Below are 288,358 nucleotides of genomic sequence, written 5' to 3'. Positions count from 1 at the left end.
TTAGGGTTAGGGGTGTGTTTGGATTAGGGTTTCAGTTATAATTGGGGGGTTTCCACTGTTTAGGCACATCAGGGGCTCTCCAAACGTGACATGGCTTCCAGTCTCAATTCCAGCCAATTCTGCATTGAAAAAGTAAACCAGTGCTCCTTCCCTTCTAGGCTAGGGTTAGTGCTAGGGTTAGGGTTAGGGTTAGGGCTAGGGTTAGGGTTAGGGCTGGGGCTAGGGTTAGGGCTAGGGTTAGGGCTAGGGTTAGGGCTACAGTTTGGGTTGGGGCTAAAGTTACAGTTAGGGTTTAGATTACATTTACAGTTGGGAATAGGGTTGGAATTAGGGTTAGGGGTGTGTCAGGGTTAGAGGTGTGGTTAGGGTAACCGTTGGAATTAGGGTTAGGGGAGTGTTTGGATTAGGGTTTCAGTTATAATTGGGGGGTTTCCACTGTTTAGGCACATCAGGAGCTCTCCAAAAGCGACATGGCGTCCGATCTCAATTCCAGCCAATTCTGCGTTGAAAAAGTAAAACAATGCTTCTTCCCTTCCGAGCCCTCCCGTGTGCCCAAACAGAAGTTTACCCCAACATATGGGGTATCAGCGTACTCAGGACAAATAGGACAACAACTGTTGGGGTCCAATTTCTCCTGTTACCCTTGGGAAAATACAAAACTGGGGGCTAAAAAATAATTTTTGTGGGAAAAAAAAGATTTTTTATTTTTACGGCTCTGCGTTATAAACTGTAGTGAAACACTTGGAGGTTCAAAGTTCTCACAACACATCTAGATAAGTTCCCTGGGGGGTCTAGTTTCCAATATGGGGTCACTTGTGAGGGGTTTCTACTGTTTAGGTACATTAGGGGTTCTGCAAACGCAATGTGATGCCTGCAGACCATTCCATCTAAGTCTGCATTCCAAATGGCACTCCTTCCCTTCCGAGCCCTCCCATGCGCCCAAACGGTGGTTCCCCCCAACATATGGGGTATCAGCGTACTCAGGACAAATTGGACAACAACTTTTGGGGTTGAATTTCTCCTCTTACCCTCGGGAAAATACAAAACTGGGGGCTAAAAAATAATTTTTGCGGGAAAGATTTTTTTTTTAATTTTCACGGCTCTGCGTTACAAACTGTAGTGAAACACTTGGGGGTTCAAAGCTCTCACAACACATCTAGATGAGTTCCTTAGGGGGTCTAGTTTCCAAAATGGTGTCACTTGTGGGGGGTTTCTACTGTTTAGGTACATTAGGGGCTCTGCAAATGCAATGTGACACCTGCAGACCATTCCATCTAAGTCTGCATTCCAAATGGAGCTCCTTCCCTTCCGAGCCCTCCCATGCGCCCAAACAGTGGTTCCCCTGTTGTGAATTCTGTGGCAGAGCTCCCTCCTGTGGTCACAAGTGGTACTTCGGCTGATTCTCTCTGTGAGCTTCCGTTGGTGGAGGAGAGTGGTACTGCGGCTTCTGAGTTTCCTTCCTCAGGTGATGTGGTGAAGTCGTTAGGTGCTGCTCTATTTAACTCCACCTAGTGCTTTGATCCTGGCCTCCAGTCAATGTTCTAGTATTGGACCTGTTTCCTCCTGGATCGTTCCTGTGGCCTGCTGCTCTGCTAAGTTCCGCTTTGCTATTTTGTTTGCTGTTTTTTTTGTCCAGCTTGTCTATTTGTTTTTTCTTGCTTGCTGGAAGCTCTGGGACGCAGAGGGTGTACCTCCGTGCCGTTAGTTCGGTACGGAGGGTCTTTTTGCCCCCTTTGCGTGGTTTTTGTAGGGTTTTGTGTTGACCGCAAAGTTACCTTTCCTATCCTCGCTCTGTTCAGAAAGTCGGGCCTCACTTTGCTAAATCTATTTCATCTCTACGTTTGTCTGTTCATCTTAACTCACAGTCATTATATGTGGGGGCTGCCTTTTCCTTTGGGGTATTTCTCTGAGGCAAGGTAGGCTTATTTTCTATCTTCAGGCTAGCTAGTTTCTCAGGCTGTGCCGAGTTGCATAGGGAGCGTTAGGCGCAATCCACGGCTGCCTCTAGTGTGGTTGGAGAGGATTAGGGATTGCGGTCAGCAGAGTTCCCACGTCTCAGAGCTCGTTCTATGTTTTTGGGTTATTGTCAGGTCACTGTATGTGCTCTGACCTCTATGTCCATTGTGGTACTGAATTACCTTATCATAACATTCCCCCCCACATATGGGGTATCAGCGCACTTAGGACAAATTGGACAACAAATTTGGGGGTCCAATTTCTCCTGTTACCCTCGGGAAAATACAAAACTGGGGGCTAAAAAATAATTTTTGTGGGAAAAAATTTTTGTTTTATTTTTATGGCTCTCCATTATAAACTTCTGTGAAGCCCTTGGTGGGTCAAAGCACTCACCACACATCTAGATAAGTTCCTTAGGGGGTCTACTTTCCAAAATGGTGTCACTTGTGGGGGGTTTCTACTGTTTATGTACATTAGGGGCTCTGCAAACGCAATGTGACACCTGCAGACCATTCCATCTAAGTCTGCATTCAAATGGCACTCCTTCCCTTCCGAGCCCTCCCATGCGCCCAAACAGTGGTTTCCCCCCACATATGGGGTATCAGCGCACTCAGGACAAATTGGACAACAAATTTTGGGGTCCAATTTCTCCTGTTACCCTCGGGAAAATACAAAACTGGGGGCTAAAAAATAATTTTTGTGGGAAAAATTTTTTGTTTTATTTTTACAGCTCTCCATTATAAACTTCTGTGAAGCCCTTGGTGGGTCAAAGCGCTCACCACACATCTAGATAAGTTCCTTAGGGGGTCTACTTTCCAAAATGGTGTCACTTGTAGGGGGTTTCAATGTTTAGGCACATCAGTGGCTCTCCAAACGCAACATGGCGTCCCATCTCAATTCCTGTCAATTTTGCATTGAAAAGTCAAACGGCGCTTAAAGGCACAGATGATTGGCCTCGGGGAGACCAAAACATCCAACACTGCGGAGACACCATCACGTGTTTCTCAACTACTCCACACTGATGAGGGGCAAAAACCGCGAAACAGCTGTCTGTGGATGGATACCATGCTTGGCATAGGTGGCTTTCCTTCATAGGATGCTGCCCTTCCCATGGTTGTTCCTTCCCGGGGAAAGGCCTGGCTATTCACTGGTTGCATTGAGAAACACGTGATGGTGTCTCCGCAGCTTCTTTACATGCATCTGCATATTTCCCATAAGGGATGGGGGCAGTGTTCTGGAATCACTGCATTGAGAAACACGTGATGGTGTCTCCGCAGTTTTGGATGTTTTGGTCTCCCCGAGGCCAATCATCTGTGCCTTTATAGCCTTGTTACTAGGCACTGCTCCTAATAGCCAGATTCCTACTCCACACTGATGAGGGGCAAAAACCCCGAAACAGCTGTCTGTGGATGGATACCATGCTTGGCATAGGTGGCTTTCCTTCATAGGATGCTGCCCTTCCCGTGGTTGTTCCTTCCCGGGGAAAGGCCTGGCTATTCACTGCTTGCGTTGAGAAACACGTGATGGTGTCCACGCAGCTTCTTTACATGCATCTGCATATTTCCCATAAGGGATGGGGGCAGTGTTCTGAAATCACTGGGTTGAGAAACACGTGATGGTGTCTCCGCATTGTTGGATGTTTTGGTCTCCCCGTGGCCAATCATCTGTGCCTTTATAGCCTTTTTACTAGGCACTGCTCCTAATAGCCAGATTCCTACTCCACACTGATGAGGGGCAAAAACCCCGAAACAGCTGTCTGTGGATGGATACCATGCTTGGCATAGGTGGCTTTCCTTCATAGGATGCTGCCCTTCCCGTGGTTGTTCCTTCCCGGGGAAAGGCCTGGCTATTCACTGCTTGCGTTGAGAAACACGTGATGGTGTCTACGCAGCTTCTTTACATGCATCTGCATATTTCCCATAAGGGATGGGGGCAGTGTTCTGGAATCATTGCGTTGAGAAACACGTGATGGTGTCTCCGCAGTGTTGGATGTTTTGGTCTCCCCGAGGCCAATCATCTGTGCCTTTTTAACTAGGAGAGAGACTTTTTACCCTCATACTGAGGCATTTACCACACAGGGAGGTCAGACTTGCCACTGCAGGAGACCTCGATGAGCCTGGTTAACTTCCCCTGATGAACCCCCTGAACAGGGGAGGAAACGCGTTGGGAAGGGAAGACACATTACCCAGGGAGGCTATATTTATCATGGGCACCACGAAGTAGGTTCATACTCGGGTACTGTCCTTGTCAGGGCACGACAGGGCTGGTCAGGCCCCGAATACTCCCCCCCCCCCTTCATCTCGGTCTCACCTACCCAGGTCCAACACGGAACCTTGGAGAATCAGGAGTTAACAACTGGGTGAGATTGTATCATTTTATTAAGCGTACTGGTATTTATGAGCACTTTGTTTGTTTGCCATGAATTTTATTTAATATATATTAAATGTTAAGTTTTATCAAATTTAGGAGCTGTCTATGCTGGATAGTGTATATTTATATTAGTCAGTTTAATCTAGAGCAGATCGCTCAGATTCGATTTGCTGAGTAAACCTGTCGGGTTTGGGAAGGACATAGCAAAAGCCGGCAATTGAATTACCGGCTTTTCTGCTATCTAGCGCTATATGAAATATAAATATATGTATATATATGTGTCTCACTGACATATATAAATATATATATATATATATATATATATATATATTTAGACTGTATATATGTTTTTACTAATATTTGAGGCCATGGATCCATTCTATGTCCGTTTTGCAAGCCGGCGAGAAAATCTCACTGTACGGATGCCATACGGATGACATACGGATGTCACACGGATAATTTGATGCGAGGAAATCGCATCCTCGCACTGCACACGGATCACTATTTTGGAAACATTTGTGCGATTCTTGTTCTTGTAAAACAGACCGTATTTTTACACGTTGTGTGTGTCCCCGGCCTAATAAGCATTGTAGGGGTAAATCCCTCATATCTTTAGGGAGCTGAACAATATACTCTCTGACTAGTCAATGTTAAAGGGTAAGTCCCAATATCCACTACAAAGCAGCATTGAGGGGTAAATTCCTACATCTATGAGTGTCCAAACAATGTCCTAAATAGGAAATGAGAACACATATTTGCATATCCCCAAGCATATATAAACAACAAAAGTATCTGTGCAGACAAATCAACTCTCCAACAATGGACAATTTGCTTCCATGGGGATAAACCAATATGCTATACAATACCCTATTTAGAGAGGCCAGAGAGTACCAATCAATCCTGCCAACATATGGCAAGCATAGTAGAAATAGACATTGGTAATCAAAAATGCTTAGGTAATATGTATACGGTCAATGTTACATTCTTAGTCCTAGCTACTGCAAATGTGGATGCCACAAGCTGTCTCCCCTGTCCCCGATGCGCGTTTCGCACCGTGCTTCTTCCGTTTCCAGCTTGGTTTCTCTGTCTTAATTATTTGAAATAAAACATTTAGTATTTTATCTCATTAGTGCATTACAATCTTGATCTATTTGCAACTTAATTGCTGCATGATCTGTATGGTTCTGTGTGTCATGGAGTGTTGCATGCTTCTCATTTGAGAAAACTGGGCTTGGGTAGTATGCCTATAAGTTCCCTAAGGGGTCTAGTTTCCAAAATGGTGTCATTTGTTGGGTGTTTCCACTGTTTAGGCACATTTCCAAACACAAAATGGCAACCGCTAATTATGCCAGCAAATTTTACATTCCCTTCCGAGCCCTGCCGTGCTCCCCAAGAGTAGCGTGCTTGGGAGAAATTGCACAACAAAATGTATAGTCCATTTTCTCCTGATACCCTTGTGAAAATAAAAAAAACTAGGTCTAAAGGAAAATTTTTGTGAAAGAAAAGTAAATGTTTATTTTTGTTTCTTCCACATTCCAAAAATTATTGTGAAGCACGTGAATAGTGAATAAATGTCTTGAATGTGGTTTTGTGCTCCTTGAAGGGTGCAGATTTTAGAATGGTGTCATTTTTGGGTATTTTCTGTCATATAGGCCCTTCAAAGTCACTTCAAATGTGAAGTTGTCCCTAAAAAGAATGATTTTGCAAATTTTCCTGTAAAAATGAGAAATCGCTGGTCAAATTTTAACCCTTATAACTTCCTAACAAAAAAAATTATGTTTCTAAATTTGTGCTGATGTAAAGTAGACATGTGGGAAATGTTATTTATTAACTATTTTGTGCAATATGACTCTGGGATTTAAGTGCATAAAAATTGGAAAATTGCAAAATTTTCTAAATTTTCATCATATCAAAGAAATTTTACCGCTATCATAAAGTACAATATGTCTGGGACAATAGTGTGCAGCCTTAATTGTAATTAATTTAGTTTGCTTTTTAAACAAAAGGACAAATTGGTTAAATAATGAATATTTAGACGTGCACTGTTCAGCCTGGCAGTTTGCTTTTAGTACTGGTGATGAGTTGTATACCACTGTTTTTCAAATATACTAACCTGTATCTTGCTAGTTAATGACTGCTGAATTCTGCAATCCGTTAATGCCCCCTAGTGGCCTGATCAAAAATTCATGAACACTGCACAAGGGAACAGTCAGCAGTGGCAATGATCCAGATCCAACAAGTCATTTACAAACCTTATAGATCAATTAACCCTTTATCTAGAATGGAGTCTGAATAGTAAAGGACTATTATTTGCTGACCAGTACTTTTTTCAGATTTTGATTTAGGTCTCGTTTACACTTATTTTTGACTCATGGATTGTGAGCTTGTGAACAGGGCCCTCACTCCTCTTGGTATCTGAGTTATGTTCAATTCTGTAATGTCTTCATTGTCTGTACAAATCCCTTCTGTAACATAAAGTGCTGCAGAATATGTTGGTCCTACAGAAATAAGAAAATATTATTATTTTTCATTCTGTTCTTAAGACAAGATCAGAAATTAATTTAAAATGACAAAAAATGTGTAAATTCTTTAGCTGTATTTTTAGGAGTTTTAGGCTTACAGTTGAGCGAATTTGATCGGGTCCCTGCTTATTCAGTAAACTATAGCGCTTGCAGAATAAGCTGCAGATGGAACCCGGTGCCGCAGTTACATGTGCATACTGCATCCAGGGGTGTACAGAGAAATTATGGGGTCCCATAGCGGATGTCCCAATTCCAAGCCTCCGCCCCCCTCCAAAAAAAGGAAAAAAATAATATTTGTCAGGATCACAGAGGGGCATATCTCACAGCTATGCGACCCTTCCTCCTATTGAAATCCCCTTAGTGCTCCCACGCATTAGAAAAAAACCCTTGCATGGTCCTCTTAATGTATGATGCTAATAAATGTACCCCCCCAAACACAGTATGATACAACTACAGTGAATTGCAACTCAACACCTTGCAGATGTATGGTTTAATGGCCCTACATTACCCCTCCTCCAGAAAAGTATGATACTCCCACAGTGACACACATGTCACAGGATGATGGCCTCGACTCAGCCCTGCATACAGTGTATATGACCCTTAAACCCCTCTACAGGGGCAGACATACCGCATGTGCAGCTGGTGCAGCTGCATCGGGGCTCAGAGGTGGAGGCAGAGGTGTATCTGGGGGAGGCAGCCGGGGCATGTGCCCCGGGTGCAGCCAGCAGTGGGGCACAGTCGGACGACCTAATGCGGAGGTCCGCAGTGTCTCCCCTGGCTGTGGCATTCTGCCGCCCCTCGGACTGAGAGTTGCCTGTTCTCTGTGACGGCTGTCAAGCTGACAGCCGGCACAGAGAAGCTGCAGTCCGCCGACTCACAGGGACATGGGCGGACATACCGCATGTGCAGCGATTTGTCCTGCTTCCTACCCGCGCTTCATCTCTCTCATACAGACAGCGGCACCGCTGGATGACAACATCATTCAGCAGCCGGCTGTGCCAGAGAGAGGAAGCTGCCGACCTTGAGGCTGAACTGCGGCAGAGCGTGCGGACAGGTGAGAGGTGCTGTGTGTGTGTGTTTGTGTGTGTATGCTTTGCGCTGCGGGAGAATGTGCAGAGAGGTAAATGGTGTTGTGTGTGCAGGGGGAAGAGAGGGCAATGATGGGGAGAAGGCATGATGGCGATTGCTAATCTGGCGGACCGGGCAGATGCCCGGTGGGCTGGCGGCCCTGTAATACAAAGTGGGCTGCCGGCCCTTTAAAAAGATTTTAATAAAGGCCTGGTGTGTGCTCGCTATCTTGCTTACACTCGCTCAAAAGGGCCGCTGTGGCACTTGATAGTATGTAATAGCCGCGGCTGCCCTTGTCAGCACGTGTGTGTGAGCATGAGAGTGTGTGCACACGGGGCCTTCAGTAACAATTTTAGGGCCACCGCGGTGCCCACAGGGCTCTTCTGTCTGACGCTGGCCGGTACCAGTGTCAGAGCAGCTTATTTTTTTTTGTTCCTGCGCTACTACTTTGAAGGCAGGATGATGGGCAGTGAGACACGGCTGTTCCCCGGAGGACCTGTGCCGAGAGAATTGCACTGCTTCCCATGGCTGAGGCTGCCCTACAGACACACATTGTGAGTACAGGGCCCCTTAAGGGCGGCGCCGGTATAATGGGGGGAAGGCCCCCGAAACTCTCTGCCCAGACCCCTAATATACCTGCTCAGCCCCATTAATGCTGCATGTGTGCTCTACAGATGCCACTGTGCCCCGTCATCCCCTCATCATCATTCACTTAATAGTTAATACAGTATATACTGTATGTAGACACAAGGTCGGACTGGCCCAGCGGAGAACCAGTGGATTCTACAGTGGGCCCAGGCACTGACATCTGCTGGCATACTGGCCAGCAGCTGCCTAGGGCCCCCCACAGCTTCAGGGGGCCCCCAGCCAGTGGGCAGCTGCTATGGGGGGCGCCCGCTGACAGCGGGGCAGCAGCAAGTGACAGGAAAGAGAAGCCCCTGTCCCTGCTGCTAAAGAGAAATTAACCCCTTCAAGACCCAGCCTATTTTGACCTTAAAGACCTTGCCGTTTTTTGCAATTCTGACCAGTGTCCCTTTATGAGGTAATAACTCAGGAACGCTTCAACGGATCCTAGCGGTTCTGAGATTGTTTTTTCGTGACATATTGGGCTTCATGTTAGTGGTAAATTTAGGTCAATAAATTCTGCATTTATTTGTGATAAACACGGAAATTTGGCGAAAATTTTGAAAATTTCGCAATTTTCACATTTTGAATTTTTATTCTGTTAAACCAGAGAGATATGTGACACAAAATAGTTAATAAATAACATTTCCCACATGTTTACTTTACATCAGCACAATTTTGGAAACAAAATTTTTTTTTGTTAGGAAGTTATAAGGGTTAAAATTCGACCAGCGATTTGTCATTTTTACAACGAAATTTACAAAACCATTTTTTTTAGGGACCACCTCACATTTGAAGTCAGTTTGAGGGGTCTATATGGCTGAAAATACCCAAAAGTGACACCATTCTAAAAACTGCACCCCTCAAGGTACTCAAAACCACATTCAAGAAGTTTATTAACCCTTCAGGTGCTTCACAGCAGCAGAAGCAACATGGAAGGAAAAAATGAACATTTAACTTTTTAGTCACAAAAATTATCTTTTAGCAACAATTTTTTTATTTTCCCAATGGTAAAAGGAGAAACTGAACCACGAAAGTTGTTGTCCAATTTGTCCTGAGTACGATGATACCTCATATGTGGGGGTAAACCACTGTTTTGGCGCACGGCAGGGCTTGGAAGGGAAGGAGCGCCATTTGACTTTTTGAATCAAAAATTGGCTCCACTCTTTAGCGGACACCATGTCACGTTTGGAGAGCCCCCGTGTGCCTAAAAATTGGAGCTCCCCCACAAGTGACCCCATTTTGGAAACTAGACGCCCCAAGGAACTTATCTAGATGCATAGTGAGCACTTTGAACCCCCAGGTGCTTCACAAATTGATCCGTAAAAATGAAAAAGTACTTTTTTTTCACAAAAAAATTCTTTTAGCCTCAATTTTTTCATTTTCACATGGGCAACAGGATAAAATGGATCCTAAAATGTGTTGGGCAATTTCTCCTGAGTACACCAATACCTCACATGTGGAGGTAAACCACTGTTTGGGCACATGGTAAGGCTCGGAAGGGAAGGAGCGCCATTTGACTTTTTGAATGAAAAATTATTTCCATCGTTAGCGGACACCATGTCGCGTTTGGATAGCTCCTGTGTGCCTAAACATTGGCGCTCCCCCACAAGTGACCCCATTTTGGAAACTAGACCCCCCAGGGAACTAATTTAGATGCCTAGTGAGCACTTTAAACCCTCAGGTGCTTCACAAATTGATCTGTAAAAATGAAAAAGTAATTTTTTTTCACAAAAAAATTCTTTTCGCCTCAATTTTTTCATTTTCACATGGGCAGTAGGATAAAATGGATCATAAAATTTGTTGGGCAATTTCTCCCGAGTACGCCGATACCTCATATGTGGGGGTAAACCACTGTTTGGGCACTCGGCAGGGCTCGGAAGAGAAGGCGCGCCATTTGACTTTTTGAATGGAAAATTAGCTCCAATTGTTAGCGGACACCATGTCGTGTTTGGAGAGCCCCTGTGTGCCTAAACATTGGAGCTCCCGCACAAGTGACCCCATTTTGGAAACTAGACCCCCCAAGGAACTTATCTAGATGCATATTGAGCACTTTAAACCCCCAGGTGCTTCACAGAAGTTTATAACGCAGAGCCATGAAAATAAAAAATAATTTTTCTTTCCTCAAAAATGATTTTTTAGCCTGGAATTTCCTATTTTGCCAAGGATAATAGGAGAAATTGGACCCCAAATATTGTTGTCCAGTTTGTCCTGAGTACGCTGATACCCCATATGTGGGGGTAAACCACTGTTTGGGCGCACGGCAGGGCTCGGAAGGGATGGCACGCCATTTGGCTTTTTAAATGGAAAATTAGCTCCAATCATTAGCGGACACCATGTCACGTTTGGAGAGCCCCTGTGTGCCTAAACATTGGAGATCCCCCAGAAATGACACCATTTTGGAAACTAGACCCCCAAAGGAACTAATCTAGATGTGTGGTGAGGACTTTGAACCCCCAAGTGCTTCACAGAAGTTTATAACGCAGAGCCATGAAAATAAAAAAAAAAATTATTTTCTCAAAAATGATCTTTTAGCCTGCAATTTTTTATTTTCCCAAGGGTAACAGGAGAAATTTGACCCCAAAAGTTGTTGTCCAGTTTCTCCTGAGTACGCTGATACCCCATATGTGGGGGTAAATCACTGTTTGGGCACATGCCGGGGCTCGGAAGTGAAGTAGTGACGTTTTGAAATGCAGACTTTGATGGAATGCTCTGTGGGCGTCACGTTGCGTTTGCAGAGCCCCTGATGTGGCTTAACAGTAGAAACCCCCCACAAGTGACCCCATTTTGGAAACTAGACCCCCAAAGGAACTTATCTAGATGTGTGGTGAGCACTTTGAACCCCCAAGTGCTTCATAGAAGTTTATAATGCAGAGCCGTGAAAATAATAAATACGTTTTCATTCCTCAAAAATAATTATTTAGCCCAGAATTTTTTAATTTTCCCAAGGGTAACAGGAGAAATTTGACCCCAATATTTGTTGTCCAGTTTCTCCTGAGTACGCTGATACCCCATATGTGGGGGTAAACCACTGTTTGGGCACACGTCGGGGCTCAGAAGGGAAGTAGTGACTTTTGAAATGCAGACTTTGATGGAATGGTCTGCGGGTGTCACGTTGCGTTTGCAGAGCCCCTGGTGTGCCTAAACAGTAGAAACCCCCCACAAGTGACCCCATTTTAGAAACTAGACCCCCCAAGGAACTTATCTAGATATGTGGTGAGCACTTTGAACCCCCAAGTGCTTCACAGACGTTTACAACGCAGAGCCGTGAAAATAAAAAATCATTTTTCTTTCCTCAAAAATTATGTTTTAGCAAGCATTTTTTTTGATTCACAAGGGTAACAGGAGAAATTGGACCCCAGTAATTGTTGCGCAGTTTGTCCTGAGTATGCTGGTACCCCATATGTGGGGGTAAACCACTGTTTGGGCACACGTCAGGGCTCGGAAGTGAGGGAGCACCATTTGACTTTTTGAATACAAGATTGGCTGGAATCAATGGTGGCGCCATGTTGCGTTTGGAGACCCCTGATGTGCCTAAACAGTGGTAACCCCTCAATTCTAACTCCAACACTAACCCCAACACACCCCTAACCCTAATCCCAACTGTAGCCATAATCCTAATCACAACCCTAACCCCAACACACCCCTAACCACAACACTAACCCCAACACACCCCTAACTCTAACCACAACCCTAATTCCAACCCTAACCCTAAGGCTATGTGCCCACGTTGCGGATTCGTGTGAGATATTTCCGCACCATTTTTGAAAAATCTGCGGGTAAAAGGCACTGTGTTTTACCTGCGGATTTTCCGCGGATTTCCAGTGTTTTTTGTGCGGATTTCACCTGCGGATTCCTATTGAGGAACAGGTGTAAAACGCTGCGGAATCCGCACAAAGAATTGACATGCTGCGGAAAATACAACGCAGCGTTCCCGCGCAGTATTTTCCGCACCATGGGCACAGCGGATTTGGTTTTTCATATGTTTACATGGTACTGTAAACCTGATGGAACACTAGTATTTCCAGCCATGGCCGATGATATTTCAGCATCGGCCATGGCTGGATTGTAATATTTCACCCGTTATAATGGGTGAAATATTACAAATCGCTCTGATTGGCAGTTTCACTTTCAACAGCCAATCAGAGCGATCGTAGCCACGAGGGGGTGAAGCCACCCCCCCTGGGCTAAACTACCACTCCCCCTGTCCCTGCAGATCGGGTGAAATGGGAGTTAACCCTTTCACCCGGTCTGCAGGGACGCGATCTTTCCATGACGCCGCATAGGCGTCATGGGTCGGATTGGCACCGACTTTCATGACGCCTACGTGGCGTCAAAGGTCGGGAAGGGGTTAATATTCACTGCTCCCCATGCCCCCATGGGCGCGGAGAGGGTTGAATGTTAATTTCACTTTAGCAGCGAGCAGTGTTTTCAGCAGTCTGCACAGTGAACATAAGTCATGTGTGCCAGCACTGTGCATACTGACCGCTCTCCCCTAGCAGTGACATAAAAAGTCATCAGGACACAAGAGCGCTGTGTTACTTATGAATAGTGCTCCGCAATCTGCAGCAGCCGAACATGTCGTCTTTCTTCAGTGACGCCCTTCATAGTAAATAGATATTTTTACGTAATAGAATAACAATCATGCACATGTAAATCAAATGAGACAAAAATAAAGAGAAGAACAAACACACGCTGTATGTCTTGTGATTGTGCTAAATTCAATGAAGTGTATTCATTTATATCTTTGTGAATATTTTGTTTTTTTGCTAGTATATTTGTTCTGATGGAGGTCCGGATGTGGACCGAAAACGTTCGACTTGCCTTTATGGATGCACATCAATAAACCTTTTGCATATGATAATTATTCATCGAGTATGCACATTCAGTTACTGAACCGCAGGATCCTAACGCTGGGGCCCGGTGAGCAGAGGAGGGCCCAGTCTGGTCACCTCTCTGCTCACCAGGCCCCATAGGCCAGTAAGGGCAGTAATGTCCTGATGGCAGCCTTGGTTGCAGTGTCCCCGTGACAATGCATGGTTGCCAGACAAGCTACAGCAGTGCACTGATGCCAAGAGAAGTGACCAAGAAAAGGGCCAAGACACCACTGAGAGAGTGTGCTGTGTAGTATTGAGCGCGACATCGAAAGAGTGTGCTGGAATACAGAAAGAGCTGCTGAAGAGGTTTCCATCAGGCTGTATAAAGTGTAGAAACTAACTAGCTACGTCTGTTTGAAGGTGTGGCCCAGGACCTAAAATATTTTTTCTAAATATCTATCTTTACACCTTAACAGCTTTTGTAAGGAGCTTTATTATAAAATACCCTATATTTCTCCTTTTTAGCCTTTTTAGGCTAATACCTAAATGTATGTTTTTTTTACTACACTTCCTGTAACTTTTCGTTGGAGAGAAGTCTGAAACCTGACGTCACAGGAAGCTGGGGCTGCACTTAGTCCCCGCATCGTCTATCGGCTCTCCTAGAACACAACGTCATCAGAGGGTGGCGCTGCAGTTAGTTCATTCGCTTTCTTGCAGCCCTCTGAAGATGTCCTTGATCCATGGTCTTTGTGACAGAATCTGTGAGAAATGCGAGCACAGTGCTCTACTTCTATCTTCGCCGCCGTAGCTTCTTACTGTGAAGCAAGATGTCGTCAGGGGACGAAGATAGAAGCAATGAGAGACCCCAGCATCGTCCCACAGTTACATGGACTGAACTGTTAATATGATCAGTCAGATCCCACAGTTTGGATATTGTTGGCAGTTTGCACTGAAAGTTGTGCTGCCAAAAACATTTGTTTCTTAGGCTGCATGTTTACATTGTCCAATGATTTGATGCTTATTTGTCTGTTTATTGACCCATGAAAAATTACCAAAGGTAAAAAATTCCCCCGTGAATAATGTATTGCATATTTTTTGGGGCCTAAAAAATCTGTTCCACACATAAAAGTGAGGATCCTTAGGGAGCGAGCCCATTCAGAAGAGTAGGACAGTCGCAGATATTTCTGCAACAAATCTGCTACAAGTGAACATACAGGGAAAGCAGAATTCGAGACTGCTGAAATAACAATAAAGCCCCTGATATAACAGCACACACATTTTCTGTGTCACCCAAGATAACCGCAGGATAGTTTTAACAGACATCAATTGCTATTTATTGTTTTGTAATTTTATTTATTTTGAAATTTATATCATAGAGAGATTTATAGCAACGACAGTATGAAAAAGAGAAAAAACAGGTGCTTGGGATTATAAATCAAGTTCACATGTTTAAGTACACAAGAAATATATTACATTCATATAAGGCTAAGCTTACATGCACGGTTAAAAAATATCTGATTTTCATCCAGAAAAAGCGATTTCAATTTTTGATGCTGATCTGTATGGCACCCATAGGACATCTGTTTTTTATAGATCATTAGTTATTAAAATTTACAAATATAGTTTCCTATGTTTAAAAATTGCAATTTATCCAAAAAAATCAGATACTGTAAAGTTGATCCAATTTTTTTTGTGCATCCATAGACTTGAATAGGCAAATCTCATCTGGAATACGGAAGAGAACAGCTCATGCTGTGATTTTTTTACATGTTGAAATTTGAAAAAAAAAAAAAAAACCTGACAATTTGAACAGTTCTATCAAACAACATTGGCCTAAGGGCTGTGTTTCATGGACAGCATATGGGTCGAAATACAGTCATGTGAATGTGGCCTTACAGAACATATGATCAGTCTCCAAATGTGGAGAGGCAAACTTGTTGAACATGTGTGTCTCTGCATTAACTGCAGAATAATTATTTATATTAATGATACAATGAAAGCATTAAGCATAGTACATGTTTAGCAAGGAATATATATATATATATATATATATATATATATATATATATATATATATATATATATATATATATATATATATTTAATTTTAAAGGGGTGGCCCAGCTTTTTTAAAATAGGCAGTTGCATATGTACTAAAATAACAAATAGAAGGCCATCACTGACCACAGCAGTGTAAACTACGCACCTTCAGAGCTGAACCAGAGGAGGAATTAATCACATTTACACCTTCTCAAATATTTGTTTTTAAAACCAAACAGCTCTTTAACATTATTTTATTGTATATGTGCATCAATATCTGTACACAGCAAGGAAAATAAACTTATTTTTTTGCTTAAAATATCTCAGTATTGCTGTTCTTTGTACATAGCCGATCTTTATGGGTTGTGCACTGATTTTCTGGCTAGCCCCCTGGCCATGTCTAGCTGCCGGAGCCAAGGTTTTTCTTTAAACTCACTGTAAAGAAAATATAATGTTAATATTCTATCATGATTATCTCATCGTAGAAGAAATTTATGCAAACAGCTAAACATAGAGCCAGCACATTCTTCAATTTTATGCAGGATTCATTAAAGATTTGATTAGACCTGTTATAAGGTCTAGGGGAGAAAACTCTTTAAGGCTCCACTCCAGGGTTTAATTTATCTGCAGTGCTGGAGTGGTGCTACTAATCTAAATTCCCTGCCCCAGTCTTATACTTACCGGCTGCCATCTTTGTTTTCTCTTGGCTTCGCTCCGGTCCGTCTTCTGTAAGTTGTGACTTGCCAGTATGATCCAGTGTTTGTTGGGCAATCCAAAAGTTACAACTCATTGCAAGTATCACGACACAGCTGTCAATTGACCCGGGACCAGGGGCTCCTTCCCTGCCCCTAACACTAGGGGGTGCTCTAGCTCGCCCTACTCCCCGGGATACTTCGGATGGTGAAGATGCCGGGGCCTCCACCATTGCCTTATCTCCTGAGTTAGCCCTCTGTCTGTTCTCTTCCCCCACTCAGGGAAGAAGGGCACTACTATGCACTATAGTACTCAACCCGAATAACAAGGCAACACACACAAGGGTTAACAGAAAACTCCAGGCATAAAAAAAATATTCACTCACATATAACAGAGGAATGCACTGGGGTGTGAAAGTAGGGGAATAAAACAAAATAGAGAAGGATAAGGAATTACCAAACATACAAACCAAACAACAGTCACAGATAACTCCTCCAACTCTCCTTCTCATATGAACACCTCTCCCTCCATTAGCAGTGCAGCAAATGCTAGCTCTGACAATGATTTGTAACATTGCCCAGATTATAAAGGGGAAAGGAGTGGCTAACCAAGCTCAGCTGTGAGCACAGGGATTTCCAACATGGCCGATTAACCCCAGTTCTGCCAGAAGAAATAAACACATTTAAAATGAAGGAGAAGTGCTTCTTCTCAGTGCCAGAGAAGGAGTAATCAAACACTGTTGTCTTCTGTCTCCACACTGTCGCGGTAACCCCTTGACAGCAAGTTTATGAGAGCCAAAACAAGGCCAGACCGAGGCTCTCATAGACTTACACAGAGAGTTTGTGACCGTTGCCTCTGACTTCCGGTCAGTCAGAAGTTGCTGTCACAAGATTACAGATGAAGACAGAGGCTGATAAGTATAATACTAGGTTGAGGGAAATTAGATTAGTTGCACCACTTCAGCGCTGAAATAAAAAAAATGCTGGAGTGATAATTTAAAAACATCCTCTGATGGCATCAGAGGTAATGACATCAGTGAAGGATTCATGAATTCATGACATTTCTCCTGCCAGCTGGAGTTTTTTGTCTACCAACAACATAAATACTAATGATGAGCTAATGTGTCCGGATAAGGTGTAATCTGAGCATGCTCTGGTGATAACCGAGTGTCTTCGGCATGCTCAAATAATAAGTTCTAGTCCCCACGCCTGCATGTCTTGTGCCTATTCGACAGCCGCGAAACATACAAGGATTACCTAACAAACAGGCAATCCCTAGAACACTGAAATCACCATATAGGATGCTATTGTGACATTTTGGAATGCTCAGGGGACTTTGTGGGTTCATTTTAAAATCATAAAATAAGCATTATTCACATACTAAATCCCCTGCCGCTCCAGCTCTCTGTTGCACGCCGCTTCACCAGTGATGTAGAGCAGATGATTGCTGCAGCGGATCACTTAATCAATGATCACATGCCGTCTACTTGACATCACCGGCTGAACCCGGTGACTACAGACAGGACATCACCCTCCCATATCATAAAGTGTTTGATGAGATGAGAGTAACGACCGACACAACATCAACTGTTCACATGCACTGGTAGATTTCCTATATTATTGATCATCTGTTGAGGACAATTTATTAGCTTTTCTGAAATGACACTTACCTCGCAAGGCTTAAGAAATACACTGCACTCTGTCTTGGCGTCCGACCCCTGCATTTTGAGAATGATTCTAGAGATGAATTCAGCAAAAAAGCTGCATGGGGGGTCCTTAAATTACGTGGACGGCTGTTGCTGATGTCTGCAATTGGTGGTAGCGGGATATGAGGAGTCCAGTTAGTCGTAATGATGTCTTCGATATTTGCTGCTTCCCATACAGGTTGACATGCCCTCTGGATAGGATTTTCTCTCGTTTGGTTGAGTGGGGGAAATGTGGAAAATTGTGTTGTCACCTCGCTCAATGTCTTAGGACGCAATTTTAAAATTGCATTAACAATGGCTTGACTGCTGCGTGCCCTAGAATTCTGCACAACCTTTCTCCATTTGTCCTGATAATACCCATGTAAATCTCTACTGGTCATACTTGGTTCTGTAAATCCATCAACCACAACTGGGTCTCCAACACGTGTTTTAAATTCTGGAGCCCATTTTTTTCCTTTGTGAACTCTTTTCTGAGTTGTATATAGCCATTTTTTAACTTTGATGTAAATGTTCATGGGAAGAGAGACTTTAGGGAAAGAGACAACTGACCATATTTTCATAACTAAGTATAAAACGCAGTCTTTATGTCCATGGCGGATGCATATCCTGAGTGCTGTTTGGCCCAGTGCATTTTGACACTCCAAGCACAAAACATTTAGTGCAATAAATGATTTGATCAGAAGAAGCTGACCGGTTTCAGCAGCAGCATGGACGGGACATTTCCCAATATCAAGGTGGTTAGTTTCACGGCACCACTCTCTATAAGGATGAACACCCACTGCCTCATCTGCTCTGACACCCTTGGTCTGCAGCCATTCCGCAAGTTCCAGATGTCCAAAGTGGGCAGCTATGTACAGAGCTACGCGCTGCTGGAACCTGATTGTGAGAAACACATAGGTAATTGTAGAATAGACTGTAACATGTATACAATAATATTTCCAGATTTTATCACCATTGGTTATAGTCAGCAATTGTAAGGTCTGGCACCTTATTATTGTAATTATCATTATTATTTGATTATTAGAGAGAGTACAAAGGAGGGCAACAAAATTAATAAAGGGGATGGGAGAACTACAATACCCAGATAGATTAGCGAAATTAGGATTATTTAGTCTAGAAAAAAGACGACTGAGGGGCGATCTAATAACCATGTATAAGTATATAAGGGGACAATACAAATATCTCGCTGAGGATCTGTTTATACCAAGGAAGGTGACGGGCACAAGGGGGCATTCTTTGCGTCTGGAGGAGAGAAGGTTTTTCCACCAACATAGAAGAGGATTCTTTACTGTTAGGGCAGTGAGAATCTGGAATTGCTTGCCTGAGGAGGTGGTGATGGCGAACTCAGTCGAGGGGTTCAAGAGAGGCCTGGATGTCTTCCTGGAGCAGAACAATATTGTATCATACAATTATTAGGTTCTGTAGAAGGACGTAGATCTGGGTATTTATTATGATGGAATATAGGCTGAACTGGATGGACAAATGTCTTTTTTCGGCCTTACTAACTATGTTACTATGTTGCTATGTTACTATTATTTATTATTGTAATTGCCTTTTCTTTCCACTAATGATAAAAGACTGACTGTCACTTCCAAACAAAAAACTGGTGTGTACAGGTGCAAACTAAGAGTCGCCATCTCTATGCATAACTAACAAGTAAAGTTGCACTCTGTGGTGCTATAATATGTGTGGTACAGTAAAAGGTGTGCTGGACGTAAGATATATTTCTCCCAGCAGGTTAAGTTTTGGCCTGTTATTTTCCTAAGGTTGAGGACCTGCAGTGATGTCACGATCACGTGATCAGCCCATTTGATGGATACCTTACCTGTGGGTGTGGCTACAGACTATGTAATGGAGTTTCTTTTGTTTGGCACATGTTATTCTGGGTTTGGAGCTGGGCTGGAATGAGCGTGAACTATTTTCCTCTGCCACATATGCCACAAAGGACGGTGACATGACTGTTGGCAACCCTGGGAATGGCACCTGGCAGAAGCCGCTGACTTGGCAGCCGCTTAGTTAAGCCCTTCCCGTGTAAGGGTGAGTCTGAGACCAGTGGTTCTCCAAGCTGGAGTATGTTTGGTTTTTCTCTTACTTTTTGTCACGGACTGTTTAAAGTGCCATTAAACCACTGAAGTTTGGACTTTAGGCCTGTGTTGCCTCATTACTGCGGCCCTACCTCTGCTCACCCGAGCCAATCCCTACATATGTAAACATGAAATGTATGAACAATGAATAGCATTACTGCTCTAGATAGTTGGAAGAAATGGAGACACAGCATATAATTTTGCCAATTCATGCATGCCCAGCAGCAAATGACAAGGCGTTCTCCTGTTAATGGGGACCTATCCTAAATCCCTTTCTTTCAACTAGTTCTCCATTTGCTTTTACTTTGTGTAACAGTGTGCCCCCATGGGAATCTGTTGTTAACTAAACTTTTATTTCTTTTTTTGGTTACCCTTAAGTCCCCCATACACAACCCTCCCGAGTCCCCCAATACACACCCCTCCCGAGTCCCCCAATACACACCCCTCCCGAGTCCCCCAATACACACCTCTCCCGAGTCCCCCAATACACACCTCTCCCGAGTCCCCCAATACACACCCCTCCCGAGTCCCCCAATACACACCCCTCCCGAGTCCCCCAATACACACCCCTCCCGAGTCCCCCAATACACACCCCTCCCGAGTCCCCCAATACACACCCCTCCCGAGTCCCCCAATACACACCCCTCCCGAGTCCCCCAATACACACCCCTCCCGAGTCCCCCATACACACCCCTCCCAAGTACCCATACACACCCCTCCCGAGTCCCCCATACACACCTCTCCCGAGTCCCCCATACACACCGCTCCCAAGTCCAGTTGGTATTCCACCATACATGTTTGACTATTGGCCAATATCATCAGGATTGGCTGACATTAGTCTAATGTGTATGGGGGGCTTTTTTATAATCTTCTATGAATTTTATTGTATAGTTTTTGTATGTAGTCTTCCTCTTATAAGTTCAAAGGGTATCTGTCACCTAGACCAAGTTACTCTCCTCTTTTTCAAAACAGCAAACCATTGTGCATTTAGCTAATAGGAGCAATTAAAAATATATTTATTATTTTGAACAGCTATCCTTAAATAGCCTTATTTGCATATCAATTGGAGACTTACTATTTAGAAAAGAGACCCATGTTACAAAAAAATAATAATGTGAAGCTGACGCCAGATATAATGATGACCTATTAACCCCTTCACGAAATGCGCCTTACTATTACTGCAGAGGTCGGTACTCCAGCTTTGATGCGGGCTACGGCGCTGAGCCCACATAAAAGTCGCAACATGTCAGCTGTTTTGAACAGCTGATATGTTCGCGCAATAGCGGCAGGTGGAATCGCGATCCACCTGCCGCTATTAACTAATTAAATGCCTCTGTCAAACTCGGACAGCGGCATTTAACTACCGCTTCGGGCCGGAAATGCCCTCATTGCCGACCCCGTCACATGATCGGGGGTCAGCGATGCGTCGGCATAACAACCAGAGGTCTCCTTGAGACCTCTATGGTTGTTGATGCCAGATTGCTATGAGCGCCACCCTGTGGTCGGCGCTCATAGCACTGCACAAATTCAGCTACATAGGAGCGATCTGAGCATCACTTCTATGTAGCTGAACCGATCGAGTGGTGCCAGCTTCTAGCCTCACATGGAGGCTATTGAAGCATGGCAAAAGTAAAAGAAAAAATGTTTTGAAAAATATGAGAAAAATGAAAAAATATAAAAGTTTAAATCACCCCCCTTTTACCCCATTGGTATCACCGCCTTCAGAATCACCCGATCTATCAATGAAAAAAAGGATTAACCTAATCGCTAAACAGCGTAACGAGAAAAAAAGTCAAAACGCCATAATTACTTTATTTTGGTCGCCGCGACATTGCATTAAAATGCAATAATGGGCGATCAAAAGAACGAATCTGCACAAAAGTGGTATCATTAAAAACGTCAGCTCGGCACGCAAAAAATAAGCCCACACCCAACCCGAGATCCCAAAAATTGGAAACGCTATGGGTATCGGAAAATTATGCAATTTTTTTTAGCAAAGTTTGGAATTTTTTTTTCACCACTTAGATAAAAAATCACCTAGATATGTTTGGTGTCTATGAACTCATAATGACCTGGAGAATCAGAATGACAGGTCAGTTTTAGCATTTAGTGAAGCTAGCAAAAAAGCCAAACAAAAAACAAGTGTGGGATTGCACTTTTTTTGCAAATTCACCGCACTTGGAATTTTTTCCCCATTTTCTAGTACACAACATTGTAAAACCAATGGTGGCGTTAAACTACAACTCGTCCCACAAAAAACAAGCCCTCACATGGCCATATTGATGGGAAAATAAAAAAGTTATGGCTCTGTGAATGAGGGGAGCGAAAAACGAAAACACAAAAACAAAACAGGGCTGCGTCTTGAAGGGGTTAAAGGGTGATCAGAAAAACCTTGATCTGACTGATTTTCTGATCATTAAAGATTCCCTCCCAGCTAAATTTTAATCTCCTTAATCCGTTCTATATGTGTCTATAATGTAGTGGAGCCGCCTTTAAATTTTCAGTGATCGCCATCTTCTCCAATTTCCAGCGCAGCTCCAGTGTTCTTCTGGATCACATGATTGATCACTCATCAGCTTTGCTGGCTCACACAGAGGATACCGTAGGGCGATTCTGCTTCCACCGATGTAAGCCTATAGAGTCTCAGAATAAGTTTCCATAAATGTACAGAAAGCGATTACTGGTCACCTTTCTGGCAAGTCTGATTTGAGGTCACATGGTCCAAAAGAAGAAAAGAGCAGTTAAGGATAAATAGGGAAGATGGCAATTGGTAGTATTTTACTGTACCTACACTACGTTACAGACACATTTACATGGGACCAGGAGTTACAAATTTTGCTGGGAGGGTTTCTTCAAATATTACCATTCTGTTTATTGGGACCAAAAATAGAACAAAAATAAAGTGAAAGAAACATTGTCCCTTAAGCTTGCCATACAAGTGAGCACTCACTGGGCAATCAATGATCTCTGCCAATTCCCCCATACACAAGAAAGTTCGGTTTGGTAGAGTATTGATATGTTCTACAAAGGTGTGATCGGAAAACGCCACAAACACCTCTGGCACAAAAGGGTCAAAAATTAAGGCTCAGCAATAGATTATCACGAAGTGAAATTATAATAACCAGGACTGTAAGCAATTTCTGTACCTGAGAATAGTTTCATACTTTGATAAGTAATTCTCAACTTTTTGTTTGTGTCCAAATACACACGCACTGAGGAATTCTTTCCAGCCATCCCATACATCCATTCTCAGCGTGCCACCTACGGATCGGTGAAAATCCAAGATGAGTTCATACAAATAATATCTAGCTTACAAATGGTTGATAATAGTTTATATTTGTCATAACACATACCACGATTTCTGATGCACAGATAAGAAATATAAGTATAGTTCAATGACTAAGATTTCACTTACATCTTAAATTACATGAATGATATCTATTCTAAATTTTACAATAGCTCAGAAACTGAAGGATCCCCGCAGTGCACAGCACACAGAGTGCCTGTAGACTTATCATTTTAGATTTATGGGCACCGTGTCAAGTAATGTGCGGGCAGCACGGTTGCTCAGTGGTTAGCACTGCAGTCTTGCAGCGCTGGAGTCCTGAGTTCAAATACCACCAAGGACAACATCTGCGAGGAGTTTGTATGTTCTCACCATGTTTGCATTGGTTTTGTCTGGGTTCTCCGGTTTCCTCCCGCATTCCAAAGACATACTCATAGGGAATTTAGATTGTGAGCCCCATCGGGAACAGCGATGATAAAGTGTGCAAAACTGTAAAGTGCTGCGGAATATGTTGGTGCTATATAAAGAGATTATTATTATTATTATTATGTGCTGTGAAGGGACCAAGGAGACAGCTGGCAGCCTATGCCCCCTGTGGCCCAGCGCACCCATGATCTAACATCACTGAGTAACTAACATACTGTATATTTGGATTATATCTTTTGTCCTACCACTCATGGGCGGACATACCGCCGATACAACCGGTGTGGCTGCACCAGGGCCCAGAGGCTCCAGGGGGCCCCTGCAGGGTGGCTAATAATGAGGGCAATCTGGCCAGTTTATCCTTCCCCAAGGCTCCGGGGGGCCCCTGGCCAGATTGCCCTCATGTGCGGCAGGCAGGGAGCAATAGATCCATCTTGCTTCCTGCTCGCACTTCTTGTCTCAGATAGCAGCGGCTGAATGACAGGCGATGGTGTGGCTTCAGGATACCATGTTGCAGAGGTGAGGTGTATGTGAGTGTGTGCACGCAGAGAGGTGAATGGTGCTGTGTGTATGCAGAGAGATGAATGGTGCTGTGTGTGTAGGAGGAGGAGAGGACAATGATGGGTGTGATGGGGAAGAAGGCAATGATTGGATTGATGGAGAGGGCAATGATGGGGCAGAAGGCAATGATTGGTTTGACAGAGAGGGCAATGATGGGGGTGATGGGGCAGAACGCAATGATTGGATTGACAGAGAGGGCAATGATGGGGTGATGGGACAGAAGGCAATGATTGGGTTGACACAGTCCCTTAGTATAAAGTGTACTCGCTTATGTATAGCACAGTCCCTTAGTGCGTATATATATATATATATATATATATATATATTTAGCTGAAGAGCCCGGCGTTGCCTGGGCATAGTAAATATCTGTGGTTAGTTATAGCACCTCACTTCTCTTATTTTTCCATCACGCCTCTCATTTTCTCCCTTACACCTCATTTTCCTCCTCCTCTCATTCCAACCTCACATCTGTCATTTTCCGATCACTCCACTATTTTTCCTCACGCCCCTCATTTTGCACTCACTCCTTTTCATTTTCACCTCACACCTCTCATTTTCCCCTCAGTATATACATGTTTGTCATCTCCCTTATATATAGTATACACCTGTATGTCATCTCCTGTATATAGTATATACCTGTATGTCATCTCCCCTGTAAATACTATATACCTGCTGTATGTCATCTCCTCCTGTATATTGTATATACCTATGTGTCATCTCCTCCTGTATATAGTATATACCTGTATGTCATCTCTTCTGTATATACTATATACCTGTATGTCATCTCCTATATATAGTATATACCTGTATGTCATCTTCTGTATATAGTATATACATGTGTCATCTCCCCTGTATATAGTATATACCTGTGTGTCATCTCCTCCTGTATATAGTATATATCTGTGTTTCATCTCCACCTGTATATAGTATGTACCTGTATGTCATCTCCTCCTGTATATAGTATATACCTGTGTCATCTCCTCCTGTATATAGTATATACCTGTGTCATCTCCTCCTGTATATAGTATATACCTGTGTCATCTCCTCCTGTATATAGTATATACCTGTGTGTCATCTCCCCTGTATATAGTATGTACCTGTATATCATCTCCCCTGTATATAGTATATACCAGTGTCATCTCCTCCTGTGTATAGTATATACATGTGTGTCATCTCCCCTGTATATAGTATATGTGTGTCATCTCCTCCTGTGTCATCTCCTCCTGTATATTGTATATACCTATGTGTCATCTCCTCCTGTATATAGTATATACCTGTGTATCATCTCCTCCTGTATATAGTATATACCTGTATGTCATCTCTTCTGTATATACTATATACCTGTATGTCATCTCCTATATATAGTATATACCTGTATGTCATCTTCTGTATATAGTATATACCTGTATGTCATCTCCCCTGTATATAGTATATACCTGCTGTATGTCATCTCCTCCTCTATATACCTATGTGTCATCTCCTCTTTTATATAGTATATACCTGTATGTCATCTCCTCCTGTATATAGTATATACGTGTGTCATCTCCTCCTGTATATAGTATATACCTGTGTATCATCTCCTCCTGTATATAGTATATACCTGTGTGTCATCTGCTCCTTTATATAGTATATACCTGTGTCATCTCCCCTGTATATAGAGTATACCTGTGTGTCATCTCCTCCTGTATATAGTATATACCTGTGTGTCATCTGCTCCTGTATATAGTATATATCTGTGTCATCTCCTCCTGTATATAGTATATACATGTGTCATCTCCCCTGTATATAGTATATACCTGTGTGTCATCTCCTCCTGTATATAGTATGTACCTGTGTGTCATCTCCTCCTGTATATAGTATATATCTGTGTGTCATCTCCACCTGTATATAGTATGTACCTGTATGTCATCTCCTCCTGTATATAGTATATACCTGTGTCATCTCCTCCTGTATATAGTATATACCTGTGTCATCTCCTCCTGTATATAGTATATACCTGTGTCATCTCCTCCTGTATATAGTATATACCTGTGTGTCATCTCCCCTGTATATAGTATATACCTGTGTCATCTCCTCCTGTGTATAGTATATACATGTGTGTCATCTCCCCTGTATATAGTATATGTGTGTGTCATCTCCTCCTGTGTCATCTCCTCCTGTATATAGTATATACCTGTGTGTCATCTCCTCCTGTATATAGTATATATCTGTGTGTCATCTCCCTTGTATATATTATATACCTGTGTGTCATCTCCCCTGTCTATAGTATGTACCTGTATGTCATCTCCCCTGTATATAGTATATACCAGTGTGTCATCTCCTCCTGTATATAGTATATACCTGTGTGTCATCTGCTCCTGTATATAGTATATATCTGTGTGTCATCTCCTCCTGTATATAGTATATACATGTGTCATCTCCCCTGTATATAGTATATACCTGTGTGTCATCTCCTCCTGTATATAGTATGTACCTGTGTGTCATCTCCTCCTGTATATAGTATATACCTGTGTGTCATCTCCCCCTGTATATAGTATATATGTGTGTGTCATCTCCTCCTGTATATATTATACACGTGTGTCATCTCCCCTGTATATAGTATATGTGTGTGTGTCATATCCTCCTGTATATATTATACACCTGTGTGTCATCTCCTCCTGTATATAGTATATACCTGTGTGTCATCTCTCCTGTATATAGTATATATCTGTGTGTCATCTCCCTTGTATATAGTATATATCTGTATGTCATCTCCTCCTGTATTAGACTGTGTTCACAAGTTATTTGGTCAGTATTTTTACCTCAGTATTTGTAAGCTAAATTGACAGCCTTATAAATCCCCAGCCAACAGGAAGCCCTCCCCCCTGGCAGTATATATTAGCTCACACATACACATAATAGACAGGTCATGTGACTGACAGCTGCCGTATTTCCTATATGGTACATTTGTTGCTCTTGTAGTTTGTCTGCTTATTAATCAGATTTTTATTTTTGAAGGATAATACCAGACTTGTGTGTGTTTTAGGGCGAGTTTCATGTGTCAAGTTGTGTGTGTTGAGTTGCATGTGGCTACATGCATGTAGCGACTTTTGTGAGATGAGTTTTGTGTGGCGATATGCGTGTAGCATCTTTTTGTGTGTTGAATTGCATGTGACAGGTTAGTGTAGCAAGTTGTGTGCATCAAGTTTTGCACATGGCGAGTTTTGCGCGTGGCGAGTTTTATGTGTGGTGCATTTTGAGTATGTGCAAGTTTTGTGTGAGGCAACATTTGCATGTGTTGCAACTTTTGTGCATGTGGCAATTTTTCCGCGAGTGCAAGTTTGCGTGTGGCAAGTTTTCCATGAGGTGAGTTTTGCACGTGTGGCGAGTTTTGCGTGAGCCTAGTTTTGCAAGTGGCGAGGTTTGCTCGTGGCGAGTTTTGAGCGGTGACTTTTGTGTTTTGACTTTTATGTGGTGAGGTTGGTGTATGTGTGGTGAAATGTGTGCTGAGGGTGGTATGTGTTCAAGCACATGGTAGTGTGTGGCGCATTTTGTGTGTGTTCATATCCCCGTGTGTGGTGAGTATCCCATGTTGGGGTCCCACCTTAGCAACTGTATGGTATATACTCTTTGGCGCCATCGCTCTCACTCTTTAAGTCCCCCTTGTTCACATCTGGCAGCTGTCAATTTGCCTCCAACACTTTTCCTTTCACTTTTTTCCCCATTATGTAGATAGGGGCAAAATTGTTTGGTGAATTGGAATGCACGTGGTTAAAATTTCGCCTCACAACATAGCCTATGACTCCCTTGGGGTCCAGACGTGTGACTGTGCAAAATTTTGTGGCTGTAGCTACGACGGTGCAGATGCCAATCCCGGACATACAGTACACACACACACACACACACACATTCAGCTTTATATATTATATATGTAGCTTTGTCGCCTTAAAAGGAGGGAGGCTGTTGTGAATTCTGTGGCCAAGCTCCCTCCTGTGATCGAGAGTGGTACTGCGGCTTCTGAGTTTCCTTCCTCAGGTGATGAGGTTAAGTCGTTAGGTGCTGCTCTATTTTACTCCACCTGGTGCTTTGATCCTGGCCTCCAGTCAATGTTCTAGTATTGGTCTTGCTTCCTCATTCCTGTGGCCTGTCTATCCTGCATAAGCTAAGTTTTGCTTGTGTTATTTTTTGTTTGCTATTTTTTCTGTCTAGCTTGCTATATTGGTTTTTCTTGCTTGCTGGAAGCTCTGAGACGCAGAGGGAGCACCTCCGTACCGTTAGTCGGTGCGGAGGGTCTTTTTGCCCCTCTGCGTAGTTGTTTGTAGGTTTTTGTGTTGACCGCAAAGCTATCTTTCCTATCCTCAGTCTATTCAGTAAGTCGGGCCTCACTTTGCTAAATCTATTTCATCTCTGTGTTTGTATTTTCATCTTACTCACAGTCATTATATGTGGGGGGCTGCCTTTTCCTTTGGGGAATTTCTCTAAGGCAAGGTAGGCTTATTTTTCTATCTTCAGGGCTAGTTAGTTTCTCAGGCTGTGCCGAGTTGCATAGGGAGCGTTAGGCGCAATCCACGGCTACCTCTAGTGTGGTGTGTTAGGATTAGGGATTGCGGTCAGCAGAATTCCCACGTCTCAGAGCTCGTCCTTTGTTTTTGGTAATTGTCAGGTCACTTTGTGTGCTCTGTACTTCTATGTCCATTGTGGTTCTGAATTACCTGTTCATAACAGTACTGGAGGCCCAAAGTACTAATGCTTCTCAATAGAGGGAAAAGAGAAGTTCTGAGACCATTTTTTTTTCTTTGCACTGTGTTCTGTCTTTCTTTTCCCCTTTACATCAGGGTGGTTCAGAACAGAGGTGTGGACATTGACATTCAAGGTCTGTTCTCTTTGATGGATAATCTCGCTATAAATGTACAGAATATTCAAGATTTAGTGGTTCAGAATCCTATGTTAGAACCTAAGATTCCTATTCCTGAGTTATTTTCTTGCGATAGAGCAAAGTTTTTGAATTTTAAAAATAATTGTAAACTATTTCTGGCTCTGAAACCCCGCTCCTCTGGTGGCCCAGTTCAACAAGTTAAGATCATTATTTCTTTATTACGTGGCGACCCTCAAGACTGGGCATTTTCCCTTGCGCCAGGAGATCCTGCATTATGTAATATTGATGCGTTTTTTCTGGCGCTCGGATTGCTGTACGACGAACCCAATTCAGTGGATCAGGCAGAGAAAAATTTGCTGGCTCTGTGTCAGGGTCAGGATGAGATAGAGATTTATTGTCAGAAGTTTAGAAAGTGGTCCGTGCTCACTCAATGGAATGAATGTGCACTGGCAGCTATTTTCAGAAAGGGTCTCTCTGAAGCCCTTATGGATGTCATGGTGGGATTTCCTATGCCTGCTGGTGTGAAGGAGTCTATGTCTTTGGCCATTTAGATCGGTCGACACTTGCGCGAGCGTAAATCTGTGCACCATTTGGCGGTATTATCTGAGCATGAACCTGAGCCTATGCAGTGCGATAGGACTTTGACCAGAGCTGAAAGGCAAGAACACAGACGTCAGAATGGGCTGTGTTTCTACTGTGGTGATTCCACTCATGCTATCTCCGATTGTCCTAAGCGCACTAAGCGGTTTGCTAGGTCTGCCACCATTGGTACGGTACAGTCAAAATTTCTTTTGTCCGTTACTTTGATCTGCTCTTTGTCTTCCTATTCTGTCATGGCATTTGTGGATTCAGGCGCTGCCCTGAATTTGATGGACTTGGAGTATGCTAGGCGCTGTGGGTTTGTCTTGGAGCCCTTGCAGTGTCCTATTCCATTGAGAGAAATTGATGCTACGCCTTTGGCCAAGAATAAGCCTCAGTATTGGACCCAGCTGACCATGTGCATGGCTCCTGCGCACCAGGAGGATATTCACTTTCTGGTGTTGCATAATCTGCATGATGTGGTCGTGTTGGGGTTGCCATGGCTACAAGTCCATAACCCAGTATTAGATTGGAAATCAATGTCTGTGTCCAGCTGGGGTTGTCAGGGGGTACATGGTGATGTTCCATTTCTGTCTATCTCATCATCCACCCCTTCTGAGGTCCCAGAGTTCTTGTCTGATTACCGGGATGTATTCGATGAGCCCAAGTCCAATGCCCTACCGCCGCATAGGGATTGTGATTGTGCTATCGATTTGATTTCTGGTAGTAAGTTTCCTAAGGGTCGACTGTTTAATTTATCTGTACCTGAGCACGCCGCTATGCGGAGTTACGTGAAGGAGTCTTTGGAGAAGGGTCATATTCGCCCGTCATCGTCGCCATTGGGAGCGGGGTTCTTTTTTGTGGCCAAGAAGGATGGTTCGCTGAGACCTTGTATTGATTACCGCCTTCTAAATAAAATTACGGTCAAATTTCAGTACCCCTTGCCGCTGCTGTCTGATTTGTTTGCTCGGATTAAGGGGGCTAGTTGGTTCACCAAGATAGATCTTCGTGGTGCGTATAATCTTGTGCGTATTAAACGGGGCGATGAATGGAAAACAGCATTTAATACGCCCGAAGGCAATTTTGAGTACCTGGTTATGCCATTCGGACTTTCTAATGCTCCATCAGTGTTTCAGTCTTTATGCATGACATCTTCCGAGAGTACCTGGATAAATTACTGATTGTATACTTTGATGATATTTTGGTCTTCTCGGATGATTGGGAGTCTCATGTGAAGCAGGTCAGAATGGTGTTCCAGGTCCTGCGTGCTAATTCTTTGTTTGTGAAGGGGTCAAAGTGTCTCTTTGGTGTTCAGAAGATTTCATTTTTGGGGTTCATTTTTTCTCCTTCTACTATCGAGATGGACCCTGTTAAAGTTCAGGCCATTTATGATTGGACTCAGCCAACATCTCTGAAGAGTCTGCAGAAGTTCCTGGGCTTTGCTAATTTTTATCGTCGCTTCATCGCTAATTTTTCTAGCATTGCTAAACCGTTGACTGATTTAACCAAGAAGGGTGCTGATGTGGTCAATTGGTCTTCTGCTGCTGTGGAAGCTTTTCAGGAGTTGAAGCGTCGTTTTTCTTCTGCCCCTGTGTTGTGCCAACCAGATGTTTCGCTTCCGTTCCAGGTCGAAGTTGATGCTTCCGAAATTGGAGCAGGGGCTGTTTTGTCACAGAGAAGTTCTGATTGCTCGGTGATGAAACCATGCGCCTTCTTTTCCAGGAAATTTTCGCCTGCTGAGCGAAATTATGATGTTGGCAATCGAGAGTTGCTAGCCATGAAGTGGGCATTCGAGGAGTGGCGTCATTGGCTTGAAGGAGCTAAGCATCGCGTGGTGGTCTTGACTGATCACAAGAACTTGACTTATCTCGAGTCTGCCAAACGGTTGAATCCTAGACAGGCTCGTTGGTCGCTGTTTTTCTCCCGTTTTGACTTTGTGGTTTCGTACCTTCCGGGCTCTAAAAATGTGAAGGCGGATGCCCTGTCTAGGAGTTTTGTGCCCGATTCTCCGGGTTTGCCTGAGCCGGCGGGTATTCTCAAAGAGGGGGTAATTTTGTCTGCCATCTCCCCTGATTTGCGGCGGGTGCTGCAAAAATTTCAGGCTAATAAACCTGACCGTTGCCCAGCGGAGAAACTGTTTGTCCCTGATAGGTGGACGAATAAAGTTATCTCTGAGGTTCATTGTTCGGTGTTGGCGGGTCATCCTGGAATCTTTGGTACCAGAGATTTGGTGGCTAGATCCTTTTGGTGGCCATCTCTGTCGCGGGATGTGCGTTCTTTTGTGCAGTCCTGTGGGATTTGTGCTCGGGCTAAGCCCTGCTGTTCTCGTGCCAGTGGGTTGCTTTTGCCCTTGCCGGTCCCGAAGAGGCCTTGGACACATATCTCTATGGATTTTATTTCGGATCTCCCCGTCTCTCAAAGAATGTCAGTCATTTGGGTGGTTTGTGATCGCTTCTCTAAGATGGTCCATTTGGTGCCCTTGTCTAAATTGCCTTCCTCCTCTGATTTGGTGCCGTTGTTTTTCCAGCATGTGGTTCGTTTACATGGCATTCCAGAGAACATCGTTTCTGACAGAGGTTCCCAGTTTGTTTCGAGGTTTTGGCGAGCCTTTTGTGCTAAGATGGGCATTGATTTGTCTTTTTCTTCGGCTTTCCATCCTCAGACAAATGGCCAGACTGAACGAACCAATCAGACCTTGGAAACATATCTGAGATCTTTTGTTTCTGCTGATCAGGATGATTGGGTGTCCTTTTTGCCTTTGGCTGAGTTCACCCTTAATAATCGGGCCAGCTCGGCTACTTTGGTTTCGCGGTTTTTCTGCAATTCTGGGTTCCACCCTCGTTTCTCTTCAGGGCAGGTTGAATCTTCGGACTGTCCTGGTGTGGATACTGTGGTGGATAGGTTGCAGCAGATTTGGATTCATGTAGTGGACAATCTGACTTTGTCCCAGGAGAAGGCTCAACGTTTTGCTAACCGCAGGCGCTGTGTGGGTCCCCGACTTCGTGTTGGGGATTTGGTTTGGTTGTCATCTCGTTATATTCCTATGAAGGTTTCCTCTCCTAAATTTAAGCCTCGTTTCATTGGTCCATATAGGATTTCTGAGGTTCTTAATCCTGTGTCTTTTCGTTTGACTCTTCCAGCTTCTTTTTCCATCCATAACGTGTTCCATAGGTCATTGTTGCGGAGATACGTGGCACCTGTGGTTCCATCTATTGATCCTCCTGCTCCGGTTTTGGTTGAAGGGGAATTGGAGTATATAGTGGAGAAGATTTTGGATTCTCGTGTTTCGAGAAGGAAACTCCAGTATCTGGTTAAGTGGAAGGGTTATGGTCAGGAGGATAATTCCTGGGTCTTTGCCTCTGATGTCCATGCTGCCGATCTGGTCCGTGCCTTTCATGTGGCTCATCCTGGTCGGCCTGGGGGCTCTGGTGAGGGTTCGGTGACCCCTCCTCAAGGGGGGGTACTGTTGTGAATTCTGTGGCCAAGCTCCCTCCTGTGGTCGAGAGTGGTACTGCGGCTTCTGAGTTTCCTTCCTCAGGTGATGAGGTTAAGTCGTTAGGTGCTGCTCTATTTAACTCCACCTGGTGCTTTGATCCTGGCCTCCAGTCAATGTTCTAGTATTGGTCTTGCTTCCTCCTGGATCGTTCCTGTGGCCTGTCTATCCTGCATAAGCTAAGTTTTGCTTGTGTTATTTTTTGTTTGCTATTTTTTCTGTCCAGCTTGCTATATTGGTTTTTCTTGCTTGCTGGAAGCTCTGAAACGCAGAGGGAGCACCTCCGTACCGTTAGTCGGTGCGGAGGGTCTTTTTGCCCCTCTGCGTGGTTGTTTGTAGGTTTTTGTGTTGACCGCAAAGCTATCTTTCCTATCCTCGGTCTGTTCAGTAAGTCGGGCCTCACTTTGCTAAATCTATTTCATCTCTGTGTTTGTATTTTCATCTTACTCACAGTCATTATATGTGGGGGGCCGCCTTTTCCTTTGGGGAATTTCTCTGAGGCAAGGTAGGCTTATTTTTCTATCTTCAGGGCTAGTTAGTTTCTCAGGCTGTGCCGAGTTGCATAGGGAGCGTTAGGCGCAATCCACGGCTACCTCTAGTGGGGTGTGTTAGGATTAGGGATTGCGGTCAGCAGAGTTCCCACGTCTCAGAGCTCGTCCTTTGTTTTTGGTAATTGTCAGGTCACTTTGTGTGCTCTGTACTTCTATGTCCATTGTGGTTCTGAATTACCTGTTCATAACAGGAGGCCCAGACACATTTCGTACACGGGTCCCCAAGCTGTGTGTCCGCCCCTGCTGCCACTACATTTGCATATCTGACCACTGTATATGTATAACCATTGTGTATATAGTGCATTACATAGTGTGCCCTTATAAATATATATTTTAACCTTTGGCTCCTCTTTTATCTTGATCCATGTATCCGTTTCTTGGTTTAACTTCCCATGCTACCAGGGTTGGTTTCTGGCCCGATATAATCCCACTAATAGACCAGGATGATATCTAACGTGGAACTGATGGCAGTCCTACTGGGCTGATAAGGTTCTATTTCACTAGTGGTATTGAAAGGGGCTTCTCAGCCTGTCAGGGCTTTAATTGAGTGTGGTGCCATGTCAGTGACTGCATGAGCCACATCCTCTCACTATCCGTGCCTCCCTGGACCCGTATGGACAGTGGGTGTGTGTGTAAAACTGCGCCAAGCTACCTTGCATGGCGAAAGTTAGGAGACAACATAAGGAGGCCATAACACGTGATCTCGCTGACGTAATAGTGACATCAGGAGGAGTTGCAAGGTGCGGTTTCGTCACATGTAGTGGCAATGAAGGGATTCTATGTGATGTCTCCAGTGCCATCCTTCACATGAGCAAAGAAACTACAATGCTATTCTTATGTTTTACTGAATTTTGTATAGGTCAAAGCAAAATGTGGAAATAAATTTATGTGCTGTTTTGCATAAGCACGGTTGGAACCACATGCTTGAGGTAGTAGGTTACATACCTAGATCCAGATTGTAGTTACTTAGTGTGTTACAGTCATACATTTCTTTTCCTTCTAATGTACGGAGGCAGAAAACACTGACAGGAAATCCACATTTCACAGACAACAGAGACTTGAGTTTTGAGACATTTTCAGCAACAAGATGACTGTTCCCCATTACAGGAACTTTCTCTTTAGTAACCATATTGTATACATATAGAGCTGGCTTTTCTTCCTCCTAAAATGGTAGCAAATATTATAGAAATATTGTTATTGCAGACATATACATTCATGGCCAAAAGTGTTGCCACCTTTGAAATTGCTCAAGAAAATGGAAGTATTTCTCCCAGAAAATTATTGCAATTACATGTTGTATTATACACATGTTTATTTCCATTCTGTGCATTGGAACAAGACAAAATAAAAAAAGTGGACCCATCTATAAAATTGAAACAGATGCGTTTCTCGCATAAAATGCCCTTAGTCGTAGTAGGGCATCTATTATCAGAAACGCGTCAGTTTAAATTTTATCGATGGATCCACTCTGTTTTTAAATATTTTCAATAAAGTACCATATTTTCCGGTGTATAAGACGACTGGGTGTATAAGACGACTGGGCGTATAAGACGACCCCCCTACTTTTCCAGTTAAAATATAAAATCTTCTTAAAAGTCGGGGGTCTTCCTATATGCCATGTGTCGTCTTATTGTTGTGAATTCCGCTCTTGGGCTCCTTCCAGTGGTTGTAAGTGGCACTTGTGAGTTCTGCTCTTGGGCTCCCTCTTGTGGTTTCAAGTGGTATGGCTGCTCCTTGGATTTAGCTGTCAGCAGCTGCTTCTACTGATTGTCTTTTCTGCTCGGCTATTTATGCCTGGCTCTTTCCTTCAGCCAGTGCCACTTGTAAATGGTTCCTGGTTGGATTCACATCTCTTTGGATTTCCCTGTTATCCTGACCAGTTCAGCAAAGCTAAGTTCTTGCTTGCTCTTTTCTGTCCACAGATTGTGGACTTATCCATTCTGTGCTATCTATGTTTGTCCAGCTTATCAGTATGAATTATCTCTGTGTTGCTGGAAGCTCTGGGAAGCAGATTTACCCTTCACACCTTTAGTCAGGTGTGGAGATTTTTGTAATCTCTGCGTGGATTTTTGTAGTGTTTTATACTGACCGCACAGTATTCCATCCTGTCCTATCTATGTAGCTTGACTGGCCTCCTGTGCTCATCCTGGTTTCATTCTGTGTATGTCTTTTCCCTCTCCACTCACAGTCATTATTTGTGGGGGGCTAATCTATCCTTTGGGGATTTTCTCTGAGGCAAGATAGTTTTCCTGCTTGTATCTTTAGGGGTAGTTAGCTCTTAGGCTGTGACGAGATGCCTAGGGAGAGTTAGGAGCATCCCACAGCTACTTCTAGTGTTGTGTTGAGCTTAGGGACTGCGGTCAGTACAGATACCACTTCCTTCAGAGCTCGTTCCATGTTGCTCCTAAACCACCAGATCATAACACTAATAGGGCCAGTGACTAATGTGCCTTTTGGGGGGGAGTGGTCCCGATGACGAAGAGGGGGCGTCTGACAGGAAAGTGTGAGTGGAGTATCCCCCTATTACTTCATTGTAGCTGCAGCGTGGGATCTCTGTGCTGGGGAGCGGCGGCGGCTGCTCCACTTTGTGCCGCGTGGGTGCTGTGGGGCGGTGGCTCCTCTTCGTGCAGCCTCAGAGCTCTGTGCTGTGGGGAGGCGTATCTTCGTACAGAGTCGGGGCTCCTTCAGCATTTCCCAATTCCTCAAAGCCCGGAGGCACCGGCAGCTCCATTGCTGCGATGTGGTGGCCTCCGGGAAAATGGCCGCTAGGGGCGGCACATGCTCAGATTCAGATCTCGTCCCGAGATCACGGGAGACAAGATCTGAATCTGAGCATGTGCCACCCCTAGCGGCCATTTTCCCAGAGGCCACCGCATTGCAGCAATGGAGCTGCCGGTGCCTCCGGGCTTTGAGGAATTTGGAAATGGCGGAGGAGCCCTGACTCTGCACGAAGATACGCCACCCCACAGCACAGAGCCCTGACGCTGCACGAAGAGGAGCCACCGCCCCACAGCACAGCACCCACGTGGCACAAAGAGGAGCAGCCGCTGCCGCTCCCCAGCACAGAGACTCCACGCTGCAGCTACAATGAGGTAATAGGGGGATACTCCACTCACACTTTCCTGAGAGACGCCCCCTCTTCATCATCGGGACCACTCCATCCCACCCACCATATACACATTGGTCTGCACCCGGCGTACAAGACGACACCCGGCGTATAAGACGACCCCCAACTTTTAAGAAGATTTTCAGGGGTTAAAAAGTCATCTTATACGCCGGAAAATACGGTAATTGGTTTTATTACTGGATGGTTGTGCCGAAGACTACCCTACTCTTGTCTTATTATAATGCACTTTCCTATACCATTAAATAAATGGTATATTATCAAATGCAGACTAGACTGAGGCTAAAAACATTCTCTTTTGGTCCTCGGCTGGTGAATGGATGGTGAAGTCATTATATATCAGAAACAGTGTCGTTCATAGATTGTAATCGCTCTTATGATCATAATTTCCTATTTCAGGTACAACCATATACATTGATAATCTCTTACATGCATCTATAAAGTGGCACGGCAGATACATCGATGATATACTCATTATTTGAGAAAAATATGTACAGTGAATATAAAGTCTACACGCCTCTGTTAAAATGCCAGGTTTTGCCATATAAAAAAATCATACTGAGAAGAATAATTTCAGAACTTTTTCCACGTTTAATTTCACCCACGATCTGTAAAAATTAATTTAAAAAAACTGAAATCTTTTTTGGTTGAAAAAGAAATATAAAGAAGTAAAATAATGTGATTAAATAAATATGCATACTCTAAATATAATACTTTGCTAAAGTACTTTTGAATTCATGATAGCTTTCAGCCCCGGGAGTCATCACTGGAGAGGAAAAGGTGAAAGAGGTGAATATCTGTTGGTTTTAATATTCTACAAGAGGGACTACTTCATTGAATTAGGGATTGTCCAGGTAATAGACAACGCCTTTAATTTTTCATTTTATGTGAACAGTTTTTCTAACATATACTACACTTTGTTTGGTGATAGGTGTAAGTAGTAAGTTATTAGTAATACTTACTATAGAAGTTTTGTCATTTACCAAAACAATGTCATGATTTATAACTGAGCTGGTAAAACCTGAGCTGCGAAGAGTCTTAATTCATTTGTGTCTCAACTGTTTGAAAAAATAAATCAGTAGGGCAATGTTTGCAAATATGTCTGTATATTTGACTTCTACATGACATGCTTAATGTATGAGACATAAATGCCTATGTGTGACAGCATGTAACCAGGCAGGTTCTTACTAAACAAATTCTCCCATATGTCTTATCATGGGTCTTCGTTTGTATATAATTTACCAGAAGTGACCCCCTGCATCTATAGAGTGTCATCCTGATCCAGTGATGCACAACCCATGGCTCCAATATTTTCATGGCTCCGATATTTTCATGGCTCCGATATTTTCCATGGACCATGTGAACTACGGATATCATTCATATCGAAACACAGACATCTGAATGAAGCCTTACTCTTCACTGGCTAAGTCTTGAGGTAGCTTCTGAAGTCATGATGCGGACCACTCACGAGACCATGTGGGGCAACACAAAATCTGATGTTATGACTTCAGAGCATGAGCCAATTAATACGCCAACAGGTAGAGTGAAGAAGAGCAGCATGTTTTGGAGCTGGAGCCAGAAGAGGACCATCGAGGAGCTATCACAGCAGGGATTGCTCAGGTACCTGCAGGATAACAGTGTATTTCACGTGACAGGTTCCTTTTAATGTTAGATATTACTTATGGAGGACAATATCAGTGATTCATGTTTAAGGGAAAATCAAATGAAAATTAGATGTTCTCAAAAGGCTGAAGTTCTCTCTTGGTCACTTCTAAAATATATGTGGTACTAGCTACTTCTCCTTTTACAGTTACAGGTAAAATGGCATCCTTTAAATTGTACTTACCATTTCACACAAAAACAGAGTAAAAGCCTGGTCTCGCTGCTCTCGTCCCCAACAAGAAGACAAAACTTATTGCAGATGTCTGTCTGATCTGTCCATGAACTGTCCAATTCTCATGTTCTGTAATCTGCCATCCACTCTTCTTTTAGTCAGTGCTTAATGATCATCAGCATTCTGCTAACACTGTAGGAGCAGGAACTTCCTTTCCCTCACATCTCACCATGCATTGGTCTTGCTATTGTCCAATTGCCCAACTGCCCTGAACGGAAAACCTGCCTCTCTGTTAGGCCTATATGCAATTTAATAAGTGGCACATTTGTGTAATAGAAGTTGCAAAATGTAGCATTTTTTAAGTCATTGGATTAGCAATCAGATGAGCTGATGACTAATTTAACATACTGTATATATATTATAGAAATGGTACTGACCATTTAAAGGAAATCCATCTGCAGGTTTTACTATGTAATAAGACAGCACCATGATGTAGGGACAGAGACCCTGATCCCAGTGATGCATCACTTAGTTTACTGGGTGCAGCAGTTGTGATAGAATCACAGTTTTCTCTGGTGCAGATCTAGCAGGGCTTAGAACGCTACATAGTAACATAGTAACATAGTTAGTAAGGCCGAAAAAAGACATTTGTCCATCCAGTTCAGCCTATATTCCATCATAATAAATAAATACCCAGATCTACGTCCTTCTACAGAACCTAATAATTGTATATAGTAACATAGTTACTATAGTTGTGTTGTGTATAAAGTTGTGTATAAATCCCCCTACACCACAGGTTTCTATGTACATTCTATCTACTATATATTTTCTAAGGGGTACTTCCGTCTGTCCTTCTGTCTCGGATATTCATTGGTCGTGGCCTCTGTCTATCATGGAAATCCAAGTCGCTGAATGATCGCCACAAAACAGCCACAACCAATCAGCGACAGGCACAGTCCGGAAGAAAATGGCCGCTCCATACTCCCCGCAGTCAGTGGCCGGCGCCCGCTCCATACTCCCCGCAGTCAGTGTCCCCGGCGCTCCGCTCCCCGCAGTGTCCCCGGCGCTCCGCTCCCTGCAGTCAGTGTACCCGGCGCTCCGCTCCCCGCAGTCAGTGTCCCCGTCGCTCCGCTCCCCGCAGTCAGTGTCCCCGGCGCTCCGCTCCCCGCAGTCAGTGTCCCCGGCGCTCCACTCCCCGCAGTCAGTGTCCCCGGCGCTCCGCTGCTTACTCCCCGCAGTCAGTGTCCCCGGCGCCCGCTCCATACTTCCCTCTGGTCACTGCTAACACAGGGTTAATGCCAGCGGTAACGGACCGCGTTATGCCGCGGGTAACGCATTCCGTTACCGCCGCTATTAACCCTGTGTGTCCCCAACCTTTTACTATTGATGCTGCCTATGTGGCATCAATAGTAAAAAAAAGTAATGTTAAAAATAGTAAAAAAAAACAAACCTGCTATACTCGCCCTCCGTTGTCCGCTGAGGCGCTCGCGCCTGCCGCCATCTTCCTTTCCCAGCAATGCTTTGCGAAATTACCCAGAAGACCTAGCGGTCTCGCGAGACCGCTAAGTCATATGGGTAATTTCGCAAAGCATCCTGGGAACGCAAGATGGCGGCAGCCGCGCGCCCATCTGCACAGCGCCGTTGGATCCCAAGAGGCGGAGAGACGGGACGCTGAGGAGCAGCGACTAGAATGGTGAGTATGTTAAACTAGAAGGGGCCCTTGGATCGTTAGTGGAGTATGTTTATTTTTCATTTTTTTAACCTGTGATACGTGGCTCGGTAATATACTACGTCACTGGGCAATATACTATGTGGCTCTGTGCTGTATACTACGTCACTGGGCAATATACTATGTCGCTGTGCAATATACTACGTGGCTCTGTGCTGTATACTACGTGACTGGGCAATATACTACGTGGCTGGGCAATATACTACATCGCTGTGCAATATACTACGTGGCTCTGTGCTGTATACTACGTTGCTGGACAATATACTATGTGGCTCTGTGCTGTATACTACGTGGCTGGGCAATATACTACGTGGCTGGCCAATATACTACGTCGCTGTGCAATATACTACATGGCTCTGTGCTGTATACTACGTGGCTGGGCAATATACTACATGACTGGTGTTGTGAATTCTGTGGCTGAATTCACTCCTGTGGTCACAAGTGGTACTGCAGCTTCTGAGCTTCCTCCCTCAGGTGTTCTGGTGAGCTCGTTAACTGCTTCATTACTTAACTCCGCCTGATGCTGCTATCCTTGCTCCTTGTCAATGTTTCAGTGTTGGATCTGAGCTTCTCCTGATTGTTCCTGTGACCTGCTGCTCTGTATAGCTAAGTGCTTTTTGCTTTTTTGTTGCTTTTTTTCTGTCCAGCTTGTCTTTTGTTTTGCTGGAAGCTCTGAGACGCAAAGGGTGTACCGCCGTGCCGTTAGTTCGGCACGGTGGTTTTTTTTGCCCCCTTTGCGTGGTTTTGCTTTAGGGTTTTTTGTAGACTGCAAAGTTCGCTTTACTGTCCTCGCTCTGTCCTAGAATATCGGGCCCCACTTTGCTGAATCTATTTCATCCCTACGTTTTGTCTTTTCATCTTACTCACAGTCATTATATGTGGGGGGCTGCCTTTTCCTTTGGGGAATTTCTCTGGGGCAAGTCAGGCCTATTTTTCTATCTTCAGGCTAGCTAGTTTCTTAGGCTGTGCCGAGTTGCCTAGGTAGTTGTTAGGCGCAATCCACAGCCGCTTTTAGTTGTGTTTAGGATAGGATCAGGTGTGCAGTCTACAGAGTTTCCACGTCTCAGAGCTCGTTCTTGTATTTTTGGGTATTTGTCAGATCACTGTGTGCGCTCTGATCGCTAAGCACACTGTGTTTCTGGATTGCCTTCATACCACCTGTCATTAGCAAACATAACAGTACAAGGAGCCTAACTAATGATTCTCAATAGAGGGAAAGAAAAAGTTCTGACATCATTTTTTTTTTTTTTCTGCTCTGTGTTCACTTTTTTTTTTTTTCCCCTAGACATTTGGGTGATTCTGGACACAGGTGTGGACATGGATATTCAGGGTCTGTGCTCTTCAATGGATAATCTCGTTATAAATGTACAAAAAATTCATGATACTATTGATCAGAAATCTATGTTAGAACCAAGAATTCCTATTCCTGATTTGTTTTTTGGAGATAGAACTAAGTTTCTAAGTTTCAAAAATAATTGTAAGCTATTTCTGGCCTTGAAACCTCATTCTTCTGGTAATCCTATTCAACAGGTTTTGATTATTATTTCTTTTTTGCGCGGCGACCCTCAAGACTGGGCATTTTCTCTTGCGCCAGGAGACCCTGCATTGAGTAGTGTCGATGCGTTTTTCCTGGCGCTCGGATTGCTGTACGATGAGCCTAATTCAGTGGATCAGGCTGAGAAAAATTTGCTGGCTTTGTGCCAGGGTCAGGATGATATAGAAGTATATTGTCAGAAATTTAGGAAATGGTCAGTACTCACTCAGTGGAATGAATCTGCGCTGGCAGCTTTGTTCAGAAAGGGTCTCTCTGAGGCTCTTAAGGATGTCATGGTGGGATTTCCTATGCCTGCTGGTTTGAATGAGTCTTTGTCTTTGGCCATTCAGATCGGTCGACGCTTGCGCGAGCGTAAATCTGTGCACCATTTGGCGGTACTGCCTGAGGTTAAACCTGAGCCTATGCAGTGCGATAGGACTATGACTAGAGTTGAACGGCAGGAATACAGACGTCTGAATGGTCTGTGTTTCTACTGTGGTGATTCCACTCATGCTATTTCTGATTGTCCTAAGCGCACTAAGCGGTCCGCTAGGTCTGCCGTCATTGGTACTGTACAGTCCAAATTCCTTCTGTCCATTACCTTGATATGCTCTTTGTCGTCGTTTTCTGTCATGGCGTTTGTGGATTCGGGCGCTGCCCTGAATCTGATGGATTTGGATTATGCTAAACGTTGTGGGTTTTTCTTGGAGTCTTTGCGGTGTCCTATTCCATTGAGAGGAATTGATGCTACACCTTTGGCCAAGAATAAACCTCAATACTGGGCCCAGCTGACCATGTGCATGGCTCCTGCACATCAGGAAGTTATTCGCTTTCTGGTGTTGCATAATCTGCATGATGTGGTCGTGTTGGGGTTGCCATGGCTACAAACCCATAATCCAGTATTGGATTGGAATTCCATGTCGGTATCCAGCTGGGGTTGTCAGGGGGTACATGGTGATGTTCCATTTTTGTCGATTTCGTCATCCACCCCTTCTGAGGTCCCAGAGTTCTTGTCTGATTATCAGGATGTATTTGAAGAGCCCAAGTCCGATGCTCTACCTCTGCATAGGGATTGTGATTGTGCTATCAATTTGATTCCTGGTAGTAAATTCCCTAAAGGTCGATTATTTAATTTATCCGTGCCCGAACACGCCGCTATGCGCAGTTATGTGAAGGAATCCCTGGAGAAGGGACATATTCGCCCATCGTCATCACCACTGGGAGCAGGGTTCTTCTTTGTAGCCAAGAAGGATGGTTTGCTGAGACCGTGTATTGATTACCGCCTTCTTAATAAGATCACTGTTAAATTTCAGTATCCCTTGCCATTGTTATCTGACTTGTTTGCTCGGATTAAGGGGGCTAGTTGGTTCACTAAGATAGATCTTCGTGGTGCGTATAATCTGGTGAGAATCAGGCAAGGAGATGAATGGAAAACTGCATTCAATACGCCCGAGGGTCATTTTGAGTATCTAGTGATGCCGTTCGGACTTGCCAATGCTCCATCTGTGTTTCAGTCTTTTATGCATGACATCTTCCGTGAGTATCTGGATAAATTCCTGATTGTTTACTTGGATGACATTTTGATCTTCTCAGATGATTGGGAGTCTCATGTGAAGCAGGTCAGAATGGTTTTTCAGGTCCTGCGTGCTAACTCTTTGTTTGTGAAGGGATCAAAGTGTCTCTTCGGTGTGCAGAAAGTTTCATTTTTGGGGTTCATCTTTACCCCTTCTACTATCGAGATGGATCCAGTTAAGGTCCAAGCCATCCAGGATTGGATTCAGCCGACATCTCTGAAAAGTCTGCAAAAGTTCCTGGGCTTTGCTAATTTTTATCGTCGCTTCATCTGTAATTTTTCTAGCATTGCCAAACCATTGACCGATTTGACCAAGAAGGGTGCTGATTTGGTTAATTGGTCTTCTGCTGCTGTGGAAGCTTTTCAGGAGTTGAAGCGTCGTTTTTGTTCTGCCCCTGTGTTGTGTCAGCCAGATGTTTCTCTTCCGTTCCAGGTCGAGGTTGATGCTTCTGAGATTGGAGCAGGGGCGGTTTTGTTACAGAGAGGTTCTGATTGCTCAGTGATGAAACCATGTGCTTTCTTTTCCAGGAAGTTTTCGCCCGCTGAGCGTAATTATGATGTGGGCAATCGAGAGTTGCTGGCCATGAAGTGGGCATTCGAGGAGTGGCGTCATTGGCTTGAAGGAGCTAAGCATCGCGTGGTGGTATTGACTGATCATAAGAACTTGACTTATCTCGAGTCTGCCAAGCGCTTGAATCCTAGACAGGCCCGTTGGTCGTTATTTTTTGCCCGCTTCGACTTTGTGATTTCGTACCTTCCGGGCTCTAAAAATGTGAAGGCGGATGCTCTGTCTAGGAGTTTTGTGCCCAACTCTCCGGGTTTATCTGAGCCAGCGGGTATCCTCAAGGAAGGAGTCATTGTGTCTGCCATCTCCCCTGATTTGCGGCGGGTGCTGCAAAAATTTCAGGCGAATAAACCTGATCGTTGTCCAGCAGAGAAACTGTTCGTCCCTGATAGGTGGACTAATAAACTTATCTCTGAACTTCATTGTTCGGTGTTGGCTGGTCATCCTGGAATCTTTGGTACCAGAGAGTTAGTGGCTAGATCCTTCTGCTGGCCATCTCTGTCACGGGATGTACGTACTTTTGTGCAGTCCTGTGGGATTTGTGCTAGGGCTAAGCCCTGCTGTTCTCGTGCCAGTGGGTTGCTTTTGCCCTTGCCGGTCCCAAAGAGGCCTTGGACACATATTTCGATGGATTTCATTTCTGACCTTCCCATTTCTCAAAAGATGTCAGTCATTTGGGTGGTCTGTGATCACTTTTCTAAAATGGTCCATCTGGTGCCCTTGGCTAAATTGCCTTCCTCCTCTGATTTGGTACCTTTGTTCTTTCAGCATGTGGTTCGGTTGCATGGCATTCCTAAGAATATTGTTTCTGACAGAGGTTCCCAGTTTGTTTCAAGGTTTTGGCGAGCCTTTTGTGGTAGGATGGGCATTGACCTATCCTTTTCCTCGGCTTTCCATCCTCAGACTAATGGCCAGACCGAACGAACCAATCAGACCTTGGAAACATATCTGAGATGTTTTGTTTCTGCAGACCAGGATGATTGGGTGTCCTTTTTGCCGTTGGCTGAGTTCGCCCTTAATAATCGGGCCAGCTCGGCTACCTTGGTTTCTCCATTTTTTTGCAATTCTGGGTTCCATCCTCGTTTCTCTTCAGGACAGGTTGAGTCTTCGGACTGTCCTGGTGTGGATTCTGTGGTGGATAGGTTGCAGCAGATCTGGACTCAGGTAGTGGACAATTTGATCTTGTCCCAGGAGAAAGCTCAACTTTTCGCTAATCGCAGACGCCGTGTGGGTCCCCGACTTCGTGTTGGGGATCTGGTTTGGTTATCTTCTCGTCATATTCCTATGAAGGTTTCCTCTCCTAAATTTAAACCTCGTTTTATTGGTCCGTATAGGATTTCTGAGGTTCTCAATCCTGTGTCTTTTCGTTTGACCCTCCCAGACTCCTTTTCCATACATAATGTATTCCATAGGTCGTTGTTGCGGAGATACGTGGCACCTATGGTTCCATCTGTTGAGCCTCCTGCCCCGGTTTTGGTGGAGGGGGAATTGGAGTATATTGTGGAGAAGATTTTGGATTCTCGTGTTTCTAGACGGAAACTCCAGTATCTGGTTAAATGGAAGGGTTATGCTCAGGAAGATAATTCCTGGGTTTTTGCCTCTGATGTTCATGCTTCCGATCTTGTTCGTTCCTTTCATGCGGCTCATCCTGGTCAGCCTGGGGGCTCTGGTGAGGGTTCGGTGACCCCTCCTCAAGGGGGGGGTACTGTTGTGAATTCTGTGGCTGAATTCACTCCTGTGGTCACAAGTGGTACTGCAGCTTCTGAGCTTCCTCCCTCAGGTGTTCTGGTGAGCTCGTTAACTGCTTCATTACTTAACTCCGCCTGATGCTGCTATCCTTGCTCCTTGTCAATGTTTCAGTGTTGGATCTGAGCTTCTCCTGATTGTTCCTGTGACCTGCTGCTCTGTATAGCTAAGTGCTTTTTGCTTTTTTGTTGCTTTTTTCTGTCCAGCTTGTCTTTTGTTTTGCTGGAAGCTCTGAGACGCAAAGGGTGTACCGCCGTGCCGTTAGTTCGGCACGGTGGTTTTTTTTTGCCCCCTTTGCGTGGTTTTGCTTTAGGGTTTTTTGTAGACTGCAAAGTTCGCTTTACTGTCCTCGCTCTGTCCTAGAATATCGGGCCCCACTTTGCTGAATCTATTTCATCCCTACGTTTTGTCTTTTCATCTTACTCACAGTCATTATATGTGGGGGGCTGCCTTTTCCTTTGGGGAATTTCTCTGGGGCAAGTCAGGCCTATTTTTCTATCTTCAGGCTAGCTAGTTTCTTAGGCTGTGCCGAGTTGCCTAGGTAGTTGTTAGGCGCAATCCACAGCCGCTTTTAGTTGTGTTTAGGATAGGATCAGGTGTGCAGTCTACAGAGTTTCCACGTCTCAGAGCTCGTTCTTGTATTTTTGGGTATTTGTCAGATCACTGTGTGCGCTCTGATCGCTAAGCACACTGTGTTTCTGGATTGCCTTCATAACACCTGTCATTAGCAAACATAACAGGCTGGCCAATATACTACGTCACTGTGCAATATACTACATGGCTGGGCAATATACTACGTGGCTGGCCAATATACTACGTGGCTGGGCAATATACTACGTGGCTGGGCAATATACTACGTGGCTGGGCAATATAGTACGTGGCTGGGCAATATACTACGTCGCTGGGCAATATACTACGTCGCTGGGCAATATACTACGTGGCTGGGCAATATACTACGTACCTGGGCAATATACTAAGTGGCTGGAAAATATGGTACGTGGACATGCATATTCTAGAATACCCGATGCGTTAGAATCGGGCTACCATCTAGTCTACTGTATAATTGTCTAAGGGTCACTTACGTCTGTCCTTCTGTCTGTCACGGTTATTCATTTGCTGATTGGTCTCGCCAGCTGCGTGTCATGGCTGCCGCGACCAATCAGCGACGTGCACAGTCCGGAAGAAAATGGCCGCTCCTTACTCCCTGCAGTCACTGCCTGTCGCCCACATACTCCCCTCCAGTCACCGCTAACACAGGGTTAATGCCGGCGGTAACAGACCGCGTTATGCCGCGGGTAACGCACTCTGTTGCCACCGCTATTAACCCTGTGTGTCCCCAACTTTTTACTATTGATGCTGCCTATGCGGCATCAATAGTAAAAAATGTAATGTTAAAAATAATAAAAAATAAAAAAAAACTGCTATACTCACCCTCCGTAGTCGCTCGCGCCGGCCGCCATCTTCCGTTGCAGGTTCCGGTGGCAAAGATGGTATGGGAGAAGGACCTGCCATGATGTCACGGTCATGTGACCGCGACGTCATCACAGGTCCTGCGCTCATACCAACCCTGGGACCGGAAGCTGCCGTGGACTACAACGGGCCCTTGGAAAGGTGAGTATATGTTTATTTTTTATTTTTTAACCTGTGACAAACCTGGCTGGGCAATATACTACGTAGCTGGGCAATATACTATGTGACTGGCCAATATACTACGTGGCTCTGTGCTGTATACTACTTCGCTGTGCAATATACTACGTGGCTCTGTGCTGTACAGTATACTACGTTACTGGCCAATATACTACGTTACTGGGCAATATACTACGTGGCTCTGTGCTGTATACTACGTCACTGGGCAATATACTACGTCACTGGGCAATATACTATGTCATTGGGCAATATACTATGTCACTGGGCAATATACTACGTCACTGGGCAATATACTACGTGGTTGGGCAATATACTACGTGGCTGGGCAATATACTACGTGGCTGGGCAATATACTACGTGGGCTGTGCAATATACTATGTGGACATGCATATTCTAGAATACCCAATGCGTTAGAATCGGGCCATGGAGGCGGTGTGGTTGGACCATGAGGCTTGAGACACCTAGTCCTCCAGTGACAAGGCAGCCTAGTAAGTAACACATTGCTGGAATCAAGGTCTCAGCCCCTACATCATGGTTCGCTCAGATTGAACAGCAAAAACTTGCTGATAGATTCCCTTTAATGCTCACCCAGAACTAACCTCTTCTAAAAAAGTTTGCAATCTTCCAAAATTGATGGTATAATAGATACATTATATTGGTGCACAGAGCTGGAATACCGTAGTTACAATTCTGTAATTACAACTTTGAGTGACCCTCTGGTCCCAGGACGAAATTTAACATGTCATGGAGTAAAAGAAGCAACAATACCTGATGCCCTCTTTTTGCTACTTTCTATCATCGATCTGCCATTCCCTTTTTTCCCAACAACATGGCACCAGCCTTTTTTAAACTAGCTGCCATAATAAGGTGACTAGCTATATTGGAATAAAAAAGGGGTTATGCTCAAATAGTATGGCAGCAAAAAAATGTAAAAGAAGGATATCAAGTATCGTTTTCTATACCCAAGTGTAGTAAAAGGTGGACCTGCTGCAGAGGCAACAACTCATTGCTGGAGATCTACAATGTCATTAATAGAAAATAACAAAGGTTTACCATGTTTATGTATAAGAAAGCAGATGTATTCTCTGCTATCACTGGTTCATTCTCACCTTCACAATGCACTTAATGGTAGAACAAAGAGTAATTCCAGCATCTGTAAGAACCCACTCATCTCTTAGCACCCCTCCGGCATATATAAGCTCCAGAAACCTTCTCCCTTTTTTGTCATCTGACACCTGGATGTGAAAATAGTCCTGTAAAATAGATGAATTTTGGATTTATTGTTTCTGCTGTAGATGCTTTGATCCTATAAAGAATCACAGAAACTCATCCCACCCTGTCATAATGTTTAGGGTAAATTCACAAATGTTTTTGAAGTTAAATTTTCCAGCAGAGGTTTGGGCAGAATTCTGACACCAGGATTTCTGCTGCACATTTTCAGTTTGAATTGGTCTTATTGTTGGAATAATGCTTATTATTGTATACACAGCTCTGGCAAAAATTAAGAGACCACTGCTGCAAAATGTTCAGTTTGTCTGATTTTTCTCTTTATGGGTGTATTTTTGAGTAAAATGTAAATTGTTCATTTATTCTATAAACTTCTGACAACATGTCTCCGAATTTGCAAGCAATAAGTTTTGTATTTTTTTTCTGACACAGAAAAATGGTCAAAATAATGCAAAGAAAACAAGTTCATAATCATTTACAAACAACAATACTAATGTTTTAACTCAGGAAGAGTTCAGAAATCAGTGTTTTGTGGAATAACCATGATTTTTAACCCCTTTCTGCCAGCTGACGGAATAGTACGTCAGCTGGCAAATCCCCTGCTTTGAGGTGGGCTCCGGCGGTGAGCCCACCTCAAAGCCGCGACATGTCAGCTGTTTTGTACGCGTGTGTTATTTCCTGCAGAAACGAGTGCTGGCTGGGAGAAATGATGGCGGTCTGTGCTGGATGAAAGATGAATGAAGGACTTCATCTAGAGACGTCACTGGTGAGTCAGTGTTACCTATACACTGACACTATACACTATATACTATATACAGCGGTCCTGTGTACAATGTCACCAGTGATCACTGTATTACCTATACATTATATACAGAGCTACTGTGCATAATAATACCACCAGTGATCTCTGTATTACCTCTACACAGACACTGCATACTAAGTACAGATCTCCTGTGAATACTGGCACTTATGGTGATAGTATTGTGTTTTTTTTTTCTTTATTACTGATCAGTATTGTAGTATTCAGTCACTATGTGGTGGTAATATGTGGTCTGGAAATGGTGTTGTGGTATTTGTCCCTTGTATGTGCTATTTGGTCACCAAGTGGTGGTAATATGTGATCTGGTCATGGTGAGGCGGTATTTGTCCCTTGTATATAGTATTATTCGGTCACTATGTGGTCTGGTCATGGTGTGGTGGTATTTGTCCCTTGTATATAGTATTATTCGGTCACTATGTGGTCTGGTCATGGTGTGGTGGTGTTTCTTCCTGTATGTGATATTATTGGTCTTGGTATAGTGGATTCTGTTGTGTATGGCGGTCATTTGTTCTCTCTGATATTAATTAATTAAAAGTCACAGGTTTGGCATGTGGGGGTGACACCATTAGGCCCAGTTTAAGTTCTACAAAACAGGAAAACTATTTTTGGTAAACTTTGTGTGTATTGAGTGGGGGGGGGCACCAAACTCAGGAGCAGCCCCGGGCGGCAAAAGCTCTAGCTACGCCTCTGGCTACGGGTATCGGAAAATCGCGCATTTTTTTTTTTTTTTTAGCAAAATTTGGAATTTTTTTTCACCACTTAGATAAAAAATAACCTAGACATGTTTGGTGTCTATGAACTCGTAATGACCTGGAGAATCATAATGGATGGTTAGTTTTAGCATTTAGTGAACCTAGCAAAAAAGCCAAACAAAAAACAAGTGTGAGATTGCACTTTTTTGCAATTTCATCACACTTGGAATTTTTTTCCCGTTTTCTGTTACATGGCATGGTAAAATCAATGGTATCGTTCAAAAGTACATCTCGTCCCGCAAAAAATAAGCCCTCACATAGCCATATTGATGGAAAAACAAAAAAGTTATGGCTCTGGGAAGGAGGAGAGCAAAAAACGAAAATGAAAAAGCGGAAAAAGCTCCGGGGGTGAAGGGGTTTCATGCGTCTTGGCATGCTTTCCACCAGTCTTTCACATTGCTTCTGGAGCAAACATTAAGGTATGTGCACACGTCAGGATTTCTTGCAGAAATTTTCCTGACAAAAACCGGACATTTCTGCCAGAAATCCGCATGCGTTTTTACCACGATTTTGACGCGTTTTTTGTGCGTTTTTTGTGCGTTTTTTCCCAAATGCATAGAATTGCGGGAAAAACACAGAAAATCCGCAAAAATAATGAACATGCTCATTTTTTTTACCGCGATGCATTTTTTTCGCAGAAAAAAACGCATCCATGTGCACAAAACATGCAGAATGCATTCTAAATGATAGAATGCATAATGTATGCGTTTATAATGAGTTTTATAGCGTTTTTAGCGCGAAAAAAACGCGAAAAAACCTGTACGTGTGCACATACCCTCAAGCAGTTCTTCTTTGTTTGATGGCTTGTGACTATCCATCATCCTCCTGATTACATTCCATTGGTTTTCAATGGTATTCAGATCTGGAGATTGGGCTGCCCATGACAGGGTTTGATGTGATGGTCTCTTAATTTTTCCCAGAGCTGTATTGCAACCACTATTATTTACTACTGTTTAACAGTGCATGCGTTTCCAGGAAGTTCCTGTTCACTTTGCAAACTGACAAGATGCTAAGATCCTAAGCTATAAGAAATACCAGTTGGTTGTAAGCTGTGTTATCTAACAGGTTATTGCCCCAGAGACCCAGAAATCCAAAGACCCAAAAGAGCCCAGAGGAGAGAGAACAACAGTGTACTAAGGAGAAGAAGCAAAGATGGCTACAGCAGTACTTCTGAACAGTGGGGCACCATAGAAATAGGCAATAAGAGTGTTAGAATAAGCTTAGTTAGAATAAGGGGTTTTCCAGGCTGGGAGGAGTTACAGGGTTCAGTGAGTGATAGTGAGGAGACTTCCTGTTTAGTGTAGAGTAGAGTAGTAGAGTAGAGTAGAGTAGAGTAGAGTGTAGAGTAGTGATACAGCAGTGAGAGAAGGCAGATGAATAGCCATGGGGAGAGGTTTGGAAGGCAAGAAGGGACCCCAGGCTGAGCAGTGTGCGAGTGGTCACCATCTTATGCAGTAACCATTTCAAAGAGGATCTGGGGCCTACAGCCGGGACTAGGCAGAGCTGAGCACGCCTTTAACTTTTCCTATTGAAACCAGACAAGGGAAATGGAAGGAAGTTGGTGAACCTAGGGGCACAGAAGAGAAAGGAGTTGTCGGAAGGGACAGGGATACAAAGGCCTTAAGAATGGAAGCTGTGTCAGAGAAGACAGGGAAAGCTCAAGGAAAGCCAGTGTATATGAACTGTGCTACATCTGTATCAAGAACCCTGTTTTCAAGTAAAGTTGAACTGTTGAGTATGGACATGGAGTCTTGAGTTGTTTGTGTGAACTGTGAACCTGGAGCAGGGATTGCAGAGTCTGAAGGAACCCCAGGAGCTAATGTGAGTGTTCTATTTGGTACATATCACACACAACAGATGGGACTTTGTGTTTCCTTTGTGGGTGCCAGGGTGTGGCAGCGCAATAGATTCTCACCATGACTACCTTCCTGGCCGCTTTACACGCATGTGCCAGGGCTCTTTGACCTTTTCCTGCGCACGACATTACTTTATTCTACCCTTAACATGGCAGAGAAGTACGCTTGTGCAGGAGCGCAATATGAGGGACCCTGTGTGGCTGATGTAGGGACGAAAGAAAGAAAGAGGACAGCATCACAAGAAGATGGGAGGTGTCAAAACAAGACCAGTGACACCCCTCAGACAGGAGCGCCCTGCAGGGGAGTATATTAAAAGCTCTTTTCAGGTCTGGTTGGATGCAGATATGTAGCATTATAGAATGCTGTATATCAGGCCTGCAAGGTGGTGGCCTTACCTCATAACAGCCAAACCTGGTGACATGTTCCTTTTAATGAGAACGCTATATCAGTCTAAGCTAAATAAGGGCCAACATATGCATTACTCTAGAAATTCTGGAGCATTGGAGAAGATCTATAGGATTTCCATGTTGCTGCGTTGCTGCACTACTACTAAGTGGTCTACCAAAAAGCTATGACACTCGAGTAACTGCACTAGATACGCACACAGATTATGAGCTTACATTGGAGTATGTTAGAGGAATGCTTGTAGATGAGTATAAGTGAAAGACTTCAGAGCTAGGTCCCTATGTTGGGCGGTCCCAAAATTTTCACCAGTCACCCTTTATTCAGGAATTTTGTCCTCAGGGAACACTACCTCCCTATCCCCCCACAAGGACACAGAAGGGAAACTCATCAGACTCTGGGTCCCAAAATAAACAAAAGTCCCTTCCTATGATAATGGGTTGAAAAATGTCCTGGACCACACCAACCTTGTGAGATTCAGTACTTTGGGCTATTCAATGTCCACTCTGGCCATTAGTCTTTAGCATCACTGTGGTTGCAGCGGAAGCCAACCTTCTTCTCAGCGAGCAGCTGGAGAGGAAGAGTGACCCTCACAAGGGACACCAAATTCCCAGAGTCTAGCATTTCAGTCACTTTCAGACCATTCACCTTTGCATGACAAGTTTGTGGCCCCTCGCTAGGTGAAGTGTTCACACTGCAGGCTGGATATGCATAGTATCAAAAGCGGCGCCTGGGACGTGACAAATAATATTACCAGCTGGGACTTTTGACATTACCTCCCCACCCCTTTGGACCTTGGATGCTCCACCACTTTTTGTGCCTTGATCCCCTAATGCCTTTTGACCAGTCTGACAAAGTCATCGGTGTACCAGGGATCACCCTGGGCAACCCAGGTCTGCATTGGCCTCCAAAGAGAGTGCACGAACTGGTCCATCACCACAAACTCTACAATCTGTGCAGGGGAACAAGACTCTGCATGCTTTGATTTTTGGACCAGATGCAGCAGATAAAACATTTGGGAGCAAGGCTAAGTCATAGTTGGCTTTCTAGGACTCCTCCGTTAAGTGCGACGCCAGGACTTCTGCCCATTGCTCTGGCAGGAGTTTCTCCCTCTTGTGACCCTTTCAAAAACAGTCAAAGGCCTCTTTGTCGTCACCCAGGATCATTTTCTGCAGGGCTCTCCTTACCGCTTTGCAGATGGAAAAATCATCAGCTGACTTTTGAGTTGGAGCTGCCATGAACCACCCCTGTGAGCAATTCAGTCTGCTGCTGTTGTTGGTGCAGGACTTGTTGCTGCTGCTGAATCTGTTGCTGGTGCTGCTGCATAAGCAGCTTGTCTCCTGTTGTGCCAACCATTGCTGCTGTAGCTGTTGCTTCTTGCACCAGGTTTTAATCAGGTTCTCCATGTTGTCTGATGTTGCTTGCTGGCTTATGGCAGGCATCACCCAGGACATGCTGTAACCCTGTGGCAGTCACACCTGTTTCCTGGGAACACTGCACATATTCTCCCCAAACTGTGGTAGATCGACTCACTCAGCTGCTTAAAGAGGTAGTCACAGAAACACTTTCCTTTTAAGTTTTCAACTGGTTTATTAAAAACGTTTTGCATAACCAGTCCAAAAATAGGTAAAGAAACATGGCCTTTCTGGCATAATGAAAAAAAACAAAATAGCATACAGTACAGTGGCTGCGGGGATCTACCCGCACAGGAGAACAAAAACAAGATTTAATTCTTTTTTACTCCAGTGTAGCTCTGGAGATCTCAGACACACTGAATGAGTCCTTAACCCCTTAAGCCCCGAGGGTGGTTTGCACGTTAATGACCGGGCCAATTTTTACAATTCTGACCACTGTCCTTTTATGAGGTTATAACTCTGGAACGCTTTAACGGATTTCAGCGATTCTGACATAGTTTTCTCGTGACATATTGTACTTCATGTTAGTGGTAAAATTTATTCGATATAACTTGCGTTTATTTGTGAAAAAAACGTAAATTTGGCAAAAATTTTGAAAATTTCGCAATTTTCCAACTTTGAATTTTCATGCCCTTAAATCACAGAGATATGTCAAGCAAAATACTTAATAAGTAACATTTCCCACATGTCTACTTTACATCAGCACTTTTTTTTGTTAGGGAGTTAAGGGTTAAAAGTTGACCAGCAATTTCTCATTTTTACAACACCATTTTTTTTTAGGGACCACATCTCATTTGAAGTCATTTTGAGGGGTCTATATGATAGAAAATACCCAAGTGTGACACCATTCTAAAAACTGCACTCCTCAAGGTGATCAAAACCACATTCAAGAAGTTTATTAACCCTTCAGGTGCTTCACAGGAATTTTTGGAATGTTTAAATAAAAATGAATATTTAACTTTTTTTCACACAAAATTTATTTCAGCTCCAATTTGTTTTATTTTACCAAGGGTAACAGGATAAAATGGATGGCAAAAGTTATTGTACAATCTGTCCTGAGTACGCTGATACCCCATATGTGGGGGTAAACCACTGTTTGGGCGCATGGCAGAGCTCGGAAGGAAAGGAGCGCCATTTGACTTTTTAATGCAAAATTGACTGGAATTGAGATGGGACGCCATGTTGCGTTTGGAGAGCCCCTCATGTGCCTAAACATTGAAACCCCCCCACAAGTGACACCATTTTGGAAAGTAGACACCCTAAGGAACTTATCTAGATGTGTGGTGACCACTTTGACCCACCAAGTGCTTCACAGAAGCTTATAATGCAGAGCCATAAAAATAAAAAATCATATTTTTTCACAAAAATGATTTTTTCGCCTCCAATTTTTTATTTTCCCAAGAGTAAGAGAAGAAATTGGACCTCAAAAATTGTTGTCCAATTTGTCCTGAGTACACTGATACCCCATATATGGGTGTAAACCATTGTTTGGGCATATGGCAGAGCTCGCAAGGGAAGGAGCGCCATTTTACTTTTCAATGCAAAATTGACTGGAATTGAGATGGGATGCCATGTTGCATTTGGAGAGCCCCTGATGTGCCTAAACATTGAAACCCCCAAGTGACACCATTTTGGAAAGTAGACCCCTTAAGGAACTTATCTAGATGTGTGGTGAGCACTTTGACCCAACAAGTGCTTCACAGAAGTTTATAATGCAGAGCTGTAAAAATAAAAAATCACATTTTTTCCCAAAAATGATCTTTTCGCCACCAATTTTTTATTTTCCCAAGGGTAAGAGAAGAAATTAGACCACAAAAGTTGTTGTGCAAGTTGTCCTGAGTGCGACAATACCCCATATGTGGGGGTAAACCACTTTTTGGGCGCATAGCACAGCTCGGAATGGAAGGAGCGCCATTTGACTTTTCAATGCAAAATTGACTGGAATTAAGATGGGACGCCATGTTGGTTTGGAGAGCCCCTGATGTGCCTAAACATTAAAACCCCCCACAAGTGACACCATTTTGGAAACTAGACCCCCTAAGGAACTTATCTAGATGTGTTTTGAGAGCCTTGAACCGCCAAGTGTTTCACTACAGTTTATAATGCAAAGCCGTGAAAATAAAAAAAAAATTTTTCGCAAAAATTATTTTTTAGACCCCAGTTTTGTATTTTCACAAGGATAACATGATAAATTGGACCCCAAAAGTTGTTGTCCAATTTGTCCTGAGTATGCTCATACCCCATATGTGGGGGGAACCACTGTTTGGGCGCATGGCAGAGCTCGGAAGGGAAGGAGCGCCATTTGGAATGCAGACTTAAATGGATTGGTCTGCAGGCGTCACGTTGCATTTGCAGAGCCCCTGATGTACCCAAACAGTACAAACCCCCCACAAGTGACCCCATATTAGAAACTAGACCTCCCAAGGAACTTATCTAGATGTGTTGTGAGAACTTTGAACCCCTAAGTGTTTCACTACAGTTTATAACGCAGAGCCGTGAAAATAAAAATTCTTTTTTTCACAAAAAATGATTTTTTAGCCCCCAACTTTGTATTTTTACAAGGGTAACAGAATAAATTGGACCCCAAAAGTTGTTGTCCAATTTGTCCTGAGTATGCTGATACCCCATATGTGGGGGGGAACCACTGTTTGGGTGCGTGGCAGAGCTCGGAAGGGAAGGAGTGCCATTTGGAATGCAGACTTAGATGGATTGGTCTGCAGGCGTCACGTTGCATTTGCAGAGCCCCTGATGTACCCAAACAGTACAAACCCCCCACAAGTGACCTCATATTGGAAACTAGACCTCCCAAGGAACTTATCTAGATGTGTTGTGAAAACTTTGAACCCCCAAGTATTTCACTACAGTTGACAACGCAGAGCCGTGAAAATAAGAAATCCTTTTTTTTCCCACAAAAATGATTTTTAGCCCCCCAAATTTTTATTTTCCCAAGGATAACAAGAGAACTTGGACCCAAAAAGTTGTTGTCCAATTTGCCTCGAGTACACTAATACCCCATATGTTGGGGTAAACCCCTGTTTGGGCGCACGGGAGAGCTCGGAAGTGAAGGAGCACGGTTTTACTTTTTCAATGCAGAATTGGCTGGAATTGAGATTGGACGCCATGTCACGTTTGGAGAGCCCCTGATGTGCCTAAACAGTGGAAACCCCCCAATTATAACTGAAGCCCTAATCCAAACACACCCCTAACCCTAATCCCAACTGTAACCCTAACCACACAACTAACCCTGACACACCCCTAATTCTAATCCCAACCCTAATCCCAACCGTAAATGTAATCCAACCCCTAACCCTAGCCCTAACCCTAATGGGAAAATTGAAATAAATACATTTTTTTAAATTTTATTTTTTTTCCCTAAGGCTAGGTTCACATTGCGTTAGGGCAATCCGTTTAGCGCTAGCGGATTGCGCTAACGCAATGTCTTTTTCGGTGTCACTTTTAGTGGTCGCGTTAACGTCCCCGCTCTGGCAGATCGGGGATCGGACCTCGGGCGCGCCGCGGACGCTGCAAGCAGCGTCCGAGGCACGCCACTAAAGAACGGCACCTTGCTAGCGCGAGCCGAAAATGGCACGCTCTAGCGATGCGCTACACCCGAAAATCACATTGTTGTCAATTGGTGCGCTAACGGACCCGTTGTACGGCATTAATTGCGACATTTTCACCGTGCAACGCTGTCCGTTAGCGTTAACCCATTAACGCAATGTGAACCTAGCCTAACTAAGGGGGTAATGAAGGGGGGTTTGATTTACTCTTATAGCGTTTTTTATATCGGATTTTTATGATTGGCAGCCGTCACACACTAAAAGACGCTTTTTATAGCAAAAACGTTTTTGCGTCTCCACATTTTGAGACCTATAATTTTTCCATATTTTGGTCCACAGAGTCATGTGAGGTCTTGTTTTTTGCGGGACGAGTTGACGTTTTTATTGGTAACATTTTCAGACACATGACAGTTTTTGATCGCTTTTTATTCCGATTTTTGTGAGGCAGAATGACCAAAAACCAGCTATTCTTGAATTTCTTTTGGGGGAGGCGTTTATACCGTTCTACGTTTGGTAAAATTGATAAAGCAGTTTTATTCTTTGGGTCAGTATGATTACAGCGATACCTCATTTATATCATTTTTTTATGTTTTGGCGCTTTTATACGATAAAAGCTCTTTTATAGAAAAAATAATTATTTTGGCATTGCTTTATTCTGAGGACTATAACTTTTAAATTTTTTTGGTTATGATGCTATATGGCAGCTCGTTTTTTGTGGGACAAGATGACGTTTTCAGCGGTACCAAGGTTATTTATATCCGTCTTTTTGATCGCGTGTTATTCCACTTTTTGTTCGGCGGTATGATAATAAAGCGTTGTTTTTTGGTTCGTTTTTTTGTTTTTTTCTTACGGTGTTCACTGAAGGGGTTCACTAGTGGGACAGTTTTATAGGTCGGGTCGTTACGGACACGGCGATACTAAATATGTGTACTTTTATTGTTTGTTTGTTTTTTGGATAAAGAAATGTATTTATGGGAATAATATTTTTTTTTCTTCTTTATTTAGGAACTTTTTTTTTTTTACACATGTGGAAATTTTTTTGTTTTTACTCTTTCACTTTGTCCCAGGGGGGGACATCACAGATCACTGATCTGACAGTGTGCACAGCACTCTGTCAGATCGGTGATCTGACAAACAGCCGTGCAGGATTAGAGCTGCAGCTGCAGCCTGCTCCTGACCTGAAAGTACTCCCTGCAGGACCCGGATGCAGCCCTGTGGCCATTTTGGATCCGGGGACTGCAGGGAGAAGACGCTCGGTACAAGGTGAGCACATCGCCTTGTACTGATCGTCTCAGGGAAGCACGCAGGGAGCCCCCTCCCTGCACGATGCTTCCCTGTACCACCGGCACACTGCGATCATGTTTGATCACGGTGTGCCGGGGGTTAATGTGCCGGGGGCGGTCCGTGACCGCTCCTGGCACATAGTGCCGGATGTCAGCTGCGATAGGCAGCTGACACCCGGCCGCGCTCCCCCGTGAGCGCGGCCGATCGCTATGACGTACTATCCCGTCAGTGGGAATTAAGGCCCACCCCACCTCGACGGGATAGTACGTCATATGGGATTAAGGGGTTAATATGACCGATTAACCCCTCTCAGCACATAGTGTGCTGGAGCATTATTCCAGGTTCATATCACTGATGCTAGTATCCTCAGTGACACATATCCCCCCTATAGTATTGTATCAGTAATCTTCTCAACACATAGAACCTGCTTTCATGACCTTGGGATTTTTCATTTTACCGTGTTCGTTTTTCACTCCCCTCCTTCCCAGAGCCTTAACTTTTTTATTTTTCCGTCAATTTGGCCATGTGAGGGCTTATTTTTTGAGGCACAAGTTGTACTTTTATTTTGAGATACATAGGGACAAGTTGTACTTTTGAACGACATCATTGGTTTTAGCATGTCGTGTACTAGAAAACGGGAAAAAAATTCCAAGTGCGGTGAAATTGCAAAAAAAGTGCAATCCCACACTTGCTTTTTGTTTGGCTTTTTTGCTAGGTTCACTAAATGATAAAACTAACCTGACATTATGATTCTCCAGGTCAGTACGAGTTCATAGACACCAAACATGACTAGGTTATTTTTTACCTAAGTGGTGAAAAAAAATTCCAAACTTTGCAAAAAAAAAAAAATTGCGCCATTTTCCGATACTCGTAGTGTCTCCATTTTTCATGATCTATTTTTTGTGTGCCGAGATGACATTTTCATAATAATAGCATTTTGGTGCAGATAAGTTCTTTTGATCGCCCGTTATTGCATTTTAATGCAATGCCGCGGCGACCCAAAAAACGTAATTCTGGCGTTTCGAATTTTTTTCTCGCTACGCCGTTTAGCGATCAGGTTAATGCTTTTTTTTAATTGATAGATCGGGTGATTCTGAACGCGGCGATACCAAATATGTGTAGATTTGATTTATTTTTTTTTTTAATTTGATTGTGGCGTAAGGGGGGTGATTTAAACTTTTATATTTTTTTTATTTTTTTCACATTTTTTTTTACTTTTTTTTTTTACTTTTGCCATGCTTCAATAGCCTCCATGGGAGGCTAGAAGCAGGCACAGCATGATCGGCTCTGCTACATAGCAGCAATCTGCTGTTCGCTGCTATGTTGCAGAAAATTAGGTGTGCTGTGAGTGCCAACCACAGGGTGGCGCACATAGCTGCCGGGGATCAGTAACCATAGAGGTCTCAAGCACCTCTATGGTTACAATATTGAAGCATCGCCGACCTTCGATCATGTGACGGGGTCAGCGATACCGTTATTTCCGGCCGCCCGGCCGGATGTGGTAGTTAAATGCCGCTGTCTGTTTTTGACAGCGGCATTTAACTAGTTAATAGGCACGGGCAGATCACGATTCTGCCCGCGCCTATTACGGGCACTTGTCAGCTGTTCAAAACAGCTGACATGTCCCGGCTTTGATGCGGGCTCACCGCCGGAGCCCGCATCAAAGCGGGGCTTCTGACCTCGGACGTACGAGGTCAGAAAGGGGTTAAATAGCAGTTTTCTAATTTTTAGCGAAAATTTTCAGGGGCGTTAAAATGCCAACAGTATTAATATAATATATACATATTGAATTGTTGGACTTCTCAGAGTTTTTTGGGAATGTCCAGCCATTATACAGCTCAGGAAGGAGACAGGTTCTGTAACTCCGCTGAGTTTATACTTTGTTTCTTCGGCGTTACTTTTGCATATCTCTGCTATAACCCTCGCTCCTCTCCCCCTAATGTGCAGGGATACTGTTGTCTGTTACCTGTATGGACGCTGCTCAGTTCCCTGCCACCGCTGCATAGCTGTACATGTGCTGTGATGTCTTTGCTATGCTACATGGCCACTCACATTTGCGGTCCCTGGCTGCCACTGTGGAAGCTAGCCACGGCTTGCGAGGTCCTCTGCAGCTGGTGCATGACTTTCCACATGTGTCTAGGCTAGCAGTCACTGCCAGGTGCCGTAAGCCACAGTTCCTGTGCTGTAATGGCTTCTGTTTGTGCTTAGGGTGCGCGGCCACACCTACCCTGCTTTTATTAGGGTTTGAGTGTGCACCTGTGTTGCTTCCTCAGCCTATTGCTGAGGGGCAGCTCCTATATAAACTTCCTCTTTTCTGCTGGGCGTGGCCAGAACATTGCATTGTTTCTGTGTCTTGCCTAGTGAGTTAGGTATGCAGCTCCCGTTCTGGCAGAGCTGATACCTGTCTACCACCTGTTCTGGGGGCAGAGTACCCAGATCCCGCCTACTCTGGGGGCAGAATACCCAAATCTGTTTGTATCTTGTTTTTTCCACCTGTTCTGGGGGCAGAGTACCCAGATCCTGCCTACTCTGGGGGCAGAATACCCAGATCCATTTGTATCTTGTGTTTTCCACCTGTTCTGGGGGCAGAATACCCAGATCTGCCTGTTCTGGAGGCTGCATATCCAGTACCTGATCCTGTCTGAACTGTCCTTTGTGTTATGTTCCTGATGCTCTGGGCTGCCACACCAGTGTCCCAGCCGATGACCTGGGTTGCCACGCCAGTGTCCCAGATGTCTATCCAGTCTCTGATGTCCTGCCTGTGTCCTGATGTCCTGCCTGTGTCCTGATGGCCTGAGGCTTCCTGTGACGACGTCCTTCTGGGTTCGGTGTCTGATGTTCTCCTGCTGAGCCTGTGCTATGCCTGAGGCATGAGAGGCCGTTCTAGTAAGCCCGTGCCAGATGACCCTGGACTGCATCAGCTCGTGATGACTCCTGCCATCGTCTGACGACTGAGACGTGTACCCTTCCTAGACATGTGGAATTGGAATCCTGACATCATTATGTTATGTTATGTACTGTGCTTTCATTTAAGTAAACTTTGTTTCTTCATACCTGAAGTTGTGCGGTGTAGTCTAGCTCTGCATATCGACATCTTGTTCACATGCTCAGCTGCCACAGACCCTGCTGGCTGCCCTTCCCTAGTCTGGGTAGGTCCAGGTTACTTTATGTAGTCCAGTGGGTCCACATTGCGTTCCTTTTTGGGACGCTCGCCTACGTCGTCATGGTCAGGCGATGTGGAGGCGTTGGCTCGGCCGCATCTGCGGTCGCAGCCGTAACAGGTTCTTTGTATCAGAGATGAAAGTGCTTTGGTCCGACATGTGCATATCAACCCAAGGACAAAAGCAAAACACCTTGTGAAGATGATGGCTGAAGCTGGTAAGATTGTGTCAATATCCACAGTGAAACAAGTACTGTATCAACATGGGCTGAAAGGCCACTCTGCCAAGAAAAAGCCAGTACTCCAAAAGAAACATAAAAAATAGATTGTTTACAAATGCACACAGGAACAAACATCTTAATTTTTGGAGACATCCTGTGGTGTGATGAAACTAAAATTGAAGTTTTGGGGCATAATGACCATTGCTACCTTTGGAGGAAAAAGGGGGAAACTTGGAAGCCTAAGAACACCATCCTAGCTGTGAAACACGGGGGTGGCAGCATCTTGTTGTGGGGTTGTTTTGCTGCAGGAGGGACTGGTGCACTTGGCAAAATAGATGGCATCATGAGAAAATAAGATTATGTAGTAAGGCTGCCGTCACACTAGCAGTATTTGGTCAGTATTTTACATCCGTATTTGTAAGCCAAAACCAGGAGTGGGTGATAAATACAGAAGTGGTGCATATGTTTCTATTATACTTTTCCTCTAATTGTTCCACTCCTGGTTTTGGCTTACAAATACTGATGTAAAATACTGACCAAATACTGCTAGTGTGACGGCAGCCTAATACTGAAGAAACATCTCAAGACATCAGCCAGGAAGTTAAAGCTTGTTTGGAAATGGGTTTTCCAAATGGACAATGACCTGAAGCGTAATGCCAAAAAGGTAACAAAGTGGCTTAAGTATAACAAAGTCAATGTGTTGGAGTGGCCATCACAAAGCCCAGATCTCAATCCTATTGAAAATCTATGGGCAAAGCTGAAAAGGCAGGTGCGAGCAAGACGACCTACAAACCTGGATGAGTTACACCAGTTTTGTCAGGAGGAATGGGCTCAAATTCAGACCAAATATTGTGAGAACCTTATGGAAGGATATCCCAAACGTTTGACCCAAGTCATTTAGTTTAAGGGCAAAGGTATCAAATACTAATGTAATGTATGTAAACTTTTGGCTTTGCAGTAAGTAATATAATGCCTTACAACATTCTCTCCCTCTCATTATTTTGGCATTTGGCAAATATTAATAATTATGGTGATCATAAATGACCTAAAACGAGAAAGGTTTATTCTGATTTCATGTCAGATATTGAGAAAAACACGCATATGTGTCTTTTTATATACGGTAGTATATGTAAACTTCTGGTTTCAACTTTATGTATATAGTCAGTGGAGCACTGCTTCTCTTTTTTGCTGTTTCAAGGGTTGATCGTCTTGGCCAAGGTTATTTTGGCTTTTATGATGAAGGTTACTATGATAAAGTACTGCATATTATCATTTGTTAGTGGAACTTGATAAGACGCCAGGTTATCAGATATTAACCCCTTAATCCCATATGACCTGGGACTTAATTCTCAGTGACGGGATAGTATGTCATAGTCGATCGTCCACGCTCACGGGGGAAGCGCGGCCGATCGCCACCGAGTGTCAGCTGATTATTACAGCTGACATCCGGCACTATGTGCCAGGAGCGGTCACGGACCGCTCCCAGCACATTAACCCCAGAACACTGTGATCAAACATGATCGCAGCATTCCGGCAGCATAGGGAAGCATTGCACAGGAAGAGGGCTCCCTGTGTGCTTCCCTGAGACCCTCGGAGCAACGCGATGTGATCGCGTTGCTCTGAGGGTCTCCTACCTCCTCCTCCCTGCAGGCCGGGATCCAAAATTGTCACGGGGGGCCTTCCGGGTCCTGCAGGGAGGTGGCTTTCAAGCGCCTGCTCAGAGCAGGCGCTGGGAAGCCTCCCTGCTGTGCCTGTGTGATCGCTGATCTGGCACAGTGCACTGCAAAGTGTCACATGGGGCAATGTTTTAGAGTGAAAAAAGTAATATTTACATGTGTAAAAAAAAAAAAAAATTCCGAAATAAAGAAAAAATATATATATATTGTTCCAATAAATACATTTCTTTATCTACATAAAAAAAAACAATAAAAGTTCACATATTTAGTATTGCCGCGTCCGTAACGACCCGACCTATAAAACTGTCCCACCAGTTAACCCCTTCAGTGAACACCGTAAAAAAAAAAAAACGAGGCAAAAAACGACACTTTATTACCATACCTCCAAACAAAAAGTGGAATAACACGCAATCAAAAAGACGGATGTAAATCATGGTACCGCTGAAAACGTCATCTTGTCCAACAAAAAACGAGCCGCCATATAGCATCATCAACAAAAGATAAAAAAAGTTATAGTCTTAACAATAAAGTGATGCAAAAATAATTATTTTTTATATAAAACAGTTTTTATCATATAAAAAAGCCAAAGCATAAAAAATGATATAAATGAGGTATCGCTGTAATCGTTCTGACCCGATGAATAAAACTGCTTTATCAATTTTACCAAATGTGGAATGGTATAAGCACCCCCCAAAAGAAATTCATGAATACCTGGTTTTGTTCATTCTACCTCACAAAAATCGGAATAAAAAGCGATCAAAAAATGTCACGTGCCGGAAAATGGTACCAATAAAAATGTCAACTCGTCTTGCAAAAAAAAAATCTCACATGACTCTGTGGACCAAAATATGGAAAAATTATAAATCTCAAAATGTGAAGACGCAAAAAATATTTTTTGCAATAAAAAGTGTTTGATGGCTGCCAATCATAAAAATCCACTAAAAACCTGCAATAAAAGTAAATCAACCCCTATATCACCCCCTTAGTTAGGGAACAAAAATAAAATTTAAAAAAATGTATTTATTTCCATTTTTCCGATCGGGTTGGGGCTAAAGTTAGGGTTAGGGTTAGGGCTACAATTAGGGTTAGGGCTCAAGATAGGGTTAGGGCTGGGGCTAAAGTTAGGGTTGGGGCTAAAGTTAGGGTTAGGATTGGGGCTAAAGTTAGGGTTTGGATTACATTTACGGTTGGGATTAGGGTTAGGGGGTGTGGTTGGGGTTATGGTTGGGATTAGGGTTAGGGGTGTGTTTGGGTTAGGGTTTCAGTTAGAATTGGGGGTTCCCACTGTTTAGGCACATCAGGGGCTCTCCAAATGCGACATGGCGTCCGATCTCAATTCCAGCCAATTCTGCGTTGAAAAAGTAAAACAGTGCTCCTTCCCTTTCGAGCTCTCCCATGCGCCCAAACAGGGGTTTACCCCAACATATGGGGTATCAGCGTACTCAGGACAAATTGGACAACAACGTTCAAAGTTCTGACAACACATCTAGATAAGTTCCTTGGGGGGTCTAGTTTCCAATATGAGGTCACTTGTGGGGGGTTTCTACTGTTTAGGTACATCAGGGGCTCTGCAAACGCAATGTGACGCCTTCAGACCATTCCATCTAAGTCTGCATTTTAAAAGGAGCTCCTTCCCTTCCGAGCTCTGCCATGCGCCCAAACAGTGGTTCCCCCCACATATGGGGTATCAGCGTACTCATGACAAATTGGACAACAACTTTTGGGGTCCAATTTCTTCTGTTACCCTTGGGAAATAAAAAATTGGGGGCGAAAAGATCATTTTTGTGAAAAACATGATTTTTTATTTTTACGTCTCTACATTATAAACATCTGGGAAGCACTTGGTGGGTCAAAGTGCTCACCACACATCTAGATAAGTTCCTTAGGGAGTCTACTTTCCATCTACTTTCCAAAATTGTGTCACTTGTGGGGGGTTTCAATGTTTAGGAACATCAGGGTCTCTGCAAACGCGACATGGCGTCCCATCTTAATTTCAGTCAATTTTGCATTGGAAAGTCAAACGGCGCTCTTTCCCTTCTGAGCTCTGCCATGCGCCCAAACAGTGGTTTACCTCCACATATGGGGTATCAGCGTACTCAAGACAAATTTTACAACAACTTTTGGTTTCTAATTTCTCCTGTTACCCTTGGTAAAATTAAACAAATTGGAACTGAAGTAAATTTTGTGTGAAAAATAGTTAAATGTTCATTTTTTTTCAAACATTCCAAAAATTCCTATGAAACACCTGAAGGGTTAATAAACTTCTTGAATGTGGTTTTGAGTACCTTTAGATGTGCAGTTTTTAGAATGGTGTCACACTTGGGTATTTTCTATCATATAGACCCCTCAAAATGACTTCAAATGTGATGTGGTCCATAAAAAAATGGTGTTGTAAAAATGAGAAAGTGCTGGTCAACTTTTAACCCTTATAACTCCCTAACAAAAAAAATGTTGGTTCCAAAATTGTGCTGATGTAAAGTAGACAAGTGGGAAATGTTACTTATTAAGTATTTTGTGTGACATAGCTCTGTGATTTAAGGGCATGAAAATTCAAAGTTGGAAAATTGCGAAATTTTCAAAATTTTCACCAAATTTCCGTTTTTTTCTCACAAATAAACGCAGGTAATATCAAAGAAATTTTACCACTATCATGAAGTGCAATATGTCATGTTAAAACAATGTCAGAATCATCAGATCCGTTGAAGCGTTCCAGAGTTATAACCTCATAAAAGGACAGTGGTCAGAATTGTAAAAATTGGCCCGGTCATTAACGAGCAAACCATCCTTGGGGGTTAAGGGGTTAAAAATAGGCAGTCATAAAAATGAAAATTGGTAAAACCGGCAAAGACGGAACTTCCAGGAAAAGAAAAAAACAGCAAAATGCATAACATTACCTTAACTTAGCTTTTATATTAAAATAATTGACATATTGTCACAGCTGATTAGTCTCATGATTCTGGATTTGTGAAATTCCAAATTACATTAGCATGGTTTTTTTTTTAACAAGTTCCAGATCAGATATATCTGTAAAAAATATTATACCAGAAAAGAGAGAGAAAATCGCAAGAATAATTCATCACATTACCTTCAGCATCTGTTTGACCTTCTTTACGGTTTGGCCCCGAGGAATGTCAAATGGTTCGGTCAGACCATCAAATGCTATAAAGACCTTCATGGTATTTTATAAAAATCTATTAATCTCAAGATATGGGATTAGCAGATAATGCCTAGCATCTAGTAAGGGTAGACCTTTTAAAGTGCATTCTCTTGCTTCGTGGTAGGAAGCACTAAGACAAGTACCTCAGTCACTGTTTTCTTTTGCCGAGTTGAAAAGAAACAAATCTCCACCCAGCCTATATCCAAGTTGCAAACAAGGCAAGTGACTACAGGTTAGATACTATCATGACTGACCACAGAGTAAGCACACACCACTCATCATGCCCTGTTACCACTTGGCTGACAGTGAACAGCAACAGTGAGACTTACCGTAATCTCTGTGCTCATCGATGAAGGAGATTTTAAGATACGTTAAATCTTTGTGTGTCTTTTCTAACAGTTGATCCATAATTAAAATCCAAATGTGGTTAGGACAATATAATCCATTTCTATTAAATGGATGAATTAAATACAATAAAACTACAAGGTAAATCCTTTTAAAGAAATCAGAGCCAAGAAGAAGTCACCTATTGTCTTGTAGTGGTGACCAAAGAAACGTCCATGTCATTGCTTTAAACCAAAAAAAATCACAGCTTAAAAGGGTAGTATGAAACTAATATTTTAAGAGAATCTGTCAGCAGGTTTTTGCCATGTAATGTGAGGACAGCATAAGGTAGGGGTTAAATCACTGAATTCAATGATGTATCACATTTCAGGCTGTTTGATATTGTTTACTTACACTGAAGTTTTTATCCCCTGGTGATTATCATTATCTGAACTACAGCAGCACCTGTACTCTAGTGACTCTGCTCCCTCCTCTAATAAGCAGCTCACTGTCCCATACATTTATAGATTTATGGTGCAAACATATATAAAGTAGATACGGCAGAGGTGAATCTAGGTTTTCCTTCACTCGGGGAAAAAATTCAGTTTGGCACCCCTCCTATAGAGCTTAAGCTTTTTGAGTAGTTCTCATGTGACCACTTATGGGATTTACATACTAACAGAGACGTGTCGCCTAGCTGCTCTTCCTAATTCTCTTAATGTTAAATAAAAAACTGCTTCAATGAGAGTAGCCGAAAAGGAAGCTAGTTGGCATGTAAGACTAAAAATTGCATATCAGTGATCATGTATTGACTGCTGGAACTGGCAAGCAGAGCTGAATCCGGACAGTGAGTATATTACACACTGTTAGGATTTGGCATGCTACAGGGCTTAATTTTCTGATTGATGCTTTTAACATAATTGCAAATATAGTCATTCTTAACTCGAGATGCTTACTTGACAAGCTATGGATTGATGCATGTGTACAGGATCAGAACTAATAACACTACATGAATACAGTGACAGAACCACTATCAGTACAAACATATAAACCAGAAACAGTACAGAACTATATCACCAGGACCACAACAGTACAGAAATAAATCACTATAACTACCATCAGTACATAAATACATGACTACTGTATCACAACCACCATTAGTACAGAAATGCATCACCAGAAACATCAGTACAAGAATACATTCCCAGAACCAACACCTATATATGAATACATCAGCAAAAAAAATCACTAAATTAATATGTCACCACAACCATCACCATTGCCATTGCCAGAATAACTCACCAGAACCCGCATCGATATAGAAATACATCACCAGAAACAGCAGAAGTGCAGGAATATATTGCTAGAACTACCATCTGTTCATAAATACATCTCCAGATCCACCATCAGTACAGGAATACCTCAGCAGCACCATCATCAATGCTTGACTACATCACCAGAAGCGCCCTCAATACATGAAAATATCACCAGAACTATCATGAGTACATGAATACATAACCAGAACCACAATCGGAACATAAATACATAAACAGAAACACAATGAGTACAGGAATACATTACCAAAACCATCTTCAGTACAGGAATACATCACCAGAATCCCCATCACTATGTGAATACAGAACCATCATTAGTACATGAATACAGTACCAAGCCTAGTACAGTGATCAATTGCAGTGTCAAATCAGTCATAATTGAATCACATGAACCTATAGCTCCCAGTATGTCCTTAACAATAATAGGGAGAAACTGGGAGTTGTTTTTAACAGCCTTAATCAGACTGTGGACCATGCAGTGCTGATGAAACAAAGTCAGTATCACAAATAAACATTTACATCTAGATACCTTAGAGATGACATCTTCTCTGGTTGGAGTCATTCTCTATATTTTATTCTTCTACTTGTCCAGATACTACGATGACTTTTCATATCCATAGCTCGTATCTGCAGACTTCCATCTTTACTAGTCTTCTGCAGCACACCGACATGGCACCCTCAAAAATAAGTGTTTTTATAATGCTACTAAATAAAAATGTCTGCTCGATGCTGTGCCCCTGAATAGACAACTGCCTCACACTGTGTTCCCTTTTTATCCTTTTTATTGTACATGCCCTCTACACTACCCTCTCCAATAAAATAAATATTGTCTCCACACTATCCACCCTTATTAGCTGTAACCGACACGGTCTGCTCTTATCAACTATAACCACCACAATGTCGCTATCTTAAGTATCCTCCACCATCCTGCCCGTTTTAAATACTGGGCCCTCTGTTCACACTGTATTTCCTTATCCTGCCCAGACCGCACACTGTGCTCCCTCATTACAATGACAATTCCGTATACTTTCCATCTCTTTTTTTTTTTAATCAGATATTTTTTATTAAACAATAAAGATAGTACATAAAAAAATGCTTTGCTGTCAGCAATATACAATTGTATTTTACTTTTTTAGGAAACTTATTTAATCCCAAACCAAACTCCCACCCCCCTTCCCCCCACCCTCTAGAGACCTGTCAAGAGCAGCCCCACCTTACTACATCATACATAGAAGTACAAGAAAAGGAAGATGACTTGTCAATAATGCTCCCAAGGGGGAAAAAGGCCCAAAAAACAGAAGCAAAGTCATTTAAATCACATTGATTCAAGCCACGAATTCCACAACCTGTCAAAGAGGTCCATCTTGTTTCTCTTAGAGTAGATACTCCTCTCCAAAGTAATAATATGATCCACTTGCATCATAAAGTCTCTTCTTGTTGGTGGCTCTTCCCTAATCCAGAACTTGGCGATCAACTTTCGCGCAATAAATAACAGTCTAGCAATAACCATTTTGTACAACTTATCAGTTATAATCTCCTCCACGTAGCCCAAAACACATACCAAAGGATCCCGCGGCACAGAGCAACTGTATGCCAGTCCCACTTTATTCAGCACCAACACCCAGAAGGAGGACAACCTGGGGCACTGCCACAACATATGGAGGATACCCGCCTCAGACTGCGAGCATCTAGGGCATTCTGAATTAGGTCTCAATCCGGTTTTGAATAACATGTCCATACTTTCCATCTCTTGCTATGCCCTCACACTGTTGCACCATGCTGTCTCCATACTATACTGCTCTACACTATCCAGTCTCTGTACTGTGACCTCTAACACTTCCCCAATACTGTCTCATCACACTTTTCCCCTTACTGTGCCCTCACATGTCCCCACGATACTGTCACCTCACATTTCCCCTATACTCTCCCATCACACGCTCCCCCATACTGAGCCCTCACATTTCATCCATAACGTCCCTTCACACTTTTCATATTGCCCGTTCACATTTTACACCCTTTTCCCTCCCGGGAATTAGGGGTGTGTTGAGGTTAGGGTTGTGGTTAGGGTTATATTTGGGATTATGGGTGTGTTGGGGTTAGGGCTGTGTTAGAGTTAGGGTTAGTTAGAATTGGGGGTTTCCACTGTTTAGGTACATCAGGGGGTCTCCAAATGCAACATGGAGCCTGCCATTGATTCCATTCGGAGCCATGCCATGCGCCCAAACAGTGGCTTTCCCCCACATACAGGGTATTGGTGTACTCAGGAGAAATTGCACAATTGCAAAATTTTCAAAATTTATGCCAAATTTCCATTTTTTTGTAATAAATGCAAGTCATATCAAAGAATTTTTACCACTAACATGAAGTACAATATGTCACGAAAAAATAATCTCAGAATCAGAGGAATCCGTTGAAGTGAACACCAAGGTAGCTGCTTAGTCACGTCCCTCCAGGGTAGTCTGGTTTGTGGCACAGTGGCGCCACAATCCTTGCTCGCATCACCCAGTCAGGGCGCAAGTGTTACAGGGTACAGAGCAACGGAGCCAAAGCACTGCATGGACTGGGCCACGTGGGGGTACTTGGCTTTTTCTGGAAGCCTCCAAAGAGGATGAATGGAGTTGCGGTTAGACATCCCATCTGCAGCTCCATTTTAAAATGGGGATGCAAGTGTCAAGGATAAAAGTTCCACATTCTTCCGATTGGAGGGGTTTACAATGGTTGGATTCCACCGATCAAAAACTCATCACCTACCTAACCTGTGAATCGGTGGTAACTTGTTTTCATCAAAGAACCCTTTAATGCAAACTATCATAATTGTACATCCCAGTTATGGTGCCACACAGCAGATGTGCAGCAGCCTCCTATGTTTTACAGTCGATGCTCCAGGGACAACGGCTAACAAGTATTTGCATATAGCTGTAGGGTGGGCTCCTAGAGTGCATTCCCTGTGTGGGCCCCCGACACCTCAGTCCGACCCTGTATTATATTATACCAGTATGCCCCATTTGTGATTGTGTTTATTTTATTCTAAGATCTATTATTAAAATATACTTTGTTTGTGGGACAACCCCTTTAAGTTTGTTTTCATATGAAAAGGTTCATCATTCTATTTGATTATAAGGAAAAGCTTCCTGAATTGCACACTAATAAATATCAAGTTTGGCCCGCGACTTTCGTTTTTAATTTTGGTCCTCTGTGTATTTGAGTTTAACCTCTCTAGTCTGCAAGATCCGCTGGTCTATCTCTAGAATGGGGTCATTGAATTCTAAAAGACTTCCAAAAATAGCAGAGCAAGTGTCTGAGACGGGAATACCTCTGAGACATAATAGGCATCGTGCCTTATGAATCGCTATCACAGAGCAGAGGCAAATATGCTTGTCATTGCCCTAATTTGCATCTTTTTTCGTTAGTCAGACAAGATTTTCGTTAGTCAGACAAGATTTCACAGGGCTATACTTCAATCCTCCATTCCATTGTTTGTAGGCTGGTATGTGTACATAAATTCTAGCAGTATAGAATGAAAGGGCACAATAGATGTTGATAAAATCGGTAACTGAAATGATTTAGCGCACTGTGTGACAAGCTTCTATTTGTTTCCTTGGACTTTTAGCTTAGTAAATGTAGCCTTATCTCCATAGCTAGGAAACCGTCCCAAACACTCTTTCTATTGCAGTTTAACATAGCACTAGAGCTATAGTTTCGTAACAGTAAATATTCATTGACAAAAGTGAACGTTTCATTAAACTACAGGAACATTACTGTTCTACCTGTTAAACTGACGTTTTTCTTATTTAGAGGCTAAAACAAAAACAGGCCAGCAAACCTGTTAGTATAAGTGTAGCATGCAGGTGCACATGAAAACTGTGAACTTTAACTAATAGAAACAAACCATAAGAGAAAAATACGACCTCCAACGTGGTATTTTCCGAAATACTGCCGGTACCACGTGCCACGCCAGAGAGGCAACGGGAGATTAGGGAGGTTAATAAGTGGCTCAAGAATTGGTGTAGGAAAGAGGGGTTTGGGTTCCTGCAGAACTGGGCCGACTTCTCAGTTGGCTACAGGCTCTACGCTAGGGACGGGCTGCACCTCAATGGGGAGGGTGCAGCTGTGCTGGGGGAGAGAATGGCTAGAAGGTTGGAGGAGTGTTTAAACTAGGAATTGGGGGGGAGGGTATTCATTTTATAGGAGGGGAAGATAGTGCAGACAGAGTCCTGGGCACAAATAAGGAAGTTGGGGATGGCGGTGGCATGGGGGGTGGGGTCAGAACAGTTAATAATTTAAGAAATAGAAGTACAGAGAGGAACATAAAGTGCATGTATACTAATGCCAGAAGCCTCGCCAACAAAATGGACGAATTAGAACTAATGTTGTTGGAGCATAATTATGACATGGTGGGGATATCTGAAACGTGGCTGGATGAGAGCCATGACTGGGCTGTTAACTTGCAGGGCTATAGCCTGTTCAGAAATGACCGTACAGATAAGCGAGGGGGAGGGGTGTGTCTATATGTAAAATCATCCTTAAAACCCATCCTGCGCGATAATATAGGTGAATTTAATGAAAATGTAGAATCCCTGTGGGTGGAGATAAGGGGAGGGGGAAAAAATAATAAATTACTGATAGGGGTTTGTTATAAATCTCCAAAAATAATGGAAGCAATGGAGAATATCCTCGTAAAGCAAATAGATGAAGCTGCGACTCAAGGAGAAGTCATTATTATGGGGGACTTCAACTACCCTGAAATAGATTGGGGAACAGAAACCTGCAGTTCCAGCAAAGGTAATCGGTTTTTGACAATTATGAGAGACAATTACCTTTCACAACTGGTTCAGGACCCAACAAGAAGGGGGGCACTGCTAGACCTAATATTAACCAACAGGCCAGACCGCATATCAAATATAAGGGTTGGGGGTTACTTGGGAAATAGCGATCACAAAATAATAAGTTTTCATGTATCCTTTAAAAAGATGTGTAGTAGAGGGGTTACAAGGACACTAAACTTCAGGAGGGCAAATTTCCAACGGATGAGAGAGGATCTTGGTGCAATTAACTGGGACGATATCCTGAGACACAAAAATACACAGAGAAAATGGGAGACGTTTATTAGCATCCTGGATAAGACCTGTGCACAGTATATACCGTATGGGAATAAACATATTAGAAATAGGAGGAAACCAATATGGCTAAATAGAGCTGTAAGGGGCGCAATAAGGGACAAAAAGAAAGCATTTAGAGAATTAAAGGAAGTAGGTAGTGAGGAGGCATTAAATAAATACAGAAAATTAAATAAATTCTGTAAAAAGCAAATCAAGGCAGCAAAGATTGAGACAGAGAGACTCATTGCCAGAGAGAGTAAAAATAATCCTAAAATATTCTTTAACTACATAAATAGTAAGAAACTAAAAAATGATAGTGTTGGCCCCCTTAAAAATAGTCTGGGTGAGATGGTGGATGAGGATGAGGAAAAAGCCAATATGCTAAATGACTTTTTTTCATCAGTATTTACACAAGAAAATCCCATGGCAGACAAAATGTCTAGTGATAAAAATTCCCAATTAAATGTCACCTGCTTAACCCAGCAGGAAGTGCGGCGGCGTCTAAAAATCACTAAAATTGACAAATCTCCGGGCCCGGATGGGATACACCCTCGAGTACTGCAGGAATTAAGTACAGTCATTGATAGACCATTATTTTTAATCTTTAAAGACTCCACAATAACAGGGTCTGTGCCACAGGACTGGCGTATAGCAAATGTGGTGCCAATATTCAAAAAGGGAACAAAAACTGAACTCGGAAACTATAGGCCAGTAAGCTTAACCTCTACTGTGGGTAAAATCCTGGAGGGCATTCTAAGGGACGCTATACTGGAGTATCTGAAGAGGAATAACCTCATGACCCAGTATCAGCACGGGTTTACTAGGGACCGTTCATGTCAGACTAATTTGATCAGTTTCTATGAAGAGGTAAGTTCCGGATTGGACCAAGGGAACCCAGTGGATGTAGTGTATATGGACTTTTCAAAAGCTTTTGATACGGTGCCACACAAAAGGTTGATACATAAAATGAGAATAATGGGGATAGGGGAAAATATGTGCAAGTGGGTTGAGAGCTGGCTCAGGGATAGGAAACAAAGGGTGGTTATTAATGGAGCACACTCGGACTGTGTAGCGGTTAGCAGTGGGGTACCACAGGGGTCAGTATTGGGCCCTCTTCTTTTTAACATATTTATTAATGACCTTGTAGGGGGCATTCAGAGTAGAATTTCAATATTTGCAGATGACACTAAACTCTGCAGGGTAATCAATACAGAGGAGGACAATTTTATATTACAGGATGATTTATGTAAACTAGAAGCTTGGGCTGATAAATGGCAAATGAGCTTTAATGGGGATAAATGTAAGGTCATGCACTTGGGTAGAAGTAATAAGATGTATAATTATGTGCTTAATTCTAAAACTCTGGGCAAAACCGTCAATGAAAAAGACCTGGGTGTATGGGTGGATGACAAACTTAAATTCAGTGGCCAGTGTCAGGCAGCTGCTACAAAGGCAAATAAAATAATGGGATGCATTAAAAGAGGCATAGATGCTCATGAGGAGAACATAATTTTACCTCTATACAAGTCACTAGTTCGACCACACTTAGAATACTGTGCACAGTTCTGGTCTCCGGTGTTTAAGAAAGACATAGCTGAACTAGAGCGGGTGCAGAGAAGAGCGACCAAGGTTATTAGAGGACTGGGGGGTCTGCAATACCAAGATAGGTTATTACACTTGGGGCTATTTAGTTTGGAAAAACGAAGACTAAGGGGTGATCTCATTTTAATGTATAAATATATGAGGGGACAGTACAAAGACCTTTCTGATGATCTTTTTAATCATAGACCTGAAACAGGGACAAGGGGGCATCCTCTGCGGTTGGATGAAAAAAGGTTTAAGCATAATGACACGGATTCTTTACTGTAAGAGCAGTGAGACTATGGAACTCTCTGCCGTGTGATGTTGTAATGAGTGATTCATTACTTAAATTTAAGAGGGGACTGGATACCTTTCTGGAAAAGTATAATGTTACAGGGTATATACACTAGATTCCTTGATAGGGCGTTGATCCAGGGAACTAGTCTGATTGCCGTATGTGGAGTCGGGAAGGAATTTTTTTCCCCAATGTGGAGCTTACTCTTTGCACATGGGTTTTTTTTGCCTTCCTCTGGATCAACATGTTAGGGCATGTTAGGTTAGGCTATGGGTTGAACTAGATGGACATTTAGTCTTCCTTCAACCTTAATAACTATGTAACTATGTAATAAAATGAGCAAATGCCATGCAGTAAGTAAATAGCAATAGTGCAAGAAAAAAATATAGAGAACTTAGTTAACATAATTTTGATTTAAAGACATGTAAAAGCCATACTACCATGTCAAGGTGACCCTATTCGGGACGGTCCTAACCTCTATTAAAACCTTATCATGTGTCAAATGATGTAAATGTGAATAAGGGCCGAGCAGTACCGAGACACCGACTAATGTATGTATGTGCACATGTTGAAGATTTGCCTGTGGAATTTTCCAAGCAGATTCTGCATCTCTTGGAAGACAATGCAGGTAAAAATCCACGTGGATTTTATGCTTTTTTGATGCGTATTTGTATGCGTTTTTGAAAGCTAAATAAAGATTATTTAACAAAAAAAAATAAGGAATTGTGATGTCATTTCTTGTCCAACCTCTTCATTTACATACTCCATTTAAGAATAATGTTTACACACACACACACAGAAAGATAGATAGATCTATAGATAGATAGATCCAGTGTCTTGCAAAAGTATTCGGCTCCCTGGAACTTTTCAACCTTTTCCCACATATCATGCTTCAAACATAAAGATACCAAATGTAAATTTTTGGTGAAGAATCAACAACAAGTGGAACACAATTGTGAAGTTGAATGAAATTTATTGGTTATTTTAAATTTTTGTGGAAATTCAAAAACTGAAAAGTGGGGCGTGCAATATTATTCGGCCCCTTTACTTTCAGTGCAGCAAACTCACTCCAGAAGTTCATTATGGATCTCTGAATGATCCAATGTTGTCCTAAATGCCTAATGATGATAAATATAATCCACCTGTGTGTAATCAAGTCTCCGTATAAATGCACCTGCTCTGTGATAGTCTCAGGGTTCTGTTTGAAGCACAGAGAGCATCATGAAGACCAAGGAACACAACAGGCAGGTCCTTGATACTGTTGTGGAGATGTTTAAAGCCGGATTTGGATACAAAATGATTTCCAAAACTTTAAACATCCCAAGGAGCACTGTGCAAGTGATCATATTGAAATGGAAGGAGTATCATACCACTGCAAATCTACCAAGACCTGGCCATCCCTCTAAAATTTCATCTCAAACAAGGAGAAGACTGATCAGAGATGCAGCCAAGAGGCCCAGGATCACTCTGGATGAACTGCAGAGATCAACAGCTGAGGTGGGACAGTCTGTCCATAGGACAACAATCGGTCGTACACTGCACAAATCTGGCCTTTATGGAAGAGTGGCAAGAAGAAAGCCATTTCTCAAAGATATCCATGAAAAGTGTCGTTTAAAGTTTGCAACAAGCCACCTGGGAGACACACCAAACATGTGGAAGAAGGTGCTCTGGTCAGATGAAACCAAAATCAAACTGTTTGGCATAAAGGCAACACAACTCATCACCCTGAACACACTATCCTCACTGTCAAACATGGTGGTGGCAGCATCATGGTTTGGGTCTGCTTTTCTTCAGCAGGGACAGGGAAGATGGTTAAAATTGATGGGAAGATGGATGGAGCCAAATAGAGGACCATTCTTGAAGAAAACCTGATGGAGTCTGCAAAAGACCTGAGACTGGGATGGAGATTTGTCTTCCAACAAGACAATGATCCCAACATAAAGCAAAATCTACAATGGAATGGTTCACAAAAAAACTTATCCAGGTGTTAGAATGGCCAAGTCAAAGTCCAGACCTCAATCCAATCGAGAATCTGTGGAAAGAGCTGAAAACTGCTGTTCACAAACGATCACCATCAAACCTCACTGAGCTCGAGCTGTTTGCCAAGGAAGAATGGGCAAGAATTTCAGTCTCTCGATGTACAAAACTGAGACATACCCCAAGCGACTTGCAGCTATAATCGCAGCAAAAGGTGGAGCAAAAAAGTATTAAGTTAAAGGGGCCAAATAATATTGCAAGACCCACTTTTCAGTTTTTGAGTTTCTACAAAAATTAAAAATAACCAATAAATTTAATTCATCTTCACAATTGTGTTCCACTTGTTGTTGATTCTTCACCAAAAATTTACATTTGGTATCTTTATGTTTGAAGCATGATATGTGGGAAAAGGTTGAAAAGTTCCAGGGGGCCGAATACTTTCTCAAGACACTGTAGATAGATAGATCTATCTATAGATAGATATATATCTATAGATAGATGGATAATACCAAGCCCGATGTTTAGTAATAAACATATCAAAATGTTACATAAAGAGTTAAATAAAGACACACACACAAAATATGCATTAGGCCGGGGTCATACTTGCGAGAAGCTCGAGTCTCTCACATCAGTACCCGGTACTTGGGACCAGAGCGTTCAGCTACATAGCAATACATTCAGCCGCACACTCCGGCCCTGAGTGCAGGAGGCAGTGCTGGGTATTGAGGTGCAAGACTCGTGCGAGTTTCTCGCAAGTGTGACCCCGGCCTTAAATGCAATATATGTTTAATTTAAAAAAAAAAATGAAAAAAAAAATGCCGTGGGCTCCCGCGCAATTTTCTGTGCCAGAGAGGGAAAGCCAGCAACCGGGGGCCGATGATTATAGCCTGAGAAGGGATTAATACTCATGGATCTTCCCAGGCTATGAACCTCAGCCCGCAGCTGCATATTTAGCTTTTACTGGCTATTAAAATAGGGGGACCCCCCCAAAAATGGCATGGGTCCCCCTATAATTAATAGTCAGAGAAGGCTATGCAGACAGCTGCGGGTTGATATTCATAGCCTAGGAAGGGACCATGGTTATTGCACCCCCTATCCATTACTAATCCTATAATTGCGAACGGGTTAAACCCACTGCCAGAAAAAAAAGTATTTTAATGAAATAAAACACAACACAGTTTTGCCATCTTTATTGTTCTGCCAATCCATGCGATACCCTCGATCTCCTGCAAAAAGTAATAAAATAATAAATCAACACAACTACTCCCTGTTCCGATGCAGTCCATTTAATAAGGAGTGTCTCACGACGATCTCCCCTATAGAGCGGTCACATCAGGAGATGTTACTGCTCTATAGGCATCTCGCGATGCACTGACAGGAGACAATGGCTCCTGTAGTGCATCACTGAAAACTTTACCTGATTTCAGGCTCAGTTTACGGCAACGCTGTGTGAGAATTTTCCCACGCAGTGGTGCCGCAAGTGACAGCGACTTCTGACGGTGGAGAGATACAATGTGGAGGATTACCTGCCGTCATTGTATCACTGGAGCCCCTGGAAAGCGATCGCATTTGCCGATGTCACAGCTCTCCACAGGAGATCGTTGTGGGATACTCGTTATTAAAGGGAACCTGTCACCTGAATTTGGCGGGACTGGTTTTGGTTCATATGGGCGGAGTTTTGGGGTGTTTGATTCACCCTTTCCTTACCCGCTGGCTGCATGCTGGCCGAAATATTGGATTGAAGTTCATTCTCTGTCCTCCGTAGTACACGCCTGCGCAAGGTAATCTTGCCTTGCGCAGGCTTGTACTACGGAGGACAAAGAATGAACTTCAATCCAATATTTCGGCCAGCATGCAGTCAGCGGGTAAGGAAAGGGTGAATCAAACACCCGAAAACTCCGCCCATATGATCCAAAACCGGTCCCGCCAAATTCAGGTGACAGGTTCCCTTTAAATGGATTACATCGGATCAGGGAGTATACTGTTGTTTTTATTTTTTACAGGTGATCGAGTGCTTCGGGGACTAGGTGATTGGTGAGTATGCACTGTATGTTGTATGTACTGTGTGTCTATATGTGTGTTTTTTTTTTTTACACTTGAACACAGTAGCCGTATGATGGGACTACTACTGTCCCATCATCCGGCTAGCTGTCACTGTGGCAGGCATAGCCAGATGGGATTAGTAGTCCCATCAGATGATGCCTGTCTACATACAGCCCCGCACACACAGCTCCGCACACACATACAGCTCCGCACACACACACCATTACACAGAAACGCACATCTTATCCACACACACAGTCTCCGCCCACACACATAGTCTTCATCCACACTCGGCCCATACACTCTCCCCCTTCCCGATCTGCAGTGTTTCTCGCAGGCATATTTGCAGCAAATCTGCAGGTCTTTTATAATCCTGTGGTTTTGCTGCAGATTGGCCAGACACAATGGAAGTCAATGGGTGCAGAAACGCTGTAGATTCGCAAAAAGAATTGACAGGCTGTGTGCAGTGCCCCAGAGTCCTGGTCGTTGCAGTAATGTTATTCTTCCACCAGGGGGAGTGATGTTACGTCTGAAGGCAATTAAGGAGATCTTCTGTCCAGGTATCACAACCACAAAACACACTTCACACTCCAGTCCGCCAGGGGGAGCCATGCTTCTATCTACTAGGGCACTCCTCACACTTGGGTAAAACTGGTGGGTTGGTTAGGAAGTTAGTTAGTCAGTCCCGACCGGGTTTGGCAGAGGTTGGTTGCAGTGGGTTCCAGCCAGCCCCAGACTGCGACCTGTGGAAGACGAGGGTACACGGAGCCATTCGGCAGCATCCCAAGAAAGAGACATTGAAAGGAATTGTGTTGCAGTGAGTGAGAAACAAAGTCATAGCAAAAGGAGAGGAAAATCAGGGGGAGACCAGCTAGGAGCAGGCTGCCTCCTTCTGAGGCACAGTACCGGTAGCCAGAACACCGAGGGAGTAAGGATCTCTATGCTTTACTTCAGAGACTGGCAGGACAGTTGATTCCACGTTGGCTGCCCGACCATATACCCAGGAGGCACGTTGGCAACATGTGGGGCCGGGGCGTCTCTAGGGTCCCTATAAAAAGCCTCAGGCCACCAGTCATACGGGTTTGTCTTATCCATCAGGGGGACAGAGAGAAAGAAACTTAACACCTACAATAGTTGTGAGGACCTCACCGAGTTGCTCAGCAGGGAGGAACTACAACACTCAGACGCTAGAGGAAGGCTATTGAATTCCACCTGGATAAGGGGACTCTGGATTTGCTTTCAGATCGGCCGGACTCTGCCTACCCTGTGGTCCCTACCCTGGACTGTGGATGCTGAAGCCTTCAGTAAAGGTAAAGAGACTGCAACCTTGTGTCCTCGTTATTCACTGCGCCTTACATCATCCACCATCTACACTCTGGGAAGCCCTGGGGACATACTTCACCTGTGGGAAGGTATACCATCTAGCTGCCATAACATTACCCCAGCGGATCCCTAAGCAGCATCGGTCACCCTGACCGAATACTACAGGTGGCGTCATGAACATTATCCCTTTAAGACCTTTCCCTATTTTACAACGGACGTTCCCCTAGGGCCACGGACCGGGTCAGCCACCGTGACATCCCTGACGAGAACCGAAGGGCCCGGCTCCGAGTAACCCATAGCCCTGACTTGGGGGCGATCCACTGTGGAAAATAAAACGCTGCAAATCCGCACTTTTTTCTCCGGAGCATGTGCACACCAAATGTCAATTTCACATTGACTTACATTGCTTGTGCACTACACTGCAGATTTGATGCAATTCCGCATGTCCAAAAACGCTGCGGATCTGCATCAAAATCTGCAACATGTGCACATAGCCTAAAACAGCAGGCACGAGCGCTGAAGAGTGAACTGCGTCACTTATCAATGCTCCACTTTGAAAGATTATTTTGTGTTTAATGCAGTCAGAAATCAAAACTTTCGGCCTGGTTTGGCCTTCATCAGTTACTACAAAATGAGAATTCATAATACATAAATTAGAACAAAGTAGAACAAAATAAATGACAAAAAATGAGGTATATACAATAGCCAAACAAATAGATGTAATAGTCATGTGGTTGTATAGCATAGGAAAATGCGAGAAAATCCACATACATTGCTCAAAGCCACAATAAACAGGCATTATTAGGCTTGACAAAAATCAGAAAAATTTCAAAACAAGGGTTTTAAATAATGTCAGGGAGGGAAGAGATGAAGTAAGGAGAACAAACACCTTCCAGACTGCACAGTATGTGCATAGTCTTGTCCAATTTAGTGAGTCGGACAGTGGTAAAAGGATCTATAGAGAAGGTGGTATAATTATTTAATATTAAATAATATTAATATTAGTGGCCACACATAGTTGTAAGCAAATATAGATTCAAGAATTATAGACAAAAACAGGGGGGCTACCACTTTAAATGAGCTCTGTGGAAAATCAGTGTCAGAAGGATGAACACTGTCGGCCGAGCCTGTGAGACAAAATGAGGTAAAAACCTTATAGCATTTAAGAGATAATAGTGGCCGTAATGGAGCCCTGTAGGAGGTAGTGCTCACCTGTGATAAGAGACAGTGCGCGCATGTGTCCTGCAGCAACGCGGTATCCACCGCTAGTGAGCTGTGCAGGAAAGCGTGGTGTCTCGCTAGAAAAAAGGAAGCGGCGGGACCTAATTCCCGGATAACCAATCAGTGTTTAGTAGAGATGATCACGTGATCGTCCATGCGTTCCACTTGCGTTCCAGCAGCCATATTTGCATGTGCTACTATGCTGGGATGCATTCCAAATCGCAGGAAGTGAGGGAGAGGCTATAAAAAAGAGAAATGGTGTTGCTGGCAGGTACTAAACGTGGACAAGGATCCAGAGAAGAGGAATATCAATATAATCGGCTCCGCAAAGGGATATAAGACAGGCTACTTTCACACATCAGGTTTTTGCCGTCAGGCACAATCCGTCGACTTTTGAAAAAAACAGATCCGGAAAATTTGGCAACGGATCCGTTTTTTTCTCATAGACTTGTATTAGCGCCGGATGGCCTCACATTTCATCCGTTTCTCACCGGATCTGTCAAAAATTGTCGGTCCGGCGGCCAGAGAGAACGCCAAGAGGAAAGTTTTTTGTGTCCGTCTAAAAAACGGCCAGTGACGGATTCGGCACCATGTGGCCTTTGCTATAATGGAAGCCTATGGCGCCAGATTCGTCAAATGAGTGAATCCGGCGACCGATTCTGTTTTTTTTTTCACATTGAGCATGCTCCGTAGCTGCATTTTCCATTCTGGAGTTCTCTCTCTCTCTCACCTTTAATCACATTGTTACATTGATTACATCTTACACAAGGAAAAGTGCCCAATTTGGGTTTTTGTAGGAACTGTTGTGCCACAGGGTTAGTGGGTTTCCCAAAATCTGCTTTAACCAATTTGTCCCTTAAGGCTATGTTCACATGCTCGAGAAAAATCAAGTAACGAGTATATTCGCTCATCACTAGTAAAGATCTGTGGAGTTGAGGCCCCTGTCATCCTTGATGACAAGGGTATCCAAAAAATTTATTTTGTTACTATCATATGTCATTGCAAAGCTGAGCCCAGGCCAAGAAGAGTTAAGAAGAGAAAATAACAAATTCAGTGAATCCATGGGTCCGCTTCATATGCAAAAGATATCATCTACAGTCATGGCCAAAAGTATTGACACTCCTGCAATTCTGTCAGATAACACTCATTTTCTTCCTGAAAATGATTGCAATCACAAATTCTTTGGTATTATTTTCTTCATTTAATTTGTCTTAAATGAAAAAAACACAAAAAGAATTGTCCTAAAGCCAAATTGGATATAATTCCACACCAAACATAAAAAGTGGGTGGACAAATGTATTGGCGCTGTTCGAAAAATCATGTGATGCTTCTCTAATTTGTGTAATTAACAGCACCTCTAACTTACCTGTGGCACCTAACAGGTGTTGGCAATAACTAAATCACACTTGCAGCCAGTTGACATGGATTAAAGTTGACTCAACCTCTGTCCTGTGTCCTTGTGTGTACCACATTGAGCATGGAGAAAAGAAAGAAGACCAAAGAACTATCTGAGGACTTGAGAAACCAAATTGCGAGGAAGCATGAGCAATCTCAAGGCTACAAGTCCATCTCCAAAGACTTGAATGTTCCTGTGTCTACCGTGCGCAGTGTCATCAAGAAGTTTAAAGCCCATGGCACTGTGGCTAACCTCCCTAGATGTGGACGGAAAAGAAAAATTTACAAGAGATTTCAACGCAAGATTGTGCGGATGTTGGATAAAGAAACTCGACTAACATCTAAACAAGTTCAAGCTGCCCTGCAGTCCGAGGGTACAACAGTGTCAACCCGTACTATCCGTCGGCATCTGAATGAAAAGGGACTGTATGGTAGGAGACCCAGGAAGACCCCACTTCTTACCCCGAGACATAAAAAAGCCAGGCTGGAGATTGCCAAAACTTACCTGAAAAAGCCTAAAACGTTTTGGAAGAATGTTCTCTGGTCAGATGAGACAAAAGTAGAGCTTTTTGGGCAAAGGCATCAACAGAGTTTACAGGAGAAAAAAAGAGGCATTCAAAGAAAAGTATACGGTCCCTACAGTCAAACATGGCGGAGGTTCCCTGATGTTTTGGAGTTGCTTTGCTGCCTCTGGCACTGGACTGCTTGACATTATGAAGTCTGAAGACTACCAACAAATTTTGCAGCATAATGTAGGGCACAGTGTGAAAAAGCTGGGTCTCCCTCAGAGGTCATGGGTCTTCCAGCAGGACAATGACCCAAAACACACTTCAAAAAGCACTAGAAAATGGTTTGAGAGAAAGCACTGGAGACTTCTAAGGTGGCCAGCTGTTATGATACGGTGGTCTAGGAGCAACATGGAACGAGCTCTGTAGGAAGTGGTAACTGTACTGACCGCAGTCCCTAAGCTCAACACAACACTAGAAGTAGACGTGGGATGCTCCTAACTCTCCCTAGACACCTCGTCACAGCCTAAGAGCTAACTACCCCTAAAGAAAGAAGCAGGAAAACTATCTTGCCTCACAGAAAATCCCCAAAGGATAGATTAGACCCCACAAATAATGACTGTGAGTGGAGAGGGAAAAGACATACACAGAATGAAACCAGGATGAGCACAGGAGGCCAGTCTAGCTAAATAGATAGGACAGGATGGAATACTGTGTGGTCAGTATAAAACACTACAAATATCCACGCAGAGTTTACAAAAAATCTCCACACCTGACTAAAGGTGTGGAGGGTAAATCTGCTTCCCAGAGCTTCCAGCAAGACAGAATTAATTCATACTGATAAGCTGGACAAACATAGAAAGCACAGAACGGATAAGTCCACAAACTATGGACAGAAAAGAGCAAGCAAAAACTTAGCTTTGCAGAACTGGTCAGGATAACAGGGAAATCCAAAGAGATGTGAATCCAACCAGGAACCATTTACAAGTGGCACTGCCTGAAGGAAAGAGCCAGGCATAAATAGCCGAGCAGAAAAGACGATCAGTGGAAGCAGCTGAAGACAGCTAAATCCAAGGAGCAGCCATACCACTAGAAACCACAAGAGGGAGCCTAAGAGCAGAACTCACAAAAGTGCCACTTACAACCACCGGAGGGAGCCCAAGAGCGGAATTCACAACAGCCAGCAATGAGTCCAGACCTGAATCCCATAGAACACCTGTGGAGAGATCTAAAAATGGCAGTTTGGAGAAGGCACCCTTCAAATATCAGGGACCTGGAGCAGTTTGCCAAAGAAGAATGGTCTAAAATTCCAGCAGAGCATTGCAAGAAACTCATTGATGGTTACCGGAAGCGGTTGGTCGCAGTTATTTTGGCTAAAGGTTGTGCAACCAAGTATTAGGCTGAGGGTGCCAATACTTTTGTCTGGCCCATTTTTGGAGTTTTGTGTGAAATGATCAGTGTTTTGCTTTTTGCTTCATTTTCTTTTGTGTTTTTTCATTTAAGACCAATTAAATGAAGATAATACCAAATAATTTGTGTTTGCAATCATTTTTCAGGAAGAAAATGAGTATTATCTGACAGAACTGCAGGGGTGTCAATACTTTTGGCCATGACTGTATATAGCGTTTCCATTACAGGACAATGTCCTGAGAGAGGAATTATAAATGACTAGTTGGTGGCCCAATTCTAACGCATTGGGTATTCTAGAACAGGGGTCCCCAACTCCAGTCCTCAAGGCCCACCAACAGGTCATGTTTTCAGGATTTCCTTAGTCTTGCCCAGGTAATAATTGCATCACCTGTGCAATGCAAAGGAAATCCTGAAAACATGACCTGTTGGTGGGCCTTGAGGACTGGAGTTGGGGACCCCTGTTCTAGAATATGCATGTCCACGTAGTATATTGCCCAGCCACGTAGTATATTGCCCAGCCACGTAGTATATTGCCCAGCCACGTAGTATATTGCCCAGCCACGTAGTACATAGCACAGCCATGTAGTATATTGCCCAGCCACGTAGTATATTACCCAGCCAAGTAGTATATAGCACAGCCACGTAGTATATTGCCCAGCCACGTAGTATATTGCCCAACCACGTAGTATATTGCCCAGCCACGTAGTATATTGCCCAGTGATGTAGTATATTGCCCAGCCACGTAGTATATTGCCCAACCACGTAGTATATTGCCCAGCCACGTAGCATATAGCACAGCCACGTAGCATATTGCCGAGCCACGTAGTATATTGCACAGCCACGTAGTACATTACCCAATAACGCAGTATATTGCTCAATGACGTAGTATATTGCCCAGTCACATAGTATATTGCCCAGCCACGTAGTATATTGCCCAGTCATGTAGTATATTGCCCAGTGACATAGTATACAGCCCAGAGCCACATAGTATATTGCACAGCGATGTAGTATACAACACAGAGCCACTTAGTATATTGCCCAGTTACGTAGTATCATGATATGTACTTTTGCCCTGTCCTGTATTTGAATAATATGCCATTTGATGTATGTAACTGTTCTCTGGTTTCTATTAGCTGTAATTTATGTATTTTCTTGTGCTGGGAGTTCACCTGTAACAATATGTCTCCTTCCCCCAATACTTGCAGCACTGAGCTATAATGTAATTAAGCTTTGTCAACACCACTAGTGAAGAATAGCCATTCTTCCTCACAGCAGGTGGCTAGTCATATGTACATACTAGATAGACTAAGTGGAGCCCACCAGTCTAGAATCTTCTGGTGGACCCAACCATTGAATAGAAGGTGTGTCCCCTACCCCCCTTCATGGGCTTATCCCAGGAGCTCAGACAATCCATTCTTATTTTTGAGATCAGATGTGAGTTGACCCTTGAAGGAGAAGGAGTGGGGATTCTTAGCTGAGGCAAGACCCCACGTCCAGCTGTGACTGTGGAAGCGAACGGGGCAAGACTTGAGCTGAAGACATATCTCGTCATTCGTGGGATTGTTTTGGGATCCCTTGGACTAATTGTGGACTATTGCTTTGTTACCTGGCACAAGGATTATCGGGAGGTGCCCCCGAATATGTTTTGTTGGACTAATTATTGCAGGAAAGCTTGGCTGAGTAGATTACACAAGAAGGAAAACACACAGCAAGTCAGCAGGATCTAGGAGCAGCATGGCAGATGTGACAACCTACATGGTGAGCTGCAGCATGTTCTACATGTTCACAGATCGACCAGAAGAAGAATCGAATTTCACCTGTCAGAAGTGTAGACTAGTGGCCCTTTTAGAAGAAAAGGTGCGGAGTCTGGAAGAAAGAATAGCAACTTTGAAACTCATCAAAGAGAGTGAAGACTTCCTAGACAGAACAGAAACATCTCTACTGGTCACAGAAGGTGAAAAAAGTGTCAGAGAACCTCCAAAAGCAGATGAGTGGAAGCATGTGACCAAAAGAAGCAAGAAGACCATGGAGAAATCACCAACCACACAACTGAAGAACCGATATCAAATCTTTGTAGAGGATGAAGATGGCACACCTAAGGATGAAGCAATACCAGCAAGCAAAAAAGAAAAGGGCACACAGCAACAAGTGACAGCAAAAAGTACAGCCAAGAAGCAACGAAGAGTGGTGGTGGTGGGAGACTCACTACTGAGAGGCACAGAAGCAGCCATCTGCAGACCGGACATAACTGCAAGAGAAGTATGCTGCCTTCCAGGTGCGATGATCAAGGATGTGACCGATAGGATACCAAAGCTCTTCAGCTCCAAGGACGTCCACCCATTTCTTCTGATACATGTTGGCACCAATGACACGGAAAGGAAGGACCTACCGACAATCTGCAAGGACTTTGAAGAGTTGGGGAAGAAAGTAAAGGAACTGGATGCACAGGTAGTTTTTTCTTCTATCCTTCCAGTAGACGGGCATGGCACCAGGAGATGGAACAGGATCCTTCATGCGAACAACTGGCTAAGACGATGGTGCAGACAACAAGGATTCGGATTCCTGGACCACGGTGTGAATTACTTGTACGATGGACTCCTCGCCACAGACGGACTACACCTCAACAAACCTGGGAAACACACATTCGCCAGAAGACTCGCTACACTCATCAGGAGGGTGTTAAACTAGAAGAAGAGGGGACGGGAAGAAAAACATTAGACTCGAACAAAGAAGACACAGGAAAACATACTCAGAAGGGAGGTAAGAACATTTCTAAAACAATCCACAGCGAGGAGATTGGAACAAAACAAAATCCTCTAAACTGCATGCTCGCAAACGCCAGAAGCCTGACAAACAAGATGGAAGAACTAGAAGCAGAAATATCTACAGGTAACTTTGACATAGTGGGAATAACCGAGACATGGTTAGATGAAAGCTATGACTGGGCAGTTAACTTACAGGGTTACAGTCTGTTTAGAAAGGATCGTAAAAATCGGAGAGGAGGAGGGGTTTGTCTCTATGTAAAGTCTTGTCTAAAGTCCACTTTAAGGGAGGATATTAGCGAAGGGAATGAGGATGTCGAGTCCATAAGGGTCGAAATTCATGGAGGGAAAAATGGTAACAAAATTCTCACTGGGGTCTGTTACAAACCCCCAAATATAACAGAAACCATGGAAAGTCTACTTCTAAAGCAGATAGATGAAGCTGCAACCCATAATGAGGTCCTGGTTATGGGGGACTTTAACTACCCGGATATTAACTGGGAAACAGAAACCTGTGAAACCCATAAAGGCAACAGGTTTCTGCTAATAACCAAGAAAAATTATCTTTCACAATTGGTGCAGAATCCAACCAGAGGAGCAGCACTTTTAGACCTAATACTATCTAATAGACCTGACAGAATAACAAATCTGCAGGTGGTCGGGCATCTAGGAAATAGCGACCACAATATTGTACAGTTTCACCTGTCTTTCACTAGGGGGACTTGTCAGGGAGTCACAAAAACACTGAACTTTAGGAAGGCAAAGTTTGACCAGCTTAGAGATGCCCTTAATCTGGTAGACTGGGACAATATCCTCAGAAATAAAAATACAGATAATAAATGGAAAATGTTTAAGAACATCTTAAATAGGCACTGTAAGCGGTTTATACCTTGTGGGAATAAAAGGACTAGAAATAGGAAAAACCTAATGTGGCTAAACCAAAGAAGTAAGACAGGCAATTAACAGTAAAAAGAAAGCATTTGCACTACTAAAGCAGGATGGCACCATTGAAGCTCTAAAAAACTATAGGGAGAAAAATACTTTATCTAAAAAACTAATTAAAGCTGCCAAAAAGGAAACAGAGAAGCACATTGCTAAGGAGAGTAAAACTAATCCCAAACTGTTCTTCAACTATATCAATAGTAAAAGAATAAAAACTGAAAATGTAGGCCCCTTAAAAAATAGTGAGGAAAGAATGGTTGTAGATGACGAGGAAAAAGCTAACATATTAAACACCTTCTTCTCCACGGTATTCACGGTGGAAAATGAAATGCTAGATGAAATCCCAAGAAACAATGAAAACCCTATATTAAGGGTCACCAATCTAACCCAAGAAGAGGTGCGAAACCGGCTAAATAAGATTAAAATAGATAAATCTCCGGGTCCGGATGGCATACACCCACGAGTACTAAGAGAACTAAGTAATGTAATAGATAAACCATTATTTCTTATTTTTAGGGACTCTATAGCGACGGGGTCTGTTTCGCAGGACTGGCGCATAGCAAATGTGGTGCCAATATTCAAAAAGGGCTCTAAAAGTGAACCTGGAAATTATAGGCCAGTAAGTCTAACCTCTATTGTGGGTAAAATATTTGAAGGGTTTCTGAGGGATGTTATTCTGGATTATCTCAATGAGAATAACTGTTTAACTCCATATCAGCATGGGTTTATGAGAAATCGCTCCTGTCAAACCAATCTAATCAGTTTTTATGAAGAGGTAAGCTATAGGCTGGACCACGGTGAGTCACTGGACGTGGTATATCTCGATTTTTCCAAAGCGTTTGATACCGTGCCGCACAAGAGGTTGGTACACAAAATGAGAATGCTTGGTCTGGGGGAAAATGTGTGTAAATGGGTTAGTAACTGGCTTAGTGATAGAAAGCAGAGGGTGGTTATAAATGGTATAGTCTCTAACTGGGTCGCTGTGACCAGTGGGGTACCGCAGGGGTCAGTATTGGGACCTGTTCTCTTCAACATATTCATTAATGATCTGGTAGAAGGTTTACACAGTAAAATATCGATATTTGCAGATAATACAAAACTATGTAAAGCAGTTAATACAAGAGAAGATAGTATTCTGCTACAGATGGATCTGGATAAGTTGGAAACTTGGGCTGAAAGGTGGCAGATGAGGTTTAACAATGATAAATGTAAGGTTATACACATGGGAAGAAGGAATCAATATCACCATTACACACTGAACGGGAAACCACTGGGTAAATCTGACAGGGAGAAGGACTTGTGGATCCTAGTTAATGATAAACTTACCTGGAGCAGCCAGTGCCAGGCAGCAGCTGCCAAGGCAAACAGGATCATGGGGTGCATTAAAAGAGGTCTGGATACACATGATGAGAGCATTATACTGCCTCTGTACAAATCCCTAGTTAGACCGCACATGGAGTACTGTGTCCAGTTTTGGGCACCGGTGCTCAGGAAGGATATAATGGAACTAGAGAGAGTACAAAGGAGGGCAACAAAATTAATAAAGGGGATGGGAGAACTACAATACCCAGATAGATTAGCGAAATTAGGATTATTTAGTCTAGAAAAAAGACGACTGAGGGGCGATCTAATAACCATGTATAAGTATATAAGGGGACAATACAAATATCTCGCTGAGGATCTGTTTATACCAAGGAAGGTGACGGGCACAAGGGGGCATTCTTTGCGTCTGGAGGAGAGAAGGTTTTTCCACCAACATAGAAGAGGATTCTTTACTGTTAGGGCAGTGAGAATCTGGAATTGCTTGCCTGAGGAGGTGGTGATGGCGAACTCAGTCGAGGGGTTCAAGAGAGGCCTGGATGTCTTCCTGGAGCAGAACAATATTGTATCATACAATTATTAGGTTCTGTAGAAGGACGTAGATCTGGGGATTTATTATGATGGTATAGGCTGAACTGGATGGACAAATGTCTTTTTTCGGCCTTACTTACTAACTAACTAATTGTGGACTCTGTAGATCTACCTGCATGTGTTGTTCCAGCATTCTTGATAATAAATCTGGTGAATCATCCCTCGGCCTGTTGCCCCTTCTTGCTCTGCCGTACACCCCGTCGCAAACTGGTTGGCAGCAGAGGGATCAGAGCAGAAGGAATGGAGGACAATGGCCCAACATCGGGAACCAACACCGCAGAGTACAAGAACTGGACTTTGGGGAGCCTACAATCAAAGGCCCGTGAAGTAGGAGTCCGTTTTAAAGGACTCTCCAAGGAGCAGCTAATTGAGGCTTTGGAAGGAGTTCGCCTGCAAGATGACGCTGAGGAAGGATCCTCACAGCAAATGGAGGAAAGACTGCAGCCGGAGGAAAAAACCCAAAAAAGTCAGTGGGTTGTGTGGTACGAGGAGGAGTTGGCATTGCTGGGAGAAGAGGCCACCATAGACGATAAGAGGGAGGCCATTCACAGAGCTCAGGAGGAGAGGGAGGCCATTCACAGAGCCGAAGAGAGGGAGGCCATTCACAGAGCCGAGGAGAGAGAGAGGGAGGCCATTCACAGAGCCGAGGAGAGGGAGGCCATTCACAGAGCTCAGGAGATGGCATTGCTGGAGAGGCAGATCGCTTTGGAAGCAGCTAGAAGCTCCAGACAGACTGTAACCCCAGCACCCACCATGAGGGAACTTCCCAGAGTGTCCTGCAAAGACTTCAAGCCCTTTAACACTTGAACTCCCGGGAATTTCAAGATCCCCCCTGAAGTCCTGAGAGAGGGTCAAATGACCCTCAGTCCATAGTGACACCTTAATTAGCATCCTTTCATTTGTAAATGTGCTCTTGCCTGAGGAATCTGCAGGGGGATTATCTAAGATAAGAGTGTGTAAACAGAATAATGCAAGCTATTCCTGAGTGTGGGGGTTGCTGCTCAGAAGAAAAACCTATTTTGGTTTCTCCCTGAGTGTGGGGGAGAAACCTATTTTGTTCACAGGAAAGAAAATGGAGAGAAGGTACACCATTGAAGAGACATTGGAACTGATTCTGAGCAACACAAACCCTTCAGACTCAGATGGAGAAGACATAGTCCTTCAACCGGCACATGTGGGGTCTGTGCTGACACATGCCGTAGGCACGGACATACGGGACACATGTTCCCCTATGGCCCCATTCCGCACGAACTGTGTCTCTGTGTGGAGCACATGCGTGTCCGTCTGCTCCACACAGAGACATGTCCGTTGTTTTGCGGAAGCACGGACCGCTTTTTGCCGAAAACATCCATGCACACAGATGTCATCCGTGTGACTTCCGTGTGCACGGACAACAGAGGAAAGTGAAAAGCCTAAAAATAAAGAATTTCATATTCATCTCAGTCCAGCGCTGACAGTTCCTCTCACTTCCGGTGCCACTCATTAGGCTATGAATATTCACTTCACTGAGCCCAAGAGTGAACCGGAAGTGAGAGGAGAAGAGGCGCTGGAGGGAGGTGAGTATGTGGTGACAGCAGACAGCGCTATCTGTGGATTCACGGATAGCTGTTGTGAATTCTGTGGCAGAGCTCCCTCCTGTGGTCACAAGTGGTACTTCGGCTGATTCTGTGAGCTTCCGTTGGTGGAGGAAAGTGGTACTGCGGCTTCTGAGTTTCCTTCCTCAGGTAATGTGGTGAAGTCGTTAGGTGCTGCTCTATTTAACTCCACCTAGTGCTTTGATCCTGGCCTCCAGTCAATGTTCTAGTATTGGACCTGTTTCCTCCTGGATCGTTCCTGTGGCCTGCTGCTCTACATAGCTAAGTTCCGCTTTTGCTTTTTGTTTGCTGTTTTTTTCTGTCCAGCTTGCTTATTTGTTTTCTCGTGCTTGCTGGAAGCTCTGGGACGCAGAGGGTGTACCTCCGTGCCGTTAGTTCGGTACGGAGGGTCTTTTTGCCCCCTTTGTGTGGTTGTTTGTAGGGTTTTGTGTTGACCGCAAAGTTACCTTTCCTATCCTCGCTCTGTTCAAAAAGTCGGGCCTCACTTTGCTAAATCTATTTCATCTCTACGTTGGTCTTTTCATCTTAACTCACAGTCATTATATGTGGGGGCTGCCTTTTCCTTTGGGGTATTTCTCTGAGGCAAGGTAGGCTTATTTTCTATCTTCAGGCTAGCTAGTTTCTCAGGCTGTGCCGAGTTGCATAGGGAGCGTTAGGCGCAATCCACGGCTGCCTCTAGTTGTGTTGGAGAGGATTAGGGTTTGCGGTCAGCAGAGTTTCCACGTCTCAGAGCTCGTTCTATGTTTTTGGGTTATTGTCAGGTCACTGTATGTGCTCTGACTCCTATGTCCATTGTGGTACTGAATTACCAGATCATGACAGATAGCACACGGACATCACCCACGGTGCCCGGGGGTCAAAAGGGATCCTGTTCTGCTTGTTTCAAAAACGGACGGAACAGGATGCCAAAAAAGGCAGTGTGAGTTACCTATTTTATTTCCTGACTATCTTTTTTATTTTGAACCAAAACAAAATGCTTATTTGAAATTATTTATCTTGCAGATGAGGAGACTCCTCCTCTACCAAAAAAGAGAGCTCGGTTGGCGAGTGAGCCGACAGAGACCACAAAAGATGGCACAGTGTGGCATGAAGTACAAGTGGGGAAACATCTCCATTTGACCCCAATAGAACCGTACCCTACAGATGGAGAGCCAAGTGCTAAGGCCAGACATAGTAACATAGTAACATAGTAACATAGTTAGTAAGGCCGAAAAAAAGACATTTGTCCATCCAGTTCAGCCTATATTCCATCATAATAAATACCCAGATCTACGTCCTTCTACAGAACCTAATAATTGTATGATACAATATTGTTCTGCTCCAGGAAGACATCCAGGCCTCTCTTGAACCCCTCGACTGAGTTCGCCATCACCACCTCCTCAGGCAAGCAATTCCAGATTCTCACTGCCCTAACAGTAAAGAATCCTCTTCTATGTTGGTGGAAAAACCTTCTCTCCTCCAGACGCAAAGAATGCCCCCTTGTGCCCGTCACCTTCCTTGGTATAAACAGATCCTCAGCGAGATATTTGTATTGTCCCCTTATATACTTATACATGGTTATTAGATCGCCCCTCAGTCGTCTTTTTTCTAGACTAAATAATCCTAATTTCGCTAATCTATCTGGGTATTGTAGTTCTCCCATCCCCTTTATTAATTTTGTTGCCCTCCTTTGTACTCTCTCTAGTTCCATTATATCCTTCCTGAGCACCGGTGCCCAAAACTGGACACAGTACTCCATGTGCGGTCTAACTAGGGATTTGTACAGAGGCAGTATAATGCTCTCATCATGTGTATCCAGACCTCTTTTAATGCACCCCATGATCCTGTTTGCCTTGGCAGCTGCTGCCTGGCACTGGCTGCTCCAGGTAAGTTTATCATTAACTAGGATCCCCAAGTCCTTCTCCCTGTCAGATTTACCCAGTGGTTTCCCGTTCAGTGTGTAATGGTGATATTGATTCCCTCTTCCCATGTGTATAACCTTACATTTATCATTGTTAAACCTCATCTGCCACCTTTCAGCCCAAGTTTCCAACTTATTCAGATCCATCTGTAGCAGAATACTATCTTCTCTTGTATTAACTGCTTTACATAGTTTTGTATCATCTGCAAATATCGATATTTTACTGTGTAAACCTTTTACCAGATCATTAATGAATATGTTGAAGAGAACAGGTCCCAATACTGACCCCTGCGGTACCCCACTGGTCACAGCGACCCAGTTAGAGACTATACCATTTATAACCACCCTCTGCTTTCTATCACTAAGCCAGTTACTAACAGACGAAGTGTCCAGAGTCGCCTTCCGAGCTTCCTCTGTTTTATCAGTCTTGACATGCTTCGTAGCATTGAAGAATGGACTACTCAACATGCACGTCACACGGAGCAGGTGGATTGGTTCATGGGTCTCCCGGAACTAATGGCATTTATTTCAGTCATTATCCGGCGGGGGGTGACCAAGATTCCATCACTACGTGACAGCTGGTCAGCAAACCTGGGAAACCCAAGGATCATTGCCACTATGACCCGAAACCGCAGAACTGTAACCACAGACAATTTCTTTACATCATTGTCACTTGCACAACAACTGCTTAGCCGGGAAACCACTATCCTCGGCATAGTCAACAAGAGTCGCTGGGAAATTCCTCAATCCGCTAGACAGATGGACCGCACTGAATTCACCACTCAGGTGTTTTCAACCACTGGTGCCACACTGACAGTGTATGCACCCAAACGAAAGAAGGCCGTCTACATTCTCAGCAGCATGCACAGCGTGGTTGAGACTGAGGATACCAACAAAAGGAAGCCAAACACGGTCACACAATACAACCACACAAAGTGCGGTGTGGATGTAATGGACCAAATGGTGCGGGAGTACAGCATGCGTGCAGGAACACAGAGATGGCCAGTCGCCGTGTTCTACAACATGATTGACATGGCAGCACTCTATGCTCATGTACTTTATCAGGCATGCACTGGGGTGCGGGAGAGACGGGTGGACTTCCTGGTTGAGCTTGCAAAAGAGTTAGGTGGCCGTCATGTGACTGAAAAGAAGGCACGCAAGGAGAAACTCCTTTGGCAACTTCCTTCCACACCCAGCCCTGGCAAAAGGGTGAAGTGTCAGGTAAACCATCGATGCACGAACAATTGTGCAACTGAGAGATGTGTTGACTGCTACAAATACACGTGTGGCAAATGTACCAGGGACATACCCAGGCAGTGCCAGGTATGTTCCGACATGTTCAGACAGACTGCTGAGTGAGTGCTGAAATGCTAGTCACACAAGGACATGCCACTCACACACACACAGCCCCCCACTGCAGCCTATGGAAAATATGTGTGGAATTGTTTTATTCCTTGTATTTTTTTAACATTTTTATAACAAAAATAAAAAGCATCCTTTGATGCGTGCTCCTTTACTCCACTACCCCCATGTATTTGTCTTTACCCTTTCCCCCCTCCCCTCTTCCCACTCCTCCACTAACATCCCTCCCTGTTGTATAATTTGATTATATTGTTTTCTTGTTCACTGTTTTATCACATTTGTTTGGCCATGCCGCTTATACACTGCTCATCTTGAAAATGTGACTATTTGTTTGATGTTGGTGTGAAATAACCCTTTAGTGAAAAAAAAATCTTATTGGTTTTTAAAAAAAAATTAAAAGCATCAAAACAAATAACAGTTGTTCTTTTGTATATTTTTCACACAAAAATTTCAGTCCTCTTGTGGGAATTTTTTTCGCGCCAAATTTGCACAAGAATGAACATGCTGCAATTTTTTTTCGTTAGTGTGATTGAGGCCTAAAGGTACAGTTACACGTTACGATCTCGTTGATGATATCGTTTGAAAACGTCACATGATCACGTCGTTCATGCAATGTCGTTTTCACATCGTTGCGTGTAACGTGAAGATATCGGACGTACACATCGTTGGATCGCTGATCGCAGATTTGAGGTCAGGATCTCAAATCTGACGATCCTCGTCCAATTATGTGTCAGAAGATGTGCAGCATCGTTCAGTGTAAAGGTACCTTCACACTAAACGACGCTGCAGCGATCCAGACAACGATCCAGATCGCTGCAGCGTCGCTGTTTGGTCACTGGAGAGCTGTCACAAACGCTTCATACTTACCTCCCGCTGTCTGTCCCCGGCGCTCTGCTTCTCTGTACTGGCTGTGAGCACAGCGGCCGGAAAGCACAGTGGTGACGTCACCGCTCTGCTTTCCGGCCGCTGTGCTCACAGTGAGTGCAGGAAAGCACAGCGCCGGGGACAGACAGCGGAAGGTAATTATGAAGCGTTTGTTTTTTTTTACTTTTAGGATGGTATGCAGGGTAAACATCGGGTTACTAAGCGCGGCCCTGCGCTTAGTAACCCGATGTTTACTCTGGTTACTAGCGAAGACATCGCTGAATCGGTGTCACACACACCGATTTAGCGATGTCAGCGGGAGAGCCAGCGACCAAAGAAAGTGCTGGCCCTCTAGCCCCGACCAACGACATCACAGCAGGATTCTGATCGCTGCTGCGTGTCAAACTGAACGATATCGCTAGCGAGGACGCTGCAACGTCACGGATCGCTAGCGATATCGTTTAGTGTGAAGGTACCTTAACGCTGAGATGAGCGATTTTGGTGTAAATTCTCCTATTCCTGACATTGTGAAAAATCGTTCTGCAAACGTTTGCAATGAGGCTAACGCGGAGCCAAAATTGACATCGTTAACAAGATAGTTGCATGTGACGCCTCTTGGACGATGTGAAACTGATTGCACGAACGATGTGATCACGTGACATTTCTAACTATATCGTCGACGAGATCGTAACATGTAACGGTACCTTTGACCGCTGTGGATCTGGAGCAGTTTCCCCTGAGTTTACAGTACAATGTAAACTTATGGGAAACAAAAAACGCTGTGCACATGCTGCGGAAAAATCCGCGCGGAAACGCTGCGGATTACATTCCGCAGCATGTCACTTCTTTCCTGCGGATTTTCACCTGCTCCAATAGGAAACTGCAGATGAAAATCCGCAGAAGAAACCGCAGTAAAAAACGCGATAAATCCGCAGTAAAATCGCAACGGGTTTTCACTGCGGATTTTGGAATTCCGCTGCGGAAAAATCCGCAGTGGAATCCGCAAAGTGTGCACATAGGCTTAGACACAAATGCTTCTGGTCACTACTCACAGCTGTACCTTGCTCTAAAATTTCTAATTCTCTATTTAAAATATATAAAAAATGATTAATTGTTTCAGTGCTTTTTTGCACAAATAATACTAAACTAAATACAATATGTATAGTCTTTATATTATCAAATACAATAAACTGAACAGAACTAACTTGAAACTTGAAACTACATGGGTAAACTGGATGGAAAACAGCAAACAACCTCCTGTGGTGCAACAGTAATGGCCTTAATTATAGAACAAAAGACAGTGAATAGAGATAAGATAAGCTATAGATAAAATCCTTTAGGTCATTTGACCCTTCTCTGGGTTTCAAAGGTAGAAATGTCAAATGACCCGTCTCTGGGACTTCTAATGTTAATGAGGCTGCAGGCGACATTGAGGGCTTCTTCCAGGACTTTGAGCATCAGTGTCGATTAATGGAAGTCCCAGAAAGGGAGCGAGTCCGACATCTGGTGGGGCTCTTACAGGGTGGAGCTGCCGCAGACTATAGAGCTATGGACCCTTGGGGGAACTGTGAGTATGCGGAGATTAAACGGACTATTCTAGAACATTATGCTGTTACCCCAGACACTTATAGGACTCAGTTCCGTACTTTAGCCTGTGATGAGGAAGTGTCTTTCAAGATGTATGCCCACAGACTCAAACAAATATGTCATCACTGGCTGGAGGCAGAGGGGGCCTTAACCTGGGAGACCTTCCTTCAGGTTATCCTAAAAGAGCAGTTTTACTTCAAGTGCCCTGCTGAGATCCGGGAATGGGTGCGTGAGAGGAGACCAGCCACTGTGGAGGAAGCTGCAGCTCTAGCTGATGAGGCTCTCACCATCAAGCCTCAGTGGAGGGTTCTGTTGGAGGATGGAGAGAGGCCTACCAGCTCCACAACACCGGTGGCCCCCTGTTCTTCTGTCCCCATTGTTCCCCGTTCCTCTAAGCCACCACCTCATGCTGATACCCGTGTAAATGTGCCTCCAGTTGCTTCTACTGCGTTTTCTGGAATACGACAAGGAGAGGAAGTAGCAGAGCGCAGGTGTTATGGTTGTGGGCATCCGGGGCATCTGCAGGCCTCATGCCCAGCCAGCCCATGGAGGAGTCGTCCTCAAAACCCTACAGCACCTTCAGGTGGGGGCCGGCCGCCAGGTTCCCTTACCCCTCGCCCAAGAGGACGCCTTGGATGGAGTGAGACCCAGCACAGATGCTATCGATGTGGACAGCTGGGGCATCTGCAAGCCTCCTGCCCAGCTGTTCAAATGAGGATTGATCCTGTACCCAGTCGTATTAATTATGTACAGCCAAGTGCCATGGAGGACGATGTGTTACCACTACGTGAGGACTGGCCTAGTGCCTCACCCACCCATGTTGCACCACTAGGAGTTTATGGTGTGCGACCTGCAGCTATGATGACTTATGCTCATCGAGGTAAGCACTTGCAGGAGGTCGTGCTGGATGGACAGAGACTTATTGGATTTTGTGACTCAGGGGCTTTCCTCACACTGGCTGATCCCCGAGTGGTTCGGCCTGAGGCAATCCATAGAGGACCTGGGATTGTCATTGAACTGGCTGGTGGACAATGGAGGACTATTCCCACAGCCACTGTGGATCTGAACTTTGGTTTTGGGGTCAGGCGATGTGTGGTTGGGATGATGGGTGGTCTGCCTGCAGATGTTCTCCTGGGCAATGATGTGGGAGAGCTACGATGCCAATTTGTGGCTGCATGAAGCCACATGTAAGTTACGCTCTGCCTTTGTGTACTTAACCAGGGACCTGTAGAGGTCCCTAGTACGTACACAAATTGGGAGGGGAAGGGATTGTCATGATATGTACTTTTGCCCTGTCCTGTATTTGAATAATATGCCATTTGATGTATGTAACTGTTCTCTGGTTTCTATTAGCTGTAATTTATGTATTTTCTTGAGCTGGGAGTTCACCTGTAACAATATTTCAAAAACCTGACCTGCACATCCAAACATAGACTGAGTGTGAACAGGTGCTGAACCCAGAGTCGCCAACTCGTATATAGTTAAATAAATAGGGCAGCACACTGCAGCGCCAAAACATGCAAACTTGAAAAAACGAAATTTGAACTGCATTACTGCACTAGAAATATGAAAAATGAGAGCTTTTAGCGCACAAAAATGGCCAATTTTATGTGTACCTCGTAGCCACGTTAAGGCATCTCTCTTATACGAGGTCCTACGTTTGACCTACCTCACTGAGAATAAACGTCTCCATCTGAATGGGTACATGTAAAAACCTCTTCTTGGACTCAAATTCTCTCTCTATGTGGAGGGGTATTGGACCTACTATAATTAAAACACCTGAAGCTAGGAGGCGGGGAGTGCACGATCAGAAGGCTAGAGAATACATTTCAAAAACCTGACCTGCACATCCAAACATAGACTGAGTGTGAACAGGTGCTGAACCCAGAGTCGCCAACTCGTATATAGTTAAATAAATAGGGCAGCACACTGCAGCGCCAAAACATGCAAACTTGAAAAAACTAAATTTGAACTGCATTACTGCACTAGAAATATGAAAAATGAGAGCTTTTAGCGCACAAAAATGGCCAATTTTATGTGTACCTCGTAGCCACGTTAAGGCATCTCTCTTATACGAGGTCCTACGTTTGACCTACCTCACTGAGAATAAACGTCTCCATCTGAATGGGTACATGTAAAAACCTCTTCTTGGACTCAAATTCTCTCTCTATGTGGAGGGGTATTGGACCTACTATAATTAAAACACCTGAAGCTAGGAGGCGGGGAGTGCACGATCAGAAGGCTAGAGAATACATTTCAAAAACCTGACCTGCACATCCAAACATAGACTGAGTGTGAACAGGTGCTGAACCCAGAGTCGCCAACTCGTATATAGTTAAATAAATAGGGCAGCACACTGCAGCGCCAAAACATGCAAACTTGAAAAAACGAAATTTGAACTGCATTACTGCACTAGAAATATGAAAAATGAGAGCTTTTAGCGCACAAAAATGGCCAATTTTATGTGTACCTCGTAGCCATGTTAAGGCATCTCTCTTATACGAGGTCCTACGTTTGACCTACCTCACTGAGAATAAACGTCTCCATCTGAATGGGTACATGTAAAAACCTCTTCTTGGACTCAAATTCTCTCTCTATGTGGAGGGGTATTGGACCTACTATAATTAAAACACCTGAAGCTAGGAGGCGGGGAGTGCACGATCAGAAGGCTAGAGAATACATTTCAAAAACCTGACCTGCACATCCAAACATAGACTGAGTGTGAACAGGTGCTGAACCCAGAGTCGCCAACTCGTATATAGTTAAATAAATAGGGCAGCACACTGCAGCGCCAAAACATGCAAACTTGAAAAAACGAAATTTGAACTGCATTACTGCACTAGAAATATGAAAAATGAGAGCTTTTAGCGCACAAAAATGGCCAATTTTATGTGTACCTCGTAGCCACGTTAAGGCATCTCTCTTATACGAGGTCCTACGTTTGACCTACCTCACTGAGAATAAACGTCTCCATCTGAATGAGTACATGTAAAAACCTCTTCTTGGACTCAAATTCTCTCTCTATGTGGAGGGGTATTGGACCTACTATAATTAAAACACCTGAAGCTAGGAGGCGGGGAGTGCACGATCAGAAGGCTAGAGTATACATTTCAAAAACCTGACCTGCACATCCAAACATAGACTGAGTGTGAACAGGTGCTGAACCCAGAGTCGCCAACTCGTATATAGTTAAATAAATAGGGCAGCACACTGCAGCGCCAAAACATGCAAACTTGAAAAAACGAAATTTGAACTGCATTACTGCACTAGAAATATGAAAAATGAGAGCTTTTAGCGCACAAAAATGGCCAATTTTATGTGTACCTCGTAGCCACGTTAAGGCATCTCTCTTATACGAGGTCCTACGTTTGACCTACCTCACTGAGACTAAACGTCTCCATCTGAATGGGTACATGTAAAAACCTCTTCTTGGACTCAAATTCTCTCTCTATGTGGAGGGGTATTGGACCTACTATAATTAAAACACCTGAAGCTAGGAGGCGGGGAGTGCACGATCAGAAGGCTAGAGAATACATTTCAAAAACCTGACCTGCACATCCAAACATAGACTGAGTGTGAACAGGTGCTGAACCCAGAGTCGCCAACTCGTATATAGTTAAATAAATAGGGCAGCACACTGCAGCGCCAAAACATGCAAACTTGAAAAAACTAAATTTGAACTGCATTACTGCACTAGAAATATGAAAAATGAGAGCTTTTAGCGCACAAAAATGGCCAATTTTATGTGTACCTCGTAGCCACGTTAAGGCATCTCTCTTATACGAGGTCCTACGTTTGACCTACCTCACTGAGAATAAACGTCTCCATCTGAATGGGTACATGTACCCCTCCACATAGAGAGAGAATTTGAGTCCAAGAAGAGGTTTTTACATGTACCCATTCAGATGGAGACGTTTATTCTCAGTGAGGTAGGTCAAACGTAGGACCTCGTATAAGAGAGATGCCTTAACGTGGCTACGAGGTACACATAAAATTGGCCATTTTTGTGCGCTAAAAGCTCTCATTTTTCATATTTCTAGTGCAGTAATGCAGTTCAAATTTCGTTTTTTCAAGTTTGCATGTTTTGGCGCTGCAGTGTGCTGCCCTATTTATTTAACTATATACGAGTTGGCGACTCTGGGTTCAGCACCTGTTCACACTCAGTCTATGTTTGGATGTGCAGGTCAGGTTTTTGAAATGTATTCTCTAGCCTTCTGATCGTGCACTCCCCGCCTCCTAGCTTCAGGTGTTTTAATTATAGTAGGTCCAATACCCCTCCACATAGAGAGAGAATTTGAGTCCAAGAAGAGGTTTTTACATGTACCCATTCAGATGGAGACGTTTATTCTCAGTGAGGTAGGTCAAACGTAGGACCTCGTATAAGAGAGATGCCTTAACGTGGCTACGAGGTACACATAAAATTGGCCATTTTTGTGCGCTAAAAGCTCTCATTTTTCATATTTCTAGTGCAGTAATGCAGTTCAAATTTCGTTTTTTCAAGTTTGCATGTTTTGGCGCTGCAGTGTGCTGCCCTATTTATTTAACTATATACGAGTTGGCGACTCTGGGTTCAGCACCTGTTCACACTCAGTCTATGTTTGGATGTGCAGGTCAGGTTTTTGAAATGTATTCTCTAGCCTTCTGATCGTGCACTCCCCGCCTCCTAGCTTCAGGTGTTTTAATTATAGTAGGTCCAATATCCCTCCACATAGAGAGAGAATTTGAGTCCAAGAAGAGGTTTTTACATGTACCCATTCAGATGGAGACGTTTATTCTCAGTGAGGTAGGTCAAACGTAGGACCTCGTATAAGAGAGATGCCTTAACGTGGCTACGAGGTACACATAAAATTGGCCATTTTTGTGCGCTAAAAGCTCTCATTTTTCATATTTCTAGTGCAGTAATGCAGTTCAAATTTCGTTTTTTCAAGTTTGCATGTTTTGGCGCTGCAGTGTGCTGCCCTATTTATTTAACTATATACGAGTTGGCGACTCTGGGTTCAGCACCTGTTCACACTCAGTCTATGTTTGGATGTGCAGGTCAGGTTTTTGAAATGTATTCTCTAGCCTTCTGATCGTGCACTCCCCGCCTCCTAGCTTCAGGTGTTTTAATTATAGTAGGTCCAATACCCCTCCACATAGAGAGAGAATTTGAGTCCAAGAAGAGGTTTTTACATGTACCCATTCAGATGGAGACGTTTATTCTCAGTGAGGTAGGTCAAACGTAGGACCTCGTATAAGAGAGATGCCTTAACGTGGCTACGAGGTACACATAAAATTGGCCATTTTTGTGCGCTAAAAGCTCTCATTTTTCATATTTCTAGTGCAGTAATGCAGTTCAAATTTCGTTTTTTCTAGTTTGCATGTTTTGGCACTGCAGTGTGCTGCCCTATTTATTTAACTATATACGAGTTGGCGACTCTGGGTTCAGCACCTGTTCACACTCAGTCTATGTTTGGATGTGCAGGTCAGGTTTTTGAAATGTATTCTCTAGCCTTCTGATCGTGCACTCCCCGCCTCCTAGCTTCAGGTGTTTTAATTATAGTAGGTCCAATACCCCTCCACATAGAGAGAGAATTTGAGTCCAAGAAGAGGTTTTTACATGTACCCATTCAGATGGAGACGTTTATTCTCAGTGAGGTAGGTCAAACGTAGGACCTCGTATAAGAGAGATGCCTTAACGTGGCTACGAGGTACACATAAAATTGGCCATTTTTGTGCGCTAAAAGCTCTCATTTTTCATATTTCTAGTGCAGTAATGCAGTTCAAATTTCGTTTTTTCTAGTTTGCATGTTTTGGCGCTGCAGTGTGCTGCCCTATTTATTTAACTATATACGAGTTGGCGACTCTGGGTTCAGCACCTGTTCACACTCAGTCTATGTTTGGATGTGCAGGTCAGGTTTTTGAAATGTATTCTCTAGCCTTCTGATCGTGCACTCCCCGCCTCCTAGCTTCAGGTGTTTTAATTATAGTAGGTCCAATACCCCTCCACATAGAGAGAGAATTTGAGTCCAAGAAGAGGTTTTTACATGTACCCATTCAGATGGAGACGTTTATTCTCAGTGAGGTAGGTCAAACATAGGACCTCGTATAAGAGAGATGCCTTAACGTGGCTACGAGGTACACATAAAATTGGCCATTTTTGTGCGCTAAAAGCTCTCATTTTTCATATTTCTAGTGCAGTAATGCAGTTCAAATTTCGTTTTTTCAAGTTTGCATGTTTTGGCGCTGCAGTGTGCTGCCCTATTTATTTAACTATATACGAGTTGGCGACTCTGGGTTCAGCACCTGTTCACACTCAGTCTATGTTTGGATGTGCAGGTCAGGTTTTTGAAATGTATTCTCCAGCCTTCTGATCGTGCACTCCCCGCCTCCTAGCTTCAGGTGTTTTAATTATAGTAGGTCCAATACCCCTCCACATAGAGAGAGAATTTGAGTCCAAGAAGAGGTTTTTACATGTACCCATTCAGATGGAGACGTTTATTCTCAGTGAGGTAGGTCAAACGTAGGACCTCGTATAAGAGAGATGCCTTAACGTGGCTACGAGGTACACATAAAATTGGCCATTTTTGTGCGCTAAAAGCTCTCATTTTTCATATTTCTAGTGCAGTAATGCAGTTCAAATTTCGTTTTTTCAAGTTTGCATGTTTTGGCGCTGCAGTGTGCTGCCCTATTTATTTAACTATATACGAGTTGGCGACTCTGGGTTCAGCACCTGTTCACACTCAGTCTATGTTTGGATGTGCAGGTCAGGTTTTTGAAATGTATTCTCTAGCCTTCTGATCGTGCACTCCCCGCCTCCTAGCTTCAGGTGTTTTAATTATAGTAGGTCCAATACCCCTCCACATAGAGAGAGAATTTGAGTCCAAGAAGAGGTTTTTACATGTACCCATTCAGATGGAGACGTTTATTCTCAGTGAGGTAAGTCAAACGTAGGACCTCGTATAAGAGAGATGCCTTAACGTGGCTACGAGGTACACATAAAATTGGCCATTTTTGTGCGCTAAAAGCTCTCATTTTTCATATTTCTAGTGCAGTAATGCAGTTCAAATTTCGTTTTTTCAAGTTTGCATGTTTTGGCGCTGCAGTGTGCTGCCCTATTTATTTAACTATATACGAGTTGGCGACTCTGGGTTCAGCACCTGTTCACACTCAGTCTATGTTTGGATGTGCAGGTCAGGTTTTTGAAATGTATTCTCTAGCCTTCTGATCGTGCACTCCCCGCCTCCTAGCTTCAGGTGTTTTAATTATAGTAGGTCCAATACCCCTCCACATAGAGAGAGAATTTGAGTCCAAGAAGAGGTTTTTACATGTACCCATTCAGATGGAGACGTTTATTCTCAGTGAGGTAGGTCAAACGTAGGACCTCGTATAAGAGAGATGCCTTAACGTGGCTACGAGGTACACATAAAATTGGCCATTTTTGTGCGCTAAAAGCTCTCATTTTTCATATTTCTAGTGCAGTAATGCAGTTCAAATTTCGTCTTTTCAAGTTTGCATGTTTTGGCGCTGCAGTGTGCTGCCCTATTTATTTAACTATATACGAGTTGGCGACTCTGGGTTCAGCACCTGTTCACACTCAGTCTATGTTTGGATGTGCAGGTCAGGTTTTTGAAATGTATTCTCTAGCCTTCTGATCGTGCACTCCCCGCCTCCTAGCTTCAGGTGTTTTAATTATAGTAGGTCCAATACCCCTCCACATAGAGAGAGAATTTGAGTCCAAGAAGAGGTTTTTACATGTACCCATTCAGATGGAGACGTTTATTCTCAGTGAGGTAGGTCAAACGTAGGACCTCGTATAAGAGAGATGCCTTAACGTGGCTACGAGGTACACATAAAATTGGCCATTTTTGTGCGCTAAAAGCTCTCATTTTTCATATTTCTAGTGCAGTAATGCAGTTCAAATTTCGTTTTTTCAAGTTTGCATGTTTTGGCGCTGCAGTGTGCTCACCTGTAACAATATGTCTCCTTCCCCCAATACTTGCAGCACTGAGCTAAAATGTAATTAAGCTTTGTCAACACCACTAGTGAAGAATAGCCATTCTTCCTCACAGCAGGTGGCTAGTCATATGTACATACTAGATAGACTAAGTGGAGCCCACCAGTCTAGAATCTTCTGGTGGACCCAACCATTGAATAGAAGGTGTGACCCCTACCCCCTTCATGGGCTGATCCCAGGAGCTCAGACAATCCATTCTTATTTTTGAGATCAGATGTGAGTTGATCCTTGAAGGAGGAGTGGGGATTCTTAGCTGAGGCAAGACCCCACGTCCAGCTGTGACTGCGGAAGCGAACGGGGCGAGACTTGAGCTGAAGACATATCTCGTCATTCGTGGGATTGTTTTGGGATCCCTTGGACTAATTGTGGACTATTGCTTTGTTACCTGGCACAAGGATTATCGGGAGGTGCCCCCGAATATGTTCCGTTGGACTAATTGTGGACTCTGTAGATCTACCTGCATGTGTTGTTCCAGCATTCTTGATAATAAATCTGGTGAATCATCCCTCGGCCTGTTGCCCCTTCTTGCTCTGCCGTACACCCCGTCACACCCAACCACGTAGTATATTGCCCAGCCACGTAGCATATTGCCCAGCCACGTAGCATATTGCCCAGCCACGTAGTATATTGCCCAGCCACGTAGTATATTGCCCAATAACATAGTATATTGCTCAATGATGTAATATATTGCCCAGTCACATAGTATATTGCCCAGTCATGTAGTATATTGCCCAGTGACGTAGTATACAGCCCAGAGCCACGTAGTATATTGCACAGCGATGTAGTATACAACACAGAGCCACTTAGTATATTGCCCAGTTACGTATATTGCCCAGCCATGTAGTATATTGCCCAGTGACGTAGTATGAAGCACAGAGCCACGTAGTATATTGCCCAGTTACGTAGTATATTGCCCAGTCACGTAGTATATTGCTCAGTGACGTAGTATATTGCCCAGACACGTAGTATACAGCACAGAGCCACGTAGTATATTGCCCAGTGACGTAGTATATTGTTCAGTGACGTAGTATATTCCCCAATGACGTAGTATACAGCACAGAGCCACGTAGTATATTGCCCAGCCACGTAGTATATTGCCCAGTGACGTAGTATACAGCACAGAGCCACATAGAATATTGCACAGCGACGTAGTATACATCACAGAGCCACGTAGTATATTGGCCAGTCACGTAGTATATTGCCCAGCCACGTATGTCACGGGTTAAAAAATAAACATATACTCACCTTCCGAGGGAGCCCTTGTAGTCATGTCGCCAGTGTGCGGTGCACTCGGCAGCATCCAGTCCCAGGGTTGGTAGCGCAGGACCCGTGATGACGTCGCGGTCACATGACCGTGACATCATGGCAGGTCCTTCTCGCACAGGACCTGTGATGAGGTCGCAGTCACATGACCGTGAGGTCATGGCAGGTCCTTCTCGCGCACGCGCACAGGACCTGTGATGAGGTCACGTCACATGACTGTGACGTCATGGCAGGTCCTTGTCGCATACCATCCTTGCCACCGGAACCTGCCGCTTGCATGGAGCGGTTACCGGAGCGTCGCGAGGAGCGGGAAAGACGGCGGAGGGTGAGTATATGATTTTTAATTTTTTTAACATTAGATCTTTTTACTATTGAGGCTGCATAGGCAGCATCAATAGTAAAAAAGTTGGTCACACAGGGTTAATAGCAGCATTAATGGAGTGCGTTACACCGTGGCATAACGCGGTCCATTAGCGCTGCCATTAACTCCGTGTGAGCGCTGACTGGATGGGAGTACGGTGCGGGCACTGACCGCGGGGAGGAAGGAGCGGCCATGTTGCCGCCGGACTGCGACCGTCGCTGATTGGTCGTGGCAATGGTCATGGGCGTTTTGCCATGACCAATCAGCGACTTGGATTCCATGACAGACAGAGGCCGCGACCAATGAATATCCGTGACAGACAGACGGAAGTGACCCTTAGACAATTATATAGTAGATGGTGTTTTCGAAATCAGCCATATAGCAGTTTGCATATGGAGGTGCTACGTTTGAGCCCATGGGTTAGGGGCAGATATACAGCATTATAGAATGCTGTATATAAGCCCTGAAAGGCAGTGGCCGTAACTCGTATCGACCAAGCCTGGTGACAGGTTCCCTTTAAGTTTAGTGTTAGGACTCGCAAGTGTGAGGACCCTTGATGCGGATTACGAGCTTGCTTATCTTGGCCAAAATATTGACCAATACCTCACATATTTCTATGTATTTTCGGCACTTTATTTTTCAGGGTGCAGCCAAGCCCAGCATTTTTGGTCTTGTAAACTGGGGTGTCCACGTGTGATGCATTTAGAGTACTGGGCAGCCCGCCTGATCTAATAGTAAGAGGGTCACCAATAGGCTATAAGCCGGATGCTGTGCATTACCTGTGTGTGACCAGCGCCCTATACAGGCCTCTTTTATGCAATCTAATGCTCAGCAGTCACCCCCTCCATGAGTTGGCAGGCTGTGAGTGGTTGTCTCATAAGTATCTTGCACCTGTGTTGCCGCCATCTTTACTACATGGGTTTGCTGCATCCTGATTCGTTCGGAGACCTGGACAGGTAAGTACTGCTGCCCCTTTTCTGCTGTATTAATTCTTACGAGAATGTGCTAAAAATGTGACTTCCAGTCCACATAGAAGACATTGGGGCAGATTTATTAAAATTAACCTTTTACATGCCTGTCTAAAATAAAAGATAATTGCGGTATAATTAAACAAAGACTCACATCAGCTAATACTGTTGACACAGTGATCTCAATATGAAGTTTTTCAAAAAAATTATAAAGGTTGAGGTTAATTATTGTACAATCCCCCCTAAGTAAATGAAATAGACGTTTCGCATGTGCTTTCTCAAGGGGACCTGCATCTGCTTGAGCAAGCACACGGGAAACGTGCGTCGGGGAAGTCTGGTGGGTGCATCTAGTTTTCCCTGGCTATGGGTAAGCACTACCTACTGAGCAGCTAGATGGCACTTTAGTAACTAACATAGTAACATAGTAACATAGTTAGTAAGGCCGAAAAAAGACATTTGTCCATCCAGTTCAGCCTATATTCCATCATAATAAATCCCCAGATCTACGTCCTTCTACAGAACCTAATAATTGTATGATACAATATTGTTCTGCTCCAGGAAGACATCCAGGCCTCTCTTGAACCCCTCGACTGAGTTCGCCATCACCACCTCCTCAGGCAAGCAATTCCAGATTCTCACTGCCCTAACAGTAAAGAATCCTCTTCTATGTTGGTGGAAAAACCTTCTCTCCTCCAGACGCAAAGAATGCCCCCTTGTGCCCGTCACCTTCCTTGGTATAAACAGATCCTCAGCGAGATATTTGTATTGTCCCCTTATATACTTATACATGGTTATTAGATCGCCCCTCAGTTGTCTTTTTTCTAGACTAAATAATCCTAATTTCGCTAATCTATCTGGGTATTGTAGTTCTCCCATCCCCTTTATTAATTTTGTTGCCCTCCTTTGTACTCTCTCTAGTTCCATTATATCCTTCCTGAGCACCGGTGCCCAAAACTGGACACAGTACTCCATGTGCGGTCTAACTAGGGATTTGTACAGAGGCAGTATAATGCTCTCATCATGTGTATCCAGACCTCTTTTAATGCACCCCATGATCCTGTTTGCCTTGGCAGCTGCTGCCTGGCATTGGCTGCTCCAGGTAAGTTTATCATTAACTAGGATCCCCAAGTCCTTCTCCCTGTCAGATTTACCCAGTGGTTTCCCGTTCAGTGTGTAATGGTGATATTGATTCCCTCTTCCCATGTGTATAACCTTACATTTATCATTGTTAAACCTCATCTGCCACCTTTCAGCCCAAGTTTCCAACTTATCCAGATCCATCTGTAGCAGAATACTATCTTCTCTTGTATTAACTGCTTTACATAGTTTTGTATCATCTGCAAATATCGATATTTTACTGTGTAAACCTTCTACCAGATCATTAATGAATATGTTGAAGAGAACAGGTCCCAATACTGACCCCTGCGGTACCCCACTGGTCACAGCGACCCAGTTAGAGACTATACCATTTATAACCACCCTCTGCTTTCTATCACTAAGCCAGTTACTAACCCATTTACACACATTTTCCCCCAGACCAAGCATTCTCATTTTGTGTACCAACCTCTTGTGCGGCACGGTATCAAACGCTTTGGAAAAATCGAGATATACCACGTCCAATGACTCACCGTGGTCCAGCCTATAGCTTACCTCTTCATAAAAACTGATTAGATTGGTTTGACAGGAGCGATTTCTCATAAACCCATGCTGATATGGAGTTACACAGTTATTCTCATTGAGATAATCCAGAATAACATCCCTCAGAAACCCTTCAAATATTTTACCAACAATAGAGGTTAGACTTACTGGCCTATAATTTCCAGGTTCACTTTTAGAGCCCTTTTTGAATATTGGCACCACATTTGCTATGCGCCAGTCCTGCGGAACAGACCCTGTCGCTATAGAGTCACTAAAAATAAGAAATAATGGTTTATCTATTACATTACTTAGTTCTCTTAGTACTCGTGGGTGTATGCCATCCGGACCCGGAGATTTATCTATTTTAATCTTATTTAGCCGGTTTCGCACCTCTTCTTGGGTTAGATTGGTGACCCTTAATATAGGGTTTTCATTGTTTCTTGGGATTTCACCTAGCATTTCATTTTCCACCGTGAATACCGTGGAGAAGAAGGTGTTTAATATGTTAGCTTTTTCCTCGTCATCTACAACCATTCTTTCCTCACTATTTTTTAAGGGGCCTACATTTTCAGTTTTTATTCTTTTACTATTGATATAGTTGAAGAACAGTTTGGGATTAGTTTTACTCTCCTTAGCAATGTGCTTCTCTGTTTCCTTTTTGGCAGCTTTAATTAGTTTTTTAGATAAAGTATTTTTCTCCCTATAGTTTTTTAGAGCTTCAATGGTGCCATCCTGCTTTAGTAGTGCAAATGCTTTCTTTTTACTGTTAATTGCCTGTCTTACTTCTTTGTTTAGCCACATTGGGTTTTTCCTATTTCTAGTCCTTTTATTCCCACAAGGTATAAACCGCTTACACTGCCTATTTAGGATGTTCTTAAACATTTCCCATTTATTATCTGTATTCTCATTTCTGAGGATATTGTCCCAGTCTACCAGATTAAGGGCATCTCTAAGCTGTTCAAACTTTGCCTTCCTAAAGTTCAATGTTTTTGTGACTCCCTGACAAGTCCCCCTAGTGAAAGACAGGTGAAACTGCACAATATTGTGGTCGCTATTTCCTAGATGCCCAACCACCTGCAGATTTGTTATTCTGTCAGGTCTATTAGATAGTATTAGGTCTAAAAGTGCTGCTCCTCTGGTTGGATTCTGCACCAATTGTGAAAGATAATTTTTCTTGGTTATTAGCAGAAACCTGTTGCCTTTATGGGTTTCACAGGTTTCTGTTTCCCAGTTAATATCCGGGTAGTTAAAGTCCCCCATAACCAGGACCTCATTATGGGTTGCAGCTTCATCTATCTGCTTTAGAAGTAGACTTTCCATGCTTTCTGTTATATTTGGGGGTTTGTAACAGACCCCAATGAGAATTTTGTTACCATTTTTCCCTCCATGAATTTCAACCCATATGGACTCGACATCCTCATTCCCTTCGCTAATATCCTCCCTTAAAGTGGACTTTAGACAAGACTTTACATAGAGACAAACCCCTCCTCCTCTCCGATTTTTACGATCCTTTCTAAACAGACTGTAACCCTGTAAGTTAACTGCCCAGTCATAGCTTTCATCTAACCATGTCTCGGTTATTCCCACTATGTCAAAGTTACCTGTAGATATTTCTGCTTCTAGTTCTTCCATCTTGTTTGTCAGGCTTCTGGCGTTTGCGAGCATGCAGTTTAGAGGATTTTGTTTTGTTCCAATCTCCTCACTGTGGATTGTTTTAGAAATGTTCTTACCTCCCTTCTGAGTATGTTTTCCTGGGTCGTCTTTGTTCGAGTCTAATGTTTTTCTTCCCGTCCCCTCTTCTTCTAGTTTAACGCCCTCCTGATGAGTGTAGCGAGTCTTCTGGCGAATGTGTGTTTCCCAGGTTTGTTGAGGTGTAGTCCGTCTCTGGCGAGGAGTCCATCATACCAGTAATTCACACCGTGGTCCAGGAATCCAAATCCTTGTTGTCTGCACCATCGTCTTAGCCAGTTGTTTGCATCAAGGATCCTGTTCCATCTCCTGGTGCCATGCCCGTCTACTGGAAGGATAGAAGAAAAAACTACCTGTGCATCCAGTTCCTTTACTTTCTTCCCCAACTCTTCAAAGTCCTTGCAGATTGTCGGTAGGTCCTTCCTTGCCGTGTCATTGGTGCCAACATGTATCAGAAGAAATGGGTGGACGTCCTTGGAGCTGAAGAGCTTTGGTATCCTATCGGTCACATCCTTGATCATCGCACCTGGAAGGCAGCATACTTCTCTTGCAGTTATGTCCGGTCTGCAGATGGCTGCTTCGGTGCCTCTCAGTAGTGAGTCTCCCACCACCACCACTCTTCGTTGCTTCTTGGCTGTACTTTTTGCTGTCACTTGTTGCTGTGTGCCCTTTTCTTTTTTGCTTGCTGGTATTGCTTCATTCTTAGGTGTGCCATCTTCATCCTCTACAAAGATTTGATATCGGTTCTTCAGTTGTGTGGTTGGTGATTTCTCCATGGTCTTCTTGCTTCTTTTGGTCACATGCTTCCACTCATCTGCTTTTGGAGGTTCTCTGACACTTTTTGCACCTTCTGTGACCAGTAGAGATGCTTCTGTTCTGTCTAGAAAGTCTTCATTCTCTTTGATGAGTTTCAAAGTTGCTATTCTTTCTTCCAGACCCCGCACCTTTTCTTCTAAAAGGGCCACTAGTCTACACTTCTGACAGGTGAAATTGGATTCTTCTTCTGGTCGATCTGTGAACATGTAGCACATGCTGCAGCTCACCATGTAGGTTGTCACATCTGCCATGTTGCTCCTAGATCCTGCTGACTTGCTGTGTGTTTTCCTTCTTGTGTAATCTACTCAGCCAAGCTCTCTTGCAATAATGTCCTACAGGCAAAAATTCGCGCGCCGTAAGGCGCGCGGTTTGGTGATGCTTTCGAAGCAGCTGGTCCCGGCTGTACCCAACGATCTTCTAGCTTAGGGAGACTTCGCTTCTCCCAGAAGGCACCTGGAATATGAATACTGTCACTTTAACTCTACTGTTCTACCTGACACCATCTTGTTACTCTCATATTACTATGTGGAGCTGGCCATAATGGTGGTTGTCACTATGTGCAGCTATATGGATTGTATTAGGGTCTGAGGCTTCTTCCAGCTATTATTTTTCTCTTGTTAGACCTTAGTTACATCTTAAGTTGGTGTTTATTTTTTTAATCATTTAAACAATGAACAGGTGATTTGATTCCTTTGTATGGTGGTAATTGTTTACTCCATTTTTTCTGTGTTTCTGGTTAATTACAGTGATCTCAATGTTGTGTGACACGTACTACTTCCGCAATACACCCCCTACACCCATAGGGTTGGTAACAGTCAGTGACCCGTGACATAAACACCACATCGAAAACTACGGATACTTGACATAAATGTCAACAAAATGTAGAATCATTCTTTAAAATTCCAAGATTGCACAGAATCTGCAATAAACGACAATGTTGTAATCTCTTCCTCTTCTTATTCCTTCCTCTAATGGAAGTAGGGAAGAGGCCGAGGTGTCAGTGCTTTTGCTTTTCAGCATCAGAATTCTGCTTTGATACATAAACAGTGCGGAACCTCAGTGGGTATTGTCATCGCCATCATAACCCCAGGTTACAGGAGTTGTCATTCCGTAGCTCTAGAGTTATTCCTGTCTTACAGACTGGCGGTGATGATGTCACCAGCTGTCAGACCGCTGAGTTCTGTGATTGGCTGCAGTGGTCAGGTTACCTGTCTTCGGATGTTTTATGATGACACATTTCCCGGCTCCGGACGCTGCTGATAAAGGTTATATTACACATCCGGCATCTGCTGTGTAGGACGTGGCTGCAGCTCCTGAGCCTGCTCCATACAGGGGTTAAAGGAAATCTATCCGCAGGTTCTTGCTGTGTAATCTGAGAGCAGCATGATGCAGGGGCAGAGACCCTAATTCCTGTGATGTGTCACTTGCTGGTCTGCGTGTTGTCATTTTGATGCAATCACTGTGTTCTCTGCTGCAGGTCTAGGTGGTCTCAGAATGCTGAGCCCTGTATAACCGCGCCCTGATTGGCAGGCGTCTGTGTGCACTGTGCATTAATCAGGGGTGGGGGTTTACAGCGCAGTTGACTAGGGGACACCTAGTTTTGTAGTGATAATTTCCTGCTAATAAAACGCTGATTTCAGTGAAATAGCAACACACAACCTAGTAAGTGACAGAACACTGGAACCTGGGTCTCTGCCCCTATATCATACTGCTTGCAGGTTACATAGCAAAAACTTGCTGACATGTTCCCTTTAGTATAGGGTAAAAGGGGTTCATATAAATTGTAATGAAAACTACAAAAAAAGTACCTGTAACCAGGTAGGGACTGGGACTGAAATTCAGTCCTGGCATTTGAAATCACACAGGCCCATGTTGTCCCCGTTTCCAAGCACCAGATGGGATATATTACTAATATTACCCTAGATGGAGGAAAGCAAGATTTACTACAAGACCGATATTTCTAATAATGCCTGTGCCCTGCTGGGGTAAGTGACAGAGTCAGCGACTTTGTGCTCCATCACAACTGTTAACAGTATGGCTGTCTTGAGAACACTGATTCTGTTAACAATGTAGCAGACAAGGCAGCCCAAGACCAGACAGGCCCTTCTGGCATTTGCCAGAATTGCCAGTCCGGCCCTGCCTGTAACACAAAAGCCCGATATAAACAATAGGCCATCTTGTGATGACACATTCCCTTTGAGACTCTGGCCCGTTTTTGGTGTTTTAGTCCTGTTTCTGATTGTGACGCGTTCTTCCTTTAATCTGCGCCTCATTTCTTGTCTGTTTTTCGTGCTCTCTGTGGAGGTTTCTTCTCCCAGATGTTAGTCTGCGGCTCCAGCCGCCCGGGGTCAGGTTACTGTACAGCAGAGACTTCTGCACAAAAACTGCCACAAGGAAAAGAAAGAAACCACACAAGGGCCGCCTAGTGTAAAAACCGCAGGGAAATCTGCAGCCATGGAGGAGGCGGATCGTGCGCACGCCGCCACACACACTGCCCGCAGCACTGGCGCCACACGCACGGCGGCCACACACTCTGCCTGTAGCACTGGCGCCACATGCACGGCGGCCACACACACACACTGCCTGCAGCACTGGCGCCACATGCACGGCTGCCACACACACACTGCCTGCAGCACTGGCGCTACATGCACAGCGGCCACACACACTGCCCGCAGCACTGGCGCCACATGCACGGCCGCAACACACACTGCCCGCAGCACTGGTGCCACATGCACGGCCGCCACACACACTGCCCGCAGCACTGGCGCCACATGTACGACTGCCACACACACTGCCTGCAGCACTGGCGCCACATGCACAGCGGCCACACACACTGCCCGCAGCACTGGCGCCACATGCACGGCCGCAACACACACTGCCCGCAGCACTGGCGCCACATGCACGGCCGCAACACACACTGCCCGCAGCACTGGCGCCACATGCACGGCCGCAACACACACTGCCCGCAGCACTGGCGCCACATGCACGGCCACCACACACTGCCCGCAGCACTGGTGCCACATGCACGACTGCCACACACACTGCCCGCAGCACTGGCGCCACATGCACGGCCACCACACACTGCCCGCAGCACTGGTGCCACATGCACGGCCACCACACACACTGCCCGCAGCACTGGCGCCACATACACTGCCCGCAGCACTGGCACCACATGCACGGACCGGCCGGGCTCACACGGTGTAATCAATCTGTGTACGGTATACACTTTCCCAGGAAATCATTGTGCAAACCATTATATCTGCTTTTATCTTCCCACAATAAATCTGACGAATTCCCCTCCGACCATCTAATAATTTGGGTCGGTTGTGCGATCTGACAACTACCAGCCGCCTCTACCTCTTGGAACAGGTTGCGCAAATCACGTCCGCCCCTGATTCGCAGGTTGTGTCACCTGACAACTAGCAGCCCCATCCTGCTCCTTCATCCTAATGCTCCCCTCCGCTTTCTGCCTGTACGACCTCGGAGTCGGTACACTCATTTCTACAGCTGCCCCCTAGCGGTCTGGCGCTGTATCTCCAGCCTCCCCTCTGCTGACCCCGCCCCTCCAGCAATCCATGCTGCTCAGTCACGTGCACAACAGGATGTTCCTTAGAGCAAATGTTAACTGACAAATGCAACGACCAATCAGCGCTTTGACGTGCCTCCAGCCAGCCAATCGGAGAGGCCGAATTGCGAGTTTTCCCACATCTTTGCTTGCGGGTGGGCCGAACAGTGGTGGCTGCGAGGAATGAGTGGTGGGCTGCAGCGGGGTGTCTGCATGTCTCCGCTGTATTCGGAGCAGCGGCCGTAGAGCTAGCAGGTAACTGTCCTGATGTAAGTGGACTTTCTCCTGTCCACTCCCCGTGTAGTCCTTCACTCCCGGAGCGGGTGTGACACTGCGCCGTCACCTTGGTGTCCTCTGTGCTCCTGTCACTGAGTACCCGCCGCATTGTGTGCTCGGCACTGTGCTCCACGGTGACACTGAGAGTATGGCGGTCATATGACCATTGTGCAGAGGGAGGAGGAGGGGGGCTGTCACATGACCATTGTGCTGATACGGGGGGGTCACATGACCATTGTGCTGACACGGGGGGGGGGGGTCACATGACCATTGTGCCGACACTGGGGGGGTCACTTGACCATTGTGCAGAGGGAGGAGGGGGGCTGTCACATGACCATTGTGCCGACACTGGGGGGGGGGGGGTCACATGACCATTGTGCCGACACTGGGGGGGTCACTTGACCATTGTGCAGAGGGAGGAGGGGGGCTGTCACATGACCATTGTGCCGACACTGGGGGGGGGGGGTCACATGACCATTGTGCTGTCCGGGGGGGGGGGGGGTCACATGACTATTGTGCTGATACTGGGGGGGGTCACATGACCATTGTGCTGACACGGGGGGGGGGGGGTCACATGACCATTGTGCCGACACTGGGGGGGTCACTTGACCATTGTGCAGAGGGAGGAGGGGGGCTGTCACATGACCATTATGCCGACACTGGGGGGGGGGTCACATGACCCTTGTGCTGATACGGGGGGGGGGGGGTCACATGACTATTGTGCTGATACTGGGGGGGGGGGTGTCACATGACCATTGTGCTGATACGGGGGGGGTCACATGACCATTGTGCTGATACGGGGGGGGGTCACATGACCATTGTGCTGACACTGGCGGGGGGGTCACATGACCATTGTGCAGAGGGAGGAGGAGGGGGACTGTCACATGACCATTGTGCTGACACTGGGGGGTCACATGACCATTGTGCTGACACTGGCGGGGGGGGTCACATGACCATTGTGCAGAGGGAGGAGGAGGGGGGCTGTCACATGACCATTGTGCTGATATGGGGGGGTCACATGACCATTGTGCTGATACGGGGGGGTCACATGACCATTGTGCTGATACGGGGGGGGGGTCACATGACCATTGTGCTGACACTGGCGGGGGGGTCACATGACCATTGTGCAGAGGGAGGAGGAGGGGGACTGTCACATGACCATTGTGCTGAGACCTGGGGGTGGGGTCACATGACCATTGTGCCGACACTGGGGGGGGTCACTTGACCATTGTGCAGAGGGAGGAGGGGGGCTGTCACATGACCATTATGCCGACACTGGGGGGGGGGGGGGGGTCACATGACCCTTGTGCTGATACGGGGGGGGGGGGTCACATGACTATTGTGCTGATACTGGGGGGGGGGGGTGTCACATGACCATTGTGCTGATACGGGGGGGGGGTCACATGACCATTGTGCTGATACGGGGGGGGGTCACATGACCATTGTGCTGACACTGGCGGGGGGGTCACATGACCATTGTGCAGAGGGAGGAGGAGGGGGACTGTCACATGACCATTGTGCTGACACTGGGGGGTCACATGACCATTGTGCTGACACTGGCGGGGGGGGTCACATGACCATTGTGCAGAGGGAGGAGGAGGGGGGCTGTCACATGACCATTGTGCTGATATGGGGGGGTCACATGACCATTGTGCTGATACGGGGGGGGGGGGTCACATGACCATTGTGCTGACACTGGCGGGGGGGTCACATGACCATTGTGCAGAGGGAGGAGGAGGGGGACTGTCACATGACCATTGTGCTGACACTGGGGGGGGGTCACATGACCATTGTGCTGACACTGGGGGGGGTCACATGACCATTGTGCAGAGGGAGGAGGAGGGGGGCTGTCACATGACCATTGTGCTGATACGGGGGGGTCACATGACCATTGTGCTGATACGGGGGGGGTCACATGACCATTGTGCTGACACTGGTGGGGGGGTCACATGACCATTGTGCAGAGGGAGGAGGAGGGGGACTGTCACATGACCATTGTGCTGACACTGGGGGGGGTCACATGACCATTGTGCTGACACTGGGGGGGTCACATGACCATTGTGCAGAGGGAGGAGGAGGGGGACTGTCACATTACCATTGTGCTGACACTGGGGGGTCACATGACCATTGTGCAGAGGGAGGAGGAGGGGGACTGTCACATGACCATTGTGCTGACACTGGGGGGGGTCACATGACCATTGTGCTGACACTGGGGGGGGTCACATGACCATTGTGCAGAGGGAGGAGGAGGGGGACTGTCACATTACCATTGTGCTGACACTGGGGGGTCACATGACCATTGTGCAGAGGGAGGAGGAGGGGGACTGTCACATGACCATTGTGCTGACACTGGGGGGGGGGGTCACGTGACCATTGTGCTGACACTGGGGGAGGGGGGGTCACATGACCATTGTGCCGACACTGGGGGAGGGGGGGGGGTCATGTGACCATTTTGTCGACACTGGGGGGGGGGGGGGTCACGTGACCTTTGCTTTATGCCCGCTGCCGAACCTCGTGAGGGTGGGGTTGCTTGGCGCCCTGTACTGTTACCTCTATACTCTGCATTCCTGAGGGTCCATTACATACAGTAGACTAATGCTGGTGGACTCCGCTGACAATCTGCATATGGCGCCGCCAAGTATCCTTCATTGCTCTGGGATGTAAGCGGGGGCCGGCAGTGCCGCTTGTCTCCCCCTCAGATCTTCTCCCTTATCTATTTCCCAGTCTCCTCCTGGCGGTTTCTGCTGATTCCTGTTGCTTCAGACTGGTGCTGCTGTATAACTGGTGTTGGGCTCCCATGTGTATACTGGGGGCTTCTGCGGCTCTAGGAGACGTACACTTTTTACAGGTCTGGCGGATGCCAAGAAAACCCTTTTTTTCTGGCTGTCATCAGATGAGGGGAGCCTGTAAGATGTTACTTTGAGCACAATTGGACATTGCAGAAAGCGGTGAGATGGCAGCCTGGCGAGTGGTCGGTGTAAAGCTGGAGTACACGGCCACTCATGGCAGCCTGGTGTGTGGTCGGTGTAAGGCTGGAGTACCCGGCCACTTATGGCAGCCTGGTGTGTGGTCGGTGTAAGGCTGGAGTACACGGCCACTCATGGCAGCCTGGTGTGTGGTCGGTGTAAGGCTGGAGTACACGGCCACTTATGGCAGCCTGGTGAGTGGTCGGTGTAAGGCTGGAGTACACGGCCACTTATGGCAGCCTGGTGAGTGGTCGGTGTAAGGCTGGAGTACCCGGCCACTTATGGCAGCCTGGTGTGTGGTCGGTGTAAGGCTGGAGTACACGGCCACTTATGGCAGCCTGGTGAGTGGTCGGTGTAAGGCTGGAGTACACGGCCACTTATGGCAGCCTGGTGAGTGGTCGGTGTAAGGCTGGAGTACACGGCCACTTATGGCAGCCTGGCATGTGTTCGGTGTAAGGCTGGAGTACACGGCCACTTATGGCAGCCTGGTGAGTGGTCGGTGTAAGGCTGGAGTACACGGCCACTTATGGCAGCCTGGCGTGTGGTCGGTGTAAGGCTGGAGTACCCGGCCACTTATGGCAGCCTGGTGTTTGGTCGGTGTAAGGCTGGAGGACACGGCCACTTATGGCAGCCTGGCGTGTGGTCGGTGTAAGGCTGGAGTACACGGCCACTTATGGCAGCCTGGTGAGTGGTCGGTGTAAGGCTGGAGTACACGGCCACTTATGGCAGCCTGGTGAGTGGTCGGTGTAAGGCTGGAGTACACGGCCACTTATGGCAGCCTGGCGTGTGGTCGGTGTAAGGCTGGAGTACACGGCTACTTATGGCAGCCTGGCGTGTGGTCGGTGTAAGGCTGGAGTACACGGCCACTTATGGCAGCCTGGCGTGTGGTCGGTGTAAGGCTGGAGTACACGGCCACTTATGGCAGCCTGGCGTGTGGTCGGTGTAAGGCCTCTTTACTCGGACTCCCATGACAGCACGACGAGAGAGGGGATCCGCCCATTAGGAACAGGAAACCTACAGATACAAAAGGGCGGTACCTCTCCCTTGCCTCAGTTAGTTTCCTGTTCCTGAGGGGACGGGTGCCTACAGACAGAAGCCCAGGCCGGCCGGCCGATTACGGTAGCGGGGGGGTCTCCTACCTCGGCCGGTGCGGAGATCCCTGGAGACGCCACGGTGGTCCTTGCTGGATTGCACGTCGGTGGCGTTCGCAGCAGGGAGTGGAGTCCGGAGGATTTCCTGCATCCAACAGCGTCGGCGCAGGTAAGTATTCCCATTGGTGGCATGGCTGCGGGTGCCGGGCTCAGGTGCGTGGAGTGAGCTCCGGAGCGCTGCCGATCCGCCCCCGGCGTCCTGCACGGCTCTCAGCGTGTGCTGGAGCGTTTCCGGGTGGGGGGGCGGAGTTTGGTAGCCGCTTCCGGGTCGCTGGACGTCTGCGCATGCGCAGACGATCCAAGATGGCGGCGCCCATCGCATCTGGACGCCGGTTCTCCCGACAGCCCTCCTGCCGTGTCCGGAACCAATAGGGATAGCGCCGGCCCATCTGCTGACCGGATCCAAGGGGGATATAAGCAGGTTACAATGTCAGAACCCTGCTTTTGGTCGCAATTCGTCATGGAGAGTGGTGGTGAGCAGCAGCAGCAGCAGCAGCTGTCAGACGAGATGCGTCAGAAGCCCAAAAAGGATAGAGGCGACCAGACCAGTCGAAAAAGCTCATCCGAACAGGGATCTAGAGCTTCGACTAGGAAAGAACCCCCTCGGATTCCGGTACTTGACTTGGGCGCACGGGTAAGTGATCTACGTGGAAGTTCACTCTGTGACGCGGGCCCCTTATACTTTATCTTTCCAGGGGAAGAAGAGTACGGACAAATCTAAACATAAGGAATGTGCCCTCTGTGGAGTCCCCTTGCCCGACTCTTGTACTAAAAAGTTATGTGCCCCCTGTATACAACAGACGGTGAGGTCTACAGGAGTGGTTGGGGGGTAGTGACCTTAGGTCAGATAATGGTTATCACCTATATTGTCCTCCCCCAGGTAGCGGAAGAGTCCGTGAGTACGGCAAACATAAAAGAAATGAGCCGGCTAGAAGTAAGGGAGTCATTACGATCCCTATCCCAAGCGGAAGGCTCGAAGCATAGAGCCCCTCTGGACTCTAATTCATCAGAAGATGAAGGAGAAGAGAATGCCTATCTCTCTAGTCCTTTCTCCTCTTCATCAGACGAGGAGTCTGGACGATTTTGTCTACCCTTGGATAAGATTGACAGGGTGGTCAAATCAGTTAGAGGCACGATGGGTATAGAGGAACCCAAATCACAGCCCTCAAAACAGGAGTTAATGTTTAGTGGTTTAGATCGTAAAAAAAAACAGATCTTTTCCGGTAAATGAGAAGATCCAAGAATTGATCCTCCGAGAATGGAAGAAACCAGAAAAAAAGGGGGCCTTACCGCCAGCCTTAAAACGCAGGTATCCCTTTGATGATCCGGTGGTGGATACATGGGATAAAGCTCCTAAGTTAGACGCGGCAGTAGCAAAGGCGTCAAAGAAAGCCTCATTACCCTTTGAGGATATGGGGTCCCTCAAAGATCCCTTAGACAGGAAGGCGGATATCTTTCTAAAAGGTACCTGGGAGATGGCAGCAGGATCCCTCAGACCAGCGGTTGCCGCAACATGCACAGCCAGGTCTTTAATGGTCTGGCTAGATCAATTTGAGTCTCAGCTGAAGGATGGAGCATCCAGAGATTCTATTCTGAAAGCGCTACCAACAATTCAGAATGCTGCAGCCTTCCAGTCGGATGCTTCTGTGGACTCCGTCAGAATGGCAGCTAGAGCGGCAGGACTATCTAACGCGGCTCGCAGGGCCCTATGGTTAAAGTGCTGGTCAGGGGACATTCAATCCAGAACTAAGCTCTGCGCCATTCCATGCGAGGGACAGTATCTCTTTGGCCCAACACTGGATGAGTTGCTGGAAAAGGCAGGCGATGACAAAAAGAAGTTTCCAAGCCTGTACTTAGCATCCTACCGCCGACCCTTCAATCGAAGAAGATTTGCTCGCAGAAAGAAACGCGGATCCTCTCCCACTAGAGAAAGTTTCAGATGGGAAGACAGACGCGGTAGAGGTACGGGATATATGTTTCGCCGTTCCTCAAAGGATCAGAAAAAACCAGATCAATGACTAGCAATCCCTGTGGGGGGTAGACTGTCAGCCTTCTCCTCAGCGTGGCTTGACATAACGAACAGTAGATGGGTCAGAGGCATTGTTACTGAAGGTCTAAGGCTGGACTTCAATCATTGGCCTCGAGATAAATTCAAATTAACCCCTTTTTGTTCCTCCCCCCTGGAGCAAGCTGCTCTAGAGGCTGAAGTCATGAACTTATGCGCCAAGAAAGTATTGGTGGAAATTCCAGATTCAGAAAGAGGAAGGGGATTTTATTCTCCTCTTTTTCTGATCAAAAAGCCAGATGGATCTTTTAGAACGATCATTAATCTAAAATGTCTTAATGAGTTCCTGGTTAATGAATCCTTCAAAATGGAAACTATTAATTCAGCAATAAAGATGTTGTTTAATCACTGTTTCATGGTAGTTGTAGATCTTAAAGACGCATACTATCATGTTCCGATACATGAAGATTTCCAGAGGTTCCTGAGGGTAGCTGTGTCAATAGGGGGTAACATTCGCCATTTCCAGTTCAGAGCGCTCCCCTTTGGATTATCAGCGGCTCCTAGGGTGTTCACTAAACTAGTAGCCGAGGTCATGGCACACTTGCGAGAGTCCGACATCCTGATCATTCCCTACCTGGATGACTTTCTTATAGTAGGGAACTCAGCAGACCATTGCCTGTCCCAGCTAGAAACAGCCACATCCAGACTGGAGTGTCTAGGGTGGATCATTAACTATGAGAAATCTCGTTTACAGCCTCAAAAAATACAAAGATTCTTAGGACTGTCATTAAACTCAGAATCCCAACAGTGTTGTCTTCCACCCGACAAATCATTACATATCCAGCATCAGGTGTCTAAAGCAATTGACAAACCATCCATGACCCTTAGACAGGCTATGTCACTATTGGGTTCCCTAACCTCTTGCATTCCCGCTGTCCGTTGGGCCCAATTCCACACCAGACCGTTACAATCCGAGGTGCTGGTTAATGACAGAATCTTACAGGGGTCCCTGCAGAGTCAGATTACCTTAGGTCCAAAAGCACTCACATCTCTTAAGTGGTGGCTAGTTAGTGAGAACTTATCGGCAGGAGTTCCCTGGGTATCACAGGTAACACGGCTGGTAACAACAGATGCTAGCCCTTCGGGTTGGGGAGCACACATGGATGACATGATAGTTCAGGGTCTATGGCCCCCCTCACTAACATCAGCCTCCTCCAACCATGAGTTAATGGCAGTAGAGCTTTCAGTGACAAAATTCCTCTCATATCTGCAGGGTCATCATGTCAAGATCCTATCAGACAACCAGGTGGCGGTCGCATGCATAAATCAGGGTGGAACTCATTCCGAGTCACTGATGAGGGTGGCGGATCGTCTGTTCCAGACAGCAGAGAATCACTTCTTATCCCTAACCGCTCTACACATAAGAGGAAAGGAAAACGTCAAAGCAGACTTTCTAAGCCGCAACACCTTGAGGCAAGGGGAGTGGTCCCTAAACAATCACGTGTTCGATCAGATCGTCCACAAATGGGGACATCCAGAAATAGATTTATTTGCTACCAGGGACAACCGGAAGACAACAAAATTCTGTTCCCTAAATCCCAGGGAGAATCCTCTGACGGTAGACGCTTTTCTAATCAAATGGGATTTTCAGCTGGCGTATGCATTTCCTCCACTAGGCCTGTTACCCCTAGTAGTCAGAAAAATAAGAGAAGATCAAGCCAGAATTATACTGATTGCCCCATTCTGGCCCAGAAGAGCCTGGTTCACTTGGCTCAGGATCATGTCAGTGGAGGATCCCTGGGTGCTTCCGGAGATTCCGGATTTGCTCTACCAGGGCCCAGTCAGTCATCCGCAAATAAAGAACCTTCATTTAACGGCATGGATTTTGAAAGGGCGTTACTGAAAAACAAAGGGTTCTCCACGAGTTTAATTGAAACCCTTATGAAAAGTAGAAAGCAAATAACCACAACAATCTATGCTAGGACCTGGCGAAAGTTTCTAGCCTCTTCTGATTTCGATTTAGAAGAGGGAATACCTGTAAAACAAATTTTAGAATTCTTGCAAAAAGGCTTAGAGTTAGGTCTATCCACTAGTACTCTAAGGGTACAGGTCTCGGCCCTAGGGGCTCTATTCTCCTGTAACATCGCCAATAATTACTGGATCTCAAGGTTCATTAAGGCATCTAATAGGTCTAGACCCATTCATAAAGATAGATCTATGTTTTGGGATCTCAACTTAGTCCTATCAGCATTGACTAAAGAGCCGTTTGAACCTCTGCAATCAGCTTCAATTAAAGCCTTATCCCTTAAGACAGCATTTCTGGTAGCAATTACATCTGCCCGTAGAGTAGGAGACATACAAGCTCTCTCCAGGGTTTCCCCTTATACAGAGTTTCTACCAGACAGAGTAATCCTCAGACCGGACCCAGCCTACTTACCAAAAGTATCATCACGGTTTCACAGATCACAAGAGATAATTTTACCATCCTTCCTCCCTAATCCTGCTAACCCTAAGGAAGAGCTACTCCATACTTTAGACGTTAGGAGATGCCTGCTAGAATACATCTCAGTTACTGACACTTGGAAGAAAGATGATGCATTATTTTTATCTTTCCAAAATCCCAGAAAGGGTCTCAGGGTATCCAAGTACACACTAGCAAAGTGGATTAGGGAGGCGATCTCTCTGGCTTATACTGCAGGTGGGGGTCCGGCTCCGCAGAATCTGAGGGCGCATTCCACCAGGGCCATGGCTACATCCTGGGCGGAAAAGTCAAGAGTATCAATCGACCAGATATGTAAGGCGGCCACATGGTCATCCCCGTCCACCTTCTTTAAGCACTATAGGTTGGATTTGGGGGCTTCCTCTGATCTCACATTCGGGTTAAGGGTGCTACAGGCCATAGTCCCTCCCTAAGGAAGTTTACATCTCTGTAATTCTCTCGTCGTGCTGTCATGGGAGTCCGAGTAAAGCATTAACCCCTTCATGACCCAGCCTATTTTGACCTTAAAGACCTTGCCGTTTTTTGCAATTCTGACCAGTGTCCCTTTATGAGGTAATAACTCAGGAACGCTTCAACGGACCCTAGCGGTTCTGAGATTGTTTTTTCGTGACATATTGGGTTTCATGTTAGTGGTAAATTTAGGTCAATAAATTCTGCGTTTATTTGTGATAAAAATGGAAATTTGGCGAAAATTTTGAAAATTTCGCAATTTTCACATTTTGAATTTTTATTCTGTTAAACCAGAGAGATATGTGACACAAAATAGTTAATAAATAACATTTCCCACATGTTTACTTTACATCAGCACAATTTTGGAAACAAAATTTTTTTTTGTTAGGAAGTTATAAGGGTTAAAATTTGACCAGCGATTTGTCATTTTTACAACGAAATTTACAAAACCATTTTTTTTAGGGACCACCTCACATTTGAAGTCAGTTTGAGGGGTCTATATGGCTGAAAATACCCAAAAGTGACACCATTCTAAAAACTGCACCCCTCAAGGTACTCAAAACCACATTCAAGAAGTTTATTAACCCTTCAGGTGTGTCATGATCCCAATGGCAGGGGATCACAAAAGGACAAGCACAAAAAACAGAACAAGCTCTAGGGTGATGGAAACTGAGCTGACCGCGATCCTGAACCTAATTCACACAACTAACAGTAGCTGGGGAACGTGCCTACGATGTTCCTAGACGTCTCGCGCCAGCCGAAGAACTAGCTTCCCCTATTAGAAGAAACACAGACTTCTCTTGCCTCCAGAGAAACACCCCACAGAAATAGCAGCCCCCCACATGTAATGACGGTGAAATGAGAGGAAAACACATACATAGTTATGAAAACAGATCCAGCAAAATGAGGCCCGCTAAAGCTAGATAGCAGAGGATACAAAAGTGAACTGCGCGGTCAGCGAAAAACCCTACAAAAAACCATCCTGAAATTACTTGAACTCATGTGCCAACTCATGGAACATGAGGAGTAATATCAGCCCACTAGAGCAACCAGCAACAAGGAATCACATAACTGCAAGCTGGACTAAAACAAAAATAAAGCAAAACGTGGAACAGGAAAATCAAAAACTTAGCTTGTCCTGAAGATTACAGAAGCGGAAAGCAGAGGTAACAAGACACTCTGATTACATTGATCGCCGGCGAGGAAATGACAAGAAAGCCAGGTTAAATAGGAAACTCCCATATCCTGATAGAACAGGTGGACACCAGAGACCACAGAGAACACAAGTCACCCAGTACCATCTGTAACCACCAGAGGGAGCCCAAAAACAGAATCCACAACAGTACCCCCCCTTGAGGAGGGGTCACCGAACCCTCACGAGAACCACCAGGGCGACCAGGATGAGCCCTATGAAATGCACGGACCAAATCAGCAGCATGAACATCAGAGGCAACCACCCAAGAATTATCCTCCTGACCATAACCCTTCCACTTGACCAAATACTGAAGTTTCCGTCTGGAAACACGAGAATCCAAGATCTTCTCCACAACATACTCCAATTCTCCCTCCACCAGCACCGGAGCAGGAGGCTCAAGCGAAGGAACAACAGGTACCTCATACTTCCGCAACAACGACCGATGGAACACATTATGAATAGCAAACGATGCCGGGAGATCCAAACGAAACGACACAGGGTTAAGAATTTCCAAGATCCTATAGGGACCGATGAACCGAGGCTTGAACTTAGGAGAAGAGACCTTCATAGGAACAAAACGAGAAGACAACCACACCAAGTCCCCAACACGAAGTCGAGGACCCACGCGGCGACGGCGATTAGCAAACTGCTGAGCCCTCTCCTGGGACAACTTCAAATTGTCCACCACATGACTCCAAATCTGATGCAACCTATCCACCACCATGTCCACTCCAGGACAATCAGAAGGCTCCACCTGACCAGAGGAAAAACGAGGATGAAACCCCGAATTACAAAAGAAAGGAGAAACCAAGGTAGCAGAACTAGCCCGATTATTAAGGGCAAATTCGGCAAGCGGCAAAAAGGTAACCCAGTCATCTTGATCAGCAGAAACAAAACACCTTAAATAAGTTTCCAAGGTCTGATTAGTTCGTTCCGTCTGGCCATTCGTCTGAGGATGGAATGCAGACGAAAAGGACAAATCAATGCCCATCTTAGCACAGAACGTCCGCCAAAATCTAGACACAAACTGGGATCCCCTGTCAGAAACAATGTTCTCCGGAATCCCATGCAAACGAACCACGTTCTGAAAAAACAGAGGGACCAACTCAGAGGAGGAAGGTAACTTAGGCAAGGGTACCAGATGAACCATCTTAGAAAAGCGGTCACACACAACCCAGATGACGGACATTTTTTGAGAGACAGGGAGATCCGAAATAAAGTCCATGGAAATGTGCGTCCAAGGCCTCTTCGGGATAGGCAAAGGTGACAACAATCCACTGGCCCGAGAACAGCAAGGCTTAGCCCGAGCACAAACTTCACAAGACTGCACAAAAGAACGCACATCCCTCGACAAGGAAGGCCACCAGAAAGACCTGGCCACCAAGTCTCTAGTACCAAATATTCCAGGATGACCTGCCAACGCAGAAGAATGGACCTCGGAGATGAATCTACTGGTCCAATTATCCGGAACAAACAGTCTTTCAGGCGGACAACGATCAGGTTTATCCGCCTGAAACTCCTGCAAAGCACGTCGCAAGTCTGGGAAGACAGCCGATAAAATCACCCCATCCCTAAGGATACCAGTGGGCTCAGAATTTCCAGGGGAATCAGGCACAAAACTCCTAGAAAGAGCATCCGCCTTCACATTCTTTGAACCTGGCAGGTATGAAACCACAAAATTGAAACGGGAGAAAAACAGTGACCAACGAGCCTGTCTAGGATTCAGACGCTTGGCAGACTCAAGGTAAATCAGATTTTTGTGATCAGTCAAGGCCACCACACGATGTCTAGCACCCTCAAGCCAATGACGCCACTCCTCAAATGCCCACTTCATGGCCAAAAGCTCCCGATTACCAACATCATAATTCCGCTCAGTGGGCGAAAACTTTCTAGAAAAGAACGCACATGGCTTCATCACCGAGCAATCGGAGCTTCTCTGTGACAAAACCGCCCCCGCTCCAATCTCAGAAGCATCAACCTCAACCTGAAAAGGAAGCGAAACATCTGGCTGACGCAACACAGGAGCAGAAGAAAACCGGCGCTTAAGTTCCTGAAAGGCCTCCACAGCCGCAGGAGACCAATTAGCAACATCAGCACCCTTCTTAGTCAAATCCGTCAAAGGCTTAACAACACTAGAAAAATTAGTTATGAAACGACGATAAAAATTAGCAAAGCCCAAGAACTTCTGTAGACTCTTAAGAGATGTAGGCTGCGTCCAATCACAAATAGCTTGAACCTTGACGGGATCCATCTCAATAGTAGAAGGGGAAAAAATATACCCCAAAAAAGAAATCTTCTGGACTCCAAAGAGACACTTTGAACCTTTTACAAACAAAGAATTGGCCCGCAGGACCTGAAACACCTTCCTGACCTGCTGAACATGGGACTCCCAGTCATCAGAAAAAACCAAAACATCATCCAAATACACAATCATAAATTTATCCAGATATTCACGGAAAATATCGTGCATAAAGGACTGGAAGACAGAAGGAGCATTAGAAAGTCCAAAAGGCATCACCAAATACTCAAAATGGCCCTCAGGCGTATTAAATGCGGTTTTCCACTCATCACCCTGCTTTATCCGCACAAGATTATACGCACCCCGAAGATCAATCTTAGTGAACCATTTAGCCCCCTTAATGCGAGCGAACAAATCAGTCAACAATGGCAAAGGATACTGATAATTGACCGTAATCTTATTCAAAAGACGGTAATCTATACAAGGCCTCAAGGAACCATCTTTTTTGGCCACGAAAAAAAAAACCTGCTCCCAAAGGAGACGAAGATGGACGGATATGTCCCTTTTCCAAGGACTCCTTAACATAATCCCGCATAGCAGTATGCTCTGGCACTGACAGATTGAACAAACGACCTTTAGGAAATTTACTGCCAGGATTCAAAACTATAGCACAATCGCAATCCCTGTGAGGAGGAAGCGAATTGAGCTTAGGCTCCTCAAAAACATCCCGATAATCAGACAAAAATACAGGAACCTCAGAAGGAGTAGATGAAGCAATAGAAATCGGAGGTGCATCATCATGAACCCCCTGACATCCCCAGCTTAACACAGACATTGTTTTCCAGTCCAAGACTGGGTTATGAGTTTGTAACCATGGCAGACCAAGCACTAAGACATCATGTAAATTATACAGTAACAGGAAGCGAATCACCACCTGATGAACGGGAGTCATACGCATGGTCACGTGTGTCCAGTACTGAGGTTTATTCATAGCCAAAGGTGTAGAGTCAATTCCTTTTAAAGGAATAGGGACTTCCAGAGGCTCCAGACTAAACCCACAGCGGTTGGCAAATGACCAATCCATAAGACTCAGGGCAGCGCCTGAATCCACATAGGCATCGACGGAAATGGCTGATAATGAACAAATCAGAGTCACAGACAGAATGAACTTAGACTGTAAAGTACTAATGGCAACAGACTTATCAACCTTTTTTGTGCGTTTAGAGCATGCTGATATAACATGAGCTGAATCACCACAATAAAAACACAACCCATTTTTCCGCCTATAGTTTTGCCGTTCACTTCTGGACTGAATTCTATCACATTGCATTGTCTCAGGTGCCTGTTCAGAAGACACCGCCAAATGGTGCACAGGTTTGCGCTCCCGTAAACGCCGATCAATCTGAATAGCCATAGTCATAGACTCATTCAGACCTGTTGGCGCAGGGAACCCCACCATAACATCTTTAATGGCCTCAGAAAGGCCATCTCTGAATTTTGCAGCCAGGGCGCACTCATTCCACTGAGTAAGCACCGACCATTTCCGAAATTTCTGACAATATATTTCTGCTTCATCTTGCCCCTGAGAGAGAGAGCCAATAATGCTTTTTCAGCCTGAATCTCTAGGTTAGGTTCCTCATAGAGCAAACCCAATGCCAGAAAAAACGCATCCACATTGAGCAACACAGGATCCCCTGGTGCCAATGCAAATGCCCAATTCTGAGGGTCACCCCGCAGGAAAGATGTTACAATCTTAACTTGCTGAGCAGGGTCTCCAGAGGAGCGAGATTTCAAAGAAAGAAACAACTTGCAATTGTTCCTAAAATTCAGAAAACTAGATCTATCTCCAGAAAAAAATCTCTGGGATAGGAATTCTAGGTTCAGACATAGGAGCATGTACAACAAAATCTTGTATATTTTGAACCTTAGCAGCAAGATTATTCAGGCTGGAAGCCAAACTCTGGACGTCCATGATAAACAGCTGAGGTCAGAACCATTCAAGGATTAAGAGGAGCTAAGACGCAGCCAGGCTGCAATTAAGGCTAGGCAGCAAACTCTGAGGGAAGGAAAAAAACAAAAACTTCCTCAGACTACTTTTCCTCCTACTTCAGCCAATACGATTACCACTTTTCTGGCCGGCGATACTGTCATGATCCCAATGGCAGGGGATCACAAAAGGACAAGCACAAAAAACAGAACAAGCTCTAGGGTGATGGAAACTGAGCTGACCGTGATCCTGAACCTAATTCACACAACTAACAGTAGCTGGGGAACGTGCCTACGATGTTCCTAGACGTCTCGCGCCAGCCGAAGAACTAGCTTCCCCTATTAGAAGAAACACAGACCTCTCTTGCCTCCAGAGAAACACCCCACAGAAATAGCAGCCCCCCACATGTAATGACGGTGAAATGAGAGGAAAACACATACATAGTTATGAAAACAGATCCAGCAAAATGAGGCCCGCTAAAGCTAGATAGCAGAGGATACAAAAGTGAACTGCGCGGTCAGCGAAAAACCCTACAAAAAACCATCCTGAAATTACTTGAACTCATGTGCCAACTCATGGAACATGAGGAGTAATATCAGCCCACTAGAGCAACCAGCAACAAGGAATCGCATAACTGCAAGCTGGACTAAAACAAAAATAAAGCAAAACGTGGAACAGGAAAATCAAAAACTTAGCTTGTCCTGAAGATTACAGAAGCGGAAAGCAGAGGTAACAAGACACTCTGATTACATTGATCGCCGGCGAGGAAATGACAAGAAAGCCAGGTTAAATAGGAAACTCCCATATCCTGATAGAACAGGTGGACACCAGAGACCACAGAGAACACAAGTCACCCAGTACCATCTGTAACCACCAGAGGGAGCCCAAAAACAGAATCCACAACACAGGTGCTTCACAGCAGCAGAAGCAACATGGAAGGAAAAAATGAACATTTAACTTTTTAGTCACAAAAATTATCTTTTAGCAACAATTTTTTTATTTTCCCAATGGTAAAAGGAGAAACTGAACCACGAACGTTGTTGTCCAATTTGTCCTGAGTACGCTGATACCTCATATGTGGGGGTAAACCACTGTTTGGGCGCACGGCAGGGCTTGGAAGGGAAGGAGCGCCATTTGACTTTTTGAATCAAAAATTGGCTGCACTCTTTAGCGGACACCATGTCACGTTTGGAGAGCCCCCGTGTGCCTAAAAATTGGAGCTCCCCCACAAGTGACCCCATTTTGGAAACTAGACGCCCCAAGGAACTTATCTAGATGCATAGTGAGCACTTTGAACCCCCAGGTGCTTCACAAATTGATCCGTAAAAATGAAAAAGTACTTTTTTTTCACAAAAAAATTCTTTTAGCCTCAATTTTTTCATTTTCACATGGGCAACAGGATAAAATGGATCCTAAAATGTGTTGGGCAATTTCTCCTGAGTACGCCGATACCTCATATGTGGGGGTAAACCACTGTTTGGGCACATGGTAAGGCTCGGAAGGGAAGGAGCGCCATTTGCCTTTTTGAATGAAAAATTATTTCCATCGTTAGCGGACACCATGTCGCGTTTGGAGAGCTCCTGTGTGCCTAAACATTGGCGCTCCCCCACAAGTGACCCCATTTTGGAAACTAGACCCCCCAAGGAACTTATTTAGATGCCTAGTGAGCACTTTAAACCCTCAGGTGCTTCACAAATTGATCTGTAAAAATGAAAAAGTACTTTTTTTTCACAAAAAAATTCTTTTCGCCTCAATTTTTTCATTTTCACATGGGCAGTAGGATAAAATGGATCATAAAATTTGTTGGGCAATTTCTCCCGAGTACGCCGATACCTCATATGTGGAGGTAAACCACTGTTTGGGCACACGGCAGGGCTCGGAAGGGAAGGCGCGCCATTTGACTTTTTGAATGGAAAATTAGCTCCAATTGTTAGCGGACACTATGTCGCGTTTGGAGAGCCCCTGTGTGCCTATGCATTGGAGCTCCCCCACAAGTGACCCCATTTTGGAAACTAGACCCCCCAAGGAACTTATCTAGATGCATATTGAGCACTTTAAACCCCCAGGTGCTTCACAGAAGTTTATAACGCAGAGCCATGAAAAAAAAAAAAAAATTATTTTCTCAAAAATGATCTTTTAGCCTGCAATTTTTTATTTTACAAAGGGTAACAGGAGAAATTTGACCCCAAAAGTTGTTGTCCAGTTTCTCCTGAGTACGCTGATACCCCATATTTGGGGGTAAACCACTGTTTGGGCACATGCCGGGGCTCGGAAGTGAAGTAGTGACATTTTGAAATGCAGACTTTGATGGAATGCTCTGTGGGCGTCACGTTGCGTTTGCAGAGCCCCTGATGTGGCTTAACAGTAGAAACCCCCCACAAGTGACCCCATTTTGGAAACTAGACACCGAAAGGAACTTATCTAGATGTGTGGTGAGCACTTTGAACCCCCAAGTGCTTCATAGAAGTTTATAATGCAGAGCCGTGAAAATAATAAATACGTTTTCTTTCCTCAAAAATAATTATTTAGCCCAGAATTTTTTATTTTCCCAAGGGTAACAGGAGAAATTGGATCCCAAAAGTTGTTGTCCAGTTTCTCCTGAGTACGCTGATACCCCATATGTGGGGGTAAACCACTGTTTGGGCACATGCCGAGGCTCGGAAGTGAAGTAGTGACGTTTTGAAATGCAGACTTTGATGGAATGCTCTGTGGGCGTCATGTTGCGTTTGCAGAGCCCCTGATGTTCCTTAACAGTAGAAACCCCCCACAAGTGACCCCATTTTGGAAACTAGACCCCGAAAGGAACTTATCTAGATGTGTGGTGAGCACTTTGAACCCCCAAGTGCTTCACAGACGTTTACAACGCAGAGCCGTGAAAATAAAAAATCATTTTTCTTTCCTCAAAAATGATGTTTTAGCAAGCATTTCTTTATTTTCACAAGGGTAACCGGAGAAATTGGACCCCAATAATTGTTGCGCAGTTTGTCCTGAGTATGCTGGTACCCCATATGTGGGGGTAAACCACTGTGTGGGTGCACGTCGGGGCTCGGAAGTGAGGGAGCACCATTTGACTTTTTGAATACAAGATTGGCTGGAATCAATGGTGGCGCCATGTTGCGTTTATAGACCCCCTGATGTGCCTAAACAGTGGAAACCCCTCAATTCTAACTCCAACACACCCCTAACCCTTATCCCAACTGTAGCCGTAACCCTAATCACAACCCTAACCCCAACACACCCGTAACCCCAACACACCCCTAACCACAACCCTAATTCCAACCCGACCCTAGCCCTAAGGCTATGTGCCAACGTTGCGGATTCGTATGAGATTTTTCAGCACCATTTTTGAAAAATCCGCGGGTAAAAGGCACTGCGTTTTACCTGCGGATTGCCAGTGTTTTTTGTCCGGATTTCACCTGCGGATTCCTATTGAGGAACAGGTGTAAAACGCTGCGGAATCCGCACAAAGAATTGACATGCTATGGAAAATACAACGCAGCGTTCCCGCGCGGTATTTTCCGCACCATGGGCACAGCGGATTTGGCTTTCCATATGTTTACATGGTACTGTAAACCTGATGGAACACTGCTGCGGATCCGCAGCCAAATCCGCACCGTGTGCACATAGCCTAATTCTAAAGGTATGTGCACACGCTGCGGAAAACGCTGCGGATCCGCAGCAGTTTCCCATGAGTTTACAGTTCAATGCAAACCTATGGAAAACAAAAATCGCTGTGCACATGCTGCAGAAAAACTGCACGGAAACGCAGCGGTTTACATTCCGCAGCATGTCACTTCTTTCTGCGGATTCCGCAGCGGTTTTACAACTGCTCAAATAGAAAATCGCTGTTGTAAAACCGCATTGAAATGCGCAGAAAAAACATGGTAAATCCGCCATAAATCCGCAGCGGTTTAGCACTGCGGATTTATCAAATCCGCAGCGGAAAAATCCGCAGAGGACCAGAAAATGTGTGCACATTCCTAACCCTACCCCTAACCCTAGTTCTTACCCCAACCTTAGTGGAAAAAAAAACATTTTTTTATTTTTTTTATTGTCCCTACCTATGGGGGTGACAAAGGGGGGGGGGGGTCATTTACTTTTTATTTTTTTATTTTGATCACTGAGATAGGTTATATCTCAGTGATCAAAATTCACTCTGGAACGAATCTGCTGGCCGGCAGATTCGGCGGGCGCACTGCACATGCGCCCGCCATTTTGGAAGATGGCGGCGCCCAGGAAAGAAGACGGACGGTCCCCGGGAGGCCAGGTAAGTATAAGGGGGGGGGAGATCAGGGCACGGGGGGGGGGGCGTCGGAGCACGGGGGGGGTGGATCGGAACACGGGGGGGTGGATTGGAGCACGGAGTGGGGGATCGCTGTGCGGGCGGGTGGATCGGAGCACGGGGGGGATCGCTGTGCGGGGTGGGATCGGAGTGCGGGGGGTTTGTTTGGAGCACGGGGGGTGTGATTGGAGCACGGGGGGAGCGGGCAGGAGGACGGGGGAGCGGAGCACAGGACCGAGGGGAGCGGACCACAGATCGGGGGGCTGGGGGGGCGATCGGAGGAGTGGGGTGGGTGCACATTAGTGTGTCCAACCATGGCCGATGATATTGCAGCGTCGGCCATGGCTGGATTGTAATATTTCACCATTTTTTTAGGTGAAATATTACAAATCGCTCTGATTGGCAGTTTCACTTTCAACAGCCAATCAGAGCGATCGTAGCCACGAGGGGGTGAAGCCACCCCCCCTGGGCTAAACTACCACTCCCCCTGTCCCTGCAGATCGGGTGAAATGGGAGTTAATCCTTTCACCCGGCCTGCAGGGACGCGATCTTTCCATGACGCATATGCTGCGTCATGGGTCGGAATGGCACCGACTTTCATGACGCAGCGTATGCGTCAAAGGTCGGGAAGGGGTTAAGCAACTTACTGGTAGCGGCATTTCTCGGAGGCCCATGACAGCACCCTTAGTTCCCTCCCTATTCACGTGGGGGTTGCACTCCATATAAATGTATATATTTCACAATATGATACCAGTCCCAATATATATCTGCTATTTTTGTATATAATCTGTATATAGTGTATATTTTTGTGTACCACTAACCGCGGTAGTCCTCTCAAGACTCTGAAATACAACTGAGGCAAGGGAGAGGTACCGCCCTTTTGTATCTGTAGGTTTCCTGTTCCTAATGGGCGGATCCCCTCTCTCGTCGTGCTGTCATGGGCCTCCGAGAAATGCCGCTACCAGTAAGTAGCTTAATGGTTTCACACTTCCGTCTTTCTTTTTCTATCACAATGCGTCGTTTTGTGAAAAAAAAAAAAAATGGATCCAGCAAATGGTGCTGCTGGATCCGTTTTTTTTCTCATAGATTTGTATTAGTGACGGATTGTGACGGATGGTCGTCCGTTTCATCCGTCGTGCACTGGATCCGTCGTAAAATTGCTGTCCGTCGAGCGGAGACAACGCACAGAGGAACGTTTTTTCTGTATGTCGGAAAATCGCTCAGCGACGGGTCCTGCGCTGCCCGTCGTTGACTATAATGGAAGCCTTTGGGCGCAGGATCCGTCGCTGACTGTTAAAAGCAGGAATGCAGCGACGGATGCCGTCTTTTCAAACTGAGCATGCGCGGAAGAATTTCCCGTCAGGGAAATGTTCTCTCTCTTTTTACTGTTCATGCTGCCTATGCAGCATCAATATTACAAAGATATAATGTTAAAAATAATAAAAAATCGTGATATTCTTACCTTCTGGCGTCCCGCGCAGCCTTCCCGCGGCCCCCCCGATGCTCGTGATGCTGCCGGCATCTCCGGTTCCCAATGATGCATCACTGGGAACGGAGCATCGCAAGCATCAGGAAGGCTGTGCGGGATGCTGGAAGGTAAAAATATCACAATTTAAAAAAAAAATAATAAAAAAAATTAATTATTTTTATCATGGGTTGTATTGTGTATGCGTTTTTGCAGTGAAAAACCGCGGCTAAGATGCATACACAACGTGTTCACATAGCCTTCTAGAATCCACTGGAACCGTCAAAAAAACGGCTCCAGTGCATCCGTGTTTTTTACAATCAGCACAGGATCCGTCTTTTCAACATTTTGACGGATTGTGACTGATTGTAAAAAACGGAAGTGTGAAAGAGGCCTAAGGCTGGAGTAGCCAGGGATTAGGGAGCGTGATGTAAGTGGGCACTGTCATGTCGTGCCTCTGTAGCCACATTTTCTTCTACCACCCTGTAATGTTGCAGCTTCGTGACTTGTGTTTCAGGGGTTGAATGATACATGATATTGGCACATGGCTCAGAGCTGTACTTGTTGTATAGAGCTGTGCTATGTTGTGTCCTTGGGAATATCGGGGGGCTCTCAGGTACTTGCTGCACGATCTCAACCTGAATCAATAGTATTTTATGTGCACAGCATTTAACTTTCATTGTTCGTGCAACTGATAGTTTGTGACCTTTTAGAAACATTACAAGTCGTGCTGACGGGTTCTAACATAAAGACATGGCGGTTATGGTGCTGTAATGCTGCCTGCATTGATACCTTTTGTGAAGAAATCTGCTTTGTTGTTCCTCTTTAATCACCACTGAAACTTCTCTGTTCTGGTAATTAGATCTCGGTGCCCAGGTCCGGCCTGTATACGGGGTCTTCTATTCCCTGTCGTAATTCCCCAGCCCCTCCGGTCTGTGAATGATTGGCCTCCTCTGTTCTCAGCAGTGACCTGTCATGCACAAACCGGACAGGCCGGGGAGTCAGCCAGGGAGAATACCCCCGATAAAGTCTCCTCCTCTAATTAGCAGATGATTAAAGGGGTTTCCCACCAAGTTTATTTTATTAAAAAGATCTTAAAATAATAAGTTCCACAATTAGATGTGTTTGAATAAAATGTCCCTGTGCTGAGATAATCTTATAAATGTGCCCCTGCTGTGTACTGTGTAATGGCCGTGTCTGACCGTACAGGGACATGGTCTGATTATACCACAGCTCCTGGCAGGGGAGGAAGCAAAAGAGTATACAGACATTACAGCGCGGGGTCACAGATGATTCTGTGACATAAAGCATTTCCCTGTCTGTTTTGAAACAATATTGTACCTCAAAGAAAGAATCACCTGTGACCCCATGCTGTCCTGTCTGTATACTCTCTTGCATCCCCTGCCCAGGAGCTGTGGTATGATCAGACCTTGTGCCTGTACAGTCAGACACGGCATTACACAGCACACAGCAGGGGCACATTTATAAGATTATCTCGGCACAAGAACATTTTTATTAACCCCTTTACCCCCAAGGGTGGTTTGCACGTTAATGACCAGGTCAATTTTTACATTTCTGACCACTGTCTATTTATGAGGCTATAACTCCGAAACGCTTCAACGGATCTTAGCGATTCTGAGATTGTTTTCTTGTAACATATTGGGCTTCATGATAGTGCTAAAATTTCTTCGATATAACTTGCGTTTATTTGTGAAAAAAAAACGAAAATTTTGAAAATTTCGCAATTTTCCAACTTTGAATTTTTATTCTGTTAAACCAGAGAGTTATGTGACACAATATAGTTAATAAATAACATTTCCCACATGTCTACTTTACATCAGCACAATTTTGGAAACAAAATTTTTTTTCTAGGAAGTTATAAGGGTTAAAATTTGACCAGCAATTTCTCATTTTTACAACAAAATTTACAAAACCATTTTTTTTAGGGACCACCTCACATTTGAAGTCCTTTTGAGGGGTCTATATGGCAGAAAATACCCAAAAGTGACACCATTCTAAAAACTGCACCCCTCAAGGTGCTCAAAACCACATTCAAGAAGTTTATTAACCCTTAAGGTGATTCACAGCAGCAGAAGCAACATGGAAGGAAAAAATTAACATTTTACTTCTTAGTCACAAAAATGATCTTTCAGCAATAATCTTTTTAATTTCCCAAGGGTAAAAAGAGAAAATGGACCTCAAAAGTTGTTGTCCAATTTGTCATGAGTACGCTGATACCCCACATGTGAGGGGGAACCACTTTTTGGGCGCACGGCAGGGCTCAGAAGGAAAGGAGCGTCGTTTGACATTTTCAAGCTAAAATTGGCTGGAATTAAGATCGGACGCAATGTCGCGTTTGGAAAGCCCCTGATGTGCCTAAACAGTGGAAACCCCCCACAAGTGACCCCATTTTGGAAACTAGACCCCCTAAGGAACTTATCTAGATGTGTCGTGAGCACTTTTATCCCCCAAGTGCTTCACGAAAGTTTATAACGCCCGGGCGTGAAAAAAAAAATTCCTATTTTTTCCACAAACATGATCGTTTAGTCCCCAATTTTTTATTTTCTCAAGGGTAAAAGGAGAAATTGGACCCCAAAATTTGTTGTCCAATTTGTCCTGAGTACGCTGATACCCCATATGTGGGGAGGAACTACTGTTTGGGCACACGTTGGGGCTCGAAAGGGAAGTAGTGACGTTTTGGAATGCCGACTTTGATGGAATGTTCTGCGGGCATCATGTTCCGTTTGCAGAGCCCCTGATGTGCCTAAACAGTAGAAACCCCCACAAGTGACCCCATTTTGGAAACTGTACCCCCTAAGGAACTTATCTAGGTGTGTGGTGAGAATTTTGAACCCCCACGTGCTTCACTAAAGTTTGTAATGCCCAGGCGTGAAAATAAAAAATCCTATTTTTTTCCCACAAAAATGATATTTTAGTCCCCAATTTTTAATTTTCCCAAAGGTAACCGGAAAAATTGGACATCAAAAGTTGTCCAAATTGTCCTGATTACGCTGGTACGCCATATGTGGGAAAAAACTGTTTAACCCTGCTGTTCTGTTGGTCAAAAATGACCGACTTTGAACTTCAATATTCTTTAAAATATTCAAGATGCGGCTCTGAAACCCGTGGCCGACCGACCCATCCTCATTTAAGTCAATCAACCACAAGTTTCAGAACCGCATCTTGAACACCCCAAAAAATACCAAAGTTCAAAATAGGTCTCCCCAGACCGAACAGAACAGCAGGGTTAAGCACACGTTGGGGCTCGAAAGGGAAGTAGTGACGTTTTGGAATGCAGACTTTGATGAAATGGTCTGCGGTCGTCATGTTCCGTTTGCAGGGCCCCTGATGTGCCTAAACAGTAAAAAAAAAAACCCACAAGTGACATCATTTTGGAACCTAGACCTCCCCCCCCCCACCCCCCCCCCCCCAAGGAACTTATCTAGATGTGCCCCCCTTTTTGGAACTAATGTACGCTTTCTTGTAAAGTAAATTAGTAGTGCATGGAGGTGTGGTACAATTTGAAGCAATCCTTCATACACAGGCCAGGTTTTTCGGGGCAGGTGTCGCATTGATAAATGGTATCCTTGCGTATTCCCATTTTGTAACACACTCGGCACCTTTTTTGTGGCTTACCTTTTCTACTGGTTGGCGGGACCACCCCCGGAAAATGCTGGCCTGGTACGATACGAGCACCTTCAGTTCTGGAAGTACTGGGGCCCTCTCCTTCCGGAGGGCCAAATATCAGGGCCTTAACCACTACCTCCTGGAACTGAAGGTACGACGTATCGGTGTGGCGTGCACATCGTAACAGCAGGAAAGCGTTGAGCATTGCCATTTGTACAATGTACACGGACAGCTTTTTGTACCACACCTTGGCCTTTCTCAAAGCACTGTACGGTTGGAAGAGTTGATCAGAGAGATAAACGCCCCCCATGCTTTTGTTGTACCCCAGTACACAGTCCGGTTTGAAGACCTGTGTGGAGGTACCCCGTACAGTGCTGAGGGCTCTGCCATCACTGTGTATGGTGGTCAAGAGAAGGACATCCCTCTTGTACTTGACCACCAGCAGGTGGTCGCTACATTGGGCCTTGCTCTCACCTTTTCTGAGCATCTGCCGAAGTAGCGTCTTTGGGAGGCCTCTCTGATTTTTGCGGACAGTACTGCAGGCTGCGGTACTTCGCGCAGAGAGGGATTTGTAGAGTGGGATGCTGGAATAAAAGTTATCGGTGTAGAGGTGATAACCTTTATCCAGCAGTGGGTGCACCAAATCCCACACTATCTTCCCACTCACTCCCAGGACAGGAGGACACTCAGGGGGTTCAATCCTGCTGTCCTTCCCTTCATACGCTCTAAACCTGTGGATGTACCCTGAGGCACTCACACACAGCTTGTAGAGTTTGATTCCGTACCTGGCCCTTTTGTTGGGCAGGTATTGACGGAATCCGAGCCGCCCCTTAAAATGGACCAAGGACTCATCCACGCAGATGTCCCTTTTGGGCACGTACACTTCACAAAACTTTTTGTTGAAGTGTTCGATGACCGGCCGAACTTTGAACAGACGGTCAAAGTTGGGGTCATCTTGTGCAGGACACTGTGAATTATCGGAATAATGCAGGAATTTATGGATGGCCTCAAAACGTTTCCGAACCATGACCATTCGGAACACTGGAGTGTTATATAAAATATCTACACTCCAATATTGCCGAATTTCTGGCTTCTTCACGATCCCCATGTGGAGGACCAGGCCCCAAAACTGCATCATTTCAACTGCGTCTACAGGAGACCAGTTGGAAAATGATGTACCGGGGTTTTGCTCCAAAAATTGACGAGCATACAAATTAGTTTGCAGTAAAAGAGAAGAAACTAATGCGGCACTCACCCCGAATTTGCTGTGAAGATTGTGATCTTTAATGGAGAAAGATGAAAATTACATCCATCAGGTCCAGGTGGACCCGTAGAAGCACCTGTGTGTGCGAAACGGCCGTCGTCCGTGCTCCTATACCGCACCCTCATATGTACCTGATGTCCTGATGGATGTAATTTTCATCTTTCTCCATTAAAGATCACAATCTTCACAGCAAATTCGGGGTGAGTGCCGCATTAGTTTCATCTCTTTTACTGCATACCGATTACTCTCTGGACATTAATGCAGAGCACCATTACCCTTTACGATTGTGACGCCTGAATACACAGCTGTCCATTAACAGTCCTGCATGCTTGGAAACATTCTGCTCTAGTGCCGTTCTGCTCCCTATACTAATACAAATTAGTTTGCTCTACCATGAGGTTAATAAAATCCTCAGAGAAAAACACTTTGAAAAAGTCTGTTTCTGTGAGGCCCGCGGTGTCAAACTTGATTCCTGATTCTGCCACAAAATCAGGAATCAGTGGCTCGTAATTTTCGGGGGGTGAGGTCCATATAGGGTCCGCAGTGGGGAGCGCTGGTTCAGGAGTGGTGGGGGCTGCCTCATCTTCTGTCCTGGGGCGTATGCGTGGCGGTTCCGCAGGACCCGAGGAGGAAGATGAGGAGGAGGAAGAAGAAGAGGATGAAGAATCAGAAAAGTAAAGAAAAGTGGGATCCTCTCCCTCGCTATCAGTGTCGGAGGCAAGGAAAGCATATGCCTCCTCCAATGAATAGCGCTGTTGGGACGAGCGGGACATTTTTGTGTGAATGTGGTGATTGGGAGCACTTTATTGATAACTGTATGTGTGGGGGGATAGTGATTTGTGCAAACTTATCTGAAAAGAAAATGCTAAAAGGAGAAGAAAAACCTGTAAAAAGAAAAGTCTAAAACAGCAGGCCCAGCTCTGATCAGTGAACTGTTTCACTTATCAAAATTTGGCCGCTGCTTGATGTGCGCACGAGGGTTGGGCAAGGGGGGGGGGGGTTAAAAAAAAAAAAAGGGAAAACTGCAGGCACAAACTCTGATAAGAGAACTGCGTCACTTATCAAAGTTTGGCGGCTGCGGGATGTGTGTACAGAGGTTGCGCAAAGGGGCTGAGGGAAAAAAAGCGAGCGCGAGAGTTGATCGGTGAACTGCGTCACCAATCAACGCTCGGCGGCTGTTAAATGGGCGCACGGAAGGAGATGCAAAGGGGGGTAAAAAGAGGGGGAAGGGAGATGGGGGTGGATGTGGGGATTGGGCAAGGATCAGTGATTAAAACGTACGGTTGCAGTATGGTGGCGCAAGGGGGAGGGAAAAAAAAAAAGGAAAACGGCAGGCACAAACTCTGATAAGTGAACTGCGTCACTTATCAAAGTTTGGCGGCTGCGGGATGTGTGTACGGAGTTGGCGCAACGGGGGTGAGGGAAAAAAAGCGAGCGCGAGCGTTGGTCGGTGAACGTCACCAATCAACGCTCGGCGGCTACTAAATGTGTGCACGGAGGTGGCACAAATAGGGGTGGAGGGGGTAAAAAGGGGCAAGGGGGGGTTGGGGTGGATGAACGGGGATTGGGGTGGATGAACGGGGATTGGGCAGGGATCAGGGATAAAACTTACGTTTAGTTGTCTTCTTTCTTTAGCAGGGATTGTGGTGCTACAGGCTGCTGTGGCACCACAATACCCAGCACAGCAGGTAGATCCAGCAGGGAGATCAAGCCAGGAGATCCAGCAGTATGACCGCCCTGTAGGAATCCTCAGCTAGAGTGAGGACCCTTGCAGAGCGGTCATACACAGGTCAGGCAGGTGACAGACAGGTCACAGAGCGGTCATGCTGCTGCTGTGACCTGTCATTGGTGGGATCGACCATAACATCGATCCCACCAATCAGAGCTTTCCTGGTGACCTGGCTGTGACCTGCCTAGGATCGGAGCTGTTCGCGCCGATCCTAGGAAGGTCACAGCCAGGTCACCTGCAGGGCACAGAGCGGTCACAGCGTGATCGCCGCTGTGCCCTGTGATTGGCGCGATCGACGATGACATCGATCGCGCCAATCGGCTCCTGCAGGCCCTGCTGGGCCTGTACTATGGTCCATCCTAGGATCGGTGCTATTAGAGCACCGATCCACGCAGGTTCCGGCAGGGCACAGCGCGGTAATACCGCGCGGTGCCCTGCGATTGGCGCGATCGATGCACAGGACCTAGGATCGAGTACATCGGTACTCGATCCTAGCCTGTGACCTCATTGTTTCAGCCGCTCTGATTGGCTGAAACAATGAGAATGGCTGTGATTGGCTGTTCAGAATTGAACAGCCAATAACAGCGATCGAGTGGGCGGCGACAATTCCCCGGATGCTGAGGCCATCTTCCCCCAGGTAAGATGGCGTCGGAATTTTAATGTGATCACCGCGACTTAAGTCGCGGTATCGCATTAAAGGGCATGACGTACTATCCCGTCGAGGGTCAGATAGGCCCAGGGCACCTCGACGGGATAGTACGACGAAGGTCACAGAGGGGTTAAAACACATCCAGTTGTGGAACTTATTCCAAGGTCTTTTGGCTAAAATGAACTTTGTTCCTGGGAAAATCCCCTTCTAAAGAAGACCACAAAGCGGATGTGATCACCAGAGGAATCCATGTAGTCAGTATTACAGCTCCATAAGTCTTTACATTAGAATCGTGCTGATAGGTTCTATTTAAACCCCAGAGTTTTTGCAGATCTCCATTGTTTTTTGCAAATATGTTGCAACTCCCAGGACTGTGAATTTGAGTGAACAGCCGATCTTTGGAGTGACCCCAATCAGTCAGAACGAGCTGACCACATCCCCTACGTTACTGTGACAGTGATGTCCATACACTGGCATCTTCTGGCCCTACCAAGTTGCCGTGCCAGACACAGCAGCATAGACGTGATTTGCTGCCTCAGTGCTGTGCCACTGTCCCTTCATTCTGTTTTTCAATGTGGGTTACATGCGATCACACTTTCTGTCTTCAAGATAGGTAATTAATGTGATACACACCGCCCCCCAGAAAAAAAACTACTTGGCCCAGTTTATTTAAAAAGGGTGTATTTCTTTAAAATCTTAGAAGGTCCCAGTGGAATAATACAGGTGAAAGGTTTGTATGTGACTGGTGGTATAATGGCTTCTAGCTAGTATAGGGGGGTGGTTACTGGCTTCCTTTCTCTTAGCAGGTCCAGTGGTCATGGCTTCTATGATGGAGGACGGCCGCCTGATCTGCAGTGAGTGTCACAATCCATTAGACTAGGCTTGAAGGCTTGCCAGCTTGCATATGCAGCACTACAGCAGAACACATGATGCAAGTGGCTCATTGTAATGTCCGGTGGGTCTGCATTCATCGGTTTACTGTCAGACGGCCTACTTGCAGAGGAAACTATTTATTCCCTAGAGACGCAAGAGCTGAGTGTATTGTGTAACCATTGTATGGATTCTGTGCCCTACTCGTAACATGGGAGGAAATCATCACGTTATTACATACGTTTTCTGCAATCCTCATACACTGTACACTGAGCAACCCACACAGGCTGCCATTGTTCTCGGCAGTGTGACACCTGTTTTACACAGGACAGTTCTCTGACAAAACAGTGATCTTTTCTGCCATGCAAAAGCTTTCTTCACCTGATGAACAAGAGCCTCTCATTCATCAGGTTATTGGCAGCCAGTTTCCACAGGGAAAGGATTGTGAAATGTTCATTCATGATCCTTTCTGTGTAAATGCATCCTAAAGGGAACCTGTCAGCAGGATTGTGCCCAGTATCCTACAGACAACGTCAGGTCAGCGCCGTTATACTGATTACAAGGATACCTGGGTTGATGAAATCCGTCTTGTGGTTGTTGTTTAATCTGTATTTTCAGTTTTGAGTTAACCCCTTCCCGACCCATGACGCCACGTAGGCGTCATGAAAGTCGGTGCCAATCCGACCCATGACGCCTATGTGGCGTCATGGAAAGATCGCGTCCCTGCAGATCGGGTGAAAGGGTTAACTCCCATTTCACCCGATCTGCAGGGACAGGGGGAGTGGTAGTTTAGCCCAGGGGGGGTGGCTTCACCCCCCCCCCCCCCCCCGTGGCTACGATCGCTCTGATTGGCTGTTGAAAGTGAAACTGCCAATCAGAGCGATTTGTAATATTTCACCTATTATAACGGGTGAAATATTACAATCCAGCCATGGCCGAAGCTGCAATATCATCGGCCATGGCTGGAAATACTAATGTGCCCCCACCCCACCGATCGCCCCCCCCAGCCCCCCGATCTGTCCGGTACACTGCCCCGCTCCCCTCCGCCCTGTGCTCCGCTCCCCCCGTGCTCTTGTCCGCTCACCCCCGTGCTTCAATCACCCCCCCGTGCTCCAATCACCCCCCCCCCCGTGCTCCGTTCCACCCCCCCCCCCCCCCCCCCGTGCTCCGTTCCACCCCTCCCGCACTCCGATTCACCCCCCCATGCTCCGATCTACCCCCCCCCCCCCCCCCCCGTGTTCCCCGCTCCAACCCCATCATACTTACCGATCCTGCCGGGGTCCGTCCGTCTTCTCCCCGGGCGCCGCCATCTTCCAAAATGGCGGGCGCATGCGCAGTGCGCCCGCCGAATCTGCCGGCCAGCAGATTCGTTCCAAAGTGCATTTTGATCACTGAGATAGATTATATCTCTGTGATCAAAATAAAAAAATAATAAATGACCCCTCCCCCCCTTTGTCACCCCCATAGGTAGGGACAATAAAAAAAATAAAGAATTTTTTTTTCCCACTAATGTTAGAATAGGGTTAGGGTAGGGCTAGGGGTAGGATTAGGGCTAGGGTTAGGGTTTCGGTATGTGCACACGTATTCTGGTCCTCTGCGGATTTTTCCGCTGCGGATTTGATAAATCCGCAGTGCTAAACCGCTGCGGATTTATGGCGGATTTACCGCGTTTTTTCTGCGCATTTCACTGCAGCTTTACAACTGCGATTTTCTATTGGAGCAGTTGTAAAACCGCTGCGGAATCCGCACAAAGAAGTGACATGCTGCGGAATGTAAACCGCTGCATTTCCGTGCAGGTTTTTCACAGCATGTGTACAGCGATTTTTGTTTCCCATGGGTTTGCATTGAACTGTAAACTCATGGGAAACTGCTGCTGATCCGCAGTGTTTTCCGCAGCGTGTGCACATACCTTTAGAATTAGGCTATGTGCCCACACTGCGGATTGGCCGCTGCGGATTCGCAGCAGTGTTCCATCAGGTTTACAGTACCATGTAAACCTATGGAAAACCAAATCCGCTGTGCCCATGGTGCGGAAAATACCGCGCTGAAACGCTGCGTTGTATTTTCCGCAGCATGTCAATTCTTTGTGCGGATTCCGCAGCGTTTTACACCTGTTCCTCAATAGGAATCCGCAGGTGAAATCCGCACAAAAAACACTGGAAATCCGCGGAAAATCCGCCGGTAAAACGCCTTTTACCCGCGGATTTTTCAAAAATGATGCTGAAAAATCTCACACGAATCCGCAACGTGGGCACATAGCCTAAGGCTAGGGTCACATTGCGTTAGTGCAATCCGTTTAGCGCTAGCGGATTGCGCTAACGCAATGTTTTTTATGGGGCCGCGTTCGGGGTCGCGGTAACGTCCCCGCTCTCGCAGATCCCCGAGAGCGAGAGCGGGGAACGGACCGCGGGCGCGCCTCGGACGCTGCAAGCAGCGTCTGCGGCGCGCCAGGAATCTCCGGCGCGTCGCTAGCGCGTGCCGAACATGGCACGCGCTAGTGTAGCGCGTTCCCATTAGCGTGAATGGGCGCGTTAACGGCCGCGTTGCACGGCGTTAATTTCGCCGTGCAACGCTGTCCGTTTAACGCGGTCCCATAACGCAATGGGAACCCAGCCTTAGGGTTAGGGTTGGAATTAGGGTTGTGATTAGGGTTATGGCTACAGTTGGGATTAGGGTTAGGGGTGTGGGGGGGTTAGTGCTGGAGGTAGAATTGAGGGGTTTCCACTGTTTAGGCACATCAGGGGTCTCCAAACGCAACATGGCGCCACCATTGATTCCAGCCAATCTCGTATTCAAAAAGTCAAATGGTGCTCCCTCAATTCCGAGCCCCGACGTGTGCCCAAACAGTGGTTTACCCCCACATATGGGGTACCAGCATACTCAGGATAAACTGCGCAACAATTACTGGGGTCCAATTTATCCTGTTACCCTTGTGAAAATAAAAAAATGCTTGCTAAAACATCATTTTTGAGGAAAGAAAAATGATTTTTTATTTTCACGGCTCTGCGTTGTAAACGTCTGTGAAGCACTTCGGGGTTCAAAGTGCTCACCACATATCTAGATAAGTTCCTTGGGGGGTCTAGTTTCTAAAATGGGGTCACTTGTGGGGGGTTTCTACTGTTTAGGAACACCAGGGGCTCTGCAAACGCAACGTGACGCCCGCAGACCATTCCATCAAATTCTGCATTTCAAAAGTCACTACTTCCTTCTGAGCCCCGACGTGTGCCCAAACAGTGGTTTACCTCCACACATGGGGTATCAGCGTACTCAGGAGAAACTGGACAACAACTTTTGGGGTCCAATTTCTCCTGTAACCCTTGGGAAAATAAAAAATTCTGGGCTAAATTATTTTTGAGGAAAGAAAACGTATTTATTATTTTCACGGTTCTGCATTATAAACTTCTATGAAGCACTTGGGGGTTCAAAGTGCTCACCACACATCTAGATAAGTTCCTTTCGGGGTCTAGTTTCTAAAATGGGGTCACTTGTGGGGGGTTTCTACTGTTTAGCCACATCAGGGGCTCTGCAAACGCAACGTGACACCCACAGAGCATTCCATCAAAGTCTGCATTTCAAAACGTCACTACTTCAATTCCGAGCCCCGGCATGTGCCCAAACAGTGGTTTACCCCCACATATGGGGTATCACCGTACTCAGGAGAAACTGGACAACAAACATTGGGGTCAAATTTCTCCTGTTACCCTTGGGAAAATAAAAAATTGCAGGCTAAAAGATCATTTTTGAGAAAATAATTTTTATTTTTTATTTTCATGGCTCTGAGTTATAAACTTCTGTGAAGCACTTGGGGGTTCAAAGTCCTCACCACACATCTAGATTAGTTCCTTTGGGGGTCTAGTTTCCAAAATGGGGTCATTTCTGGGGGATCTCCAATGTTTAGGCACACAGGGGCTCTCCAAACGTGACATGGTGTCCGCTAATGATTGGAGCTAATTTTCCATTTAAAAAGCCAAATGGCGTGCCTTCCCTTCCGAGCCCTGCCGTGCGCCTAAACAGTGGCTTACCCCCACATATGGGGTATCAGCGTACTCAGGACAAACTGGACAACAACATTTGGGGTCCAATTTCTCCTATTACCCTTGGCAAAATAGGAAATTCCAGGCTAAAAAATCATTTTTGAGGAAAGAAAAATTATTTTTTATTTTCATGGCTCTGCGTTATAAACTTCTGTGAAGCACCTGGGGGTTTAAAGTGCTCAATATGCATCTAGATAAGTTCCTCGGGGGGTCTAGTTTCCAAAATGGGGTCACTTGTGGGGGATCTCCAATGTTTAGGCACACAGGGGCTCTCCAAACGCGACATGGTGTCCGCTAACAATTGGAGCTAATTTTCCATTCAAAAAGTCAAATGGCACGCCTTCCCTTCCGAGCCTTACCATGTGCCCAAACAGTGGTTTACCCCCACATGTGAGGTATCGGTGTACTCAGGAGAAATTGCCCAACAAATTTTAGGATCCATTTTATCCTGTTACCCATGTGAAAATGAAAAAATTGAGGCTAAAAGAATTTTTTTGTGAAAAAAAAGTACTTTTTCATTTTTACGGATCAATTTGTGAAGCACCTGGGGGTTCAAAGTGCTCACTATGCATCTAGATAAGTTCCTTGGGGCGTCTAGTTTCCAAAATGGGGTCACTTGTGGGGGAGCTCCAATTTTTAGGCACACGGGGGCTCTCCAAACGTGACATGGTGTCCGCTAAAGAGTGGAGCCAATTTTTTATTCAAAAAGTCAAATGGCGCTCCTTCCCTTCCAAGCCCTGCCGTGCGCCCAAACAGTGGTTTACCCCCACATATGAGGTATCAGCGTACTCAGGACAAATTGGACAACAACTTCCGTGGTTCAGTTTCTCCTTTTACCATTGGGAAAATACAAAAATTGTTGCTGAAAAATCATTTTTGTGACTAAAAAGTTAAATGTTCATTTTTTCCTTCCATGTTGCTTCTGCTGCTGTGAAGCACCTGAAGGGTTAATAAACTTCTTGAATGTGGTTTTGAGTACCTTGAGGGGTGCAGTTTTTAGAATGGTGTCACTTTTGGGTATTTTCAGCCATATAGACCCCTCAAACTGACTTCAAATGTGAGGTGGTCCCTAAAAAAATGGTTTTGTAAATTTCGTTGTAAAAATGAGAAATCGCTGGTCAAATTTTAACCCTTATAACTTCCTAGCAAAAAAAAATTTTGTTTCCAAAATAGTGCTGATGTAAAGTATACATGTGGGAAATGTTATTTATTAACTATTTTGTGTCACATAACTCTCTAGTTTAACAGAATAAAAATTCAAAATGTGAAAATTGCGAAATTTTCAAAATTTTCGCCAAATTTCCGTTTTTATCACAAATAAACGCAGAATTTATTGACCTAAATTTACCACTGACATGAAGCCCAATATGTCACGAAAAAACAATCTCAGAACCGCTAGGATCCGTTGAAGCGTTCCTGAGTTATTACCTCATAAAGGGACACTGGTCAGAATTGCAAAAAACGGCAAGGTCTTTAAGGTCAAAATAGGCTGGGTCATGAAGGGGTTAATAATATGCTCGTGCTCCGTGGCTGCCTGTGGGGGGTCTTCGTGTGGTGCCCTGATTAGGTATTCATCTGTATGGCTTCTGATAGGTCACTGACCTGCCCCCTATTCTACATAATGAATATAATAAATATATATATCTACTATATAATTGTCTAAGGGTCACTTCCGTCTGTCTGTCACGGATATTCATTGGTCGCGGCCTCTGTCAAGGAAATCCAAGTCGCTGATTGGTCACGGCAACACAGCCACAACCAGACAGCGACGGGCACAGTCCGGAAGTAAATGGCCGCTCCTTACTCCCTGCAGTCAGCGCCCGGTGCCCGCATACTCCCCTCCGGTCACCGCTCACACAGGGTTAATGCCGGCAGTAACGGACCGCGTTATGCCGCGGGGTAACTCACTCTGTTACCGCTGCTATTAACCCTGTGTGACCAAGTTTTTACTATTGATGCTGCCTATGCAGCGTCAATAGTAAAAGGATCTAATGTTAAAAATAAATAAAAAATAATCATTATATACTTACCTTCCACGCCTTTCCCGCTCCTCCCCACCCTCCGGTAACCTCTCCATGCAAGCGGCAAGTTTCGGTGCCAACGATGGTATGGGAGGAGGACCTGCCATGACGTCACTGTCATGTCACGCGACCTCATCACAGGCCCTGCGCGAGAAGGACCTGCCATGACGTCATGTGACTGCGACGTCACGGTCATGTGACTGCGACCTCATCACAGGCCCTGCGCGAGAAGGACCTGCCATGACGTCACGGTCATGTGACTGCGACCTCATCACAGGCCCTGCGCGAGAAGGACCTGCCATGACGTCATGGTCATGTGACTGCGACGTCATGGTCATGTGACTGCGACGTCACGGTCATGTGACTGCGACCTCATCACAGGCCCTGCGCGAGAAGGACCTGCCATGACGTCATGTGATTGCGACGTCACGGACTGCGACGTCACTGACCCCTCACTGACCTGCCCCCTATTCTACATAATGAATATAATAAATATATATATCTACTATATAATTGTCTAAGGGTCACTTCCGTCTGTCTGTCACGGATAGTCATTGGTCGCGGCCTCTGTCAAGGAAATCCAAGTCGCTGATTGGTCGCGGCAAAACAGCCACGACCAGACAGCGACGGGCACAGTCCGGAAGAAAATGGCCGCTCCTTACTCCCCGCAGTCAGCGCCCGGTGCCCGCATACTCCCCTCCGGTCACCGCTCACACAGGGTTAATGCCGGCAGTAACGGACAGCGTTATGCCGCGGGTAACTCACTCTGTTACCGCCGCTATTAACCCTGTGTGACCAAGTTTTTACTATTGATGCTGCCTATGCAGCGTCAATAGTAAAAGGATCTAATGTTAAAAATAATAAATAAAAAATAATCATTATATACTTACCTTCCACCGCCTTTCCCGCTCCTCCCCACGCTCCGGTAACCGCTCCATGCAAGCGGCAAGTTCCAGTGCCAACGATGGTATGGGAGAAGGACCTGCCATGATGTCACGGTCATGTCACGCGACATCATCACAGGCCCTGCGCGAGAAGGACCTGCCATGACGTCACGGTCATGTGACTGCGACGTCACGGTCATGTGATTGCGACGTCACGGTCATGTGACTGCGCGAGAAGGACCTGCCATGACGTCATGGTCATGTGACCGCCACGTCATCAAACCCTGGAACAGGCAGCTGCCAACAGAACTACAAGGGGCCCTCGGATTGGAAGGTGAGTATGTTTATTTTTTATTTTTTAACCTGTGACATATGTGGCTGGGCAATATACTACGTGGCTCTGTGCTGTATACTACGTCGCTGTGCAATATACTACGTGGCTCTGTGCTGTATACTACGTCACTGGGCAATATACTACGTAACTGGGCAATATACTACGTGGCTGGGCTATATGCTCTGCAATATGCTACGTGGCTGGGCAATATGCTACGTGGCTGGGCAATATACTACGTGGCTGGGTAATATGCTATGTGGCTGGGCAATATGCTATGTGGCTGGGCAATATGCTGTGTGGCTGGGCAATATGCTATGTGGCTGGGCAATATGCTATGCGCCTGGGCAATATGCTATGCGGCTGGGCAATATGCTACATGGCTCTGTGCTATATACTACGTCACTGGGCAATATACTACGTAACTGGGCAATATACTACGTGGCTGGGCTATATGCTCTGTCCTGTATGCTACGTGGCTGTGCTGTATGCTACGTGGCTGGGCAATATGCTACGTGGCTCTGTGCTGTATACTACATCACTGGGCAATATACTACGTCACTGGGCAATATACTACGTGGCTGGGCTATATGCTCTGTGCTGTATACTAAGTGGCTGGGCAATGTACTACGTGGCTGGGCAATGTGCTACGTGGCTGGGCAATATGCTACGTGGCTGAACAATATGCTACATGGCTGGGCAATATGCTACGTAGCTGGGCAATATGCTACGTGGCTCTGTGCTATATACAGGTCCTTCTCAAAAAATTAGCATATAGTGTTAAATTTCATTATTTACCATAATGTAATGATTACAATTAAACTTTCATATATTATAGATTCATTATCCACCAACTGAAATTTGTCAGGTCTTTTATTGTTTTAATACTGATGATTTTGGCATACAACTCCTGATAACCCAAAAAACCTGTCTCAATAAATTAGCATATGAAGAAAAGGTTCTCTAAACGACCTATTACCCTAATCTTCTGAATCAACTAATTAACTCTAAACACATGCAAAAGATACCTGAGGCTTTTATAAACTCCCTGCCTGGTTCATTACTCAAAACCCCCATCATGGGTAAGACTAGTGACCTGACAGATGTCAAGAAGGCCATCATTGACACCCTCAAGCAAGAGGGTAAGACCCAGAAAGAAATTTCTCAACAAATAGGCTGTTCCCAGAGTTCTGTATCAAGCCACCTCAATGGTAAGTCTGTTGGAAGGAAACAATGTGGCAGAAAACGCTGTACAACGAGAAGAGGAGACCGGACCCTGAGGAAGATTGTGGAGAAGGACCGATTCCAGACCTTGGGGAACCTGAGGAAGCAGTGGACTGAGTCTGGTGTGGAAACATCCAGAGCCACCGTGCACAGGCGTGTGCAGGAAATGGGCTACAGGTGCCGCATTCCCCAGGTAAAGCCACTTTTGAACCATAAACAGCGGCAGAGGCGCCTGACCTGGGCTACAGAGAAGCAGCACTGGACTGTTGCTAAGTGGTCCCAAGTACTTTTTTCTGATGAAAGCAAATTTTGCATGTCATTCGGAAATCAAGGTGCCAGAGTCTGGAGGAAGACTGGGGAGAAGGAAATGCCAAAATGCCTGAAGTCCAGTGTCAAGTACCCACAGTCTGTGATGGTATGGGGTGCCATGTCAGCTGCTGGTGTTGGTCCACTGTGTTTCATCAAGGGCAGGGTCAATGCAGCTAGCTATCAGGAGATTTTGGAGCACTTCATGCTTCCATCGGCTGAAATGCTTTATGGAGATGAAGATTTCATTTTTCAGCACGACCTGGCACCTGCTCACAGTGCCAAAACCACTGGTAAATGGTTTACTGACCATGGTATTACTGTGCTCAATTGGCCTGCCAACTCTCCTGACCTGAACCCCATAGAGAATCTGTGGGATATTGTGAAGAGAAAGTTGAGAGACGCAAGACCCAACACTCTGGATGAGCTTAAGGCCGCTATTGAAGCATCCTGGGCCTCCATAACATCTCAGCAGTGTCACAGGCTGATTGCCTCCATGCCACGCCGCATTGAAGCAGTCATTTCTGCCAAAGGATTCCCAACCAAGTATTGAGTGCATAACTGAACATTATTATTTGTTGGTTTTTTTGTTTGATATTAAAAAACACTTTTATTTGATTGGATGGGTGAAATATGCTAATTTATTGAGACAGGTTTTTTGGGTTATCAGGAGTTGTATGCCAAAATCATCAGTATTAAAACAATAAAAGACCTGACAAATTTCAGTTGGTGGATAATGAATCTATAATATATGAAAGTTTAATTGTAATCATTACATTATGGTAAATAATGAAATTTAACACTATATGCTAATTTTTTGAGAAGGACCTGTACTACGTAACTGGGCAATATACTACGTAACTGGGCAATATACTACGTGGCTGGGCTATATGCTCTGTGCTGTATGCTACGTGGCTGTGCTGTATGCTACGTGGCTGGGCAACATGCTACGTGGCTGGGCAATATGCTACGTGGCTCTGTGCTGTATACTACGTCACTGGGCAATATACTACTTGGCTGGGCTATATGCTCTGTGCTGTATACTACGTGGCTGGGCAATATACTACGTGGCTGGGCAATATGCTACGTGGCTGGGCAATATGCTACGTGGCTCTGTGCTATATACTACGTCACTGGGCAATATACTACGTGGCTGGGCTATATGCTCTGTCCTGTATGCTACGTGGCTGTGCTGTATGCTACGTGGCTGGGCAATATGCTGCGTGGCTGGGCAATATGCTACGTGGCTCTGTGCTGTATACTACGTCACTGGGCAATATACTACGTCACTGGGCAATATACTACGTGGCTGGGCTATATGCTCTGTGCTGTATACTAAGTGGCTGGGCAATGTACTACGTGGCTGGGCAATGTACTACGTGGCTGGGCAATGTACTACGTGGCTGGGCAATGTACTACGTGGCTGGGCAATATGCTACGTGGCTGGGCAATATGCTACGTGGCTCTGTGCTATATACTACGTAACTGGGCAATATACTACGTAACTGGGCAATATACTACGTGGCTGGGCTATATGTTCTGTGCTGTATGCTACGTGGCTGTGCTGTATGCTACGTGGCTGGGCAATATGCTACGTGGCTGGGCAATATGCTACGTGGCTGGGCAACATGCTACGTGGCTGGGCAACATGCTACGTGGCTGGGCAACATGCTACGTGGCTGGGCAATATGCTACGTGGCTGGGCAGTATGCTATGTGGCTGGGCAATATGCTACGTGGCTCTGCTATATACTACGTAACTGGGCAGTATGCTACGTGGCTGGGCTATATGCTCTGTGCTGTATGCTACGTGGCTGTGCTGTATGCTACGTGGCTGGGCAACATGCTACGTGGCTGGGCATATGCTACATGGCTCTGTGCTGTATACTATGTCACTGGGCAATATACTACTTGGCTGGGCTATATGCTCTGTGCTGTATACTACGTGGCTGGGCAATATACTACGTGGCTGGGCAATATGCTACGTGGCTGGGCAATATGCTACGTGGCTCTGTGCTATATACTACGTCACTGGGCAATTTACTACGTGGCTGGGCTATATGCTCTGTCCTGTATGCTACGTGGCTGTGCTGTATGCTATGTGGCTGGGCAATATGCTACGTGGCTCTGTGCTGTATACTACGTCACTGGGCAATATACTACGTGGCTGGGCTATATGCTCTGCTGTATACTAAGTGGCTGGGCAATGTACTACGTGGCTGGGCAATGTACTACGTGGCTGGGCAATATGCTACGTGGCTGGGCAATATGCTACGTGGCTGAACAATATGCTACGTGGCTGGGCAATATGCTACGTGGCTGGGCAATATGCTACGTGGCTCTGTGCTATATACTACGCAACTGGGCAGTATGCTACGTGGCTGGGCTATATGCTCTGTGCTGTATGCTACGTGGCTGTGCTGTATGCTACGTGGCTGGGCAACATGCTACGTGGCTGGGCAACATGCTACGTGGCTGGGCAATATGCTACGTGGCTGGGCTATATGCTCTGTCCTGTATGCTACGTGGCTGTGCTGTATGCTATGTGGCTGGGCAATATGCTACGTGGCTCTGTGCTGTATACTACGTCACTGGGCAATATACTACGTGGCTGGGCTATATGCTCTGCTGTATACTAAGTGGCTGGGCAATGTACTACGTGGCTGGGCAATGTACTACGTGGCTGGGCAATGTACTACGTGGCTGGGCAATGTACTACGTGGCTGAACAATATGCTACGTGGCTGGGCAATATGCTACGTGGCTGGGCAATATGCTACGTGGCTCTGTGCTATATACTACGTAACTGGGCAATATACTACGTAACTGGGCAATATACTACGTGGCTGGGCTATATGCTCTGCTGTATGCTACGTGGCTGTGCTGTATGCTACGTGGCTGTGCAATATGCTACGTGGCTGTGCAATATGCTACGTGGCTGGGCAATATGCTACGTGGCTGGGCAATATGCTACGTGGCTGGGCAATATGCTACGTGGCTGGGCAATATACTACGTGGCTGGGCAATATGCTACGTGGCTGGGCAATATGCTACGTGGCTGGGCAATATGCTACGTGGCTGGACAATATGCTACGTGGCTGGGCAATATGCTACGTGGCTGGGCAATATGCTACGTGGCTGGGCAGTATGCTACGTGGCTCTGTGCTGTATACTACGTGGACATGCATATTCTAGAACAGGGGTGTCAAACTGCATTCCTCAAGGGCCGCACACAGGTCATGTTTTCAGGATTTCCTTGTATTGTACAGGTGATAATTTAATCACCTGCACAGAATGATTCCAGCACCTTGTTCAATGCCAAGGAAATCCTGAAAACATGACCTGTTTGCGGCCCTTGAGGAATGCAGTTTGACACCTCTGTTCTAGAATAGCCGATGCTTTAGAATCGGGCCACCATCTAGTATAATTATATTTTCGATCTCTTGGGAAAAAAGTCCCCTACTGCAGGCAGGCGATGGCGCCTGCGCTGCAGCATGATCGCATCTATAATGTGTATGTAATTACCTTGATGTTGTTCATAAATTCATAACAAAAAAAAAGTCAGGAACAAAATATATTGCCAACCATTAAGCTTGGGGGTGGATCAATCATACTTTGAGGTTGTGTTACAGCCACTGGCACAGGGAACATTTCACCTGTAGAGGGAAGAGTGGAGGGCTTATTTTTTGTGCGCCGAGCTGACGTTTTAATTATACCATTTTGATTGAGCTACGTACCTGTTAATGCATTTTAATGCAATGTCGCAGCAACCAAAATAGCATAATTCTGGTGTTTTTGATTTTTTTTTTTCTCGCTAAGCCGTTCATCGATCAGGTTAATCTTTTTTTTTTTTTTCTTAATGATAGATCGGGTGATTCTGAACTCGGCGATGCTAGTGATGAGCGACTATACTCGTTACTCGTGATTTCTCGAGCATGCTCGGGGGTCCTCGGAGTGTTTTTTAGTGCTCGGAGATTATTTTTCTTGCCGCAGCTGAATGATTTACATCTGTTAGACAGCATAAGTACATGTGGGGGTTGTCTGGTTGCTAGGGAATCCCCACATGTACTTATGCTGGCTAACAGATGTAAATCATTCAGCTCCGGCAATAAAAACTAAATCTCCGAGCACTAAAAAATATTCGGAGGACCCCCGAGCATGCTCGAGAAATCACGAATATATTCGCTCATCACTAGGTGATGCCAAATGTCTAGGTTTGATTTTTTTTTTAATATTATTATTTTATTTTGAAAGGGGTGTGATTTGAACTTTTTTATATAAATATTTTTTTTCCATATTTTTAAAAGCATTTTACTTAACTTTTGGCATGCTTCTATAGCCTCCATGGGGGGCTAGAAGCTGCCATAGCGTGATCGGCTCTGCTACATAGAGACAATGCTCAGATCGTCTCTCTGTAGTAGAATTACAGCATTGCTATGAGCGCCGATCACTGGGTGGTACTCATACCAATCCGGCACTGACAACCTCTAGTTGTCATGCCGATGAACCAATGACCCCCAATCATGTTACGGGGGTCACCGGTGCACGTATTTCTGGCTTGACAGCCGGAAGCGTGCTTTAAATGCCACTGTTAGAGTTGACTAGATCGCCATTCCACCAGCCACTATTGCTAGAACATGTCAGCTCTACAAAACAGCTGACATGTCCCGTCTTTGATGTGGGCTCAGCGCTGGAGCCCACATCAGAGGAAGGGATGCTGCCTCCGCCAAAAAAAAATTGTGGGCTCCCGCATAATTTTAATAACCAGCAGATGGAAAGCCAAGGGCTGGGGCTGATGTTAATATTCTGGGAAGAAGCCAATAGCCATAAAGGTTCCCATGCTATTAATATCAGCTCATAGCGGTTTGCTTAGACTTTACTGGCTAGTTTACAGGGGACCCCAGAAAAAAATTGACATGGGGTCCCCTATAAAATCTAACCAGCAAAGGCTAGGCAGACCGCTACTGGCTGATATTGATAGCCTAGGAAGGGGCCATGGATATTGGCCACTCCCAGACTAAAAACATAAGTTCTCAGCTTCCCCAGAAAAGGCGCATCTATAAGATGCTCCAAATCTGGCGCTTAGCCTTGTTCTTCCCACTCTCCCTGTAGCGATGGAAAGTGGGGTTCATATTTGTGCGGTTGGTGTCACCTTTGTATTGTCAGGTGACATCAAGCCCACAGGTTAGTAATGGAGAGGTGTCTATAAGAGACCTATCCATTAGTAATCCCATAGTGATATTGTATAAAAGCAGACACCCAGAATAAAGTCCTTTGTTTAACATAATGACACAGGCTCCTTTTTTAATAATCTTAATTAAACCATACTTACCGAATGCCTAATAAACCACAATATTTCTCACCTGTCCGCTGAGAAGATGATCCATAATGTCCCATGACGATCCTGATCACTTTGAGAGCAGACACAGTGTATTGCTCCCGCAGTATATCACTGAGCTGTCATAAGAGAGTTCACTGGAGTTCATCAGCTTACGGCACCACTGCTGCGTTGGAAAGTTCTAACACAGCAGTGCCATTAGTGAGCGCACTGGAGCTGATGAACTCCGGTGAACTCACGGCAGCTCAGTGATACACTGACAGTATGCAATTACTCCCGCAGTGTATCGCCGGCGGCCAGGTAGAGCAGTCGACATGTGACTGTTCTACACATGAGACCGCCGTGGGACACTCTGATTACCTGAACTACGGCGGACAGGTGAGTATATGTTGCTTTATTATTTTACATTATTTCTAGGAGACAAGGGCATCGGGGATTTGGTGTTAGGTGAGCATATTTTTTTTTTTTATTTGAATGTGTATGTAATTTTATTTATTTATTTTCTTTTAACTGTGAGCACGGCGCTGGCAGATAATACTACGTCTCCCATCAGTGGCACCTGCTGTCACTGTTATCAGTGACAGCAGACATAGCCTGATGGGAGCGGTAGTCTCATCAGTCCATGCCTGCAGGTCACAGTCACAGCTGTGGGATCATGCTGATATCTGACAGCATGATCCTGCAGTGCTCTGACCGACAGTACCAGCGGTAACGTTACCGCGGGTGACAGTCACAGCTGCAGAGTCACGTCGACATCTGACAGCGTTAGTCTGCAAGGGCTCTGTCCGGCGGTAGCGTTACCGCCAATATGAACTACCGCGCCGGTGTTTCCCACGCTGTCACACAGATGACAGCGTGGGAAACACCATAGGAAGATGGTAAAACGCAAAACAAATCCCCAAACATTTGTAGAGTATGTTCACACTGGGCATTTTTGCTGCTTTTTTTTATTTTAATGCTAATTTTCAGCTGCTTTTTACTGTACCAGTAAAACCTATGAGATTTCAGAAATCTCATGCACACACATTGTTTTTTTTGTCATCAGGATTTTGTGCTTCGCTGCTTTTTTTTTTTTTTGGACATAAAGCATTTCATTTCTTTCAACGTTTTTGCAGCGTTTTTCACCCATTGGCTTGAATGGGTGTTGAGAAAACACTGCAAAAACGCAGCAGAAATGCGGGTATCATTATTTGCAGCAAATCACATGCGTGCAAAAAAGGAAAAGATGAACGGCACCATCGCACAACTCCAAGGACAGGAGGTTTATTCAAACTCCACCATTCACCATGTGTAAGAAGAGGGCATGGCACTCGCCGTCCCACAAACAATGTCCTTTATTATGGATAAGGCAGGGAGGCTTTCACGTGGAAACCGCACCAAACGACGGCCGTTTCACGCTGGCTTGCGCTTCTGCAGGTCCTCCGTTTTACATGTATCCATAATAAAGGACATTGTTTGTGGGACGGTGAGTGCCACGCCCTCTTCTTACACATGGCGAATTTGATCATTATTTGCAGCCTTTTTGCTGCAGAAAAGTAATGGACAGCAACTCAACTTTATTAGCATGCACAGAGAGACACAAGTTAGCCCAAAAAAACGCAACAAAACTGCAACCAAAAACACACCTAAACCTGCATTTTTGTCGCAGCTTCTTTCCTGCCAAGAAATCAGGTTTGCTGCAGCAAAAACGCCCTGTGTGAAGTTACCCTTATACCTGTGGTATTATGTGGGTTTGACTGATATGGCTAGGTTCACATTAGCGTATTTGAGCGCACCGTATCATCTGCATGCGCAAACATGCCAAAACACATTCAAACACATGCTTACACTTCATTTTTTTTTTTATCCGAATGATGCAAAAAAAACCGCTGCGTGTATGCATTTGTATGGGTCTTTTGCCTGCATTTGCGTTGTTTATGCGCATGCGTTCGATATTTTCTGGAGGGCGTGTCTCAATGGGCGTGTTCGTGGACATGCGCAGTCCGAAGTACGCAAGCGTACGCATGTCCTTGCGTACCAGTGCGTTCCCATAGACAGTAATGCGTTGTTTTGACGCACTCATCCTCATGTGCATATTTTCCGCGGAAAAAAATGCAACATGTTACATGCAGACACACCCGCATACAAACTGATGCCAACGCAGGTCCCTGCGTACACAGAGTTAGATATAGGTACGCAAGACGCATGCTGATCTATGCGGGTCTGTATGCTGCACATGCTAATGTGAACCCAGCCTGAATTGAAGTGATTGGGTGCAGAAGCGCAAAAAGAATTGACATGCTGCAGAAAAAACCACTGCAAATACGGATGGAAATGTGCTGATCATGTGCACAACACTTCAGGATTGTCATTGAATTACCCTGCATACGGATTCCATAGTGTTTTTGGACCATACCTACTTTTGCGGTTGGACACAGCTAGAGGAGAATAATGAGTGGCTTTGTATGCTCGGCCGCCTGAGATCAGGTACATACACAGAGCCACACTGCAGGTATTATTACCTACTCCATGGAGAGCCAGCCTGATCATACCTCATAATTATCTCTATAACCAAATAATATGCTGGCACAACCCCTTTATGACCGGCTGTTTACTAAGAGCGCTGGAGTAAAATGTGACAAATGTATTAGGAGGCTTTTGCATCTTTCTTTCCATCTTGTCTGTGGATACAAATCTAAGTGAAGATGGGGCATTTGTATGATCTGCTTATTAGAGGGCTGAGGCCGCTAGCTGGATGTACAGAGATTATGGGGCTCACCCGAGACGCTCTGCCAACAAGTGCTGGTACAAGGAAGAAGCCAGAAAGTGCGAAGCTCTGCAGCTAGAGGGGCACAAGTCAGCCGCCCCTTTAATGTTTAGGGATGAAATCATATTCACGACTTCTTAGAAATGAGGACTTCAGAACAGCTGATTGAGCAATGACATAACCCTGACTGATGTCAGCGGGTCTTTCACCTAGGTGAATCGGAAATCCTGTCCGTTTAGCTTTGAGCTGAGGGTGTGACGTAAAGCTGGCGAGGACTCGTTCCCATCTCTCCAGCTTGCACAGGTAGCCTCATAGTCCGGACTACCGACCCCTTATGTTTTAAGGAGAAATATAATTCTCTCACGAGAAAAAACAATGACCTATTGTCAGTGGATGCTATCACTTTATGGACATTGGGGTGTCAACCTCTGAGACCCCCAACCACCCATAGAAAGCTAGGGCTGACCTAGCGCTGCCTTCACTTTTAACTGCTCCCCAGTATTGCACCCATCCAGGGTGTATCATATATGTGCACACGATGCAGATTTAGTGCAGAACTGCAGCAGATTTTTCTGCAGCAGAAACGCTGCAGAACTGCACTGTGATCACAGTACAATGTAAATCAATGTGAAAAAAAAAAAGCTGTGCACATGGTGCAGAAAAATCTGCGCAGAAACGCTGCAGTTTTCAAAGAAGTGTCTGTCACTTCTTTTGTGCAGTTCTGCAGCGTTTCTGCACCCCTCCATAATAGAAATCTGCAGGTGCGTTTTTGATGCGTTTTTCATGCGTTTTTTATGCGTTTTTCATGCGTTTTTTATGCGTTTTTCATACGTTTTTTGTGCAGATTTGTGCTAAAAAAACACATCAAAAACGCATCAAAAACGCACCTGCAGATTCTGCCAGGAGATGCAGATTTAGTGCAGAACTGCAGCAGATTTTTCTGCACTAAATCTGCATCGTGTGCACATACCCTAAAGGAGATGGGACCCCCACCAATTCTGGTCCTAGTACGCTGTATATCCTAGTGATACGTCATCGCTTTGCACTTACAGACTAGAGATGGATATAGCAGAGCTCTATCTGACTCATAGGAATAGCAATGACTGCACTCTGTGGTTCAATATTGATTTTAATTTTCAGCATCTTCCTTCGGATGCAATGTGTTGGGTTCATTAATTATTGGAAACGTGGAGATGTTCCTAATGAGCGCTGGCCTTTGACCATGTGGTCCAATGGTTGCCCTTCATTACATGTGCACAGGTGGTGATGCTTGGCTTCTCTGGATTTATTCACGAAGGCTGGGCGTTTATATGGCCTCTTCTGTCTCTAGAATTACTGGAAGTCTGCTTAATATCCTTGTATAGCGCCATTAGTTCCACAGCACTTTAACACATATAATCTATGTCCCTATTAGGGAATGTAGATCGTGAGCCCCATCAGTCGGGCTTTGGAGTGTGGAAGGAAACCAGAGAACCTGGGGGAACCCACACAAACATGGGGCGAACATACACTGTGGCCCGTTAACAATTTGTGCATCTCGCCTGCAAGTTGTTGTTGCATAACTATTAGTGCTGTAATTTTGCTGGAAATATATATATGCGCAAGCTACTTGCATTGAGTTCTGGGACAAGTGAAAGAAAATAGAACACTTAATGCAGCTTCATAGGAAATCATTAATGTGATGTTCCAACATCCGGCTTTCAATGGCGCATGATATGTAGTCCCATTACTGCTGCGGTACACCCCCTAATCCCATTGTTGTCAGTGGCAAAATCCGCATTGAAAACGTATTCAAACGGGTCTGGTATTATGTTTCCCCATTACCCCCACATCGTTGAGAGGTTGCTTTTTCATCTGTGCATTTTTTTTCTTGTCGCCATATTTTAATCGTACTAATATAGCACTTACAATTTGAGTACGCTCTTGGATTTGGGTTTGGAAGCTGGATCAACTCTCCCTTTTCCAAAATTCCCTTTAACCATTGAAATGTTAGTAAGTCTGGTGTGGTGTAAAATGTTGACGGTATATATTTAGTGTGTGTCATGTGCCCCAAAAGCAGATTTCAGCTATCATTATACAGTGCTACGTGGGGGGAACAGATGAGTTCTGCAGCTGCCCCATAGGAACGTTCACTAGGGCTATTTTCACATGTTTAAAGGGAACCTGTCACCCCGTTTTTTGAGATTGAGCTATAAATACTGTTAAATAGGGCCTGCGCTGTGTGTTCCTATAGTGTATGTAGTGTACCCCGATTCCCTATGTATGCTGAGAAATAACTTACCAAAGTCGCCGTTTTCGCCTGTCAATCAGGCTGGTCAGGTCGGGAGGGCGTGGTGACATCGCTGGTTCTTCCTCAGCTTTACGTTGGTGGCGTAGTGGCGTAGTGGTGAACAAGCAGCGCGCGATCTGCGCTGTAATCCCTTGCATCGGTGGGGGCGGCCATCTTCCTGGGGCCGCGCGTGCGCAGATCGAGTGCTCTGCTGCACGGGGCTTCAGGAAAATGGCCGCGGGATGCCGCGCGTGCGCATTAGAGATCGCGGCGGCCATTTTCCCAAAGCCGAGATGCAAACTCGGCTTTGGGAAAATGGCCGCCGCGATCTCTAATGCGCACGCGCGGCATCCCGCGGCCATTTTCCTGAAGCCCTGTGCAGCAGAGCACTCGATCTGCGCACGCGCGGCCCCAGGAAGATGGCCGCCCCCACCGATGCAAGGGATTACAGCGCAGATCGCGCGCTGCTTGTTCACCACTACGCCACTACGCCACCAACGTAAAGCTGAGGAAGAACCAGCGATGTCACCACGCCCTCCCGACCTGACCAGCCTGATTGACAGGCGAAAACGGCGACTTTGGTAAGTTATTTCTCAGCATACATAGGGAATCGGGGTACACTACATACACTATAGGAACACACAGCGCAGGCCCTATTTAACAGTATTTATAGCTCAATCTCAAAAAACGGGGTGACAGGTTCCCTTTAAGGAACAGCTTTATTTTTTTTAAAAACCCCCACTGATGTGGCAGATATTTCCACAGCAAGTGTATGGCTGCCTGCATGCTTCATTCAGATCAGATCAGTCCTTTTTTTTTTTTTTTTTGTCCATTTATACAAAATTGAATAAACATGATTTAAGGAGGAACCACACTGACACTGTTCTTCTGTATAAAACCTAAAGCTGAGTGTCGATGACTGCCCCCATACATGACAAGTCTGCTGATCGCTGACGCTAAACAGGAAGTCTTGCCCAAATACCAAATCTCTTGTTCTTCTTTTGAGACCTGAGCGTGAACTCGGCTAATGTTACCAATAACAATGAATTGTTCTCGAGGTTTTTCAGGTTTACATTGGAATGAGATCTTGTAATGACGGCAAAGAAGCAGGGTTCAAGTACTGCTCTATAAACTCAAGACATAATTACATGTTCCACAGAAACATTTTACAAGATTCTGATTTATTTTTGCTTTCAGGTTAACTTCAAAATGGAGATCTTAAAAATGTGCGTTTGGTCTGTGAGAAGAGTCAGCCTGTGGGTAGTCCACATCCTCGCCATCGCTTACGTTCTGCCTGTAAATGCTGACATCATTGCTGTAAGTGAGAGGACCTGTTCGTTTTTTTTTTTTCTTCTCTTCCCACAGCTGTGTGAGTATGCATAGTGATATACTGCAGCATAGCTACCAGTACTGTGTAATCCTTAAATCCACTGACTCTTATGACTATCTAGTTTGTTTACCAACAAATAAAATAGTATTCTGAAAATAGGAAAACTTGAGAATGCTTGGTGCATAAATTGAACAATTCATGTGTACCTGGCAGCTACGGTAAGGCGATTCCTGTTGCTGGGAACCTGCCTAATGTGAATCCTCTCCGAGGCTGAAGCCTGCATTTATGTGGGTAGATATGATCCTGCTATAATTAAAACCACCAGAGGCTGATGGGTGGAGTGCTCAGCCAGAGGGCCTATGTATATAAATAAGAAAAGACTGACCGTCACTTCCAAACAGAAATCAGGTGCAAACTAAGAGTAGCCATCACTATACATAACCAACAAATAAAGTTGCACTTTGTAGCACTATAGCATGAAAACATGAAATAATAATTGCATTACTGCTCTCGAAAATAGGAGAAATTGAAAATACTTAGTGCATAAATTGGCCACTTCATGTGTACCTGGCAGCCACAATAAGGCGATTCTTGTTGCTGGGAACCCATTTGCGGCTGCCGGGTACACATGAATTGGCCAATTTATGCACAAAGTATTCTAAATTTTTCATATTTTCTAGAGCAGTGATTCAATTCATTAAGTTTTCGTTCACGAGAAGCAGGGAGACTCAGATGCTGTCTGCTCCCACACGCGGTCCTGCATAGCTTCAGGTGAGTCACCGACCAGGACTCTCTGAACGCTTTTACCGCGATCGACGCTTGGACTGTTCTATCCACTTCAGCACAGGATCACTGTATGTGCATCAAGTTACACCGCCGACCATTTACTTTCTTTTACGTGCGTTGTTACTGTCAGTGAATGTATTTATAATCACTACTGTTCTTGTATATGTGGTCAGTTCGTATAAGATCAGCTGGTGCGCTCCTCCACACTGAGTACTAACACTATATCTACTCTAAAAAGGGCGGCTACACCCATCTCGTGGCATACAATTTGTGCAATTGTGTTTACAAACAGGGTTAATAATAATTTTTGTATTGATCTTTATCTTTCATTTATTAAATTCAATATTTTCTATTTCTGAAAACAATAATTTTAAAGCAATAATAAACACATACATGACCTGATTGGTCTTTTTGGATCATATTTGTATTTCTAAGCTCTAGTCTGACTGTAATCTGTTGATACACGGTCTGCCTGGGTCACACTGAAATGGCGCTCACAATTGAATAGCACATTGATCACACCAGTGCATTTCTTGTTCTTTCAGGTGTATATCCATGAAGCGTGGAGGTACATACCAAAAAACAAATATTACATGTTTTCATGCTATAGTGGTACAGAGTGCAGCTTTTTGTTGATTATAGATGGAGATTACTACTCTTAGTTTTGTAGGGACAGTCAGTCTTTTATTAGTCTGAATTTACACCACCTATTAGTTGTCCAGCTTTGATACAAAATTATGGCTCATTTTTTGGCATACTACACTGCACATTAAGATGCACCCCATTTCTGACATGTGACATCCCTTGCCAGGTAGCCTACACCCCATGATCGGATAAGGCGTAGAATGTGTACAACACATCATAAATATGGTGCAGAGCATGAAAGAGGTGTTTTATATGTGTGTGTGTTTGGTTTCTCTGGTGCATCCATCTTGATCTACCTCAATGTTTCTCTTTAGCACTCTGCAGACAATGTATCAAAGTCTTTTGAAGACCTTCCTGCACGGTTTGGCTACAGACTTCCCAGTGATGGCCTAAAGGTAGGTGGAGATCAAATAATGGCAGCTAAACATACTAAAGAAAAAATGTTAGGGCCTAATTCGTCACTTGTCAATGGCAGAAAAAGAAAATGGAAAACCAAATTCTCTACACAGTGGTGCACATAATAAATGAATTTTGTCTTAACTTTTTTTTTTTTTTTGCTACTTTTTAGCCGACAGAGTTGCATGTTCCCCTAAAGTGTTGTAAAATTTTTGCAAAAAACTCAGGTGTCCATAACTAGGTGGGGGAGACTGGGGAATATTTGCTCAAACTGCGGCTTTTAAAAAGCTGAAATTGATGATTCTGTGAAACATTTGAAAACACCAAACATCGCCCACAATGAAGAACATAAAAAAAAAAGGCAAATTATATTATATTAAATAGATTTTTTATTTTTTTTTAAAGGGAATTAAATGAAGTCTCAAATGGAAAAACACCCAAAAATTAGACAAAAAATGCATTAATGACTTGGGTTCTAAGTTTTTGTCTGCGTCTTCTTTTCGTGATGCAGACTTGGTTCACACTAAAGTTTGCATCAGAAATCCAAGTGTCAGCCTCGGGTTTCTGCTGTGAAAAAATGTTGGATTTTAACTTGACTCGCGACACCGAGTGGTTTGAGCAAACTCCTGTCTTCTGCTTTATGTTGGTGAGATTTTTACTTTTCATCAAGGTGTCTGTTTTTGTTTTTTTGGGGAGATTTTATACATGTGTAATCTATAATTGGGTATATCCGGCTATTCATGACTGCGATGATTCACCACCATCAGTTGGGTACGTTTTATTCTGCACAGATGGTGATCTGTTTCTACAGTCTGTTACTATAAGAAGACTGGAATGAATGGAAAGCCCAAGTGAGGTTTCCTTGTCTTTATGACGGAGGGCGTTGGTGTATGCCTGTACTATGTGCAATAATGTGTCAGTAATTTTTTAGAAAAAGTCAGTAAATGTTCTTGGGTGCTCATTTCTACAAGCTGTGAGGATTACATTCCACAGTACAGATTGCGTCCTAGCTGGTGATAACCGGAGCAGCTTCGAGGATAGTAGTGATGATGGGTCTGTCTGCTACTTGGGACAGAGTCATGCTGGAAGGGCTGGAAGTGTCTTCTCCCAGGACTCTACTATTATAATGAAGCAATATCGGTATATTATTGGAAGTATTATTCTAGCTTCCTGCTTCAACCTTCAATATTTATAATGCAGGCTTATTGTGACTACTGCCATTTCGAGTGTAGCATCTAGAGAACTTATGTGTAAAGTACCTGTAGGCAAAGGGATTGGATTGGAAAAAGTAAACATGTAAACACTTTATAAGCTAATTTAGTTAAATACCAAAAATCCCATGCAATATAGAATAACCAAGATCCAAGGTATTCAGTCTGGTGGACCTACAAACAGTATGTATAGTTCAATAGACAATCAATACATATAGATCCATTGACAGAGGTAGACAAAGATATATCTCAGGCGACACCAAAACTGGTGAATCCCTGGTCTGATGCCCTTATCTGGTACTGCCTAGCTGCAGAGGTTGGCACCCTAAATGAACAAAATAATAATGGGGACTCACTCACTTTTGATTCTCCCTAATCATCCCTGTTCTAACCATAAGGTAAAACATGAGATAAGTTAGATCCTGGATAGTTATAACAGTGATATAAGATGGATATGTCAATACTTGGGAGCCCACCGTGATAAGTTATCTTTATAGCTTTAATCACTTATCGATCATTGCTTGTGCATCAACGCTTTTTCGTATCTTATCGGTTCATCAAAGGTTTGATGTATCCAGAGATGAAAAGATGAAATGCTCGGGCACATTTACATATGCCTCCATATCAAGAGTTTAAACAAAGCCACCACCTACATGATAAAGCTCTTAACCAGTACTGCAGGTCTCTCCTGTCCTCAAACACATCTTCACTTCATCCTTTGATATCATGTTTTAATATATTTCTTCGTGAAAGCTTGTTACCTTTTATTATTTGGGCTTCGTTGCTTCCACTTTTTTGATTTCTTATATATTTATGGAAGTGGGTCTTATGTAGGCTATTTTTGCATAGAAGGGGTTACACTGTTATGATCTGGTGGCCTAGGAGCAGCATGAGACGTACTCTGGAGAAGGTGGTACCTGTACTGACCGGAAACCCTGAACTTAGCACCGCAACTAGAAGTAGCCGTGGGGAGTACCTAACACTCCCTAGACCCCTCGACACAGTATAAGAACTAACTTCCCCTAAAGACAGAAACGGGAAAACTATCTTGCCTCAGAGAAAATCCCCAAAGGATAGACAGCCCCCCACAAATATTGACTGTGAGAGGAGAGGGAAAAAACATACGCAGACTTGAAATCAGGATTTAGCATAGGAGGCCATTCTAGCTAAAAAGAAAGAATAGGACAGAGTACTATGCGGTCAGTATTAAAACACTAGAAAATATCCACCACAGAAAATACAAATCTCCACATCTGACTAAAGACATGGAGGGTATATCTGCATCTCCAGAGACACAGCTTGGCTGCAAAAAATCCTTCACAGACAAAGCTGGACAAGACAAAACATGAAAATGCACAGAACTATAAGGTCCACAGCAGGTGGACAGCAAAAACAAAGCCAGAACTTATCTTTGTTGAAATGAACAGCAAAACAGGAGAGACCAGGTATGGATGTGAATCCTCCAAAAACAATGGACAACTGGCACTGACTAAAGGATAAAGCAGGACTAAATAGCCCAGCCCAAATTGCAAAAAGTGGATACACCTGATAAATGCTGCGATCAAAAGACAGCAGCACTACCACTCATATCCACCGGAGGGAGCCCAAGAGCAGAATTCACAACATTACACCTTCTGTAAATGTATAGCGGTCGCAGTGTATGTATTTGTTTTCCCCCCATGTGTGCACACCATACCCACCATACCAAGTGAATCTTCATGCAGTCGTTTTTCCAATAGCGGATATATATGATTGTACCGCTATACCGTCTATTGCTTTGTGCTCTAACTTAGAACACACACACCTGCCCAGACATCATAGTGTAATTGTGAACAGAGTGACGGAAGTGACGTTAGTATAGCAAGAGTTGCGCCCCAGCATGGAACGGACAGGCCATTGTCAACCATGTCAATGCGCATATGGGGATAAACACATACTGTAGGACATGTGTTTTTGAGGACAGGAGAGACCTGCAGTATTGGTTAGTTTTATCATGCGGGCGTTGGTTTTGTTTAACCCCTTAACGACCGTCGATATGCCTTTTCACAGCGGCAGTTAAGGGTACTTAAACCACAGTGCCGCTTTTTAATGGCACTGAGGAATAAAGGTATAGCGCTCCCCAGAGTAGGAATTTCTCCAGGTCTCGGCTTCCAGGGGTGGCTGAGACATCAGAGAACATGATTTGGTTCGTTTTTACCGACCCCGGTGTTGCGATTGCTGTAACGGTATAACGCCGACTGCAGAAAAAAAATAGATTTTTCCATTTAACCCCTTCATGACCCAGCCTATTTTGACCTTAAAGACCTTGCCGTTTTTTGCAATTCTGACCAGTGTCCCTTTATGAGGTAATAACTCAGGAACGCTTCAACGGATCCTAGCGGTTCTGAGATTGTTTTTTCGTGACATATTGGGCTTCATGTTAGTGGTAAATTTAGGTCAATAAATTCTGCGTTTATTTGTGATAAAAATGGAAATTTGGCGAAAATTTTGAAAATTTCACAATTTTCACATTTTGAATTTTTATTCTGTTAAACCAGAGAGTTATGTTATAGTTACATAGTTATTAAGGTTGAAGGAAGACTATACAAACACAAAATAGTTAATAAATAACATTTCCCACATGTATACTTTACATCAGCACAATTTTGGAAGCAAAATTTTTTTTGCTAGGAAGTTATAAGGGTTAAAATTTGACCAGCGATTTCTCATTTTTACAACTAAATTTACAAAACCATTTTTTTTAGGGACCACCTCACATTTGAAGTCAGTTTGAGGGGTCTATATGGCTGAAAATACCCAAAAGTGACACCATTCTAAAAAATGCACCCCTCAAGGTACTCAAAACCACATTCAAGAAGTTTATTAACCCTTCAGGTACTTCACAGCACCAGAAGCAACATGGAAGGAAAAAATGAACATTTAACTTTTTAGTCACAAAAATTAACTTTTAGCAACAATTTTTTTTATTTTCCCAATGGTAAAAGGAGAAACTGAACCACGTTGTTGTCCAATTTGTCCTGAGTACGCTGATACCTCATATGTGGGGGTAAACCACTGTTTGGGCGCACGGCAGGGCTTGGAAGGGAAGGAGCGCCATTTGACTTTTTGAATGGAAAATTAGCTCCAATTGTTAGCGGACACCATGTCGCGTTTGGAGAGCCCTGTGTGCCTAAACATTGGAGTTCCCCCACAAGTGACCCCATTTTGGAAACTAGACCCCCCAAGGAACTAATCTAGATGTGTGGTGAGGACTTTGAACCCCCAAGTGCTTCACAGAAGTTTATAATGCAGAGCCGTGAAAATAATAAATACGTTTTCTTTCCTCAAAAATGATTTTTTTAACCTGGAATTTCCTATTTTGCCAAGGGTAATAGGAGAAATTGGACCCCAAATGTTGTTGTCCAGTTTGTCCTGAGTACGCTGATACCCCATATGTGGGGGTAAACCACTGTTTGGGCATATGGCAGGGCTCGGAAGGGAAGGCACGCCATTTGGCTTTTTAAATGGAAAATTAGCTCCAATCATTAGCGGACACCATGTCACGTTTGGAGAGCCCCTGTGTGCCTAAACATTGGAGATCCCCCAGAAATGACCCCATTTTGGAAACTAGACCCCCAAAGGAACTAATCTAGATGTGTGGTGAGGACTTTGAACCCCCAAGTGCTTCACAGAAGTTTATAATGCAGAGCCGTGAAAATAATAAATACGTTTTCTTTCCTCAAAAATAATTATTTAGCCCAGAATTTTTTTTTTCCCAAGGGTTACAGGAGAAATTGGACCCCAAAAGTTGTTGTCCAGTTTCTCCTGAGTACGCTGATACCCCATGTGTGGGGGTAAACCACTGTTTGGGCACACGTCGGGGCTCAGACGGGAAGTAGTGACTTTTGAAATGCAGACTTTGATGGAATGGTCTGCGGGCGTCACGTTGCGTTTGCAGAGCCCCTGGTGTGCCTAAACAGTAGAAACCCCCCACAAGTGACCCCATTTTAGAAACTAGACCCCCCAAGGAACTTATCTAGATATGTGGTGAGCACTTTGAACCCCCAAGTGCTTCACAGACGTTTACAACGCTGAGCCGTGAAAATAAAAAATCTTTTTTCTTTTCTCAAAAATGATGTTTTAGCAAGCATTTTTTTATTTTCAAAAGGGTAACAGGAGAAATTGGACCCCAGTAATTGTTGCGCAGTTTGTTCTGAGTACACTGATACCCCATATGAGGGGGTAAACCACTGTTTGGGCGCACGTCGGGGCTCGGAAGTGAGGGAGCACCATTTGACTTTTTGAATACAAGATTGGCTGGAATCGATGGTGGCGCCATGTTGCGTTTGGAGACCCCTGATGTGCCTAAACAGTGGAAACCCCTCAATTCTACCTCCAACACTAACCCCAACACACCCCTAACCCTAATCCCAACTGTAGCCATAACCCTAACCACAACCCTAATTCCAACCCTAAGGCTATGTGCCCACGTTGCGGATTCGTGTGAGATTTTTCAGCACCATTTTTGAAAAATCAGCAGGTAAAAGGCACTGCGTTTTACCTGCGGATTTACCGCGGATTTCCAGCGTTTTTTGTGCGGATTTCACCTGTGGATTCCTATTGAGGAACAGGTGTAAAACGCTGCGGAATCCGCACAAAGAAATGACATGCTGCGGAAAATACAACGCAGCGTTTCCGCGCGGTATTTTCCGCACCATGGGCACAGCGGATTTAGTTTTCCATAGGTTTACATGGTACTGTAAACCTGATGGAACACTGCTGCGAATCCGCAGCAGCCAATCCGCTGCGGATCCGCAGCCAAATCCGCACCGTGTGCACATAGCCTAATTCAAAAGGTATGTGCACACACTGCGGAAAACACTGCGGATCCGCAGCAGTTTCCCATGAGTTTACAGTTCAATGTAAACCTATGGGAAACAAAAATCGCTGTACACATGCTGCAGAAAAACTGCACGGAAACGCAGCGGTTTACATTCTGCAGCATGTCACTTGTTTCTGCGGATTCCGCAGCGGTTTTACAACTGCTCCAATAGAAAATCGCAGTTGAAAAACCGCAGTGAAATGCGCAAAAAAACCGCGGCAAATCCGCCATAAATCCGCAGCGGAAAAATCCGCAGAGGAATAGAATACGTGTGCACATACCGAAACCCTAACCCTAGCCCTAACCCTAACCCTATTCTAACCTTAGTGGGAAAAAAAAAATTATTTATTTTTTTTATTGTCCCTACCTATGGGGGGGGGGGGGGGGGGGTCATTTATTATTTTTTTTATTTTGATCACTGTGATAGATTACAGTTAGGGCCAGAAATATTTGGACAGTGACACAAATTTTGTTATTTTAGCTGTTTACAAAAACATGTTCAGAAATACAATTATATATATAATATGGGCTGAAAGTGCACACTCCCAGCTGCAATATGATAGTTTCCACATCCAAATCGGAGAAAGGGTTTAGGAATCATAGCTCTGTAATGCATAGCGTCCTCTTTTTCAAGGGACCAAAAGTAATTGGACAATGGACTCTAAGGGCTGCAATTAACTCTGAAGGCGTCTCCCTCGTTAACCTGTAATCAATGAAGTAGTTAAAAGGTCAGGGGTGGATTCCAGGTGTGTGGTTTTGCATTTGGAAGCTGTTGCTGTGAGCAGACAACATGCGGTCAAAGGAACTCTCAATTGAGGTGAAGCAGAACATCCTGAGGCTGAAAAAAAAGAAAAAATCCATCAGAGAGATAGCAGACATGCTTGGAGTAGCAAAATCAACAGTTGGGTGCATTCTGAGAAAAAAGGAATTGACTGGTGAGCTTGGGAACTCAAAAAGGCCTGGGCGTCCACGGATGACAACAGTGGTGGATGATCGCCGCATACTTAATTTGGTGAAGAAGAACCCGTTCACAACATCAACTGAAGTCCAGAACACTCTCAGTGAAGTAGGTGTATCTGTCTCTAAGTCAACAGTAAAGAGAAAACTCCATGACAGTAAATACAAAGGGTTCACATCTAGATGCAAACCATTCATCAATACCAAAAATAGACAGGCCAGAGTTAAATTTGCAGAAAAACACCTCAAGAAGCCAGCTCAGTTCTGGAAAAGTATTCTATGGACAGATGAGACAAAGATCAACCTGTACCAGAATGATGGGAAGAAAAAAGTTTGGAGAAGAAAGGGAACGGCACATGATCCAAGGCACACCACATCCTCTGTAAAACATGGTGGAGGCAACGTGATGGCATGGGCATGCATGGCTTTCAATGGCACTGGGTCACTTGTGTTTATTGATGACATAAGAGCAGACAAGAGTAGCCGGATGAATTCTGAAGTGTACCGGGATATATTTTCAGCCCAGATTCAGCCAAATGCTGCAAAGTTGATTGGACGGCGCTTCATATTACAGATCGACAATGACCCTAAGCATACATCCAAAGCTACCCAGGAGTTCATGAGTGCCAAAAAGTGGAACATTCTGCAATGGCCAAGTCAATCTCCAGATCTAAACCCAATTGAGCATGCATTTCACTTGCTCAAATCCAGACTTAAGACGGAAAGACCCACAAACAAGCAAGACCTGAAGGCTGCGGCTGTAAAGGCCTGGCAAAGCATTAAGAAGGAGGAAACCCAGCGTTTGGTGATGTCCATGGGTTCCAGACTTAAGGCAGTGATTGCCTCCAAAGGATTTGCAACAAAATATTGAAAATAAAAATATTTTGTTTGGGTTATGTTTATTTGTCCAATTACTTTTGACCTCCTAAAATGTGGAGCGTTTGTAAAGAAATGTGTACAATTCCTACATTTTCTATCAGATATTTTTGTTCAACCCTTCAAATTAAACGTTACAATCTGCACTTGAATTCTGTTGTAGAGGTTTCATTTCAAATCCAATGTGGTGGCATGCAGAGCCCAACTCGCGAAAATTGTGTCACTGTCCAAATATTTCTGGCCCTAACTGTATATCTCAGTGATCAAAATGCACTTTGGAACGAATCTGCCGGCCGGCAGATTCGGCGGGCGTACTGCGCATGCGCCCGCCATTTTGGAAGATGGCGGCGCCCAGGGAGAAGACGGACGGACCCCGGGAGGATCGGTAAGTATGATGGGGTGGGGGGGGGATCAGAGCAATGGGGGGGGGGATCGGAGCGCGGGGGGTTGGAACGGAGCACGGGGGTGGGTGGAACAGAGCTGGGGGGGTTGGATCGGAGCGCAGGGGGGTTGGATCGGAGCACGGGGGGGTGATTGGAGCACGGGGGGAGCGGAGCACAGGACGGAGCAGTGTACCGGACAGATCGGTGGCTTGGGGGGGCGATCGGTGGGATGGGGGCACATTAGTGTTTCCAGCCATGGCCGATGATATTGCAGCATCGGCCATGGCTGGATTGTAATATTTCACCCGTTATAATAGGTGAAATATTACAAATCGCTCTGATTGGCTCTTTCAACAGCCAATCAGAGCGATCGTAGCCACGGGGGGGTGAAGCCACCCCCCCAGGGCTAAACTACCACTCCCCCTGTCCCTGCAGATCGGGTGAAATTGGAGTTAACCCTTTCACCCGATCTGCAGGGTCGCGATCTTTCCATGACGCCACATAGGCGTCATGGGTCGGATTGGCACCGACTTTCATGACGCCTACGTGGCGTCATGGGTCGGGAAGGGGTTAACCTCTTTCAGACATCGGGCGTTATAGTACACCGATGTCTGAGTCCCTCCCTTTGATATGGGCTCTGGCGGTGAGCCCACATCTTTCTGGGGACATGTTATCTATTTTGAACAGCTGACATGTGCCCGCAATAACCACGGGTGGAATCGCGATCCACCCACGGCTATTAACCAACTAAATGCTGCTGTCAAGCTGACATTGTCATTTAACAAGCGCTTCCGGCAATAGCGCTGGAAATACGCACACCGGTGACCCCCGTCACGTGATCACGCGTCATCGGTGTGTTGGCAGGACTCCTGGAGACCTCTATTGTTGTCAGTGCCGGATTGCTGTGAGCGCCATAGCAAGTGAGTAAATCTGCTATATAGAGGCGATCTGAGCATCGCCTGTGTGTAGCAGAGGCGATCGAAGTAGTGCAGCAGACCAGTGATTCACAGGTTTTGGTGTTGCCTGGGATATATCTTTGCAGACTGCTGTCAACGAATCTATATTTGATTGTCTATTGAAATATATGTACTGTTTGTAGGTCCACCAGACTGAATAACCTAGATCTTTATTTTATGTTGCACAGGATTTTTGGTGTTTGACATAATAAAGTTTTAGTTTTTTTAAATGGTTCACATGTTCACTTTATAGCATCTAGGGAAGAAAACTGTTCCATAGTGTTTCATTAAAGCTTAGATTGAAATTGGGTATAAACATGTTCTTAAGGAAGGGTGCTCACCTTTTTAAGAAATGTGCTACATTTTAGGTCTTTGTGCTTAATAATGCAACCGCTGCTGTTCCCATACACATGGATTAGGCAGTAAAATGGTTTAGGATTGTGCACAGTAACCTACAGACAGTGTCAGGTCGGCGCCGTTATACTGATTAAAATGATACCTGGGTTGATGAAATCCGTCTTTATTAATCCTTATTTTCAGTTTTGAGTTAATGATATCCTCGTGCTTCGGGGCGTCCTGTGGGGGTCTTCATGTGGTACTCTGATAAGGTATTCATAATGCAGACTGCTGACAGGTCACTGATCCCTCACCGACCTGCACCCTAGTTTACATAATGAATATCTGTACATAGTGAAGGAAAAAAAAAAAACTTCTGCAGGCAGGTGCCATCCGTGGCCCCTGCGCTGCAGCATAATCACATGTTTAATGTCCCAATAATAAATGTGGATGATGCTATTCAGATAGAAGGAAAAAATAAAAAATTTAACCCGTTTTCGACATCGGATGTCATAGTACGCTGATGTCGGACTCCCTCCCTTTGATGTTGGCTCCGGCAGGGAGTCCACATCTTTTCTGGCACATGTCAGCTGTTTTGAACAGCTGACATGTGCCACTAACAGCCGTGGGAGGAATCACGATCCTCCTACAGCTGTTAACCCGTTAAGTTCTGCTGTCAAACACGTTCTTCTGGCAAGCACGACGGAAATCGCGGCCATCGGCGCCTGTGGCATATGACCGTGGGTTGCCAATGGGTTGGCATGACAACCTGAGGTCTCCAGCAGACCTCTATGGTTGTCACTACCGGATTGCTATGAGCGCTGCCTGTTGGTCTTCCCTCATAGCAATTCTGCTACATACAGGCGATGTGATCATTGCGCCAATTCACGGCCGGACTGCGCCTGTCGCTGATTGGTCACGCCCGGCCGGCCGATCAGTGAAGCCAGGGTCGGCTCCAGGTTTTTGAGGGCCCCAGGCGAAAGTCTCAGTGGGCCCCCCCTCTTTAACACATACCACGATTCATGATGCACAGATACAGCAGAGAAATATAGCACAGGCCACGTATCATATAGCACAGGCCACGTAGCATATAGCACAGGCCACATAGCATATAGCACAGGCCACGTAGCATATAGCACAGGCCACGTAGCATATAGCACAGGCCATGTAGCATATAGCACAGGCCACGTAGCATATAGCACAGGCCACGTAGCATATAGCACAGGCCACGTAGCATATAGCACAGGCCTCGTAGCATATAGCACAGGCCAAGTAGTATATAGCACAGCCCACGTAGTAGATAGCACAGCTCACGTAGTATATTGCCCAGCCACGTAATATATAGCACAGTGATGCATTATATAACACAGCCCACGCAGTATATAACACAGCCCACAAAGTATATAGCAATGTGGGCACCATATCCCTGTTAAAAATTAAATAATAATTAAAATAAAAAGTAGTTATATACTCACCTTCCGTCGGCCCCCGGATCCAGGCGAGGTGTTTAGCAATGCTCCTCGCGACACTCCGGTCCCAAGAATGCATTGCGGTCTCGCGAGATGATGACGTAGCGGTTTCCTCCGGGTACTCCGGTTTCCTCCCACATTCCAAAGACATACTGATAGGGAATTTAGATTGTGAGCCCCAAAGGGGACAGTGGCGATAATGTGTGCAAAACTGTAAAGCGCTGCGGAATATGTTAGCGCTATATAAAAATAAAGATATATATATTTTATTGATGATAGTATATAGTAGTGTGTGCTAGTGCTACTGTGCATGTATCGGTGGCGCAATCTTGCTGTAGAAGAAAAAAATCCTCCTAGATTGAGCCGCTAGTGCAGTAGTGGCTCTCTTCTATCTCCGACAGCTGCTAAGGCGCACAAGCGGAGGGCGCCATTTTTATTTTTTTTTCTCTATCTGAATAGCATCAACCACGTTTATTACTGGGACACTAAACATGCGATTATGCTGCAGCGCAGGTTCCACGGATGGCGCCTGACGAAGATTTTTTTTTCTCTCTTCAGTTTGTACAGATATTTATTATGGGGGCAGGTCAGGGAGGGATCGGTGACCTCTCAGCAGTCTGTATTATGAATACCTAATCGGAGCACCACATGAAGACCCTCACTTCCCCAATAGGCCGCCCTGGGGCACAATCATATCAGTAACTCAAAACTGAAAATAAAGATGAAATCAGTCTTTTGGTTATTTTTATTTATAATCAACCAAGGTATCATTTTAATCAGTATAACTGTGCCTATCTGACACTGTGTAGGTTACTGTGCACAATCCTGCTGACCGGTTCCCCTTAAATGCGTCTCGGGGAGTTTACTTTGTCCCAATAAGTGGACTGGATCCTGGCAGATTGGGCCTTCAGAGCCCTTTGGTGCTCATTTGCAGCAGTGTACCCCTTGTGCCCTTGCTCATCTCTGTGGCCCCACTCTTGGAATGTTCTTTTGACAAACTATATATAATGCCTTCTCTCATTTTCTGATGAAAAGTTGTACGTCAAATAGGAGAGACGTCCACTGGATCCACAGGGATCATTCTGGGTCACTGCAGAATAAAAAGTACTATAGTAACATCATTTGGTGCAAGGCTTTAATTTTTCAGAAAAGGGGATGGAGCAACCGTTAGCCATGTGAGTGCGACCATTGTGCGTCCTCTGTGCCTCGGGATTGAAGTAAACATGATGTAAGAAGTCAGATGTAGAGATGGCGTGTGTCTCAGATCAGCTAGGAAGGGGCAAGAAAAGCCTCTTTATAAAAGGTTTTTTAATCAGCTTATTTGACTGTAATGCTGAACATGGAAATCTGTATGTATAAAAATATAGAATGCATATAGTATAAATATATATAAGTCTAGAATAAATAGTGCCATAGTACTCTCACCCGATAATATTTGACGTTTGTTATAAGAAATGTCCTATCTGCATATTCTGTTATACTGAGCCTTCAACGTACTACAAGGCCACTTCTGACAGAACCACATACACAATACAGTACAGACAGTGCTCAATGGTGAAGCTACAAATCACTTGATTAAAGAAATTATTGCTTTATCCCTGATTAAAAAAAATTGCGGAATATCATTGACATGTGAATGAAATCGAAGTCTATGGGTATGCGCACACGTTCAGGAACATGCAGCACATGATTGAACGCAGGTTAATCCACGTGTGTTCATTGAACCTTGCGGAATCACTTCTCCCAATATGTTGTATGGGTGACTATATTGCGGAGACTAGCGTGTCCGCAAGGTAAATTGACATGCAGCGTTCTGGAGAGATGCGCCACATGTCCGTCTCTGCAGTAAAGCCATGGGCATCAGTGCACGGATAGTGGAGATGGGATTTCTTGAAATCCCATCCACTATCCTGTAACAGCTGGATGCTGCAGGTTGGAAGCTGTGCAAGTACGCAGCGTCCATTGATCGTGAGCACATACCCTAAGACTCCCAACAAGTCTCCTTAGACTTGGGGCTCATAATCTCATTTATTTCCATTTATTTCACTTATGAGAGAAACAGTCCTATTTTCAGCAGGGTGTCAATTTTTTTTTTTTTTTAATTCGTTAATTAATTCCAGAGTAAACAAACAATGCACACATTTACATTTATCATTATTAAGTATACCGTCAGATACAAATGATTACAGAACATCATCATATCCAAAGTTCACAGAAGTAATAAACTGTGCATGTTGAATCACTAGTACCTACAAAATACCTACTATACAACTTAAACAACTTTAACCATTAGTAGTAATTCGCCAAAAGAAAAACAGATTTAAATTTGCTCCGCAACGATGTCCCAAAACCACATGCCCTCCCTCCCGTGTCTATATCTAATCAGCGCAGACTACAGAGTATGATAAGATGAGTTCCATCTACCCCAAATTTTTTCAAATTTACCTGGGCATCCTCTATTATGGTACAGTGTTCTTTCATATGGGATAACAGAGTTCACCAGGTCAATCCAAGCTCCGAGAGACGGGGAGGAGCTACCCATCCACCTTAACGCCAGTACCTTTCGTGCTAAGAAGAGCGTTTCTCGAAGGAAGATCCCAGTATGGTGATCCCAGGTCTCTGTATCCCACACCCCGAATAAGCAAGTCAATGGTTCAAGTGGGACAGGGATTGACAATAAAGATGTTAACAATGTCGTGACCTCTTTCCAATAGTGAAGAATTACCGGGCACCTCCATATCATATGGATAAAATCCGCATCACGTATGTAACATCGTAGGCAGTCTGACGTATGGAGGCGACCCATTTTAAAAAGTCGTGTTGGGGTCAAATAAGTCTGATATATAATATATAGCTGGGTCATCCTGTTATTAACTGAGGGAGAAACTTTAGTTGGAGATTCTAGAATATCTTCCCACTCCTCTCCCAGTGTATCGGGAAGAAGTCCCTCCCATTTCTTCTTTAAAGAGTTAATAGTGAGCCCATCTCCCACGGATAATAGATATGTGTATAAAGAGGAAATGAGTCCCTGAGGACCCTGTGATTTGAGAATGCCTATAAAGGGTAGAGATGAAATTGCTCGACTTGCACCCATATTTCACATATGTGACTGGAAAGCTGACCTTAGCTGTAAATAACGGAAGAATGGAGATCTTGGGATATTGTAGGTATCCCGTAATTGTTCAAAGGATACAAAAATCTCCTGGTCATATATATTGCCCACCGAGAGAACACCATATGAGATCCAGAACTCAGTAGATGGGTGATTCAGTAATTCTGGGAAATAACTATTATGCCACAGCGGCATTTAGGCTATTATATCTGCAAATTTAATAACTTTTTTAATTTGTCTCCATATTAATCTCGCTTGTCGAAGCAATGGCAGCAAATGGGGAGCACTGACTTTCTCCATTTCCAAAAAACCCAATGGACAGTCAATCCGGGCAGAATGGATTAAATGACTTTCTGAATTAACATAGTAACATAGTAACATAGTAACATAGTTAGCAAGGCCGAAAAAAGACATTTGTCCATCCAGTTCAGCCTATATTCCATCATAATAAATCCCCAGATCTACGTCCTTCTACAGAACCTAATAATTGTATGATACAATATTGTTCTGCTCCAGGAAGACATCCAGGCCTCTCTTGAACCCCTCGACTGAGTTCGCCATCACCACCTCCTCAGGCAAGCAATTCCAGATTCTCACTGCCCTAACAGTAAAGAATCCTCTTCTATGTTGGTGGAAAAACCTTCTCTCCTCCAGACGCAAAGAATGCCCCCTTGTGCCCGTCACCTTCCTTGGTATAAACAGATCCTCAGCGAGATATTTGTATTGTCCCCTTATATACTTATACATGGTTATTAGATCGCCCCTCAGTCGTCTTTTTTCTAGACTAAATAATCCTAATTTCGCTAATCTATCTGGGTATTGTAGTTCTCCCATCCCCTTTATTAATTTTGTTGCCCTCCTTTGTACTCTCTCTAGTTCCATTATATCCTTCCTGAGCACGGGTGCCCAAAACTGGACACAGTACTCCATGTGCGGTCTAACTAGGGATTTGTACAGAGGCAGTATAATGCTCTCATCATGTGTATCCAGACCTCTTTTAATGCACCCCATGATCCTGTTTGCCTTGGCAGCTGCTGCCTGGCACTGGCTGCTCCAGGTAAGTTTATCATTAACTAGGATCCCCAAGTCCTTCTCCCTGTCAGATTTACCCAGTGGTTTCCCATTCAGTGTGTAATGGTGATATTGATTCCTTCTTCCCATGTGTATAACCTTACATTTATCATTGTTAAACCTCATCTGCCACCTTTCAGCCCAAGTTTCCAACTTATCCAGATCCATCTGTAGCAGAATACTATCTTCTCTTGTATTAACTGCTTTACATAGTTTTGTATCATCTGCAAATAGCGATATTTTACTGTGTAAACCTTCTACCAGATCATTAATGAATATGTTGAAGAGAACAGGTCCCAATACCGACCCCTGCGGTACCCCACTGGTCACAGCGACCCAGTTAGAGACTATACCATTTATAACCACCCTCTGCTTTCTATCACTAAGCCAGTTACTAACCCATTTACACACATTTTCCCCCAGACCAAGCATTCTCATTTTGTGTACCAACCTCTTGTGCGGCACGGTATCAAACGCTTTGGAAAAATCGAGATATACCACGTCCAATGACTCACCGTGGTCCAGCCTATAGCTTACCTCTTCATAAAAACTGATTAGATTGGTTTGACAAGAGCGATTTCTCATAAACCCATGCTGATATGGAGTTAAACAGTTATTCTCATTGAGATAATCCAGAATAACATCCCTCAGAAACCCTTCAAATATTTTACCAACAATAGAGGTTAGACTTACTGGCCTATAATTTCCAGGTTCACTTTTAGAGCCCTTTTTGAATATTGGCACCACATTTGCTATGCGCCAGTCCTGCGGAACAGACCCTGTCGCTATAGAGTCCCTAAAAATAAGAAATAATGGTTTATCTATTACATTACTTAGTTCTCTTAGTACTCGTGGGTGTATGCCATCCGGACCCGGAGATTTATCTATTTTAATCTTATTTAGCCGGTTTCGCACCTCTTCTTGGGTTAGATTGGTGACCCTTAATATAGGGTTTTCATTGTTTCTTGGGATTTCACCTAGCATTTCATTTTCCACCGTGAATACCGTGGAGAAGAAGGTGTTTAATATGTTAGCTTTTTCCTCGTCATCTACAACCATTCTTTCCTCACTATTTTTTAAGGGGCCTACATTTTCAGTTTTTATTCTTTTACTATTGATATAGTTGAAGAACAGTTTGGGATTAGTTTTACTCTCCTTAGCAATGTGCTTCTCTGTTTCCTTTTTGGCAGCTTTAATTAGTTTTTTAGATAAAGTATTTTTCTCCCTATAGTTTTTTAGAGCTTCAATGGTGCTATCCTGCTTTAGTAGTGCAAATGCTTTCTTTTTACTGTTAATTGCCTGTCTTACTTCTTTGTTTAGCCACATTGGGTTTTTCCTATTTCTAGTCCTTTTATTCCCACAAGGTATAAACCGCTTACACTGCCTATTTAGGATGTTCTTAAACATTTCCCATTTATTATCTGTAATCTTACTTCTGAGGATATTGTCCCAGTCTACCAGATTAAGGGCATCTCTAAGCTGGTCAAACTTTGCCTTCCTAAAGTTCAGTGTTTTTGTGACTCCCTGACAAGTCCCCTTAGTGAAAGACAGGTGAAACTGCACAATATTGTGGTCGCTATTTCCTAGATGCCCGACCACCTGCAGATTTGTTATTCTGTCAGGTCTATTAGATAGTATTAGGTCTAAAAGTGCTGCTCCTCTGGTTGGATTCTGCACCAATTGTGAAAGATAATTTTTCTTGGTTATTAGCAGAAACCTGTTGCCTTTATGGGTTTCACAGGTTTCTGTTTCCCAGTTAATATCCGGGTAGTTAAAGTCCCCCATAACCAGGACCTCATTATGGGTTGCAGCTTCATCTATCTGCTTTAGAAGTAGACTTTCCATGGTTTCTGTTATATTTGGGGGTTTGTAACAGACCCCAATGAGAATTTTGTTACCATTTTTCCCTCCATGAATTTCGACCCATATGGACTCGACATCCTCATTTCCTTCGCTAATATCCTCCCTTAAAGTGGACTTTAGACAAGACTTTACATAGAGACAAACCCCTCCTCCTCTCCGATTTTTACGATCCTTTCTAAACAGACTGTAACCCTGTAAGTTAACTGCCCAGTCATAGCTTTCATCTAACCATGTCTCGGTTATTCCCACTATGTCAAAGTTACCTGTAGATATTTCTGCTTCTAGTTCTTCCATCTTGTTTGTCAGGCTTCTGGCTTTTGCGAGCATGCAGTTTAGAGGATTTTGTTTTGTAACAATCTCCTCGCTGTGGATTGTTTTAGAAATGTTCTTATCTCCCATCTGAGTATGTTTTCCTGGGTCTTCTTTGTTCAAGTCTAATGTTTTTCTTCCCGTCCCCTCTTCTTCTAGTTTAACGCCCTCCTGATGAGTGTAGCGAGTCTTCTGGCGAATGTGTGTTTCCCAGGTTTGTTGAGGTGTAGTCCGTCTCTGGCGAGGAGTCCATCGTACCAGTAATTCACACCGTGGTCCAGGAATCCGAATCCTTGTTGTCTGCACCATAGTCTTAGCCAGTTGTTTGCATCAAGGATCCTGTTCCATCTCCTGGTGCCATGCCCGTCTACTGGTAGGGAGTTGCTAGGCATCCACTTGCTTATCGCCCTAGCCTGCCCGGCAAGATAGTATAGATAAAAGTCTGGTAGGGCTGCCCCACCCCCCTTTTTCGGTCTCTGTAGAGTAGATAGTTTGAGTTTGGGTCTGGTCTCCCCCCATATAAAGGACGTGGTTAGGGAGTTTAAGTTTGCAAAGAAAGACTTGGGTATTGGCACAGCACTATGTTGGAGACAATAATTTGGGGAGCAATATCATTTTAATTAAATTAATGTGACCTGCAACGGAGAGAGGGAGTTTGCTCCAGGTTATAAATTTAGATTTGACCAGGTCTAATAGTGGATAAATATTAAGTCGTAGGTCCAGCTGACTATATTGAGACATATGAATTCCTAGATATTTGAAACTGGAGACTACAGGTAGTGACGAGAGATTTTTGAGACAGGGCATCGGAGCATGAGACAGAGGCATCAGAGCAGACTTATCCCAATTTATATAGAGACCAGAGAGTTTACTGAAATTATCAATAGTCGTTATTACTCGTGGTAGTGTTTCTTCTATTTTATCCATAAATATGATCATATCATCAGCATAAAGACCGATGGTATCCACACGATCCGCAATATTTATTCCTTTAATATCCGTGGAGGACCTTATGCGTATTGCCAAGGCTTCTATCGCGAGGGCAAAGAGAGCCGGGGACAAAGGACATCCCTGACGGGTTCCCCTATGCAAGGTAAAGGAATCAGAGATAGAGTTATTCACAATTACCCGTGCCCTAGGATTCCTATATAGTGTATCTATCCCTCTAATAAATTTGTCTCCAAAACCGTATTTCTGTAGACATGCGGAGAGGAAAGGCCACTCGAGGGAGTCAAACGCTTTAGCTGTGTCTAGGGATGCCAGAGCCCAATTATTATCCAATTCTAGGGAGCTATATTGAATGACTGATTGGACTCGCCTAATATTAATGGAGATACTTTTCCCAGGCATAAAGCCAGTTTGATCTGGGTGTATAAGGTCTAATACAGTATGATCGCATTTAGTCTAGTAGCCAATATTTTAGTGAAGATTTTATAATCTACGTTCACCAATGATATGGGGCGATATGATCCACACTCCAAGGGGTTCTTTCCCTCCATTTTAAGTACAATGATATTTGCATCATAAAATGTTTCAAGCATAATTTCTCCCTCCCATATATTCTGAAGCACCTTCAATAAAAGTGGTGCCAGGTGGTCCCGATATTTTTTACAGAACTCGACGGGAAACCCGTCAGGTCCAGGGGCCTTCCTGGTGGCCATGTCCATTATAGCATGTTCCACTTCCTCCAGAGTAAACTCGGCCTCCATAAAAGCTTGCTGGGTTGGGCTCAGTGAGGGGAATGTTATGTCCGATAAATAGTCTGCACATTCAGGGACCCCAAGACCACTACCCGATTTGTACAATGACTTATAGTAATTACAAAAACATCGAAGAATTTCCTCAGTAGAGGATACCAACGAACCATCGAGTGTCCGAATCTGTAGTACCGTATTAGAGGTGTTATGTTGACGTACTAAAAAAGCTAGGAGTGTACTGGCCTGATTCCCCAATTCAAAATAAGATTGACGGGTAAAGAATAATTTACGTTTCGATTTAGTGTCTATATTTTGAGTGTATAGTCTTTGGGAAGTGAGCCACTCCACCCTGTTGCCGTTAGTTTGATTGGCCACATAGGCGGCTTCCGAGTCTTTCAGCCGTCGCTCTCTCGTCATCCTCCCCTGCCGTCACCCTTTTTATATAGGAAATTGTAGAGGACAGACATCCCCTTAAATATGCCTTTAGAGTGTCCCAAAACAGATTGAGATTCGAGGGGTCTGGGTGAGTAGAGACAAAGCAGTTTAACTGATCAACCGTTCTATCACTAGAATCTATCAGTTTCAGCCAGAAGGGATTCAATTTCCAAGGTTTATTATTATTTGACTGACCGTATTTAAGTTTGAGAATAACTGGACTGTGATCTCAGGGTTTCAATTTTGCCCTGTCTTCCATTATTTTTTCTTGGATGAGAAATAAAAGTTCTTGTGCCTTTTTAATCCAGTGGTTTTTACTTACCCATTCATTTGCATTGACCATTTTTGATCCAACATTCACATCAATATTGGACAAGTAGTAAAAAATCCAGCACAAAGAGGTTGCACTCCAATAAGCTTTATTCCAAAATCTTCAGTTAAAAGCATGGACAACCGACAATAGAAAAATGGCATAAATAGCAGGGGTCCCAGACACCGGTTTACGCGTTTCAGGGCCAAATATGCCCCTTAGTCATAACCTAGTATTATACCAGTGAGTCAGGGTTTACAGAACAAAAAAAACCTCCCCCATCACATGGTTGTTATTTCACACCCACAACATTAAAACTTTTTCCAGTACAAAAATACAAATTTAAAACCAACAATATGATGCTGTCATTAAACACAGTCAAAAGTTCAGTGAACAATATTAATAAAACAATATTATATCTGTGCGTTTATGTAAACCGGTGGGATGGGCGGTCTCCATCATCAAGATCCAATGGGTTTCTCGGCTAAGAAGTTTTTGTTGGCAGGCTCCGCCCCTTCTGGGCTTGCTGACCCTTTCCATTCTGAAAAACTGGAAACCGCTCAAATTGCCACCGTGCACTTGAAAAAAAGTTATGATACGTTTGTGGTATTGGGTGCATCTCTGTTCACTGAATCCCTAAGATGTTCACTGTTGCGCTGCTGGAGTTTTCATATTGTGCAGCCTATGTAAGAGAGATCACAAATACTGCAGGTAACCATATACACTGCTCAAAAAAAATAAAGGGAACACTAAAATCTCACATCCTAGATATCAATGAATGAAATATTCCAGTTGTAAATCTTTATTCATTACATAGTGGAATGTGTTGAGAACAATAAAACCTAAAAATGATCAACGTAGTTCACAACTAATATCCCATGGAGGTCTGGAGTTGGAATGATGCTCAAAATCAAAGTAGAAAATGAAGTTACAGGCTGATCCAACTTCAGTGGAAATGCTTCAAGACAAGGAAATGATTCTCAGCAGTGTGTGGCTTCCACGTGCCTGTATGACCTCCCTACAACGTCTGGGCATGCTCCTGATGAGGTGGCGGATGGTCTCCTAAGGGATCTCCTCCCAGACCTGGACTAAAACATCAGCCAACTCCTGGACAGTCTGTGGTGCAACGTGACGTTGGTGGATGGTGCGAGACATGATGTCCCAGATGTGTTCATTTGGATTCAGGTCTGGGGAACGGGTGGGCCAGTCCATAGCTTCAATGCCTTCATCTTGCAGGAACTGCTGACACACTCCAGCCACATGAGGTCTGGCATTGTCCTGCATTAGCAGGAACCCAGGGCCAGCCGCACCAGCATGTGGCCTCACGAGGGGTATGAGAATCTCATCTCGGTATCTAATGGCAGTCGGGCTACCTCTGGCGAGCACATGGAGGTCTGTGCGGCCCTCCAAAGAAATGCCACCCCACACCATTACTGACCCACTGCCAAACCGGTCATGCTGAACGATGTTGCAGGCAGCAGATCACTCTCCAGTGCGTCTCGAGACTGTCACGTCTGACGCGTGCTCAAGTTGGAACCTACTTTCATCTGTTAAGGGCACAGGGCTCCAGTGGCGAATTTGCCAATCCTGGTGTTCTGTAGCAAATGCCAAGCGTCCTGCACGGTGTTGGGCTGTGAGCACAACCCCCATCTGTGGCCGTCGGGCACTCAGACCATCCTCATGGAGTCGGTTTCTAACAGTTTGTGCAGATATATGCACATTTGTGGCCTGCTGGAGGTAATTTTGCAGGGCTCTGGCAGTGCTCCTCCTGTTCCTCCTTGCACAAAGGCTGAGGTAGCGGTCCTGCTGCAGGGTTGTTGCCCTCCTACGGCCTCCACGTCACCTGGTGTATTGGCCTGTCTCATGGTAGCGCCTCCAGCCTCTTGACACTATGCTGACACCCACAGCTTGCATTGATGTGCCATCCTGGATGAGCTGCACCACCTGAGCCACTTGTGTGGGTTATAGAGTCCGTCTCATGCTACCACGAGTGTGAAAGCACAACCAACATTCAAAAGTGAACAAAACATCACCCAGAAAGCATTGGTACTGAGATGTGGTCCCCACCTGCAGAACCACTCCTTTATTGAGTGTCTTGATAATTGCCATTAATTTCTATCTGTTGTCTATTCCATTTGCACAACAGCATGTGAAATTGATTGTCAAACAGTGTTGCTTCCAAAGTGGACAGTTTGATTTCAGAGAAGTTTGATTCACAGTTATATTCTTTTGTTTAAGTGTTCCCTTTATTTTATTGTGCAGTGTGTGTGTATATAGACACACACACACACACACACACACGACAGGGCTGCACATAACAGCAGAGGAAGCTTTATAATAAGGGACAGCACCATATATAACTAGAGAGGATAGTATGTAATAAGGGACAGTGTTATGCATAATAAAAGAGGAAACTATGCAACTAAGGACAGCACTATACATAATAAGGTAGTACACTATATACTAAGAGACTGTGCTATACATAAGTGAGTACACTACACTATATACTAAGGGACTGTGCTATACATAATTGAATACACTATATACTAAGGGACTGTGCTATACATAAGTGAATACACTATGTACTAAGGGACTGTGCTTGGAGTTATATTCTGTTTGTGTTCCCTTTATTTTTTTTGAGCAGTGTATATGACATCTGTACTACTGTTATATAAACCCTGACTCACTGGTATAACACTAGGCTATTACTAAGGGGCATATTTGGACCCCTGCTATTTATGCCATTTTTCTATTGTTATTGTCCATTCTTTTAACCCCTTAGCGACCGCCGATACGCCTTTTAACGGCGGCCGCCAAGGGTACTTAAACCACAGCGCCGTTAATTAACGGCGCTGTGGAAAAAGTAAATAGCGCCCCCCAGAGTCGGATTTTCTCTGGGGTCTCGGCTGCCGAGGGTAGCCGAGACCCCAGAGAACATGATTCGGGGGGTTTTTAACCCACCCCGCATTTGCGATCGCCGGTAATTAACCGTTTACCGGCGATCGCAAAAAAAAAAAAAAAAAACGCGATCTCTTTTTAATTTCTCTGTCCTCCGATGTGATCGCACATCAGAGGACAGAGAAAAGGGGTCCCAGGTAGCCCCCCAATACTCACCTATCTCCCCCGATGCTCCTCGTGTCTCCCGGTGGGCGCCGCCATCTTCAAAATGCCGGGGGTAGCCGAGACCCCAAAGAGCATGATCGGGGTCGGTTTTACCGACCCCTGTTTGGCGATCGCCGGTAATTAACTGTTTACCGGCGACCGCAAAAAAAAAAAAAAAGTCAGTGTAATTCTCTGTCCTCTGATGTGATCGCACATCAGAGGACAGAGAAATAGGGGGATTCGGGGACCCTGCCATACTCACCTGTGTTCCTGGGTCCTCCTGCTGCTCCTCCTGGCCGCCGGCAAAAGAAAATGGCGGGCACATGCGCAGTGCGCCCACCATCTGTCTCCATCTGCCGGCCGGCAGGAGAAGAGCAGTTGGGGCTAAAATTAGGGCTAGGGTAGGGTTAGGGTTAGGGGTAGGGTTAGGGCTAAATTTAGGGTTAGGGTTGGGGCTAAATTTAGGGTTAGGCTTCTTTCACACTTACGTCGGTACGGGGCCGTCGCAATGCATCGGCCCGACATACCGACGCACGTTGTGAAAATTGTGCAATCTATGTCCTGGGGAGGAGGGGACGGAGTTACGGCCACGCATGCGCGGTCAGAAATGGCGGATGCGACGTACAAAAAAACGTTACATTGAACAGTTTTTTGTGCTGACGGTCCGCCAAAACACTGATCCAGTGCACGACGGACGCGACGTGTGGCCATCCATCACGATCCGTCGGCAATACAAGTCTATGGGCAAAAAACGCATCCTGCGGGCACATTTGCATGATCCGTTTCTTGTCCAAAACGACGGATTGCGACGGATGCCAAATGACGCAAGTGTGAAAGTAGCCTTAGGGCTAGGGTTAGGGTTGGGGCTAAAGTTAGGGCTAGGGTTGGGGCTAAAGTTAGGGTTAGAGTTGGGATTAGGGTTAGGGTTTGGATTAGGGTTGGTATTAGGGTTAGGGTTGGCATTAGGGTTACGCTTGGGATTAGGGTTAGGTTTGGGATTAGGGTTAGGGTTGTGATTAGGGGTGTATTGGGATTAGGGTTAGGTTTGAGGTTAGGGTTGAGATTAGGATTAGGGGTGTGTTGGATTTAGGGTTTTGATTAGGGTTATGGTTAGGGTTGACATTAGGGTTGTAAGGGTTGTGATTATGGTTAGGGTTAGTGATTAGGATTATGGATCAGGTTGGGATTAAGGTTAGGGGTGTGTTGGGGTTAGGGTTGGAGCTAGAATTGTGGGGTTTCCACTGTTTAGGTACATCAGGGGGTCTCCAAACACGATAGCCAATTTTGCGCTCAAAAAGTCAAATGGTGCTCCCTCCCTTCTGAGCTCTGCCGTGCGCCCAAACAGTGGGTTGCCCCCACATATGGGGCATCAGCATACTCGGGATAAATTGGACAACAACTTCTGGGGTCCAATTTCTCTTGTTACCCTTGTGAAAATAAAAACTTGGGGGCTACAAAATCCTTTTTGTGGAAAAATATATATATATTTTTTTTATGACTCTGCATTATAAACTTCTGTGAAGCACTTGGGCATTCAAAGTTCTCACCACACATCTATATAAGTTCCTTGGGGGGTCTAGTTTCCAAAACGGGGTCACTTGTGGGGGGTTACTACTGTTTAGGTACATCAGGGGCTCTGCAAACGCAACATAACGCCCACAGACCATTCTATCTAAGTCTGCATTCCAAAACGGCGCTCCTTCCCTTCCGAGCTCTGCCGTGCGCCCAAGCAGTGGTTTACCCCCACATATGGGGCATCAGCATACTCAGGATAAATTGGACAACAACTTTAATGGTCCAATTTCTCCTGTTACCCTTGTGAAAATAAAAATTTGTGGGCAAAAAGATCATTTTTGTAGAATTTTTTTTTTTTTTCACGGCTCTACGTTATAAACTTCTGTGAAGCACATGGGGATTCAAAGTGCTCACCACACATCTAGATAAGTTCCTTAAGGGGTCCAGTTTCCAAAATGGTGTCACTTATGGGGGGTTTCCACTGTTAAGGCACATCAGGGGCTCTCCAAACGCGACATGGCGTCCAATCGCAATTCCAGCCAATTCTACATTGAAAAAGTAAAACGGCGCTCCTTCACTTCCAAGCTCTGCGGTGCGCCCAAACAGTGGTTTACCCTCACATATGGGGTATCGACGTATTCAGGAGAAATCGCACAACAACTTTTGTGGTCTAATTTCTCCTGTTACCCTTGTGAAAATAAGAATTTGTGGGCGAAAAGATCATTTTTGTGTAAACAAAAGCGATTTTTTTTTTTTTTTCACGGCTCTACGTTATAAACTTCTGTGAAGCACTTGGGGGTTCAAAGTGCTCACCACACATCTAGATAAGTTCCTTAAGGGGTCTAGTTTCCAAAATGGTGTCACTTGTGGGGAGTTTCCACTGTTTAGGCACATCAGGGGCTCTCTAAACGTGACATGGCGTCCGATCTCAATTCCAGCCAATTCTGCATTGAGAAAGTCAAACGGCGCTCCTTCACTTCTAAGTTCTGCGGTGCGCCCAAAAAGTGGTTTACCCCCCACATATGGGGTATTGGCGTATTCAGGAGAAATTGCATAACAAAATTTATGGTTACATTTCTGTTTTTACACTTGTGAAAATAAAAAAAATGGTTCTGAATTAAGATGTTTGCAAAAAAAAAGTTAAATGTTCATTTTTTCCTTCCACATTGTTTCAGTTCCTGTGAAGCACGTAAAGGGTTAATAAACTTCTTGAATGTGGTTTTGAGAACCTTGAGGGGTGTAGTTTTTAGAATGGTGTCACACTTCATTATTTTCTATCATATAGACCCCTCAAAATGACTTCAAATGTGATGTGGTCCCTAAAAAAAAATGGTGTTGTAAAAATGAGAAATTGCTGGTCAACTTTTAACCTTTATAAGGCTGTGTTCACACGTTCCGGTTTTTTCGCGGTTTTTCCCTATAAAAACGCTATAAAACCGCAAAAAAAACGCATACAAGAAGCATCCCATCATTTAGAATGAATTCCGCATGTTTTGTGCACATGATGCGTTTTTTTCCGCATAAAAACCGCATCAGGCACAAAATCCGGACATGCTCATTCTTTTTGCGGTTTTTATGCGGATTTCCCACTACAAAATGCATTGGGAAGTGTCCGGAAAAAACCGCGGAAAAAACGCGTCAAAAACGCGGCAAAAAACGCATGCGGATTTCTTCCGGATTTCATGCAGAAAATGTCCGGTTTTTCACAGGAATTTTCTGCATGAATTCCTGAACGTGTGCACTTAGCCTTACTCCCTAACAAAAAAAAAATTTGTTTCCAAAATTGTGCTGATGTAAAGTAGACATGTGGGAAATGTTATTTATTAACTATTTTTCATGACATATCTCTCTGATTTAAGGGCATAAAAATACAAAGTTTGAAAATTGCAAAATTTTAAAAATTTTCGCCATATTTCCGTTTTTTTCATAAATAATCGCAAGTAATATCGAAGAAATGTTACCACTAGCATAAAGTACAATATGTCACGAAAAAACAATCTCAGAATCAGCGGGATCCGTTGAAGCGTTCCAGAGTTATAACCTCATAAAGTGACAGTGGTCAGAATTGCAAAAATTGGCTCGGTCATTAAGTACCAAATTGGCTCTGTCACTAAGGGGTTAAATGAAGATTTTGGAATAACGCTTATTGGAGTGCCACCTCTTGGTGCTGAATTTTTTACTACTTGTTGGATTTTCCTGGGATGGCAGCCATGCACAGAGTGGACAGGGGAGCTGAAAAAATACTTTATTTACTTACATCAATATTGGACATGTCTCTGTTTTTGTGGGGACCACTTTGCAAAATGCACCGACATGTGAACAACGCCATAGGCTATAATGGGTACGAGTTCTATCTGTGGTAACCATAGATAGTATGTGAACAAGAAAAAACGGATGTTTGAATGAGCCCTTACATTGAGATTGTAACTTCCGGTCCACAGATAAGCCCCTGTGTGATCCAGTTAGTCTGTTTTCAGGTCACGTAGACCAAAATCGGGTAAGACTGCACTCAGTAAATATTCTAATAAGATAATTAGGATGGATTATGATAGAAAAATTGATTGAACTGCTCCTTTAACGCACCCCTCCAGAAGGTAGGTCTGTCTTTTCATTTCAGTGCTGAGTGGTGTTACTAATCTAAGCTCCCTGAGCCTAGTATTATACTAGCCAACTATTGTCCTCAGCTCTTTGCAGCGCTGCTCCTGTCCAGTGCAAACATCTTCTGACTGACGAGAAGTCGGAGGTAACGGTAATGTAAGTCTGAGGCCTCGTTCTGGATCTCATACTTACATTGAGTTGTGACTTCCAGATTACCCAACAAACACTGGAACGATCAGGTAGGTCACACCCTGCGGAATACCCAACGGAGCGGCACCGATAAAAGGTGAAGACAGCGGCCAGTAAATATAATAATAGGGGCAAATAAACAAAATACTGGAGTGGCGCTTTCAAATCGGGTATAAGACAACTTAGTCTAAGTTCACATTTGCGTTGTGCGCCGCAGCGTCGTCGCCGCAACGCACAACGCAAACAAAAACGCACCAAAACGCATGTACAACGCAGCGTTTTGCGCCGCATGCGTTCAACGCATGCGTCGCAAAACGCTGCGGGTTTTTGAAACGCAGTTGCGTTTTTACCAAAAAACGCAGCGTTTTTAGACGCATGCGTTTTTTGTGCAGTGAGTCATTCATCATCCCCCACCCACAATAAAAAGTGTCTACACAATAGATAAAGAACCACCAATGGCTAGAAGAGGGTTGGTGTTAACAAATGTGTATATACCCTGGCAGAGATGAATTCCTCACATTTTGCTGGTATTCATGATGGAGCGAACCATGAACAGTATCTACATGGATATGGAGATGGAATTTGCCTTGGCTCATGCCTATGCTGTTGCCTGTTTTAATGAAAGGGAAAGGGAAAGACGGAGATGGAGTCGTCGCCGCCGCTTTTGGATCCACCCTATAGTTGAAGTCCGGGAGAGTCGTGGAGCATACCATTGCTTGTTTGGCGAACTGAATGACAACCGGGAAAAATATTTCGAATATACCCGGATGTCACAGGAGAGCTTCCGCTATCTTCTGCGTCGGGTGGAAGGATCCATTAGCAGGCAGGACACGCAGCTCCGGAGAGCTATTTCCGCAGAGGAACGGCTGCTGGTGACTCTACGGTACGTTGCTGTTTGAATGAATGTGATATCTATTTACTTTTTATTTTATTTTATTAATTTTTTTCAATTGTAATGGTCAATGTACTTTTATAAATTATAATGTGCTTTATTCAAAATTTCTTTATCTTCTTTGCAGTTTCCTGGCTACCGGAGAAACGTTTAGGTCACTTCATTTTCAATTCCGGATTGGAGTCTCCACTCTTTCAGGAATTATTGCTGAGACATGCCGCGCTTTGTGGGATAATCTCCGGGAGGAATATTTACCTGTCCCTACAAGTGCAATCTGGGAGGCCAACGCACAGAAATTCAACCAAGTGTGTAATTTTCCAAACTGTATTGGCGCTGTCGATGGAAAGCACATTCGGATTACCAAGCCTGCGAAAAGTGGATCCCTTTTCTACAATTATAAAAAATACTTTTCAACTGTTCTCATGGCAATTGCCGGTGCGGACTGCCGTTTTTTTGCAGTGGACATTGGTGCATTTGGGCGTGCAAATGACTCGCGCACATTTAAAGAGTCGGATATGGGCCAAAAGTTATATGGAAACAATTTTAATTTCCCACAGCCACGACCTCTTCCCCACACCGAAGGCCCGGCGATGCCATTTGTTGTGGTAGGGGATGAGGCATTCCAAATGTCTGCCAACCTATTGAAACCCTACTCCAGTCGGGGCTTGGACCATACAAAAAGGGTTTTCAATTACAGACTGTCCAGGGCCAGAAGGACTGTGGAGTGCGCCTTTGGCATCCTCGTTTCCAAATGGCGGATATTGGGATCGGCCATTAATCTTAAAATTGAAACAGTGGATGAGGTGGTGAAGGCTTGTGTGGTTCTCCACAATTTCATTATGGCCAAAGAGAGAATAAATGTTGAACTGGATGAACCCATAGCCAACCCCTTGCCCGATTACCATGATCATCCTCTGAGGACAAGTGTGGAAATTGCGCAGATGCGTGATCGTTTTGCGGCCTATTTTGTGTCAGATGTTGGCCGTGTGTCATGGCAAGATCAAATGGTGTAGTAATGTTACTTTTGGACTGTCTTCTGATTGTAACTACACCAATAATACCTCTACTGTGACAGTTAGAAATATATTAAAAAAAAATAATTTTCCATTAAATGTGCAATCAAAGTTCCGTTTAGGTTGGTTTGGTATATGTCAAATTTTGCATCTAAGTATAGTTCACAAATTTAATGTTCCTATAAAAACTTGAACCTGTTGTTTTTAAAATATTAAAGAAAAAAGTTTTTAAATTCTATACCGATTCAAATACAATTTTTATACCATAATATTACATATACTTGTTTGTCTGATTGACCTGTATCTTTGTGTTTTACCTGATAAGCAACGATAACAGCGATGTTTTTCAATTGAAACCAGGGTAAATATCTGAAGCGTGGCCCTGCGCTTATCAACATGATGTACGTGGGCCTCTGCATCGTTGTTCACTGGAGAGATGTCTGTGACAGCTCTCCAGGGACCAACCAGCGGACGCTGCAGTGATCTGCATCATTGTCTGTTTCACTGCTGCATTAAGTGTGAACACCTCATACACTTTAGTGTTTGTGAACACCTCATACAGCAATGAGAGACACCCAAAAAAAGACAAACTAAAAATTGAAAAAATAGTGTCTGACATTGCATATATGAGGTGTTTGAAGCACAAAATATGTGTAGACAGCACATGGCGTGATTTTCCGAGAAAAATTCTGGAAAATAATAGCATAAATAATAACAAATAGTGTTTTTTAAAAATAACATTTTTTATTGGGGGAAAACAGAAAACAAAAAGGGTTCTTAAACTTAGGGGGTTTCCACCTGTGCCACCAGAGGGGAATGGTAGGTGTCTTCTCTGGAATGGTGAGAGAAATGGGAGGATGATGGAGAAGACGACGATGATGGCGAAGAGGAGGATACATAGTCAAGTAGACTTGATGGGAGATTCAAACCCTCCCCAGGGTATACTGGGGAGGAAACCGCCACCTCTGTAGGGGAGGGAGGAGGCAACACAAGCCTTGTTTGGCCATGGCTGCTCCTACTGCGACTCGAGCCCCTACGGACAGTTGGTGTTGTCACTGGAACAGCAACCAGAGCCTCTTGGTGTGCCCGTCTGTGTTTCCTCTTTTTTTTTTTTTTTTTGGGTCCTGTGGCAGGTTCCCCAGCATGATGACGCCTACGGGAGGATGAAGGCATGGCAGGAGCAGGAGTCGGCGGCACTATGTTATGGTGCCTGTGGTGGCGTCGCTCGGCACGTGGACCACGGTGGGGTGGCTGGAGTGGCTCTCCAGCAGGAGTGGGAGTCATGCTTGCCAGCGACGGCACTACTGCCATTGTCGCTGACTGCATGACCCCAGCCTGCTGGAGAGCCCTCACGTAGGAAGTGTTGCAGGACTGCATCACTGAAATCTGTAGTTCCGGCGTAAGGTGTTCCACCATGCCCTTAGCAATGGTACTAAAAAAATGTTTTGCCGGATTTGAGAGCTCGGTTTCAATTGTTTCAAGGCGCCGGTCGATATTGGACAGACGAGTGTCCATGTTATCGCTCAACGCCTTGAAACAGTTCTGGAAAACCGTGCTCAAATGCAAAAATTCGGGCATGGTTGGCCTGTCCGAGGCCCGCTGGCGCTGTCGGGAATACCCAAACGAAGGTGCGCCAGAGGCCTCGGCCAGGGGAACACCTGATGTACCGGCTGCCGGTTCACCAGATGGTGGTGCAAGCCTGCTGTCGCTGTGGGAGGGCTGTGATGGATCAGATGGCGATTCAAGAAGGACCGCTTCTGCGGGGCGAGCTCTCTCGAGGGTGCTGCTGTGTGTCCTGTGAAAAGATAATGAAAAAATTAGTCTTCAATGAATAACCTCTCCCATACGCCAACTCCTGGAATAAAAATAGCATTACATTACACAATAATACAAATCCTCTGTCTCACAGTCTGTGTGGCCAATAATTAATTTCTGATTGTTATCGCCAGCTGAGCGTTAGGGCCGACGATAACAATCATGAACATTCCCGCTGTCAAAGCATTTTGACCGTATACCACTGTGGGTATAAAAATTTTGTAATCGAAAACTCTTTCTGGAAGCTGCCTATGCCACAAAAATAGTTGAAAATTTAATGTCAAGATAAAAAATTAAATAAAAAAAAAACCAGTGATTTCACTGATCTGATTGCAGGAACGACCATGATGTTAGGATCATGTGATCGAGACTTCATCATTATTCCTGCAATCAGAACTACCCTGACTCAGAACCTGTCATGGACTACAAGGACTCACGCTTAACCCAAAAAATTAACTAATGGCCTATATAGCATTTTAATAGGGATACATTTACGTGGATGGCCAATATGTTACGCTGACTACATGGATGGGCAATACAGTATGTGCCTGTGAAATATACTATGTGGATACGTGGCTAGAACGTGTGGTATGTGGCTGCGATATTGTTACCTGCCAATATACTATGTGGATGCACAATGTACGTGGCTGGGCAATGTACTATGTGTTTGTGCAGTAGGCTATGTGGCTGGGCACTGTAATGGGGCTGTGCAATATGTTTTGTGGACAAAATACTTACTGACGGCGGCCAAGGACTGGTCTTAAGAACTGTAAACATTTGGAATATTTATAGGGCACAGACTTGGCCGCAGCAGCACCACTCTTCGAGCGCTCCTCCTCTGCCCGTAGCCCCTTATTGAAACGGTCCTTGATGGATCGCCATCTGATCCTCAACCTTTTAACTGTGAATGCAAAGGAAAAAAAAAGGTTACATATGTAGCATTTGAAATGGATAAAACAACCGTGTGCGATGCAAAACTTTAGGTGTTTATTGCATCACACACGGTTGTGTTTATCCTGGAAAGATGGTGGGTCATAGCAACGTATCTGCACGGCGTATCAGCAATACTCACCAAAGTTGGCTTTGTCCTTTGCAGGAGCTATGTCAAAGCACTCCCACAGCGACTTTGCCACCTCTACCCACAAACGCCTCAACACCACCTGGTCCATGTGCCGGGAGTCACGGCTGTCCCACAACGGGCCACGCTCCTGGATGCTTGATATGAGGAGCTCCACATCAATGACTCCATGGTCCCGTTGTGAAACCTAGAAAAATTACAAACAGAAAAGGTTACAAATATGCAAATATTAACAAACACCAGCACCTGTCATGATATGTACCTTGGCCCTATCCTTTGTCATTTGATATATGTATATTGATGGTTTCTACACCTGTATTTTTGAATGTTTTGGTTGTTTCACCTTTGTTACCTTCCCCCAATACTTGCTACCCTGAAAAGTTTGAATGTAAGCTTACTAAACATCCCTAGTGAAAGCAGGATGCTAATCAAAAAAAAAAAAATAAATTGTTTAATAAAAATACTCACTCGCCGTGCTGACGCCACACCTTGGCCCTGACCTCTCTGCTCCCGCTGACTTCCTTCACCCTCACTTGAAGAAGCCTGTAAAAATTGTATAAAGAAATTATTTTAAAAACTACAAATGACTGCGAATAGTAAGGAAATTGACATAATTACTCACCACACTCCCCTGCGCCGATTGGCTCGATTCTGACACAGTGGCCATTGTAGCACGTTTGTTCTGCCATGAAAAAATGAAAAAAAAAAATCAAAACTAAACCTAAATATGGCACATACAATAAAATATGCCCAAAATTTTTTACAACAACCACATTTGACTTTTGACTGATCGGACAAAGCAAAAATAAGAAAGCGACACCACAACGCCATACATTGCAAGAGAAGACAATCAATAGAAGAAACTATACAAGAATAGACCCAAACCAAAAAGCAAAAATAGACACCTATGTCCAAAAATGGACATATCAAAACTTTCTGAAAAAACATTACAGGCACAAAAATACAATGAAAGAGCAAAATAATGAACGCAATACTTTACAATTGCAACAAGACATGATCCTAAAAAACAACATCTTGTGACATCTAACCACAGAAAGACAAAAGGCAATAAAAACCATTCTAGATAACAAGCAATAAACATTACGGGACAACCGCTGTAAAAATATACAGCAACCCAAACATAAACCATAGCCAAATAGAAAATAAAACACATGGAATTTTTAAAAAAGGCCACCACCAAAAATAATATAAACAAATAAAAATTATACTACACACTTCGCAATGCAATCAGTCAATGAAGGAAGATATATGCCATACGGAAAACGACGTAAAAACATCAGCGATATTTTTTAAAATAAAGGGAAAGTACAATTGAAACTATAATGGCATAGCAGCAGCACGGAACTATACAATACAAAGACATCATAAATGTTGCCCCCCCACCAGCAAGAAAATACACTCAAGGAAAGAAAAAATAAAGCCAACAGCATAATCCAAAACACAGCAAGACATGAGCCAAGAAAATGCCACACAGTTACCACCAACAATAGAAACCAGAAAAACATGCACCAGAAATTTTACAAGACAAAATGAGCAAAAATCAATACATTGAACAACCACATGACACAAGAACAAAACACATAACCAAACCCAAACTAACGTAAAAAAAAAAAAATAAAAGAAAAAAAAATTAAATAAAATAAATGCAATCCTATTAACCCAGAAGAACATCAGAACCAGACAAACAATTTTTCAATAACAACCCATAACCGTAATAGCACAGACCAAACATTACAAAAATATAGACAAATCAAGAAATAAAACACAGAATACAAAATGTGCAAAGAGAAATATATACTTACAAGTTTGGAAAGCAGATTCTCCAGTCTAGTCTTGTCTGGTGTGATGACTTGTGAAAGACAATGGCAAACCCCTCGTTTCTTTATATATATAGGTTGTTTTTTTTGTGTCTAGACAAAGTCTAGACAATGTTTTGCATTTTTTATTGGAAAACGCATGCGTCGTACAACGCACCACGACGCAAGTACTTGCGTCGTCTGCGTTGTCAATACAAGTCAATGGGAAAAAAGGCGCATCGCCGACGCAAACACGACGCAAACACGACGCATGCGTTTTTTAAAAGGTCGGCGCCGCCAGAAAAATGCAACATGTTGCGTTTGCCGCGCCCAGACAGGTGCGCCCTAACGCCGCATGCGGCGTAAAACGCAACGCAACACAACGCAACACAACGCATGCACATGCGGCCCCATGCGGCGCCAATGTTAAAGATAGGGCCGCACGACGCATGCGTTTTGTTGCGGCGGCGACGCTGCGGCGCAAACCGCAAATGTGAACGTACCCTTATGCATGTTGTATTCCACCACTGATATGGTGTCTCCTCCATGACCATGCACTGACTCCATTACCGGGATTCTCTCTTAGATTGGCTCTATGTGACGCCTTAATTGGATATCACATTGTTTGTTGTATTTCTGTTTTTCCTATTGCTGCAGTTTGGCATTGAATTGTATGCTATGCATATTCACTATATGCTGTAGTTGTCCATATGCATCTTACATTTATTTTTGCAGCCCCATCCTAAATGAAGACGAGATGCCCATTTTGTGCCTATGCTTCTGTGGTGGGCCACTGGGGAGGCGCGAGATGTTGCAGAAGGGCGAGCTGGGGCATGTTGTTCCACTGGCAGCAGATAGTGATGTCACGGAAGCTGAAGTGGGTCGCTGGACCCCTCAACATGTCCCTCGTGTTCATAATTGTCAACAGCGGGAGGCGGCACTTATGGATAGTATAAGACCCCCCCCCCCCCCGGGGGGCACTCCTGTAGTGGTGGTGTCTGGGTGCAGGTTTTGGAGCGCCCGTGGTGTTTGTGCAATCTCAAGCAGCCAGACGCGCAGGTGAACTTGTGAACATAGCAATTTTTGAAAGAGGTAACTGGGTACAGTCTCTCTCTTAAAGGCAAAGTTCACAGTATATGGAGCATATGAAAGTAATGGTTCTCTCCCCATGAGACAAGCGAGGTTATGGCCTCTCAGGGCGGCGGGAGGAAGTGCTATGTGCAGTTCAAAAAATATTACACTGATGGAGGGACATTAACAGATTGGCTCTGGAAACACACTAAAGTGTGGAAGTACCCATAGTTTTGAACCTATCGCAGGGGGGTAGGTTAACCCATTAACGACCGCAGATATGCCTTTTAACGGCGGCAATTAAGGGTACTTATGTCTCAGCACCGCTATTTACCGGCGCTGAGAAATAAGTGTATAGTGCCCCCCAGCGTCGTAATTTCTCCTGGGTCTCTGCTACCGGGGGTAGCTGAGATCCAGAGAACATGATTTTGGTCGGTTTTTACAGACCCCAGTGTTGCGATCGCCGTTATTAACCGAATAACAGCGACTGCAAAAAAAAAAAAAAAAAGTCCAATTTCCCATTTAATTTCTATATTGCACATCAGAGGAGAGAGAAATAGGGTCCTGCCGGGAGCCTCTTCTTCCGGGAAGAATATAGCGGGCGTAGTGAGCTCACTCAGATTTGCCGGCCGGCACCCGGCAACAATAGGAAATTTTTCCTATTGGTTTATTTTGATCACTGCGATAGGTTCTATCACAGTGATTGATATAGAAAAATTGTAAATCAAACCCCCCTTTATCACCCCCATAGTTAGGTAAAAATAATAAAAAATAAAAAAATAAATGTATTTATTTTCATTAGGGTTGGGGTTATGGGTGGGATTACGGTTGAGGTTGGGATTAGAGATAGGGGTGTGTTGGGGCTAGGGTTGAGATTAGGGTTAGGGGTGTGTTGGGGTTAGGGTTGGAGTTAGAATTGGGAGGATTCCGCTGTTTCGTTACGTCAGGGGGTCTCCAAACGCGACATGGCGCCACCATTGATTCCATCCAATTTTGTGTTCAAATAGTTAAATGGTGCTCCATCCCTTGTGAGCCCTGCCATGCACCCAAACAGTAGCTTTCCCCCCACATACAGGGTATCTGCATACTCAGGAGAAATTGCACAACAACTTTGAGGTCCATTTTCTTCTGATACCCTTGTGAAAATGGAAAAAAAAATTGGTTCCAAAGTAATTTTTTTGTGAAAAAAGTAAAATGTTCATTTTTTTTCTCCTCCACATTGCTTTAGTTCTCGTGAAGCAACTGAAGGGTTAATACACTTCATGAATATGATTTTGTGCACCTTGAGGGGTGCAGTTATCAGAATGGGGTCACTTTGGGTATTTTATGTTCTGTTAACCGCCTCCCAAAACTCACTTCAAATGTGAGGTCGTCCCTAATAAAAATGGTTTTGTAAATTTTGGTGTAAAAATGAGGAATCGCTGGTCAACTTTTAACCCTTCTAACGTCCTAACAAAAAAACAATTCTTTCAAAAATTGTGGAGTAAAGTAGACATGTGGGAAATGTTATTTATTAAGTATTTTGTGCGATATATCTGATTTATGGATACAAAAACTAAGTTTGAAAATTGCAAAATTCTTGCCAAACTTCCATTTTTTTTCATAAATAAATGCAAGTTATATCGAAGAAATGTTACCACTAACATGAAGTACAATGTGTTCCAAAAAAACAGTCCCCGAATTGGCGGGATCCGTTAAAGCGTTGTGGAGTTATAACCACATACAATGACAATGGTCAGAATTGAAAAAAATGGCTTGGTCATTTGATATCAAATTGTCACTAAGGGATCAAACAAAGTCAGTGGCGTGGAAGCCACGTGGATCTAGTCCTGGCTAGAAGCATAACCAGCATGCAGGAGAGCACATGTGCAGCGCTATCTCTCCTGACTGGAAGAGGCTTCACTCCTTTTGTGGAGGAGATTATGAGGAGAAAGATGTTCCCCCAGGGTGGACTGGCATGGAAACTATGCTGGGAGCAGTAGTGTCTGTCTCCTATGCCTTCCTAGGCAGCTTGAACTGAAAGTTAACTCAGAAAGTGTGATAGTCCTGAGCTGGGAGGCTTCTCTCAACCGTTTCTATGGCAGCTTGTTGTGAGGAGAATGATCACTTAAAGGGAACCTGTCACCCCGTTTTTTCAGTAGGAGATAAAAATACCGTTAAATAGGGCCTGAGCTGTGCTTTACAATAGGGTATTTTTTGTCCCCTGATTCCCTACCTATGCTGCTGAAATACCTTACAAAAGTGTCCTTTTTCGCCTGTCAATCAGGCTGGTCAGGTCGGATGGGCATGGTCACAGCGCTGTTTCTTCCCCCAGACCTTGCTTATGTTCCCGTTGGTGGCGTAGTGCTTCTCGCATGCGCAAGTGCCGAATGCACTGCGCAGCTGTAGAAATAGAGCGCGCTCGCCGCTATTTAGCGGTTTCTCGGTGGGCGCGGCCATCTTCCTGAGGCCGCGCGTGCGCAGATGGAGTCTCCTGCTTCCCGGGGCTTCAGGAAAATGGCCGCGGGATGCCGCGTGTGCGCAGATGGACATCGCGGCGGCCATTTTCCTGAAGCCGAGATTCGAAAAAGGACACTTTTGTAAGGTATTTCGGCAGCATAGGTAGGGAATCAGGGGACAAAAAATACCCTATTGTAAAGCACAGCTCAGGCCCTATTTAATGGTATTTTTATCTCCTACTGAAAAAACGGGGTGACAGGTTCCTTTTAACTTCCATATACACATTGGCCAGTAGATGGCAGCAAACCACATTTGAGTTGTTTGTATACAATGCAATGTATTACATTTTCTAACTTACAATGCCCAAACTAATCCTGACACACTGGAACAAATCTACTGCCACACGACAACTGCCTCATTCAGCAGCAGTAGAACGGGTACTGGGATACCACACTTAATTCATTCATTGTCTATGGGACTATCGGAGGTAGCTGAGCGATGTACTTTCCTTTTCTGTTAGTCCCAAAGATCCAGAAGATGTACACATTTTTTTTCTTTTGGTCTTTTCTTGGGAATGCCTGCTTTCCTCTCTGATAAACTGGATCCAAGAAGTTTGGGGGAGACAAGTTAATGGCTGGAGAAATGCATGCTGGGAAGTAAGTGTACGGGCCTTATAGTGCTGGCAGAATGTTGATTTAATAGAAATGGCCACCTGAAAACAGTGGCTGGCAAGTTGGAGAGCATGAGAATGTGTGCGGTTCCTGGCAGATGTCACACTAGTCCTTGTGCAGACTGTGTTACACTTTAAACTCTCTCTTATTGCGACACCTGAGACTTCTCTTGCACCGCTCTAAAAAAATGAACGTCCCAATGTGGCTGGAATAGTCTTCCCATCTGGTGTAAGGATCGTCGCGTGGCTTCACATTGCGCAAACCATTAGGGGCTCAGTCGGTTTGTCAGCGTGGTATCTGCACTTGTGGAGTGTCCTCGTGGAAGTGGCTGCAGCAGGGTGATCATGGATACCGGAGTGCAGCCACAGCGGGTCCAATGCTGTGTGATGGAGAGTTCTGCTCTGGGAGCTGTACACCAAAGCTGGAGGTGGTGACTTGCAGAGGCTTTCTGTCCAAAGGATTTTTCTTAGAGGTTTTGGAGCCAAATTATCAATCTGATAATTATGGGAGTTAGATTTCCGGTGTCATAGCGGAGGGACAAATATACCACATTCAGTCACATCACCCTAAGGCTGGCAGGACCCCTCCAGTTTAATATTGGACTAATGGATGATGCTATCCATGCCATGTTTCATCTCCTATAGACCATTAAAATCGCCCTAAGAAATATGACCATCTCTACCGCCTAGGACCTTCAGGGGCATAGATATCCTGAAAGTTGGGGATCTCCTAAAATTCTACCAGACCTAGCACATCCCACAACCAACCCGCACATTAGCTCACCATGGGGAAGTATGTGGGCAAAACCTTCATTCAGAATAAACGACTTTGGGTGTCTGTCGTCATAAATTCTGGAAGACATAGTTCACTGAGAGAGTCCCACTGTCCTGATCAGAGCGCTTCCCTCCATAAAGATAAGAGCCGTTCCTGCAACATCAGGTTTAGTCATTCTTTTGCTATTCCTTTTTATTCCATGTGATTGGATATACTGTTTTTGTTGTTCCTGTTTTGTATCATGTTTGTATGTTTTTTTTCTAAACACTGCCTACCTTTCTGGATTAAATATATACAATTTAATGGCTCGGTTCCTCTTGCTCTGTAAATGGCACCCCTGAAGCCATACACTGCCTGTAATTGGCCTGTATAAATAATCGGTGATGGCAGCTAGTGGTTCTTTGTTGTTGTTGTGACTTGCGTGTGTGTGTGATATAGATTTTCAGTCAGTTGGAATCTGAGGTGCATATACCTTACACTCACTGTGAGTTTCCCAATAACCGGCCCAGTTGTGGAAGCAGTCACGGCCTACCACTCATCAGTCATGTCCTGACTATTTTACGCAGCGGAGTTGCGTCTCCCTAACAAGCTGGTGGGATCTGTGCGACCCCTCGGCTGTGATCCTAGACATATACTTGTAGCCAAAGGGGAACATGTAGATAATAACAGTGGTTCAGCACGTGTTGTTCCCACGTAGTATGGTACAGAGATGTGAGTCGTAGTTCTGGTGCCCTAAACATTCGCTGGCTACAGTGTAGATGTTAGTGCATTTGTCCACTAGATGGTGCTGTGCTCCTACAAATTTCTCTAGCAGGTTCTAATCTAATGCGTTATTACATGACTGCTATAATTGCATCTTTTCAGTGCGAGTCACTGTACTGCCTACGTTCCATGATAAACCAGCTGTACAAATGTGAATATTATATATCATTTTGTAGGCTTCTTACATGTATTTGTAATCGGTGTTTCTTGAACTGTGAGGTGTCCCTTGATTTTTTTTTTTGCAAAGCCTCATCTGGTGAGGTAGTTTTCACTAATGGCATAAGCTGCACTAGCTTTTCTTCTGCTGAAGGAATCTTTTTATATTAGTGTTGATTTAACTTTAATTGACAACTTCTGCGATTATTTTAATATATGTATTAAGCTTTAACCTTAGGCTAAGTTCACACTGCGTTAGTGCAGTCCGTTCAACACCTCCGTTAAAAGGACTGCACTTATTATCAAGTACTTTGTCATTGGTGGTGGTGCTCAAATCTAAAAAGCCTGTGAATCCAAAGTATATTTGGATGGCTGCAATGTATGAGCCGGTAGCACTGCCCCATGGATAATGTGCATCCTCGTTCCCCTAAGCTGTGACGTTGGTGTAACCACTCTGCCAATTCCCTGAGAGTCAGACACGTCCACAGGGTTGTGTTATGGCTATATTTCGGGAGTAGCCACAGGTTGGGGAACTCTGATGTTGAGCCATTCCTGAAGCCATTGTCCCCAAGATCTGGCTGTTGTCATGGGACCTTATTCGTCTCACTGCAGCCATCTTAAAGAGCCATGGACCTGTGGATTCACCAGATTGACTGAGCAGGGTTTTTATCATCTTGAAGTAAAGATTCCCACTCATTGACCACACACAGGATTCTTGCTCATGATCAGGAATTGGAAGTGTAATAGCGAAGTTCTGCTTTACTGATTGGGAAGTCTTCATAGTAGAATTTCCTGATGTCTTTGTTGGCAAATACAATAATTTCCACTTGCTTTGTTTTCTTTAGGGTTTTTTGATAACCTCCAAGCCAGAGAATGCGTGTGAACCCATCGCTCCCCCTCCAGTGCAAAAGGACAACACTTCCAGCGTTTATATCGTCCTCATCCGGAGACTGGATTGTAACTTTGACATTAAGGTAGGACCGGTTGTCGCTTTCTGATCTGTAAGACTTTAATTAGCAGGTAAGTTTACTCTTACTGTATGGCAGGGGTCCCCAACTCCAGGCCTCGAGGGCCGCCAACAGTGCAGGTTTTCAGGATTTCTTTAGTATTGCATTGGTGGTAATGTGATCATCTGCACAGGTGATGATTCCAACCCCTGTGCAATACTAAGGAAATCCTGAAAACCTGCACTGTTGGCGGCCCTCGAGGCCTGGAGTTGGGGACCACTGCTGTATGGTGCTTCAGAATCATTAAAGGGAACCTTTCACCAGGTTTGTCCCATACAAGGTAAGGCCAGTGCCTATAATATATATATAATTATGCCCCAATCCGGCCTGCAGCAATGGGAAAACACCTGTTATTATACTCCCCTATGGGGCGTTCGGTCCGAGGGCTGTCGCCGGTCTTGGTCTGGCACCTCCTTTGTTTTGATGCCGTCCTTTTTCTTTGTTTCATGCGGATGACGCGTCCTATATCATCCACAGTGCGCAGACGTTCAGCAGTGCGCATGCACCGGGCCTCTTTGACTTTCCTGGCACCTGCGCACTGCATTACTTTGCTGTGTCCTAGACAGCACAGATAAGTACACCTGCGCAGGAGCGTGATGCCGGGGATACACCGTGGATACACCGTGGATGACATAAGATGTGTCACCCACACAAAGCACAGAAGGAAGACTCCAAAGAAGAAGAGATGCGCCAGACCAAGACCAGCGACACCCCTCAGACCGGACCGCCCCACTGGGGAGTATAATAGAAGGCATTTTTCTTTTGTTGCAGGCCGGATGAAGGGCAGAGATGCAGCATTTTATCATACTGTGTATGAGGGCAGAAAGGTGGTCGCCGTATCTAATGTGGGACAAAAACTGTCATTTTTGCAAAAATCACAAGATTGTTTTTAGAAGTTTTTACTTGTAGAGGATTTTGGCTCTTGATTTAGTGGCTCTTGTAGCCTGTGCTTGAATGCCGCTGTGCCGTGTCTCAGGTGACTCATAGTCAGGATGTTACAAGCGCCATCATTATTTTGTCTGGTGAATCATGAAAGGGACGGGTAAATGTGAAGTAACAATGTCTTTTTTTTTGTTGTTATTTTGGAATTTATTAGCAGTTGCAATACAATGATTTAGTTCTTTAAACAAATCCATGCAAAACAAATCTTAAAGCTTTAGCTTTGACGTCTTGATCCTGCGTCCCCTTATATACTCAGTCGGTGTAAGGAAATGGTGGCGGCCATGATGATCCACCCTCTTTTTGTAGTTGCTGGATGACCTTGCTGAATGACATGGTGCGCCCGGCTCGTCATGTACTATTGTGGGAGCAGATTTAATAACCGTAGCAATCAATGTTATTAAGTAATGCTTTACAAGAAGCCTAGGGAAGATCTGCTGTGAAAATCCTCATATCTCTGCTTCCTAGAAGTGCGGGAATCCAGGCCGTGTATTGGGATTATGGTGCTAAATGCAGTCTCGGAGCAAACCTCCATTATGCCTGGTAACTAAATAAAGCGTCTATGGACTGAGGTATTCATCTACCAATAGCCAGCATTATGCCTCAGGGGCAGGGAAGAGTTAAGCTGAGCGCTGGAGCCAGACATCAGGCCTTTTTAGGTAATCACGTTTGCATTGCTTAATGTAAGATTCCATTACCTGGCTGTGGAGATCGTCCCGTAGAGGCTTGTGGTCAATAGCATCAGCCGCTTGGAGCTGGAGGAATGACTTTCAGCAGACATTTCAGCCTGTTTTACATTATCTCACTTTACGTGAACTCAATCACCCTGGTTAGTTTGTAAATCCGGTGGCTCCAGGCCATGTATCTGTAAAAGTAATTTATAGATGGACGTCTTCACATTTTATATTCCTGTGCAACAAATGCTTCTGAGCGGATTGGTCCGGGTATGCATGACTTCTTGGTGCCGTGCCCACAGTTGACCTACACACCTAGAAGTGGCCATTATGTCCTCAATCCTCGGTGATAGTCATATAACATAAGGTTTGGGTAAGAATCGTGTGTCATTGCCTGATCTACTGATGTCACAGAACTGTCCATCGTTGTACCCTGCCGCCAGGTCCCTGTATGACCTTGTTATTGGACATTACCTTTGACGGTGGCTTTTGTTCAGATGCTTTTCTAGTTCTTTTCTCATTCATAAACCCAAGATAAAAAAAAACAGAATAAGCAAATACTCTGCAATAAATAAACAGCAATAGTGCATGGAAATAGTGCTTAGTTAACATACTTTTGATAGAATAAAAAACGCAAAAAAAAACAGTCTTCCCACATCAGAGACCCTATTTGGGATGGCCTTAAAGGGAACCGGTCAGTAGGACTGTGCTCAGTAACGTACAGACAGTGTCAGGTTGGCGCCGTTATACTGATTAATGACACTTTGGTTGATGAAATCCGTCTTGTGGTTGTTCTTTAATCTTTATTATCAGTTTTGAGTTAATGATATGCTCGTGCTCTGGGACGGCCTGTGGGGGGTCTATCAAAGCAACCTGGGCTTCCATAACACCCCAGCAGTGCCACAGGCTGATCGCCTCCATGCCACGCCGCATTGATGCAGTAATTGATACAAAAGGAACCCCGACCAAGTATTGAGTGCATTGCATACATTTCAGTAGGCCAACATTTCAAATTTTAATATAATTTTTCAAGCTGGTGTTATAAAGTATTCTAATTTACTGAGATAATGACTTTTGGGTTTTCATTGGCTGTAAGCCATAATCATCAACATTAAAGGGAACCTGTCACCCCCCAAAATCGAAGATGAGCGAAGTCCATCAGCATCAGGGGCTTATCTACAGCATTCTGTAATGCTGTAAATAAGCCCCCGATGTATCCTAAAAGATGAGAAAGAGGTTAGATTATACTCACCTGGGGGGGGCGGTCCGGTCCGATGGGTGTCGCGGTTCGGTCCAGGGCCTCCCATCTTACGATGTCCTCTTCTTGTGTTCACGCTGCTTCGCAGGCATACTTTGTCTGTCCTGTTGAGGACAGAGCAAAGTACTGCAGTGCGCAGGTGCTGGGCCTCTCTGACCTTTCCCGGCGCCTGCGCACTGTAGTTCTTTGCTCAGCCCTCAACAGGACAGACAAAGTATGCCTGCGCCGCAGCATGAACACAAGAAGAGGACGTCACAGTATGAAGATGGGAGCCACCGGACCGCGACGCCCATCGGACTAGAACCGGACTGGAACCGCCCCTGGGTGAGTATAATCTATCCTCTTTTTCTCATCTTTCAGGATACATCGGGGGCTGGTGGGCTTAGCTCATCTTCGATTTTGGGGGTGACAGGTTCCCTTTAACAGAAATAATCACTTGAAATAGATCACTCTGTAATGACTCTACATAATGAGTTTCACTTTTTGTATTTAAGAACTGAAATAAATTACCATTTTGATGATCTTCTAATTTGGTGAGAAGCACCTGTATATTCCACTTCATCTTTGTAGGTTTTCTCTTTCAGTTGCAGTGGAACTTTTCTCTCCCACTGGGATCTTGCATCAGCACTTTGGCCTCCGGAGATATTAGCAGACATGTTTTCTGCTTGGAGTTGTCTTGCATCACACATGACAATGTTAGTGACACCTGGGGACATCTTGCATTTACATTGTAGGGAGCAGCCTACATCCAATGTGCTGTTTTATCAGGCCTGGCGCAGTGCTGCCATTGTGCTTTCGGGGAAATGTTACTATTCTAGGGATCTGAGTGGGTTGCACAGGGACAGAGTGTGTAATGCCACCGGCCATCTGTTTCTATGGTCACTTAAGCGATAGCTATACCCCTGCAGGTTTTATGCTATTTATATGCAGTTTTTTTAGAGCAGCACCAAGTATTGTACTTATTCCTGTATTTCTCTTGGTGCATAATTAGGTGAGAGATCTGAAAATCAGGAGCCACTATAGAGTTTTAGGCCATATGCACACGTTCAGGATTTTTCGCGTTTTTTTCTGCGTTTTTTTCGCTATAAAAACGTGATAAAGACGCGAAAAGAACGCTAACATATGCCTCCTATTATTTGCAGGGTATTCCGCATTTTTTGTGCAAATGTTGCATTTTTTTTTCCGCGAAAAAATCGCATCGCGAAAAAAAAAAAGCAACATGTTCATTAAATATGCGGAATTGCGGGGATTCCGCACACCTAGGAGTGCATTGATCTGCATACTTTCAGCATGGGGCTATGCACACCATGCGGGAAGTAAGCAGATTATGTGCGGTTGGTACCCAGGGTGGAGGAGAGGAGACTCTCCTCCACGGACTGGGCACCATATAATTGGTAAAAAAAAAAAAAGAATTAAAATAAAAAATAGTGATATACTCACCCTCTGATGGCCCCAGGAGTGTTCCCACCTCTCCGGTGCACGCTGCCGGTTCCGTTCCTTTAGATGGTATGTGTGAAGGACGTCGCGGTCTTGTGATTGGTCGCGTGACCGCTCATGTGACCGCTCACGCGACCAATCACAAGCCGCGACTGTTGTGAATTCCGCTCTTAGGCTCCCTCCGGTGGTTGTAAGTGGCACTTTTGTGAGTTCTGCTCTTGGGCTCCCTCCGGTGGTTTTGAGTGGAATGGCTGCTCCTTGGATTTAGCAGTCTGCAGCTGCTTCCACTGATTGTCTTTCTGCTCGGCTATTTATGCCTGGCTCTTCCCTTCAGCCAGTGCCACTTGTCAATGGTTCCTGGTTGGATTCACATCTCTCTTGGATTTCCCTGATATCCTGACCAGTTCAGTAAAGATAAGTCCTTTCTTTGCTCTTTTCTGTCCACATGTTGTGGACTTCTTCGTTCTGTGCATTCTATGTTTTGTCCAGCTTGTCAGTATGGATTAATTCAGTTAAGCTGGAAGCTCTGGGAAGCAGATTTATCCTCCACACCTTTAGTCAGGTGTGGAGATTTTTGTAAACTCTGTGTGGATTTTTGTAGTTTTTAATACTGACCGCACAGTATTCCGTCCTGTCTTATTTATCTAGCTAGACTGGCCTCCTGGGCTACATTCTGGTTTCATTCTACATATGTCTTTTCCCTGTCCACTCAGTCATTACTTGTGGGGGGCTATCTATCCTTTGGGGATTTTCTCTGAGGCAAGATAGTTTTCCTGTTTCTATCTTTAGGGGTAGTTAGTTCTCAGGCTGTGACGAGGTGCCTAGGGAGTGACAGGAGCATCCCACGGCTACTTCTAGTGTTGTGTTGAGCTTAGGGACTGTGGTCAGTACAGGTACCACCTCCTTCAGAGCTCGTCCCATGTTGCTCCTAAACCACCAGTTCATAACACGCGACGTCATCTAAGGTCCTTCACACACAAACCATCTATAGGAACGGACGCCGCCGAGGAGATCGGCTGTCTGCAGGTAAGTATAACCATTTTTTTAATTATTTTTAAACATTCTATCTTTTACTATTGATGCTGCATAGGCAGCATCTATAGTAAAAAGTTGGTCACACTTGTCAAACACTATGTTTGACAAGTGTGACCAACCTGTCAGTCAGTTTTCCGAGCGATGCTACAGATCACTTGGAAAACTTTAGCATTCTGCAAGCTAATTACGCTTGCAGAATGCTAAAAAAACCGCGAAGAAAACGAAAAAAAAAAAAAAAACGCAACAAAAAATGCGGATTTCTTGCAGAAAATTTCCGGTTTTCTTCAGGAAATTTCGGCAAGAAATCCGGACGTGTGCACATACCCTCACTGCTGCTGCATTCTATCATATTACTGGGTGTTGAATCCCAAAAAAGTCTTTTCTCCAGAGCAACTGTATTGTATGCAAACTAGGGGTTAGGGAAATGGGCCCTAATAAGCAGGGGTGGGGGCATCGCCATGCACAGTATTAGGAAGCCATTGAATCTTTAGGACCACCTTTCTTAGATGTCTGTATGTATGGCAGCTGAGAATAGTTAGGCTGTGTGCAAACGTTGCAGACTTTTCACGTTTTTTTTTCAGGTTTTTTGGCTATAAAAACACGAAAAAAAGCATACATTATGCATCCCATCATTTAGAATGCATTCTGCAATTTTTGTGCACATGATGCGTTTTTTCTCTGTCGCCCATGACGGCACCACGGAGAGAGGGGATCCGCTCACCAAGGACAGGAAACCTACAAATAAAAAGGGCGGTACCACTCTCCCGCATCAGTTGGTTTCCTGTCCTTGATGGGAGACCTACAGACTTACCAGAAGGAAGATCGTCGTGGGATTCCGGGGCCAATCAGTCCGACTCAGGCAGCTGGGGTCCCTCTGCCTCGGCTGGTGTGGTGACCCGAAGCGCCACCGCTGGGGCTAGTGGGCCTCTAGGGTGTGCGGGTGAGGTGACATGGAGATCTGTTGTGCAATTTCTTCTGAGTATGCAGATACCCTCTATGTGGGGGAAAACTACTGTTTGGGCGTACGGCAGGGTTCAGATAGGATGGAGTGACGCTTTCGAACTCAGACTCTTATGTAATGGTCTGCTGGTGTTATGTCATGTTTGGAGAGCCGCTGATATGTCTAATCTGTGGGAAACCCCCCACAAGTTACTCCATTTTGTAAAGTATACTCCCTCAAGGAATTTATCTAGACGTGTGGTGAACACCGTGAAACCATAGGTGCTTTGCATAATTTTGCTACATTGATCTGTGAAATTTTAGCCCCAAATTTTTTTGACTTTCACAAGAATAGCAGGAGAAAATGGACCCCAAAATTTGTTGTGCAATTTCTCCCGATTATACCCATATACCATATGTGGTTGAAAACTACTTTTGAGGCACAGTGCAAAACTCAGAAGGGAAGGAGTGCCATATTTGAATTCAGATTTTCCTGGACTGATTTGAGGGTACCATGTCACACTGATATGCCAGATATGCCCCTGATATGCCTGATATGCCCCTGATATGCCAGACCAGCAGAACCCCCCCAAAATAAGTGACCCCACTTTACAAACTACGCCTCTCAATGATTTTAGCTGCAGTGATCATATTGACACCATAGGTTTCTCACAGAATTTTAGAACTTCGGGCAGTGAAGAAAAAATCATTACACTTTTACCAACAAAATTTTGTTTTAGCTCCAGATTTTACATTTTGACACAGGGAAGTGGATAAAAATTGCACCAAAATTTGTCCATCAATGTCTGAATGGAGAAATACCCAGTATGTAGCTGTACAGGACTGCTTAGCCACACGGCAAGACTCGGGAGGGACTGAGCACCATTTGCCTCTTGGAGCACAGATTTTCCTAGAATAGTTTCCAGACTCAATATACAGAGCCCCAAAGTCCTAGAAGCGCTGAATACCCCCTCAATTGACCCCATTTTGGAAATTATACCCCTTCGTGAATTTATCTACAGTTGTAGTGACAATTTTGACTCTGTGGGTGTTTTTCAGAAACAAACAGCAGTGCAGAATTTCCTGAATGTTTCTTTTTGATGAGGCGAGGAGTCATTTCACTTTTCTAGAGCCTTTGTACTACCAGTAATGTGGAAACCCCCTTTATTTCAGTTAACAGATGATGGACCTGAGTGAGGGATTTTTTTTTTTATTGAGTTGAAGCTTTTGTTGGGAACATTTTACATAACATTTTGGATCACTTTTATCCGGCTCTCTGCACTGAACACTTCTGGGGTTTCCATCTAAATCTCCAAATTACGTGATTCACATGAAACTACGGAAGGATCCATTCACTATAATGAGGCAACAGAGTTACTCTGAACTCTGTCTGGCCTCTATTCAGCAGTGTCCTTCTTTTCAGAAGTGCACAATACTGTGGCCAACTGTGCTTTTATGTACACCTAAAAAGATGAACACTGTCAGATCAAAGGCCAGACGGCGTCCACTGTGCCTTCATCTGCCTCATTATAGGAGATCTTCTGCTGGGGTTCTGTCTGAAGCCCGTATTTCAGAGATTTACTCGTAAACCCCGTTGTAGGCGCTCATCGTAGAGTGCAGGATAAATGTGAGCCGTGCCTTGATACGAACTTTGGGAGACAGAATGAACAAATCAACCGCAGGTGAAGAATTGACTTGACTTATTTTTTTACGCCGTTCTTTGTGCAGTATATGTAAGAAGACTACTTTATCCTTTGGGTCCCTGCTATTACAGCAATACCAGATTCATATCAGTGTTTTACATTTGGCTGCTGTCACACACACTAAAAGAAGGGTTTTTGTTTTTTTTAAGTTGTGCATCGCCATATTTTGCTCTCCTGGTCTATATGTCTCATATGAAGCGTTACTGCTAGGTAGAGGGGGCAAAGATTGCCAGTTCTAGATGTGCCGTGCTGATAGACTCCTACCCAAAAAGACTGACTGCGATCATAAATTCAAAGGGTACTTTTAATTTAAGAATGTGCGTATTTATGTAACCATATTATTTCAGTTCATTATTTTTCTCCCAATTTTGTTTTTCAATTGAATTGAACAGATTATAGGTGACATTAAGGCTATGTGCACACGTAGGAAATGTGGTGCAGAATTTTCTGCACTAAATCTGCATCTGCAGATTTGATGCAGTTTCTGTGCAGTTTCTGTGCAGTTTCTGTGCAGTTTCTGTGCAGTTTCTGTGCAGTTTCTGTGCAATTTCTATGCAGTTTCTGTGCAGTTTTTATGCAGTTTCTGTGCAGTTTCTATGCAGTTTCTGTGCAGTTTCTGTGCAGTACTATGTAAATCAATGTGAAAAGAAAAAGCTGTGCACATGGTGCAGAAAAATCTGCGCAGAAACGCTGCAGAACTGCACAAAAGAAGCGACGTGCACTTCTTTGAAATCTGCAGCGTTTCTGCGCAGATTTTTCTGCACCATGTGCACAGCTTTTTTCTTTTCACATTGATTTACATTGTACTGTAAATCACAGTGCAGTTCTGCTGCGTTTCTGCTGCAGAAAAATCTGCTGCAGTTCTGCACCAATTCTGCACTAAATCTGCATCGTGTGCACATACCCTAAGGCCATGTTCACACATAGCGTCCTGTCCCTGCGGGTTCTCCCGCAGCGGATTTGATAAATCTGCAGGGCAAAACAACTGCGGTTCTCCCTGCAGATTTATCGCGGTTTGTTCCGCGGTTTCCACTGCGGGTTTCCGCCTATACTATTGATGCTGCATATGCAGCAATATGCAGCATCAATAGTAATGTTAAAAATAATAAAAATTGGTTATACTCACCCTCTGACGTCCCGATCCCTCGGCGCTGCACCCGGCGGTCCGGTTCCAGAGATGCTGTGCGAGAAGGACCCTTCGTGACGTCACGGTCATGTGACCGCGACGTCACCGAAGGTCCTGGTCGCACAGCAACTCTGACCGGACGGCCGCGTGCAGCGCTGAGACTTCAGAGGGTGAGTATAACATGATTTTTTATTTTTATTCTTTTTTTTAACCCCAAATATGGTTCCCGGGGCCTGGAGGAGAGTCTCCTCTCCTCCACCCCGGGTACCATCCGCACATTATCCGCTTACTTCCCGCAACGTGGGCACAGCCCCATGCGGGAAGTAAGGCTTCTTTCACACTAGCGTCGGGCCCGGCCCGTCGCAGTGCGTCGGGCCGAGGTTACCGACGCTAGCGTTGCCTCCGCCGCACAACGGGTGCAGCGGATGCTGCTTTTCAGCGCATCCGCTGCCCCATTGTGAGGTGCGGGGAGGTGGGGGAGGAGTTCCGGCCGCGCATGCGCGGTCGGAAAAGACGGTCCGTCGGCAGCAAAAAATGTTACATGGAACGTTTTTTGCGGCCGACGGTTGGCCGAAAAACGGCGCAACCGTCGCACGACGGTTGCGACGTGTGGCAATCCGTCGCAATGCGTCGCGTAATGTTAGTCAATGGAGAAAAAACGCATCCTGCAAACACTTTTGCAGGATGCGTTTTTTCTGCAAAACGACGCATTGTGACGGATTGCAGTTAACGCTAGTGTGAAAGTAGCCTTAGCGGTTCAATGTATTCCTATGGGTGCAGAATCGCAGCGATTCTGCACAAAGAAGTGACATGCTGCGTGTTTTAAACCGCTGCGTTCCCGCGCGGTTTTTCCCGCAGCATGTGCACAGCGGTTTGCGGTTTCCATAGGGTTTACATGTAAATGGAAACGCTATGGAAACTGCAGCGGACCCGCAGCGGCAAAATCGCTGCGGTTCCGCGGTAAAAACCGCAACGTGTGAATATAGCCTAAAGGTTTAGCAAGTTATGAAAAGTTATGTAATATGATTTCATTACATGACAAAAACCTGTAATTTTAATAGGGGAGTGAAGACTTTTTATAACCACTGTATGGTGCAGATTTGTGCTGCCGAGCTTTTCTGTAGTGGAAGCAGCATTACTTTCGTTAGCGTACAGACCTTTCCTGTTGCTCATAGAACAATATTACTCTGCATGTAAGACGTGCATGTGTGCAGCTCCTGACTTATTTTTTGTGCGGTAATGTTGTTTTCCAAGTTCTTTGGGTGGGCTGTCTTAAGGTGGGACTGTGTCCATGGGGCTGACCATGGAATCTGAGGAATGCAGGTCTTTCTCCACAAACTCCTATTTAAACACCATCCTGGAACAGGTTAAAGGTTTCTAAGATTTATGTAAAACTCTAAGCTATTTTTATGCAATAATATCTCTTTATTGATAGTGACAACATTGGACTTCGGTGTGTAGCCAGGAAAAGTACACCAGAGACTGTTTTCTCAGAACCAGTAAAGCAAAATAAATTCTTGTTCTATGTTGGGTTTTCTGTGGATATTGCTCCCTATTTGCATCAGTACATGAACCTGCTGGGTTTCAGTATGTGAAGCAAAAAAGGTCGTTACAAAGCCGCAACTAATGAAAGTGGACCCTCCTCCAAAGCTTTGTGCTATCCAGTGTGCAAAATAAGTTATGCCATGCACACCGTTCTGTTAAGGGAACATGCAAAAATAATTTTGAAATTAATGTATTGACGATAGTTTGTGTTTTGACATCACATGCATTGGTGGCTCCCCGTTGATTTTTCCCGAACGCCATCATTTATGAAAAAGATAGGGTTCAAACTTGGAGATGACAGTGGATGTTAACCCGCGCTGCCGAGGATCCAATATACGATAAGACCAGATGCGGTTTTATCTGTCAACGCGTTTGAAGTAATCCCTCTTCACCAGGACCAACCACAATCATTGTGGAGGTATGAAGAGGTATGATTACATCGAAACGCGTTGTTGGCCTGGACATTTTGAGGCTGCTACTTAAAATCAGTAGAAAAATCATAAACTGCACTCCAGAAGGAATACCAGTAGTAATGAAACTCTTCACTCCAAAGGATATGCTGCAAAACAAGGTGAATTTATTTACAGTCTGTGGATCAACAGCTTCACTCCGGTGATACCCTCTAGAGGTCGGCCACTTTTATGATTCATGTATGATAATGTGGAGACAGGTTACATTTAGGCTATGTGCACACGTTGCGGATTAGCCTTAGGAATTTCTGGTGCGATTTCTGTCTCTCCTGGCAGAAAACGCACCTGCGGATTTGTCACGTTTTTTGTGCGGTTCCGCAGCATTTTTTGTGCTTTTTTGCTGCGTTTTTTTTTGGGGGCGGATTTGCTGCGGTTTTTTACCCCTGCGAATTTCTATAATAGAATGGGTACAAAAACGCTGCAGATTCACAAAAAAGTGACATGCTACTTCTTTTAAACCGCAGCGTTTCCGCATTGGATTTTCCGCAAAGTGTGCAGTTTTTTTTTTTCTCATTGATTTACATTGTACTGTAAATCAATTGCGGATCTGCAGCGTTTCTGCACCTCAAAAAACGCTGCGGATCCGCAGAGAATCCACAACGTGTGCACATAGCCTTATGATTTATATATATGCTAATAATGGACAATGTGAACTATTCTTATGTTGTTCTAATATATTGAGTGCTCCTCTCCCTTTAATGTTGTTATAGACATGAGCTTGTCATTCAGGATATGCTACTATTAACCCCTCATATGACTCCAGCCAGTACATTTGGGCTCTTTAAATATTACTTGTTACATTAGTAGATCATGAATACGGTACATATATATCTAGTCATGTTGTTACCGGCCACTGTTGCATAACAGGCCTATGTACTCTTTGTTCAGGTGTTTTCCATCACCTTGATCTGGTCTTTTTCTGATAAATATTTCATCTTACTGCTTTTTCATTGTGTTATACTACATATATATACAGTACAAACCAAAAGTTTGGACACACGTTCTCATTTAAACATTTTTCCTGTATTTTCATGACTATGAAAATTGTACTTTCACACTGAAGGCATCAAAACTATGAATTGACTAACACATGTACAATTATATACTTAACAAAAAAGTGTGAAACAACTGAAAATATGTCTTATATTCTAGGTTCTTCAAAGTAGCCACCTTTTGCTTTGATGACTGCTTTGCACACTCTTGGCATTCTCTTGATAAGCTTCAAGAGGTAGTCACCGGGAATGGTCTTCCAACAATCTTGAAGAAGTTCCCAGAGATGCTTAGCACTTGTTGGCCCTTTTGCCTTCACTCTGCGGTCCAGCTCACCCCAAGCCATCTCGATTGGGTTCAGGTCTGGTGACTGTGGAGGCCAGGTCATCTGGCGTAGCACCCCATCACTCTCCTTCTTGGTCAAATAGCCCTTACACAGCCTGGAGGTGTGTTTTGGGTCATTGTTCTGTTGAAAAATAAATGATGGTCCAACTAAACGCAAACCGGATGGAATAGCATGCTGCTGCAAGATGCTGTGGTAGCCATGCTGGATCAGTATGCCTTCAATTTTGAATAAATCCCCAACAGTGTCACCAGCAAAGCACCCCCACACCATCGCACCTCCTCCTCCATGCTTCACGATGGGAACCAGGCATGTAGAGTCCATCCATTCACCTTTTCTGTGTCACACAAAGACACGGTGGTTGGAACCAAAGATCTCAAATTTGGACTCATCAGACCAAAGCACAGATTTCCACTGGTCTAATGTCCATTCCTTGTGTTCTTTAGCCCAAAGAAGTCTCTTCTGCTTGTTGCCTGTCCTTAGCAGTGGTTTCCTAGCAGCTATTTTACCATGAAGGCCTGCTGCACAAAGTCTCCTCTTAACAGTTGTTGTAGAGATGTGTCTGCTGCTAGAACTCTGTATGGCATTGACCTGGTCTCTAATCTGAGCTGCTGTTAACCTGCGATTTCTGAGGCTGGTGACTCGGATAAACTTATCCTCAGAAGCAGAGGTGACTATTGGTCTTCCTTTCCTGGGGCGGTCCTCATGTGAGCCAGTTTCTTTGTAGCGCTTTATGGTTTTTCGGACTGACTGACCTTCTTTTCTTAAAGTAATGATGGCCACTCATTTTTCTTTACTTAGAATTTTGTATTATGGCAATAAAAAATAGAATAGAAGACATATTTTCAGTTGTTTGACACTTTTTTGTTAAGTATATATTTCCACATGTGTTAATTCATAGTTTTGATGCCTTCAGTGTGACTGTACAATTTTCATAGTCCTGAAAATACAGAAAAATCTTTAAATGAGGTGTGCCCAAACTTTTGGCCTGTACTGTACTTTTTTCGTATACAAGTGAGCACCCTCTGTAGCATGTACAGGTGCTTCTCACAAAATTAGAATATCAAAGTGTTAATTTTTCAGTTCTTCAATGCAAAAAGTAAAACTCATTTATTATATAGTGTTCTATTTCAACAAACATCTGTGGAGAAAATCCAATCTGCCCGAAGATTTCATCCATTACAAGTTTATGTGTAACCCCTTTCTGACCTCAGACGGGATAGTACGTCCGAGGTCAGATCCCCTGCTTTGATGTGGGCTCAGGCGGTGAGCCCACATCAAAGCCGCGACATGTCAGCTGTTTTGAACAGCTGATATGTGAGCGCAATAGCGGCGAGTGAAATCGCAATCTATTAGGCTACGTTCACATTTGCGTTGTGCGCCGCTGCGTCGGCGACGCAACGCACAACGCAAATAAAAACGCACCAAAACACACGCAAAAACGCTGCGTTTTGCGACGCATGCGTAGTTTTTTTTGCCGAAATTTGGACACAAGAAAAATGCAACTTGTTGCGTTTTCTGCGCCCGGCGCTTGCGGCATAAAAAAAACCAATGCGTCGCACAACGCAGCACAACGCATATCCATGCGTCCCCCATGTTAAATGTAGGGGCGCATGACGCATGCGTCGGGAAATGCTAATGTGAACGTAGCCTTAAAGGGACTCTGTCACCTGAATTTGGCTCTGTTAACGGCCTGATGGGCGGTGTTTTCTCTCCTTTCATGCACCCCTTCCTTTCCCGCTGGCTGCAATATTGTCTTGAAAGAGAGGGGTGCATGAAAGGAGAGAAAACACCGCCCATCGGACCGCTAACAGAGCCCGCCAAATTCAGGTGACAGAGTCCCTTTAACTAGTTAAATGCCGCTGTCAAAAGCTGACAGCGGCATTTTACCGCTTCTGGCCGCGTGGCTGGAAATGCACGCATCGCCGACATAGTTTTTTTTCCACTCCTTGTAACGGGTGTTATGTTGATTTCTCTTATTTTATATCAGTTTTTTGTTAGTTTCGTTTTCTTGCGGCTTTTTTCTATATATATATATGCCGATCATGTGACGGGGGTCGGCGATGCGTGCATTTCCGGCGATGCGTGCATTTCCAGCCACGCGGCCAGAAGCGGTAAAATGCCGCTGTCAGCTTTTGACAGCGGCATTTAACTAGTTAAAGGGACTCTGTCATCTGAATTTGGCGGGCTCTGTTAACGGTCCGACGGGCGGTGTTTTCTCTCCTTTCATGCACCCCTCCATGCAATAAAATATTATATATATATATATATATATATATATATATATATATATTATATTTATTTTTGTGTCTTTTTTTTTTTCCTGATTTGCTGATTCCAGTATTCTTTTATGGAGGTTGTGCTCTGTGTTGTACTGATTCATCTATCTTGAGGTCTCTTTGGAACAACTTGTTTAGGCCGGCTTCACACTTGCGAGTTTTACGGACGTAAGAGCGCAGAAACTACGTCCGTAAAAGTCGCAAAACATACGACACAATTATTCTCTATGCCCCTGCTCCTATCTGCCGTATTAAACTGATCAGTATTATACGGCTTTCTACGGCCGTAGAAAATCGCAGCATGCTGCGTTTGTCACCATATTGCGCAAATAAAACGTCAATGAAAGTCTATGGAAGCCCCAAAAATACGGATTACACACGGACCAGCAGTGTGACTTGCGAGAAATACGCAGCGGTGTTAGCGAGAAAAGCCGGTAATTCAGTGCAGTGTACAGTAAAATCACACTGACAGCTTCCAGTAGAATAGGTAGAATAAATGTGTACACATAGAATAGGTATATATATATATATATATGTCAGTGAGACACATGGCTGTTCCTAGATCGTGGGAACTTTCCTAGAAAGCTCCCTGGCTCGAGTTCATATGAGGACAACCAGCAGAGGGCGCCTCTTATGATCTCGAGCCAGGGAGCTTTCTAGGAAAGTTCCCACGATCTAGGAACAGCCAGCAGAGGGCGCCTCACCGCAAATGCAGGTAAATATAGGTCATTAACCTACTTTACCTACATTCTCCGAGGTTTTGCAGACATGAGCAACGTTGCATTAGCAAAACTCGTGTCTGCAAAATAATTTAACCCCTTCAGATGGATTTACATCGTTGGACTTTACAGATCTGCGGAAGGTAAGGATATTGTTGGTTTATTATGTTTTTTTTGTTACAGAACGAGGGTCTTCAGTGTTGGATTGGGCGTTCAATAAAATATTACAACAACCTTTGTTTTTATTTCATTAAAATAATTTTTAATAATGTGTTTGTGTATTTTTTTAACCCTTTACTAGTATTGGATTAATAATGGATAGGTGTCATAATTGACGCCTCTCCATTATTAATCTGGCTTAATGTCACCTTACAATAGCAAGGTGGCATTAACCCTTCATCACCCCATATCCCACCGCTACACGGGAATGGGAAGAGAGTGGCCAAGTGCCAGAATAGGCGCATCTTCCAGATTTGCCTTTTCTGGGGTGGCTGGGGGCAGATGTTTTTAGCCAGGGGGAGCCAATAACCATGGACCCTCTCCAGGCTATTAATATCTGCCCTCAGTCACTGGCTTTACCACTCTGGCGGAGAAAATTGTGCGGGAGCCCACACCAATTTTTTCCGCCATTTAACCCCTTAATTTAATAGCTAGAACGGCCAAATTTTGCATAGACACACTACTAACATTAGTAGTGTGGAATATGCAAAAAAAAAATGGTGATATGAGATGGTTTACTGTATGTAAACCAGGTCTCATATCATGTCGGGTTTAGGAAGGAGATAGCAAAAGCCGGTAATTGAATTACCGGCTTTCTGCTATATCGCGCTGGATGAAATATTAATATATATACATATATGTGTCTACTGATATATATATATATATATATATATATATATATATATATATATATATATATATATATATATATATATATATATATACACACACACACACAGTATATATGTTTTTGTTGTTTTTTTTACACATGGATCCCTTGTATAGCCGTATGTCGGTTTTGCAAGCCTGCGATAAAAACACGCAGTACGGATGATATACGGATTACATACAGAGGATGCCATGTGCAAAATACGCTGAAACACCCTGCCTACGGAGGAGCTACGGACCACTATTTTCGAGACTTTTCAGCGTATTACGGCCGTAATATACGGACCGTATTTTCATACGCTGAGTGTGAAGCCGGCCTTAAACTTACCTTGTGTATGCATGCGGTGATTACGTCTTCTTTATTGCCTGTTATTACTGCATTATATTTGAATATCGGTTGATATATTAATACGCACCTGGGCTCCACTTTCCATCTACCTTCGGTGCGGTACGTTTTATATTTTATTTATTCCGTGTCGGCTTATATTGTCTACCCTCGCACCTTTCCAATATTTAGCATTGCCTTAGGGTTAGGGGGTCTGGGTCACTGTGCGTTTTTTACTTCTTTCTGGTTCATTCACAGTTTGAGTATTGGGAGGTTTCGTTGTAGCAACTGTTGCTTAACTTTGGTGCGCATGCGCGGATTAGGTTTTTTTCTGCTGCCTTATGTCATCGCCCTATGTCGTATCAACGGCGGTTTTGGTGCTACGCTCCTGCGTTCTATTTTTTATTATTCTTCGGCGCTGTATGTTCTGAATTAAGTCTCTACTTAGGCGCTTATCGCCAATCTTTGCACTCTTTATGTAACGCACTATGGTTATGATATCTAAGATATCCGGGTTATCATTATTTATTTATATAGCACCATTGATTCCATGGTGCTGTACATGAGAAGGGGTTACATACAAGTTACAAATATCACATACAGTAAACAAACTAACAATGACGGACTGATACAGAGGGGCGAGGACCCTGCCCTTGCGGGCTTACATTCTATCATGCGTCATTGTTCGCTCCGTATTTATTCATTGTTCTCATTCTTTGACTTCTCTCACCAGTAATTATGGTTTGTTATTGTCTTTTTGTGCGCATGCGCCATTTACACAGATCTTCCTTTCTTGTTTAGACTGGGGGTTTGTTCGTTGTGTTTTAGCAACGGTCACTACGTTCTTGGGCTTCATTATATATTTTCGGTTGTCCATCTATTATGCTTAATTTCTTGTGTTCATTATTACAAAATCCGGCACTTTGGTGTTTTCTTACCAATATATTACTGACCTGTAGTTCGGGCTAGTATGCCCTCGCGCCTGTCCCTGCTATCCACTGATTTCTAAGTTTGATTCATCAGTGCCCATGTTGGAGCAACGGTTGCTCACCTTCTGTACGCATGCGCTGACCACGTAATCCTTTGCTGCTGTTACTTTCGGTTTCACTTTGTTATGCCGCTCACACAGCTATGTCCGGTCTCTCCAGGATAATATCAGGTGCCGCTTATTATGTTCATTGCTTCTTTTTGCTCATTGGTCATGACCACCATATAACCCAGATCTGGCCAGTACCCAACCACCCCTGGACGAAGCATTTCATTGCGAAACGCGCGTCGGGAGTGGTGGGTCCCTGGGTTCCTCCTCTAGGTAACTATACCTCATCTTACGTTGTTTGCAGCAGTCTGTATTTCCATCATTAGGCTGGGTTACCTTATACTTGCACTTTATTGCGCTATTTATAGGTTTACATAGGTGCCTCTTCCTATTCTTATACACATGCCTATTCTTATGTAGGGCTTGTACCTATTCATTTGCACCTTATCTAGTTCTATATGTATATTGATTTATACTTAGCCTGCCATTTTTATTGTACTACTGTGTTTTGAGGTTGGTTCCTGTGTGGGTCCCACTGTTTCTTTCCTGCACCAGTGGTTACTGTCGCATTGTTCATGTTTTTAATGATTTTTTCAATAAAGATTATATATGTTTTTTTATTCTTTGGTCATTGTGTGAAGGTTCTTTTTCGGTAGTTGTTATATTATTTCCTTCATGACCCTGTTAGGGATATTATTTGGTGTTTCTAGTGTTCTATTTCAACAAACATCTGTGGAGAAAATCCAATCTGCCCGAAGATTTCATCCATTACAAGTTTATGTGTAACCCCTTTCTGACCTCAGACGGGATAGTGCGTCCGAGGTCAGATCACCTGCTTTGATGTGGGCTCAGGCGGTGAGCCCACATCAAAGCCGCGACATATCAGCTGTTCAAAACAGCTGACATGTGCGCGCAATAGCGGCGAGTGGAATCGCAATCTATTAAAGGGACTCTGTTTTCTCTCCTTTCATGCACCCCTTCCTTTCCCGCTGGCCGCAATATTGTCTTGAAAGGGAGGGGTGCATGAACGGAGAGAAAACACCGCCCATCGGACCGCTAACAGAGCCCGCCAAATTCAGATGACAGAGTCCCTTTAACTAGTTAAATGCCGCTGTCAAAAGCTGACAGCGGCATTTTACCGCTTCTGGCCGCGTGGCTGGAAATGCACGCATCGCCGACCCCCGTCACATGATCGGCATAGTAACCAGAGGTCTCCTTGAGACCTCTATGGTTGCTGATGCCGGCTTGCTGTGAGCGCCACCCTGTGGTCGGCGCTCATAGCAAGCCTGTAATTAAGCTACATAGGAGCGATCTGATGATCGCTCCTATGTAGCTGTGCAGATCCAGTTGTGCCAGCTTCTAGCCTCCCAAGGAGGCTATTGAAGCATGACAAAAGTAAAAAAAAAAAAATGAAATAAATAAAAAAATATATAAAAGTTTAAATCACCCCCCTTTCGCCCCATTCAAAATAAAACAATAAAAATCAAATATACACATAGTTGGTATCACCACGTTCAGAATCCCCCGATCTATCAATAAACAAAAAGGATTAACCTGATCGCTAAATGGCATAGCGAGAAAGCAATTCGAGACGCCAAAATTACGTTGTTTTGGTCGCCACGACAATGCATTAAAATGCAATTACGGGCGATCAAAAGAACTTACCTGCACCAAAATAGTATCAATAAAAATGTCAGCTCGGCACGCAAAAAATACGCCGTCACTCAACCTCAGATCACGAAAAATGAAGACGCTACGAGTATCGGAAAATGGCACAATTTTTTTTTTTTAGCAAAGTTTTGAATTTTTTTTTGCCGCTTAGATAAAATATAACCTAGTCATGTTTGGTGTCTATGAACTTGTAATGACCTGGAGAATCCTAATGGCAGGTCGATTTTAGTATTTAGTGAACCTAGCAAAAAAGCCAAACAAAAAACACGCATGGGATTGCACTTTTTTGCAATATCACCACACTTGCAATTTTTTTTCCATATTCTAGTACATTACATGGTAAAAGCAATGGTGTCATTCAAAAGTACAACTCGTCCCGCAAAAAATAAGCCCTCACATGGCCATATTGACGGGAAAAATAAAAAAGTTATGGCTCTGGGAAGGAGGGGAGCAAAAAACGAACACTGAAAATCCCAAGGTCATGAAGGGTTTAAAACATGCCACTCTGTCCTTTACCTCTCCAAACAAACATACTTCAACACATTAATCCCCTCACTATCCAGTAATCCTAAACGTCTCTTTGACACTTTTCATTCCCTACTCAATCCATTTGCAAATTGCCTCTTCAGAGAAAAAGAGGACTTGAACTCTATAGCGCCACCTATTGGAAGTAGCGATCCAACAAGTCACAATCAACCCTTTAACGAGTCTTGTAATATGACTTCGGATAAGAGCCAAATCAGTATCTCAATTCACAGACACGGTGTTTCGGGCTGTTGGCCCTCGTCAGTGCGAAGCATGAGAACTGATTTGGCTAGGTGAGAGGCTCTGGACTGGGTTCTAAGGGGTAAGGTTTCTCCTTGTGGAGAGTGACACACCCAATCCCAGAATGCAGGCCGCAACCATGGATCTCCGCGCTGACGATCTGGCCAATCTCCTCATACCATGCACTGTCTTCCTTCCCCCACTGCATCTAGCTCACTTTCTGTTTTTGAACCAGTTACAGAAAAAGTGATCAGGCTCCTTGCATCTTCTCGCCTTACTGCTTGCACCAGTGAGCCTATACCCTTTATCTCTTCTAGTCCCTTTCCCCTGCTATCACCACTCACCTAACAAAAATATTCAACCTCTCTCTTCTGGTATCTTGTCCTCCTCATTTAAACATGCCATCATACATCCATTACTTAAAAAAAAAAAAAAAACATCCCTCAACCAAAACTGTGCTGCTAACTATAGACTTAACATAGTAACATACATAGTAAGGCCGAAAAAAGACATTTGTCCATCCAGTTTAGCCTATATTCCATCATAATAAATCCCCAGATCTACGTCCTTCTACAGAACCTAATAATTGTATGATACAATATTGTTCTGCTCCAGGAAGACATCCAGGCCTCTCTTGAACCCCTCGACTGAGTTCGCCATCACCACCTCCTCAGGCAAGCAATTTCAGATTCTCACCGCCCTAACAGTAAAGAATCCTCTTCTATGTTGGTGGAAAAACCTTCTATCCTCCAGACGCAAAGAATGCCCTCTTGTGCCCGTCACCTTCCTTGGTATAAACAGATCCTCAGCGAGATATTTGTATTGTCCCCTTATATACTTATACATGGTTATTAGATCGCCCCTCAGTCGTCTTTTTTCTAGACTAAAAAAAATATAAAAGTTTAAATCACCCCCCTTTCGCCCCATTCAAAATAAAACAATAAAAATCAAATATACACATAGTTGGTATCACCACGTATTGTAGTTCTCCCATCCCCTTTATTAATTTTGTTGCCCTCCTTTGTACTCTCTGTAGTTCCATTATATCCTTCCTGAGCACCGGTGCCCAAAACTGGACACAGTATTCCATGTGCGGTCTAACTAGGGATTTGTACAGAGGCAGTATAATGCTCTCATCATGTGTATCCAGACCTCTCTTAATGCACCCCATGATCCTGTTTGCCTTGGCAGCTGCTGCCTGGCACTGGCTGCTCCAGGTAAGTTTATCATTAACTAGGATCCCCAAGTCCTTCTCCCTGTCAGATTTACCCAGTGGTTTCCCGTTCAGTGTGTAATGGTGATATTAATTCCTTCTTCCCATGTGTATAACCTTACATTTATCATTGTTAAACCTCATCTGCCACCTTTCAGCCCAAGTTTCCAACTTATCCAGATCCATCTGTAGCAGAATACTATCTTCCCTTGTATTGACTGCTTTACATAGTTTTGTATCATCTGCAAATATCGATATTTTACTGTGTAAACCTACCAGATCATTAATGACTATGTTGAAGAGAACAGGTCCCAATACCGACCCCTGCGGTACCCCACTGGTCAGAGCGACCCAGTTAGAGACTATACCATTTATAACCACCCTCTGCTTTCTATCACTAAGCCAGTTACTAACCCATTTACACACATTTTCCCCCAGACCAAGCATTCTCATTTTGTGTACCAACCTCTTGTGCGGCACGGTATCAAACGCTTTGGAAAAATCGAGATATACCACGTCCAATGACTCACCGTGGTCCAGCCTATAGCTTGCCTCTTCATAAAAACTGATTAGATTGGTTTGACAGGAGCGATTTCTCTTAAAGGAGCGATTTCTCATAAACCCATGCTTGTCTCTAATCTTCCATTGGTCTCCCTCTGACCAAACTCTCCCCGATCCAATCTGTCTTGAATGCTGCAGCCAGGATCATATTCCTCACCAATCGTTACACAAATGCCTCTACCTTGTGCCAGTCATAGCTCCATTCAATATAAACTTATAACTGTCACCCACAAAGCGCTCCACAGTTAAGCGCCACCCTAAATCTCCTCCCTCGTCTCAGTCTACCACCCTACCCTTGCCCTCCGTTCTGCTAAAGACCTAAGGATAACATTCTCAATAATCAGAACCTCCCACTGCCGTCTCCAAGACTTCTCGCATGCTGCGCCAATTCTCTGGAATGCAATACCCAGGATAATTCGATTAATCCACAATGCCTACAGTTTTAAGCGTGCCCTAATAAATGCATTTCTTCAGACTGGCCTACCGCCTCAACACATTTATTGAACGTTCCCTGTATTGCCTATTCAAAATTTTCTTCATAACCAAGTCCCTTGTATCATCTCTTTTAATGCATTTAATAGTCCTCTGGTTATGTACTTTTACATATTCTGGTTGGTAAACGGTTCATGCAGCATGAATACCCGATTTATTACATTATGGATGGTCAGAACAATGAAAGCAATTGTAATTATCCTATTGTTACCATCCGGCTTTCGTGTCTCCCCAATTTCCTCATAGATTGCAAGCTTGTGAGCAGGGCCCTAGTTCCTTTTGGTATCTGTTGTTTTATGTGATTATGGTTATTCTGTAATGTCTTTTGTCTGCAAAGTCCCCACTAAAATTTAAAGTGCTGCGGAATATGTTGGTGCTATAGAAATAAAATTATTAAATTATTTCAAGTTTTATTTCTGTTAATGTTGATGATTATGCCGGCTTACAGCCAATGAAAACCCAAAAGTCATTATCTCAGTAAATTAGAATAAGTAACAAAAACACCTGCAAAGGCTTCCTAAGTGTTTAAAAAGGTCCCTTCGTCTGTTTCAGTAGGCTCCACAATCATGGGGAAGACTGCTGACTTGAGATATCCAGAATGCAGTCATTGACAAACTCCACAAGGAGGGTAAGCCACAAAAGGTCATTGCTAAAGAAGCTGGCTGTTCAGAGTGCTGTATCCACTGTATTAATGGAAAGTTGAGTGGCAGGAAAAAGTGTGGTAGAAAAAGGTGCCCAAGCAACCGGGATAACTGCAGCCTTGAAAGGATTAAAAAAAGGACATTCAAATATTTGGGGGAGATTCACAAGGAGTGGACTGCTGCTGGAGTCATTGCTTCAAGATCCACCACACACAAACATATCTAGGACATGGGCTACAAGTGTCGCATTCCTTGTGCCAAGCCACTCATGACTAATAGACAATGCCAGAGGCTTACCTGGGCCAAGGAGAAAATGAACTGGACTGTTGCTCAGTGGTCCAAGGTGTTGTTTTCAGATGAACGTAAATTTTGCATTTCATTTGGAAATTAAGGTCCCAGAGTCTGGAGCAAGAGTGGAGAGGCCACAATCCAGGCTGCTTGAGGTCTAGTATGAAGTTTCCACAATCAGTGATGGTTTGGGGAGCCGTGTCATCTGCTGGTGTTGGTCCACTGTGTTTTATCAAGACCAAAGTCAGCGCAGCTGTGTACCAGGAAATTTTAGAGCACTTCATGCTTCCCTCTGCCGACAAGCTTTTTGGAGATGGAAATTTCCTTCTCCACCTGTCCACACTGCCAAAAGTACCAATACCTGGTTTAAAAACAGCCGTGTCACTGTGCTTGATTGGCAAACAAACTCGCCTGACCTTAACCCCATAGAGAATCTATAGGGTATTGTCAAGAGGAAGATGAGACACCAGACCGAACAATGAAGACAACCTTAAGGCTGCTATCAAAGCAACCTGGGCTTCCATAACACCTCAGCAGTGCCACAGGCTGATCGCCTCCATGCCATGCCGAATTGATGCAGTAATTGATGCAAAAGGAGCCCCAACCAAGTATTGAGTGCTTTTACTGAACACACATTTGATTAGGTCAACATTTCAGATTTTAAAATAATTTTTTCAACTGGTGTTATAAAGTATTCTAATTTACTGACATAATGACTTTTTTGGGCTTCATTGGTTGTAAGCCGTAGTCACCAGCATTAAAAGAAACACTTGAAATAGATTACTGTTTGTAATAACTCTATATAAGGAGTTTCACTTCTTGTATTGAAGAACTGAAATTAACTTTTTGATCTTCTAATTTAGTGGGATCCACCTGGAGCATCATTCATTGCCGCCCATCTATATATAAAGCTGAATGTATGTGTATGTATCAAGCCCACGCCCATGCCACATGGTCCCACCCACTCAGCAGACAGTATCACACAGGATTGGATTACATACACAGCTCAGCAGACATTATCACACATGATAGGATTAGATACACAGGTCAGCATACAGTAACACTCAGGATAGGATTGGATACACAGCTCAGCAGACAGTATCACACAGGATAGGATTAGATACACAGCCCGCATAAACTTTCTAAAACCTGGAGCACCTATTCTGCTGTTGAGAAATTTAGATCCACCAGCTGTGTAATGGAACAAGACTCTTGATTAAGAACCTGGTTACTCATGTAATTGAAGCAACCATTTTGACAGGATGTGCCAAAGGAGAGGGCATTTTCATTCCAAGAATTCCACTCATTCCATCTGATTTACCTTTTGATTTTAAACGCATCCAGTTTCCAGTTCGACTTGCTTTTGCAATGTCAATTAACAAGGTTCAGGGACAGTCCTTGAAAATAGTAGGTATCGATTTGCAATATCCATGCTTTTCTCATGATCAACCTTAGGTGGCCTGTTCAAGAGTTTGAACTGCCAAAAATCTGTTAATCATTGGACCTAAAGGAAAAACAAAAAATGTGGTTTATCAAAAGGCTCCTGAATGAGTTGAAAATAAAATACTATCAATACTTGGGTAATCATTTAGTTAATTTGAGTTGCAAATCTGTAGTGTTGAATATATGCTGTGAAATGTAGTGATGAGCGAGTATACTCGTTGCTCGGGTGGTCTCCGAGTATTTGTAACTGCTCGGAGACAGTTTTTGTTGATGCTGGCTGCATGACTTACGGCTGCTAGCCAGCCTGAGTACATGTGGGGGTTGCCTGGTTGCTAGGGAATCCCCACTTGTATTCAAGCTGTGTCAGCTGCAAATCATTCAGCTGAGGCAATGAAAACTAAATCTCCGAGCAGTCATAAATACTCGGAGGCTCATCACTAGTGATAGGTTTTTATGTGCAATATAATCATTATAATTTGTTATAACTAACCACAGTTAGTTACTAGGCCTGGGCAAGGCCGGGCTCTTCAGCTAGTTGTTTAATAAAGGTGTTTTATTTATATTAACACCCACATTTTCTTCTCTGACCATAGATTCGGCGTTCTCGCTTTTGGTTTTCAGTATTTATATTTGCGTAAGGTTGTCATTTATTTGCTTGTGTGAGTTTGAAATTGCATTTGATTTTTATTTGGAGAAGAACTTAAGAACATTTCATTAAAACTGAAAATTGTGTGACAATACCCAATGTACATCCTAGTAAACTTCTTTTCGCTTCTGCAGATGTCAGAAGTGGAAGGTAATGGGCTGTGCTTCTTCCTAGGTGTTGAATGCACAGAAGGCCGGATACAAGGCTGCAATTGTTTACAATGTGGATTCTGATGACCTTATCAGCATGGGGTCCAATGATGGTATGTATGCAGGCTATCCTATCACAGTGCAGGTCGCTTTCAGGTATTGTTCTTGCTAATGCATTCCTGCAAAGTAAAGCCAAAATGGAGTGATGGAAATGTGTAAGGGTACCGTCGCACAGTGGCATTTTGATCGCTACGACGGCACGATTTGTGACGTTCCAGCGATATATCCGTGACGTTCCAGCGATCTCGCTGTGTCTGACACGCTCCTGCGATCAGGGACCCAGCTGAGAATTGTACGTCGTAGCAGATCGTTTGAAACTTTCTTTCGTCGTCTAGTGTCCCGCTGTGGCGGCATGATCGCATGGTGTAACAAAGGTGTGCACGATATTGTATACGATGTGCGCATAGTAACCAACGGCTTCTACATCGCACATACGTCAAGAAATTATCGCTCCAGCGTCGTACATTGCAAAGTGTGACAGCAGTCTACGACGCTGGAGCGATATTGTTACGATGCTGGAGCGTCACGGATCGTGCCGTCGTAGCGATCAAAATGCCACTGTGTGACGGTACCCTAAGTGACATTGGATAGGTCTTTTCTGCAGACACGTTTTGATAACCTACCCATGATCTCGACAGGGGGCTCCTGTATGTTGCAGGTCTCTTCATACAGTGGGGTTATATCTTTTGTTTGCAGTTTATTAAAGGTGTGCAGTGAAGGTAGAATAAACCAGGACACTCACCTGGACTGGCAAAAATATTTTATTTCAAGTCCTTTTTTTTTTTGTTACTAGACTATATTGAGTTTCATGTAGCTACTTGAGAAGTTTCTACCACTAGGGGGGGGGGAGGGGAATTGTACACATCCATTTTCTAAACCTTTTTGGGCGGATCAGTCATGTTCTTGATTAAACTCTCCAAATCAGAATCTCCATTTGCTGACATGGTGTTTCGAGGGTATTGCCCCTCGTCAGTGCAAAGTATGACAAATGGTTTGGCTAGGTGAGAGGCAATTTGCATATTAAATTTCCCAGAAGAGCACGGTGAATTAGCCTCCTCACCTTGGCAGGTCTTAGTCAGGATGTCACTCTTCACAAGGAGAACACTTACCCCTTAGACTTCAGCCTAGAGCCCTTCGCCTTTCCAAATCAGTTGTCATAGTTTGCACTGACAAGGGGCTATACCCCGAAACACCGTATCTGCAAATTGTGATTCTGATTTGGCTTTTGTCACGTTTCAAGGCTGGGTAAAGGGTCAATAGTGACTTGTAGGATCGCTGCTTCCAACAGGGGGCGCTATAGAGTTCAAGTCTTCTTCCTTTCTGAAGAGGCAATTTGCATTTTTTTTAATGGAGCATTGCGCAGCAAATAAGCCTCCTTACCTTGGAATGCCAGAGCCGGTATGTCACACTCCACAAGGAGAACACTTGCGCTATAAAAGTACATGGAATTTTTTTTCTTTTTCAGTTGACATTCTCAAGAAAATTGACATTCCATCAGTCTTTATTGGAGAGGAGTCTGCAAAGATCATGCAAGAACAATTCACTTGGGATAAAGGGTAAGGCTGATCTAGTACTTTGGTGGAATCCAGTGGGTAGCGGAAACCTATTTTCTACAATTTAGCCCCAATTACTGTGTGTTTTTTTTGTTTGTTATTTACTTTTAAAATGTATATTACAGTGTGTTTTTTTTGTTTGTTTTTTACTTTTAAAATGTATATATCTATCCAAAAAGCACTTAGTAGTATTATATAAGGAGATATACTCCAGAAGAAAGTGAATGCACACTGGTATCCGAGCCTCCATTGTCCATCATAAGGCAGACCCATGCTTTTCCTGTAACTCCTAACCCTAGTGTGACCTCAGCCCAATGTACTCACAATTCATACTCAGAATGAATTACGTCTATTGTGTTCCTAATCTTATTCATACTTTGTTTTATTTTGCATAGTGCATACATTGAGCTGAAGCCTGATGGAAACCTGCCTCTGGAATACTACCTGATACCATTTCTAATCATTGTTGGGATTTGTTTGGTGCTAATTGTCGTTTTTATGGTATGTAGAACGATGATTATTGCTTTTTATTGTTCAAGAAGGCTACTTTACAGTTCTGTATTACAGCTTATAAATATTCATCCTCCATACGTATGCTTCATTTTGAGAAATGTCCTGATGCAGCAAGCCACACCAAAATTGTATTTTAAGGTTACGTGCACTTGACTGTTTTTCCAGGCGGGTAAAAAGAATGAAGTTTTCCATCGGTATCAGCTTCTGAAGTCATCAAGGTTTAAAAATATATAAATCATATTTTGTAAAGAAAAAAAAAATTCTAATGCACTTTCATCTATCCCACTGTTATATTATTCTATTTTATTGGCTCTCAATATATTCATTTTTTCTGTTCTTCTGCATTACGAATGTCATCACTGTGTAAACCCTCTTTATTTGATTCGCATAGTGGGTTCTCATCTATTCTGCCAAGTCACCAGACTCCATGGTGGTCTTCTTCTTACTCTTCCTACGTTTAAAAAAAAAAAAAAAAAAAAAGCTTCAGTTCAAACCAAAAACTTGTAATCGTAATAAAGCTACATTGGGGTGTGGAACGCTCATCACACCTATCTTCCACATTATATCCAAATCCTTTTCGGGACATTTTTGTAAGCTGTTTTTTATTTTGGGGGTGAGGGGATTCTTTTAAGCTTGTGGGTTTTTTGGTTTTTTTTATGCCTACTAAGCAGTGCGTACAATGCAAGCATTTTCTTTAGGGCTCCAAAAGGCACCCAGGTCTTCCATGCGTCTTTCTAGATTACCCATTGACTTGCTTTTTAAGTAATCAGGGACTTTCAAGTGGAAAAATACCTGAAGAATTGTCTTCTCGCTTGACATTTCTGGAAACCTGAACCTGTTAAGACTCTCAAAATCCTGAATATATGAATAGCCAGTAATTTTTACCTAGGAATTAACATGTTCATTATTATTTTTTTTTACTTTAGAAATAAAATAGATCATGAACTGCGTTGACATCTATATGTAAAATGTGAATGGTATACAATGCACACCAAGAAGCACACTAACAGGAAAAATGCACTGCCATGTACAAAATCTAAAGATTTTTCAAAAATGTATATACGGTATTACATACACATTGATTAGTTTATGGCTATATAAGTAGGAACTTATGGAAAGAGAAGAGATGGAAATGGTTACTATATGAAATAAACTTGATACCGCAGAAGTGAAAACTTATGAGACAAACTCCATCTAAAAAACAAACAAACGACCATTTCAGATTAGAAAATGTTTATAACCTTATAGTTGGCTATTAGGTGTTTTTATTAATATGATGTAGAAAATGAATATATAGAACATTAGAACATCCTATATTTTATGTATCTGCATGACTTTCTACAAACACAGATCACAAAGTTTGTGCAAGATCGACACCGAGCAAGACGGAACCGACTGCGCAAAGACCAGCTAAAAAAACTACCCATTCATAAATTTAAGAAAGGTAAGATAATGCGAATCGGGCAGAGGAAGAGCATTTCAGGTAAACGCAGAAAGTCCATTTTATTTATTTATTTATTTTAAGCATTTTATATGATTTGCCGTCAGTCACTCTGTAAAGTAGACTTTGTCAGACATAATCTGTGGCCAGTCATCCACATTATTCACCCTTTTTCTTCCACTTCAGCAGTGATGAGTCTGAATTGGAGAGAAAAAAAATAATAAAATATATATATAAAAAAAAAAATCATATTTGCCCAATAGCTTGTCTCCTACACTATACATATATCATCTGAAAAAGGAGTCACGAAACTGTCATGTAAGGTATAAAAGGTAACAATATTTATTGAGTAGTATAACAATAAAAGATATGAATAAAATCCAAAACTCTCAGTCATGGTAAGGTAACTATGTGAATGGTGGATACAGGTAACAACAAAGTACCACACAAGCACATCTGGAAATCAACGACCAGAGATCACAAGTTCACAAAAACATAGTATATAGTGAGTAATTCACATGGTAAATCCCACTGGGGACTCCCTATCATGAACGGATAAGTGATCGTGTAAAGGACTGGGATTTTGGGAGAGGGAAATTTTTCCCGATGATGCACATGCCGCCCCCCAAATCCTTGGTTGGTACCGCTTCATAGACGACATCCAGTTCATCTGGCAGGGATCGGTCAATGATTTGGATTTGTTTATGTCCAGGCTGAACCGCAACGACTACAATATCAGACTCACGTATTCTTGGCATCCAAAAGAAATCTCTTTCCTTGACCTCAAAATACAGGTACAGCCTGATGGTTCACTGGGCACGGATGTGCATAGGAAGGAAACTTCAGTCAGTGCACTACTCCATACATATTCCGCGCACATGGGTTCAACCATCAGGGCTGTGCCTGTGGGTCAATTTCTCCGGATGAGGAGAATATGCACTTCAGAAGAGGCTTTTGAGCGTCAGGCAGTGGACCTTGGGGAGAGATTTAGTGAACGTGGCTACAGTAAGAGATGCATCAAGAAAGGATATAAGAGGGCCAAAAATGTCAATAGGACCTCCTTACTTTCCCAGGATCATTGCCACCATGTGTCTGGAAATAAGAATCAGACTAAAAAGATGGGCAAATATGGGCAGCAAGGTGCTACCCAATTCATCACTACCTCCAACTCTAAGTGGGAAGAAATAAGGTCAATTCTGTCAAGACATTGGCTGGTCCTGAAAACAGACCCAATTCTAAGTCATCATCTATCAAATTACCCACTGATGACGGCTAGGCGCAGTCAAAACTTGCGAGATATACTCGTTAAGAGTCATAGTGACTCCTTTTTCAGATGATATATGTATATTGTATGGGAGTTCTTCTGTCCGGTTTCGGACGTATATGTGGCTCTGTTCTGATTATTAAATTGTCTCCTACATTAGTAGTCTTAGCCTAAAATGACTGGCGTCCATAAGCTCCCATTGATTTCTTCATTGTGTAGATTGATTATAGCCTTGACGTCCAGGGAGATGTGCTAAGGAGCAGCCGTGTCTCCTTGTACGGTAAAGTTGCTGTAAGATTTCCAAATGCTGAGCAGCTTAAAGACGGGTAAATATTTAGATGCTGCAAGAATTTGCTTCAACATCTGTAACAAATCAGGAAAGTATGGAGGCCAGCGGAGGTAGTGCTGTGCAGGAGGCTATAATTAGCACTTTCACCATGGATAGAATTCCAGGTATTTTCTGGCATTGGGCCTTACTTCACATTTAGTTTTGTCATCTGTAGTTTAATGCTGTATGATTCTGATCTCTATTCCAGGGGATGAATATGATGTGTGCGCAGTCTGCCTGGATGAGTATGAGGAAGGAGATAAGCTGCGAGTATTGCCATGTTCACATGGTAAGAAAATAACCTGATGAGCAGAGATGAAGGGCTGCGCTATATAGACTAAGCACCACATATTACACCTATAAGATATGTATTGTATTGTTCCTTCTATTGTAGGTAAAACGGCTTCTGGGAAAGCTTTGTACAAGATATTTGAGTATTTGGCCATTCATCTAGGAGAGCGTTTGTGAGTTCCACGTATGTTGGATGAGACAGCCTCACTGCTCTCCGTTCTAGTTCACCCCAAGGTGTTGGATGGGGTCAAGGTCAGGTTCTTTCCACCAAACCAAAACAATCATTTATGGACCTTGCTTTATTCACTTGGGAATCGGTCATACTGGGGCAGAAAACCACCTTCCCTAAACTGTTCCCACAAATCGGAAGCATACAATTATCCAAAATGTTTTGATATGCTGAAGCATTAAGATTTCTCTTTACTGGGACTAAGGTAACCCCTTGGCCGTAGAAAGCCATGCCATTAATCTCTCGGTGCACAGATTTTGTGCTGAGGTTATTTCCAGAGGAGGTTTGGACTCTGCAGTCATTGATTCAGCAGAGCGTTGCTGACTTTTATGCACCTCAGCACTCTGTGACCCCAATCTGTGACTTTACGTAGTTTCCACTACATGGCTGATAGGAGTTGATGTCATCTTTAGACACTTTCACTTTTCAGTAATACCATCTAGTTGGTTGGGAAATATGTAGGAGGCAAGAAATACTGGAATTTGAATAATTGTGGCATCCTATTACAGAACCACAGACCAGTAACGGGAGCTCTTTAGAATGAGTCACAAGTGTCAGTGAGATCTGACTGCATGGCGAGGAGCTGGATTTCATACACCTGTGGACTGCATTATGGGATTATGATGTGTCTTAATACATTGGTGCATATAGTTTATATAATCTACGGTATGTGTAAATAAACAGACTTAACTATTTATGTATCCTCACTCATTCAGGTAGACGATGCAAAGTTACACCTATTCCTCCAATAGTAATGATGCATCGTGTGTGGGGGAAGATCGATGTCTATGGCTGGATTACAAATCTGCTTATATGAGCATTCGTACAGACTTAAAGGGAATTTGTCACCTTGGAAAATGCTATTTACCTGCAGATATTGGGTTAATCTGTAGGTAAATGGCATTACAATAATGCATGGCTTCCTTACAGAAAGTGCAGCTACCCGGAGAAAATGAACTTGGATGGCTCCCAGGAGCTGCTGGCTCCCAGACATGTGGACATGGACGGAGTGCCTGCAACCACCGCTCACTATATTGTACCCGCAGCACCTAGACAGCCATCACAGCACAGAGTCCAGTATAGTGAGCGATGACTGTGAGCGATGACTGTGACCGCTCCAGCAAACCTTTATACTGGCATCTGGCAGGAGGGATGGTCATTTTCTCCCTGTAGCTGCACTTTCAGTATGGAAGCCATGAACAATTGTAACGTTACTAACTTGTAGATTAGTCCTGTATGTACAGGTAAACAGAATCTTTGAGGGGACAGGTTACCTTTTTAATGTGTGTGTGTGTGTGTGTATATATATATATATATATCTATCAGACCCAAAGTTTGGACACACCTCATTTTAACTCCTTCACCCCAAAGCCTGTTTTCAACTTCCTGACCAGGCCATTTTTTTTTCAATTCTGACCAGTCACTTTGAGGTCATAACTCTGAAACGCTTCAACGGATTCTGGTGATTATGAGATTTTCTCGTGACCTATTTAACTTTATGATCGTGGTAAAATTTCTTCGATTTGACTTACCGTATATACTCGAGTATAAGCCGACCCGAGTATAAGCCGACCCCCCTAATTTTGCCACAAAAAACTGGGAAAACTTATTGACTCGAGTATAAGCCTAGGGTGGAAATGCAGCATTTACCGGTGAATTTCAAAAATAAAAATAGATCATTATTTCCCCATAGCTGTGCCATATAGTGCTCTGCACCGTTCATATTTCCCCATAGGTGTGAACCATATAGTGCTCTGCACCGTTCATTGTGCCCCCTAGCTGTGCCATATACGGTGCTCTGCACCGTTCACTGTGCCCCATAGCTGTGCCATATACGGTGCTCTGCACCGTTCACTGTGCCCCATACATAGCTGTGCTGTGCCATATACGGTGCTCTGCACCGTTCACTGTGCCCCATAGCTGTGCTGTGCCATATACGGTGCTCTGCACCGTTCACTGTGCCCCATAGCTGTGCTGTGCCATATACGGTGCTCTGCACCGTTCACTGTGCCCCATAGCTGTGCTGTGCCATATACGGTGCTCTGCACCGTTCACTGTGCCCCATAGCTGTGCTGTGCCATATACGGTGCTCTGCACCGTTCACTGTGCCCCATAGCTGTGCTGTGCCATATACGGTGCTCTGCACCGTTCACTGTGCCCCATAGCTGTGCTGTGCCATATACGGTGCTCTGCACGTTCACTGTGCCCCATACATAGCTGTGCTGTGCCATATACGGTGCTCTGCACCGTTCACTGTGCCCCATAGCTGTGCTGTGCCATATACGGTGCTCTGCACCGTTCACTGTGCCCCATAGCTGTGCTGTGCCATATACGGTGCTCTGCACCGTTCACTGTGCCCCATAGCTGTGCTGTGCCATATACGGTGCTCTGCACCGTTCACTGTGCCCCATACATAGCTGTGCTGTGCCATATACGGTGCTCTGCACCGTTCACTGTGCCCCATAGCTGTGCTGTGCCATATACGGTGCTCTGCACCGTTCACTGTGCCCCATAGCTGTGCTGTGCCATATACGGTGCTCTGCACCGTTCACTGTGCCCCATACATAGCTGTGCTGTGCCATATACGGTGCTCTGCACCGTTCACTGTGCCCCATAGCTGTGCTGTGCCATATACGGTGCTCTGCACCGTTCACTGTGCCCCATAGCTGTGCTGTGCCATATACGGTGCTCTGCACCGTTCACTGTGCCCCATACATAGCTGTGCTGTGCCATATACGGTGCTCTGCACCGTTCACTGTGCCCCATAGCTGTGCTGTGCCATATACGGTGCTCTGCACCGTTCACTGTGCCCCATACATAGCTGTGCTGTGCCATATACGGTGCTCTGCACCGTTCACTGTGCCCCATAGATGTTCCACATAAATTTGTGCCGCCGCTGCCGCAATAAAGAAAAAAAAACACATACTCACCTCCCTTGATTGCAGCTCCCGGCGTCTCGTTCCGGCGCCTCCATCTTCCCGGCGTCTCTGCTCTGACTGATCAGGCAGAGGGCGCCGCGCACACTGTATGCGTCATCGCGCCCTCTGCCTGAACAGTCAGAGAGCAGAGACGCCGGGAAGATGGAGGCGCCGACCGGGAAGATGGATCGGCGCCCGGCGGCTGGAACGAGGACAGGTGAATATGCTATACTCACCTAGTCCTGGCGATCCTCGCGCTGTCCCCTCCTGTCTTCGGTGCCGCAGCTTCTTTCTCTATCAGCGGTCACCGGCACCGCTGATTAGAGAAATGAATAAGCGGCTCCGCCCCTATGGGAGGTGGAGCCGCTTATTCATTTCTGTAATGAGCGGTCCCACGTGACCGCTGAAGAGAGGAAGAAACTGCAGCGCCGAAGCCCGTGGGACGGCAGGGACAGCGCGAGGATCGCTGGGACTAGGTAAGTATACCTCAGCGCCCTCAGCCCCTCACCTGCCGACCCCACCGCTACCGTGACTCGAGTATAAGCCGAGGGGGGCACTTTCAGCCCTAAAATTTGGGCTGAAAATCTCGGCTTATACTCGAGTATATACGGTAAGTTTATTTGTGAAAAAAGTGGAAATTTGGCAAAAATTTTGAAAATTTTGCAATTTTTAAACTTTTAGCTTTTATGCCCTTAAATTAGAGTCATATCATACAAAATAGTTAATAAATAACATTACCCACATGTCTGCTTTACATTAACACAATTTTGTAAACATAACTTTTTTTTTGTTAGAAAGTTATAAGGGTTAAAAATTGACCAACGTTTTCTAATATTTACAACAAAATTTGCAAAACCATTTTTTTAGGGACCGCCTCACACTTGAAGTGACTTTGAGGGGTCTATATGACAGAAAATGCCCAAAAGTGACATCATTCTAAAACCTGCACTCCTCAAGGTACTCAAAACCACATTCAAAAAGTTTATTAACCCTTCAGGTGCTTCACAGGAATTTTTGGAATGTTAAAAAAAACTTGAACATTTAACTTTTTCACAAAATTTTTACTTCAGATCCAATTTGTTTTATTTTACCAAGGGTAACAGGACAAATTGGACCCCAAAAGCTGTTGTGCAATTTGTCCTGAGTACGCTGATACCCCGTGTGTGGGGGTAAACCACTGTTTGGGCGCATGGCAGAGCTCGGAAAGGAAGGAGCACCATTTGACTTTTCAATGTAAAATTTGCTGGAATTAAGATCGGACACCATGTCACCTCTGATGTGCCTAAACAGTGGAAACCCCCCACAAGAGACATCATTTTGGAAAGTGGACCCCCTAAGGAACTAATCTAGATGTGTGGTGAGCACTTTGAACCTCCAATTGTTTCACTAAAGTTTAGAATGTAGAGCCGTGAAAATTAAAAAAATCATTTTTTCTTTCCACAAAAATGATCTTTTAGCCCGCAATTTTTTTTCCCAAGGGTAACAGGAGAAATTGGACCCCAAAATGTGTTGTCCAATTTGTCCTGAGTATGCTGATACTCCATATGTTGGGGTAAACCCCTGTTTGGGCACACGGGAGAGCTCGAAAGGAAAGGAGCACTGTTTTAGTTTTTCAACGCAGAATTGGCTGGAATTGAGATCGGACGCGATGTCGCGTTTGGAGAGCCCCTGATGTGCCTAAACAATGGAAACCCCCAATTATAACTGAAACCCTAATCCAAACACACCCCTAACCCTAATCCCAACCATAACCCTAACCACACCGCTAACCCTAATCCCAACCGTAAATGTAATCCAAACCCTAGCTTTAGCTCCAACCCTAACGGGAAAATGGAAATAAATACATTTTTTAAAATTTTTTTAGTTTTCCCTAACTAAGGAGGTGATGAAGGGGGTTTGATTTTACTTTTATAGCGTTTTTTTTGGCGGATTTTTATGATTGGCAGCCTCATGACACGCTAAAAGATGCTTTTTATTGCAAAAAATAGTTTTTGCATCACCACATTTTGAGAGCTATAATTTATCCATATTTTGGCCCACAGAGTCATGTGAGGTCTTGTTTTTTGCGGGACGAGTTGACGCTTTTATTGGTACCATTTTTTGGGAACATGACATTTTTTGATCGCTTTTTATTCCGGTTTTTGGGAGGCAGAATGAACAAAAACCAACAATTCCTGAATATCTTTTTTTTTGGGGGGGGGGGGGGGGGCATTTATCCTGTTCCATGTGTGGTAAAATTGATAAAGCAGCTTTATTCTTCAGGTCAGTACGATTATATCCTTTTTTTTTTTCATGTTTTGGCGCTTTTACACAATAAAAACCATTTTATATAAAAAATAATTGTTTTTGCATCACTTTATTCTGAGAGCTATGACTTTTTATTTTTCTTGCTGATGTTGTATAGCGGCTTTTATTTTGCGGGACAAGATGACGTTTTCAGCGTTAACATGTTTATTTATATCCATCTTTTTGATCGCGTGTTATTCCACTTTTTGTTCGCCAGTATGATAATAAAGCGTTTGTTTTTTGCCTCGGTTTTTTTTTTTTTTTTTTTTTTATGCGGTGTTCACTGAAGGGGTTAACTAGTGGGATAGTTTTATAGAGCAGGTCGTTACGGATGCGGCGATGCCAAATATGTTTACTTTTATTGTTTTTTTTATTTACTTAAAGGTATTTATTGGGAAATGTTTTTTTTTTTTCTTTATTTGGGGATTTTTATACATTCTATTTTTTATTTTTTTTTTTACTTTCTAACACTGTCCCAGGGTGGGACATCACTATATTAGATCAGATCGCTGATCTGACACTTTGCATAGCACTGTGTCAGATCAGTGATCTGACAGGCAGTGCAGGAGGCTTTCCGGCGCCTGCTCTGAGCAGGCGCCGGCAAGCCACCTCACTTCAGGACCCGGAAGGAGCCCCACGGCCATTTTGGATCCGGGGACTCCTTCCAGAACACGGAAACAACGCAATCGCATTGCGTTGTTCCGATGGGAGAGCGCAGGGAGTCCCTGGCTCTGCGCGATGCCCCTCTGTGCATCAGAGGGGTTAAATGCATTGTGTGTGGTGTCAGCTGTCATATACAGCTGACACCCGCACGCGATCACTGCGGCGCTCTGCGTGAGGCCGCGCGATCGTGCCGCCGTACTAGTACTGCTGTTTGCGGGAACTCAATAGAATAGTGGAATAGCATGCCGCTGCAAGATGCTGTGGTAGCCATGCTGGTTCATTATGCCTTCAATTTTAATTAAATCCCCAACAGTGTCACCAGCAAAGCACCCCCACACCATCACACCTCCTCCTCCATGCTTCACGGTGGGAACCAGGCATGTAGAGTCCATCCGGTCACCTTTTCTGCGTCATACAAAGACACGGTGGTTTGGAACCAGAGATCTCAAATTTGGACTCATCAGACCAAAGCACAGATTTCCACTGGTCTAATGTCCATTCCTTGTGTTCTTCAGTCCAAACAAGTCTCTTCTGCTTGTTGCCTGTCCTTAGCAGTGGTTTCCTAGCAGCTATTTTACCATGAAGGCTGTTGTGAATTCTGTGGCAGAGTTCACTCCTGTGGTCACAAGTGGTACTTCGGCTGATTCTCTCTGGGAGCTTCCGTTTGTGGAGGAAAGTGGTACTGCAGCTTCTGAGTTTCCTCCCTCAGGTGATCTGGTAAGGTCGTTAGCTGCTTCTCTACTTAACTCCACCTGATGCTTTTATCCATGCTTCCTGTCAATGTTCCAGTGTTGGACTGTGTTTCTCTGGATCATTCCTGTGGCCTGCTGCTCTGCATAGCTAAGTGCTTCTTTGCTATTTGTTGCTATTTTTTCTGTCCAGCTTGTCTATTTGTTTTGCTGGAAGCTCTGGGACGCAAAGGGTGTACCTCCGTGCCGTTAGTTCGGTACGGAGAGTCTTTTTGCCCCCTTTGCATGGTTTTCTTTAGGGTTTTGTGTAGACCGCAAAGTTATCTTTCCTATCCTCGTTCTGTCTAGAATATCGGGCCTCACTTTGCTGAATCTATTTCATCCCTATGTTTGTCTTTTCATCTTACTCACAGTCATTATATGTGGAGTGTCCAAAAGAAAGAAAAATGAAAGCGCACTCACCGGTGGTGAACTTCAGCGATTTATTAACACATAGTTACGTGATGCAGGGAGGGTAGTGAACGCATACAGGACGACAGCTGTTTCGTGCTATGCAGCACTTCGACAGGTCCGAAGTGTCGAAGTGCTGCATAGCTTGAAACAGCTGTCGTCCTGTATGCGTTCACTACCCTCCCTGCATCACGTAACTATGTGTTAATAAATCGCTGAAGTTCACCACCGGTGAGTGCGCTTTCATTTTTCTTTCTTTTGGACACTTCTATATGAACTGTTTTTTCTTGGAAGCGGCACCCAGGTGGAATGCCCATGGCGATTGATGTTTTATTTTGACAAAAGGCATATACGGTACATTGCATATACCCCTGAGTCACAAGGGTCTAACTAATTACGGCAGTGCGGGTGTCATATCTCTTCAGTTTGGATTTATCATTATATGTGGAGGGCTGCCTTTTCCTTTGGGGTATTTCTCTGAGGCAAGGTAGGCTTATTTTTCTATCTTCAGGCTAGTTAGTTTCTCAGGCTGTGCCGAGTTGCATAGGGAGCCTTAGGCGCAATCCACAGCTGCCTCTAGTTGTGTTTGGAGAGGATCAGGAATTGCGGTCTACAGAGTTTCCACGTCTCAGAGCTCGTTCTATTATTTTGGGTTATTGTCAGATCACTGTATGTGCTCTGATCACTATGTACATTGTGTTACTGAATTGCCTATCATAACAGTACAGGAAGCCAAAAGTACTAATGATTCTCAATAGAGGGAAAAAAGAAGTTCTGAGACCATTTTTTTTCCTTTGCACTGTGATTTGTCTTTTTTTTCTCCTAGACATTTGGGTGGTTCAGGACACAGGTGTTACAATGGACATTAAAGGTCTGTCTTCATGTGTAGATCAGCTCACGGCAAGAGTTCAAGATATACAAAATTTTGTGGTTCAGAATTCTTTGTTAGAACCGAGAATTCCTATTCCAGATTTGTTTTTTGGAGATAGAACTAAATTTCTGAGTTTCAAGAATAATTGTAAACTGTTTCTGGCATTGAAACCTCGTTCCTCTGGTGACCCAGCGCAACAGGTTAGGATCGTCATTTCTTTTTTGCGTGGCGACCCTCAGGACTGGGCATTTTCTCTTGCGTCAGGAGATCCTGCATTGAGTGATATCGATGCGTTTTTCCTGGCGCTTGGATTGCTGTACGATGAGCCTAATTCAGTAGATCAGGCAGAAAAAAATTTGCTGGCTCTTTGTCAGGCTCAGGATGAGATAGAGCTATATTGCCAGAAATTTAGAAAATGGTCCGTGCTCACTCAATGGAATGAATCTGCGCTTGCAGCCATTTTCAGAAAGGGTCTCTCTGAAGCCATTAAGGATGTCATGGTGGGATTTCCTATGCCCGCTGGTTTGAATGAGTCTGTCTTTGGCCATTCAGATCGGTCGACGCTTGCGTGAGCGTAAATCTGTGTACCATTTGGCGGTATTACCTGAGATTAAACCTGAGCCTATGCAGTGCGATAGGACTATGACCAGAGTTGAACGGCAAGAACACAGACGTCTGAATGGGCTGTGTTTCTACTGTGGTGATTCCACTCATGCTATCTCTGATTGTCCTAAGCGCACTAAGTGGTTCGCTAGGTCTGCCACCATTGGTACTGTACAGTCAAAATTTCTTCTGTCCGTTACCTTGATATGCTCCTTGTCGTCGTATTCTGTCATGGCGTTTGTGGATTCAGGCGCTGCCCTGAATTTGATGGACTTGGATTATGCTAAACGTTGTGGGATTTTATTGGAGCCCTTGCAGTGTCCTATTCCATTGAGAGGAATTGATGCTACACCTTTGGCCAAGAATAAGCCTCAATACTGGACCCAGCTGACCATGTGCATGGCTCCTGCACATCAGGAGGTTATTCGCTTTCTGGTGTTGCATAATCTGCATGATGTGGTCGTGTTGGGGTTGCCATGGCTACAAGCCCATAATCCAGTATTGGATTGGAATTCCATGTTGGTGTCCAGCTGGGGTTGTCAGGGGGTACATGGTGATGTTCCATTTCTGTCAATTTCGTCATCCACCCCTTCTGAGGTTCCAGAGTTCTTGTCTGATTACCGGGATGTATTTGATGAGCCCAAGTCCGATGCCCTGCCTCCGCATAGGGATTGTGATTGTGCTATCAATTTGATTCCTGGTAGTAAATTCCCAAAAGGTCGACTGTTTAATTTATCCATGCCTGAGCACACCGCTATGCGCAGTTATGTGAAGGAATCCCTGGAGAAGGGGCATATTCGCCCGTCGTCGTCGCCATTGGGAGCAGGGTTCTTTTTTGTGGCCAAGAAGGATGGTTCGCTGAGACCGTGTATAGATTACCGCCTTCTTAATAAGATCACTGTTAAATTTCAGTACCCCTTGCCATTGTTATCTGATTTGTTTGCTCGGATTAAGGGGGCTAGTTGGTTCACTAAGATAGATCTTCGTGGTGCGTATAATCTGGTGAGAATCAGGCAAGGCGATGAATGGAAAACTGCATTTAATACGCCCGAGGGTCATTTTGAGTATCTAGTGATGCCGTTCGGACTTGCCAATGCTCCATCAGTGTTTCAATCCTTTATGCATGACATCTTCCGTGAGTACCTGGATAAATTCCTGATTGTGTACTTGGATGACATTTTGATCTTCTCGGATGATTGGGAGTCTCATGTGAAGCAGGTCAGAACGGTTTTTCAGGTCCTGCGTGCTAATTCTTTGATTGTGAAGGGATCAAAGTGTCTCTTTGGTGTGCAGAAGGTTTCATTTTTGGGGTTCATCTTTTCCCCTTCTACTATCGAGATGGATCCGGTTAAGGTCCAAGCCATCCATGATTGGACTCAGCCGACATCTCTGAAAAGTCTGCAAAAGTTCCTGGGCTTTGCTAATTTTTATCGTCGCTTCATCTGCAATTTTTCTAGTGTTGCCAAACCATTGACCGATTTGACCAAGAAGGGTGCTGATTTGGTCAATTGGTCTTCTGCTGCTGTGGAAGCTTTTCGAGAGTTGAAGCGTCGTTTTTCTTCTGCCCCTGTGTTGTGTCAACCAGATGTTTCTCTTCCCTTCCAGGTCGAGGTTGATGCTTCTGAGATTGGAGCAGGGGCTGTTTTGTCACAGAGAGGTTCTGGTTGCTCAGTGATGAAACCATGCGCTTTCTTTTCCAGGAAGTTTTCGCCTGCTGAGCGAAATTATGATGTGGGCAACCGAGAGTTGCTGGCCATGAAGTGGGCATTCGAGGAGTGGCGTCATTGGCTTGAAGGAGCTAAGCATCGCGTGGTGGTATTGACTGATCATAAGAACTTGACTTATCTCGAGTCTGCCAAGCGCTTGAATCCTAGACAAGCTCGTTGGTCGTTGTTTTTTGCCCGTTTTGACTTTGTGATTTCATACCTTCCGGGCTCTAAAAATGTGAAGGCGGATGCTCTGTCTAGGAGTTTTGTGCCCGACTCTCCGGGTTTATCTGAGCCGGCGGGTATCCTCAAGGAAGGAGTAATTGTGTCTGCCATCTCCCCTGATTTGCGGCGGGTGCTGCAAAAATTTCAGGCTAATAAACCTGATCGTTGCCCAGCGGAGAAACTGTTTGTCCCTGATAGGTGGACGAATAGAGTTATCTCTGAACTTCATTGTTCGGTGTTGGCTGGTCATCCTGGAATCTTTGGTACCAGAGAGTTAGTGGCTAGATCCTTTTGGTGGCCCTCTCTGTCGCGGGATGTGCGTACTTTTGTGCAGTCCTGTGGGATTTGTGCTCGGGCTAAGCCCTGCTGTTCTCGTGCCAGTGGGTTGCTTTTGCCCTTGCTGGTCCCGAAGAGGCCTTGGACACATATCTCTATGGATTTTATTTCTGACCTTCCCGTTTCTCAAAAGATGTCAGTCATTTGGGTGGTCTGTGATCGCTTTTCTAAGATGGTCCATCTGGTACCCTTGTCTAAATTGCCTTCCTCTTCTGATTTGGTGCCTTTGTTCTTCCAGCATGTGGTTCGTTTGCATGGCATTCCAGAGAATATTGTTTCTGACAGAGGTTCCCAGTTTGTTTCGAGGTTTTGGCGAGCCTTTTGTGGTAGGATGGGCATTGACTTGTCTTTTTCCTCGGCTTTCCATCCTCAGACTAATGGCCAGACCGAACGAACCAATCAGACCTTGGAAACATATCTGAGATGCTTTGTTTCTGCTGATCAGGATGACTGGGTGTCCTTTTTGCCTTTGGCTGAGTTCGCCCTTAATAATCGGGCCAGCTCGGCTACCTTGGTTTCGCCATTTTTCTGCAATTCTGGGTTCCATCCTCGTTTCTCTTCAGGACAGGTTGAGTCTTCGGACTGTCCTGGTGTGGATACTGTGGTGGACAGGTTGCAGCAGATTTGGACTCAGGTAGTGGACAATTTGACCTTGTCCCAGGAGAAGGCTCAACTTTTCGCTAATCGCAGACACCGTGTGGGTCCCCGACTTCGTGTTGGGGATCTGGTTTGGTTATCTTCTCGTCATATTCCTATGAAGGTTTCCTCTCCTAAGTTTAAACCTCGTTTTATTGGTCCGTATAGGATTTCTGAGGTTCTTAATCCTGTGTCTTTTCGTATGACCCTTCCAGATTCTTTTTCCATACATAACGTATTCCATAGGTCATTGTTGCGGAGATACGTAGCACCTATGGTCCCATCTGTTGAGCCTCCTGCCCCGGTTTTGGTGGAGGGGGAATTGGAGTATATTGTGGAGAAGATTTTGGATTCTCGTGTTTCAAGACGGAAACTCCAGTATCTGGTTAAATGGAAGGGTTATGCTCAGGAAGATAATTCCTGGGTTTTTGCCTCTGATGTCCATGCTCCCGATCTTGTTCGTGCCTTTCATGTGGCTCATCCTGGTCGGCCTGGGGGCTCTGGTGAGGGTTTGGTGACCCCTCCTCAAGGGGGGGTACTGTTGTGAATTCTGTGGCAGAGTTCACTCCTGTGGTCACAAGTGGTACTTCGGCTGATTCTCTCTGGGAGCTTCCATTTGTGGAGGAAAGTGGTACTGCAGCTTCTGAGTTTCCTCCCTCAGGTGATCTGGTGAGGTCGTTAGCTGCTTCTCTACTTAACTCCACCTGATGCTTTGATCCATGCTTCCTGTCAATGTTCCAGTGTTGGACTTGTGTTTCTCTGGATCATTCCTGTGGCCTGCTGCTCTGCATAGCTAAGTGATTCTTTGCTATTTGTTGCTATTTTTTCTGTCCAGCTTGTCTATTTGTTTTGCTGGAAGCTCTGGGACGCAAAGGGTGTACCTCCGTGCCGTTAGTTCGGTACGGAGGGTCTTTTTGCCCCCTTTGCGTGGTTTTCTTTAGGGTTTTGTGTAGACCGCAAAGTTATCTTTCCTATCCTCATTCTGTCTAGAATATCGGGCCTCACTTTGCTGAATCTATTTCATCCCTACGTTTGTCTTTTCATCTTACTCACAGTCATTATATGTGGAGGGCTGCCTTTTCCTTTGGGGTATTTCTCTGAGGCAAGGTAGGCTTATTTTTCTATCTTCAGGCTAGTTAGTTTCTCAGGCTGTGCCGAGTTGCATAGGGAGCCTTAGGCGCAATCCACAGCTGCCTCTAGTTGTGTTTGGAGAGGATCAGGAATTGCGGTCTACAGAGTTTCCACGTCTCAGAGCTCGTTCTATTATTTTGGGTTATTGTCAGATCACTGTATGTGCTCTGATCGCTATGTACATTGTGTTACTGAATTGCCTATCATAACAGAAGGCCTGCTGCACAAAGTCTCCTCTTAACAGTTGCTGTGGAGATGTGTCTGCTGCTAGAACGCTGTGTGGCATTGACCTGGTCTCTAATCTGAGCTGCTGTTAACCTGCGATTTGAGGCTTGGTGATTCGGATAAACTTATCCTCAGAAGCAGAGGTGACTCTTGGTCTTCCTTTCCTGGGGTGGTCCTCATGTGAGCCAGTTTCTTTGTAGCGTTGATGGTTTTTGCAACTGCACTTAAGGACACTTTCCAAGTTTTCCCAATTTTTCGGACTGACTGACCTTCATTTCTTAAAGTAATGATGGCCACTCGTTTTTCTTTATTTAGCTGCTTTTTTCTTGCTATAATAAAAATTCTAACAGTCTTTTCAGTAGGACTATCAGCTGTGTATCCACCAGACTTCTGCTCAACACAACTGATGGTCCCAACCCCATTTATAAGGCAAGAAATCCCACTTATTAAACCTGACAGGACACACCTGTGAAGTGAAAACCATTCCCGCTGACTACCTCTTGAAGCTCATCAAGAGAATGCCAAGAGTGTGCAAAGCAGTCATCAAAGCAAAAGGTGGCTACTTTGAAGAACCTAGAATAGAAGACATAATTACAGTTGTTTCACACTTTTTTGTTAAGTATATAATTCCACATGTGTTAATTCATAGTTTTGATGCCTTCAGTGTGAATGTACAATTTTCATAGTCAAGAAAAATCTTCAAATGAGGTGTGTCCAAGCTTTTGGTCTGTACTGTGTGTGTGTGTGTGTGTGTGTGTGTGTGTGTGTATATATATATATATATATATATATATATATATATATATATGTGTGTGTGTGTATATATATATATATATATATATATGTGTGTGTATATATATATATATATATATATATATATATATATATATATATATATATATATATATATATATATATATATACTAGCTGAAGAGCCCGTCGTTGCCTGGGCATAGTAAATATCTGTGGTTAGTTATAGCACCTCACTTCTCTTATTTTCCCATCACGCCTCTCATTTTCTCCCTCACTCCTCTCATTCCCCCCTAACACTTGTCATTTCAACCTCACATCTGTCATTTTCTGATCACTCCACTATTTTTCCTCACTCCTCTCATTTTGCACTCACACCTTTTCATTTTCACCTCACACCTCTCATTTTCACCTCATCACCTCAGTATATACATGTTTGTCATCTCCCTTATATATAGCATACATCTGTATGTCATCTCCTGTATATAGTATATACCTGTATGTCATCTCCCCTGTATATAGTATATACCTGCTGTGTGTCATCTCCCCTGTATATAGTATATACCTGAATGTCATCTCCTTCTATATATAGTATATACCTGTATGTCATCTCCTCCTGTATATAGTATATACCTGTGTGTCATCTCCCCTGTATATAGTATATATCTGAGTGTCATCTCCTCCTGCATATAGTATATACCTGCATGTCATCTTCTATATATAGCATATACCTGTATGTCATCTCCTCCTGTATATAGTATATACCTGTGTCATCTCCCCTGTATATAGTATATATCTGAGTGTCATCTCCTCCTGCATATAGTATATACCTGCATGTCATCTTCTATATATAGCATATACCTGTATGTCATCTCCTCCTGTATATAGTATATACCTGTATGTCATCTCCTCCTCTATATATATGTACCTATATGTCATCTCCTCCTCTATATAGTATATACCTGTGTGTCATCTCTCCTGTATATAGTATATATCTGTGTGTCATCTCCCCTGTATATAGTATATACCTGTGTGTCATCTCCTCCTGTATTAGACCTCGTTCACACGTTATTTGCTCAGTATTTTTACCTCAGTATTTGTAAGCTAAATTGTCAGCCTGATAAATCCCCAGCCAACAGGAAGCCCTCCCCCTGGCAGTATATATTAGCTCACACATACACATAATAGACAGGTCATGTGACTGACAGCTGCCGTATTTCCTATATGGTGCAATTGTTGTAGTTTGTCTGCTTATTAATCAGATTTTTATTTTTGAAGGATAATGCCAGACTTGTGTGTGTTTTAGGGCGAGTTTCGTTTGTCAAGTTGTGTGTGTTGAGTTGCGTGTGGCGACATGCATGTAGCGTCTTTTGTGAGATGAGTTTTGTGTAGCAACATGCGTGTAGCAACTTTTTGTGTGTCGAGTTGCATGTGACAGGTTAGTGTAGCAAGTTGTGTGCAGCAAGTTTTGCGCATGGCGAGTTTTGCGCGTTGCGAGTATTATGTGTGGTGCCTTTTGAGTATGTGCAAGTTTTGTGTGAGGCAACTTTTGCATGTGTTGCAACTTTTGTGCATGTGGCAATTTTTCCGCGTGTGCAAGTTTTGCGTGTGGCGAGTTTTTCATGAGGAGAATTTTGCACTTGTGGCGAGTTTTGCAAGAGCCTAGTTTTTGCATGTGGCGAGTTCTGCGCGTGGCGAGTTTTGAGTGGCGACTTTTGTGTTTTGACTTTTATGTGGCGAGGTTGGTGTATTTGTGGTGAAATGTGTGCTGAGGGTAATATGTGTTCAAGCACGTGGTAGTGTGTGGCGCATTTTGTGTGTGTTCATATCCCCGTGTGTGGTGAGTATCCCATGTCGAGGCCCCACCTTAGCAACTGTACGGTATATACTCTTTGGCGCCATCGCTCTCATTCTTTAAGTCCCCCTTGTTCACATCTGGCAGCTGTCAATTTGCCTCCTACACTTTTCCTTTCATTTTTTCCCATTATGTAGATAGGGGCAAAATTGTTTGGTGAATTGGAAAGCGCGGGGTTAAAATTTCACCTCACAATATAGCCTATGACGGTCTCGGGGTCCAGACGTGTGACTGTGCAAAATTTTGTTGCTGTAGCTGCGACGCCTCCAACACTTTTCCTTTCACTTTTTTCCCCATTATGTAGATAGGGGCAAAATTGTTTGGTGAATTGGAACGCGCGGGGTTAAAATTTCGCCTCACAATATAGCCTATGACGCTCTCGGGGTCCAGACTTGTGACTGTGCAAAATTTTGTGGCTGTAGCTGCGACGGTGCAGATGCCAATCCCGGACATACACACATACACACACACACACACACACACATTCAGCTCTATAGTAGATATATATATATATATATATCTATTAAGAAAAAAAAGGGGAACCGATCATCCAAGTTTCATAAAAATTCAAAAAAGAGGCAGCACTCCATTGTTCCAGTATAAAAGCGTGCAGGGTTTAATTTACCCACATGCTCAGGCAACGTTTCAGCTCACAATGAGCCACGTAGTATATTGCCCAGTCACGTAGTATGTAGTATATTGCCCAGTCACGTAGTATATTGCCCAGCTGCGTAGTATATTTCCCAGCCACGTATGTCACAGGTTAAAAAATAAACATACTCACCTTCGGATCCTAGGGCCCCTTGTAGTTCTAACATACTCACCTTCGGATCTGGCGCAGGCGATGAGCGTGTGGCTGCCGCCATCTTCCGTTCCCAGGATGCATTGCGAAATTACCCAGATGACTTAGCAGTCTTGCGAGCCCGCTAAGTCTTCTGGGTAATTTCACAATGCATCGCCGGGAACGGAAGATGGCGGTCTGCTCTGCGGACAACGGAGGGTGAGTATAGCAGGTTTTTTTTATTATTTTTAACATTAAATTTTTTACTATTTTTTACTATTGATGCCGTAAAAAGTTGAGGACACACAGGGTTAATAGCGGCGGTAACGGAGTGCGTTACCCGCGGCATAACGCGGTCCGTTACCGCCGGCATTAACCCTGTGTTAGCGGTGGCTGGAGCACTGACTGCGGGGAGTAAGGAGCGGCCATTTTCTTCCGGACTGTGCCCGTCGCTGATTGGTCGTGGCTTTTTTTCCGCGACCAATCAGTGACTTGGATTTCCTTGACAGACAGAGGTCGCGACCAATGAGTATCTGTGACAGACAGACAGAAGGACAGAAAGATGGAAGTGACCCTTAGACAATTATATAGTAGATATATATCTCTATCTATCGTATAGGATTGATTGGCTTATGTAACTAAATGTAACTCCTTCTCACATATGGATGTATGTGTATATGTCTCATTTGATGTAGGTGTAAGACCAGCATAGCTGAGCTAACACCATGCCTAGTGGGTGTCTACTGCTATACAGCTGCTGTGGCCGAATCTAGTTCTGACCGTGTTTGTTTAACCCCTAGAAGGGTTCAGTTGAAACACCCCGTAATACTGCTGTCTTGATGTATATTAACCCGACAGTGTATTTAGCAGTGATTGAATATAATTGGTAGAGATACTGCCAGAAAAGTTTGAAGTTTAAATTACGGCAGTAAAAACAAAACAAAAATCTATGAACATTTCCGACATAGATGTTAGAGAGGCAGGGAACTGATGGAAATGTTTAATAACACAATGTAGAAAAAAGAATGTAAATTTATTAAGCAGTAGAAAAAAATCAAGCTAATCCAATTTTAAGCTATTAAAGAACTGTGTGCTATAAAATTGGGTGGCAAATTGTAAGTAAATTGAGAATTAGATGGAAATGGGTAAGGTACTTGCGAAACGCTTATGTTAACATAAGGCACCTAATAAAGCAGAACGTCTTTAAAGAAATTATTTGTTTCAATCAGTTGTCTTCATTTCAGTCCTTGCAGCAGCAGGAAAATGTGTTCCTCCTCCTGCCCTGCAGGCACAGTACTAATAAGTCCTTAGATAGAAATTCTCCATTATTTGCACGGTCTTGCTTACTGTTGCCCAGAACCAGATAAGTGGTGGATAATAAGAAACCCACAAAAAATAAGTTCTTCCAAGAAGATAAAGTGTAATTTCATTTTTAGGAACTGGAGTTATGCCAGTATTAGCAAAGAAATAAGAACATGTCATTATTCTGAACTTTCCATTGTTGGGAAACTAATCCGCATAAATTGCCTGAATCATTTAATCTTATACAGAGAATTCAACATTAAGTCAATAAAATCTACAACTCTAATGACACAGTTTTTAGTAACTACTGAGGCATGTAAATGTTTTGCCACCCCTGGACAAAACTACTATTATTGTGAACAGTGAAGCAAGATGAAATGATCTCTAAAAGGCCTAAAGTTAAAGATGACACATTTTCTTTGTAATGGTTGGTGAGATGTGCGTTTCCTGAAATTCTGTGCTTTTTCTTTTCTTCACACATACCTTTCATCATTGTGGCCAAAGAGCTCTATTTTAACCCTCATCATTTCACAGGACTTGTTTCCAAAATGCATTGGGCTTGTTTAGATGTTCCTTTGCATACGTCTGATGCAGAATTTCGTGAAGACACATGAGAGGTTTTCTTCTGATGAGTCTTCCATGAAGGCCATATTTTGTGTGGGTGTCACTGAACAGTAGCACAATGTACCACAAGTCCAGAGTCTGCTAAATCTTTCTGAGGGTCTTTTGCAGTCAAGTGGGGGTTTTGATTTGTGCCTATACCAATCCCACATTTCAGACTGAGGGAAGGGCAATTTGAAAATGCTTTGCTATTTTCTTATAGCCTTCTGCTTTGTGGGTTTCCACCATTGTCATTTTCAGAATGCTAGGCAGCTTCTTAAAAGAACCTGTTTTTTGGCACAAGGCTGGGTTTTTATAAAGCTGGGAGATTTGCATCACCAGGCCTTTCCTAACGATGATATTGAACAAGCCATAACCCTAACAGGCTAATTAAGGTCTGAAACCTTGGTCAAAGTTGTCTGAACATATGGTAAATCACAGCGAAAATCTCCAAGGGAGCCCAAACTTTGCATCGGTTCATTTTCCTTTTTGTAATTTTTTTTTTGTACCAAAATGCAAAGGAAATGTCATCTTTAACGTTCAAACCTTTAGAAATCTGTTCATCTTCAACTTGGTTAAAGGAACCTGTCAGCAGGATTGTGCTCAGTAATCTACAGACAGTGTCAGGTCGGCGCCGTTACACTGATTAAAGTGATACCTTTTGATCAAATCAGTGTTGTGGTTATTGTCTTTATGTGGTGTGCTGCTTAGCTATTCATCAGGATGGCTTTTGATAGGTCACTGATCCCTCACTGACCTGCCCCCTATTTTACTTAATGAATATTATATATATTGAGGAAAAAAAATCACAGCAGGCGGCGGCGTCTTCACTGCAGCATGATCGCATCTATAATGTGCAGTTAATTCTTTTATTTCATGCTATAAATAAGTTCATTAAAAAAGTGCTTCATAATAGCGTCATCTTGCTAGAGGGAAAAAAAAATTGCCTCATTCAAGATGATGCTGCCTGTGCAGTAGCCGCTATCGGCAATTACTACTATTACTACTATCGGCTATTACTGCGCAGGTGCACCTGGTGCCATTTTGAGACTTTTTTTTTTTTTAATTTAATTTATAGCCGGATATAAAAGAATTAACTGAACATTATACATGCCATCCTGCTGCAGGTGATTTTTGTTTTCCCCTCAATATATAATATTCTTTATGTAAAATAGGGGGCAGGTCACCCCACACACAGGCCGCCCTGGGGCACGGGCATATCATTAACTCAAAACTGAAAGTAAGGATTCAGCAAGAACCACAGGACGGATTTCATCAACCCAGGTATCATTGTAATCAGTATAATGGCGCCGACCTGACACTGTCTGTAGGTTACTGTGCACAATCCTGCTGTCAGGTTCCCTTTAACTGTTCACAATAACTGTAATTTTGACCAAGGTTGCCCCAACTTTTACATTCCACTGTACATGCTAGCGAATTCCTATACATGAGGATTATGTTTAACCCCTTCACGACCTTAAAAGTATCCATATGTCTAGGTCGCCTGTTACTTAAGGTACCTTCACACATAACGATAACGATATCGTTGCTTTTTGTGACGTAGCAACAATATCATTAAGGAAATCGTTCTGTGTGACAGCGACCAACGATCAGGCCCCTGCTGGGAGATCGTTGGTCGCTGAGGAAAGTCCAGAACTTTATTTCGTCGCTGGACCCCCCGCAGACATCGCTGGATCGGCGTGTGTGACACCGATTCAGTGATGTCTTCACTGGTAACCAGGGTAAACATCGGGTTACTAAGCACAGGGCCGCGCTTATTAACCCGATGTTTACCCTGGTTACCAGCGTAAAAGTAAAAACAACAAACACTACATACTTACCTACCGCTGTCTGTCCCCGGCGCTCTGCACTCCTGCACTGGCTGTGAGCGTCGGTCAGCCGGAAAGCAGAGCGGTGACGTCACCGCTCTGCTTTCCGGCCGCTGTGCTCACAGCCAGTGCAGGAGGAGTGCAGAGAAGCAGAGCGCCGGGGACCTCGGGATCGTTGGTCGCTGGAGAGCTGTCTGTGTGACAGCTCTCCAGCGACCAAACAGCGACGCTGCAGCGATCGACATCGTTGTCGGTATCGCTGCAGCGTCGCTGAGTGTGAAGGTACCTTTAACGACTTTGGACGTATGGATATCTCCTGGCGATTTTGTGTGCACAGAGGCTTACACCCGGCTCTCAGTGGCAGGAGCGGTGCTTGCACCACTCTCAGCACTTTAACCCCCTAAATGCTGTGATCGCAGCATTTAGCGAGCAGGCCAGAGGGAAAAAAGCCCCTTTGCCCTTGGTTGACATTGCGGAGTCTCGATTGTTGCTATGGTGACATCCAGGTCACCAGGCACTAGCAAGTTAGTTAGATCCTGTGCAGTGCATGAGCTAACTTACTTGTTTCTGCAGGGCTGGCGGGCTATAAATGCTCCTGCATTGCTATACCTTATAACTGCGATCAGACTGCAGAAAGAGAAAAGAATAAGTTAAAAAGTGTAAAAATCTTTTACAAAAAAAAATTCACAAAATAATAAATATATTGTATCCATAAATAAATATTATGACGAAAAAGGTACATATATGGTATTGCTGCATCCGGAACAAACAGACCTTTAAAATTGTCATACAAGTTAACCCCTGTAGTGAACACCGTAAAAAAAAAAAAAGAACTTTGCAAAAATTTTATCATCATACTGCCGAATAAAAAGTGGACTACAACACTATCAAAAAAAGATTGTACATAGAAATGATATAGATGAAAATGTCATCTTGTCCCGCAAAAAACAAGCCACCATACAGCTCCATCAGCCAAGAAAAGTTATAGCTCTCAGAATAAAGCGATGCAAAAATATTTTTTTCTATAAGTTTTTTTTTGTTTAAAAGCGCCAAAACATAAAAAAATATATGTAGTATCACTGTAACCGTACTGACCTGAAGAATAAAGCTTTCCAATCCATTTTACCATACTTGGAACTGCATTAAAAAAAAAATCCTGAATTATTGGTTTGTTTATTCAGCCTCCCGAAAATCAGGAAGAAAAGTGATCAAAAAATGTCATAAACCCGAAAATCATACCAATGAAAATGGCAACTTGTCCTCCAAAAAAATAAGCCCTCACATTACCAGCGGAAGTAATATATAAAGGTTTAACCCAGTTTTTCTTAGCAAAATTAGGTGCCTCGGCTTATACTTCGGTCGCCTTACACTCGAGTATTTACGGTAGTTTTTTCTTTCCTCTGATATATTCCAAAACTTCTTTCATGTAGAACTGTTGATGTTTACCGTAGTTTGTATAGGTTTTTTTTGGCTAATTCTAAATTTGTGATAAAAATCTGCATTATTTGGACAGATATGTAACAGTGTTTCTTTTTTCAGCCTATCACTGCAAGTGTGTTGATCCATGGTTAACCAAAACAAAGAAAACCTGCCCTGTCTGCAAGCAAAAGGTTGTCCCGTCCCAAGGAGATTCTGAGTCCGATTCAGACAGCAGCCAAGAAGATAACGATGTATCCGAAAACACCCCACTACTGCGACCAGTGCCATCTGCCAGCACCCAGTCATTTGGGGCAATATCGGAATCGCACTCCCAGCAGAGCATAGTGGAGTCCTCTGAAGAAGACGATGATGATAATGATGCAGATGATGACGACGCAGATGACAGTGACAGCAGTGATGAGGAGCACAATACTGGAACTGTCGTGGTGCAGCTGCAGCAAAACCTGGATTCTCGAGAGAGAAATACTGTCTGATTCAGAACTGGCATCACTTGGGAAAGGTGCTTGCTGTCTTTGCTCCTGTAATATTTTTTTTTCCACCCACAAGCATTGCTGCCTATTGTTAGGTCTTGAGGCTGCAGGCAAATTTAAAACGTCATGTACAGAATATTTAATGAAGAGAAGCTGCTAGGTAATCAATGCTTTAGTACTCCTACTGGACACTAGTGACAGGACAGGGACACGACCAAACTATCTGCATGTGGAATCTTTTTCTTTTTCTTCGCTGCACTGGAACAACTCATGGGCTCCTAAGCACAGATAGAGGCGCGGTATCTCAATGTATACGCTTTGCTCTGCACAATGGACATACTCTCAAGCACTGCTGTAAGCTAGGTATGCAGATGGCGGTATGTGACGGGCACAGCTCTGTGCGGCATGTGGCACAAAGCGAGGACATTTTCTAGGTAAATTTCAGGTTTTCAATGGAGATTGTTACCAATACAATAAATAGGTCAGACTTGTTTTAATTATTTATAATGCAGCCTAGTTATTTGCTGCTACAGCAAAACATAGAAGTTAGTGCTTACAAAAATCTGTAAAATTCTTCAATCTGTTAGATAAAACAAAATCTCTCTCCGGAAGAGAGTATATTTTATGGTTTTCAACTTTGTATAATCTCTCTGGATTTATGCACTTTAGGCAGAAGCTTATATTCATATACCTTATCCACTGACTCAAGATTATATTACTGTAGAAAGTCATTATACTTGTCTAAAGTTATACATTTTTATATCACATGATGTAAAGTCTCAAAATAAAAGCTTGATTTCCCACCTGATCATTTCTGGCTCACCTTCCTCCTGGGAATAAATATATATTTTGGTGTGTATATATAGATAGGTAGATGTAGGATGATGTAGATATATACAGTGACTTGCAAAAGTATTTACCCCATTCCACCCCCACCCCCCATGGCATTTTTTTGTGATCTGCTACCTCACAACCTGAAATTTCAGGCTTTTTTTTGTTGTTGTTAAGGTTTGCGTCAGTTCATGTAAAGAACATACCTAATTTTTTGAACATTTTTGGTTTTCTTTTTATTGTGAAGTAAACAAATAGGAAAAGTTAACTGAAAACTTCAGCAGTGTGCATAACTATTCACCCCTCCCCCCAAAGTCAGTCCTTTGTAAAGCCTCCTTTTGTGCGAATTACAGCTGTAAGTTGCTTTGGATAATGGCCCCTTCACATTAAGCAACGCTGCAGCGATACCGACAACGATCCGGATCGCTGCAGCGTCGCTGTTTGGTCGCTGGAGAGCTGTCACACAGACAGCTCTCCAGCGACCAACGATGCCGGTAACCAGGGTAAACATCGGGTAACTAAGCGCAGGGCCGCGCTTAGTAACCCGATGTTTACCCTGGTTACCTTCCTAAAAGTAAAAAAAACAAACAGTACATACTTACCTAACGCTGTCTGTCCTCCAGCGCTGTGCTCTGCACTCCTCCTGTACTGTCTGTGTGAGCACAGCGGCCGGAAAGCAGAGCGGTGACGTCACCGCTCTGCTTTCCGGCTGACCGACGCTCACAGCCAGTACAGGAGGAGTGCAGAGCACAGCGCTGGAGGACAGACAGCGTTAGATAAGTATGTACTGTTTGTTTTTTTTACTTTTAGGATGGTAACCAGGGTAAACATCGGGTTACTAAGCGCGGCCCTGCGCTTAGTTACCCGATGTTTACCCTGGTTACCAGTGAAGACATCGCTGGATCGGTGTCACACACGCCGATCCAGCGATGTCCACAGGAGATCCAGCGACGAAATAAAGTTCTGGACTTTCTTCAGCAACCAATGATCTCCCAGCAGGGGCCTGATTATTGGTCGCTGTCACACATAACGATTTTATTAACGATATCGTTGCTACGTCACAAAAAGCAACGATATCGTTAACAATATCGTTATGTGTGAAGGTACCTTTAGTCTCTATGATCTTTCCACATCTCGCCACTGGTATTTTTGCCCATTGCTCAAGGCAAAACTGCTACAGCTCCTTCAAGTTAGATGGTTTCTAGTAATGAGCGAGTATGCTTGTATAAGGTGTTTTACCAGCACGCTCATGTGCTAATAGAGAATCTTCGGCGTGCTGAAATACTATGTTTGAGTTGAATGTGTTGCGGCTGTGCAGCCATGGCAACTCGAAGATGGTATTCGAGCACACTGAAGAGCGTGCTGGTATAACACCGTATCCGTATTCTCGCACATCACTAATGGTTTCTTCTGGTGAAAAGTAATCTTCAAGTCTGACCACAGATTCTCAATTGTATTAAGGTCTGGGCCACTCCAAAACATTTACACGTTACCCTTTAAACCACTCGAATGTTGCTTTTTTCAGTATGCTTTAGGTCATTGTCTTGTTAGAAGGTAAACCTCCATCTCAATCTCAAATCATTTTCAGACTGAAACAGGTTTTGCTCAATAATATCCCTATATTTCGCACCATCCATCTGCCCCTCGACTCGGACCATTCTCCTTGTCCCTGCTGCCGAAAAACATCCTCTCTGTATGATTCTGCCACCACCATGTTTCACTGTGGGGAAGGTGTTCTTGGATGATGAGCTGTGTTGGTTTGGCGCCAGACATAGTATTTAACTTTCTGGCAAAAAAAATTCAATTTTGGTCTCCCTTGACCACAGCACCTTCCTCCATACTACGAGCCTTACAATTTTTGTGTGTAAGTAAAGGCTTTTATCTATCCACTCTTCCACAAAGGCACACCTCTATGGAGGTGGCTTACTATGGTCGTATGGACTGATACTCCAATCTCTGCTTGGGATCTCTGCAGCTCCTTCAGGGTTTTGGCCTCTGTGCTGCACCTCTGATGCCATCCTCGCCTCGGCTGTGACTTAAAATAGATGGCAACAAAGCGCTGGAGAGTTCTGAAGTGGCCATCAATTAATCCAGCTCGGAATCCCGTTGAACACCTCTGGAAAGATCTTAAACCTGCTGTTGGGAGAAGGCACCATTAAAATATGAGACCCCTGAAGCAGTTTGCAAAATAAGAGTGGTCCAAAATTCCAGTTACAAGGTGTAAGAAGCTTGTTGATGGTTATAGAAGGCGATTGATTGCAGTTATTTATTGCAAAGGGAGTTGAACCAAATATTACATTGAGGGTACCAACAATTAAGCACATTTTGGGGGTTTTGTGTGAGATGTCCAATTTTATCTTTTTTTGTGTGTGTGTGTGTTCCATTACACACAAAGGAAATAAATGTATAACAAAACGTGTTGTTGCAATAATTTTGAAATACTTCATTTTCTGGAACAATTTGAAGGGTGCCAATAAGTATGCGTGTGTATGTATTTGCGTATACATGTATGCATGCAAGCATGCATGCATACATACAGTAGTTTGAAAGTGTTTGCCCCTTCCTGATTTTCTATTCATTTGCATGTTTGTTACACTTAAATGTTTCTGATTGCCAAACAAATTTAAATATTAGACAAAGATAACACAAGTAAACACAAAATGCAGTTTTTTAATGAAGGTGTTTATTAAGAGAAAAAGAAATCCAAACCTACAGGGCCCTGTGTGAGAAGTGATTGCCCCCTAAACCAAATAACTGGTTGGGCTCTCCTTGGCAGAAACAACTGCAATCAAGCGTTTGCATTAAGACCCGCAACATATTCACCGCACTCAGGCGATTACAAGTCCCATGTTTGAGAACACCATTTAGGCCGTGTTCCTTTTTTTTTCTGTTAGACTTTTTTCTTTTTTTTTTTTTTTTTTTTTTCAAACTACACACCCTTCCTATACATTTTTATTTATTTCCTTTTTTTTTTAAGTTGGCAGTAAAGCCAGAATATGACTTTTTAGGGAATTATATTTACTAAAAAGTACAGTCAAGTTCTAGAAATCTCCTCAAAAGCCGAGGAAAAAAAAAATCCACTACACTTGGTTGTGTTAAAGGGGGGTTTATGATAGATAGCCCCTTAAAATTTACAAGAAAAGCTACAAAAAGGTAGGAAAAAAAGCCTCCCTAATATTCACGCTCCTGCTGACTGATCCAGAAAGCCACAGGAGGGGCACACGTTTTGCCTTACATGCATTATTATGTGAAGCTGCTAACCATCAGAAGATTTAACAGGATGTAGAAACAAAGCAATCCTGCTCTGTGTTTTGTTTGTGGCGGTATAATTTTAGAATTTTATAAAGACTTTTACTGTGATTAGAAAATGAATAAAGCAGCTGCTGAGTGCTTGCACACACTCGAGAAATAAACTAGCTTGTTAATGCAGTGGCATCTGCTGTTGTATTGTACCCCCACATGTTTTAGCACTATGGTGCTTTTCATAGCAAAAGGACTGTATTATGTGACTATACAACCACTGATGCCCCGGAACAACTGTTGGTATTGGTCCCCTTTGTTCTAAGAATCCTGCAGGAATATTAAGTAACTTAAAAAATCTTGTAAGGTAGATTGTTTAAATAAGTTATCAGTCTCCCTCATTTCGTATCGGGAGTTGAGCGTCTACTGATCTGACCGACAATAGCAGCTATTGTGCACCTGTCCTATGAGAATAGGATGCATACCGGAGGCTGTAAATCAGGGGTGTCAAACTGCATTCCTTGAGGGCTGCAAACAGGTCGTGTTTTCAGGATTTCCTTGTACTGCACAGGTGATAATTTAATCACCAACTCATTATTTGTGTAGGTGATTAAATTATCACCTGTGCAGTACAAGGAAATCCTGAAAACATGACCTGTTTGCAGCCCTCGAGGAATGCAGTTTGACACCCCTGCTGTAAATACTATGCCTCAACTCCCAATGGGGAAGCCATGAAATGCTGTACAATCCCCTGAAAAAGAATCTGCCACCAGGTTTTTGCTACCTAATTAGAGAGCAGCATCATGTAGAGACAGAAACCCTGATTCCAGCAATGTATGTATCTCTTACGGAGCTGCTTGCTGTAGTTTTGATAATCTGCTAATAAAATAGTGATTTTCACTAGAGGACTAATAAACCTACTGCCAGGTAGTTCTCCATATTCATGAGCTCTGTATAACCACTGTTTGGTAGCTTTCTGTCTATGCACAGTGTACACAGAAAGCTGCCAGTCAATTGGCAGGTTACACAGAACTCGGCATTCAGAAAACTGGTAAATCTGCAGCAGATTTAATCAAAACCAAAGTGAGTTATGCTATCTCCCCTGGTCAGGAGCTGTGGTATGCACCGACCATGAAATGGAGCAGCTCTGCGTGGTTGGACACAGTAAGTGACAGTACATAACGGGCACAGATACAAAAACAAATGTTCCTGTGCCGAGATAGTTTTATAACACATCCAAGTGTGGAACTTATTATTCCAAGATCCATTGATTAAAATGTACATTATGTGGGACAACCCCTTTAAAAATGGTAAGAAAGCTTTTGCTCAGTAAAAATGACAAGTCTCTCGCTGCATAATTCCTACATTGTGTAGTGACTGTATAGTAGGAAGGTCTAGGAAGAAGTGCTGATCTGGAACAGCCCTGTCCCCTCGTAGACTGAAACAAACGGTGAGCAGTTTTAAGATAAGTAAATATTGAGATGATGGGTGAATTTGCCTCCAACATTTGTAATGATTTGAGGACAGAGAATGTAACAGACAAATCCAAACCCAATCCTCTCCCTGTCCTGTGTTTATGCCCCATCAAGTAGACAATCGCCTCATCCTGCCTTAGATGCAGCTGACTGATGATGTCTGCAGAAATTATTTTTCAAAAATCTCTCTTTTAGTCTTAGGTTCTGTGTAAAATGGACCGACTGGCAGCACTAAACGACTGCCTATGGTTACACTTTTACTGATTGTCAGTCGTTTGATAGCCTGTTTACACAGGCAGACCGTGATAGACTATGTGCACTGAATGATCTGTAATTCATTGCTCAGGCTGCTATTGTTCTCGCCAGCGTGAGTCTTGGTTTACATAGAATGATGTGCTGCCGAGAACAATGAACTTTTGTAGCGCAAAAATTATTTCACTGGGTGATCGGTGGCCTGTTTACACTGAAATATAGTGAAATGAGCTGCCTTAAGAACACTCATTTACAGGGAACTGGTCACCAGGTCAATAGCATTACCATCCTGCTTGACACCTGCACCCGAACGCTGCAATGAGAAAATGAAATATATTCTCCCCGGCAGCATTCAGTGTCGGTCACCGCTCTGAAGATACAGTGTGGCGGCTGTAGCTTCGCCACCGCTCTTGACTGACAGCCCGCCCCAATGAAGAGCCATTGTCAGTCAGGGCTGGGGATGCAGTTACAGCCATGCTCTGTGTATTCAGAGCTGAACGCGCGTCGGTACCTCCCCTGTGACTGAAGCTGAATGCGGCCGGGGACAAAAAAGTTAATTTTCTCCTGCAGTGTTCAACTAGGTGCAGGTGCTGGGCAGGTTAGTAATGCTATTAACCCGTAGATTGAGCCCATTTCTGCAGGTTAGTAGTATTTTTTCTGATGACCTGTTCTCTTTAAAGATAAGCTGCAGTTACACAAAAAGATTATCTCTGCCAAAGACATACTGTATGCACATCGTACCTGGATGCATAACTTTACATTCATCCACACTGCTCATGAACATCTCTGACTCTGCTTTCATCCAGCCCTGCTATGTATAGCAGAAACTACGATCAACTATGAACTGGCCGCCATTTACAGGAGGATCGTAATGAAAGGCATAGAGATAATCGGCAGACCCATGGCTGTCATGACAACCCATCAGCCACCCCATGATCATGTCACTGGCATGCTGATTAGAGCATGGAATGCTGCGCGCCCCTGTTGGCATGAGTTAAATCCCGCTGTTAGAGATTGACAGCGAGTTTTAACAAGTTAACAACCGCAGGCAGAGAACAACTCCACCCATGGCTGTTAAAGAGAATCTGTCAGCAAATTGTTGCTACCTCATCTGAGAGCAGCATGATGTAGTGAAAGAGACCCTGCTATCAATGATGTATCACTTTGTGTCAGAACTAGTGATGAGCGAGTATACTCGTTGCTCGGGTTTTCCAGAGCACGCTCGGGTGATCTCGGAGTATTTATGACTGCTCGGAGATTTAGTTTTCATGCGGCGGCTGAATGATTTACATCTCTTAGCTAGCTTGATTACATGTGGGGATTCCCTAGCAACCAGGCAACCTCCACATGTACTCGGCATGGCTAATAGCTGTAAATCATTCAGCTGCCATGATGAAAACGAAATCTCTGAACACTAACAAAAACTCGGAGGCCACCCAAGCGTGCTCGGGAAAACCTGAGCAACGAGTATACTCGCTCATCACTAGTCAGAACAGCTGCTCCCAGTAAACTATCAGAGTTCTTATATTGAATGCAGCAGAGCTGAGAACACTAACCCCGCCCCCACCAGGTTCTCCATGTTCAATGGCGATTAACACTGAGCTACTTATCATAGGGGCAAGGGGCATGGTCGGACTAGTGTAGTCTGGGCAATGATGGTCACAAGAATGAAAGCTTCACTATAAGTAAACAACACAGGTTAATGAAAGATGCATCATTCAACTCTGTGTCTCAGCCTTTATCCCTGCTGCCTTCAGATTATATAGCAAAAACCTGTTGACAGATTCCCTTTAAAGGCATGGCCATCATGTGACAGGAAAGATGTCAGGGTGACAACATCAAAGTCAGGGTCACAACATTCTGTAAATACATGTCAACACCTATTGTTCTGGCACGGACCTCGAACACAGACTTCATCAGGAAGTCCTTGTTACTGTTTGGGTAGTGCACCCCGAACACTGTGTGTTTCTCACACTGTCATGTGTGTGACAGATTTGCAAACACTGCCTCTGATTGGCAGTAAAATCATTACCACCCATCAGACAGCCGCAGTTCCCACACTGTCAAATGACAGCGTGAGCCTGCAGCTGTGATCAGAGGTAAAAAGTTCATCTCCGGTCACTGGCGTCGACTGATGGGGCTACTACTCCCATCAGCCTACACCTTCTGCCGCTAATAACCGTGAGAACAGGTGCTGCTGATGGGAGTATTATTCAGCTGCCGCCTGTGCTCTGAATAAATTTTCTTTTTTCTAAAAAGGCATGGGTTCCACTGTATTTTTGATATTCAGCCAGGCAAAACTGGCAGCTGCGGGCTGCAAGCCTCAGCTGTCAGCGTTAGCAAGGTTGGTTATCAAGAATAGAGGGGTCCACACAACGTTTTTTTAAATTAGTTTAAAAACCGGTGTGGGGTGCCCCCAATTTTTACAACCATCCAAGCTAAAGTTGACAGCTTGGGGCTGGTATTCTCAGGCTGTGAAGGGGCCATGGATATTGCCATCCAACCTCCCCCCCCTCCCCCCCCCCCCCTCAGCCTAAAAATAGCAGCCAGCAGCCTCCCAGAAAGGGCGAATCTATTATATGCATCAATTTCGGTGCTTTGTCCGACTCTTTCCACTTGCCCTTTGTATTGTCCGGTGATATCAAGCCCATGGCTTAGTAATGGTCACAGCTACATATTCATAGTAGCAGTGTGTGTACTTTTTAGTAAATAATTAGCATTGTACATATCTACAAAGTCACATCTCCTTTTTCAGACAATTTGCTAATCTCTTTGTGTGAAAAAAAAGGCTTGGCAAATATGGTGGTCCATAATCTTGGACACTTATATTGCTAAAAATGCCCCTTACAATAATCAGAAATGTTTGTCCAACAGATAATATTCCCAACACGCTGAAAAGTTACAAAGTAATAACCTGACATGCAGATTCATTATTTTTGGAACAACTTGTTACATTTAGCCTTCCTTTCCTGCATGTACTGTGCACTTTGCATACAAGGGATATCTGTGATGCCTAAAATCTATATTAGGAAAAGCAAAAGAAAATAAAAAGTCAATTTCCCCAAAGAACTAAATAAAGTCATCATTAAACCATCTAAACGCAATGAAGGAAAATGTACCATTTGGTACAAAACCGCCCGGCTGTGCTTTTGTCAAGCCCAGAACTTGATCTAGCTAAATATAGCAACCACATACTGCTTATCTGGCAGGGAAGGATGCCTTGATCTGCAATTCTTTGAGGTCACATATGACAATGGTGGTTCTTAATGAAATTATATTAATCATGCTAATGCAGAGAAATGATTTTAATTTGTTTAAACTCTATTTGGCTGCTTATAATGCAAGTCTATTAGAAATTACCTGTCGTAAAATACTGCCTGGAATGATAGTATAGAAACCAGAGACTTAAGGTTCCTAAACACAACAGCAAAGTTGGCCAAGTCTGCCAATTTGGCAAGAGTTGTCAACTATCCCATGTGTGGTGGTCTTCTGACGCTTCGCTGACTAATGATGTTAGATTAAGAAGGATCAGGCATATTGAATTTTAATATCTGATCCTTTTGTTGTCAAGGGAGATACAGTGGGGCAAAAAAGTATTTAGTCAGTCAGCAATAGTGCAAGTTCCACCACTTAAAAAGATGAGAGGCGTCTGTAATTTACATCATAGGTAGACCTCAACTATGGGAGACAAACTGAGAAAAAAAAATCCAGAAAATCACATTGTCTGTTTTTTTAACAATTTATTTGCATATTATGGTGGAAAATAAGTATTTGGTCAGAAACAAAATTTCATCTCAATACTTTGTAATATATCCTTTGTTGGCAATGACAGAGGTCAAACGTTTTCTGTAAGTCTTCACAAGGTTGCCACACACTGTTGTTGGTATGTTGGCCCATTCCTCCATGCAGATCTCCTCTAGAGCAGTGTTGTTTTTGGCTTTTCGCTTGGCAACACGGACTTTCAACTCCCTCCAAAGGTTTTCTATAGGGTTGAGATCTGGAGACTGGCTAGGCCACTCCAGGACCTTGAAATGCTTCTTACGAAGCCACTCCTTCGATGCCCTGGCGGTGTGCTTTGGATCATTGTCATGTTGAAAGAACCAGCCACGTTTCATCTTCAATGCCCTTGCTGATGGAAGGAGGTTTGCACTCAAAATCTCACGATACATGGCCCCATTCATTCTTTCATGTACCCGGATCAGTCGTCCTGGCCCCTTTGCAGAGAAACAGCCCCAAAGCATGATGTTTCCACCACCATGCTTTACAGTAGGTATGGTGTTTGATGGATGCAACTCAGTATTCTTTTGCCTCCAAACACGACAAGTTGTGTTTCTACCAAACAGTTCCAGTTTGGTTTCATCAGACCATAGGACATTCTCCCAAAACTCCTCTGGATCATACAAATGCTCTCTAGCAAACTTCAAACGGGCCCGGACATGTACTGGCTTAAGCAGTGGGACACGTCTGGCACTGCAGGATCTGAGTCCATGGTGGCGTAGTGTGTTACTTATGGTAGGCCTTGTTACATTGGTCCCAGCTCTCTGCAGTTCATTCACTAGGTCCCCCCGCGTGGTTCTGGGATTTTTGCTCACTGTTCTTGTGATCATTCTGACCCCACGGGGTGGGATTTTGCGTGGAGCCCCAGATCGATGGAGATTCAGTGGTCTTGTATGTCTTCCATTTTCTAATTATTGCTCCCACTGTTGATTTCTTCACTACAAGCTGGTTGGCTATTGCAGATTCAGTCTTCCCAGCCTGGTGCAGGGCTACAATTTTGTTTCTGGTGTCCTTTGACAGCTCTTTGGTCTTCACCATAGTGGAGTTTGGAGTCAGACTGTTTGAGGGTGTGCACAGGTGTCTTTTTATACTGATAACAAGTTTAAACAGGTGCCATTACTACAGGTAATGAGAGGAGGAAAGAGGAGACTCTTAAAGAAGAAGTTACAGGTCTGTGAGAGCCAGAAATCTTGATTGTTTGTTTCTGACCAAATACTTATTTTCCACCATAATATGCAAATAAATTGTTAAAAAAACAGACAATGTGATTTTCTGGATTTTTTTTTTCTCAGTTTGTCTCCCATAGTTGAGGTCTACCTATGATGTAAATTACAGACGCCTCTCATCTTTTAAAGTGGGGGAACTTGCACTATTGCTGACTGACTAAATACTTTTTTGCCCCACTGTATGTTCCTGTAGGAGATGACTACTATCATGTCCCACGACTTGGGATCATATTGTATTGTCATTGTTTTGTTGTTGTTTTGCTGCTATATAGTCAGGTTTGCCCCTTTTAGAAGTTTGTCCTCCCCTTCTTCCTCCTGAGCCAGTGTATGTCTGCCATATTCATGTGAAGATCATTTCTATGCACCTCTGGTTCAGACTAGTCTTCTTACCTACTGTAATTGTGAAAAACTACAAGAATTCAGCTTTGTTTTTTTCAGCTCTGGAGTGGCTCTTTATGTGTGAACCCCCTGCCCCCAGTCATATACTCACCTTCTGGCGTCTTCATCGTTTTTTCAGCACTTCTCCTGTTCTGAGGTGCCATCTTGTGAGCGCAGCTTCTGACTGGCCTGGAGTCAGAAGATAAGTCACAAGCTCCAATGCAAGTCTATGAGGGCCAGAATGAGGCTCTCATTGACTTGTTTTGAAAAGTGACCTGCACATCGCTACATGAACACTGGAGCTGCTGGGAGGTCACTTTTCACTGGAGACCGATGAGAGTGACGAAGGCGGTGGCAGATGAGTACGAGACAGAGGGCAGGAGAATTACATTTAACGCATTACTCCAGAGGTGCAATAAAAAATCGACCCACACCTATTACTTGCCACTAGGCTTCAGCGAAACGGATCGGACAAATTCAAAAGTTGCCGACTTTTGGCAAAGTCAGGTTTCATGAAACCCGACCCGATCCTAGTGTGGGATCGGCCATGCGGTCGGCGATCTTCGCGCCAAAGTCGCATTTCGTATGACGCGCTTGGCGCCATTTTTTCAGCCAATGAAGGAGCGTGGGCAGAGTGATGACATAGGTCTTAGGGGCGTGGATGCCTATCGCCACCTTGTCGCTTGTGTAGTGTAGCGATTTGCAATGTGTAACACCAGCTTTTCTGTTCAGGGACAGAGGAGAGAGAGAGAGAAAAAAAAAATTACCCATTGACTTTGCATTGGGTTTCGTGTTTCGGTCGATCCCCGACTTTTCACCATAATCGTCCGATTTCACACGACTCGACTTTTGAGATAGTCGGGTTTCGCGAAACCCGACTCGACCCTAAAAAAGTAAAAGTCGCTCAACCCTACTTGACACAGGTGAGTTTGAAGGAGCGTCACATGCTTGAAGCAAAGTTATTTTACCCACAATTTTGGAAAGGTGCCAACAATTATGTCCAGACCATTTTTGGGATTTTGTGTGGAATTATGTCCAGTTTGCCTTTTTTCTGGTGTTCCAATACACACAAATGAAATGAGCATGGGTATAACAAAACATGTGTAATTGCAATAATTTTCTGAGAGAAATAGTTCATTTTTTAGAACAATTTCAAAGGTGCCAACACTTTTGGCCTACAAAGAACTAGGATCTAAAAATTGAGAGTCCAAAATATGTTCAAATACCTTCAAATATAATATAAATTCAAGATCCAAATAAAGAATAATGGGGATTTGTTATGAAAATATTTAATTTTTTTGCACACATCAAAAATAAGACAAAAGTGGAAACATTCAGAAAAAGGGATAGCAGCTAAAGAGATCGGTGCTAAACAGTGTATTTATGATGGCAAGTAATGCACTGAATAAAAAACACACACGTCTCGCCAGACATGACTACATGAAACATGGGATAATTCAAAAGAATAGATTCAGCATATTTATATGCTGAAATTGACCAGTAATCAAATTAGTAAATCCATGGACAAATTATCCTAATATGGAAACCAAATAATGAGGTAAGCCTGGAGTTAATGGTTGAAAAGAACTGGTCAGAAATAAAAAAAACGAGATGTAGCCAGACACAGGGACCCTAGGTCAACAATACATTATGAGAGCTTAAATGGGGTTATTACCTTGGGACATTGTGGCTGTCACATGCAGAGTAGCCGGTGAGACTCGCAGGGCATATCTGACCAGGGACGGAATATTATGTCATTGCGATCACGGGGAGGGGGGGGGATTGCGTAGGCGATTGCCGCTGGGTGTCAGCTGATTCTGACAGCTGACACCCGGCACTAGGCGCAGGGAGCAGTCACAGATCGCTCCAGGCACTTTAACCCCCAAAATACTGCGATCGAAAACTATCACAGCATTCTGGAAGCCAACAGAGGGCTGACAGCCCCTCTGCCTTTGAATCGGAGACCCCGTGGCATGACGCGGGGTGCCAATCATTGCCATAGTAACCCAATGTCATCATGACGACATCCGGGTCACCAGAGCTAGGAAACTTGCTGATCATGTGTGGTGCATGATGGGCAAGTTTGTCAGTGCACAACTAACAACTTCTATAGCATGCAGAGGCTGCTTTTTCTATATGCTATAGAAGGGATCAGCCTACAAAAAATGATTGTCCCATAGCGGGACAAAAAAAAAGTATATATAAAGAAAATCACTATTTAATCTATCTCTAAATAAATATTTCAATGAAAAAAAAACAAAACAATAAAAGTACACATATTTAGTATCTCTGCGTCCGCAACGACCCTACCTATAAAACTGTCCCACTAGTTAACCCCTTTAAAAAACAAGGCAAAAAACAATGCTTTATCATCATACTGCCGAACAAAAAGTGGAATAATGCGATCTAAAAGACAGATATGAAAAAACATGGTACCGCTGAAAACATAATGTTATCCTTCAAAAAAACAAGCCACCATACAGCTCCATCAGCAGAAAAATAAAAAAGTTATAGATCTCAGAATAAAGTGATGCAAAGATAATTACGCTTTCTATAAAATAGTTTTTATTGTATAAAAGCACCAAAACATAAATAAGATATAAATGAAGTATCCCTGTAATTGTTCTGATGAGAAGAATAAAACTGCCTTATCAAATTCACCACACATGGAACCGCATAACCTCCCTCAAAAAAAAAAAAAGAAATTCATGAATTGCTGGTTTTTGTTCATTCTGCCTCCCAAAAATCGGAATTGAAAGCGATCAAAAAATGTAATGTGCCCGAAAATGGTAACAATAACAACGTCAACTCGTCCTGCAAAAAACAAGACCTCACATGACTCTGTGGGACAAAATATAGAAAAATTATAGCTCTCAAAATATGGTAATGCAACTATTTTTTGCAATAAAAAGCGTCTTTAACTGTGTGACAGCACCCAAACATAAAAACCTGCTATAAGGCCTCTTTCACACATCCTGATATTTCCGGTACCGGAGATGTCAGTGTCCGTATGTGTAAAACATGCGGCACACGTGTGGCAACTGTGTGCTGCATCAGTACCACACGGACGGGCTGCAGCGAAGAAGCGTTACAGTAAGCGCTGTTCCCCGGAGCTGGATGCTGAACACGGCTCTCATCATTCTCCCCTGCTCTGCCGGCGATCAGAACGAGCAAGGGAAAATTATGAGTTATATTTAAGTGATAAAAGAGACAGCAGGTGGTGGCTGATGTGACTATTACTGCCATCAGCCTACCCCTGCTGCTGCTAATAACAGTGACAGCAGGAGCGACTGATCGGGGTATTCATCAGCCGCCACCTGCGCAATAAATAAATGAAAAAACGGCATTGATTCCCCTGTATTTTCTATATAACCAGCCAGGTAAAACTCACAGCTGGGAGCTGCAACCCTCAGCTCTCACCTTCGGTAAGGTTGATTAAAAAAAACAGCTTGGGGACCCCTCTATTCTTGATAAATTATTTAAATAAATAATTTTAAAAAGGTTTGGGGTCACCCCCATTTTTCACAGCCAGCCTTGCTAAAGCTTGCAGCTGGAGGCTGGTATTCTCAGGCTGGTAAGGGGCCATGGATATTGATACCCCCAGCCTTAAAATAGCAGCCCTCAGCTGCCCAGAAAATGCACATCTATTAGATGTTCCAATTTTGGCACTTTGCCCGGCTCTTCTCACTTGCCCTGTAGCGGTAGCAAGTGGGGTTGATGTCACCTTTTCATTGTCAGGTGACATCAATCCCACGGCTTAGTAATGGAGAAGCGTCTATAAGACACCTATCCATTACTAATCCTATAGTTACATGGTAAATAAATACACAGCCCGGATACAGTCTTTTATTAGAAATAAAAAAACAGTTTTACTTTTTTATTTAAAAATAAGAAACACAGTTATACTCACCAAATGCCTACTCCACCGAAGCCCTCGTTTTCCTATAATAAAACTACAAATAAAAATACAACAATATACCATACCTGTCTGTCATTCTGTCCCACGCTGTAATACATGTCTAGGGGATAATTAGTTTTCAACCTGGACGGTGCCAAGTTGCGAACGTCCAGGCTGAGAACCACTGGTGAATGAGCTGCTGAAAACCCAGTGTCAGTGACCGAGGGTGATGTCATAGAGGTTACCTCCGGTCACTGGGCTACGTGCCCAGCCGGGCTGAGCTGCAGTGAGATCCTGGCTAGCACCGTGAGTGCTCACGGCTCACCTGTTACCCTTGGTAAAATAAAAAAAATGGGGGCGAAAAGATAATTTTTGTGAAAAAGTATGATTATAAATGTCTGTGAAGTACTTTGGGGTTCAAAGTGCTCACCACACATCTTGATAAGTTCCTTGGGGGTCTAGTCCCCAAAATGGTGTCACTTGTGGGGGGGTTCCACTGTTTAGTCACATCAGGGGCTCTGCAAACGCGACATGGTGTCCGATATTAATTCAAGCCAATTTTGCGTTGAAAAAGTCAAAAGGCCCTCCTTCCCTTCTGAGCTCTGCCATGCGCCCAAACAGTGGTTTACCTGCACATATGGGGTATCGGCGTACTCAGGACAAATTGCACAACAACTTTTGGGGTCCAATTTCTCCTGTTACCATTGGTAAAATAAAAAAAATTTGTTCTGAAAAAAAGTTAAATGTTTTTTTTAAACATTCCAAAAATTCCTGTGAAACATCTGAAGGGTTAATAAACTTCTTGAATGTGATTTTGAGCTCGAGTCACTTTTGGGTATTTTCTATCATATAGAAAAAGTGACTTCAAAGTGACTTCAAATGAGATGTGGTCCCTAAAAAAAATGGTGTTGTAAAAATGAGAAATCGCAGTTCAACTTTTAACCCTTATAACTTCCTAACAAAAAAAAAATTGGGTTCCAAAATTGTGCTGATGTAAAGTAGACATGTGGGAAATGTTAATTATTAAGTATTTTGGGTGACATATCTCTGTGATTTAAGGGCATGAAAATTCAAATTTTGAAAATTGTGAAATGTTCAACATTTTCGACAAATTTCCATTTTTATTCACAAATAAATGCATAAAATTAAATTTATCACTGTCATGAAGTACAATATGTCATGAGAAAACAATGTCAGAATCACCGGGATCCGTTGAAGCGTTCCAGAGTTATTACCTCATAAAGAGACAGTGGTCAGAATTGTAAAAATTGGCCTGGTTATTAACATGCAAACCACCCTCGGGTTAAATAAGAAAATTATCATAATGAATCTGTTGTGGTTTTTTATTTTTGCTGGACAAAACATACACTGTGTGTACAATTTATAAGGCAATTTGAATTTTTAATGTTTAATTGTATTATTGACCAACTGCAGTGCTGTCAGTGAATCCAAAATGTGAACAATCCTGCAACCTGAATACAGTGGCAAATAGAAGTTTGGGCACCCCTGGTCAAAATTACTGTAACTGTGAACAGTTAAGCAAGTTGAAAATTAAATGGTCATTGAGTCTGTCAGTTTGACCCTCAGCTTTTTGGTAAGTCCAACCACAGCCTCCCAGACACTGTAAATCACCTACAAGTTCTCAATAGGGTTTAGGTTGGGTAAGAGAGGAGCCATGTCATCATTCTTTTATCTGTAAAGCATTTACTGACTAGCCAAGCAGTAGAATACTTTGATGCATGCGATGGAGCATTATCCTACATGACATCTTTTTCCTGTACCATTGCATGAAAATTGCTTACTGTGTAATAGCTGTGTCTGACCATGCAGGAACAGGGTCTGATCATACCACAGCTCCTGGGCAGTGGAGGAAACAAAAGAGACAGGACAGCAGGGGATTGCAGCTGATTCTTTCTGTGAGGGAAAACATTTTACTGACTGTTTTTAAACATGTTTTACCTCACAGAAATAGTCAACTGCGACCCATGCTGTAATGTCTGTATACTCTTTTGCATCATCCCTTGTCCAGGAGCTGTGGTATGATCAGACCATGTTCCTGTACGGTCAGACGCAGCCATTACACAGTACACAGCAGGGGCACATTTATAAGATTATCTCAGCACAGGGACATTTTTTACCACATCCAATTATGAAAGTTATTATTATTCCAAGATCAATTGTAAAAATGTCCTTTGTTCATGGGAAAACCGCTTGAATCAATATTGGTTACTGGCAAGTTTGGTTGAATGCATTGTGGTGAACGGCTGAAATAAAAGGGTGAGGCAGGTGTCCATAAAAGTTTCAAATGTCCGTTAGTTTTGCTTCATTTGTACAGAAAAAAAGGTAAAAATGAGATTGGCAGACGTAACTGAGTCTTGCATTCCATGTCATCTACGCTACAGTTAATGGGTCTGAATTGTAATACTAAATACAGATATAGAACTAAAGTAGAGTGTTTCTGATATATATATATATATATATATATATATATATATATATATATATATATATATTTACAAAAAAAAATAAACTTTTTCTAATTCTGGACAATCTGCTCAATATATTTGGTACACCAACAGCGGCAACCAAATACTTTCCGTAACTGGAGACTATTACCTTAAAAAAAATCCGCAAACTGCAGAAATCAATCCGATTCCTGACAATAACATCCCGTATGCCTAATTTACTCCATTGGGTCCTTCTGTGCCTCTAGCTGCTCATCACGAGATGAGAGAACATTTAGAAGAATTTTCTTTGTGCAGCGCTGAATAGAATCTACTCTGTCATGGTGCCAACACTTCTCTCGCAACTCTTGGACGTGTGAATATTCTAATTAAAGAGGTCGAGTCAGAGGTACAGCGTCAGAAAGCTTAACGTCTTATGCTGAGCTCAATGTATTTGCTTCCACCAAATAACCTGTCATTAGAGGGTGCTGCAATCCTGCTGCTACTCAAACGGCTCTTTGTGATACGATAGGCTGTGACACGTTTTCCTGTATAATCGCCATTCTGTTGAGGTATTTTGGTGAACAAAGGTTACATAGTGAAGTATATTTTGCTGATTTATTTGCTGAGTTTCTAAAAAGTTAAATCTTTCTTTATCCATTTTTTGCAGCAATCTTTTTTCAATCTTTCCAGGTGGATAAAAAGTATATAATAAATAAATCTGTAGCAATACTCCTGATTTCCCTGTTGGGGCTCGCTCACATCAGCGTATACATCGGACGACTGCTACGCGACTTTTTACCGGATAACACTTGTACCAATGTTATTCAATGAGGCAGTGCTGGTGCACAATTTTTGTTATGACAGAATCTGTCAGTGAAAAAAAATCACATCAAGCTGCGATTTCATTTAGAAATCAGATGCCACTTCCCCATCCGAGTCTATGGTGCGTGCATGGAAAACATTGGACTGAAGTCGGATGACATGCAGATGAGGGTTTTTTTCACATCCATTTTTGGAAAATTTTGCATGTACCATTTTCATCCATTCTTCTGATGGAATATGCCCACTAAAGTCCATGGCAAAGTCTGTAGAATGTTTGCATCAGTATTTGATGAGTTTTTGCCTTTGTTTTTGCATCAAATACTATTATTTTATATTGGGCAAGCAAGGATCCGATTTTAGTAACGAGAAGCAATGAATATGAATGGCTACTAAAACTCAATGGCGTAGGATGTGTGGGCTTAGGGTCAGCTGCCATGTAAGCCAATGTCTATGGAGGTGCACAATTCCCCTTACTCTGCCTACCCTAGAGTCAAATGATCGCTGCCTGCAAGAATCGCTTCTTCTTGGAGTGACATTATTATGACTGCTCATACTTATGCAGAGAGCAGCAGGAAAGGTGACTTTGCCATCATTTCTAGAGAAAACGTCTGCAGTCACATACATGATCAAATGATTTTCATGAAGTGATAAATTTATTATGTTTCCCCGACCAGTGCATACAGACACTATCTAACATTTTGGTCGAATAGGCTTTTTTCAAGGTTATCTGTAATGGATGGAGGTCAGCATAAGTGCAATAGTGCGGGACTAGCCGTGCCAGAAGTGCAGCTCCAGAAGTCAAATGATCAGTGCCCGCAAGTGTCGCCTCTTCTTGGAGTGGCACAATGAGTACTTCTCCAATGCTGCGTATGCAGAGTGCAGCAGGAAAGCTGACTTTGTCATCATCTGCAGTGCTGTGCTCTGCATAGGCAGCCATTGAGATGACAAAGTTCACTTCATTATAATGAGCTTTGGCAGTAGATCGCTGCCAATGCAGAGCACAGAAGCCTATGGCAAACTCATATTTGCTGCTGTGCTCTGTATAAGCAGTGACGAAGATGAGCAACTAATGATTGAAGACCATACTGAATCATGTGTAAGTGCTATCCCTAATCCTAAACTCTGGATCAGACAAAGACCGAAAAATGCCTGTGTGTAAACACAATATATGGGCCCTCTGCAGTTCAATAGCTCATCATCATGCACAATTCCATATATTTTGGAAGTGGCGGCTCTTACCCATTTGGCCCTTGTGTGGCTGCACAAGTTGCACCAATAATATTTCTGACTCTGCCTAAACCAAATCCCAACCCTAAATTCTTGTTTGAAAAAGTGCAACTCTCATCCGGGTTCAAACACTTGAGCTTGTGCTTTGTGGTCGGCTTCGGTGTCCACTGAGCCACAGAACATACACATTTTCTTTGGGTGATTAGTTTCTGTTCCTCCTGCTTATATTTTTTCCTGTTAGTGATAGTCTCATTTGGATTTCCAGTCATACTGCTGTAGTTTATGCCAGTTCAGTGAAAGACCAGCTAGGGTTTATCTCTGTGCTGTTTTGTTATTTACCCTGCATCTATTTTCTTTTTAGCAAGTAGGCTTCATATTTTCTAATATACTTAATTCTTTATTTTCTATTTCATGGTTTGTTCTACTTATTCTGGGATCTGTTTCTATTTCAGCACACTTTCCCTTCTTGAGGTAATTTGCTCTCTGCTCTGCCCTTCAGTTCTTTACGAGGAACGTGTAGCGCTGAACGGCAGCAGAGGTCTGAGTTGCCATTTTCTAGTCTGTGGTTAGGCCTATCTCAGTTCATGCAGGAACCACTAGGGACTCTGGGGTCAGGATCTCGAGTCTGTATAGGAACTCATATTACAATACCTGTTCTTTGGGGATGCAGGGTTCAATACTGGACTTCTGGAAGGGACTCAAGGAGTGCAAAGGGTTCATGGGATAGGGGGCATAAAGTATTTGCATTGCCCCAGGCACTTAGCAACCCATTTGTACACCACTGCAAAAACTGGTCAAATACTGATCCCTTTGGTTGAAATAAACATCAGTAGTGCAAATCTGTATTACAAACGTATAATAATATGCTGGTATGAAAGAGGCCTTACGTTTATAGGGGGATTTACATGTTGGCCACACTCCTTGAGAAGCCTTCATGTAATGTTGTACAGTGTAATGTGTAGTGTGTATCGTGTGACATGTAGTTTTATGTGAGGCTAATTATAATGACCACAAGATGGCAATAACGTCATCGTCTGCCCAGCACCAGACAGTAAGTAGGGTAAGATAGGTCCAGAGTTTAGCCCAGAGAGGGTAGGGCCATGCAACAAGTTCAGAAAGGACTTCTTGGTAGTTAGAAAGAGCCCAGAGTGTGCAGAGTAAAGACTTCAGGTCTAGTGTGAGCAGTACTGCATGCAGTGGGTGTCCCTGCGGCAAGAGAGGAACTACCAGAGCAGATAGTAAGATCATGTAACGGAAGAGATAGCAGAGAAGAGAAGCGAGTAGCAGTCTGGAATCAGGCATAAAGAGTGACAGAATATTGGAACCCAGGGCAGGACAGTATGAAGTCTTCGTCTGAGAGGTAACAGAAGGCAAAAGAAAGGGAAGAGAATACGTACATCATTGTAGCTACTAAGTGATTACAGTACAGAAAGTTGTGTCGCCATATTGGGACTCATCCTCTCCTATGGAGAAATCACGGGACTCTTTGCTACAGGATGAAGTCTATGACTCTTGTGTACTGGAAACTGAGAGGCAGCTGTGAGAAGCCGAAGCGTAACACCTTGACGCGTGTGGTCCTAACAGAGGACAACGGAAGCTCCCAAGACAGTGTGCTGAGCTGTGCAAAGAGTAGAGGAAGTAAGCGAAGAAGATAGAGTGTTTTCATGGAACAAGGAGTTGTGTGTGTTCATGTCGGTTGTGGTTAAAGAAACGTCCTTGAAGATAAATGCCTACTATCTGCTACATATAGTTCATGTCAAGTTATTCTTCAATAAAAAGAAGTTAAATTTGAAATGGTGGTCTCCTTTCATGAAGTGGTTAACATCTGGTCCTGGCAGACCAGCATCATCGGTTACATGCGGCCTGCACGGGCATACCGCCCCTGCAACACAAGTCCACACACTCCTACTTTGATGTACTGTGCCGGCGCAGGAGAGGAGTACCTCGCCCACTGCTAGCGTTCTGCTTCATGTTAAAAATTCATAACTTGGGTCTCACAGTCTAAATTTCTAATCAGTATTTGGAGTATTTTGAGCATGAGTGCATATGTTGTCCTTGGTGGGTTTGGAACACAAGACCCCAGCGCTGAAAGGCTACAGTGCTAACCACTGAACCTTCATGCTGACCTATTATGTGCAAAATGTATGCAGGAATGGGCGGAACAGGAAACCTATGAAGTGAAGTTACACCCGATAACTGCAGAACAGGAAGTGGTGTCAGAGACATGCGTGTCCTTTTGGCAACGTCTCCTGGTACAGCCCTGCAACATGCAGCCATTTTGTTATCTCTGCATTGTTAAAGATGTATACCAGCTTCGCTCAGTTCCACACCACTGCAGGATCTCCACAACCAAATCTTGCTCTAAGTCCAGTTTTGACCCCTGAGAATGACACTAAGCAGAAGAAAACTATGCCAGACGACATGGAGTACTTTCCACTGCTGCCAATTGGCACTGGACACAGCAAATCTATAAACACCATATTCCTCTACCATAATAAACCAGCTGAAATAATAATACCAGAGAGTAGATAAGAAGCAGACTTGCTCTTAAATGCAAACAGCACATTCACAACATTTTCATCAAGAGATTCAGTTTGCAATCCTAAGGTCACCTCTATAAATCTACTTAAATCTGTCAGAAGAAAACATACGGTAATCGCTCTTAACCTTCATACATTTGTTAATTCACAATGTCAGTGGGACTGCAATTTTTATAATGGGGTTCCCCCGGTTTACATGGCATTGAACAGCCAATACCTGTAAATGACCTTCAGCTTACCAGACATGGAATAATAAAACAATAGACAGGACACGTTGACTTTGGTTGGAATATTATTTGGCCACAACCTTTATAAAAAATTCACATACAAAACTTTTAAAACTTATAACCAATACCGCAGCTTACCCAAAGCTCAAGCTCATTTACCATTTCAAAAAACCTGACGTCCATTCAGTTTCCTGAACGACTTATCCCAAGCCCGTGATGAAGCAAAAATTAAGTGAGGGAGGGGCAGCACTTCCTTCTGGCAGCTATGAAGAATGACAAACTCTCCTCATCGCTGCCCCTTATTATTCCCCCTTATTCCCCCTTCTTATTCCCTCCTTATGCCCTTTTCTATTTACCAAAAAGTATGCCCTATCAACAGCCGTCGCTGGGTGAAGAAATAAACTTCACCCAGCGATGTGCCACTAACAGGCTAATACCCCTAACCAATGCTTAATCCTACAAATACCGGGAAAGCTTGGTGGGACAACTTTTCCCACCAGACTTAACCCTTTAGTAGGAGGGTTATATTACGGCCTGGCAAGACCATGCATAACCCTCCTAATGGTCCAGGTTATGCCATTACGGTGACAGTCATATTACTGGAAAAAAAAGCGCAATATTTTACATTATTTTTTTCCAGTAAAAATTACAGAAACTATAATTAATGCTTCTTTAGGGCAAGAGTCTTACATGCAAGTGTGAACAGAGCTCATGTAACCTAGATTACACCAATGATGTATTAGGGTGCTAGATGTATTAGGGTGCTTTCACAATGTGTTTAGTACTCAGTGACCCCCGTTGGGGCATTTGTCTGCGCCACCCTTCACATATGCACTGACAGGGCAATAGGCTATAATAGTGCATCATTTTTGAGCCTGTACGCCTTACTGGAGGCAGACATGGTAGAGAGGGCCACCAAGCATGTACTAAACGCAAAGTGAAAGCTCCCCTAGGCCACATGTACACATTGAGTATTTGGAGATTTTTTTTTTACCTCAGTATTTGTAGACTAAAACCCAGGAGTGGAATAGTCAGAGGAAAAATTTAACCCCTTAACACCCGGAGCTTTTTTCGGTTTTGCGTTTTCGTTTTTCGCTCCCCTCCTTCCCAGAGCCATAACTTTTTTATTTTTCCGTCAACATGGTCATGTGAGGGCTTATTTTTTGTGGGATGAGTTATACTTTTGAACGACACCATTGATTTTACCATGTAATGTACTAGAAAACGGAAAAAAAATTCCAAGTGCTGTGAAATTACAAAAAAAAAGTGCAAATCCACACTAGTTTTTTAGTTGGCTTTTTTGATAGTTTCACTAAATTCTAAAACTGGCCTGTCATTATGATTCTCCGGGTCATTATGAGTTCATAGACACCAAACATGTATAGGTTATTTGTTATCTAAGTGGTGAAAAAAAATTCCAAATTTTGCAAAACAAAAAAATTGTGCAATTTTCCGAGACCCGTAGCATCTCCATTTTTTGGGATCTCAGGTCGGGTGAGGGCTTATTTTTTTGCGCACCGAGCTGACGTTTTTAATGATACCATTTTGGTGCAGATGTGATCTTCTGATAATTCGTTAAAATCCAATTTTACGTCGATGAAAAAAATGTAATTCTGGCGTTTTGAATTTTTTCTCGCTACGCCGTTTAGCGATCAGGTTAATTCTTTTTTTATTATTGATAGATCAGGCGATTCTGAATGCGGCAATACCAAATATGTGTAGGTTTGATTTTTTTTTTATTGGTTTATTTTGAATGGGGCAAAAGGGGGGTGATTTGAACGTTTATATTTTTTTTTACTTTTTTCATATTTTTAAAAACTTTTTTTTTACTTTTGCCATGCTTCAATAGCCTTCATGGGAGGCTAGAAGCTGTCATAGCCTGATCGGCTCTGCTACATAGGAGCGATGCTCACATTGCCCATATGTAGCTGAATTACAGCATTGCTATGAGCGCCGACCACAGGGTGGTGCTCACAGCAATATGGCATCAACAACCATAGAGGTCTCCAGGAGACCTCTGGTTGTCATACCGATGCACCGCTGACCCCGATCACGTGACGGGGGTCAGATGGCCAGAAGCACGTGTTAAATGCCGCTGTCAGAGATCAACAGCAGCATTTAACTAGATAATAGGTGCAGGCGGATCACGATTCCACCCGCGCCTATTGCAGGGACATGTCAGCTGTTCAAAACAGCTGACATGTCCCAGCTTTGATGCGGGCTCACCACTGTAAAACTTCTGTGTTATTCACCTACTCCTGGTTTTGGCTTACAAATACTAATGTAAAAAAACTCACCAAATATTCAATGTGTGTACAGGGCCTTACAGTCCAATGTCAGCTGAAGCATTAGTTTCAGGGAATCTGTCAGTAGGCTCAATGCTCCTACAGTCCATGAAAATTGGATCCCACTCGGACTACATCACGGACCCATAGACCTGCATTGCCGATATGGATCCAACCTCATGATCAAAATTGGACATGTCTCTTATTTTCTGTGGTCCATTCCATTAGAGCAAAAAAATCTATGTCCACAGACCTATAGAATATCATAGGTATGAGCACCACACCAACAACTGTGACGGATGGCATTGCCTGTAACCAGTACACCTACTCTCTCGCACAATCTTCTAGATTGGCTGCAGCAGCCAGATGAGATCCTCCGCTGGAAGTAGAAATGAGGAGACTGGCGGTGTTTAATACACATTTGTATTCTCTATGAAAAAAACCTTGAAACTTCTTTCAGAACCGTGCATTGTGTTTTTCCTGTGTTATGTTTTCTGGAAATGTATGAATAAACTGATAACTGAGTGTTACCATTCCCCTTGTCAACAGGGTGCGATCCTACACACACTGACCCTGCCAGCACTGATGGGAGGATGAAGAAACATGTCTAATGAGGAAGCAGAATGGTAATCCCCAGCTGTCATGGCACCATGAATTCTGCTAATGGCACTGCAGACACAATCGGTCACAAAATAGTTTGCGTCTTCATAAGGGCTGCAAAGAATTCGATTTTTTGTTGTGTTCCAGTTTGCTATTAGTCCCAATAATACAGAGAAAGATTCCAACACAAAAACTGCTAAATAAGCAATTCAGTAATAAACATGTTATAAAATCTAAATGTGCATTAAAAATGAATAGGGGTTTACTAGTGCGTCCTGATAAATCCATATTCTAAGTAACAAATCTTTCATCTGGTATGGTAAATTATACGCTACCGGATCAGAATAACCTGCCACTTCATAGCAGTACTCATGCTGGACATGTTTTGCATCTAAAAGGAACGGCATGATACATGTATCTTAGCTTGCCGGGTAATATTAATAAGAGATTCTGTGCCCAGAATAATGTGAGTGGGCACAACTATTAGATAAAAATATGTGCCCTGCAGCTCTGTTCAAAAGAGCAGGCAGCAAGAAATCTGTTACACGCAGTTCACTTAGCATTGAAGGAGAGTACAAGGAAATATTGCTTCCAGTGAAATTTAAAGGAACTCCGCTTTTAAGTACCAGAGGAAAATAATATCACATTATAAATTTTTTTATAAAATTGTTTTTCCAGTGCTTTTTGGAGTTTGGCTTGGAATATCTTTCACAGAAGTGTAGTTATGTTGTCGGAAACCTATGTGAACACACGATTTCTGTCACTTGGAATCAGAGGCGAATATACTATTGGAGCAACGTGTGCAGCCGCACAGGGACTGTAGCGGTAAAGGGGCCCACAGAACCTCAGCAAAATATGGTTAAACGCGCAATTTTGCCCAAAGTCGCTGAGTGTGTAGCACACCACCACTATACAGTATGTGAACCCAGCTGATCTTGTGTCTGCTGGAGTGGCCATATTTGTGTCCTATTACCTGCTGACATTGCACCCCTTACTTCCAAAGCTTCAGCACTCGATCATGAAAATACAGAAATGAAGTAAGATTGGACCATTCAGAGACTAACTGCCCTACAGTACATAAGATTGAAAGGAGCAGCTATGTTATAGATGCATAGTAGGAAGACGGTTCAATATTAACAGTAGGCCAAACATAGTAAATAAAGTGCAATTTAGCTAAATTATATAAGAAAGCTGAAACATGTATATACACAGATACACAAGAGCTGTCAGTCATTGGTAAGGGCAGTAGCTGTGGACGAGTAGCTTATCTCCTTTTACACCCTGGCCCACTACATAAAAGTGTGGGTGTGTGGACTTGTACAGTGAGGGCCTCATACCCGTGGAGGCCGCATGTAGCCACTGGTTTGGGCTGGCCAGTACCATAGGTTTTGAAATTCAATAAGAGAGACCACCATTCAAAAAAATTAAAGTTGAACAGTAACTTGGTTGGGGTTATATACAAGGGATGGTGGGTACAAAGCCTTATGGACGTTTCCTCTACAGTAAGAATAATTTCCTTTCACACAGTATCCTTCTTCAGTAGTTCTACTCCTGGGCTAGTGAGGCACACTGTTTCATCCTACTTCACCACAACCCAACTTTAATGCTCCAGTCCTGATCAAGACAGTCTCCTTACTTACTCAGCGGTTCCGCATCCTGTTTCTTCCACTACTGCAGCCCTGAATCTACATCTTTGAACTCTATAGGGCCTCTATAGGACTTGAACTCTATAAGGCCACCTGTTGAAAGCAGCTATCCTACAAGTCACA

General features: G+C 44.1%; 4 protein-coding genes across 7 annotated transcripts; 2 read left to right on the top strand and 2 right to left on the bottom strand.

Annotated features, from left to right (window-relative positions):
• Nucleotides 1-15,624: 15,624 nt before the first annotated feature.
• ANKUB1 (ankyrin repeat and ubiquitin domain containing 1) lies at nt 15,625-67,055 on the bottom strand. The gene is made up of 6 exons (XM_069768079.1): nt 66,838-67,055; nt 48,489-48,632; nt 34,573-34,789; nt 23,026-23,140; nt 17,760-18,671; nt 15,625-15,832 (listed from the first exon to the last, which is right to left on the bottom strand). The coding sequence occupies exons 1-6, from the start codon at nt 66,925-66,927 to the stop codon at nt 15,754-15,756; spliced, it is 1,557 nt and encodes a 518-aa protein (XP_069624180.1). The 5' UTR covers nt 66,928-67,055; the 3' UTR covers nt 15,625-15,753.
• A 49,692-nt stretch (nt 67,056-116,747) lies between these two features.
• On the top strand, nt 116,748-262,172 carry RNF13 (ring finger protein 13). 4 transcript variants are annotated; one of them, XM_069727541.1, is made up of 10 exons: nt 116,748-116,905; nt 165,640-165,759; nt 167,518-167,598; nt 208,183-208,311; nt 233,945-234,032; nt 235,445-235,535; nt 235,928-236,033; nt 237,396-237,489; nt 239,287-239,367; nt 260,994-262,172. In XM_069727541.1, the coding sequence occupies exons 2-10, from the start codon at nt 165,652-165,654 to the stop codon at nt 261,365-261,367; spliced, it is 1,152 nt and encodes a 383-aa protein (XP_069583642.1). In that variant the 5' UTR covers nt 116,748-116,905; nt 165,640-165,651; the 3' UTR covers nt 261,368-262,172. The 4 variants fall into 4 exon arrangements, with proteins under 4 accessions (XP_069583642.1, XP_069583639.1, XP_069583640.1 ...); XM_069727538.1 differs by having other exon boundaries at nt 116,758-116,891; XM_069727539.1 differs by lacking the exon at nt 239,287-239,367 and having other exon boundaries at nt 116,758-116,891.
• On the top strand, nt 195,235-196,991 carry LOC138638326 (uncharacterized). Its single transcript, XM_069727537.1, has 2 exons — nt 195,235-195,732; nt 195,869-196,991. Exons 1-2 carry the CDS (start codon nt 195,383-195,385, stop codon nt 196,752-196,754), a joined length of 1,236 nt encoding a protein of 411 aa, XP_069583638.1. The 5' UTR covers nt 195,235-195,382; the 3' UTR covers nt 196,755-196,991.
• On the bottom strand, nt 197,477-201,273 carry LOC138638325 (uncharacterized). The gene is made up of 5 exons (XM_069727536.1): nt 200,270-201,273; nt 200,116-200,190; nt 199,642-199,834; nt 199,308-199,470; nt 197,477-198,549 (listed from the first exon to the last, which is right to left on the bottom strand). Exons 1-5 carry the CDS (start codon nt 200,312-200,314, stop codon nt 197,538-197,540), a joined length of 1,488 nt encoding a protein of 495 aa, XP_069583637.1. The 5' UTR covers nt 200,315-201,273; the 3' UTR covers nt 197,477-197,537.
• Nucleotides 262,173-288,358: the final 26,186 nt, after the last annotated feature.

Source organism: Ranitomeya imitator, chromosome 5 (assembly GCF_032444005.1).
Source record: "Ranitomeya imitator isolate aRanImi1 chromosome 5, aRanImi1.pri, whole genome shotgun sequence".
In the NCBI taxonomy this organism is placed as follows: domain Eukaryota; kingdom Metazoa; phylum Chordata; class Amphibia; order Anura; family Dendrobatidae; genus Ranitomeya; species Ranitomeya imitator.
Note: the sequence above shows the minus strand (reverse complement) of the source record. Positions and strands in the feature narration are given on the sequence as shown.

Coding starts and splice junctions, on each gene's coding strand:
- LOC138638326 (XM_069727537.1), top strand. CDS start 195,383: ATGATGGAGCGAACCATGAACAGTATCTACATGGATATGGAGATGGAA. Junction 195,733..195,868: donor CGGCTGCTGGTGACTCTACG/GTACGTTGCTGT, acceptor TCTTCTTTGCAG/TTTCCTGGCTACCGGAGAAA.
- LOC138638325 (XM_069727536.1), bottom strand. CDS start 200,314: ATGGCCACTGTGTCAGAATCGAGCCAATCGGCGCAGGGGAGTGTG. Junction 199,835..200,115: donor GTGTGGCGTCAGCACGGCGA/GTGAGTATTTTT, acceptor TAATTTTTCTAG/GTTTCACAACGGGACCATGG. Junction 199,471..199,641: donor AAAGGACAAAGCCAACTTTG/GTGAGTATTGCT, acceptor TTGCATTCACAG/TTAAAAGGTTGAGGATCAGA.
- ANKUB1 (XM_069768079.1), bottom strand. CDS start 66,927: ATGAAGGTCTTTATAGCATTTGATGGTCTGACCGAACCATTTGACATT. Junction 34,790..48,488: donor CCATTAAGTGCATTGTGAAG/GTGAGAATGAAC, acceptor CTACCATTTTAG/GAGGAAGAAAAGCCAGCTCT. Junction 23,141..34,572: donor TAACTACAATCTGGATCTAG/GTATGTAACCTA, acceptor ACCGATCCGTAG/GTGGCACGCTGAGAATGGAT.
- RNF13 (XM_069727541.1), top strand. CDS start 165,652: ATGGAGATCTTAAAAATGTGCGTTTGGTCTGTGAGAAGAGTCAGCCTG. Junction 165,760..167,517: donor TAAATGCTGACATCATTGCT/GTAAGTGAGAGG, acceptor GTTTCTCTTTAG/CACTCTGCAGACAATGTATC. Junction 237,490..239,286: donor CATTCATAAATTTAAGAAAG/GTAAGATAATGC, acceptor TCTCTATTCCAG/GGGATGAATATGATGTGTGC.